Source organism: Symphalangus syndactylus, chromosome 6 (genome assembly GCF_028878055.3).
Source record: "Symphalangus syndactylus isolate Jambi chromosome 6, NHGRI_mSymSyn1-v2.1_pri, whole genome shotgun sequence".
Taxonomy (NCBI): Eukaryota; Metazoa; Chordata; class Mammalia; order Primates; family Hylobatidae; genus Symphalangus; species Symphalangus syndactylus.
In genome coordinates, this window is record NC_072428.2 from 80,546,234 (window position 1) to 80,787,928 (window position 241,695).

Here is a 241,695-nt window from a genome sequence, read left to right on the forward strand (position 1 = left end):
AAATTCTAAAAGACTATCAACCAAGAATTATGTGCATTCTTCTAAAGTGAATTACTGAATTTAGTATGGTTGCAGGATAAGAATTATGTGTACACGCAGAATGACCAGACAAGATTTGTCTCAAGAATGCAAGGTTGTTTTACCTTTTTAAAATTAATTAATGTAATTTACCATACTTGTAGAATAAAGAATAAAGGAAACCCACATTATCATCTCAATATATAAGAAAAAATCATTTGATATTCAGCTACCTATTCATTAATACTCTAAGCACTCTAAGAATAGAAAGAAACATGTATCTACAGAAAACCTATGACAGACATCATACTTGATAGTGAAAGTCTGAATGCTTTCTACTTAACATCCTAAACAAGGCAAGCAGATCCATGTTCACCACTTCTTTACTATTGTACACAAAAACATAATTAGTGCACTAAAACAAGGAAAACATATAAAAGTCGCATATATTAGAAAGAAGTAAAACCATTTTTATTTGCAGATGACATAGTGATGTACATAGAAAATCCTAAGGAATCTACAAAAGAAATCTACTAAAATGAATTACTGAATTTAGCATGGTTACTAGATAAGAGTCCAATATTTTTTTAAGAAGTTTTCTATATCTTGGATTTACAAGAAGTAATGAGAAGTACCAGAAGCAATAACCTAGCAAATGCCCTTAGGGACTGACAGAGGAAAGGAACTTTAATCAGACAGTAATTAAAGTGAGAAAAGGAGACTCAGCAAAACTTTGCATAAAAAGGGAGAGAAGAGATTCCAGCTTCCCCTAGAAAGAAAATCAAACATCTGGCTAATAAAATTGATTTGCATGTACAAGATCTAAAAATGCATACAGCATTTCTGAGAGACAGAGCTAGATAGCTCTTCCTTTGAAGTGACTATGTCTAGGTTTATTACCTGTTTTCTACTAAGAGCTAGGTAGCTCTTCCTTTGAAGTGGCTATGTCTGGGTTAACTACCTGTTTCTCTGCCTGAAAGCCTCTGATCCCTAGGATCTGGGAGTATTACTTACCTAAGAGGGAAATTGGACTCTAGTTTCAGTTTCACTGAGGGACCAATTCTATGGCTATCAGAGTAACATCAAAGTATGAGACAGACTTCAAACCATGTCTTCTTTTCCTGAATTCCTCAGCTAAATCAAGGATATAAAAAGGGCTCAGATTTGGAGGAGAAAATTTTTTGAAAAAAAAAAATTTGTAGAGAGCTGTTGCCTATTTATCTCCCCCCCACCGAGAGATGAGATATGTGAGTTTCTATTTTCTTAATTTCAAGCAATAAAGGAGTTTCCTTGAGATTCTCTGTCCCCTGGAGTCCAGGGACACTGTGGACATGTGTCTGGTCCAGGTGTTCGTAGGAGGTAGGATAAGGACTGAATCACTGCTTTGGTGGCATAGCAAAGAGAAGGTTGCCATGCTAGAATTGCCTGAATTGCTTTAGTATGTCTGAGTGTTCTCTGTGAACAAGATGTCAGTCACATGGAGACAGAGAGTAGAACCGGAGTTACTGGGGGAGAGAATAGACTCTAGCATGCAAACCACAGTGGAATGGATCAGTGGTAAACAAGAGGCTGAGGGCAGAGTGTTCCCTGGAACACTGATCAAATGTATCCCCTTTGTTTTGAGGATTATGGCAAGAGGTCCTTGGAGAGCCTCTGCAGAGCCATTGAAAACACCCATAGGGCCAGGCGCGGTGGCTCACGCCCGTAATCCCAGCACTTTAGGAGGCCAAGGTGGGCGGATCACCTGAGTTCAGGAGTTTGAGACCAGCCTCAACATGGAGAAACCCCGTCTCTACTAAAAATACAAAGTTAGCCGGGCGTGGTGGTGCATGCCTGTAATCCCAGCTACTCGGGAGGCTGAGGTAGGAGAATTGCTTGAACCTGGGAGGCGGAGGTTGTGGTGAGCCGAGATCGCGCCATTGCACTCCAGCCTGGGCAACAAGAGCGAAACTCCGTCGTCGCCAAAAAAAAAAAAAAAAAAAAAGAAAACACCCATAAAACAAAGTTAGCTTTAACCATCTGCCCAAGCCAGAAAGGATGAAGTCACCCCAGCAAGTTAAGAACTCTTAACTCTCTTCACTCTCTTTGACTCGCTTCTCATTGAAGATCCAAACAGGAGCTAAAGAGTTAAAATTGTGATGAGAGATGTCAGAGTAGATGCCAGTCATACTCCTAATTCCGAGAGTAGGAAACTGCCACAAATGTTAGGGAAGTGGGGGAAGATTTCACTTTAGATAGAGATTGAAGTACTGACTCTTGTACCTGACATTTTAATTTTTAAAACAAAAATTTGAAACAGTTTTTGATGTAAAGTTCTATTTATTTAAAAGTAAGCAAAAAAAATTGTCATAGACCTTACAACATGAAAAACATGATACATGAAAGAAAAAATTAATAAATTTGACTTTATTAAAAGTAAAAACTGGCTGGGCACGGTGGCTCAAGCCTGTAATACTAGCACTTTGGGAGACCGAGGTGGGCGGATCACGAGGTTAGGAGTTCGAGACCATCCTGGCCAACATAGTGAAACCCTGTCTCTACTAAAAACACAAAAAAATTACCAGGGCATGGTGGTGGGCACCTGTAGTCCCAGCTACTCGGGAGGCTGAGGCAGGAGAATGGTGTGAACCCAGGAGGCGGAGCTTGCAGTGAGCCGAGATGGTGCCACTGCACTCCTGCCTGGGGGACAGAGCCAGACTCTGCCTCAAAAAAAAAAAAAGTAAAAACTTCTGCTTTGCCAAAGACACTGCTAAGAGAATAAAAACACAAGTCAGAAATTGGGAAAAGGTATTTGCAAAACAGACAACTGATAAAGAAGTTTTGTCCAAAGTATTCAAAGAACTCTTACAACTCAACAATAAGAAAACAAACAACCCAACTAAAAAGTGGGCAAAAGATCTGAACAGCTCATAAGAAAAAATATGCAGATGGAAAATAAGCATATGAAAAGATGCTCAGCACCATCATTAGGAAAATGTAAATTAAAATAACAATGGACTATATTACATACCTATTGTATTGTATTATATTGGGATGGCTGAATTCAAAATATTGACCATGCCAATAGATGGTGAGGATGTAGAGTAACAGGAACACTCATTCATTGCTTGTAGGAATGCAAAAATGTAACACCCATTTTGGAAGACAGTTTGACAGTTTCTTAGAAAGCTGAACATAGTCTTACCACATGATTCAGCACTTATGCCCCTAGGTATCTACCAAACAGATTTGAAAATTTATATTCACACAAAACATAGCAAGTGAATATTTATAGAAGATTTATTTATAAATGTCAAAAACTGGAAACAATCACTATGTCCCTGAATAAAGGTAAATGGCTACACAAACCTTGGTGCATTTATACAATAGAATACTGTCAGGCCTCTGAGCCCAAGCTAAGCCGTCATATGCCCTGTGACCTGCACGTACACATCCAGATGGCCAGTTCCTGCCTTAACTGATGAAATTCCATCACAAAAGAAATGAAAATGGCCTGTTCCTGCCTTAACTGATGGAATTATCTTGTAAAATTCCTTCTCCTGGTTCATCCTGGCTCAAAAGCTCCCCTACTGAGCACCTTGTGACCCCCATTCCTGCCTGCCAGAGAACAACCCCTCTTTTTCCTTTACCTACCCAAATCCTATAAAACAGCCCCACCCCTATCTCCCTTCACTGACTCTCTTTTTGGATTCAGCCCACCTGCACCCAGGTGATTAAAAGCTTTATTGCTCACACAAAGCCTGTTTGGTGGTCTCTTCACACAGACGTGAGAAATTTGGTGCCATGACTCGGATCGGGGGACCTCCCTTGGGAGATCAATCCCCTGTCCTCCTGCTCTTCACTCCATGAGAAAGATCCACTTACGACCTCAGGTCCTCAGACCGACCAGCCCAAGAAACATCTCACCAATTTCAAATCCAGTAAGCAGCCTCTTTTTACTTTCTTTTCCAACCTCCCTCACTACCTCTCAACCTCTTTCTCTTTTCAATCTTGGCGCCACACTTCAATCTCTCCCTTCTCTTAATTTCAATTCCTTTCATTTTCTGGTAGAGACAAAGGAGACACGTTTTATCCATGGACCCAAAACTCTGGCGCCAGTCACGGACTAGAGAAGGCAGCCTTTCCTTGGTGTTTAATCATTGCAGGGATGCCTCTCTGATTATTCACCCAGGTTTCAGAGGTGTCAGACCATGCAGGGACACCTGCCTTGGTCCTTCACCCTTAGCAGCAAGTCCCGCTTTTCTGGGGGAAAGGCAAGTACCCCAGCCCCTTCTCTCTGTGTCTCTACCCCTTCTCCGCTTTTCTGGGGGAAGGGCAAGAAACCCCCAACCCCTTCTCCTTCACCCTTAGTGGCAAGTCCCGCTTTTCTAGAGGAGGGGCAAGTACCTCAACCTCGTATCTCTGTACCCCAACCTCTTATATCTCTGCACCCTGATCCCTTATTTCCATGCCCCAACCTCTTATATCTCTGCACCCTGATCCCTTATTTCCACACCCCAACCTCTTAAATCTCTGCACCGTGATCCCTTATTTCCACACCCTGACCTTGTATCTCTGTGCCCTGACCCCTTTCCTGCTTTTCTGGATGGTAAGAACCCCTGAACCCATTCCCTCCGTGTCTCTACTCTCTCTTTTCTCTAGGCTTGCTTCCTTCACTATAGACAACCTTCCACCCTCCATTCCTCCTTCTTCTCCCTTAGCCTGTGTCCTCAAAAACTTAAAACCTCTTCAACTCACACCTGACCTAAAAACTAAACACCTTATTTTCTTCTGCAACACTGCTTGGCCCCAGTACAAACATGGCAATGCTCTAAATGGCCAGAAAATGGCACTTTCGATTACTCCATCCTACAAGACCTAAATAATTTTTGTTGAAAAATAGGCAAATGGTCTGAAGTGCCTTATGTCCAGGCATTTTTCACACTTCATTCCCTCCCTAGTCTCTTCCCAATGTGATTCCTCCCAAATCCTCCTTCTTTCCCTCCCCCCATCCCCTCAGTCCCAAACCCCCCCCCAGTCCCAACCCCAAGCATCGCTAAGTCTTTCTAATCTCACTTTTCTGCAGACCCATCTGACCTCTCCCCTCCTCCCCAGGCTGCTCCTCGCCAGGCAGAGCTAGGTCCCAATCCTTCCTCAGCCTCTGCTCCTCCACCCTATAATCTTTTTAACATCTCCCCTCCTCACACCCAGTCCAGTTTACAGTTTCATTCCATGAGTAGCCCTCCCCCACCTGCCCAGCAATTTCCTCTTAAAAAGGTGGCTGAAGCTAAAGGCATAGTCAAGGTTAATGCTCCTTTTTCTTTATCAGACCTCTCCCAAATCAGTGAGTGTTTAGGCTCTTTCATCAAATATGAAAAACCCAGCCCAGTTCATGGCTTGTTTGGCATCAACCCTGAGATGCTTTATAGCCCTAGACCCTAAAAGGTCAAGAGGCTGTCTTATTCTCAGTATACATTTTATTACCCAATCTGCTCCCGACATTAAATAAAACTCCAAAAATTAAATTCCAGCCCTCAAACCCCACAACAGGACTTAATTAACCTTACCTTCAAGGTTTACAATAATAAAGTAGAGGCAGCCAAGTAGCAGCATATTTCTGAGTTGCAATTCTTTGCCTCCACGGTGAGACAAACCCCAGCCACATCTCCAGCACACAAGAACTCCCAAACACCTGAACCGCAGCTGCCAGGTGTTCCTCCAGAACCTCCTCCCCCAGGAGCTTGCTACAAGTGCCAGAAATCTGGCCACTGGGCCAAGCAATGCCCACAGCCCAGGATTCCTCCTAAGCCATCTCCCATCTGTGCAGGACCCCACTGAAAATTAGACTGTTCAACTCACCTGGCAGCCACTTCCAAAGCCCCTGGAACTCTGGCCCAAGGCTCTCTGACGCCTTCCCAGATCTTCTTGGCTTAGCAGCTGAAGACTGACACTGTCCGATCACCTCAGAAGCCTACAGGACCATCACAGATGCTCTAAGTAACTCTCACAGTAGAAAGTAAGTCCGTCCCCTTCTTAATCAATATGGAGGTTACTCACTCCACATTACCTTATTTTCAAGGGCGTTTCCCTTGCTTCCATAACTGTTGTGTGTATTGATGGCCAGGCTTCTAAAGCTCTTAAAACTCCCCAACTCTGGTGCCAACTTAGACAATACTCTTTTAAGCACTCCTTTTTAGTTATCCCCACTTGCCCAGTTCCCTTATTAGGCCGAGACACTTTGACTAAATTATCTGCTTCCCTGACTATTCCTAGGCTACAGCCACACCTCATTGCCACCTTTTCCCCCAGTTCAAAGCCTCCCTCACATCCTCCCCTTTATCTCCCCACCTTAACCCACAAGTATAAGATACCTCTACTCCCTCCTTAGTGACCGATCATGCACCCCTTACCATCCCATTAAAATCTAATCATGCTTACCTCACTCAATGCCAATATCCCATCCCATAGCACATTTTAAAAAGATTAAAGCCTGTTATTACTCGCCTGTTATAGCATGGTCTTTTAAAGCCTATAAACTCTCCGTCTTATTCTCAGTATACATTTTATTACCCAATCTGCTCCTGACATTAAATAAAACTCCAAAAATTAAATTCTGGCCCTCAAACCCCACAACAGGACTTAATTAACCTTGCCTTCAAGGTGTACAATAATAGAGGCAGCCAAGTAGCAACATATTTTGGAGTTGCAATTCCTTGCCTCCACTGTGAGACAAACCCCCGCCACATCTCCAGCACACAAGAACTTCCAAACACCTAAACTGCAGTGGCCAGGCATTCCTCCAGAACTGCCTCTCCCAGGAGCTTGCTACAAGTGCCAGAAATCTGGCCACCAGGCCAAGGAATGCCCACAGCCCAGGATACCTCCTAAGCTGTGTCCCACCTGTGCAGGACCCCACTGGAAATCAGACTGTTCAGCTCACCTGGCAGCCACTCCCAGAGCCCCTGGAACTCTGGCCCGAGGCTCTCTGACTGGCTCCTTCCCAGATCTTCTCAGCTTAGCAGCTGAAAACTGACGCTGCCCAACACTTGCCTGCTACAGCATGGTCTTTTAAAGCCTATAAACTCTCCTTACAATTCCCCCATTTTACCTGTCCTAAAACCAGACAAGCCTTACAGGTTTGTTCAGGATCTCAGCCTTATCAACCAAATTGTTTTGCCTATCCACCCCATGGTGCCAAACCCATATACTCTCCTATCCTCAGTACCTCCCTCCACAACCCATTATTCTGTTCTAGATCTCAAACATTCTTTCTTTACTATTCCTTTGCACCCTTCATCCCAGCGTCTTTTTGCTTTCACTTAGACTGACCCTGACACCCATTAGGCTCAGCAAATTACCTAGGCTGTACTGCTACAAGGCTTCACAGACAGCCCCCATTACTTCAGTCAAGCCCAAGTTTCATCCTCACCTGTTACCTATCTCAGCATAATTCGCATAAAAACACACGTGCTCTCCCTGCTGATCGTGTCCGACTAATCTCCCAAACCTCAATCCCTTATACAAAACAACAACTCCTTTCCTTCCTGGTCATGGTTAGATACTTTCACCTTTAGATATCTGGTTTTGCCATCCTAACAAAACCATTATATAAACTCACAAAAGGAAACCTACCTGACCCCATAGATCCTAAATCCTTTCCCCACTCCTCTTTCCATTCCTTGAAGACAGCTTTAAAGACTGCCCCCACCCTAGCTCTCCCTGACTCATCCCAACCCTTTTCATTACACACAGCCGAAGTGCAGGGCTGTGCAGTCGGAATTCTTACACAAGGACTGGGATCGCGTCCTGTAGCCTTTTTGTCCAAACAACTTGACCTTACTGTTTTAGGCTTGCCATCATGTCTCCCTGCAGCAGCTGCTGCCGCTCTAATACTTTCAGAGGCCCTTAAAATCACAAACTATGCTCAACTCACTCTCTACAGCTCTCATAACTTCCAAAATCTATTTTCTTCTCACACCTGATGCATATACCTTCTGCTCCCTGGCTCCTTCAGTTGTACTCACTCTTTGTTGAGTCTCCCACAATTACCATTGTTCCTGGCCCGGACTTCAATCCGGCCTCCCACAGTATTCCTGATGCCACACCTGACCCTCATGACTGCATCTCTCTGATCCACCTGACGTTCATCCCATTTCCCCACATTTCCTTCTTCCCTGTTTCTCACCCTGATCACACTTGGTTTATTGATGGCAGTTCCACCAAGCCTAATTGCCACACACCAGCAAAGGCAGGTTATGCTATAGTACAAGCCACTAGCCCGCCTCTTAGAGCCTCTCATTTCCTTTCCATCATGGAAATCTATCCTCAAGGAAATAACTTCTCAGTGTTCCATCTGCTATTCTACTACTCCTCAGGGATTATTCAGGCCCCCTCCCTTCCCTACACATCAAGCTCGAGGATTTGCCCCCACCCAGGACTGGCAAATTAGCTTTACTCAACATGCCCTGAGTCAGATAACTAAAATACCTCTTAGTCTAGGTAGACACTTTCACTGGATAGGTAGGGCCCATTCCTACAGGGTCGGAGAAGGCCACCGCAGTCATTTCTTCCCTTCTGTCAGACATAATTCCTCAGTTTAGCCTTCCCACCTCTATATAGTCTGATAACAGACCAGCCTTTATTAGTCAAATCAGCCAAGCAGTTTTTCAGGCTCTTGGTATTCAGCGAAACCTTTATATCCCTTACAGTCCTCAGTCTTCAGGAAAGGTAGAACGGACTAATGATCTTTTAAAAACACACCTCACCAAGCTCAGCCAACTTAAAAAGGACTGGACAATACTTTTACTTCTTTCTTTTCTCAGAATTCAGGCCTGTCCTCAGAATGCTACAGGGTATAGCCCATTTGAGCTCCTGTATGGACACTCCTTTTTATTAAGCCCCAGTCTCATTCTAGACACCAGACCAACTTAGACTATACCCCAAAAAACTTGTCATCCCTACTGTCTTCTGTCTCATCATACTCCTATTCACCATTCTCAACTACTCATACATGCCCTGCTCTTGTCTACACTGCTGGTTTACACTGTTTCTCAAAGCCATCACAGCTCATATCTCCTGGTGCTATCCCCAAACTGCCACTCTTTTTTTTTTTTTTTTTTTTTTTTTTGCATAACAAGTTTATTGTTTTAAGGGCATATAGACAATAAACAAAGTAAATAATCAGATCTTAACTTCTGTCCTAGAATTTTTCCTTTAAGTTCTAGTCTGTGAGCACTTGCAGCTCAATAATCGTCATCTTCATCAGAGTCCATTACTTTTCTTCTGTTGAATTTCACTGTTGTTGTCTTTTCTGTTTGTTGGCTTACTTTTTTAAGGATTTCTATTAAACCGTGTTCTGATACCTTCTCACTTAGTTGTCCATATCTTGCCATCTGTATAAGGTAATTCTCTACTGCTTTAGTTTTTTCAGGCTTTACAAGTGCTAAGTTACTTAACCTGGCCCAGGCCGACTGATCCAGAACTTGGGCTAAGATACTGTTTCTCATTTCTGCTTCCCTGTGCTTTGCTTCCTGTTGGGCTGCATCACCAGGATCCCCGTGTTTGGCCTGCAACTCGGCTAGCCTCTGTCTCCTCAGCGCCTCAAGCTCCTTGTCTGCCATGGCGCGGCCTCAGCAGTGGAGCAGCCGCGGTCACTCTCCGCCACTCTTAACTCTTGAAGTAAATAAATAATCTTTGCTGGCGGGACTATGCTGAATCTCCTTAGGCAGGCACTCTGTAATTAGATGTCCTACGTCCTCCCAATTCTTAGACCTTTAATACCTGTTTTTCTCCTTCTCTTATTCCGTTTAGTTTTTCAATTCATACAAAACCATATCCAGGTCATCACCAATAATTCTACATGACAAATGTTTCTTCTAACAATCCCACGATATCACCCCTTACCACAAAATCTTCCTTCAGCTTAATCTCTCCCACTCTAGGTTCCCATGCCCCCCCAGTCCCACTTGAAGCAGCCCTGAGAAACATCACCCATTATCTCCCCATACCATCCCCCAAAATTTTCACTGTCCCAACACTTTACCACTATTTCATCTTATTTTTCTTATTAATATAAGAAGACGGAATGTCAGGCCTCTGGGCCCAAGCTAAGCCATCATATGCCCTGTGACCTGCAGGTACACATCCAGATGGCCGGTTCCTGCCTTAACTGATGACATTCCACCACAAAAGAAATGAAAATGGCCTGTTCCTGCCTTAACTGATGGTGAAATTCCTTCTCCTGGCTCATCCTGGCTCAAAAGCTCCCCTACTGAGCACTTTGTGACCCCCATTCCTGCCCACCAGAGAACAACCCCCCTTTTTCCTTTACCTACCCAAATCTTATAAAACAGCCCCACCCTTATCTCCCTTCGCTGACTCTCTTTTCGGACTCAGCCCGCCTGCAACCAGGCGATTAAAAGCTTTATTGCTCACACAAAGCCTGTTTGGTGGTCTCTTCACACAGACGCGCATGAAAAATACTATTCAATAAAAAGAAAAAAAAGGAATGAGACATCAACCCACAATGACAGATGAATCTCAAATGTATATTGTTAAGTGAAGGAAGACAGTTTAAAAAAGCTATATACTATATTATCGCAACTATATAACATTCTGGAAAAGACAAAACTATAGTGATAGTAAATAGATCAGCGGTTGCTAGGGGTTCAGAGTAGAGGAGTAAGGTGAGTGTTGAATAGATAAAGCGCAGGAATATCTATACTATAATTGTGAATATAAAACAGTATGCATTTGTCAAAGCCCATGAAGCTTTACAAAACAAACCTCAATGTATACAAATTTAAAACATCATTTTAGGAGGTCAAGAGATCCCTGGATGGATCTCGGGATAGAATGTAGATAGAACAAAAGAATCTAACTGTATTATAATTATTTAAAACAATATCACTGAAGGGGATAGACGATAAAGTTGCTGAATTTGGAAATTATAACTTTCCAAAAGTAATTTTGGAAATGGAACTCTGTAAGACAAAAGGCAAAAAGAACTGCACATATGCATAGTAATCTAGTTAATAAAGTTGTTTCTCACAGGAGTATGCATTAATAATTCTGCTATTGCTGTAGATGTATATTGGAAGTGAACGACTAAGTAAATGGGTGGCAGATGATGTAAGCCAGGTTTCTCACTATCAGAGTGGGAGTTTAGAGGAGGTTAGAATGATCCATTGCCAATGGTGTAGAGTTGAAGACATCAATATGAGCTCATAATTAACTTAATATATATAGATGGTTACATATGCATACACAGAATATATACACATATATTTCCTTGCTCTGCCAGCTGAGCGGTCCTAGAAATAAGGACACCCCAGTAGCAATGAACACATTCAGCACTCAGATCTTGATTTCCTTCTTTTTTTTTTTTTGAGACGGAGTCTAGCTGTGTTGCCCAGGCTGGAGTGCAGTGGCGCGATCTCGGCTCACTGCAAGCTCCACCTCCCAGGTTGACACCATTCTCCTGCCTCAGCCTCCCGAGTAGCTGGGACTACAGGTGCCCACCACCACACCCAGCTAATTTTTTGTATTTTTAGTAGAGATGGGGTTTCACTGTGTTAGCCAGGATGGTCTCGATCTCCTGACCTCGTGATCCGCCCGACTTGGCCTCTCAAAGTGCTGGGATTACAGGCCTGAGCCACCACGCCCAGCCTCAGATATTGATTTCTAAAGTCATTTTCCAACAAAAGAAACCAGTCTTCTTGGGGAAATAGCTGATTTTAAGACAAGAGCAGGAAATATACAAGATAAGCCTGGAGCATCCCATAGCTCAAGAAAGTACTGAAAAACTCCCCAAAACAAAAAACAAAACCCACATTCATGGCAGCATGTCAACAGATACAGGAGCTAACTGAAGGAGCTCCTCACAGCCAAAACTGGAACAAAATTAGCAAAATTAAGTAGTATTGAATTATAACCCACAGATAAAATAAATATCCATGAGTCTATACTGATAGAAAAAATGATTGAATAAATAAATGGGAGAAGAGACAAATCTGCTGTGTAGTAGAATTCCAAATAATTTATGTAGCTACTTCACCTTCAAGAAGGTGGAGCATAACTCCACTCCTTAAGGGTAGGCTGCACATAGTGACTTCCTTCCAAAGAGTACAGTATGAAAACTGGAGTTGGTGGGGAGAGTAACTATCCAATGTGTGATGGTTAATATTAGGTGTCAGTTTGATTGAGGGGAGGCTAGATGGCTGGTAAAGTATTGTCTCAGGTATGCTTGTGAGAGTGTTTCCAGGGGAGACTGACATTTTAGTCAGTGGACTGGGAGAGGAAGACCCACCCTCAATGAGGGTGGGAACCATCCAATCAGCTGCAAGCACAGCTAGAACAAAGCAGGTGGAAGAAGGTGGGATAAGTTTGCTTCCTGAGGCTTCTGGCTCTCTTTCTTCTTCTCGAGCTGGACACTTGCTTCTGCTCTTCTTGGACATCAGACTCCAGGTTTTTCAGCCTTTGGACTCTGGGACTTGCACCAGTGGCTTCTTGGGGGCTCTCTAGCTTTTGGCCACAGACTGAAGGCTGCACTGTCAGCTTTCCTGGTTTTGAGATTTTCAAACTTGGACTGAGCCACTACCGGCTTCTTTCTTTCCCCATGCAGATGGCCTATCGTGGGATTTCACCTTGTAACTGTGTGAGCCAATTCTCCCTAATAAACTCCCTTTTATATATGCGTATATCCTATAGGTTCTATCCCTCTGGAGAACTCTAATACATGGTGGAAAAACCTGAGAAACAGTAACTTAGCCAGATTTTAACATCAATAGTGACAATTCATATTTTGATATAATGTGATAAAAATAGCATTTTACTTCTGTGGTCTTTCTCCCCCAAAAATCCATAACCCCATCTAATCACGAGAAAAAAATCACACAAATCTCAGTTGAGGGACAGTCTTCAAAATACCTGACCAGTACACCTTCAGACTGTTGAGGTCGTCAAAAGCAAGGAGAGGTGGAGAAACTATCACAGCTCAGAGGAGCTTAAGGACACATGAAGATGGAAATATAATGAAATGAAATGAAATAAAATAAGATGAAATGAAACGTGATGGACTGGAGGGAATCCTGAAACAGGAAAAGTACCTTAGGTAAAACCTAAGGAAATTTGAATAAAGCATGGACTTTAGTTAATAGTAATGTATCGGTATTGGTTCAATACTTTGACAAATATGTCATACCAATGTTAGATTTTATAATAAGAAAAATTAGACATGGGATATAGGTAACCCTCTGTACTGACTTTGCAAATATTCTGTATGTCTAAAACTATTTTAAAAGATAGAAGTTTATTTTTAAATGTCATATAGTCTGTCCACCTTCATCTATGTATGGGAAAAGATTACAGAATGAACAAATTTTTAAATTATGATGCAGTCAAAAAATAAAGTTTGATAAAATCACAAAACAATTCATCTAAAATTCAGGGGCCCTGACAGAGGCAAATGTCAACTTATTCATTATAATACCTGTGCATACATAGCACTTCCACAGTACTTCTATAAAAAACAATTCTTGCCAAATATGAGCTCATAGGCAAAAATTACAAAACACACATGGAAATTCACCCTTATAAAAGGGAGTTAACAGTTACAACAAACTGGAAGATTTGTAGTCAAGAAATCATAGAAAATAGTTCAATCTCTGAAGGACTTAGAAAATGACTTACCTGTTCAAAGACATAAAAAGAAGGAATAGTGTTCATAATACAAGGAGAGGATATTAAGAGAAAAAAGAAGACATATTTCAAAAAGGAATATGCAGTCACACTAGGAATATCAGAAAATAGTCATTTGGGCCAGGAACAGTAGCTCACGCCTGTAATCCCAGCACTTTAGGAAGCTGGAGCAGGTGGTGAGTCACTTGAGCCCAGGAGTTAGAGACCAGCCTGGGCAAAATGGCAAGACCTCATCTTTACAAAAAAATGCAAAAGTTAGGATTCCCTCCAAGATGGCCAAATAGGAACAGCTCCAGTCTATACCTCCCAGCGTGAGCAACGCAGAAGACGGGTGAATTCTGCATTTCCAACTGAGGTACTGGGTTCATCTCACTGGGACTTGTTGGACAGTGGGTGCAGCCCACAGAGTGGGAGCCGAAGCAGGGCAGGGCATCACCTCACCCGGGAAGCACAAGGGGTTGGGGAATTCCCTTTCCTAGCCAAGGGAAGCCATGACAGACATTACCCGGAAAATCGGGACACTCCCACCCTAATACTGTGCTTTTCCAATGGTCTTAACAAACAGCACACCAGGAGATTATATCCCGCACCTGTCTCAGAGAGTCCCATGCCCACGGACCCTTGCCCACTGCTAGCACAGCAGTCCGAGATTGAACTGCAAGGTGACAAGGAGGCTGGGGGAGGGGCATCCGCCATTGCTGAGGCTTGACTAGGTAAACAAAGTGACGGGAAGCTCCAACTGGGTGCAGCCCACCGCAGCTCAAGGACGCCTGCCTGCCTCTGTAGACTCCACCTCTAGGGGCAGGGCATAGCTGAACAAAAGGCAGCAGAAAATTCTGCAGACTTAAACATCTCTGTCTGACAGCTTTGAAGAGAGTAGTGATTCTCCCAGCATGGAGTTTGAGATCTGAGAAAGGAGAGACTGCCTCCTCAAGTGGGTCCCAGACGCCCAAGTAGCCTAACTGGGAGACACCTCCCAGTAGGGGCTGACTGACACCTCATACAGCTGGGTGCCCCTCTGAGATGAAGTTTCCAGAGGAAGGATCAGACAGCAACATTTGCTGTTCTGCAGTATTCACTGTTCTGCAGCCTCTGCTGGCGATACCTAGGCAAATAGGGTCTGGAGTGGACCTCTAGCAAACTCCAAGAGACCTGTAGCTCAGGGTCCTGACTGTTAGAAGGACTGTTACAAGGACTGTTGTTAACAAACAGAAAGGAATAACATCAACATCAACCAAAAGGACATCCACACCAAAACCCGATCTGTAGGTTACCATCATCAAAGACGAAAGGTAGATAAAACCACAAAGATAGGGAGAAAGCAGAGCAGAAAAGCTGAAAATTCTAAAAGTCAGAGTGCCTCTTCTCCTCCAAAGGAACACAGCTCCTTGCCAGCAATGGAACAAAGCTGGACGGAGAATAACTTTGATGAGCTGACAGAAGTAGGCTTCAGAAGATTGGTAATAACAAACTTCTCTGAGCTAAAGGAGAATGTTCAAACCCATTGCAAAGAAGCTAAAAACCTTTAAAAAAGATTAGACGAATGGTTAACTAGAATAAACAGCATAGAGGAGACCTTAAATGACCTGATGGAGCTGAAAACCATGGCAGGAGAACTACATGACATATGTACAAGCTTCAGTAGCCGATTCGATCAAGTGAAAGAAAGGGTATCAAAAATTGAAGATCAAATGAATGAAATGAAGTGAGAGGAGAAGCTTAGAGAAAAAAGAGCAAAAAGAAACAAAGCCTCCAAGAAATATGAGTCTATGTGAAAAGACCAAATCTACATCTGATTGGTGTACCTGAAAGTGACAGGGGGAATGGAACCAAGCTAGAAAACACTCTTCAAGATATTATCCAGGAGAACTTCCCAACCTAGTGAGGCAGGCCAACATTCAAATTCAGGAAATACAGAGAATGCCACAAAGATACTCCTCAAGAAGAGCAACTCCAAAACACATAATTGTCAGATTCACCAAGGTTGAAGTGAAGGAAAAAATGTTAAGGGCAGCCAGAGAGAAAGGTTGGGTTACCCACAAAGTGAAGCCCATCAGACTAATAGCGGATCTCTCGGCAGAAACTCTACAAGCCAGAAGAGAGTGGGGGCCAATATTCAACATTCTTAAAGAAAAGAATTTGCAACCCAGAATTTCATATCCAGCCAAACTAACCTTCATAAGTGAAGGAGAAATAAAATCCTTTACAGAAAAGCAAATGCTGAGAGACTCTGTAACCACCAGGCCTGCCTTACAAGAGCTCCTAAAGAAAGCACTAAACGTAGAAAGGAACAACTGGTACCAGCCACTGCAAAAACATGCCAAATTGTAAAGACCATTGATGCTAGGAAGAAACTGCATCAACTAACGAGCAAAATAAACAGCTAACATCATAATGACAGGAACAAATTCACACATAACAATATTAACCTTAAATATAAATGGGCTAAATTGTCCAATTAAAAGACACAGGCAGGCAAATTGGATAGTCAAGTCCCATCAGTGTGCTGTATTCAGGAGACCATCTCACATGCAGAGACACACACAGGCTCAAAATAAAGGGATGGAGGAATATCTGCCAAGCAAATGGAAAACAAAAAAACGCAGGGGTTGCAGTCTTAGTCTCAGATAAAACAGACTTTAAACCAACAAAGATCAAAAGAGACAAAGAAGGCCATTACATAATGGTAAAAGGATCAATTCAATGAGAAGAGCTAACTATCCTAAATATACATACACCCAATACAGGAGCGCCCAGATTCATAAAGCAAGTCTTTAGAGACCTACAAAGAGACTTAGACTCCAACACAATAATAATGGGAGATTTTAACACCCCCCTGTCAACATTAGACAGATCAACGAGACAGAAAGTTAACAAGGATGTCCAGGAATTGAACTCAGCTCTGCATCAAGCAGACCTAATAGACATCTACAGAATTCTCCACCCCAAATCAACAGAATATACATTCTTCTCTGCACCACATCACACTTATTCCAAAATTGACCACATAATTGGAAGTAAAGCACTCCTCAGCAAATGTAAAAGAACAGAAATTATAACAAACTGGCTCTCAGATCACAATGCAATCAAATTAGAACTCAGGATTAAGAAACTCACTCAAAAACTGCAAAACTACATGGAAACTGAATAATCCGCTCCTGAATGATTACTGGATAAATAACGAAATGAAGGCAGAAATAAAGATATTCTTTGAAACCAATGAGAACAAAGACACAACATACAAGAATCTCTGGGACACATTTAAAGCAGTGTGTAGAGGGAAATTTATACCACTAAATGCCCACAAGAGAAAGCAGAAAAGATCTAAAATTGACACCCTAACATCACAATTAAAAGAACTGGAGAAGCAAGAGCAAACACATTTAAAAGCTAGCAGAAGGCAAGAAATAACTAAGATCATAGCAGAACTTTAGGAGTTAGAGACACACAAAACCCTTCAAAAAATCAGTGAATCCAGAAGGTGGTTTTTTGAAAAGATCAACAAAACTGATAGACCACTAGCAAGACTAATAAAGAAGAAAAGAGGGAAGAATCAAATAGACGCAATAAAAAATGATAAAAGGGATATCACCACTGACCCCACAGAAATACGAACTACCGTCAGAGAATACTATAAACACCTCTACGCAAATAAACTAGAAAATCTAGAAGAAATGGATAAATTCCTTGACACATACACCATCCCAAGACTAAACCAGGAAGAAGTTGAATCTCTGAATAGACCAATAACAGGTTCTGAAATTGAGGCAACAATTAATAGCCTACCAACCAAAAAAAGTCCGGGACCAGATGGATTCACAGCCAAAGTCTACCAGAGGTACAAAGAGGAGCTGGGACCATTCCTTCTGAAACTATTCTAATCAATAGAAAAAGAGGGAATTCTCCCTAACTCATTTTATGATGCCAACATCATCCTGATACCAAAGCCTGGCAGAGAAACAAAAAAAAAGAGAATTTTAGACCAATGTCCCTGATGAACATCGATGCAAAAATCCTCAATGAAATACTGGCAAACTGAATCCAGCAGCACATCAAAAAGCTTATCCACCATGATCAAGTTGGCTTCATCCCTGGGATGCAAGGTTGGTTCAACATATGAAAATCAACAAACATAATCCATCATATAAACAGAACCAAAGACAAAAACCACATGATTATCTCAATAGATGCAGAAAATCCTTTGACAAAATTCAACAGCCCTTCATGCTAAAAGCTCTCAATAAACTAGGTATTGATGGGACGTATCTCAAAATAACAAGAACTATTTGTGACAAACCCACAGCCAATATCATACTGAATGGACAAAAACTGGAAGCATTCCCTTTGAAAACTGGCATAAGACAGGGATGCCCTCTCTCACCGCTCTTATTCAACATAGTGTTGGAAATTCTGGCCAGGGCAATCAGGCAAGAGAAAGAAATAAATGGTATTCAATTAGGAAAAGAGGAAGTCAAATTGTCTCTGTTTGCAGATGACATGATTGTATATGTAGAAAACCCTGTCGTCTCAGCCCAAAATCCCCTTAAGCTGATAAGCAACTTCAGCAAAGTCTCAGGATACAAAATCAATGTGCAAAAATCACAAGCATTCCTATGCACCAATAATAGACAAACAGAGAGCCAAATCATGAGTGAACTCACATTCACAATTCCCTCAAAGAGAATAAAATACCTAGGAATCCAACTTATAGGGATGTGAAGGACCTCTTCAAGGAGAGCTACATACCACTGCTCAACAAAATAAAAGAGGACACAAACAAATGGAAGAACACTCCGTGTTCATGGGTGGGAAGAATCAATATCGTGAAAATGGCCATACTGCCCAAGGTAATTTATAGATTCAATGCCTTCCCCATCAAGCTACCAATGACTTTCTTCACAGAATTCAAAAAACTGCTTTAAATTCATATGGAACCAAAAATGAGCCCACATTGCCAAGACAATCCTAAGTGAAAAGAACAAAGTTGGAGGCATCATGCTACCTGACTTCAAACTATACTACAAGGCTACAGTAAGCAAAACAGCATGGTACTGGTACCAAAACAGAGATATAGACCAATGGAACAGAACAGAGCCCTCAGAAATAATACCACACATCTACAACCATCTGATCTTTGACAAATCTGACAAAAACAAGAAATGGGGAAAGAATTTCCTATTTAATAAATGGTGCTGGGAAAATTGGCTAGCCACATGTAGAAAGCTAAAACTGGATCCCTTCCTTACACCTTATACAAAAATTAATTCAAGATGGATTAAAGACTTAAATGTTAGACCTAAAACCACTAAAACCCTAGAAGAAAACCTAGGCAATACCATTCAGGACACAGGCATGGGCAAGGACTTCATGTCTAAAACACCAAAAGCAATGGCAACAGAAGCCAAAATTGACAAATGGGATCTAATTAAACTAAAGAGCTTCTGCACAGCAAAAGAAACTACCATCAGAGTGAACAGGCAACCTACAGAATGGGAGAAAATGGGAGATGAGTAGATTTGCAATCTACTCATCTGACAAAGGGCTAATATCCAGAATCTACAAAGAACTCAAACAAATTTACAAGAAAAAAACAACCCCATCAACAAGGGGGCAAAGGATATGAACAGACACTTCTCAAAAGAAGACATTTATGCAGCCAGCAGACACATGAAAAAATGCTCATCATCACTGGCCATCAGAGAAATGCAAATCAAAACCACAATGTGATACCATCTCACACCAGTTAGAATGGCCATCATTAAAAAGTCAGGAAACAACAGGTGCTGGAGAGGATGTGGAGAAATAGGAACACTTTTACACTGTTGATGGGACTGTAAACTAGTTCAACCATTGTGGAAGTCAGTATGGCGATTCCTCAGGGACCTAGAAATAGAAATACCATTTGACCCAGCCATCCTATTCCTGGGTATATACCTAAAGGATTATAAGTCATGCTGCTGTAAAGACACATGCAGACATATGTTTATTGCAGCACTATTCACAATAGCAAAGACTTGGAACCAACTCAAATGTCCAACAATGATAGACTGGATTAAGAAAATGTGGCACATATACACCATGGAATACTATGCAGCCATAAAAAAGGATGAGTTCATGTCCTTTGTAGGGACATGGATGAAGCTGGAAACCATCATTCTGAGCAAACTATCGCAAGGACAGAAAACCAAACACCGCATGTTCTCACTCATAGGTGGTAATTGAACACTGAGAACACTTGGACACAAAGTGGGGAACATTATACACCGGGGCCTGTTGTGGGGTGGGGGGAGGGGGGAGGGATAGCTTTAGGAGAAATACCTAATGTAAATGATGCATTAATGGGTGCAGCACACCAGCATGGCACATGTGTACATATGTAACAAACCTGCACGTTGTGCACATGTACCCTAGAACTTAAAGTATAATAATTAAAAAAAAAACAGTAAGAAGATTTTAAAAAGTGTGTGGTGGCACATGCCTGTAGTCCCAGCTAACTCTGGAGGCTGAAGCAAGGAGTATCGCTTGAACACAGGAGGTTGGGGCTATGGCGAGCCATGATTCCACCACTGCAGTCCAGCCTGGGTGACAGAGTGAGACTCTGTCTCAAAAAAAAAAAAAAAGTCATTTGAATTTCTTAAAATGCAGTAAGTAGTAGACTTGAATCAGCTGAAGAGAGAAAGAATAGAATAAAATATCTCCAGAAATTATATGGATGTAACACGGAGACATAAAGAGATGAAAAATACGAAAGAGAAATTAAGAGTCAAAGGAGATCTAATAGGAAGCTCCCAAAAAATAGTGCTCCAGAGTGAAGAACAGAGAAAATGGGGATAGGTAATCTATATGGTTTGGATGTTTGTCCCCTCCAAATCCCATGTTGAAATGTGATTCCCAATGTTGGAGGTGGGGTGTGGTGGGAGGTGATTGGATCATGGGGATGAATCCCTCATGAATGGTTTAGCAACATCCCCTTGGTGGTAAGTGAGTTCTCTGTCCATTAGTTCATGCACGATCTGGTTGTTTAAAAAAAAATCTGGGACCTCCCTGCCGCTCCCTTGCTCCCACTCTTGCCATGTGACATGCCTGCTGCCTGATCCCACTTCGTCTTCTACCACGAGTAAAAGCTCCCTGAGGCCCTCACCAGAAGTCAGGCAGATACCAGTGCCAAGTTTCTTGTAAAGCCTGCAGAACCATGAGCTAATTAGACCTCTTTTCTTAATAAATTACCCAGCCTCAGATACTTCTGTAGAGAAACACAAAAATGGACTAATGCAGTGATATTCAATATGATAATGTCATTTTATTTTTCAGAACTGTAAAAACTATAATCTTTAGAGTGAGGATCATAGAGTTCTAAACAGAATAAATAAGAACAAGTATGCACCCAAATACTCAATAGTAAAAATTCAAAATGTCAAAGATAAAATCTTAAAAGCTACCTACAAATGAACCGGAAGAACTTTATGTCAAGTGAAATGAGCCAGGCACAGAAATACAAATACTGCATGATTTCATTTATATGCGAAATCTAAAAAGTTGAACTCATAGAAGTAGACAGTAGAATGGTGGTTACCAGGGACTGGGTCATGCCAGGAGGGAGGTGAGAGAAATGGGGTGATGTTGGTCAAAGGCCACAAAGCTTCAGTTAGCTAGACAGGATGAATAAATGCTGGAATCACAGCACAATGACTACAGTTAGTAATATTGTAGGATATACTTGAAAACTGCTAAGAGTAGATCTTAAATGTTCTCCCCACTAGTAAAATGATTATTATATGAGATAATGGGTGTGTTGATTATCTTGATTTAATCATTTCACAATGGATACTTATATCAAAATATTACACTGTACACCATAAATCTATATAATTTTTATGTGTCAATTATGCCCTAATAACGCTAGAAAATAAAAAATCAGATAAAATAAAAAGGAAATATTTTTCCTACCAAGGAAAGATATTCCAACAGCAGATTCTGCATCATTAATAACAGATGCCAGAAACAATAAAATAAGGTTCTAAAAATGTTAAGGGAAAATGACAGTCAACCTGCTATTCATCACACAGCTAAACTAATATTCCAGAGTGAGTGCATAGTAAAGTGACTTTTAGACTTTCAAAGTCTGAGAGTGATTACTTCCTATAATCTTTGCTATAACTAATACATCAGACTGGTTCCTTTTTGATATACATTCCAATGGCTTTCTTACGTTGTAGAGGCTGGAATGCTTTTTAAAAATGACATATCCTGAACCCTTTTGTAGTTAGTGATCTGCATGTGACCCAGGTTCTGGTAGCGGACAAACTCACAGGGACTTGGAAAGCAGAAGAGCTAGTAGAGGCTGTGAGAAGGTCAAAGTGCTCTTCTAGTGAATACTAAGTTGGGGGCATTTTGTTCATTTGTGGCATCTGCAGCAGAGATTCTACTATCTTAAGTGTTCATTGATAACCAATTGCAGCAATAGGTTTTCTTCCAGTGCAGTCCCATAGAATAATTGGGCATTTCTCTTGGCTGACTACTTCTGATTGTTAAACTTCCAAACCCCTCTAGTGTTCCTGACAATCTTGTAATCTCTCTGATATTATGTAAAATTGCTTTTACATTTAAGCTAGCTAGAATGATTTTTGTTTTCTACAACAAAGAACAGTGATCGATAAAGAATTCATTCCAGAAATGGTGCAGATTACAGATTTGAAGGACATGGGAATCTGGAATTTATTCTTATTTCATAGGGTTTGAAGGCAATGAGGATTGGGTAGCGTTACAGGATGAGGCACAGGTGTCCCAGAGCCTACAGTGGCCAAGCAGTCACCATTCACATTCCCACCAAACATGTGAATTTGTGAGGGGTCAAATGATAGAGGGAATTTCGACTTATGTCCTGCTCATGAGTTGGGGGCATGCATCTAGCCTGTAGTTAGTCCCTGACTTCCTAAGTGTAGAGTTGGAATACTTAAAACTGGGAGAATCTACACATGAGAACAATTATAGCAGTGTCACAAGCAGGCCCCTGAAGCTTCTCCTCCCAGTGAAGACAGTAAACCGAAAGCAATATCGCTCCTTGGAGGAACCAAAAAGGCTTGTGCTAACTTCAAATATTTGAAAGGTATGGAGATGGGGATTCCTATTAAAGCCTATTCGAGTCACTTGCTTGGTCTCTACCTAAGACAGATGGGTCTTAGTTCTCATACATAGAACTGAGAATAAGCAAAGTATCCAGTTTCTCAACCAAAGTGCTGGAAAATAGAAAAGAGAAATGCTGATTGGCAGCATAACGGCCTCCCAATGATGTTCATCCCAACCCCTAGAAGCCGTGAATATGTTCAGGCAAAGGAAAAGTACGTTTGCAGATGGATTTAAGGTTACTAATTAGTTGACTTTAAGACAGTAATAGATTATCCTGGATTACTAGGTAGATCCAATGTAATCACAAAAGTCCTGAAAAGTAGAAGGCAGGGGCAGAAGAAGCAAGTCAGGGAAATATGACTATAAAAGAAGTTCAGAAAGGTACAAAGTGGATGGCTTTGAAGCTGGAGGAAGGGACCAAGGGCCATGGGATATGGACAGTCACAAGAAGCTGAAAAAGGCAAGGAGATGGATGCTTCCCAGAGCCAGTAGAAAGGAGTGCAGCACTGCTGATGCCTTAATTTTAGCTCCAGGACACCTGTGTCAGACTTCTGATGTACCTACAGAACGGTAAGAGAATCCATTTGTGTTGTTTAAGCAACTTAGACTGTGGTAACTTGTTAAGGCAGAAATATAAAACTAATACAAATGTCTTCAAAATTCTAAGAGAAAATGCTTTTCAACCTATTATCCTGTATTTAGACATACTACTAATTAAATGTGAGTTTAAATTGAAGACATTTTCAGGCGTGCAAGGTCTCAAAAAAATGAGGTCCTATGCACCTAAGCAGTCTTGGGAAACTGCTGAAAGATATGGACTTCCAAAATAAAGGAGTAAACTAAGAGGAAGACAGGAACCTTGGAAACTTGACTATAGCTAACACTGGAGAATGTAGAAGGAAATTCCTGGGAGGACAGGTATTCTGCAGATGTGGAGAGCAACTAGCCCAGAGCAAAGCAGCATAGATAGCTTAGGAGGTCGAAGGGAACCAATTCTGGTGGTGGCTGGCAGAGCACTCGATGTGCGTGGCCATGTCACAAAGGGGTTTTAACTTGGCAGTGAACTGTATTTGCATGTTTTAATAATGCAAATATAGATTTAACTTGATTGGAAGGCTCTAGGGAAGAAAAGTGAAGGCCTAGACCTCTAGGCCTCCATTTTCATTGGCTTACTGTTTGTTTGTTTATTTATACACCACAGGGTTACAGAATTGGATTGATTATACTCCAAATCTGGCAATCTTTTAATGTTGGTCCATGTATGACCTACTTTTAGCCATTGGTTATTTTAAATAATGTAATAAGAACACATGAACTCACTGCCCAAAACAAAATCTAGAACCTAGACAATTATCTAACCTTGTCCCAACCCCATACTAACCCATACCCCTTCTCCCCCATCTGAGGTCACAAACATCCTGATTTGGTGTTCAAGATTCCTTTGCCTTCCTCATATTTCAGCTGAAGATCTTAAATTCACGAATAGTCTGAAGACAGCATCCCCAGTGGACTAGACGCAGAAATAAAGAAGGAGCTATTAAAATCAACCACTTGTCCCGATGAAGTAGCAGATAGCTTCTTCTCTGCAAGAGAGCTTATAAAACCTCAGAAAGGAGACTAAGCTCCAGAGTTTTCTCACATTAAACACATCATTGTTGTTGTTTTATTATTTCAAAAATGCATCTAGCATTGCATGTATTTCATTTCTTCCTTCCCTAACTACTCCTTGAAATGAAAGAGAATTGGGGGGTGCACAGAGATGCAGAAGATGATGAAGTAAGATGCTAATGATCAGCACTGGGAGACTGGCAGCATCCACCTGCCATCTTTAGGCTACACTCTATGCCAGGCATGTTTCACCAGTGGAAGCTTCAAGACCCCCAGTCTTCTCAGATTTCTCCCTGAATCCAGACAGCTCAGAAGGACTCTTATCACCATAGAGGTCTCTGTAGCACATCACAGCAAGCTTAGTAGCAGTGAGGGTTTAGTGGCGTTCTACCTGTGCTACCTGAGGACCTTTAGGCCCAGGCTGGCTATGGAATGGCTGTTTCCCTTGACAACCTGCCATCATCAGTGATGCAGTTTAGATATTTGTCCCCTCCAAATCTCATGTTGAAATTTGATCCCCAATGTTGGAAGTGCACATGGTGGGAAGTGTTTGGGTCATGGGGACAGATCCCCCATGACCAGCTTGGTGCCATCCTTGTGGTAATGCATGAGTTCACACTCTATTTGTTCCCGGAGGAATTGACTGTTAAAAAGAACCAGGCACCTCCCTCCTCTCTCTTGCTTCCTTCCTCTCGTCATGTGATGCCTGGTCCCTTCGCCTTCTGCCATGAATGGAGCTTCCTGAGGTCCCTCAGCAGTGGCAGATGCTGATGCCATGCTTCCTGTACAGCCTTCAGAACTGTGAGCCAAATAAATCTCTTTTCTTTATAAATTACCCAGTCTCAAGTATTCCTTTACAGCAACTCAAAACGGACTAAGACAATTAAGCAGGATTCAGCAACTTGGGAGTCCCTTAGAAGCTTTTTTGGAAGATAATTCTAATCAGAATTGACCTCACACAGCAGTCATAGATCTTGCCTGTACTACAGTGATGGATTCCTTGACCACTGAGCTGCAAGAGACTTTGGAGCTCATCTAGTTAAGCATTTCCCAAAGTATGGAACTCAAGCACTAGTTTTTTAGGATGGTTGATAGATTTTACCCAAAAAGATGTCTCTTAATCAGGGAAATTTGGAGAATCTTAGATTTTTTAAAAATTAAGATTCTATTCTACACACCTTCTCAGAACCTAATCTCCAAGAGGATAGCCTTTTCCCAGTTGAGCTGTGCATGATCTTTAGCAGGCTGCCTAAGTTAGCTGAGCCTCTGTTTCCTCATCTGCAGTAATAATGCCCACCTTGGAGGACTGCTGTGAAGGTGAGTGAGATAATGAGCTCTGAGGCATTTAGCACAATACTGCACATAGGCAGTGGTAACAAATTCTTAGTTCCCTCTCCTTCTCCCACGCCTTTCATTTTTCTTTCAAATTTTTCTCTAGGCTTAGCAAATTACCCCTATTTACAACCTTCTGTGAAATTGTTTGAAACTAATTTCCTGAACACTGAATGGCATCAGGTAATTATGTATGTAATGAAGGCTTACCCAGCTTACCTGGTAGGATAGTAGGACCCCAGACTACAGTGGCAGAATGGTAAACACAGGGAATGTGGTGTGCACTGCACACTGCCAAGTAGAATTGCTCTCAAGGCTTGAGTGGCAGCTTTGTCGCCTCATGAGTCACTGAGGAATAGATGGAGTCCCAGGTTAAAACATGCAGCACAGATTTATAACTACAAAAGAGGGAACTTGGGCAGCTGATCAGTGGAAGAAACACTAGACAAAGAGGCAGAGGATCCTCAACTGGCTATTTAATTTCTCAGGGCTTGAATCTCAGCATCTGTAAAATGCAGGGTTGAGTAGATACTCTTCATGCTCCCTTCCTCTAATCCCTGCTGACCCCATTTTAAAGGTTACCAGTTGTGACATAATTGCAAGTCCAAGAGGCACAGTCCACACACCTGAAGTAAATTTTATTGAGATGAGCAATTTACAATAAAACACTTTACAGCACGTTGGAAAAACTCAAGTTTCACAAATTTTACCTTCACAAACACAAGTCACTTTTTGCTCAAAGGCACACAGGGACCTCGGGGAAGGGACAGATCTAATGAGCCATCAGTGGGTGCTCCCCAGAGGAAAAAGGTTTTCTTTGGGACTTGGCAGTACTGAAGGTCCCTAACAATGGTTCAACTTAGGATTTTTTAAAATTTTATGATGATGTGAATGCAATACACATTCAGTAGAAACCATACTTCGCATATCCATACAACCACTCTGGTTTTCACTTTGAGTACAGGATTCAATAAATTACATGAGATATTCAATACTTCATTACAAGATAGGCTTTGTGTTAAATGATTTTTCCCAACTGTAGGCTAATGTAAGTGTTCTCAGAACATTTAAGGTAGGCTTGGCTAAGCTACAATGTTCAGTAGGTTGGGTTTATTCAACGCATTTTTGACTTCCAATATTTTGGACTTACAATGGGTTTATTGAGATGTAAGTCAAGGAGCTTCTGTATTCCTAGACACCCTCAGAGAGGAGTGAAGTGCAACATCCTCCATGCTTCCCAGAGCAGGATAAACCTTCTGTGTGCCTGCTGCCTTGTCTCATTCTGGTTCATAGAATTTCTATGGCAGCTCTCAGATGAAACCGTTAGCTACTTCTTGACACACAACAGAGATAATAAGTACAGGCACATGAGGCATTTGTGCTGAAAAATCCATCTGGGGATCCCTGTGGGCTTAGAAGACTCTGTCTGCCCAATGAAAGTCACGGTTTTGCCCACAATTCAGTAAGTGAGTTTTCAAAATCTTGTCTTGAAAATTTTCAACCATCTTCATAAATAGAAACTAGGATAAAGAACCCTCATAGTTCATTACAGGGAAACAGATGACGTGACCAAGTTCAGTTTCAGTTAACAGCCAAGAGGTCTAAGTGACAAACTCTCCCTCAAACCTTAGTTTCCTACTGAGCTCATATCCATGCTTTGTTTTCAGAGTTTATCTGGTGCTAGAAGAAAACCTAAAAGCAGTGTGTCAGTAGCAATTGTTTAGAGCAGGTGAATTAAGCTTGATTCTGCCTGACAGGTCTCTTTTCTGGGTGACACAGTAAGTCACTCAGGACCAGACGGAAGGTGATTAAAAACAATCAGTCCCTGGAATGAGATTTCTCTGACACGTTAGACCCTTAAAAATTGAGGTTTCTTAAGGAGGCATAGGTTTCTGTAAGTGAAATTGACACCTGAACCACTAAAATGATGTTGACAGCGAATCTCCTTTTGAGAAATGGTGTGACAAAACCCTCATTATTCAGACAACACAGCGAAATGGCCTTTCTAGACAGCTTGGGAGGATGAGGTGTCTAAGCACAATTACTTCCAGCATATTGGAAAGCCTGCTCCTTCATCTCTTGTGAAAACAGAACAATGTTTCATGACCACTTGTTTTTGTGGAATTGCAGGAGAGAAGCAATCATGTCTCCTGGTTGAGTTTGATTCCCTGGTTCATCTTGAGGCTGCCTCTAAGGAGGGGCATGTGAGCCAGGCCCTTCCCACCACTGTCTACAATAGGGGGCAGTTCTCTCTGCGTGGTGACAGGCTTCACCTTGGGTTCTTCTCACCTCTTCTTCAACTCTTCTGGTGGACATCCTTGGGAAAGGTACCCCTGTTTCTGTTAATCATTAGAACCTAAATGAAAAAGTATAAATGAAAAAAAGGGCCGGGCGCAGTGGCTCATGCCGGTAATCCCAACACTTTGGGAGGCCTAGGCAGGCGGATCACGAGGTCAGGAGATCGAGACCATCCTGGCTAACACGGTGAAACCCCGTCTCTACTAAAAGTACAAAAGATTAGCCAGGCATGGTGGCGGGTGCCTGTAGTCCCAGCTACTTGGGAGGCTGAGGCAGGAGAATGGCATGAACCTGGGAGGCAGAGCTTGCAGTGAGCCGAGATCATGCCACTGAACTCCAACCTGGGTGACAGAGTGAGACTCCATCTCAAAAAAAAAAAAGAAAAAAAAAGGTCATGCACACAGTCACACACACAAAGGAAAACATTGCAAATAGAGCCACAGCATGTTCACAGATGTTATCACAAATGGATGGGATAAGAGAGTGATTTTGTTTGTGTGTATGTGTGTGTGTGTGTGTGTTTTCTGAATTTTTCTAAGTGGCAATAATAATTTCCCTTTGTTTTAAGGAACCAAAGTTTGTCCTTTCTTGTCTGGATATTGCTAGGCCACTGAAGACTTACGATTCATCATGGCCCAGTGACTCCAGAAAGTGAGGCATAAAAATCTCCACGCCCGCTCTGGCTTGCTGGCATTTCCCTGGCCCGTGTACCTGTTTCAAGCAGAGCTCTGTGCATCTGGGTCACCACACCCAAAGTATGATTTAGGTCTCCCTTCGGGATGCTCAGCAGTAGGAAGGGCTGTAAGGCAGCAGCTGCCCCATAGATGGAGGCAGTTGAATGATTCAGCCCCCATCTGGGCCAAAGTTATCCTCGCTCCTCTTCCTCAGAGATCTAGGCTGCTGTGCCTCCCAGTGTTTCTTAGATGAGAATTTATGAACACATGTCTAGTTGGTGGTGCCTTTTAGTTTTCACATCACATGGGGCTAGGAGGCTGGATAGTTTCCAAGGGATTCAAGAGTCCTACAGCTTCTGCAGGAGTGTGTTTCCAGCACTCTGAAGATCATGTGTGAGAATAGGCTCTCTTTCCCTGCCTCAGGTAGAGACAGACCCCTCCCACTCCCTCTTCCCAACCTCCTCTAACTCATAGTCACAATGGGTTCCACAGATGACAGGTCTGTCTTCCCAGACTGGAGTTGGGAGGTGGGCAGGAGGTTATTGGCAAGGGGAGCCCTCTGGCCATCATTCTTCTCTGTCCAGGCCACCCTGAAGGAAGGAACCGGGGAGGGTGGCCTGTCCTCCTGAGTCTTGGGAGGTCTTTGGCACATGCTTAGTAATGCCTTTAGCTCAATCCTGAAGTTCTCGTTCAGCCAGCAGTATATGAAGGGGTTATAGCAGGTGCTACTCATGGCAAACCAGTGGAAAGCAAAGTAGAGGGCATTGTTGGTACGGATGACCTTGCTGGACAGGAGGAGGACGTAGCAGTTGAGGGGGAACCAGCAGAGGGCGAAAAGGACCACCACCAGCATCAACATCTTGATGGTCTTCTTCTTTTTGCGCCGCAGGGCAAGGTACTGCTCCGTGGTCACATCGCCAATCATGTTACACAGCCACAGTTTCCTGGCCACACGAGCGTAGGCCACAGAGATGATGAGGAGGGGCAGGATATAGAGCAGGATGAAGGTGGCCAAGTCCAGGTACTTCCAGAAGAGGTCAGCTGGCTCAGGGAAATCTGGCAGGCAGAGGGAGCGCACAATGTCCTCACTGGGGGCAGGAAGTGGGGAGGGGGAAAGAGGTAACAGAAAGGAGATATTAGTGTGGAAAGGCTTCATCCCAAGAAGCACTGGCCTCTCCTTCCACTGGGCTCCTGGTACATCCATCTAATATAGCACTTTTGATGCTGTAGCCTAATTATCTGATTACATTTCTGCCTCCTCCACTAGGCTGGTAATTGCATAGAGGTAAATAATACACCTGAATTTCTCTGTGTTCTCTTAATCTTGTGCAATTCCTAGCCCACAGTAGAGACCCAATAAATATTTGTTGAATGAATGAATGAAATGCTCCTCTTCCCAGGTTGAAAACTAACTCATCCTTGAGGAAATCCTAGAATTTCCCATTGTTCTACTTCCCCATTTTAAAGGGAAAACTAAGGCATAAAGAAAAGAAATGATGGATCTTGAGCATATAATGGTAAAGCCTGAACTAACATCCCTTCAGCCACTCATAGAACAAGTATTTATTTTATATGGAATGTACCCCGGTCCTCTTCAGCCTTTTTAGGAATATCCATGTGGCTTGGTGCTCTAGTTCTATGTCCCAGTGGTCACCACTAACAAAAGAGAGAGGAAACTTCTTTTGCTTTTGTTAGGGGGAAAAAAAAAGTCCTCCATGTGGAAAGGTAGAAGGGCAGCCTGGATGTTGGGGGGCCTGGGTGTGTGATTCATTTCAATGTCCTAGAATTCCTGGAGGGGGCCTTTATAAATTAGTTGAAATCCGCCCTCCGGAAATGTTACTCTTGACCCTGCTTTTGTCACAGGAGTGAGAGTGTGTGTGTGTGTGTGTGCGTGTGCTTGTTGCAGGTGGGGTGGCACATGGCTCCTGTGGCAGACACTCCCTGGATCCCTGCAGAGCCCCTTTGCCAGTCTGGAGAACCAACTCCCTAGCAAGAAACAGCTAGCACCTGTGATCTTCTAGGTGCCTAGGACTCCCCTAAGGCCACTCAAGGCCCTTCCCACGATTCACCACAGCCATAATTGGCCGGGAGTTTCCAATTTTTCTAGGGAAGACCTGTAACAAAAGACTGAGAGACGGAGAAATAGGAAAGCCCAGTTACCTGGCCTCAAGGTGAGACAAACTCTGCATTTTCAGTTCTGCCCTAGAGCCTCTTGTGGGGCAGGGGCAGCTTCCTCTGAAATCATACCCTTCCTTAGTCTCTCCCTGGTCCTGGTCCAGCCTCTGCCACTCTCTTACCCATTGCTCCTGGGAGCACTACCTCAATTAGCCACTTGCAGGTGCACCTGCCTTTATCGCAAAAAATATCCAGAATCTACAATGAACTCAAACAAATTTACAAGAATAAAACAAACAACCCCATCAAAAAGTGGGCGAAGGATATGAACAGACACTTCTCAAAAGAAGACATTTATGCAGCCAAAAAACACATGAAAAAATGCTCATCATCACTGGCCATCAGAGAAATGCAAATCAAAACCACAATGAGATACCATCTCACACCAGTTAGAATGGCCATCATTAAAAAGTCAGGAAACAACAGGTGCTGGAGAGGATGTGGAGAAATAGGAACACTTTTACACTGTTGGTGGGACTGTAAACTAGTTCAACCATTGTGGAAGTCGGTGTGGCGATTCCTCGGGGATCTAGAACTAGGAATACCATTTGATCCAGCCATCCCATTACGGGGTATATACCCAAAGGATTATAAATCATGCTGCTATAAAGACACATGCATACGTATGTTTATTGCAGCACTATTCACAATAGCAAAGACTTGGAACCAACCCAAATGTCCATCAATGACAGACTAGATTAAGAAAATGTGGCACATATACACCATGGAATACTATGCAGCCATAAAAAATGATGAGTTCATGTCCTTTGTAGGGACATGGATGAAGCTGGAAACCATCATTCTCAGCAAACTACTGCAAGGACAAAAAACCAAACACCGCATGTTCTCACTCACAGGTGGGAACTGAACAATGAGAACACATGGACACAGGAAGGGGAACATCAAACACTGGGGACTGTTGTGGGGTGGGGGGAGGGGAGAGGGATAGCATTAGGAGATATACCTAATGTTAAATGATGAGTTAATTGTTGCAGCACACCAACATGCACATGTATACATATGTAACAAACCTGCAGGTTGTGCACATGTACCCTAAAACTTAAAGTATAAAAAAAAAAATGTGTCTCTAAGGAAGCTCATCTAACACAACAAATGAAGCCTGGCATGGTGGCTCATGCCTGTAATCCCAGCACTTTGTGAGGCCGAGATGGGAGGATCACCTGAGGTCAGGAGTTCGAGACCAGCCTGACCAACATGGAGAAACGCTGTTTCTCCTAAAAATACAAAATTAGCTGGGCATGGTGATGCATGCCTATAATCCCAGCTACTCAGGAGACTGAGGCAGCAGATCCCAGGAGGCAGAGTTTGCTTTGAACCAAGATTGCACCATTGCACTCCAGCATGGGCAACAAGAGTGAAACTCCATCTCAAAAAAAAAAAAAAAAAAAAAAGCAGGAGTTACAATCCTAATCTCTGATAAAACAGACTTTAAGCCAACAAATATCAAAGGAGACAAAGAAGGGCATTACATAATGGTAAAGGGATCAATGCAGCAAGAAAAGCTAACTATCCTAAATATATATGCACCCAATACAGGAGCACCCAGATTCATAAAGTAAGTTCTTAGAGACCTACAAAAAGACTCAGACTCTCACACAATAATAGTGGGAGACTTTAACACCCCACTGTCAATATTACACAGATCAATGAGACAGAAAATTAACAAGGATATTCAGCACTTGAACTCAGCTCTGGACCAAATGGACCCAATAGACATCTACAGAACTCTCCACCCCAAATCAACAGAATACACATTCTTCTCAGTACCTCATCACACTTATTCTAAAATTGACCACATAATTGGAAATAAAACACTGCTCAGCAAATGCAAAAGAACGGAAATCATAACAGTCTCTCAAAGCACAGTGCAATCAAACTAGAACTCAGGATTAAGGAACTCACTCAAGGCCCGGCACGGTGGCTCATGCCTGTAATCCTAGGACATTGGGAGGCCAAGGCGGGTGGATCACGAGGTCAGGAAATCGAGGCCATGCTGGCTAACATGGTGAAACCCTGTCTCTACTAAAAATACAAAAAAAAATTAGCCGGGCTTGGTAGTGGGCGCCTGTAGTCCCAGTACTTGGGAGGCTGAGGGAGGAGAGGCAGAGCTTGCAGTGAGCTGAGATCATGTCACTGCACTCCAGCCTGGGTGACAGAGTGAGACTCCGTCTCAAAAAAAAAAAAGAAACTCACTCAAAATCACACAGCTACATGGAAACTAAACAACCAGCTACGAAATGACTACTGAGTAAATAACGAAATGAAGGTAGAAATAAAGATGCTCTTTGAAACCAAGGAGAATGAAGACACAACATACCATAATCTCTGGGACACATTTAAAGCAGTATGCAGAGGGAAATTTATAGCACTAAGTGCCCACAAGAGAAAGCCGGAAAGATCTAACATTGACACCTTAACATCAAAATTAAAAGAACTCAAGAAGCAACAGCAAACAAATTCAAAAGCTAGCAGAAGGCAAGAAATAACAAAGGTCAGAGCAGAACTGATGGAGATAGAGACAAAAAACCCTTCAAAAAAATCAATGAAAACAGGAGCTGGTTTTTTGAAAAGATTAACAAACTTGATAGACCACTAGCAAGATTAATAAAGAAGAAAAGAGAGAAGAATAAAATAGATGCAATAAAAAATGATAAAGGGGATATCACCACTGATCCCACAGAAATACAAACTCCCATCACAGAATACTATAAACACCTTTACACAAATAAACTAGAAAATCTAGAAGAAATGGATAATTCCTGGACACATACACCCTCCCAAGTCTAAACCAGGAAGAAGTCAAATCCCTGAATAAACCACTAACAAGTTCTGAAATTGAGGCAGTAATTAATAGCCTACCAACCAAAAAAAGTCCAGGACCAGACGGATTCACAGCCAGATTCTACCAGAGGTACAAACAGGGGCTGGTACCATTCCTTCTGAAACTATTCCAAACAATAGAAAAAGAAGGAATCCTCCTTAACTCATTTTATTAGGCCAGCATCATGCTGATACCAAAACCTGGCATAGACACAACAAAAAAAAGAAAATTTCAGGCCAATATCCCTGAGGAACATGAATGCGAAAATCCTCAATAAAATACTGGCAAACCGAATCCAGCAGCACATCAAAAAGCTTATCCACCATGACCAAGTCGGCTTCATCCCTGGGATGCAAGGCTGGTTCAACATATGCAAATCAATAAATATGACGCATCACATCAACAGAACGAATGACAAAAACCACGATTATCTCAATGATGCAGAAAAGGCCTTCAACAAAATTCAGCACCCTTTCATGCTAAAAACTCTCAATAAACTGGGTATCGATGGAATGTATCTCAAAGTAATAAGAACTATTTATGGGGCGGTTCCAAGATGGCCAAATAGGAACAGCTCCAGTCTACAGCTCCTAGCGTGAGCGATGCAGAAGACAAATGATTTCTGCATTTCCAACAGAGGTACTGGGTTCAACTCATGGGGGATTGTCGGACAGTGGGTGCATCACACCTAGCATGAGCCAAAGCAGGGCGAGGCATTGCCTCACCTGGGAAGTGCAAGGGGTCAGGGAATTCCCCTTCCTAGCCAAGGAAAGGGGTGACAGATGGCACCTGGAAAATCAGGTCACTCCCACCCTAATACTGCGCTTTTCCGACAGTCTTAGCAAACGGCACACCAGGAGATTATATCCCGTGCCCAGCTCAGAGGGTCCTATGCCCACGGAGTCTCACTCATTGCTAGCACAGCAGTCTGAGATCAAACTGCAAGGCGGCAGCGAGGCTAGGGGAGGGGTGCCCGCCATTGATGAGGCTTGAGTAGGTAAACAAAGCAGCCAGGAAGCTTGAACTGGGTGAAGCCCACCGCAGCTCAAGGAGGCCTGCCTGCGTCTGTACATTCCACCTCTGGGGGCAGGGCATAGCCAAACAAAAGGCAGCAGAAACCTCTGCAGACTTAAATGTCCCTGTCTGACAGCTTGGAAGACATTAGTGCTTCTCCCAGCATGCAGCTTGAGATCTGAGAATGGACAGACTGCCTCCTCAAGTGGGTCCTTGACCCCCGAGTAGCCTAACTGGGAGGCACCCCCCAGTAGGGGCAGAATGACATCTCACATGGCCGGGTACTCCTCTGAGACAAAACTTCCAGAGGAACAATCAGGCAGCAACCTTTGCTGTTCACCAATATTTGCTGTTCTGCAGCCTCTGCTGCTGATACCCAGGAAAACAGGGTCTGGAGTGGACCTCCGGCAAACTCCAACAGACCTGCAGCTGAGGGTCCTGACTGTTAGAAGGAAAACTAACAAACAGAAAGGACATCCACACCAAAACCCCATCTGTATGTCGCCATCATCAAAGACCAAAGCTAGATAAAACCACAAAGATGGGGAAAAAACAGAGCAGAAAAACTGAAAATTCTAAAAATCAGAGTGCGTCTCCTCCTCCAAAGGAACGCAGCTCCTCACCAGCAATGGAAAAAAGCTGGACGGAGAATGACTTTGATGAGCTGAGAGAAGAAGGCTTCAAACAATCAAACTTCTCTGAGCTAAAGGAGGAAGTTCGAACCCATGGCAAAGAAGTTAAAACCTTGAAAAAAGATTAGACTAATGGCTAACTAGAATAATTAATGCTGAGCAGTCCTTAAAGGACCTGATGGAGTTGAAAACCATGGCACAAGAACTATGTGATGAATGCACAAGCTTCAGTAGCCGATTCGATCAACTGGAAGAAAGGGTATCAGTGATAGAAGATCAAATGAATGAAATGAAGCAAGAAGAGAAGTTTAGAGAAAAAAGAATAAAAAGAAATGAACAAAGCCTCCAAGAAATATGGGACTATGTGAACGGACCAAATCTACATCTGATTGGTGCACCTGAAAGTGATGGGGAGCAGGGAATCAAGTTGGAAAACACTCTGCAGGATATTATCCAGGAGAACTTCCCCAATCTAGCAAGGCAGGCCAACATTCAAATTCAGGAAATACAGAGAATGCCACAAAGATACTCTTTGAGAAGAGCAACTCCAAGACACATAATTGTCAGATTCACCAAAGTTGAAACGAAAGAAAAAATGTTAAGGGCAGCCAGAGAGAAAGGTCAGGTTACCCACAAAGGAAAGCCCATCAGACTAACAGCGGATCTCTCAGCAGAAACTCTACAAGCCAGAAGAGAGTGGGGGCCGATATTCAACAAACTTAAAGAAAAATTTTCAACCCAAAATTTCATATCCAGCCAAACTAAGCTTCATAACTGAAGGAGAAATAAAATACTTTACAGACAAGCAAATGCTGAGAGACTCTGTAACCACCAGGCCTGCCCTAAAAGAGCTCCTGAAGGAAGCACTAAACATGGAAAGGAACAATTTGTGCCAGCCACTGCAAAACCATGCCAAATTGTAAAGACCATCGAGGCTAGGAAGAAACTGCATCAACAAACGTGCAAAATAACCAGCTAACATCATAATGACAGGATCAAATTCACACATAACAATATTAACCCTAAATGTAAATGGGCTAAATGCTCCAATTAAAAGACACAGGCTGGCAAATTGGATAAAGAGTCAAGTGTGCTGTATTCAGGAAACCCATCTCACGTGCTGAGACACACATAGGCTCAAAATAAAGGGATAGAGGAAGATCTACCAAGCAAACGGAAAACAAAAAAAGGCAGGGGTTGCAATCTTAGTCTTGGATAAAACAGACTTTAAACCAACAAAGATCAAAAGAGACAAAGAAGGCCATTACATAATGGTAAAGGGATCAATCCAACAAGAAGAGCTAATTAACCTAAATATATATACACCCAATACAGGAGCACCCAGATTCATTAAGCAAGTCCTTAGAGACTGACAAAGAGACTTAGACACTCACACAATAATAATGGGAGAATTTAACACCCCCCTGTCAACATTAGACAGATCAACGAGACAGAAAGTTAACAAGGATATCCAGGAATTGAACTCAGCTCTGCACTAAGCAGACCTAATAGACATCTACAGAACTCTCCACCCCAAATCAACAAAATATACATTCTTCTCAGCACCACACTGCACTTATTCCAAAACTGACCACATAGTTGGAAGTAAAGCATTCCTCAGCAAATGTAAAAGAACAGAAATTATAACAAACTGTCTCTGAGACCACAGTGCAATCAAACTAGATCTCAGGATTAGGAAGCTCACTCAGAAACTGCAAAACTACATGGAAACTGAACAACCTGCTCCTGAATGACTACTGGATACATAACAAAATGAAGGCAGAAATAAAGATGTTCTCTGAAACCACCGAGAACAAAGACACAACATGCTAGAATCTCTGGGACACATTTAAAACAATGTGTACAGGGAAATTTATAGCACTAAATGCCCACAAGAGAAAGCAGAAAAGACCTAAAATTGACACCCTAACATCACAATTAAAAGAACTAGAGAAGCAAGAGCAAACACATTCAAAAGCTAGCAGAAGGCAAAAAATAACTAAGATCAGAGCAGAACTGAAGGAGATAGAGACACAAAAAAACGTTCAAAAAAATCAATGAATCCAGGAGCTGGTTTTTTTTAAAAGATCAACAAAATTGATAAACCACTAGCAAGACTAATAAAGAAGAAAAGAGAAAAGAATCAAATAGATGCAATAAAAAATGATAAAGCAGATATCACCACTGATCCCACAGAAATACAAACTACCATCACAGAATACTATAAACACCTCTACGCAAATAAACTAGAAAATCTAGAAGAAATGGATAAATTCCTTGACACATACACCCTCCCAAGGCTAAACCAGGAAGAAGCTGAATCTCTGAATAGACCAATAACAGGCTCTGAAATTGAGGCAATAATTAATACCCTACCAACCAAAAAAAGTCCAGGACCAGAAGAATTCACAGCTGAATTCTACCAGAGGTACAAGGAGGAGCTGGTACCATTCCTTCTGAAACTATTCCAATTAAAAGAAAAAGAGGGAATACTCCCTAACTCATTTCATGAGGCCAGCATCATCCTGATACCACAGCCTGGCAGAGACACGACAAAAAAAAGAGAATTTTAGACCAATATCACTGATGAATATCAACGCAAAAATCCTCAATAAAATACTGGCAAACCGAATCCAGCAGCACATCAAAAAGCTTATACACCATGATCAAGTGGGCTTCATCCCTGGGATGCAAGGCTGGTTCAACATATGCAAATCAATAAACATAATCCAGCATATAAACAGAACCAATGACAAAAACCACATGATTATCTCAATAGATGCAGAAAAGGCCTCTGACAAAATTCAACAACACTTCATGCTAAAAACTCTCAATAAATTAGGTATTGATGGGACCGATCTCAAAATAATAAGAGTTATCTATGACAAATCCACAGCCAATATCATTCTGAATGGGCAAAAACTGGAAGTATTCCCTTTGAAAACTGCCACAAGACAGGGATGCCCTCTCTCACCACTCCTATTCAACATAGTGTTGGAAGTTCTGGCCAGGGCAATCAGGCAGGAGAAGGAAATAAAGGGTATTCGATTAGGAAAAGAGGAAGTCAAATTGTCCCTGTTTGCAGATGACATGATTGTATATTTAGAAAACCCCATCGTCTCAGCCCAAAATCTCCTTAAGCTGATAAGCAACTTCAACAAAGTCTCAGGATACAAAATCAATGTGCAAAAATCACAAGCATTCTTATACACCAATAACAGACAGACAGCCAAATCATGAGTGAACTCCCATTCACTATTGCTTCAAAGACAATAAAATACCTAGGAATCCAACTTACAAGGGATGTGAAGGACCTCTTCAAGGAGAACTACAAACCACTGCTCAACGAAATAAAAGAGGATACAAACAAATGGAGGAACATTCCATGCTCATGGGTAGGAAGAATCAATATCATGAAAATGGCCATACTGCCGAAGGTAATTTATAGACTCAATGCCATCCCCATCAAGCTACCAATGACTTTCTTCACAGAATTGGAAAAACTATTTTAAAGTTCATATGGAACCAAAAAAGAGCCCACATTGCCAAGTCAATTCTAAGCAACAAGAACGAAGCTGGAGGCATCACGCTACCTGACTTCAAACTATACTACAAGGCTACAGTAACCAAAACAGCATGGTACTGGTACGAAAACAGAGATATAGATCAATGGAACGGAACAGAGCCCTCAGAAATAATGCCACATATCTACAACTATCTGACCCTTGGCAAACCTCACAAAAACAAGAAATGGGGAAAGGATTCCCTATTTAATAAATGGTGCTGGGAAAATTGGCTAGCCACGTGTAGAAAGCTGAAACTGGATCCCTTCCTTACACCTTATACAAAAATTAATTCAAGATGGATTAAAGACTTAAATGTTAGACCTACAACCATAAAAACCCTAGAAGAAAACCTAGGCAATACCATTCAGGACACAGGCATGGGCAAGGACTTCATGTTTAAAACACCAAAAGCAATGGCAACAAAAGCCAAAATTGACAAATGGGATCTAATTAAACTAAAGAGATTCTGCACAGCAAAAGAAACTACCATCAGAGTGAACAGGCAACCTACAGAATGGGAGAAATGTTTTGCAACCTACTCATCCGACAAAGGGCTAATATCCAGAATCTACAATGAACTCAAACAAATTTACAAGAAAAAAACAAACAACCCCATCAAAAAGTGGGCGAAGGACATGAACAGACACTTCTCAAAAGAAGACATTTATGCAGCCAAAAAACACATGCAAAAATGCTCATCATCACTGGCCATCAGAGAAATGCAAATCAAAACCACAGTGAGATACCATCTCACACCAGTTAGAATGGCCATCATTAAAAAGTCAGGAAACAACAGGTGCTGGAGAGGATGTGGAGAAATAGGAACACTTTTACACTGTTGGTGAGACTGTAAACTGGTTCAACAATTGTGGACGTCAGTGTGGCGATTCCTCAGGGATCTAGAACTAGAAATACCATTTGACCCAGCCATCCCATTACTGGGTATATACCCAAAGGATTATAAATCATGCTGCTATAAAGACACATGCAGACATATGTTTATTGCGGCACTATTCACAATAGCAAAGAGTTGGAACCAACCCAAATGTCCAACAACGATAGACTGGATTAAGAAAATGTGGCACATATACACCATGGAATACTATGCAGCCATAAAAAATGATGAGTTCATGTCCTTTGTGGGGACATGGATGAAGCTGGAAACCATCATTCTCAGCAAACTATCACAAGGACAAAAAACCAAACACTGTATGTTCTCACTCATAGTTGGGAATTGAACAATGAGAATACATGGACACAAGAAGGGGAACCTCACACAGTGGGGCCTGTTGTGGGGTGGGGGGAAGGGGGAGGGATAGCGTTAGGAGATATACCTAATGTAAATGACGAGTTAATGGGTGCAGCACACTAACATGGCACATGTATACATATGTAACAAACCTGCATGTTGTGCACACCTACCCTAAAACTTAAAGCATAAAAAAAAAAAAAGAACGATTTATGACAAACCCACAGCCAATATCATACTGAGTGGACAAAAACTGGAAGCATTCCCTTGGAAAACCAGCATAAAAAACGATGCCGTATCTCACCACTCCTACTCAACATAGTACTGGAAGTTCTGGCCAGGGCAGTCAGGCAGGAGAAAGAAAGAAAGGATATTCAAATGGGAAGACAGGAAGTCAAATTGTCTCTGTTTGCAGATGACATGATTGTATATTTAGAAAACCCCATCGTCTCAGCCCAAAATCTCCTTAAGCTGATAAGCAACTTCAGCAAAATCTCAGAATACAAAATAATGTGCAAAAATCACAAGCATTCCTATACACCAATAACAGACAAACAGAGCCAAATCATGAGCGAACTCCCATTCACAATTGCTACTAAGGGAATAAAATACCTAGGAATACAACTTACAAGAGACGTGAAGGACCTCTTCAAGGAGAACTACAAACCACTGCTCAACAGAAGAAAAGACAAACAAATGGAAAAACATTCCATGCTCATGGATAGGAAGAATCAATATCATGAAAATGGGCATACTGCTCAAAGTAATTTATAGATTCAATGCTATCCCCATCAAGCTACCACTGAGTTTCTTCACAGAATTGGAAAAAGCTACTTTAAAATTCATATGGAACCAAAAAAGAGCCTGCATTGCCAAGACATTCCTGGGCAAGAAGAACAAAGCTGGAGGCATCACGCTACCTGACTTCAAACTATACTACAAGGCTACAGTAACGAAAACAGCATGTTGCTGGTACCAAAACAGAGATATAGACCAATGGAATGGAACAGAGCCCTCAGAAATAACACCACACATCTAAAACCATGTGATCTTTGACAAACCTGACACAAACACACAATGGGGGAAAGATTCCCTATTTAATAAATGTTGTTGGAAAAACTGGCTAGCCATATGTAGAAAACTGAAACTGGACCCCTTCTTCACACCTTATACAAAAATCAACTCAAGATGGATCAAAGACTTAAACTAAGACCTAGGATCATAAAAATCCTAGAAGAAAGCCTGGATACCATTCAGGACATAGGCATGGGCAAAGACTTCATGTCTAAAACACCTAAAGCAATGGCAACAAAAGCCTAAATAGACAAATGGGATCTAATTAAACTAAAGAGCTTCTACACAGCAAAAGAAATTAGCAATCAGAGTGAACAGGCAACCTACAGAATGGGACAAAATTTTTGCAATCTATCCATCTAACAAAGGGCTAATCTCCAGGATCTACAAAGAACTTAAACAAATTTGCAAGAAAACAAACAACCCCATCAACAAGTGGGCAAAGGATATGAACAGACACTTCTCAAAAGAAGACATTTATGCAGCCAAGAGACATTTGAAAAAATGCTTGTCATCACTCGTCATCAGAGAAATGCAAATCAAAATTACAATGAGATACCATCTCATGCCAGTTAGAATGGCAATCATTAAAAAATCAGGAAACAATTGATGCTGGAGAGGATGTAGAGAAATAGGAATGCTTTTACACTGTTGGTGGGAGCGTAAATTAGTTCAACCACTGTGGAAGACAGTGTGATGATTCCTCAAGGATCTAGAACTAGAAATACCATTTGACTGAGCAATCCCATTATTGGGTATATACCGAAAGGATTATAAATCATTCTACTATAAAGACACATGCATACATATGTTTACTGCGGCACTATTAACAATAGCAAAGACTTGGAACCAGCCCAAATGTCCATCAATGATAGACTGGATAAAGAAAATGTGGCACACATACATCATGGCATACTATGCAGCCATAAAAAAGGATGAGTTCATGTCCTTTGTGGGGACATGGATGAAGCTGGAAACCATCATTCTCAGCAAACTATCACAAGAACAGAAAACCAAACACCACATATTCTCACTCATAAGTGAGAGTTTAACAATGAGAACACATGGACCTAGGGAGGGGAACACCACACAGTGGGTCCTGTCGGGAGGTGGGGGGCTAGCGGAGGGACAACATTAGGAGAAATACCTAATGTAGGTGACGGTTTGATGGGTGCAGCAAACCCCCATGGCACAGTTTGATGGGTGCAGCAAACCCCCATGGTAACAAAACTGCACATTGTGTACATGTACCCCAGAATTTAAAGTATAATAAAAATTTTTTTTTAAAAAAGACATACCAGTGACCAACACCACCACCATCAATAAATGACAAAAATCACTCTATGGGGCCGGGCGTGGTGGCTCATGCCTGTAATCTCAGCACTTTGGGAGCCCAAGATGGGCGGATAACCTGAGATCAGAAGCTCGAGACCAGCCTGCCCAACACAAACCCCATCTCTACTAAAAATACAAAAAATTAGCTAGGCATGATGGTGCGTGCCTGTAATCCCAGCTACTTGGGAAGCTGAGGCAGGAGAATTGCTTGAACCCAGGTGGCGGAGGTTACAGTGATCTGAGATCCTGCCATTGCACTCCAGCCTGGGCAATAGAACGAGACTCTGTCTCAAAAAAAAAAAAAAAAAAATCACTCTAAGATGATTCATTCATTCAGTAAATACATACCAAGAGCTTGTTACGTGGAGGTGGTAAGCTAAGTGTTGAGATCACTGAGATAACAAAGAAACAGGGCCAGTTCTTCCCAAACTGACAGTCCAGCAGGGAGATCACCTAATGAACCAGTTGAAGTTTTAAAAAACTGAGTGTTGAAAGAAAGACGTTCTCATTCAGTGAGAGCATATGATAAACATGCACGGTAGGTGGGGGAGGTAGAGAAGCCTGTCTCAGGCTCAGGTGCGTGCAGATTTTGTTTGTAGATAGTGTGAGAGGTTTACACCTTGCTCCTTTTCAACAAGGCCTTGGTGACTTAGATCTCAGGCTGTGTAAGTACGGCACCCTGGTGACAGATGCTGATAATTATTGCTTTGTCCTTGCAGAGAACCCGGAAAGAGAATAAGGGAGAAGCTAAAGAAGAGAGAAAACAGACAAAATGTAGAGGACAGGCATGGACCAGGAGGTAACAGAATGGGAGCGAGCCAGAGAAAGACTCAGTAAGGCAGGTACTAGTTACTCAGAGAGTTGTGAGCTCCTGGGGGCCTCAAGTATCCCTTGGTCGAGCCTGATTCAGGAGAAGACACAAGTCCCCAGGTGGATACCTACGAATTCACCTCACCTGTATTTGAAGGTAAATAATTTCTGGCAGATAGCATGTGGGAGTGAAAAGAACGTAGCCATGGTCCAGATGACAGCGATGTAGATGATACCCTTTGTGATTGAGATCCGGGGTTTCAAGGGATGCATAATGACCTGGAAAACAAGCAAACCACATCACTAACTGAAGACGTTTTGGGGCAAATCAGAAATCTGGGTCAGGCGCAGATGCTCGTGCCTGTAATCCCAGCACTTTGGGAGGCTGAGGCAGAAGGATCACTTGAGCCCAGGAGTTCTAGACCAGACTGGGCAACACAGTGAGACCCTGTCTCTATATATTTAAAAAAATGAAAATACATAAATAAATAAAAAGAAATCTGGATGGCACAGCTCACTTGTCACATAAGGCAGGCCCTATTGATAAAGTCAAGCACCGCTTATGTTCATTATTGAGCCCCTGAGCTACACCAGGTAGCTGCTGGGGGAGAGGAGGCCCAGCCATGCCCCATCCAACAGCCCACCTCCAGAGGAGGAAAGAAAGGGTCATCTGGATTCAGAGACCCGGGGCAGGTCATCTGCCCTGCTGGTCATACTCAGGCTGAACCAGGGTCCAGTGAGAGGACTGGGGAGGGGTCCAGGAGGAAAGCTGCTTGCATGGCACCACAGCAAGGCTGGGAGAGGAGCAAGCCCATGGTCAGCCCCCACCTCCTCGGGACCTGAGCTCATCTTCCCATGATTCTGGACCCCTTAAGTTATGATGGACTCTGAGAGGGTCTGAGCTGACAGACAGGAAGAGGCCATTCTCATCACTCATCCTGGGAAGCTGCACGGACACTTATGTGGGAACTCCTAACATGTTTATGAAAGTCATTACTAAAACCGCACCAGGGCCCAGCTCTCACACAACTATAATAAAGTCAGTGTTACAGGCTTCAGGCTGAAATGCATCTTGGAGTTGCTACTGTATATCAATCAATTATCCTAAAATGTTTAAATAAAGACTTAGGGATTTAAAACCATCCTCATTTTCAGATGAGAAACATTATTTTTTGAAAAAGGCATTTGGGATAGGTTAGTCCAGGGTTGGGGGAAGAGGTCAGGAAGAGCTGGCACCACCTCTAGATACCATCCCAGAACACACTGGACATCCTGGCTGTGTCCTGAGCTTTTTTTTATTCCTCCCAATGTTTTCAAGGTTTTATGGGAGGAAGCAATGAGGCTTCAGAAGTTGACAGCACATCTCCGTTCTGGATTCAGCCATCTCTGCCCCTCATACTCTTGTGTTCAGATTGCTGAAGGGAGTGGCAGCCTGGGGCAGAGGCTCCAAGCACTTCTCAAGGACTCTGTTGGCCTCGGGACAGAGCTGCTTGTTGGGGTATATGTTGCAGTAACATGGTCAACATGAGCAAGGCTTTGCCCCCATTCCCCAGACCCACCCTTAGCCCATGGTCAATGCTCGGTTGCGTTAATCTGGGGTAAGCATAGGCCAGGTAAAATAATCAGAAGTCCTTCTAGTTAAATTAAGGGAGACGGTTAAGAAAAGGCAGGAAATATTTGTATGCAAACTTTTCACACTTTACACTAAAGCACCTGCAACATAAATTAAGAGTTGATTCTAACAAAATTATGGCATTTCAGAGATAAAGAGATCTCAAATTTTGACTAGTCCTATTCCTTATCAGATGCAGGAATCTCCTCGAATACCTCCCCATCAAGTTGTCATCCTCACTTTGCTCTAATATGGCTGGTGAAATGAAACTCATTGCCTCCCACGCAGGTTTGACCACCTTTAGACACTTCTGTGAGAGAATTCTTCCCACATTGGACTGTATCTTTGAATTTGCATCTTTGAAGCCTCCTATCCTGTGGTCCTTGCTGCATCTCATGGTGCTACTCAGAAGAAATCTCATCTTTCTGTGTCTGGTGGCCCTTATAATATGGCCTTGTAGATTCCTTTGAGTCTTCTCAGAGCAGCATGGTCTAGTGACTGGAACATGGGCTTGGAGCCAGACAGACCTCAGTCCTAATCCTAGTGTCACCATTCACAGGCACATGATCTTGGAAAAGCTACATATGCACTTTCCTGAGCCTCCATTCTATAATTCAGCATAGGTCTAAGCATACAACGTGAGTTCATTGAGTAAGCATGGAAAAGGCGCCTGCCATGAAGCTGTCCTACTTAGATGTCCTGGTCAGTTCCTTTTCACCATATATACCCATGAGCTTCCCATGGGTGCAGAACTGTTAGAATACCTTCCTGACCCAGGGCCGCCATGCTCCACTGCAATGCCTGCTCCTGCCACCTGGACATCCTGGCTTGTTTTCTGCCTGAACAGCCTGAATTGGTGAACATTCATCTCTCACTATCTCTGGCCTGCAATTACTCCTCTCTCCTTTCATCTGTGATTTTTCAGGTTTGCTTTTCCTATCCTCAAAACAGGCTCACTAATTTCTGAGACAGAAAATGCCAGCAATGGCTGGACATGATGGCTCACGCCTGTAATTCCAGCACTTTGGGAGGCTGAGGAGGGGGTGGATCACCTGAGGTCAGGAGTTCGAGACCAGCCTGGCCAACATGGCGAAACCCCATCTCTACTAAAAGTGCAAAACTTAGCCGGGCGTGGTGGTGGGCGCCTGTAATCCCAGCTACTCAGGAGGCTGAGACAGGAGATTTGCTTGAACCCAGGAGGCGGAGGTTGCAGTGAGTCGAGATGGCGCCACTGCACTCCTGCCTGAGTGACAAGAGTGAGACTCTGTCTCAAAAAAAAAAAAAGAAAAACAAAAAAGAAAATGCCAGCAATGAGTATTCATTGGATCAACAGACTAATAACTTCTGTGACAATTAAGACAAAGGGTTTAATATCCCTAACCTATGTGTTCATGTGGATCAATAAGAAGAGAAACACACTCATTGAAAACTGGGCTAAAACACTGTCTTCAGAGCCCCTGCAACTTCCAGGAAAGGGAAGAGCAGAGCATTAGGGGTAGGTGCCCTCACCTGGTGGCGATCCACCGCAATGGCTGTCAGCGTCAGTGCTGAGACGTGCAGTGAGCAGTACTGGGCAAAGCGGCTGACATGGCACATGCCCTTCCCAAATATCCATGTGCTGTTCACAAAGCGAACCTGGAGATGAGTCCAAAGATGTTAGGAGACAGACAGACCTTGACTTTGACACCCATCCCTAGAGGTCTCTGAGGAGCATGCCCTCAGGAGGATTCCTCCAGCTCCTCCCTTCTTTCTGTCTATGTTACTGAATTGTGGAGTAAACGTGATTTTCTCCAGCACAACTCATTTTCATTCATTCAATTCAACAAACCCTGATCATGCTTCTGGGCCAGGCTCCATTAGGTGCCAGGAGAGCCTGGGAAGGATGTGTGCTTTGTAGTTGGACTTCCCACCTCTAATAGTTTCTTACTGTGAGGGCTTGGGCAAGATAGGTAACCTCTCTGAATCTGTTTCCTCATTTGCAAAAAAAAAAAAAAAAAAAAGCCCTCAGAAATCTCTTCCTTATAGGCTTAGTGTAAGGTTTAAATTTTTTAAATGTCTGTAAAGGGCAAAACACAATGTCTGGCAGATTGTTCAGATATTATTAGAAGTAAATAGTAGCTATCTTTATGTGCAATAACAAAATTCATTCTTAGTCCACACAAGTTCACTCTAGTAGAGGAGACACATCTGAATTGTCACAACATAGCATGTGGGCTGTGCTGGCAAATCTTGGCTAAACTGGCCTTGCAAGTCATCATCTGGGGAGGAGACCCAGGGACCTGGAGAGGTGTGGACAGGTGTGGGGAGAGAAGACAAGCTCCCAAAACCATGTAGGGCCCTAGAAGCAGGCCCGGTCCTTATCCCCCATCACCCAGCACTATTTACTCATTCAATTAGTACTTGAGCAGCTCCTGTGAGTAACGTCCCATGCCTGAGAGAGATTGAGCATTGACTCTGATTAAGGAGTTTGCAGCCAGGGCGGAGGAGGGCTCAACTCAAGTGCAAGACAGAAAGTAATCAGTGCTCTGTAGAGACTGATTAAAGGGTAATGGGGCCACCAGGTAGGGATGGGAGTGGGCAGAGGCACAGAGGCATAGAAATAGGGCAAGTCAGCCCAAGAGAAGGATTATAATGTAGTGACTTACAGCAGAGTGTTTGCCACTGATCACTGTGACCTTGGGCAAGGCATTGGGCCCTCTGAGCCGCATTTTCCTCATCTGTAAAATGGGCTAACCCTTTTCACATGGTTGTTACATCAATCAAGATTGATAACACATGTAAAGTAGGTACAACACTGCCTAGTACATAGCAAGTACTTAACGCTATCAACTGCCATTATTACAACATATGAGACATTTGAACTGAGGAGGGATTTGCACACGTGGAGATGAGGACAAAAGGCATTGGCACTGGATCAGAAATCCCAGGACCTGTTTGGGGAATAAGGAGTGGATTGGTTTGTCTGGAGTGTGTGAACGAGAGTCATGACAAGTCTGGCCAGATCTTGAAACTAGGACAACAGACCAGGGATGTTACTTTCTTTGTGGAGGGCAGGGAGGAGCCATTGAGGCTTTTGAGCAGTTCAGTAACATTATAGAGCTAGAAATCTTCAGCTGTTCCTACTTCTTACCTCTCACATTGGAATTACCAAATCCAACCAGTTCTGCCTCTCACTGGTTTTCAAAACTGTTCCCTCTTCTTCAGTCCCAAGGCCATGGGCCTTGTGGGGTACCTCGTTATCTCTCCCTCAGACTATTATAGCCTCTGAACAGCTTTCCCAGTTCTCCAGGTTTGTCACCTTGGAATTCAGCCTTCACACTCCTGACAGCATCTCTGCTAACCATCATCATATTGTTGTCACCCTCCTGCTTGAAATCATCCTGGCTCTCAGGACAGAGTATCCAGGCCCCTTCACAACCTGGCCCCGCCTTTCTTTCTGGCCATCTCCGCTTCTCCCTCCCCTGCCCACTCCTGCACTGCGCTTCTTGATGCTTCAGCTTCATTGAGCCACTCAACGTTCCCTCAACACACCATGAACTTTGATGCTTCGATGCCTTTGTTCTCCCTGATCCCTCTGTCTGCAGTAAGTGTTCATCTCGACCTGGGAAATTCCTATTCAGCCAGGTCCCATTGAAATGTCACATTCTTTGCAGTCTCCTTTGACCCTCTCATGGGACTCTGATGGGTCAGAATGAAAGACTCCCTCCTCCAGGCTCCACTACATTCTGTGTGCATCTATCCCTGTCTACCATGGGAACTGTAAGTAATTGCTTTTCTCTCCATCATCAGAGCTAGGCTTCATGCTGACTGCAGTAGATGAAGCGGATAGGAAGGGAGACCAGGGAAGAAGGATATTGTTGCCAATCAGGCAAAGGCAGTGATGCCTTTCCCAGTGGGGGAGCCTGTGCTGAGTAGGCCGAGGGGTTGGAAGCCCCTCCCCACAACCTTCTTCCTTTCCTACCTGCCAGCGCCTTGTAAGCTGTAATACGAGTTTGGATTGGGGCAGCTTGATGGGTCAGGTTCAAGGCTAAGCTGCTTTGGCTCATACTGGAGGGGGTGCTGGGTTCTGAGGACCTTGACATCCTGTCTCTTGCAGGAGATCTCTGGGGCAGGTATTGCCAGCTCTCAGGTGTAGCCTGTCCTCACGTCCATGGCCTCCCTACCCCTTCTTGTGTCTGCTGCAGATCCAGCCCTGTATCCTGGCTCTGGGCAGCAGCAAAAAAGCCCATGTTCTGTGGCTTCCCAGTTCCCAACCTGGGTAGCGCAGCCCAACTGCACCATTGTAGGTTCTCAAGTCAGAAACCAAGGGAGGTGCCAACGGGTGGCAGGGATGCTGTTGTCTTGTGCTTTGAGATACCCAGGGAGGAGGGGAGTATTTGAAAGCCCACTCATCCTTGGGTAATGCCCAGGGGATACCGAGTGGCCATCAATATATTAGACGTAGGCTGAAAGATCAGAACAAGTCCAGGGTTTGGAGTAGCAGAAGCTAAACATGGTCCAAGAGTGTCCTTCACTCCCAGCTAGCTGGTTAATGGACCAACCTCTGGATTTGAGTTAGGGGATGGAATTCTCATCCTGGCTCTGCCAACTACTGGCCAGGTGGCTTTGGACAAGGGATTGAACCTCTCTGTGCCCTAGTTTTCTCATCTGCAAAATGTGAGTAATATTCTAATAAGTGAGGACGAGAAAGAGAATGTGAGCGTACTTTTTCAATATAAGATTTGGAAGGATGTTCACACAGGTGATGGACTTGTGGGGGTTCATCCTGTGTTTTTTGCTTGTCTGTTATATCTGGTTGTGTATGAGAGATAGCGGAGAGAGAGACAAAGAGGGATTAATAGATATTGCTTTAGTAATCACTCAAATAACAAAGTTATTCCATAAAGTGAAAAAATATAACGCACTAGAGAAACATGCAGTGTAACTGTCACTATGGTTGCTCAGTCATCACCCTCACAGTCCCAAATCATCCATGAGAGCCACACTCCCGGGTCACAGCAGGACACCACCAGTGCTAAGTAGCCAGGGCTTGGGGAAGAATCCCATCAGCTGCCAATGTGCAAATGCCCCCAGCCTGCCCAGTCTCTGGGGCCCAAGCCCACCTCCCCTCATTTCTTCCTCAACGCAGACCTCAAACACAGCCTCATTATCAACCCACAGAAGGCAAATGCACTTTAAATAAGTGGTCTGGGAAAATGCACTTAATGTTCCATTAACAATTAGCAATTGTTTGATATTTCAGTTGTAGCACAAAGCAGCATCCCATGGGTACGGGTGGGCACTGAATAGGCTGCAATTCAGAGGGAGGGGGACCTGATCATCTCTGCTGACATTTCAGGGGCATTGATTTACTGCTCAATTATCAAGCAAGCCCAGACCCAGTGAGATTAAACAGGAAATGGTCATTCATTTCCAGCTGGCTGCAGACACTCAAACCATTTACCCAATGCCACCTCCGCAGAAGCTCTGGCTGATAAGGTGATGAGACAGAAAGAAGTGGAGAGGAATCAGAGAGTGAGGCAGGAGAGAGAGAGGAAGAGAGGAGAGGTAGGGAGAGGAGAGGAGAGAGAATAGAAAAATAAAATCGCAGGGACTGACAAGAAAAAGAGGTAAGAGGTGAGGAGACAGAGACAGATGAACAGGGAGGCCGAAAGACAGAAAAAAAAGATAAGGACACTGAGAGATAGAGACAGAGAAGAGAGACAGAAAGACTTCAGAGACAGAGACAGAGACTGAAAGAAAGACTAAGAAAAACAGGAGACAAGAACCGAGATGACAGAGGAGAGAAAAAAGAGACTAGGACAGGAAGACAGAGGCAGAGGAGAGGAGAAATGAGGAGAAAGAACGACGTGGAGAGAGAAGTGGGGACCCACAGAGAGACACAGAACGGCGGAGGGAAGCCAGAGAATTGAGAGAGGAAAGGGAGACGAAGACAGAAGGTGGGGCGGCAGGCAGCGGGCCCCTTACCAAGGTGAAGGGGGTGTTGAGCAGCGTGATCATTATGTCGGCAACTGCCAGGTTGACGATGAAGAGGCTGGTGGCCGAGTGCATTCGCTGGTTCTTGAAGATGACATGACAGACCAGGACGTTGCCAAAGAGTGAGAAGACAATGATGAAGGAGTAAGCCACGATGAGCAGGGCTTTCACCGTGGGGTTCTGGGACTCCGCACCGTAGCGCCTCCTGCCCACAAAGTTCTGCCAGTCGGAGAAGGTGTAGTTGTTCCAGGAGAAGAAGTGCGAGGCATTGGGCACGGCCAGGGCCGCCTCCAGGCTCTGCTCGTCGGCCCGGCCCTCGTGGGGCTCGGTGGCTCGCACCAAGGGGAGGAGACAGAGCAGCAAGAGGTGAGGGACCATTTTGCAGGAGCCACCCCTCCCCTGGGAGCCTGCGGGCCGGGCGTCCCCTCCCGCTGGGCTAGGAGCGCGCAGCAGGGATGCGGGGCGCAGAGCATGCAAGGCCGTCCCGAGGAGCCAGGGAGCCCGGACCCCCGGAGCACCGCGCCGTCCGCCACCAGCCCGCGGTCGGCACGCCAGCTCCGGGTTTGTTGGAGCACTTTTATATCTCTGCTCCCACCAGGCTGCTAGGGAGCGCCTCTGCCAATTGGGCAGCGCGGCGTCTCTTGCGGCGACGGTGACGCGCTCTGGCTCTGACAAGCCTGGCTCCCCCCACCCTGCCGGGTGGCGCCGTTGCTGACCCCACGCCCAGCCGTTCCCACTCCCGCCCGAAACTCCTCCGACAGGGCTTCGCTTCAGTGGCTCCGTCCCCAGCGCGTACACACTCGCGTGGTGTCGGCTTAGCCTCTTGTAAAGGAAGCAGGCAGGCAGGTGGGAGGAAGCCCACAGGGGCACTTGGGATGATGAGGGGGCATGCTGGCAAAGCCGGGTCAGTGACAAGGATATATTCCATTTGTTTCCACCTAAGCCTTAGCCTTGGCACAGTTTCAATATCGAAGTGGATCGCTGCGTCCCGGCGGTCCCAGGAAAAAGGCAAACCAAAAAATAGAGACGTAAGGATTCTCCAAGTCCCCCGAGTATCCAGATACCAGAGGTGCTGGAGGGCTTATTAAAGGCTTACAGTTTCTTTGACAGCCCCCAGGAATGCAATCTGGGGAGCTTTGTTTTTCAAGGAAACTCTTCAAAGCAGTTCTGATACCATCAAAGAAGCGAAGGAAAAGAGTTTAGCTATGTGCTCACCTCTTGGGTAACTGAGTTTTTCTGCCATGGAAGTCCTTGAAGCTGTATCTTTAAGGGGTATTATGACCCATGCTGTTTTTCATTCCCCACCTACTTCTCCAGGAAACCTTGCTATCCTGCTCACCTGTTTTCACTTCCACTGTGAAAACTCTCCCAGTCATTGGGTGCTCTGCCACCCACATGCCTGTGGTAAAGACCATGGGCTCTGTAATTAGGGTTTAATCCCAGCTTTGTCACTTCCTAGCTGTGAAATCTTGAGCAAGCCATTTAACATTTTTGGCCTTGGTTAGAAGGCTTTCTTTTCCTAAATGTGAGGTTTTCAGAGACCCCTGTACACATCTCTCACTGCATTGCCCTCTGGTGCAACAGATGCAATATCTGGTTGACTACTTGTAACCACCCCGACCCCCAACAGGAAACACCATGTAGATTCTTTACATTGTGTCAACATGCCCTGGGGAGCAGTGTCCTTGGGCTGGGACCCAAACAATGATTCAAACCTAGGTATCACTCTTGTCTCCAGTTTTCCACTTCACGTGTACTCTTCAAGCAACTGTGTCTGGAGGAAAGGATGGCTAGCAGATATCCCTCAATTATACTGAAGGACCTGGCAGGTCTCACAGGATTAAATGGCTGAAATAGGGGATTATGTGACAGATCCTAGAAGGAACAAGGTACTAGCCTGATGAAATAATACATCTTTAGCTCCAGGAAATAAACCAAGAGACTGCCTGTAAACACTTAACTCAAAGCTTGGTAGACTTGCTGCTCCATCAAGATGACTTGGCATCATCTTGAGAGGCAAGGCTGGAATATGATGGTCATTTAGAACACAATCCTAGTCAATCGAACTGTACCCAGTGTCAAGAAAGAGTGTATGGATAGAAGAGGAATAGTCAGCGTCAAGTTCAGAGAAAGAAATCAAAGGTAGCCAGTGCCCTTTCAAGCACTCTCTTCCAAGTACCCCAGCAGGTGCTTGCTAACAGGCATATTTGTAATCTGGGCCACCTAACTGATGTCTTCACTTTGATTCCCTCCTCATCATGCCCACCTTTTAAGTGTGAGGGCATTTACACCAGAAGCCTGAAACTTTCTTTCTGAAAGAAGTGAGGTGTTTTAGTTCTTAGCTTTTCCCAAAAGCATCTCCTGAGACAAATACTCTAGTGAGAGGGTTCTTTTGGGAGATGAAGGCAAACACCAATAGGGAAGTGGAGAAGTGCGACAAGAAAGTGAAAGCAACCAATAAAGAGTGTTGTCAAGCCAGCTACCACTGTGAGTGACAAGCTGAAGCCTGCTGGGAAGCCAGTGTAAGATGTACACATCAGCTATCCAAGCCAAGGGGTGACAGAGCTGTGGTATCTGTACTCCACCTCCTGTTAGTCACTGGTTGAAGGCTTCTCCCAGGGGTCTGCTCCTTCTCCCAGGATTCTCCTGAACTTCTGGCCTGCCATGTGGATAGCCATAATGGGCTCCAGAGGCCAAAGAAGGGCTCAGGCAAATAAATGCTACTGCTGGCAGTTACAAGTTGCACCGGTGTGCTCTGAAGGGGGAGGCGGTCCTGACAAAATCCAAGGGTAGGCATGAGGTCTGGAATCACTTCCTCTTCCTCTTCCCCAGGCATTCAGCTCTCCACTCAGCCAGGCCTGGGCCTCCTGAGCCCTGCCAAGCCCTCCTCTTAGCCCAGCACCACTGCCCCAAACTTATCCTGAACTTCTGAAGTCACAGTCTTTTTTTGAGACGGAGTCTCGCTCTGTCACCCAGGCTGGAGTGCAGTGGTGCAATATCGGCTCACTGCAAGCTCCACCTCCTGGGTTCACGCCATTCTCCTGCCTCAGCCTCCTGAGTAGCTGGGACTACAGGTGCCCGCCACCTATGCCTGACTAATTTTTTCTATTTTTTCGTAGAGACGGGGTTTCACCGTGTTAGCCAGGATGGTCTCGATCCCCTGACCTCGTGATTCACCTGCCTCGGCCTCCCAAAGTGCTGGGATTACAGGAGTGAGCCACTGCGCCTGGCCGAAGTCACAGTCTTTAATGAAACAAGAACATCCCCGCACAAGGCCGGGCGCGGTGGCTCACGCTTGTAATCCCAGCACTTTGGGAGGCCGAGGCGGGCGGATCACGAGGTCAAGAGATCGAGACCACGGTGAAACCCCGTCTCTACTAAAAATACAAAAAATTAGCCGGGCGTGGTGGCGGGCGCCTGTAGTCCCAGCTACTGGGAGAGGCTGAGGCAGGAGAATGGCATGAACCCAGGAGGCGGAACTTGCAGTGAGCCGAGATTGCGCCACTGCACTCCAGCCTGGGTGACAGAGCGAGACTCCGTCTCAAAAAAAAAAAAAAAAAAAAAAAAAAAAAGAATATCCCCTCACCTTACCCCACACGAAGGCTGAGTTATTAAAAGAAGTTCTTTTCTCAGAGGCGTTATGGGTCCTGTAAATCACTGTTGCTCTTACCAAGTGGTTACGGGAAGATACAAGCAGCTCTTACAGTGAACCAGCCTCTTGTTTTGTACATTACAAATAAAACCAAGGACATTGAATAGTCAGCTCGTGCCAAATAGTAAGTATATTCCTAGATCTCTAGTAATAGTCACACACAGTAAACACAGAAAAGAGCAGAGGGTTTCACTCTCTCAAATATACTTGAAACAAACAAAACCAATAAACCACTTAACACTATTTTAATAAAAATGAGACCAAGAATTATAGAATATAGCCCCCTTATTCATGGGGTAAACATTCCAAGATTCCCAGTGGATGCCCAAAACTGTGGATAGTACCAAACCCTATACAGGCTATACATGAATTTCTTTTTCCCTCTTCACAACTTCATGGATAGAAGATTCGTTCTTATTACAGATCTTAGCAGCCTCAGCTTACGATTTTTCCCTTCTTCCTTATTAAATCAAGAACTTTCACCTTTTCACATAAAGGGAGTATTTTATAACTTCTAGCTGGCATATGCTAATTGCCAGCATTGCTACTCTTGCAGCTTTGGGGCTACTATAAGTAAAATAAAGGTTAGTCGAACACAAGCACTGCAATACCTTGACGGGAGCTCTGACAACTGAGGTGGCTACTGAGTGACTGAGGAGAAGGTACTGCATGGATATGCTGAACAAAGGGAGGATTCACATCCTGAATGGACAGAGTAGAGTGGTGCAAGATTTCAACAGCAACTGCAAAAAATGAAACCTTGGATAAAGTGAGACTACTGTAACATCACATACAGGCCTACGAAAGAGGTTTTGAGAGCCTCACATCAGTATTCCTGACACTGCAAACAATGCCTTTTTAACACCAATATTATTCTCTGAAAAGGCCCTACTTGAGTTAAAAACTCACCACACTCACAGTTCCTTATGGTACTAATCACAGTGGCAGAAGGGAACAAACAGCAATTCAACACAGTGCCAGGCACATGACAGTCACTCCTAGTTTAATTGTACCAGTTGTATGTCATCATACTTGAATTACAAATGAACCAAGTAAGCCTGAAATACCAAGTACAGCTGAAGATATGCTCAAATGCAATAAAAATGCTAAGTGTGTAGGCAGGCTAAGCTAGGAATTGCTTCCCAAGTTCCAGCACACTGAGCCATAGAGTAAAAATGTATATTTAGGATATGTAAAAAGAAGTACAACCAAGCTCCAACTTCAGTTTGTGGCCCCAAATTAAATTCTAAGTTGCTTGAACTTACTCTGCACTTCTACATAGAAACTTTTCTAAATGGTGGCTAGGGTCTTAAGCCAACTCCAACAACCCATTTAACCCATATGTGGATAAATGGTAGCATTTATTGTAGGATTGCTAGCTAAAGTTCAGGGCTCCAAGGTGTTATGCTGCATTATCTGCTCCTCTTGAATTAAATGTCTCCCTGGGTGATCTCAGCCACCTTCACTGGTTTAACCATCCATTACTCACCAATGACTCCAAGGTCTGTACCTCATCACCTGTTAAAAGCTCCAAATCTGTATTATGTAACATTTCACTGTTGATTGGACATTTTGACCTGGAATACCCACCCACTTCAACAAGCTCCAAACTCAATTCCTTATATCCTGCTCTTCCCTCACTTTCTTGTACTTGCTCCTTTTCCTATTCACTTGTCCACCGTGCTTAGAATCTTGTGGTTATCTCATACGTCACCAATTACATGACACTGTGTATTTGAGGATGCTGTTTCTCTGCCTACAGTCATCCTCTCCACCACCTTAGAGCCAGAAAAACTCTTTATTCAAGACCCAGCTCAAATGTTATCTCCCCTCTGAAGACTGTCTGACCCCCTTGACTGCCACAATCCCAGAACAAGCAAAGTCAGTATTCCCAAATCTGCTCTTTTAAAAGTGCTCCCATAACATATGATTCATTCTCTGATACTATACTTTCCTTCTTGGGGTCTCATGATTTGCTACATGTGTATTTCCTATGAAACTGTCAGCATTACCAGGCCAGGAACTACTGTCTTCCTAATGTTGTCTCCTACCGCCTAGTACTAAGACAGGGAAAACAGGCAGTACTGAGGTCGAGATACTGGCTCTGGAATCAGACAACCCAGGATGCAGGTCTTTCTGTCTCGAAATACTCTTTTATCTGTCTAGTAAGTTCCTGGGACATATCTAATTTTATTTTATTTTTCCATAAGCTATTGGGGTACAGGTGGTATTTCGTTACATGAGTAAATTCTTTAGTGGTGATATGTGAGATTTTGGTGCACCCATCACCCGAGCATTATACACTGCACCGTATTTGTAGTCTTTTATCCCTCACCCCCCTCCCACTCTTCCCCCCAAGTTCCCAAAGTCCATTGTATCATTCTTATGCCTTTGCATCCTCATAGCTTAGCTCCCACATATCAGTGAGAACATACGATGTTTGGTTTTCCATTCCTGAGTTACTTCACTTAGAATAATAGTCTCCAATCTCATCCAGGTCACTGCAAATGCTGTTAATTCATTCCTTTTTATGGCTGAGTGGTATTCCATGGCGCATATATATATATCACAGCTTCTTTATCCACTTGTTGATTGATGGGCATTTGGATTGGTTCCACGATTTTGCAATTGTGAATTGCACTACTATAAACATGCATGTGCAAGTATCTTTTTCGAATAATGACTTCTTTTCCTCTGGGTAGATACCCAGTAGTGGAATTGCTGGATCAAACGGTAGTTCTATTTTTAGTTCTTTAAGGAATCTCCACACTGTTTTCCATAGTGGCTGTATTAGTTTACATTCCCACCAGCAGTGTAGAAGTGTTCCCTGATCACTGCATCTATGCCAACATCTACTGTTTTTTTATTTTTTGATTATGGCCATTCTCGCAGGAGTAACATGGTATTGCATTGCAGTTTTGATGCATTTCCCTGATGATTAGTGATGGTGAACATTTTTTTCGTATGTTTCTTGGCCATTTGTATATCTTCTTTTGAGAACAGTCCATTCAGGTCCTTAGCCCACTTTTTGATGGGATTGTATTTTTTCTTACTGACATGAGTTCATTGTAGATTCTGGATATTAGTCCTTTGTCAGATGTATAGATTGTGAAGATTTTCTCCCACTCTGTGGGTTGTCTGTTTACTCTGCTGACCGTTCCTTTTGCCATGCAAAAGCTCTTTAGTTTAATTAGGTCCCAGCTATTTATCTTTGTTTTTATTGCATTTGTTTTTGGGTTCTTGGTCATGAAACCCTTGCCTAAGCCAATGTCTAGAAGGGTTTTTCCAATGTTATCTTCTATAATTAGTCCTTTCCCCACTTTATGTTTTTGTTTGCTTTGTTGAAGACCAATTGGCTGTTTAAGTATTTGGGTTTATTTCTGGGTTCTCTATTCTGTTCCATTGGTCTACGTGCCTATTTTTATACCAGTACCACGCTGTTTTGGTGACTATGGCCTTATACTATTGTTTGAAGTGAGGTAGTGTGATGCCTCCAGATTTTTTTTTTTTTTTTTTTTTTTGCTTAGTCTTGCTTTGGCTATGCGGGCTCTTTTTTGGTTCTATATGAATTTTAGAATTTTTTTTTCTAACTATGAAGAATGATGGTGGTACTTTGATGGTGATTGTATTGAATTTCTAGATTGCTTTTGGCAGTATGGTCATTTTCACAATATTGATTCCACCCATCCATGAGCATGGGATGTGTTTCCATTTGTTTGTGTCATCTATGATTTCTTTCAGCAGTTTTGTAGTTTTCCTTGTAGAGGACTTTCAACTCCTTTGTTAGGTACATTCCTAAGTATTTTACTTTATTTTTTTTGCAGCTGTTTTAAAAGGGGTTGAGCTCTTGATTTGATTCTCTGCTTGGTCGCTGTTGATGCATAGAAGAGCTACCTATTTGTGTACATTCATCCTGTATCTTGAAACTTTGCTGAATTATTTTACCAGTTCTAGTAGCTTTCTGGGGGAGCCCTTAGGGTTTGGAAATTAAATAACCTGCTCCTGAATGAGCTATGGGTCAAAAACAAAAACAAGATGGAAATTAAAAAATTCTTTGAACTGAAAGACAATAATGACCCAACCTATCAAAACCTCTGGGATACAGCTAAGGTGGTGCTAAGAGGATAGTTCATTGCCCTAAATGCCTACATCAAAAATTCTGAAAGAGCACAAACAGACAATCTAAGGTCACAACTCAAGGAACTAGAGAACTAGAACAAACCAAACCCAAACCCAGCAGAAGAAAGGAAATAACCAAGATCAGAGCAGAACTAAATGAAATTGAAACAAACAAAAAATACAAAAGATAAATGAAACAAAAAGCTGGTTCTTTCAAAAGATAAATAAAATTGATAGGCCATTAGCAAGATTAACCAAGAAAAGAAGAGGGAAAATCTAAATAACCTCACTAAGAAACAAAACAGGAGATCTTACAACTGACACCACCAAAATACAAAAGATCACTCAAGACTACCATGAACACCTTTATGCACATAAACTAGAAAACCTAGAAGAGATGGATACATTCCTGGAAAAATACAACCCTCCTAGCTTAAATCAGGAAGAATTAGATACCCTGAACAGAAGGAGCGAGATTGAAATGGTAATTAAAAAAAAAAAAGTCCAGAACCAGACGGATTCACAGCAGAATTCTACCAGGCATTCAAAGAAGGATCAGTACCAATTCTTTTGACACTATTCCACAAGATAGAGAAAGAAGGAACCCTCTCTAATTCATCCTATGAAGCCAGCATCATCCTAATACCAAAATCAGGAAAGGATACAACCAAAAAAGAAAACTACAGACAAATATCCTTGATGAACATAGATGCTAAAATCCTTAACAAAACACTAGCTAAGTGAATCCAACAACATATCAAAAAGATAATCCACCATGATCAAGTGGGTTTCATACCAGGGATGCAGGGATGGTTTAACATACGCAAGTCAATAAATGTGATATACCAGATAAACAGAATTAAAAACAAAAATCACATGACCGTTTCAATAGATGCAGAAAAAGCATTCGACAAAATCCAGCTTCCCTTTATGATTAAAACGTTCAGCAAAATCGGCATACAAGGGACATACGTTAATGTAATAAAAGCCATCTATGACAAACGCACAGCCAACATAATACTGAATGGGGAAAAGTTGAAAGCATTCTGAGAACGGGAACAAGACAGGGATGCCCACTCTCACCACTCCTCTTCAACATAGTGCCAGAAGTCCTAACCAGAGCAATCAGACAAAAGAGAAAGAGCATCCAAATCAGTAAAGAGGAAGTCAAACTGTCCTTGTTTGCTGATAAGATCGTTTACCTTGGACATATCTAATTTAAAATATCAATATCCATCTTGTATATGCAATAAAACTTACCTTCTGTAAAAGTAACAATTTTCTGGTTCTGTTGCTGGATAAACACTTAAAATGAGAATTTTTTTTTTAAATTATACTTTAAGTTCTAGGGTACATGTGCACAACATGCAGGTTCGTTACATAGGTATACACGTACCATGTTGGTTTGCTGCACCCATTAACTCGTCATTTACATTAGGTATTTCTCCTAATGCTATCCCTTCCCCTCCACCCCACGAAGGCCTCGGGGTGTGATGTTCCCCGCCCTGTGTCCAAGTGTTCTCATAAAATGAGAATTTCTTCATTAGCTCTCAGAGGAGGCAAAAGAAGATACAGTTCCTCTAATGAGTAGAGCTGTGCAATTAATGTTGCAAGGGGATTTTCTATAATTCTATAGGTTGAGTCACATTTCTTAACATCAGCTCTCATTCTATGCTCTTAATTGCCATTGGGCTATTTTTTACTAATTCGTTTTCATTTCTGTTGTGTGCTTTGTTTTGAATCAGATCCTCAGAACGAGAAAGAGGATAATTAGCCATATTTAAGCTATTTTATTAATATTGCATCTTACAGAGGGAGAATGATGATTAAAGTGTTTTTTAAAAAATAGCAATACCAAGTAAAAAAATTGTTAAGGATATTTCTAGAAAGCATCACAGGATCAGCAACTCATTTTCACAGGATGTAAGCAACAGCTATCATTGATCTTAGGCTCTTTTGAAAATGCTTTAATAGGATTTTTTTTATTTCTTTGAATTACCACTTGAGGCCATTAATTTTGAGCATCAGAAAAAGAAGTCTTTTTTCATATTAATTTTACACTGACTTCTATTTCATAAAGTTCATGCTATGATAAATTCTAGCAATTACAGTTGAAGATGCTACTTGCAGCCTGCTAATCACATCATAAGCATCATTGCATCTAATCACAAAACACACAAGGTAGGCATTTTTATCTACTGAATGGGGAAGCAGATATTCCGAGACTGACTTGTATAAGTTACACAGCTAAAAGGATTGGAAGATTGAAGCCCAGGTCTGACTGATGAACAATCTTATCATTAGCTTCTGGGTGAAGAGTACTGTTAAAGCCTAAAACCAAATGGAAGAAACCTTTTACTGTGAAGTTCACAAAATCAAATAAATGACTAGGTATTGGGTAGGGTGCAGTGAAGAAGGTGCTCTGATGTTGCTGGTGGGAGTATAAATGGATATATCCTTTCTGCAATGGAATCTGGTAAAACTGTCATAAGCCTTAAAATATTTTCATCTCCTTTACCTGAAATTCTATTTTTTACTCTATCCTAGCCTACGGATATAATTTTTAAAATGTGGTCAAAGATTTATGTACAACTGACAGTATATTTTATTTAAAAAGAGTCCTTGTTGTTTATTGTATATATGCATGTACATATATATATGCAGATTAAATAACACAATGTCTGGAATTTGCTTCAAAATCATCTGGACCAGAGGAAGAGAAATGGATCGAAGCAGGATGATGGATACATGTAGGTTTCTCACACCCTATCTCCACATAAAAAGTATAAAAATATTATGTAAAAAGATGACTCCATCAAGCATTATTTATTATAGTGAAAAATATATTATGCTGTAGTATTCCATGACTCAAAACATTATGCAACCATTAAAAGAAATGTTTTTGAGAAAAATTCAGTAACTCAGAAAATGCTTTCAGAATTACACAAGCAGGACACAAACTGATACAATTTCACTTCAATTATGTGAAGAGTTAAAGGGCGCACAGTGAAATGTTAATAGCAGGATTATGGTATCCTTTTTCTTCATATTCTTTTGCATTCTTCACAAGTACTATTTATACTCGGAAAAAACTCAGCAGTTTACAGAGGATAACAGTCCATCTTTATCTGTAATAGGTTCCTAATTATTGCCACTGTCACAGATGGGTCACTGGTCTGATCAGCCAACTGAACCAATCTGACTAGGGTGGCAATTTTGGGTAAGGAGGTGTTTGGAAATCAAGTCGTTGGCTTCATAACTTAAGACTCTTAATGCCTCTACTGCGTAACACAGTCATTTGTGTTTACGAGAGATATTTCCATTGCCAAGGAGTGAGGGCGAAATTAACAGCTCTGCTTTATTTCTGTGAGTGCTTTGGAATTTTTTTCTTTTAACAAAATCTATTTATGTCTTCACATAGTCATGCATTCAGTATTTACTAAGAGCCTGCTCTGTGCCAGGCACCATGCTAGGCTTGGTTTAGAGACAAAAACAGCAAGGGGCCTTCCCTTAAGGAAACTCAATTCAATGGGAAAGGCAGTGTTGAGAGTTATGGCATCACATAATAAAAGGTTGTGGAAGAGGTGAATTCAGGATGAACCCACGCTGGGAGTCCACAGCCTGCCAGAAGGCACTTGCGGTTAAGAATCGTTATTTAGGGGCCGGGCACGGTGGCTCAAGCCTGTAATCCCAGCACTTTCGGAGGCTGGGGCAGGCGGATCACGAGATCAGGAAATCGAGACCATCCTGGCTAACACGGTGAAACCCCATCTCTACTAAAAATACAAAAATTAGCCAGGCGTAGTGGCGGGCGCCTGTAGTCCCAGCTGCTGGGGAAGCTGAGGCAGGAGAATGGCGTGAACCCGGGAGGCGGAGCTTGCAGTGAGCGGAAATTGCGCCACTGCACTCCAGCCTGGGCGACAGAGCCAGACTTCGTCTCACAAAAAAAAAAAAAAAAAAAAAAAAAAAAAATTATTTAAGGAATTAAACTTTTAAGTATAGCATAAATGGCATGGTCTGAGCATGGTGGCTCATGCCTGTAATCCCAGCACTTTGAGAGGTCGAGGTGGGTGGATCACCTGAGGTTGGGAGTTCGAGACCAGCCTGGCCAACACAGTGAAAACCCGTCTCTACTAAAAATAGGAAAAAAATAGCTGGGTGTGATGGCTCATGCCTGTAATCCCAGCTACTTGGGAGGCTGAGGCAGGAGAATCACTTGAATCTGGGAGAGATGGAGGTTGCAGTGAGCCAAGATCACATCACTGCACTCCAGCCTGGACAACAAAGCAAGACTCTCTCGAATTTCAAAAAAAAAAAAAGGGCATGGTAATTTTCTTCAAATAATTTCGATTTTTATCACTCTGCCCTTAATTTCAGCCTTTTATAATATTGTATGATTTTGTTGAATAGTCTAACTGGTGGGTCAAGAACGGACTTTCACCTTCAGATCCTACATGTTCCTTCGCTGTGTACAGACTTTTTCCCTGAGATGTATGATCATCACAACCTTCCCTGTCCCACTGCCTGCAAGCTGTGTCTTCAACTGTAATTGCTAGAATTTGTCTTTATCATAGCATGAACCTTATGAAACACAAGGCAGTTAGAGCCAGTATGAAAAAAACACAACTTTTCTTTCTCTGGTGCTCAAAAATAATGGCCTCAAATAGCAATTAAAAAAATCTTATTAGAAGGATTTTTTAAAAGCATGTAAGATCAATGATAGCTATTGCTCGCATCCTGTGAAAATGAGTTGCTGATCTGGTGATGTTTTCTAGAAATATCCTTAAAGACATTTTTACATGGTATTGCTGTTAAAACAAAAACAATCCACTTTAAAAATTATTTCCCCCTCTGTAAGATGCAATATTAATCAATGGCTTAAATTAACAGATAATTATTTTCTTTCATGTTGTGAGGATCTGATTTGAAACAAAGCACACAGCAGAAACAAAATAGAAAAAAACAGCCAAATAGCAATTAAGAGCACAGAAATCAATTCCCAGCTGGACTGTGGAGTTGAATTGGAAAGGCAAAACATAAAGTTCTGAAGATAACACAGAAGAAGTTACACGACCTTAGGGTAAGCAATGGTTTTCTTGAACAGAACACAAAAACGTTACACCTTAATCAATGTAAGCTGGACTTCATAAAGTCCAATTATGCAATTATAAAAATAAAAAAGTTATGTTCCTTAAAGACCCTCTGTTCAATTAGACACCATTTATACAACAAAAACCAAGTCCAGATGCAAAACCAGATAAATTTGACTACATTAAAAACAAACTGCTGCACTGCAAAAAAATCACCATAAGCAAAATAAAAATACAAATAAGAAGTTGGGAAAACATTTTACAGCATATTCTAGACAAAAGGGTTAATATCTAATATTTAAAAAATATTTTTTATATTGAGTGAAGAAAAAGGGGACCAGACATTCTAGAAAAATGAGTAAGATACACAAACAAGCAATTCACCAAAAATGGATGTAAAAATGTACCTTAAGCATATTTTTACAAATCCAACTTAATTCATAAGAGAAATGCAAATTATAATTACACTAAGATGCCATTTCTTGTCCATCAGTTTGGCAAATAATCAAAAATTTGACAATACATTCTTCTGATGGTGAGGCTATAGAGAAATAGGTAGTCCACACATTGTTGGTGGGAATACAACTTTTATAAAAGGAACTTGGCAACACCTAACAAAACTACATGTACATTTACTCTTTTACCGAATAATCACACTTCCAGGAATTTACTCTGAAGATAACACTTCTAAAAATTTTAAAATACTAGCATTAGTATTGCAGTATTAAAAATACTAGTATTAGCACTGCAGTATTATTTGTAATTGTAAATATCAGAACTACCAAAAGGCACAAGTATAGGAGGACAGAATAAACTACAGCATTTAAACTCAATGGAGTACCATGAGGCTATAAAAAAGGAAGATCTCCATAAAATGACATGGAGTAGTTTGTAGGACAAAAAACTCCATTTGTTCAGACAAAAAGAGTATATATAGCATAAAACCTTTTAGTAAGAAAATAGGGGACATGAAAAAATGTACAAATCTGCATTATTTTGGTGAAAAGAATAAACAAAAATGAAATTGGTTACCTACAATGGGTGGAGCAAAAAGGGATGAAAGGAATAGGGAAGGGAGTAAGACTTGAGTGTACATTTGAATGACTTAGACTTCAGGAAGCACGTTGATACTCTATATATTCACAAAATAAAACTAAATCCTAGACTAGAGGGAAAAACATGCTATATAAGGAAAGTATTGGAACAAATAACAAAACTGGAAAATGGACTGTAGATTAACAGTATGGTGGTTATAAAAGAGGATATTCTTGTTCCTACGGAACATACAATGAAGTATTAAAGAGTAAAGGAACATGACATTCCAACCTAGTGTCAAAAGATTGAGAAATTGTATGTGTGTGTTCACATTTGATATGAAAATATATGTATATAACATATACATATATGCACATATAGAATTTTTTAATGACAAAATGTCAAAGATTGGTTAATCTGAATAAACGATAAAAAGTTCTCCATTATTCTTGCAACTTTCTGTAAAGTTGATACTATTTCAAGTTTTAAAAATATTATCTGGACTTAAAACTACTAAAAACCTCAGAAATCAGTACTGGAATGATAAACCACTAGAAACTTTCAGGATACCTATGATGGGTTTACTTATTTATCTCGTTGTTTATGGTAAAACACTTTAATGAGTGTAAAATGGATGCCTTCATTTCCAGACTACCCAAGAACCAATGGAAATGCAGTTGGGCCTCTCAGCCTATTAAGCAATGGCCTTTTGCCTCTGGCAAAATGTACTCAAAGTCAGATATACCATGCAATCAGTTCAAATGCACTAACAGGTAGACTGCAGTTACAAACTTCTATGTAGAAAATTCTGATTTTTACATAAAATATAAACATGAAACACTTGGTATTGATATTAAACAGGCACTGTGATCAAGGGTACTTATGCCCTAGTTCTGGGTATTTGTACATGAACCATCTTGACTACACAGTGACTCAGAGGCAGAACATAGTTTGCATGGGCCAACCAGCCTAATATCCATTAAACCTCTTTTGTTAATCAGCCATAATGTGCAACAGCCAGCCAAGAGCCCTTTAAAATCACTTTACCACTTTTAATGTCAAGGCACCACAGATTAAATATCCTTTTATTTGACTCAAACTGAACAATAACATTTAAAACACACAATGGGAAGCAGTGCAGTTATCTCTCAAAATTGACAATGATGGTTTAGTTAAGAGGTTGATAAAGCATATGTGGAAAAATCAGAATGTCAAAATAAGTACCAAGGAGAACATATACTTTGAAAAGGGGGCTAAAACATGTAGCTATACAATCTGGGGTTCTTACTGATTGATGGATTGATTGATTGATTGAGACAGAGTCTTGCTCTGTTGCCCAGGTTGGAGTGCAATGGCACGATATCGGCTGACCGCAACCTCCAACTCCCAGGTTCAAGCAATTCTCCTGCCTCAGTCTCCTGAGTAGTTGGGATTACAGGTGCCCACCACCATGCCTGGCTAATTTTTGTATTTTTGGTAGAGTCGGGGTTTTGCCATGTTGGCCCTGCTGGTCTCGAACTCCTGACCTCAGGTGATCTGCCTGCTTCAGCCTCCCAAAGTGCTAGGATTACAGGCGTGAGCCACCGTGCCCGGCGCTGGGGTTCTAATTCAACAATTTTTCTTGGTAGTCTTGCCAACAGTAGTTGGAGAAACATGTTCCTAATTGTTGATGGGGAGAGGATTACAGGTAGGCATACACATTTTAATACGTATTCAATGTCTGAATTTGAAGAATAAAAATGCATTGCTTTTACCACTTAAAAAAGAGCTAAAATCAGATCCAGTTATTTGACACAGCAAAGACATACAAATGTACATGGCAATAGAAAGTTATATAAGCTGGTTCTTTAGATCAAACTAAAATTCTAGTATTTTCTAACCAAACTAAGTTCAAAAGTACTAAAAGAAAATGAAACAGGCAAATGATGAAATGTGGATCTTTTTCATTCAAGAATATGGAAACTCATTGGACTGAAAAACCCAAATCTTTATTATACCAAACTTCTATAATGATCTTAATGGTAGTTAGCTTTAAAAAAACACAAAATAGGCTGAGTGCGGTGGCTCAGGCCTGTAATCCCAGCACTTTGGGAGGCCGAGGCGGGTGGATCACAAGGTCAGGAGATTGAGACCATCCTGGCTAACACGGTGAAACCCCGTCTCTACTAAAAATACAAAAAAAAAAAAATTAGCCAGGCGTGGTGGCGGGCGCCTGTAGTCCCAGCTAACTGGGAGGCTGAGGCAGGAGAATGGTGTGAGGGAGGCGGAGCTTGCAGTGAGCCGAGATCACACCACTGCACTCCAGCCTGGGCGAGAGTGCGAGACTCCATCTCAAAAACACACACACACACACACATACACACACACACACAAAATACTATGAATTAAATATATGACAGATACAAAAAGGACATCGGATTACTTTGGGTGAAAGTTGCTTTTAAATTCTATATTTCCAAAGAAGATATTTTACATTGAGATACTTTTTTTTTTTGAGACTGAGTTTCACTCTTGTTGCCCAGGCTGCAGTGCAATGGCACAATCTCGGCTCACTGCAACCTCCGCCTCCCGGGTTCAAGCGATTCTCCAGCTTCAGCCTCCTGAGTAGCTATGATTACAGGCACACGCCATCATGCGCAGTTAATTTTTTGTATTTTTAGTAGAGACGAGGTTTCACCATGTTGGTCAGGCTGGTCTCGAACTCCTGATCTCAGGTGATCCCCCTCCTGAGCCTCCCAAAGTGCTGGGATTAAAGGCATGAGCCACTGCGCCCAGCCCATTGAGATACTTTTTTACTCAGATTTTTTCTAAGAATGGATTTTTCTCTTTATGAAAACAAAATATTCCTTTTCTTTATAAACCTTTATATGCAAAATTTATCAAGCTGGTAAATTCCATAACAGGCTGAACCAAATGAAATACCTAATAAAGCAATTTACATGATTAAAAGGCTAATTATGGTATTACTGCATAGGTTTAGTATTAATGCATAATTCTAAGTTTATTGCAACTACACTAACTTCCTAATTTTAGATTTGCAGTTGCAGCCTCCTAACTGCATCTAATGGCAGAAGCACCACCTTGTGGCAAAAGTAGGAGCTTTTGAATTTCAGAAGTCAGGGCTGGTTACCCAGAAAGGAGAAAACAATATAATGGGCGTCCAAGACATTGCGCTATTTCTTGACCTGTAGAGGGGTTCCATCAGTGCTCAATTTATAATTATTTATTCAACCACATGACTTTCCTGTATTTATTGTTATTTCCTACTTTTAAAAGTTTGGGAAAAAAAGTCTTTTACGTACCTGAATTAAAGGTCACATTCCTAAATGCTTGAATTTTCTAAGCACCACTTACATTTTCTAGAATTTCCTAGAACTTCGAGGAATCTTTAACCTTGTAAATGCACTGTTGTATTTTTATGATAGGAAATAAAACACCAGAAAGATAATTATTCTTTGGTAAGTGACAGAAGAATTCCCTACAGATGTTCTCCTCTGAATGTTTTCATTCCTGCTCTCCCAAAGCCTCCAAGAGCAAATGCAGCTGCTTTCAAATCATCTGAAAGACCTCTACATTCCTATACCAACAGGTCTGAAAATTGTTAGAAACAAAAAACAAAACTCCCCTAAAATCAACAGATTTTGCAGGATCAATATAAAATATTAAGGATATACAGCACATTTAACTATGTAACAATATTCAATTAAAAAAAGGTTTCCCTGTCACGTTTTATTTACCATATTTTCAGGGCTTGATACATACTATTCACAAAATGACCTGAATTAGCTGGAGAGATTTTTCACCCTCTGTAACTGCTATGGCATCACTTTCCTTAGAGGTGAACTGAATCACATTTAGTACCTCTTTTCACAGCCAGAGCAATTTTTTTTTTTAAGGAAAAAAGCCTTATTCCTTTTTTCCTAGGAACTTCTCAGGATACTTTAGTGACCATTCCCTCACTATTACTCTCACCCAGACCCACCTAACTGATGCATGAGAAGAGCCACTAGCTGATGTGGCCCACAGCTCAGTCTGAGCCAGCATGGTTTGTGCAGGGGTAGGTAGCATGGCATCATCCAGACACTGCCTCCCCTGGTAGCTTCCATTCCATCATGGACAGCACTGCTCTTCCCTGACTTAACCCTCTGCTTTGTTCAAATACTAGAAATATTAGATTTCAAGTTCAATAAAGATGTGGGCAGATCTGCCTAAGAATATTTCACAGGACAATGCCTTCTACTGAGTTAATGTTACTTGCTCAAATAACCCTTATATGCTCAAGTTAGGTACAGAAAAAATATTTTTAAGAAAGTGAATAGAATGTTATATTGCAAGTTTTGACTTAGGCCTCTTCAAAAGTGCTATATGAGGCAGCCACTAACCAAGTGTCTGTGTCTTATAATTTGACACATTCCAGGTATGATTATTCTAATGGTCATGAGTATCACTGAGTCAAGTATTTGTTTCTACCTATGAAGAAATGTCGGGCCGTTGTACTCTCAAGATCTATAACTTCCTTAGAGAATTTTAAAGTAAAGCTGTCGCATAAGACTAAAAGAAGGAATAATCTCAGGGATCTTTTTACAGAGGATTATAGAGAAGAATGGCATTATTTAACTTAAATCTGAAGATGTCTAATTCTTATTTCTCCCTGAAAACAAGTAAAAAATAGAAACTTAACATGGGCTACTAAGATTTCTGGAATTGCCCATTCAGAAATGTTTCACAGGAACCAAAGTTGAGATAAAGTATTGTTAATGAGAAATCCTGGCACTGACATTCTACATTAAATATATTTCTATACTTTACTGTAAGGTTCAACTGACCACTCTACCTAAAATAAATTCTCCAATATTTTCAAGAATATGTAGTTTAAAACAAATTTTAACCCTTTTCCTCCTAGAAATAGGCACACACATATGTGTGAAAGAGAAGAAAAAGAAAGGGAGAAAGGGAGAGGGGAGAACGGGGCAGGGGGAGAGAGAGAACACCATTAAGGATACAGAATAATAAAGGAAATTACTACCACTTAATGGGAACATAATCTTTTGAAATCTTTGCTACAACTGGAATAAAAAACTCAGTAATTCTGACAGGTTATTCTACTCTTTTAAATAAAAACATATGTTCAAACGATTAGGTACTTCTAATCATTTAGTCTTATAAGAAGCATTAGAAAAAAACATACATAGTAACAAACAGTGAATTTAGGCACAGGTTCACATAAATTGTTTTACTTTCAGGAAACCCAGAACCTCTAGGAAATTACTAAAATTATGAAGAAGTTAAATTTTATAAGCTCTTTCCCTCAACTTTGGCTAAATGTAACCATATTAAAATACTGACATAGTTTTTGATCATGAAGTAGAAATGTAAAATGGTAGCTTTATTTTAATCTTTACTCAAGAATGATATTGAAACAAAGCTCTTACTGTAACAACCAGGTTAAAAAAACAAGGTGAATCAATGCTACTGTACATGTCTGTGAGCTAGAAATTTCCTACTTATGGAGTCATGCTCAGGAAATAATACTTAAAATCTTAAACTCTGAGCTTGTAACGCTTTCATTTTTCCTGTATCTTGCATGTTTCTTAGTGCCATTAAATATATTATCTTCTATTTCTTCTTAAAGAACTAGTGTTCATAAAAGGATCATCATCGTCATCCTGAAATGAGATACAAATATTGTATTAGTGATTGTTCCATGCTTCACTGAAAAAAGACAGAAGTTCTTACAGGCAAAACAATACCAGTGAGAGTCATTTCACATGGGGTAGACTTTATTTTTCTATTTCCTTTATAACTGCGAAATATATAAGTACAATTAAATTTTTAATGAGCATTAAAATGAAAATTTATCCTGCTGTGTGTGCATGTATCTACAATATAAACCACACACATTTGCCTCACTAACCTTAATAAAGACAAATGAAGTATAGGTAAGCCAGAAAAATAATTCCTCAAGTCATTTTATATTTGGTTTTTGAATATATTTTCTCATTTACATTTTATTACAGTTGTATCTACTCTTCTGGAAATTCACAGCGAAAAAAATAACGAAGCCACATGGAGATCTAACTCAGAAACAGCTGTAATTTTTATTTCCCATTACCCATTTAATGCTAGAAATAGCTAGCTACTCTCACACTCATGCAAAAAACAACCTAGCAAAGCAAGCTTTCAAATAGTTTTTTGGATAAAAAAAGAAATACATGCAGTATTTCAGGAGTTCCCATGCTGGCTGGGCACAGTGGCTCATGCCTGTAATCCCAGCACTTTGGGAGGCCGAGGCGGGCGGATCATGAAGTCAGGAGATCGAGACCATCGTGGCTAGCCCGGTGAAACCCCGTCTCTACTAGAAATATGAAAAATTGGCCGGGGGTGGTGGCGGGCACCTGTAGTCCCAGCTACTCAGGAGGCTGAGGCAGGAGAATGGCGTGAACCCGGGAGGCAGAGCTTACAGTGAGCTGAGATTGTGCCACTGCATTCCAGCTTGGGCAACAGAGTGAGACTCTGTCTCAAAAAAAAAAAAAAAAAGTTCCCATGCTGTTGGGCTATAGATTGTATGCATGGTAAGAATAAATAGGAATATCAGATATTAACTAATAATTTAACTAAAGAGAATGAAAACAAACCTCAGATAAGCCCAATTATACAATTTTACGAAGATAACATAAACCAATTCTTATGTATTCTGTAAATATTCAGAAAATAAAGCAAATTCGTTTGTAAATCTTTTGTGTTTAAGACATTAAAAGAAATTATTTGATGCTAGGCTTTGTTGCTGGTATCAGCACTTCCAAATGTTAGCTAAATTAACTATCTCTGATGAGAAATGGATGCCTTAAGAGATATAAATTCATTTTCATTTATTGATTCATTTTCTGCTACTATCAAAGGCAAAACTTAAATAAACCAGAGACAAATCCAAATGAAGTCTAATAGATAATCTGCTAATAGTTTGTCTTTGCAGTTAACATGAACTAGTATACAAATTTTTAACTGTAACATATAACCACATATATATCCAGATGTTTTGGAATAAACAAATAATAATTGCTCACTTCCCTCCTGGAAGCAACATGTTAATATTTAATAGGTAGAATGAGCTCTTGCTGCCATTTTTCTTGGCAGCCTGAGTTGAGTTCTTTCAAGCTGTTTTAAACCACAGCTGAAATATAGGGAACATGGCAGCAGCAGCCAAAGCTAAAAATGAAAGGTGTAAGTCACAGGCTACAACGTAGATAAACCTTCAGGAACTTATGCTATGTGAAATAAGCCAGTCACAAAAAGGCAAATACTATATGATTCTACTTATATGAAGTACCTAGAGTAGTTGAATTCATAGAAAGTGAAAGAGGAATGGTGGTTACCAGGGGATGAAGAAGGGGAAACGGAGACTTGTTATTTCAGGGATATAGATTTTCAGTTTTGCAAAATGAAAAAGTGCTGAAGATCTGTTTAATATGGATCTATTTAACACTACTGAACTGTACACTTAATAATGGTTAGTTTTATGTTATGCTTTTGCTACAATTAACAATTTTTTAAATAAAAAAAAAAATGAAAGGGGTGATGAGCCTAAAAGAAAACCTTCAAGAAATTCAACAAAAACTAGCAAAGGCCCTTCAAATGGCAGCCATGAAGGAAAGCGGAAGGGCAGTATCCTTCAGTTATGTAGTTTTATTTAAACTTAATTGAAACAGCAAATTAATAAAGGCAAGAGGCAAGTCCTGACTTATAACTCTTCCTCTTCCTCATCCTCCTCATTCACGGTGGAGATTTCATGGTTGCAGACATCATCTGGAATTGGAGTTTTTTCCAGGCATCCTCCCAGAGAACATTTCAGACAATGCCTGAATACCTACATGTCATGAAATCACCACCATGTGCCACCCTCTACATGACACACGTAGAGCATATAGTGAGTACTTGATAAATATTCATTAAAGTAATATTAAAAGCTCTTGGGTTATCATCATCATCATCATCATTTCTCCAAATATAAATAAATGGTAGAAGCTAAAAAAAATTCTGATCCCACTGTTAACTGGGCAAATAAGAACTGAGTGAATATCGTATTTTAAAAATCTACAGGACTTTCATATCTGAGGTAATTACACTAATGGACACTCAACATATGTTACTTGTTAACTCTTAACGTTAACTATAGTTCAAAGGAAGGTTATCAATGAAACTATTTTTTTTTTTTTTTTGAGATGGAGTTTGGCTCTTGTTGCCCAAGCTGGAGTGCAATGGTGCAATCTTGACTCACCGCAACCTCCACCTCCCAGGTTCAAGCGATTCTCCTGCCTCAGCCTCCTGAGTAGCTGGGGCTACAGGCATGTGCCACCATGCCCGACTAATTTTGTATTTTTAGTAGAGACGGGGTTTCACCATGTTGGTCAGGCTGGTCTTGAACTCCCGACCTCAGGTGATCCGCCTGCCTCAGCCTCCCAAAGTGCTGGGATTACAGGCATGAGCTACCATGCCTGGCCTGAAACTATTTTTAAAAATAAATTTTAGTGGAAGAAGGACAAGATGGCCAACTAGACAGGGCCAAGAAGCACCACTGCCACTGATAAAGACCAAAATATCGAGTAAGCCAACATATTTTGAGCAGATCTTTGGAGAAAAAACACCAAGAGTTGATAGAGAGGTGATACAAACTGGAAGCTGAAGAGGGAGGAAGCTGGGAACCTTGTGGGGGTTGCCCAATGCCAGGGCTGGTTCTTGGCCTTGAAAGGCTCCTAGAAAGGGGTGAGTGAATGGATGATGGGGCAGCACACTCTCACTATGGACCTCAAGGATCCTAGCTACAAGATTCCATGCCCCCTGGAGACATTTCAATTGGCAGGGGGATCGGCCCAAACAGTAGGCAGAGACAGAGCTCCAGAATACATGAAGCGCAGAGGTTTTCATACGTAAGGCAGCTGCAGCAGAAGGTGGCCATAGGCGCCCATCCCCCAAGACTTCTTATTTCCCTTGGAGTAGGACTAGCCCCACCTGAATGCTGGGGCAGGACAGAGTGGGGCCAGCTTCCCTGTGGGACAGAGGAACATCTTTTCTGTAGGCCCTCCTCCCCTACAGCCCCTTCCAGGGCCCCTGCCAAGCTGCCCTGCAGGAATGTGTGCACAGGGCAGCCTCTGCTGCCCAGCCTTGTTTTTTGCTGGTGGTTCCACCTGAGTACCTTCCTGGCAGCCTGGGAGCATTTCAGATTCCCCAGCACAGCTGGTGCCTGACCCTGAGGGTCCAGACAATGGAGCCACAGGCTGGTCCCAGTGCTACAGGGCTACAGCACACAGCTGGGGCTGGCACTCAAGTGGGGGAGAAATCCCACTTTCAGAACACTGAGAGAAGGGAGACACGTGGGTTCGTGGGCTGATGCAGGAATGGGACATGCCTTCCTCCACAGTGCTGGTCTGGGAAGGCTGTAGCCTGTCTGGCAGCCGTGGCCTCTTTCTGAGGGAGCCCTGCAACCCAAAACACCAAACAACAGTAATGCAGGTGCAGTACCAGTGACAGGAGGGACCTCACCCATGGCCCAGGAGTGGCCCTTGTGAGTGGTCATCTCTCTCCCCAACCCCACCACAGAGCACGGCTGCAAACACGCAGAAATACAAAAGAACTATGCAGCTGAGTAAGAGCCTATCCTCTGGGCACTAATGTTAAATGCCAGCTACTGGATCACAGCCAAAACTACAACACCAAAATAATTCTGCCAATATACATCTGTGACACCCAGGGCAAGAATCTAGCCACAGTAAAGATCTATATAGAGCTGTGGCCCTCTGAAAGCACCCAGAAGCAAGGCCAATTGACTATACTCAACTTACACTGCAGTTAAAGGAACAACAGCCCTCTAACATTAGAAGGAATCAGTGCAAGAATTCTGGCAATTCAAAAAGCCAGAATGTCCCCTTACCTCCAAATGGGCCTGCTAGCTCACCAACAATAGCTCTTAACCAGATTGAAATTACTGAAATGACAGACATAGAATTTAGAATCTGGATGGCAGGGAAGCTCAAGATTCAGGAGAAAGTTAAAACTCAGTCCAATGAATCCAGTAAAACAATCCAAGAGCTGAAAGATAAAATAGCAATTTTAAGAAAGAACCATACTGAACTTCTGGAATTGAAAAATTCACTACAAGGATTTCATAATACAACTGAAAGTATTAACAACATAACAGACCAAGCTGAGGAAAGAATCTCAGAGCTTAAAAACCAGTTCTTCAAATCTACTTGGTCAGAGAAAAATAAAGAAAAAAGAATGAAGAAGAATGGAAAAAAAAACCTCTGAGAAATATGAGATTATGGAAAGAGGCAAAACCTATGACTCATTGGCATTCCTGAGAGAGGAGAGAGAATAAGCAATATGGAAAACATATTTGAGGATACAGTCCAGAAAAGTTTCTCCAATCTTGCTAGAAAGGTTGACATGCAAATTAAGAAATACAGAGAATTCCTATCAGACATAATATAAGATGACCATCTCCAAGGCACACAGTCATGAGATTCACCAAGGTCAACACGAAAGAAAAGATCTTAAAGGCAGCTAGACAGAAAGGTCATGTCACTTACAAAGGGAACCCCATCAGGCTACCAGCGGACGTCTAGGCAGAAACCTTACAAGCCAGAAGAGATTGGGGACCTATTTTCTGCATCCTTAAAGAAAAAAGAAATTCTAACCAAGAATTTCATATCCCACCAAACTAAGCTTCATAAGCAAAGGAGAAATAAAATCCTTCTCAGGCAAGCAAATGGTGAGGAATTCATTACAACTAGATCAGCCTTACAAGAGGTCCTTAAGAGAGTGCTAAACATGGAAACAAAAAAACACCACCTACTACCACAAAAACACACTTAAGCACATAGCTTAGAGACACTATAAAGCAACTACATAATCAAGTCTACAAAACCACCAGTTAACAATACGATGGCAGGATCAAAATCTCATATATCAATACTGACTCTGAATATAAATTGTCTAAATGTCCCTACTTAAAAGGAATACAGTGGCAAGTTGGATAAAAGGACAAGACCTGACTGCTGTCATCAAGAGACCCATTTCACATGTAATGACACACACAGGCTCATAGTAAAGGGATGGAGAAATATCTAACATGCAAATGAGAAACAAAAAAGAGCAGGAGTCACAACTCTTTTATCAGATATAGCCGACTTTAAACCAACCAACAGTAAAAAGGGACAAAGAAGGGCATTACATAATGATAAACGGTTTGATTCAACAGGAAGACCTAACTACGCCAAATATATACACGCCCAGATTCATAAATCAAGTTCTTCTTAACCTAAAAAAAGACTCAGACAGCAACACAGTAATAGTGGGAGGCTTCAACACCCCACTGATAGTGTTAGAAAGAACATCCAGGCAGAAAACTAACAAATTCAGGACTTAAACTTGACATTTGACCAATTAGACCTAATTGACAGCTACAAAATACTTCATCATCCAATAACTGCAGGATACAAATTCTTCCCATCTACACACCGAACATATTCTAAGATAGATCACGTGTTCAGTCATAAAGTAAGTCTAAATAAATTCAAAAAAATCAAAATCATACCAAGTATACTCTTGGACCACAGTGCAATAAAAAAAGATATCAATATTAAGAAGATCTCTCAAAACTACACAAATACATGGAACTTAAACAATTTACTCCTGGATAACTCCTGGATCAATAATGAAACTAAGTCAGAAATAAAAAAATTCTTTCAAATTAATAAAAATTCATTCATTAATTAATGAAATTAATTTCATTAATGAAAATAAAAATTGAATCACAACTTACAAAATCTTAGGGATGCAGCTAAAACTGTTAAAAGGAAAGCTTGCAGAACTAAACGCCTTCATTAAGGGAATCAAATTAACAATTTAATTTGTTAATTTAAATCAAATTAACAATTTAACATTGTACCTAGAGGAACTAGAAATAAAGAACAAAACAGCCCCCAAATTAGCAGAAGAAAAGAAATAAATTAGAGAAGAACTGAACAAAACTGAGATGCAAAAATCCATACCAAAGATCAATGAAATCAAGAATTGGTTCTTTAAAACAATAAACAAAATTGATAGGCTGCTAGCTAGATTAACAAAGGAAAAAAAGAGAAGATCCAAATAAGTACAATCAGAAATGACAAAGATGACATTACAATTGACCCCACAGAAATACAAAAGATCTTTAGAGACTACTATGAATAACTATTCACACACAGCAGAAAATCTACAGGAAATGGATAAATCCCTCGAAACACACAATCTCCCAAGACTGAACCAGGAAGAAAGTGAAAACCTGAACAGACCAATAATAAATTCTGAAATTAATCAGTAATAAAAAACTGACCAACCAAAAAAGCCCTAGACTACATGGATTCACAGCCATATTCTGTCAGACATACAAAGAACTGGTACCAATCCTACAGAAATTATTCCAAAAAAATCGAGGGGGGCTCCTCCCTAAAACATTCTACAAAGCCAGCATCAGCCTGATACCAAAATCTGGCAGAGACACAACAAAAAAAGAAAACTTCAGTCCAATATCCCTGATGAACACAGATGCAAAAATCCTCAAGAAACTAGCAAACTGAATCTCACAGCACATCAAAAAGTTAATATACCATGATCAAGTACGCTTTATTCTTGGGATACAAGGTTGATTCAACATATGCAAATGCATAAATGTGACTCACCACAAAAGCAGAATTAAAATCAAAAACGATATGATCACTTCAACAGACACAGAAAAAGCTTTTGATAAAATTCAACACCCCTGCATGATGAAAACCCTCAACAGACTAGGCACTGAAGGAACATACCTCAAAATAATAAGAGCCATCTATGAAAATCCACAGCCAACATCATGCTGAACAAGCAAAAGCTAGAACCATTCTCCCTGAGAACTGGAAAAAGACAAGAATGCCCACTCTCACCACTCCTATTCAACATAGTACTGGAGGTCCTAGCCAGAGCAATCAGGCAAGAGAAAGAAAGAAAAGGCATCCAAAGAGGAAAATAAGTCAAACTATCTCGTTTTGCTGACGATATGATTCTATACCTGGAAAACCCTAAAGACTCTGCCAAAAGGCTCCTAGAACTGATAAACGACTTCAGCAAAGTTTCAGAATTGAAAAAAAAGAAGTGTACAAAAGTCAGTGGCATTTCTATACACCAGTAACGTTCAAACTGAGAGTCAAATCAAGAACACAATCCCATTTACAATAGCTACAGACAAAATTAAATACATAGCTATATAGCTAACCAAGGAGGTGAAAGATCTCTACAAGGAGAACTATGAAACACTGCTGAAAGAAATCACAGATAACACAAACACAAAAACATTCCATGCTTAGGAACTGGAAGAATCAGTATCATTAAAATGACTATACTGCCCAGGGCTACCTACAGATTCAATGCTATCCCTATCAAACTACCAACGTCATTTTTCACAGAAATTAGAAAAAAACTATTCTAAAATTCACATGGAACCAAAGAAGAACCCAGATAGACAAAGCAACCCTAAGCAAAAAGAACAAAGCCAGAAGTATAACACTACCCAACTTTGAACTATATTATAAGGCTATAGTAACCAAAACAATACGGTACTGGTACAAGAACAGACACACAGACCAATGGAACAGAACAGAGAACTCAGAAATAAAGCTGCGCATCTATAGCCATCTGATCTTTGACAATGCTGACAAAAACAAGCAATGGGGAAAGGACTCCCTATTCAATAAATGGTGCTAGGATAACTGGCTAGCAATGTGCAGAAGAAAATGGATCCCTACCTTTCACCATATACAAAAATTAACTCAAGATGAATTAAAGATTTTATAGTAAGACCTCAAACTATAATAATCCTAGAAGAAAACCAAGAAAATACCCTTCTCAACATTGGCGTTGGCAAATAATTTTTGGCTAAGTCCCCAAAAGCAACTGCAACAAAAACACAAATGGACAAGTAGGACCTCATTAAACTAAAGAGCTTCTGCACAGTAAAATAAACTATCAGGCTGGGCACAGTGGCTCACGTCTGTAATCCTAGCACTTTGGGAGGCTGAGGCAGGCGGATCATAAGGTCAGGAGTTTGAGACCAGCCTGGCCAACATGGTGAAACCCTGTCTGTACTAAAGATTCAAAAATTAGCCAGGCGTGGTGACGTGCACCTGTAATCCCAGCTACTTGGGAGGCTGAGGCAGGAGAATTGCTTGAACCCAGGAGGCGGAGACTGCAGCGAGCCAAGGTCGCACCATTGCACTCTAGCCCAGGCAACAAGAGTGAAACTCCATCTCAAAAAAAAAAAAAAAAAGAGAAAAGAAACTATCAGCAGAGTAAACAAAAAGCCTACAGAATGGGAGAAAATATTCACAAAATATGCATCCAACAAAGGTGTAATATCAAGAATCTAAAAGGAATGTAAATAAATCAGTAAGGAAAAATCAAATAACTTCATCAGAAAATGGGCAAAGGACATGAACAGGCACATTACAAAGAAGAAGACATACAAAGCAGCCAACAAACAACAAAATGTGCTTATCATCGCTAATCATCAGAGAAATGTAAATCAAAACCACAATGATACCATTTCACACCAGTCAGAATGGCTATTACTAAAAAGTCAAAAAACAACAGATGCTAGTGAGGTTGTCAAGAAAAGGGAATGCTTATACACTGTTGGAATGTAAATTCGTTCAGCCATTATAAGCCATCTGGAAATTTCTCAAAGAACTTAAAACAGAGCTACCATTTGACCCAGCAATCCCACTACTGGCTATATAACCAAAGGAAAAGAAATCATTCTACCATAAAGACACATGCACTCATATGTTTACTGCAGCACTTACTCACAGTAGCAAAGACATGGAATCAACTTAAGTGCCCATCAATATGGATTGGATAAAGAAAATGGTGGTACATATGTAACATGGAACACTATGCAGCCATAAAAGGAACAAAATTATGTCCTTCGCAGCTGGAGGCCACTATCCTAAGCAAATTAACAGGAACAGAAAACCAAATACCACATGTCCTCACTTATAAGTGGGAGCTAAACACTGAGTTCACGTGGACATGAAGATGGGAACAACAGACACTGGGGACTACTAGAGAGGGGAGGCTGAGAGTAGGATGTGTGTTGGAAAACTGCCTACTGCTCACTACCTGGGTGATGGGATTTGTACCAAACCTCAGCATCACGCAATTCCCATGTAACAAACCTGCACATGTACTCCCTGCACGTAAAAGATGAAGTTATTTATCAAAGAAAAAAAAGTTCAGCAACTAGCTGGCAGTCTCTATTTAAATTTTATAAAGTTGAAAATTAATTAAAATTTAACAATATTACTTATTTACCTCACTTGATTCAAAATCAACCCCTTTCGATACTTGACTCTGGGACATGATTTTGCTGGATGATGTGCTGGACCACCTGAGGCAAAACAAAAGCAAAAACAAACACAATGAACTACATAATTCATCAAGTGTGCCTTTCTGGCTAAGTTTTTCAATCCAGCAGCTGCCATGAATATAAATAACACACAATTCCCTTAAAACCTACATTAGAGGCAAAAAAACTTAACTGTAAGGAAAAGGACTCTGGGGCCGAGGTTTGAATTCTGGTTTTGCCCTTTACTACCTATGTGGCTTCGAGCAAGTTACTTAACTTCTCTGTGCTTCAATTTCCTCATTGTAAAATGGGGATAATAGTTTTATAAAGACTAAATGTGTTAATATGCTTAAACACTTAGAACAGTGCCTGACACATATTAAGTACTACAACGATACTTACTTATATTATTATAGTACTTATCATATACCAAAACGTATCCATTACCATCTTCCACTTCTGAAAACCATAGGAACATTGAAATATTTTCTATTCAAATCTCAGTTAATAAGAAAATCATAATTCCTACTCTTTTTACTCTTTTTTTTGAGATCGAGTCTCGCTCTGTCGCCAGGCTGGAGTGCAGTGGCACCATCTCGGCTCACTGCAACCTCCACCTCCCAGTTCAAGTGATTCTCCTGCGTCAGCCCCCTCAGCATGCCACCATGCCCAGCTAATTTTTGTATTTTTAGTAGAGACGGGGTTTCACCATGTTGGCCAGGATGGTCTCTATCTCCTCTATCTCTTGACCTCATGATCCGCCTACCTCAGCCTCCCAAAGTGCCAGGATTACAGGCGTGAGCCACCATGCCCAGCGGATTCCTACTCTTACAAAGCTTAACTTGTAGTAAATTCCTATGTCTTTTAATTAATAAGAAATTTAAGTCATTTTAGATCGGGGCCAGTAAGCAAATCTAGCCCACCACTAGGTTTTGTTTTTTTTATGGCCTATAAGCTAAGAATGGTTTTCACATTTTGAAATGGTTACATTTTAAATGGTTATACAAGTGTCTACCTATATAATATCCCTGGTTTTGCCTCTTGACCTGCCAAGCCTAAAATACTCCCTATCTGGCCCGTTAAGAAAAAGTCTGCTGATTCCTGTCTTCAATAAAAGTAGTGTTTATAAATTCTTAGTCTACAATTTTATTAACATGCTTTGGGATGTCATTATAGCAAAAGAAATATGTCCAAAAGTTTTATCTGGAAAAAAGAATGAGAATCACGAGATCTTATGTCAGAAGTAAATAGAAAAATTCACAGGTCCTTTGCACAAAAGGAAAGGACAGAAGGATTTATCAGCCAAACTTGAAGAGCAACTAAAGTTCAGAGGTAGCAGATCAGCACATTTATCAAGGTCCACTCTAGTAAGTGGCAGAGCTTAAATAGTTTAAATTATAAATAAAACACCATGCATAACCTGCAATTACTAAAAAATTCTGCAAAAACAGTCTAAATTATCATTTAGATGCTGTAATTAGAAACACCAATCTGCCAAAGCTGATTTCTGATGTGTTTCCAAAATGTCAATTTTGGAAATTGCCTCTAAAATTTTAAACAGCCTCTCATAACTTAAGTGATTCTTATTGCTTGCACAATGGCCAGAGAAGTTAGTTACTGTACCAAGAAGCAACAACAGAGATGAGTTTGGGGTCAGAATGCCTGGCTTGTATGACTAGTTGGGTGACCTTAGGTAAGTTACTTAGCCAGTGTGCTTCACACTTCATCTGTAAAATGGGGATGATAAAGTTATAACTATAATCTATCTCCTGGGGAAGTTGTGAGCACTACATAAGCTAATTCACGTGTAAAATGCTCAGAGAAGTGCCAAACAACTGTGAGTTATATTACTATTTCATGTCTAAAGAAATCGGCAGACATTTATACAGCTGAAAAGTAAACAATCTACTGTGATATCAAAAGCAAACTATTTTTTCTTTAATATCCTTAAGCATATATAAAAAATATCAAAATAGCATTTTGATCCATTTCTGGAAAAAAAAAAAAAAACTTAGAAAGCTAGATCTGATTTGTGTGTGCTTCAATTTACAAAGACAAGAACAACCAAACAAGGACTCAGAAACGGGCCCTTACTTCCTTCCAAAACCTGAGGTATCCTGATAATCTTCCAATAAATCTCCTTCTCTGTAAGAGAATCTGGTTGGTTTCTATCAGCTAGAAACAAAGGAGTCCTGTTAAATACACAGAAATGAGCCTGAGAAATTCAAGTAAACCTTCGTGAGCTAAAATAAGTCCCTCCACTACTTACCATAAACATATAAAATGACTTGCATCTGTGCCCATCTTGGTATTTTTTTTTACTCCTATAAAGGCCAGTACAGCCTTCTACAACTCTATACTCTCCTGGATTTTTCTCATGTCTTTATTGTTTTTTTCTACTCTACCCAAAGGTTGAGTAAGGTTAAAACTGCAGACTAGGAAAACAAACCCTCTTCTGCTCTGCCTTCTTTTTTGAGGTGATCCTATCCATCCCAATGGTTTTAAGTACCATCTGCATGCTGTCCAGAGGTAAATCTAAGTATCATTTCAAATCCCTTATCTGGGCTGGGCACAGTGGCTCATGGCTGTAATCCCAGCACTTTGGGAGGCCGAGGCGGGCGGATCACGAGGTCAGGAGATCGAGACCATCCTGGCTAACACGGTGAAACCCCGTCTCTACTAAAAATACAAAAAATTAGCCAGGCATGGTAGCAGGGCCTGTAGTCCCAGCTACTCGGGAGGCTGAGGCAGGAGAATGGCGTGAATCCAGGAGGCAGAGCTTGCAGTGAGCTGAGATCTTGCCACTGCACTCCAGCCTGGGAGACAGAGCGAGACTACGTCTCAAAAAAACAAAACAAAACAAAACCCTTATCTGAGTTCTGAATTCACACATTCAATTGCCTATAACCTCCCTTCATGTAAGTTTGTAGGCATCTCAAACTTTTCATATCTAAAGTGGAACTTTTAATTATATGCCTATCATTCCCTACAACACATCTGTCCTTCCTTCTTTTATGACCTTCTCAATATATAGCACAATGTAAATGCTCAAGCAAGAAACCAGAAAATCAATCTTGATTCCTTATTCTCCCTCACTCCAAATATTTAATCCATCCTCAAGTTTTCTCATGTCTATCTTCAAAATATATCCTGAAACCATCTGTTTTCTCCACTTCACCTACCACCAGCCTGTGCAAGCCTCCATCATCTCTTAGCTCGGGCTACCGGGAGCACCCTCCTTTCAGGTAAGCTTGTTTACACTTGTTCTGCAACTACAGTGATCCTTTGTAAATGTAAATCAGAAGGTGCCTCTCCTCTCTTAAAATCCTTCTGTGGATTCCCACTGCATTTATAGTAACATCCAAAACCTTTGTAGTGCTCACCTGTTCCTGCAGCATGATTTACCCTGCCTCTCTTTTCTATTCTCATCTCAAACCACCTTTTCCACCACACTTTAGTCACTGGCTCCCAAATAACATTAGTAAACTTGCTTCTTCAGTAGACTGTGATATGGTTTGGCTGTGTCCCTACCCAAATCTCATCTTGAATTGTAGCTCTCATAACTCCTAAGTATTCTGGGAGGGACCTGGTGGGAGATAATTGAATCACGGGGGCAGTTCCCCCATACTATTCTCGTGGTAGTGAATAAGTCTCACAAGATCTTTCACTTGGCTCTTTTTCTCCTTTTGTCTGCTGCCATGTGAGACATGCCTTTCACCTTCTGCCATGATTGTGAGGCCTCCCCAGCTATGTAGAAATTCGAGTCCACTAAACCTCTTTGTTTTGTAATTGCCCAGTCTCCGATATGTCTTTATCAGCAGTGAGAAAATGGACTAATACAGGCTGCATGCACTTGCCCCTCTGCTTTTCTCAAGGCCACGTTTCCCTTATTAAAATTTCAGCTTAAATGTAGCCTCCTCAGAAGCTTTCCCTGACCATCCTTCAAAGTAGATGCCCGTGTCCTATGCCACTGTTTCTTCTCTCTACACCAGATCGTTTCCTTTAATGCGTGCTAACTGATCGGCTGATCACCAGCTCAAATGCCACCTATCTTCTTTGTAAAACCTTCAGTGACTTTTCCCAAGAAGATACTGGCACATCCCTTAGATTTCATTACACCTGAATAAAACATTTATCTTGGTGGATTCGCAGTGCCCTGTAATTAGCATACCACTAAAGTGTAAATTCCTTGAAGGAAGAGACATTTATCTTTCTATCCCCAGAACCTAGCATGATGTTTAAAGGATCTAATAAGTGAACATGGAACTATACTTACACTTGTTCTAACATTAACCTTCAAGTCACATACAGCTTATATTCTCAGTGGGGTCAATATCACAAAGAACAAAAACTGGCTCCAGGGGATAGAGTGGGATGAAAAACCGTAGCTATTACAATAGTTTTTGGCCCTCTCAAACTCAACCCTACCCAAAAAAATTTCATTCTTTAAGTATTTAATTTCTAATGTTAGGGAGAAATTGACTTACATCTAAGTTACTTAATTCTTCTCCTTGGATAATCAAGAAATGGCTGAGATCATGAAGAAAAAGCTTGAGAAACACTGATATAAGGCTTTTTCCTCAATCACCCTTCTTTCTGGAGTTCCTGCTCATGCCCTTACTCTCAGCTGGGACCACCATTCTCCACCCTACTAAGCCAAATCTTATCTTTGAAACCTCAGGTCAATTTTACTCCCTCCATGAAGCTGCTTCTTCTAGCCCATATTTCTTGTTCCTCTTTTCACCAGCCCATAAGCACTCACACTTACAGGTCTGTAATATAAAATTCTACACCTAATTATGTACTAATTCATTCTCTGATGAATTCAAATATGTTCATTTCTCTTTTCCGCTACAATTGAAGTTACCCGAAGACAGAGGCCATATTAGAACATTCATTATGCCCTTCCCTCATCAGACCTAATATAATGCTCAAACAGAAAATAAGTACAAAATAAGGCAGTTGATTAATTGATTAAGTAGAAATTCTCATTAATCGAGCTTTTGTTAAGCAGTATTCAACCAAAATGTTAATGTATAAAAGCAAATGGTAATAGTGAATCAAGTCAAGCTTAACAGCAATGGGCAAAAAATCCCAAAACAGACAGGAAGAGCATGCAAGTCCTCTGAAGGCAGACTGAGTCTATGTGATCCCCTTTTTAGTGTTTAATACAGCATGATGTGTAGTTGAGAATATAAAAATAAGACAATGACAAAAAGCTGAAATCAAATGTTACCAAAATACAAAATTATTTTCTGTTACTTGGAGAGAACATAGTCTTCCATTAAGAAAAGCACTGAGGCCAAGCGCGGTGGCTCACATCTGTAATCCAAGCACTTTGGGAGGTTGAGGTGGATGGATCACCTGACCTCAGGAGTTCAAGACCAGCTTGGGCAACATGGCAAAACCCTGTGTCTACCAAAAATACAAAAAATTAGCCAGGTGTGGTGGTGCATGTCTGTAATCCCAACTATTCAGGAGGCTGAGGTGGGAGAATTGCTTGAGCCCAGGAGGTGGAGGTTGCAGTGAGCCAAGATCGCACTACTGCACTCCAGTCTAGGCAACAGAGTGAGGCCCTGTCTCAAAAAATAAATAAATAAATAAAAAGAAAGAAAAGCACTAATAAAGTCAAAAGGAAAAAAATTACAGGCTATTTCAATTTTCACTGAAAATCCTTGTACTAATGCTGCATCAACTCTATAAACTAGCCCTTGGTCTGTTTTCATTCCTCTACATACTTTGCTAGTTGAAAAGAAGTCTGTTAAACTTATATGGCATAGAAAAATGTGTAACTTTGGAATTCTGGATAATTTTAAATTTTTTTCAGATGTTTCTTTTTGCAGAAAATCGCTGCACCTACCTTTGATCTGTCTTTGAAGTGGTAGGAAAAATGTCTTCTTCCGTATCTGATTCATCTACCTCAATCACCTGGCAAGGAAACAAAGCAACAAACAGTTTTTGTGAGAATAGACTCTCTGAATAAAAATGAAAATGAAGAAATGAATTACACGATTAAATCTGAGTTATATATGAGCCACAAAAAAGGAGACAGAAAGCCATAACCATTAAAACTAACACTCAGTCTGACCTCCCTCCAATGTCCCTCTTCATTCACAAATGTTACTTTCTGCTCACCTCTCTCCTGGCCATCCCAGGAGCCTGAGCACCTAAGGGAACACAGTTACATTGGTGAATGACTTGCATAGGGTCGTATGCAGACCTTGTGACTTTCCTCTTAGTTTCTTATGAGGTGAGACCATCAGTGTTCCATCTCCAACTTTAAATGAGGTATCAGACCACGTGGGAAATACTAGATCTCTTTCTGTTAAATTTGTCCCTTAAATACCATTTGTTAGTGTTAAGACCCAATAAAGGTATTTCTGACTGCTGACTCTACCACCCAAAATACTATTTCTCTATATTTTCTGTTATCTTGACATTTGATACAAACATTTGCCATATCTTCATCTAACTTAAGTACAGATGAGGATGAAGCCAAAGACCAAATACTGAACGAACAGCCCCTGAAGCTAAGGATGCTGTTAAATATCCTACAATGCATAGGACAATCCTTCACAACGAAGAATTATCTGGTCCAAAATGTCAACAGTGCCACTATGGAGAAACCCTGATGTATTGGCTCATGAGTTAAGACACACAGTTTTGAAAGTGAAATAATAAGAGAATCAAGCCCATATTGGACTCTTCTTGGAATCGAAAGGAAGAGCAGAAGGCCCAGACTAAACCTAGGGCAAACCACATGGATCGCTGGACTCCAGCCTTTTCGTTCATCTTAAGTCTAGCATCAGCTGTTAAGGCACAGCTAGTATTTTGGGAAGATAAGTAACAAAAGGAAACCCAGTATACAAAAAACCTCTATATCCATTGAACTCACCTTCAATATTACTATTCCATGTATGAGCTCTTTGGGTTCAACACTGTTATCCTTGAAAACATTACTGTTCCTTCCTTCCTTCCCTCCCTCCCTCCTTTCTTTCTTTCTTTCTCTCCCTCTGTGGCCCAGGCTGGAATCTACTCGGCTCGCTGCGGCCCACGCCGCGGACTGCCTGGGACTGCCTGCGCGCACCACCCCTGCCTACTTTTTCTCCTTTGGCTGCAGGCACGCATTCGCCATGTTGGCCACGCTGCTCGCCAGCTCCTGACGCCGAGTGCTCTGCCCGCCTCAGCCTCCCGAGGTGCTGGGACTGCAGACGGAGTCTCGCTCACCCGGTGCTCGGTGTTACCCGGGCTGGAGTGCGGTGGCGTGGTCTGGCCTCGCGGCAGCCTCCGCCTCCCAGCCGCCTGCCTTGGCCTACCAGGGTGCTGGGATTGCAGCCCCTGCCCGGCCGCCGCCCCGTCTGGGAGGTGGGGAGCGTCTCTGCCCGGCCACCCATTGTCTGGGAAGTGAGGAGCGCCTCTGCCTGGCCACCCATCATCTGGGAAGTGAGGAGCGCCTCTGCCCGGCCACCCCGTCTGGGAGGTGGGGAGCACCTCTGCCCGGCCGCCCCGTCTGGGAAGTGAGGAGCGCCTCTGCCCGGCCACCCATCGTCTGGGAAGTGGGGAGCGCCTCTGCCCGGCCACCCATCGTCTGGGAGGTGAGGAGCGCCTCTGCCGGGCCACCCATCGTCTGGGAGGTGAGGAGCGCCTCTGCCCGGCCACCCATCGTCTGGGAGGTGAGGAGCGCCTCTGCCCGGCCACCCATCGTCTGGGAGATGAGGAGCGCCTCTGCCCGGCCACACATCGTCTGGGAAGTGAGGAGCGCCTCTGCCCGGCCACCCATCGTCTGGGAAGTGAGGAGTGCCTCTGCCCGGCCGCCCCGTCTGGGAAGTGAGGAGCGCCTCTGCCCGGCCACCCATCGTCTGGGAAGTGAGGAGCGCCTCTGCCCGGCCGCCCCATCTGGGAAGTGAGGAGCGCCTCTGCCCAGCCACCCACCATCTGGGAAGTGAGGAGCGCCTCTGCCCGACCACCCACCGTCTGGGAAGTGAGGAGCGCCTCTGCCCGGCCGCCCTGTCTGGGAAGTGAGGAGCGCCTCTGCCCGGCCACCCACCGTCTGGGAAGTGAGGAGCGCCTCTGCCCAGCCACCCATCGTCTGGGAAGTGAGGAGCGCCTCTGCCCGGCCACCCATCGTCTGGGAGGTGAGGAGCGCCTCTGCCCGGCCACCTATCGTCTGGGAGGTGAGGAGCGCCTCTGCCCGGCCGCCCCGTCTGGGAGGAAGTGAGGAGCGCCTCTGCCCGGCCGCCCCATCCGGGAAGAAGTGAGGAGCGCCTCTGCCCAGCCACCCATCGTCTGGGAAGTGAGGAGCGCCTGTGCCCGGCCACCTATCGTCTGGGAGGTGAGGAGCGCCTCTGCCCGGCCGCCCCGTCTGGGAGGAAGTGAGGAGCGCCTCTGCCCAGCCACCTATCGTCTGGGAGGTGAGGAGCGCCTCTGCCCGGCCACCCCGTCCGGGAGGAAGTGAGGAGCGCCTCTGCCCGGCCGCCCCGTCCGGGAGGAGGTGAGGAGCGCCTCTGCCCGGCCGCCCCGTCCGGGAGGAGGTGAGGAGCGCCTCTGCCCGGCCGCCCCGTCCGGGAGGAGGTGAGGAGCGCCTCTGCCCGGCCGCCCCGTCCGGGAGGCGGGGAGCGCCTCTGCCCGACCACCCACCGTCTGGGAAGTGAGGAGCGCCTCTGCCCAGCCACCCCGTCTGGGAAATGAGGAGTGCCTCTGCCCGGGCGCCCCGTCCGGGAAGAAGTGAGGAGCGCCTCTGCCCGGCCGCCCCGTCCGGGAAGAAGTGAGGAGCGCCTCTGCCCGGCCGCCCCGTCCGGGAAGAAGTGAGGAGCGCCTCTACCCGGCCGCCCCGTCCGAGAAGAAGTGAGGAGCGCCTCTGCCCGGCCGCCCCATCTGGGAAGTGGGGAGAGCCTCTGCCCAGCCGCCCATCGTCTGGGGGGTGAGGAGCGCCTCTGCCCAGCCACCCATCGTCTTGGAAGTGAGTAGCACCTCGGCCCGACCGCCCCGTCTGGGAAGTGGGGAGCGCCTCTGCCCGGCCATCTATCGTCTGGGAAGAGGTGAGGAGCGTCTCTCCTGGCCGCCCCGTCTGGGAGGTGAGGGGCGCCTCTGCCCGGCCGCCCCGTGTCTGGGAAGAAGTGAGGGGCGCCTCTGCCCGGCCGCCCCGTGTCTGGGAGGAAGTGAGGGGCGCCTCTGCCCGGCCGCTCCATCTGGGAGGTCTACCACGGAGGCCAGAAGCAATGTGGGGGCTGGACGTGGTGGCTCACGCCTGTGGTCCCGGCACTCTGGGGGGCAAGGCGGGTTGTTCACTTTGGGCTGGGAGTTCGAGACCAGTCTGGCCAACTTGGCGAAACATGAAAAATACAATAGACAAACCAACCAACCAACTCCGTGACAACAAAACAGGTCTACCCTGGAGTCATACTCTAATTTTTTCTATTTTCCTCCCTTTCTGATCCTTTATCCCACTTTCTTTTTCTTCCTCTTCCTTCTCCCTCTTCTTTGTCAAATAGAGGATTGAGTTATTATCACTGATCCATATAAAGTCCCTCTCTCATTTATTTTGACTCCCACCCCCCATTTCTATTCCCCGACTTCCCATGTGCAACCTTCCTAATATGTTTGATACGCATCTTTTTGTTTGTATGTATTTTTGGAAAATGTTTATTGTTTTTGTGTGCAAAAAAAATTAATAAAAAAAAAAAAGAAAACATTACTGTATACATAACATTTATGGATTTCTATGATAACCATTATTTAAAAAAAGAGAGCAACCAAGAAAAAAATCAAATCCTGGAAGCCCTAGAGATAATTGGTAAAGCTCCTTCCAGCTTTAATGTTCCATAATTTTTCTTCTTTTATTTACTTTGTAAATCAGAGAGCTGACAATTCATAATGCAGAAAACATAAATTATTAATACACAACTATAAAACTTTTTTTCTTACCTCTGAATAATTCTTAGTAGTGACATTTCGGGAAGGCTGCTGTCTTGTAGATTTAAAGGCTAGAATGAAAAAGATGAAAACATGCATTATGTTATTCTTAGAATAACTTATAAAACTTGCATCTTTCTTTAGCTAAAGATTTTCTGAGTCCTATCTGCAAAACTGCATGATGCCTAATTATAAAACTATTTGATATTTTTAAAAATCTAAAGGGAAATAGAATTATAGGTACACATAACTCAATGCCCAACTGTCAGTCTCATTATTTCCCAGCTTACTGAGATACTGTAGTGTTTATGAATACACACACACTAAAAATATTTCATAGAAAAATACCTGAAGGATAAAATCTAATCACCTAACCAAATGAACTACAAATGTATTGAAGGCAAGCCTCCTAATCCCTTCTTTGTTGTTGACGATACCTTTATCCCTGTTGCTACATTAGGAGCCATGGGGTTCCAGTAGTTTCTCATTTTCCTCTACCTTAGTAGCCATATTCAATATCTAAGAAATATTTCAGAGGAGAATTCTAGGAAACAGCATTCTATGATAAAAATTCCTTTGTATCCATACCTTTTTTCCTTTTAAACTTGGTTAGATACTTGAAGTTTAGCTAGCTCTTTATCTTTCCCTTTCTTTTTCCTTGACATCAAAACCTACAATAAGGCCAGGCACAGTGGCTCACGCCTGTAATCCCAGTGCTTTGGGAGGCTGAGGCGGGTGGATCACATGAGGTCCAGGAGTTCAAGACCAGCCTGGCCAACATGGTGAAACCCCAACTCTACTAAAAAATATATAAAAATTAGCCAGGCATGGTGGCGGGTGCCTGTAATCCCAGCTACTTGGGAGGCTGAGGCAGGAGAATCGCTTGAACCCAGGAGGCAGAGGTTGCAGTGAGCCGAGATAGTGCCATTGTGCTCCAGCCTGGACAACAGAGCGAAACTCCATCTCAAAAAACAAAACAAAATAAAACCTACAATAAATTTCAAACATCTAATTTAGGTTTATTTTCTCCTACGCCTTACCAGTTTGCTAATATCAAAAATATCTTCCCCAAGATAACTCACAAACTAAATAGGGCACAGAAAAACAAAGAAATACTCAAAAAATCCTGCAAAGTCCTTCCTAGTCAGAAAACTAACAAATCTTTCTATCTAACCTAAATTTATTGTGTTTGCACATGTTTCCTATTCTAGGTTCTATCCCCAAACTTGTAATATCTAAGAGAAGAAATGAGAGGCAGAAACAGTGTTCTTATCTGCTTTACCCAGTTACTGGTTTCACATCCTACTCTACTCAAAAGGCTAGACAGAGCAACTGAATAAAAAAGGCAGTGATCATGATGATTTCAAAGAATATTTCTGTTCAATATTTATTCATTGACTCCTCTAACTCTGAGATCCTAGAAAACAAGATACCTTTCTTTTTATCCCTGTGGAAGGCAAAAGATGAGTGAATGTTTGTGAAATAATTTTATCAGAAAACTAAGCACTATGTTCTGTTAGGAAGACAATACAGTGTGTGGTTAAAAGCTCTGGTTTTGGAGTTAGACTCATTTTGACTTACTAGCTTGACTATGGCCAAGCTCCTTGGCTTCTTTAAAACTCAATTTCCTCACCTGTAAAACAGTGTTAATACTTCTTGCAGAAAACTGCTGAGAGGGTAAGAGGAAGTGTCTAGCAGATAGAAAGCATTCAAATACATGTAGCTATTTGTGGTAGCAAACATAGTAGCAGCAGTGGTACCCACAGTGGTATAAATGAAATGCAAAGGCAGTGGCTTCAGAGGTACTTTTATTCACTTAGCCACTATCCTCTGCTGACTAACTTCAATGGAAAAATCTGGGCTGTCAACTCTCATTTACAACTCCTGTGGCTACAAGTGTAATTTCTATCTTTTCCAATAAAATTGCAGCACAATAACAAATTTCCATACTCCATGGACTTTGTTATAAGAGAATTTGACCTTTATCTCTTCGCTCCTCCATTTAAAACAGAGATCTAGAAGTTACAGTCTTAATTTGTTGCTTCTGTCCCAAAGTGATGACAAGTATAGTTACTATTCCACAGGTATTCTGTCAGAGACTTAAAAAAAAACCCACCAAATCCAACCTGATAAAAATGTTTTACAAATTTATACTTAAAAAATCAGTTCACTTTTCAAAAAAAGGCCTAGTACTGGAGGTAATCAGTTAAGTTAGCAAAACCATTATATCAAATCAATTAGATAAAAGATAAATTTAGACCAATGATTCACATAATATTCATCTTCATAATCTTATTGCAAAACACTACCACTAATAACAGCTATCATCTATCGCATTTTTACAAGGTGCTGTGATCAGTACTGTAAATACTTAGCTCATTTAATATAATTACTCTGAAGTCAGTACAACATTGTCAATTTTATAGCTAAGGGATCTGATGCTTGTAGAATAACACCAGTTTGCACTTACTGAGGGCTTAATATGCATAGACACTGCCTGATACTTCACAAGCATTTTCTCATTAATCCTCAAAATAACGCAATGAGGTGGACACAATCATTGTCCCATCCTACAGATGAGAACACTCATTCCTAAAGATGAAAAACTTAACATATTTGCTGAAGGACACACAACTGGTAAAACTGAGAAGTCAGGATCCAAACCAAGATCTTCCTGATTTTAGAACCATGGTCTTAACCCTTATACTACACAATCTCTTAAGTAATTTTTACTCAGTCACTGTCAAGTATTTAACAAGCATCTACTATGTTATGTGCCAAATATAGTGGATACAGTGATGAGGAGGAATGATGCAGACCCCTTTCTCACAGCACTTACAGTGCAAGGGTGCTGAGCCAGCAGTAAGGAGCTGGCTGTGACTGACCCAATGGGCCTGACTCCAGAGCCTGCATTCTTAACCATCATGCTCTGCTGCAAAAGGTACCATAATAAGATTTTTGCTTACAACATAATTCAGGAAATCTGACGTTTCATATTTAGTTTATTTACATAGCCTCTTTTCATAGATGAATACTGTTTCCTTAAAAAAATTAGTCAAGCCACTCTGTAAAACTTTTAAGGCATCATAACTGGTCTCCAGTCTTTCTACACAAATAGAAGCTTTATTCTATGTTGTCAATGGGTAACAGTCATTGCAGGCTAGGTTATTCAGACAAAATGATCTCTCATTGTCTTCAAACTCACTTCTGCTGACAACAATCCAAATTAGTACCTCAAACATTTAAAAAAAAGAAAATTCTAAATGGCATTGAAGAACTGATCACATAGCAAGGAATTACCAGGCCAAAACTGAAGAAAAGCTAGAACTCAGAGAGGTAAGCAGAGTCCTTTCCCTGATTTCACTTTTCAATTGGGAAAATGTTAACATTGGTTTTGAGAATCCTGAAGAAAAAGAGAGAGGGCTACCATAGCCCATGGCTGCCCAAAGTGAAAACCCTGATGCATTTCCCTTCCTAAGGTGGAGCCCCAGTGGTTAAAGAGAGAAGCAGAGGTAAACAGGATTTCATAAGCATGTAACTGAGTACCCTCATTTTTCTTTATTTTATTTTATTTTATTTTATTATTATACCTTAGGTTTTAGGGTACATGTGCACAATGTGCAGGTTTGTTACATATGTATCCATGTGCCATGTTGGTGTGCTGTACCCATTAACTCGTCATTTAGCATTAGGTATATCTCCTAATGCTGTCCCTCCCCACTCCCCCAACCCCACAACAGTCCCTGGAGTGTGATGTTCCCCTTCCTGTGTCCATGAGTTCTCATTGTTTAATTCCCACCTATGAGTGAGAACATGCGGTGTTTGGTTTTCTGTCCTTGCGATAGTTTACTGAGAATGATGTTTTCCAGTTTCATCCATGTCCCTACAAAGGACATGAACTCATCATTTTTTATGGCTGCATAGTATTCCATGGTGTATATGTGCCACATTTTCTTAATCCAGTCTATCGTTGTTGGACATTTGGGTTGGTTCCAAGTCTTTGCTATTGTGAATAGTGCCACAATAAACATACGTGTGCATGTGTCTTTAGAGCAGCATGATTTATAGTCCTTTGGGTATATACCCAGTAATGGGATGGCTGGGTCAAATGGTATTTCTAGTTCTAGATCCCTGAGGAATCGCCACACTGACTTCCACAATGGTTGAACTAGTTTACAGTCCCACCAACAGTGTAAAAGTGTTCCTATTTCTCCACATCCTCTCCAGCACCTGTTGTTTCCTGACTTTTTAATGATGGCCATTCTAACTGGTGTGAGATGGTATCTCATTGTGGTTTTGATTTGCATTTCTCTGATGGCCAGTGATGAGGAGCATTTTTTCATGTGTTTTTTAGGTGCATAAATGTCTTCTTTTGAGACGTGTCTGTTCATGTCCTTCGCCCACTTTTTGATGGGGTTGTTTGTTTTTTTCTTGTAAATTTGTTTGAGTTCATTGTAGATTCTGGATATTATCCCTTTGTCAGATGAGTAGGTTGCAAAAATTTTCTCCCATTCTGTAGGTTGCCTGTTCACTCTGATGGTAGTTTCTTTTGCTGTGCAGAAGCTCTTTAGTTTAATTAGATCCCATTTGTCAATTTTGGCTTTTGTTGCCACTGCTTTTGGTGTTTTAAACATGAAGTCCTTGCCCATGCTTATGTCCTGAATGGTACTGCCTAGGTTTTCTTCTAGGGTTTTTATGGTTTTAGGTCTAACATTTAAGTCTTTAATCCATCTTGAATTAATTTTTGTATAAGGTGTAAGGAAGGGATCCAGTTTCAGCTTTCTACATATGGCTAGCCAGTTTTCCCAGCACCATTTATTAAATAGGGAATCCTTTCCCCATTGCTTGTTTTTGTCAGGTTTGTCAAAGATCAGATAGTTGTAGATATGCGGCATCATTTCTGAGGGCTCTGTTCTGTTCCATTGATCTATGACTCTGTTGTGGTACCAGTACCATGCTGTTTTCGTTACTGTAGCCTTGTAGGATAGTTTGAAGTCAGGTAGCGTGATGCCTCCAGCTTTGTTCTTTTGGCTTAGGACTGACTTGGCGATGCGGGCTCTTTTTTGGTTCCATATGAACTTTAAAGTAGTTTTTTCCAATTCTGTGAAGAAAGTCATTGGTAGCTTGATGGGGATGGCATTGAATCTATAAATTACCTTGGGCAGTATGGCCATTTTCATGATATTGATTCTTCCAACCCATGAGCATGGAATGTTCTTCCATTTGTTTGTATCCTCTTTTATTTCATTGAGCAGTGGTTTGTAGTTCTCCTTGAAGAGGTCCTTCACATCCCTTGTAAGTTGGATTCCTAGGTATTTTATTCTCTTTGAAGCAATTGTGAATGGGAGTTCACTCATGATTTGGCTCTCTGTCTGTGATTGGTGTACAAGAATGCTTGTGATTTTTGTACATTGATTTTGTATCCTGAGACTTTGCTGAAGTTGCTAATCAGCTTAAGGGGATTTTGGGTTGAGACAATGGGGTTTTCTAGATATACAATCATGTCATCTGCAAACAGGGGCAATTTGACTTCCTCTTTTCCTAATTGAATACCCTTTATTTCCTTCTCCTGCCTGATTACCCTCATTTTTCTAAGAGATAGTTCATTACTTTTTCTCTCTCTTCTTTTCTCCTTTCCCCCACTTTCTACTTAGTTCTTTAGAAATGCAACTATAGTCTTTTATTTCCTCTTCATCAGAGACTCCCTAAAAGGGGAATTCATCTAACTATGTGTTTGGAAGCTCCAGAGTAGGAACTATCACCCACCAGGGGTTTACCTCTAGAGATAACAGTCAATTTACAACCCAAAGTCCTGCTATGAAACTCTCGCCAATCTAGAGAGTTTTCGGCCACCTTTATAGCCTATTTCTACCCATGAAGATGCCAATTCAGCTGCCTGGTAGATAAGACACCAAACTAGCATGCAGACCCCCCACTTGCTCGCTTCCTCCCCTGCATGCCATTCCTGATAGGCCCCCTTTAAAAGCGTCCACTTTCTGCTGCAAAGGGGGAAGCAGTACCCTTAAGGTAGGAAGCCTGTATTTCTTCCCCTAAGTTCGCTTTGGAATAAAAAGTCACTTTCTTTATACCACACCTTGCTTTTGTTAATTGGACTTTGCAAGCAGCAAGTGACTGAACCTGCATTTTAGTTAGAAGTACGTATCACCTGACTGGTCCAAGAAACCCTCAAATTTAGCTTAAAGTGGTCTAAGACCTGTGGTGCCCTACAAACCTAGAGAAACAAACGTGAATATTCTCTGAAGGAAGATGGCTTCATCCAAGGTCTCAAATTATTCCTGTTGATAATTTTCTAGGGACAGTAAATAACAACGCGTGGAAGGAAATAAGTCACCATAAATGAGAACCAACAGAAACAGACAACAGAAAGAGGCCAAAGACATTCAGACACTAGGTTATCAGATACAAAATAACAAAAAAAATCCTTACTGTATACACATGAAAAATTAAAAACAGGCCTAAAAATATCTTCAGAAAACTTCTAAAAACTATTTAAAGTGACAGAGCATATTTTAAAAGAACCAAATAGGCTGGGTAAGGTGGCTCATGCCTGTAATCCCAGCACTTTGGGAGGCCGAGGCAGGAGGATCACATGAAGCCAGGAGTTTAAGACCAGACTAGGCAACACAGTAAAACCTTGTCTCTACTAAAAATACAAAAATTAGCCAGGTGTGGTAGTGCACACCTGTAATCCCAGTGACTCGGGAGGCTAAGGCAGGAAAATTGTTTGAACCCCGGGAGGCAGAGGTTGCAGTGAGCCAAGATGATGCCACCACATTCCAGCCTAGGCGACAGAGAGAGACTCTGTCACAAAAAAAAAAAAAAAAAAAAAAAAAGTGATCAGAAATAATTATTCAGAAGGTAGCACAGAAAGAGAAAACAAAATACAAGAGTCATGCGAGGAGAGAGTAAAAAGGTCTTATAATTATTTAACTGAAGACTTGGAAGGAGAATAAGAATAGCATAGAGGTAATATCTGAAGGGATAATAGCTAAGGATTTTCTAGAAGTGATGGAAGATACCAGTTCAGAGATTCATGAAGCCCAGTAATTGCTAAGCAGGATAAACAAGAATACCATCTTTAGATTCATCACAGTGAAACTGCAGAACACCAAAAACAGCAAGCTGAGAGAAAAATAGATTATTTTTTAAAAAACACAAACCAACAAGCTTAACTGATATCTGATTTCTTAGTTACAGTGGAAACTCAAAGACTCACTTTAAGTGATGAATTCTACCCACTGGAGTCAAGGAAAGCTTCACATAAAACAAGCCAGGACACTGGATTCCACAGGACACAAAAAACAAAAACAAAAACGAAAAGAAAACAAGACAGGACAAAAAAAAGACAATTTGGGCTAAGGTAAAGGTGGGTAATCTACATCTATGACTCTGTCGATTGCATGCTAACCGATTTTGGTGGTTTAACATGGAAGTGTTCATTATTTTATTCACTCTTTTTCTATGTTCCTGTTTTCTCATTTTTAAAATAACACTTGATAAATGCTTACTATGTGCCAGGCTTTTTGATCATTTAATCTTCAGAATAACCCAATACAATAGAGATTATTATTCCCAGTCATATCTAAACAAACTAGGAGAGTGACTGATTTGTCTCAAGTCACAAAGCTGTCATTTGTTGAACGCAAGGTTGAACTCAGCATGAATCCTTTACAATTTTCCAGGCTGCCTTTTCTCTCTTTCTTCCTCTCTGCTTTTATATTAAACCTACCAAGAATGGAACAGCATCTTTCCAGATACTACTTCCTGAATGGCAAAAGACAACATGTTTGTGAAGCAAAAAGCTAAGGATCTTAGCTAGCTCTTCTGAAGTACTAAATAATACTTGAGTAAAAATATAGCAATGGAATTTTTTGTAAGGTTTAAGAGTCATTTAATCAACCTGATTTTGTATCTTTTCTTCAATGTCAGCTGTCATTTGATAAATGTTGAAAATTCCTTTAATGGAGTGATACTTACTTCCAAGGCAAATTAGTCCATCTTTATATTAATTACATAGGTTATTCTGTATAATGCAAAAATTATTCTATGGAGAACCAGTAGCTAGGTCTCTAATCTTATCTTGCTCTGGAAACTAGTACAGTGGTCAGCTACTGGTTGTGGAGTGCAGAGAATGTGAGATCATTCTCAGATCTGGTACTGACAAGTTATGAGATCTAGGGTAAGCTACCTATCTTTTTAAAGCCTCAGTTTCCTTTTCTGTAAAACATAAATAATACAGTAAGTACCTACCCCACAGACCTGTTAAGAGGCATGCAGTTTCATAAATATTAGCTATTATTGTTACTATTAGTGGTTTTATCAACTCAGGGCAAAACTGCTTGGCTTAGTTCCCTCACATATAAAACAGGGGAACAAAGCTGTTCTTAAATCTTCCAGGTCCATTCTATCAGATGAGAAACTTAAATCAGTATGTTTCTAGCTATTCCCATCCATCCCCATTGGGCCAGGAGTTCTTAAGCTGGAGAACACGAATGCGCTTCATGGGAGTGGCTGAACCCTTTGAAATTGGGTGCAATTGCATGTGAGTACTTATTTAAGGAGAGAAGACATAGCTTTCATCAGATTTTTAGAGAATCCATAAGCCAAAATAGATTAAAAAGCATTGCCTTTGGGACTAAACAGATCAAATCTATTCATTCCACATTTTACACGATAGAACATAATCTACATAAAGATCTGAATGTTTCCCAGGTTAGATATCCTAAGTTCCTTCAACCATTTTTTTTTTTTTTTTTTTTGGAGACGCTCTGTCACTCAGTTCAGTGGCATGATCTCGGCTCACTGCAACCTTCACCTCCCTGGTTCAAGTATTCTCCTGCCCCAGCCTCCCAAGTAGCTGGGACTACAGGTGCACGCCGCCATGCCCGGATAATTTTTTGTATTTTCAGTAGGGGACAGAGTTTCACCTTGTTGCCCAGGCTGGTTTCGAACTCTTGAGCTCAGGCAATCCGCCCGCCTCGTCCTCCCAAAGTGGTAGGATTATAGGCATGAGCCACTGCGCCTGGCCAACCATTTTTTATATTATTTGGTACCTCTTCTGAATGATCATATATAGTTGACAGTCTCCTTGAAATACAATTCCAAAGAGGAGTACAGTATCTTTGGCACGTTATGTCCAATTTAGTACACAGGGAGAACTTCCTTGCTGTGCAAGCTTGTCCAACCCGCCTCATTTTGTTGTTGTTTTTGTTCTGTTTTCTTTTGTTTTAGGCTTTTAGCAGCCTGAAGCCATGGTTTTTAGTTTCTGTAGCTAGTGATACGAGGAAAAGAGGGATGAGAAAAGGGCTTTACTGGCCCAACCAGAAACAGAAACTAAGAATCCATGACGGTATTCTCTCCCTTGGACACCTCTGCAAGACTCATTAAATACTGTTTAAGACATCAATAGATTTGGACAGTTGGGTCTGCCTGCATAACTCTTACTGACCTAAGTCTTTTTCACCTGGGTTGCTGTTAAACTCACATACCTCTCCCAACTCTACCTGTGCAGCTGTCCTTTTGGACATAAATGCGGTTTATTTTACCCTTGTTAAACTTCATCTTCTGAGAATTAGTTCAGCTCCCCAGTGTGTCAACAATTAATCCTAGCTATAAGATTATAAATATTATAATTATAATATTTAATAAATATTTATAAATATCATAAAAGAGAAACAATAACCTCAAATAACTGATAATATAAATAATATACATATGAATATATTCTAAATGCTAGGTAGAAAAAAGTATCACCACCTATCTTAATGCATACTTTTTGTAAATATGACTAACATTTTAGGCTGATCTCATCATCTATAATATTAAAAATAGTTAAACAGATCCCCTTAAGTTGAGGCCAATTTTTAGACCATAGGATATACACAAATTAATTCCAAGGGCCTAGCCATAATTTCTCTTAAATATAGGTCACATGACTTCTCTATATGGAAAGCAGAGACTGACAGGGCAGTATGGGGGAAGCAAGGAAACAGTAGAGACAGTTCCTCTCTCTTTCGACCACTGTCCATATAGTGACCAACTACTTCACCTTCCTATGTTTCCAGGGTCTCTCTGCCAAACAGAAACAACATTTGTCTGAAAGTAAGAAATTATAAAACATAATTTTTTTGTTTTGTTTTGTTTTTGAGACGGAGTATCTCTCCGTCGCTAGGGTGGAGTCCAATGGCACAATCTTGGCTCACTGCAACCTCCACCTCCTGGGTTCAAGTGATTCTCCTGCCTCAGCCTCCCAAGTAGCTGAGACAACAGGCATGCGCCACCATGCCTGGCTGATTTTTGTATTTTTAGTAGAGACGGGGTTTTACCATGTTGGCCAGGTTGGTCTCGATCTCCTGACCTCGTGATCTGCCTGCCTCGGCCTCCCAAAGTGCTGGGATTACAGGTGTGAGCCACCGTGCCTGGCCTATAAAACATAATTTTAAAAGCTTACCCTCTTCAGTAACTCTAATGCATAGCAAAGATCTTTTAAAAAATAATTTATCCAGTGATCCTAATTGCCCTTTTAACTTCCCAATGATGGCAACACAAATAAGGGCTCCTAATGGTGATTACGTTAGTCTTCCTAATGTTGGAATTTATAAATAATCACTTGCAGTCTATACTCACCATCTATAATAGACATATTTCTAGATGCTGACACAGCAGTCTTTGAGTTCCTGCTACGAGTAGAAGTCTCCAGACCAGTGTCTCCTGTTAGAAAAATGAACAGTCAATGTACAAGCCTATCAGCAGCTAAGGTTTATTTCACACAACACCAAAAAATGAAAGCTAAATAAACTTATGTCAAATAGTTTGTCTGTAAAAAGCCAGACATATACATAAGAACAAACATATAGAGTCTGACCAATTTTCAGAGACTATTCTTTTAGGCCACACTTTAGTTTATCCAATTTAATTTATCCAATTAAAACGTAAGGAAATAGGCTGGGCGTGGTAGCTCACGCCTGTAACCCCAGCACTTTGGGAAGCAGAGGCGGGAGATCACTTGAGGTCAAGAGTTCAAGACAAGCCTGGCCCACATGGTGAAACCACATCTCTACTAAAAATACAAAAATTAACCGGACATGATGATGGGCCCCTGTAATCCCAGCTACCTGGGAGGCTGAGGCAGGAGAATTGCCTGAACCTGGGAGGCGGAAGTTGCAGTGAGCTGAAATCGCACCACTGCACTCCAGCCTGGGCAACAGAGCAAAGACAAGACTCGACCTCAAAAAAAAATTAAAAGGCCGGGCGCGGTGGCTCATGCCTGTAATCCCAGCACTTTAGGAGGCCAAGACAGGCGGATCACGAGGTCAGGAGATCGAGACCATCCTGGCTAACACAGTGAAACCCCGTCTCTACTAAAAATACAAAAAATTAGCCGGCCTGGTGGCAGGCGCCTGTAGTCCCAGCTACTCAGATGGCTGAGGCAGGAGAATGGCGTGAACCCAGGAGGCGGAGCCTGCAGTGAGCCAAGATTGCGCTACTGCACTCCAGCCCGGGCAACAGAGCGAGACTCTGTCTCAAAAAAAAAAAAAAAAAATTAAAAAACAAAAATAAAAATTTTTAAGGAAAAATTTTGTAAATGTAAGAATAGTGAAAATAATCATCATTAAAAGATGAGGATTTCTCTCCCTGGAGATTTTAAACCAAATTAATATTCATTTCACCAGCTTAAAATTCCTATGGATGCATATTTAATAAAAACAGTTTTAAAAAATCTTTAGAGATGAATTGACATGTGTGAGAAAGTCACTGAATGACCAATTTCTATTGGCGTGAACTATTCAATGACAATAGTCTCACAGTAAACACAATGTTGACTATGTTAATGACTAGTTTTAGAAATCAAATTGGGGGCAGTTTTCCTTCTTAAACTGACTTTATAAAGACTACTTGATAAGCGTGTGGGTATTTGTATCTTATGACAGTAACAAAAATAATAATTGTATGATCTGGAGTTTTCCTCCTGTTGCCAAAGGCTTTTAGCTATTTTCTTTAACAACTCATATTTGCCTATTACTTTGTACATGTGAAAATACATATGACATTAAATGTATCCAAAAGGTACTACGTGACAAACACAGTGAAGCTTTTATATGGTATGAGCTAAGAACAATTAAAACCCTAAGTGCATGTGGCCATTCAAAATTTATTTAAGTAAAAGGCACATGTCAGAACTGCCTTAAAGACCGTCTTTATATATTATAAAAATAGATTTTTAAAGAACCATGTTTTAGAAATAAAACTTATAATTCAACTCTGACAAGATCTAATTCTGTATTTTCCACTCAACTGCCAAGTGTGAATGTGCACAGGACTGAACTCAGTGCTCACCTCTTCCTCTTTGAGACCCGCCTCTCGATGCTGAATTCTGCCCTCTTCCGCCTCTTCGACCTCTTCCTCGGCCTCTTCCTTTGTTGGTTGCTGCTGAGATGCTATCATCAGAGTCATTAGCCATCTGTTCTGCTAAATCTATACTCATAAGGTCATCAGCACTGAAGGCAGAAGCAGGCTCCTCTGACTGAGATCTGAGTGCTCTGGCCCTGGTCATAGCCTAAGAGGGAGAAGAAGGAGAAAGTACACACAAGGAGATAATGTACCATCCTAAAAATCATTAATTTAGGCATTGACATGAACTAATCATACTATAAAAACATAAAGGAGGCTGACACAGTGGCTCACGCCTGTAATCTCAGCACTTTGGGAGGCCGAGGCGGGAGGATTGCTTGCATCCAAGAGTTTGAGACAAGCCTGGGCAACACGGAGAAACCCCGTCTCTACAAAAAAAAAACCAAAAAAACCCAAAAAACAAAATTAGTCAGGCATGGTGGCATGCACCTGTAGTCCCAGCTACACAGGAGGCTGAGGCAGGAGGATCATTTGAGCCTAGGAGATACAGGCTGCAGTGAGCTATGATCACACCACTGCACTCCAGCCTGGGTGACAAAGAGAGACCCTGTCTCAAAAATAAAAATAAAAACAAAAAATATTTATATACGTGTAAAGGAGAACCTCCCCACCAATCAAATTTAATACTTATTATCTGTCAGATCAATCTACCATACTACCTATAAAATGAGACCCTTTGAAAAGGTTTACCAAGAAAAATAAAATTTCACAGAATCCAAATTTTCAGAACTAGAAGGAATACTGGCAATCATCCCTAATTCAATACCACATTTGACAGTAACAGACTGTCACCATTTGAGCTACTTTTTAGAATAGGCTTCTAGGAAATAATAAGAAAAAAACTTACAAAAAATAGCTGTTATCTCTGGGCAGTAATATTTTAGGGTGCTTTTGTTTTTTGTTCTTGAATATTACATATTTTCTATATTACACTTTTTCTAAAAAATTAGTTTTATAATCAGAAAAAAACATGAGTAACAATCTCTCACAAATATATGGTAAAGAGAATTAAGGGCTGAGCATGGTGGCTCACACCTGTAATCCCAGCACTTTGGGAGGCCTAGGTGGATGGATTGCTTGAGATCATGAGTTAGGGACCAGCCTGGGCAACATGGCGAGACCCTGCCTCTACAAAAAATACAAAAAAACCCAAAAGAACAAATTAGCCAGGTGTGATGGCATGCGCCTGTAGTCTCAGCTACCTGAGAGGCTGAGGTAGGAGGATCGCTCAAGCCTGAGCGAAGCAGTGGGGAGTGGAGTTGTTGCAGTGAGCTGAGGCACCACTGCACTTCAGCCTAGATGACAGAGCGAGAACTTGTCTAAAAAAAAAAAAAAAAAAAAAATGAAAAGAAATGGAAGAATTAAGGAGAATATATCAATTGAAAGCCTAAGAAGGAATAAACACCTTAGGACCAAGAACATGCCACGCATTTTTAATTTGATAAGAATCCATTTAGAAAAGACATTGTGCCACTGCACTCCAGCCTGGCGACAGAGCGAGACTCTGTCTCCAAAAAATAAAATAAAATACAAATAAAAGCAATTTGCCTCGATCTTCCCTTAAACGAATCAAAAGGTAATAAGAGAACAAAAACAAAATACATTTTCCATAAAATTAGAAAATAGTTCCAAACCCCCGAACACACAAACTATAAAGAAGAGTTAATGAATATGATAAATATTTGACCTGGCTAAGGGAGAAAGGTGAGAAGAGTTTCAGGTATTGTAGAGCTCTCCAAACTTGATGTATAAATCCCAAGAAGACATGACAGCAGTCTCTCTTGCTTGGAATGGCAGTTCTGGGTCTAAGAATAGCTGACCAGAACATTTCTAAGCTCTGTGATACCATAAAGTAAGGAGACCCAGGGCTAAATGAGGAGATGTGAACAAGGCAGGCAGCATAAAGTGAGACTGAAGTGGCAACTTCATGATGAGATGATCTCAGCTGAGGTGAAATCACAGCTAACTCACTGCATGCAGGGTTCAATACAGCATTACAATGCAAAAAGAAAACACTTCAAGAAATACAACAAAAAATATAAGAAACAACAGTGATTTCAATTCATCTTTCCTGTCCCACATGAAATACAGTTAATCCTCATTATTAAATTAAAGTGTCCTTTCTGTGATAGTCATGCATTGCTTAATGATGGATGCCTCATGAGAAATGTGTCATCAGGTGATTTCATCATTGTGCAAACATCATAGTGTGTACTTACACAAAGCTAAATGGTACAGTCTACTACAAACCTAGACTATAGGAGATAGCCTATTGCTCCTTGGCTACAAACCTGTACAACATGTTACTGTACTGAATACTGCAGGCAATTATAACACCATAGCTATGTATTTGTGTATCTAAGCATATCTTAATAGAAAAGATATAGTAAAAATATGGTATTATAATCTCATGGGACCACCACTGGATATGCAGTCTGACATCGACCAAAATGTTGTATGTGGCACATGACTACATATTTATTGCATTTTTTGCATTTTTGCACTTTTGCTTTGGTAATGTGGTGTTTAAAATGACCCCCTCAACGTGTTTAGTGTTCATTCCTACATGCAAAAAGGCTGCAATATGACTTTTGGAGAAAAAATGTACATTAGATAAACTTCACTCAAGTATAAGTTAAAGTGCTACTGGCTATGAGTTCAATGCTAATGAATCATATGTTAAATACAGTATCTTTAAACAGAAACACATTAAAAAGATTATGTATTGATCAGCTGACAAAAACGTTATCAGTGGCTCATAGAAAGCTAATTTTGTATTTCCCCTAGGAGCAATGATTCACTATTTGCTAATTCTGTGCTGGAAGTGATTTTATACAACATAACTACCACAAATAACAAGAACCAGCTGTATGTTTTTAGAAAGTAGACTTAAGAGAAAAAAGATGACCTAAATCACATAATTAATAAGATAGATCTAATTGATAAATGTTGAATTACATACACTGAAAATTAATAATATACTTCAAGACCTCATGAAACTTTTTAGCTGATATATAACAGGGTACAAAGAAAAATCTCAATACATTTTTGATAGGAGAAATAAATTTATCATACTGTCTAATCATCATGCAATAAAATAAAAAATTAATAATAATAAAGCAAAAACCTGCCTCCTGAAAACAAAACAGAGTCAAAACTATAAAACAAAACCAAAGTTGCAGAACATCTAGAAAATCATAAGAATACTGCACATCACAACATATGAGAGAGCTAAAGCAATGCTTATAAGAAAGCCTACAGCTTGCTAAGTAAGAATAAATGTAAATAAGTTAATTCTGTATTCAAAAAGTTAGGAGAAACAAAATAAAGCCTATCCAAGTATTAAAATGAAGATAAAACCATATATAAATAGATTTTAAACAAAAACACATTAGAATGAATAAATATAAGCACTGGTCCTTTGGGACAAAACAATAACATTAATAAAAATCACAAAGCTTTAAAGAAAGGAAGAAAACACAAATATACATCATTAGAAATAAGAGGGACGGGTGTAGAGGCTCACATCTCTAATCCTAGCACTACATGTGTAGAAGCTCACATCTCTAATCCCCGTACTTTGGGAGGCCAAGTCAGGAAGATCACTTGAGCCCTGGAGTTAAAGACCAGCCTGGGCAACATAACGAGACTCCATCTATATAAAAAAAATTTAAAAATTACCTGGGAGTGGTAGCACACTACAGAGCAAGACCCTGTCTCGAAAAAAAGAAAGAAATAAGAATGGGAGGGAAGACCCAAGACTTATGAGAGAATGCTCAATTCTAAATAATCTGGAAAATGAATAACTTAATCTGATCCAAGGGGGAAAAAAACAGGTTCAACAAACCAATTATCAAAGAAAATTTTGAGAAAATTATTAAAAGAAAAATACTCCCAAAAAAAGGACCACAATCAGAAAGTTTCATAGGTAAATTCTACCAAACTTTCAAAAAACAGATAAGCCTACTGCTATTTCAATAGTGTCAGAGCATACAGAAAGACAGCTTCCAAACTGTTTTCACAACAATGCCAGCATGACACAGTACTGACAAAGAACTGCATGCACAAAAAGAAAATTACAGAATCTTATTTATGATTATGAAAGCAAATAGAGACTCCAGAAGCGTATGGAAAGACCAATATATCCATTACCAGGGGGTTTACAAAGTGATACTAAGATGGGTCGATAATAAGCTATGTACATAATAATATAATTCACTATATTAATGGAACAAAGAAAGAAAAAACCCAAATGTATATCTTCATAAAATCAGAACCATGTAATCACCAATCATTCCTGATTTAAACAAATAAGCTGACGAATAAGTGGATGCTTTCTTTATGTGTCAAAAAACCCTAAATATGCTATATTACTATGTGTATGTATCCAGAGAGAGAAAGAGAGGGCACACACACACAAATGTGTTCAAGTGAGTGCTCTTACAAATCAATTAGAGAAAGACCAATACCCGGCCGGGCGCGGTTGCTCACGCCTGTAATCTCAGCACTTTGGGAGGCCGAGACGGGTGGATCACCTAAGGTAAGGAGTTTGAGACCAGCCTGACCAACATGGTGAAACCCTGTCTCTACTAAAAATACAAAAATTAGGCCGGGCGCGGTGGCTCACACTTGTAATCCCAGCACTTTGGGAGGCCGAGGCGGGCGGATCACGAGGTCAGGAGATCGAGACCACGGTGAAACCCCGTCTCTACTAAAAATACAAAAAAATTAGCCGGGCATGGTGGCAGGCGCCTGTAGTCCCAGCTACTCAGAGAGGCTGAGGCAGGAGAATGGCGTGAACCCGGGAGACGGAGCTTGCAGTGAGCCGAAATTGCGCCACTGCACTCCAGCCTGGGCGACAGAGCAAGACTCCGTCTCAAAAAAAAATTAGCTGGGCATGGTGGTGTGCGCTAGCTACTTGGGAGGCTGAGGCACGAGAATCACCTGAACCCAGGAGGCAGAGGTTGCAGTGAGCTGAGATCACACGACTGCACTCCAGCCTGGGTGACAGAGTGAGACTTTGCCTCAAACAAAAAAAAAAAAAAAAAAAAAAAAAAAAAAGAGAAAGACCAATACCCTACTCAAAAGAGAAAATGTGGCCAAATAAAATGACCATGTGTCTCATATAAATACAAATGATTTATAAACATAAAAATTAGGCAGACTCATTAGTAAAAAAAAAAGTAGTATGAATTGAAAACAACAGTAGGAAAAATTTCTTACCCCTTAGACTTGTAAAGATCAAAAGATACAATAATACATCATGATGGTAAAGATGTGAGGAAACAAGCACTCCCAAATACTACTGGTGAGAATATAAACTAGTTAAGACATCTTTGGACTAATGTGGCAGTATGTAGCAAAATTTAAAATAAATATGCCCTATTATGATTACTTCTTGGAATCAATTACTAACCATCATTTCTAAATTTTGTATTTTCCCTTTGTCTAAATACTGTATCTTCATTTTTATAATCTCAAATAGTATATTCAAATTGTATTTTAACTCTACCTTTCCTATGAAAAACAGAGTTTACTGTTATCTTTGGAACATATTACTTCTAAGAGCTTAACTCATGAGTGAGGTCTAGAGCCAATGGCAAGAATGTTTCCATACACATTTTGTGAGATTTGAGAATATACTATCCTACTGTGTACACTTTTTTTTTTGTGGTGCAATATACATAACATAAACTCACTCTTTTTACCACTTTTAGGTATAGTAGAGTGACATTATGTACATTCACATGGTTATGCAATCATCCCCCCATCCATCTATAGAACTTTCTCATCATCCCAAACTGAAACTCCATACCTATTCAACAGTAACTTCGCATTCCTCCCTCTCCCCAGTAACCACTATTCTACCTTCTGTTTCTATGAATCTGATTACTCTAGGTACCTCATATAAGTAGAGTCATATAATATTTATCCTTTTGCATCTGTTTTTTTTTCACTCATGTTTTCAGAGTTTCATCCATATTGTAGCATGTATCAGAATGTCATTCCTTTTTAAGACTGAGTAATACTCCATTACATGCACATACCACATTTTGTTTATCCATCTATCTGTTGATGACCAACTGGGTTGTTTCTACTTTTTGGCTATTGTGAATCATGCTGCTACAAACACTGGTGTACAAATAAGTTCCTGCTTTCAATTCTTTGGGTTATATACCTAGAAGTGAAATTGCTATATTACATGATAATTCTATGTTTAATTACTTTAGGAACTGCTATCCTGTTTTCCTCAGTACCTGACCCATTTTTCATCCCCATCACCAATGTATATGGTTCCAATTTCTCCACATTCTTGCCGAAACTTGTTATTTTATGGTGTTTTAATAATAGCCATCCTAATGGGTGTTAAGTGGTATGTCATTGTGGTTTTGATTTGCATTTCTCTAATGTCTGGTGATCTCGAGTGTCTTTTCATGGGCTATAATTTGTAAAGCTTCTTTGGAGAAATGTCTATTCAAGTCCTTTGCCCATTTTAAAAATCGGGTTTTTTTGTTATTGTCACTGTTGAGCTTTAGAAGTTTTAAAAATATATTCTGGTTGTTAATCCCTTATCAGATGTATGATTTGCAAATATTTTCTCCCATTCTGTGGGTCACTTCTTCACTACTGATAGTGCCTGGTATTGTATTTTGAAAGAGGGTATCAACCCACCTCAAATTGAGGTAGAACATAAGAAATCAGAGGCCAGGTAAACTAAGGACTGTGGGTAACACTAAGAATAGTTTTTATATTTGTAAAGGGCCATTAATAAAAAAAAAAAAAAAACCACAAGAATATGTGATAGAGACCATACATGGCCTGCAAAGCTTAATGGTTACTGTTTGCTCTTTTATTCAAATATGAATTTATCATTAAAGAAAAGATTTGAGAGTTTTTCTACGTGAACAAAAGGTTTTTGTTTTTTTTTGTTTTGTTTTGTTTTTGAGACAGGGTCTCGCTCTGTCACCCAGGTTGGAGTGCAGTGGCATCATCTCGGCTCACTGCAACCTCTGCCTCCTGGGCTCAAGCAGTCCTCCCAGTTAAGTCTCCTGAGTAGCTGGGACTACAGGTGGGACCCACCATGCCTGGCTAATTTTTGTATTTTTTGTAGAGATGGGGTTTTGCCATGTTGCCCAGGCTGGTCTCAAACTCCCGAGCTCAAGAGATCCACCTGCCTCGGCCTCCCAAAGTGCTGAAATTACAGGTGAGTCATAATGCCCAGCCTAAAAGACTTTAAAGCATAATGTTTTTTCTCCAAATAGAAGAGCTTATAGTCTTGTTTGTCAGTATAAGTAATTTAAGCATGGCGCTGGGATTCATATTCTAAGCCAAATGATTCTGCAAAGCTGTGTATTACAGCTTGGCAGAGTGTCAGACTCCATTACCTAAGTTCTAAATAGTATGCTGAAAATGAAAAAATATATAGTATCTTATGATATGCTGAAAAATTACCTAGGAAGTCCCAATTACATTTTAGTCTTAAAATATAGCTGAATATCTGAACTCGTAAGTTATTTCTTCTGTAAAACTCCCATATGAAATTTGTCACAGCCTTTCCGACCTTCCTTGTATAAGACGTTCACTCTTACTCTTTTAAAAGCTTAATGAAAAATTGAGGTTTGTGGCTTCAAACATGAAGAACTCATTCAAACGTAAAGAAATATTTCTGTACCCTGTTAAATTGAAAGGGTTAATAAAATTTAAGCTAGATATTTAAGAATCAGGAATCATTTCTTCCTAGCATTATTCTTGCAATTTGGCAAACTATTTCTGTTTTAAGTGCACCTTATAAGATGAATACAAATATAATAAACGTGTTAAACCATTTCTAATCTATAGCTTCTTTTCCTTAGCTTCCAAAAAACAACCTGTAAAAGATACAGTGGTTGCAACTATGCGTATTTCAACAGTGATTCTGATGTGTTGCATGACACTTTTAGAAGTTTTTCATTTTTAGAAAACCATCCATTTGCAATGCACCGAATTAATATTATAATAATCTAAAATTTTGATAGGACACTGGATGATAGAAAAGTCTACACTTGGAGTCAGAAATATGTTCAAATTCTAGTCCCACTCTATGACCTTGAGTCTGGTCTGTCTCCTCATTTATAAAATGGGCACCTAGGAAAAATAATTCAATAAATATCTTCCTTACACAAATGTCTCTTACCTACTAAATTGAGAAAATCTTGTGGATACAGACCTTAGCTTTTTTATATGTACAGTCCTAATATAAAGCAGAATATCTAACCCATAACAGGGACAATATAAAATGTTTGCTGAATGAAAGCAATCAAGACAAAACTAACAGTACATAGTTTATAACTTTTAAATACTAGATAGCAATCATAAAACACTAAGGGCAATCAGAAAATAAGAAAATACATTTCAATCATAAATTCAACAAGTACCAGGTAGAGGCCCCAAATTTAAGTAATGGTTGCTAACTTGTAGATTCAAACCTGCAATGAGACTGAGAAGACAGTGATGATGGTGCTTAAGCGAATTTTAATATTTTAGAATAGACAATAGAAATTGTCTATTTACCCATGCTTGCTTACTTATGGTTAACATTGCTAACCCAAATCCTTTAAGTTTCTTTTTTGCCCAAAATAATATCAGCTCAGTAAGAGAAGATTTTATCTATAAGATGCTCTGCTAACAAACAGATATTATTTTGAGTAATAGGGGCTTTTGTTGTGTATATCCCCACACACATACAATTAAATAGGTTTTATTTGTTTTTATTTATTTATTTTAGAGACAGGGTCTCGCTCTGTTGCCCAGGCTAGAGTGTGGTGGTGCAATCATAGCTCACTGCAGCCTTGAACTCCTGGGCTCATGCAATCCCCTCCAACCTTAGCCTCTCAAGTAGCCAAGACTACAGGTGTGAGCCACTGCACTTGCTAAACAGGTTTTAGACAAGAACAAAAGGGAAAAAAAGAGCAATGAGCAGAATATTTGTAGGCTGAACTGAAATCAACCAAAGGCAGCCATCCTAAGCCAACCCCAGCTCACTCCTATCCCCTAGACCTATGGACTGACTATTCTAACTAAACCTACTGGTTATTCTAGTTTAAGAAAATGATACATAAACACAAGAATTTGCAGCAGAATAATTACCTCACGGACTTCATCATCTTCTTCATTAGTATTTTTTTGTCTGGTTTCTCTGAAACGACGTACCTAGATCATAACAGAGTAAATCACAAACATGTTGCCTATTCCAGTTATGTAAATATAAAACAAGCAGCTACAATTAAGAAATGCTTTAAGTTATAAAACTTGCAAATTTAACAATCTGTCTCACAAAAGTAAATAAATCATATTTTTCCAATTATTAATGTTAAAATTGCACAATGTATTCTTAAAAAAAAACTCATATTGACCCGAAGCAAAATTATATTACCTGCTGCCAAAGTGTTTCACATCACTGAAAAAGTCTTTCAGACTGTAGAGGAAAAATTCTAATACCCCATGGGTGTTACACATCAGTAAACTAGTTAAAAACAAAAATACCTCCTTGACAAGGCTTGAAATATTTATCACATTGCAAATCACTCTCGTGCACCTTGCTGCAAGACATCCAGGAGGCTCTCTGAAATGGGATCTGAAGTGGGTGGCCCCTGAAGATCCATTTTTATTAAGAGTCAACTCATGAAGGTTTGCTGAGCATGGTCCTGGTATCAAGAAGGAGACTACAGGTTTCTTTTTTAATGGTTTCTGCTCACAAGGCTCTTATTATACAGCTATGTCTACGTTCTTGAAGCCCATTTATCTAACAATCTACTCAGCACGTATTTACTGAGCACCTTCAATGTGCCATATACTATCGTAGAAACTGAGAATACAGTTGTTAACAAAACAGACAAAAAGCTGCTCTCATGGAATCTATAATCAATTGATGATATGGGAGAGGGAACAGCAAATAAGACTCCAATGTAAGAGGCTGGAGCAATAGAGGAATCTTTTGTTGATATATGAAAATATGCAGCTAGTGAGGCAGGAAGATAGTAAGAGTGTGGTATCCTGAAATACAATAAAAAACATGTTTCAAAGAAGGTCAAGTGAGATGTAAGATAGAAAACTGACAGTGGATTTAGCAATGGCGGTCACTGGTGATCTTGACAAGTGCAGCTTCACTAGAATGACGGGATCAGGAGCCTGAGTGGATAGATTTAACAGAAAATGGAGAGAGAAGAATGAGTCAGGAAATACAGAAAACTCTTTGAAGCAATTCTGCTCTAGAAGAGGAACAGAGAGCAGTAGCTAAAGGAAAATGGGATCGACAGTTTTGTTTTGTTTCTTAAGCTGAAAGAAATAACAGCATGTTTGCTATGATTCAGTAGAGGAAAAATACAAGAATAACAATATTTTAAAAGATGACACAGTATGTAATAGTGCCCTATGTGATATGTAGCATACCAAAGGTGCTAAGCCATTCATAGAAGAGAAATGAGAGTCAGAGTGGGAACACTGAACAGGTACTATGTGTCAGACAGTATTCTAAGGATTTTACATGGATTAATTCTTCCAATCCTTACAACAACCTTGAAGGAGGGCCTATTATCATCACCATTTTATCCTCAGATGAGGATATTGAGGGATAGGTGGGTTTAGATAACTCAGTGATGGGTACACAGCTAATAAGGGTTTTGATTTTGAACACGGATGTCTGGTCAGAGCCACCATGACTCACACACACTTTTTCTCTCTCTCTCTCTCTCACACACACACACACACACACACACACACACACCCCACACAGACTTTGCTGCTCAGGAGTCATGATGTCACTCCAGGTGTGGATGGTCATGTTTTATTTCTGGTATGTACCTGAGAAATCTATTTATGCTATAAATTAGCAAACCCAACACATCCAGAGTCATAGAATGAATGGTTTTAGAGTGTGAACTGCCTGTCCTACCTCTGGAAGTACTTGGTATTAAATAATATTAGTTACACATTGACACCATAAGGCTTTAAGAGAACCATGTTAACCAAAAGCACTAAAATAAGGGAATCAGTTTTTTTTTTTTTTTTTTAATGTTGTTTTGTTCTTCTGCTTAGGGAGAATCTGGGAAATAGAGAAAGTGATCCCCTGTAATATAACTACCTTGACATAACTGTTGATAATATATCTGGGATATTTTCTTTATTTACATAAACATACACAATTACATATAAAATAAAAATAATTGAGATTATACTATGCAGTTTTTCATCTTTGAAATTCTTTTCCCATTAACAAGAAATATCTTCTCATGTTCTTCTTCCAAAATGTCATTTTTAAGCTGTGTAAAATTTTATATGGTATATGTACCAACATTTATTGTATCAAAACATTTCCAATTATTCCGCACTATGAACAATACTGAGATGAATCACTCCATACACAAATCTCTATCTCACTATTTTCGTAGGGAAATTTCCCAGGCTGAGTTAAAGGGTAAATCTTAAGCCTCTTAATATACACTGCCAAACTGCTTCTCAGTGAAGCTATTCAAACGTAATACTACTACCAGCAGTGTGCTAGATACTATTTTTCTCAAATTGCTGCCAATTTGACAAACAAAAGATGTATTTGAGTTTCTCTGATTATTCTAGGCTAAACACCATTTTCATACGCTTATTAGCCATTTATATTTCTTTTATGAACCACCTATTCATATCCTTTGTTCATTATTCTATCAAATGTTTAATTATTTTTAAGATTTCTAAGAGCTCATTACTATTATATTAAGAATATTAACCTTTTTTTCTGCCCACATACAAATATTTTCATGTTAATATCTTTTAATTTTGTTTTTTGACAATGTGATATGCAAACATTTAAAGTTTCTATGTACAAGTCTAGACAGCTTTTCCTGTAATTTTTTCACTGCTTCTTGCTTAGCAGAAATTTTCTAAATGAAATTCAAGATCTCAATCAAAACTTACTAAAAAAATTAGAATGAACAAAAATTACCATCCTATAAGGTTCATTTTAAAGCCTTTTCAAAGGATCTTTAAGAGAAGATACTATCCATGGGGAACAAAACACCTATTTAGTACCAACCATATGCAAGACTCTGTTCTAGGCATTTTCTACATTTTCTAATTTAACCTTCATTTTATCATTTCAATTTTATAGATGAGAAAAACTAAACAAATCGGAGAGGTTAAATAGCGATTTACCAGAAAAAAATCTCAGAGCTACTCTTAAAGACAGACTATTTAAATAGACCTAGACACTCAAATTAGTTACTTACCTCCTCATCGATTTTGTCTTCTAGGGCATCAATATGACGTTCTTTAAGAAATCGCTGTGTTTTTTCCAACTGGTATTTCACCAATTCCTCAATGGCATCTTTCTCCTCCTTGTCCACAAATTCTTGTACTGCTTCACCCATCCCTCTTTCTGTTAGCAGTGAGAGCTGTACATTCTGTAAGATACAAATCACTGGATGCAGAAATAGTATTTATTCCTTATAAAATAATTATAGATGAGCAAGGAAAATTACCAAATATGTTACCAGAGAAAAAATATAGTGAACAGTTGTAGTTAAGCCTACTAATATCAGCAAGCAGAAAAAGCAAAGTCGAAACCAGAAATGGGGGAGGAGTACAGGACACGTGAAATGTAGAGGCCTGATGGCTAGGATATGGAGTCCAAAAATGGCAGCTATGATTAATAGAGATGAAATTAACCAGTGTGGTAGGCAAAATAAGAGCCCCCTAAAGATGTCCACATTTTAAACTCTGGGACCTGTGAATACATGGCAAAGAGGAACAAAGGTTGCTAATCAGCTGTCTGTAAAATAGGGAGAGTATCAGAGACTATCCAGGTGGGCCCAGTGTAATCATAAGGGTCCTGAAAAACAGAAGAGGGAGGCAGATGGGAGCTGGAAGGAAAAATAACTCTGGGGAAATGGTTAGAGAGATACAACATTGCAGGATTTGAAGATAAAAGGAGAGCAAGAGCCAAGGAACATAGTAGGCACCTCTAGAAAATGGAAAAGGTAAGGAAATGGATTCTCCCTTAGAGCCTCCAAAAAGGAAGACAGCCATGCCAAAACCTTGATTTCAGTCCTGTGTAAGATTTCTGACCTACACGACTGTAAGATAATAAATTTGTGTTGTTTTAAACCACTAAGTTTGTGGGAATTTGTTTCAGCACCAATAGGAAACTAATACAACTGGAGGATCTTAGAGTGGCATATACTCATGACAGTAAGTTTCAGTGGCCTCACCATCATGTGGCTGTCTTTGTTTGTAGAATAATTCTGAAATTACATCCAAATGTGAGAAGACTAAATCTGGATTGAGATCTTTGCAATAGAGATACAAATAAAGTAAGAGAATAACAACAACAGTTATGTTAATAATGGTATTCATAATTAACATTAATTAAACACTAATTTTCTTTGATGTGCAGCAACTACAAAAGAATGTAAATGTCACCCTACTTACTTCTAAGTTTCACTTAAGAATGTCCCTGATTTAAGTTAAAATTATTCATTTAGCTTAATAATTGCAACAGAGATACAAAGAAAGAGAACAACATCAACAATAACAGCTATATTAATAACAGTACTAATAACATTAATTAAACACTAATTTTCCCTGCTGTGCAGCAACTGCAAATGAATGTAATTAATTGTCACCCTACTTACTTCATAGAAACATTCTGAGGATTCATTTTGTTTAAACTATCAACTAAACATATCCTAAATTAAAATCTGTTACTATAAGGTAGCCATTATTCGAAATGTGAATTGTAAGAAATTACCTTCTCTGCGGTTTGAAAATACTGTTTTACAAGATCTTCTACCCTTAAAGTTGTTCCTTCTGAAGGCTTTGTGATAAGTTTCCCAAAGTTGATCTCTTCTCCTAGAAAAAAAGAAGTATATCAAAAAATAGCTTCTATCATAATGTTAAAATGTGCATACTCATTGCAAGTTGTCAGTGGAGAAGATAAGGCCAAACTCTATCAACTGCCAGCTTGCTCAACATGGTAAATTTTGGAGCAAAACAAGCCATTTTTGTTAATAGCCACGATCTTTTCCCCACAATCAGTATTTCTCGTCCATAACCTCCAGGATAGGTGTCTTGTAGCTGTTCTCACTGGGTGAAGCACAGACTTCTGGAGGTCCTCAAGACCCATTCAGGGAGTAATAACGTCAAAAATCCTTTCATAATAATCCTACCACGTTATTTGCCATTTTGTCATCTGCCATCATTGCTACAGTGACGATGCAAAAGCAATCACGGGTACTGCTGGTGCCTTGTGATGTCAAGGTAGTAGCATAAAACTCTACTATGAATGGTAGTCACGACCATGTACTCATAGCTCAATACACAACACGACACTTTCACTTAAGAATGTCTCTGATTTAACGGTTAAATTATTAATTTAATTAAATCTCAGCCCTTGAGCACATATCTTTTTAACATCCTGTAAGACAAAGGGGAAGTATGTTTAATGCACTTCTGCTGCATTATTAAGCAAGATGATTGTCTCAAAAACAGGAGGCACAGACTAGAAAGAGCACTCAGTACGAAGTCAGGAAGCACAGAGTCCAGTATTTGCTCTGTCAATAACCCTTGTCAGGTAAATGCATGTTAAGTGTCTACATATAAAAAGATAGGATCCCTGCCCATAAGAAAAATTACTATAATACAAAGTGGTAAGTGCTCCCGAGAATATAACACAGAGAGAAGAAAGCAATTCTTCTCCAAGAAGGCAGAAAGTCATGTATAGGTATCAAACACAGCTGTCATTCAAATCAACACTTGCAGAATGAACAAGATTCACTGAGCAAAATAGGGGGAAAAAATTTCAGGCAGAAAAGGCCTAGAAGGGAAAGAGAAATAATGTTTAGTGTTTTTCTTGCCAAATGCTGGGACAGGTGAACAAAAATCTTTTTTGAATTTCAAGGCAGGAGAGTTAATATTACTAAATAAATATGATTACTACATTTTACTATGCCACACACTATGTTAAGACCATTTATATACATTGTTATCATCTAATCCTCACAACAATCCTATGAGACCAGTACACTCCTTAGCCTGATTTTAGAGATGAGAAAACTTAGCAAAGGTTTAGTAATTTGCGTGGTGCAGTTAAGTGGCAGAGTTGGCAATGCAACAGAAAATGCTTTCAATAAAACAAACAAAAATGCCATTGTTTCCATTGAGCAACTTAGGTTTAAACAAATTTTTTAGAAATCACTAAAACAAAACTCACTATAGATGAAATTCTTGAAAGATATTTGTATATTCTAGCTGTATATTCTGTTTCTCTTCTAAATGTTACACTAATGAAATTTCAAGCAATTGATATAGATGCATAATCTATTGCATAATAGAAGTAAACTATTATCAAGAAACAACTAATTAAAATTTATAACATAAAAATATAATTCTCTGATATGGATTTCCCCCTCCTAAAGCAGTATTATACGATGTCTACTTAAATATCTGAATGCCTGTTTCAGGTTGAATTCATAGCATACCCAATATCTGATCACAATTTGACAGCAAAAATAGAAGCCCATTAAATCTAGGCTCATAAAAATCTAGGTAGCTTACTTGTAAACAGCCAAACATTTCTATGAAAATTCTCTGACTCAATAACTCTAAGAGTCTCTATATTTTATATGTCCAATACGTCTTGTGAAAAGGCACTATTTCAGTCAGATGACCCTGTTTTATAAATGCTACAAAAAGGGGAATTAGTTTTTGTGAAATTTAATTGGAAATTAATTACCTGGATCATCAGAAATACCAAACTATGAAACAACTCTTATTCCCAAAGTCTGAAGTTGTCCTAAATCACTGTATACTTTAAGGTCAAAATGCTTAATAAGGCAAAAATTGAGAGTACATTCTCTGAACATTAATAATATATACTAAGTAATACATATGTATTTTGAGCAGTAAATCTCTAAAGTTTGTGTATACTATTACTTAGCAGGACTGTTTAAAATAAAAAAGTTTTCAGAGAAAGTCTTCCATTTGTTTATTGATATTCGCAGGTTTAAAAATGATTGCTACCTAGCCCTTTCCTAGGCAAGGGAAGCAGTGACAGATGGTACCTGGAAAATCAGGACACTCCCACCCTAATACTGCGCTTTTCCAACTGTCTTAGCAAAGGGCACATCAGGAGATAATATCCCGTGCCTGGCTCTGCAGGTCCCATGTCCACAGAGGCTAATGCAGTGGGCTGGGGCAGGGGTGTCCACCATTGCTGAGACTTCAGTAGGTAAACAAAGCACAATGGAAACTCGAACTGGGTGGAGCCCACTGCAGCTCAAGGAGGCCTGCCTGCCTCTGTAGACTCCACCTCTGGGGGCAGGGCATAGCTGAACAAAAGGCAGCAGAAACTTCTGCAGACTTAAACATCCCTGTCTGACAGCTCTGAAGAGAGCAGTGGTTCTCCCAGCACGGAGCTCTGAGAACGGAGAGACTGCCTCCTCAAGTGGGTCCCTGACCCCCATGTAGCCTAACTGGGAGACACCTGCTAGTAGGGGCTGACTGATACCTCATACAGCCGGGTGCCCCTCTGAGACGAAGCTTCCAGAGGAAGGATCAGGCAGCAATATTTGCTGTTCTGCAGCCTCTGCTGGGGATACCATGTAAACAGGGTCTGGAGTGGACCTCCAGCAAACTCCAAGAGACCTGCAGCTAAGGGTCCTGACTGTTAGAAGAAAAACTAACAAACAGAATGGAACAGCATCAACATCAACAAAAAGGACATCCACACCAAAACCCCATCTGTAGGTTACCATCATCAAAAATCAAAGGTAGATAAAACCACAAACATGGGGAGAAACCAGAGGAGAAAAGGTGAAAATTCTAAAAACCAGAGCACCTCTTCTCCTCCAAAGGATCACAGCTCCTCACCAGCAACAGAACAAAGCAAGACAGAGAATGATTTTGACGAGTTGACAGAAGTAGGCTTCAGGAGGTCAGTAATAACAAACTTCTCCAAGCTGAAGGAGGATGTTCGAACCCACAGCAAGGAAGCTAAAAACCTTGAAAAAAGATTAGACGAATGGCTAACTAGAATAAAGAGCGTAGAGAAGACCTTAAATGACCTGATGGAGCTGAAAACCATGGCATGAGAACTACATGACACATGCACAAGCTTCAGCAGCCAATTCAATCAAGTGGGAGAAAGGGTATCAGTGATATATATCCACCCAATACAGGAGCACCTAGATTCAAAAGGCAAGTCTTTAGAGACGTACAAAGAGACTTAGACTACCACACAATAATAATGGGAGACTTTAACACCCCACTGTCAACATTAGACAGATCAACGAGACAGAAGGTTAACAAGGATATCCAGGACTTGAATTCAGCTCTGCACCAGGTGGACCTAATAGACATCTACAGAACTCTCCACCCCAAATCAACAGAATATACATTCTTCTCAGCACCACATCGCACTTATTCCAAAATTGCCCACATAACTGGAAGTAAAGCACTCCTCAGCAAATGTAAGAGAACAGAAATCACAACAAACTATCTCTGAAACCACAGTGCAATCAAACTAGAACTCAGGATTAAGAAACTCACTCAAAACCACTCAACTACATGGAAACTGAACAACCTGCTTCTGAATGACCATGGGTAAATAATGAAATGAAGGCAGAAACAAAAATGTTCTTTGAAACCAATGAGAAAAAAGACACAACATATCAGAATCTCTGGGACACATTTAAAGCAGTGTGTAGAGGGAAATTTATAGCACTAAATGCCCACAAGAGAAAGCAGGAAAGATCTAAAATAGACACCCTAACATCACAATTAAAAGAACTAGAGAAGCAAGAGCAAACACATTCAAAAGCTAGCAGAAGGCAAGAAATAACTAAGATCAGAACAGAACTGAAGGAAATAGAGACACAAAAAAACCCTTCAAAAAATCAATGAATCCAGGAGCTGTTTTTTTTGAAAAGATCAACAAACTTGATAGACCGCTAGCAAGACTAATAGGGAAGAAAAGAGAGAAGAATCAAATAGATGCAGTAAAAAATGATAAAGGGGATATCACCACTGATTCCATAGAAATACAAACCACCATCAGAGAATACTATAAACACCTCTATGCAAATAAACTAGAAAATCTAAAAGAAATGGATAAATTCCTCGACACATACACCCTCCCAAGACTAAACCAGGAAGAAGTTGAATCTCTGAATAGACCAATAACAGGCTCTGAAATCGAGGCAATAAATAATAGCCTACCAACCAAAAAAAGTCCAGTACCGGATGGATTCACAGCCAACGTCTACCACAGGTACAAAGAGGAGCTGCTACCATTCCTTCTGAAACTATTCCAATCAACAGAAAAAGAGGGAATCCTTCCTAATTCATTTTATGAGGCCAGCATCATCCTGATACCAAAGCCTGGCAGAGACACAACAAAAAAAAGAGAATTTTAGACCAATATCCTTGATGAACATTGATGCAAAAATCCTCAATAAAATACTGGCAAACCGAATCCAGCAGCACATCAAAAAGCTTATCCACCACGATCAAGTTGGCTTCATCCCTGGGATGCAAGGCTGGTTCAACATACGCAAATCAATAAACGTAATCCAGCATATAAACAGAACCAAAGACAAAAACCATGATTATCTCAATAGATGCAGAAAAGGCCTTCAACAAAATTCAACAGCCCTTCATGATAAAAACTCTCAATAAACTAGGTATTGATGGGGCGTATCTCAAAATAATAAGAGCTATTTATGACAAACCCACAGCCAATATCATACTGAATGGACAAAAACTGGAAGCATGCCCTTTGAAAACTGGCACAAGACAGGGATGCCCTCTCTCACCACTCCTATTCAACACATTGTTGGAAGTTCTGGCCAAGCCAATCAGGCAGGAGAAAGAAATAAAGGGTATTCAATTAGGAAGAGAGGAAGTCAAATTGTCCCCGTTTGCAGATGACATAATTGTATATTTAGAAAACCCCATCGTCTCAGCCCAAAATCTCCTTAAGCTGATAAGCAACTTCAACAAAGTCTCAGGATACAAAATCAATGTGCAGACCAGGCGCGGTGGCTCACGCCTGTAATCCCAGCACTTTGGGAGGCCGAGGTGGGCGGATCACAAGGTCAGGAGATCGAGACCATCCTGGATAACACGGTGAAACCCTGTCTCTACTAAAAATACAAAAAATTAGCCGGGCATGGTGGCGGGCACCTGTAGTCCCAGCCACTTGGGAGGCGGAGGCAGGAGAATGGCGTGAACCTGGGAGGTGGAGCTTGCAGTGAGCCGAGATTGCGCCACTGCACTCCAGCCTGGGCAACAGAGCATGACTCTGTCTCAAAAAAATAAAAACAAAAACAAAATCAATATGCAAAAATCACAGCATTCTTACAACAATAACAGACAGAGAGCCAAATCATGAGTGAACTCCCATTCACAATTGCTTCAAAGAGAATACAATACCTAGGAATCCAACTTACAAGGATGTGAAGGACCTCTTCAAGAACTACAAACCACTGCTCAATGAAATAAAAGAGGACACAAACAAATGGAAGAATGTTCCATGCTCATGGATAGGAAGAATCAATATCGTGAAAATGGCCATACTGCCCAAGGTAATTTATAGATTCAATGCCATCCCCATCAAGCTACCAATGACTTTCTTCACAGAATTGGAAAAAACTACTTTAAAGTTCACATGGAACCAAAAAAGAGCCCACATTGCCAAGACAATCCTAAGCAAAAAGATCAAAGCTCAAGGCATCACCCTATCTGACTTCAAACTGCATAAGAAGGCTACAGTAACCAAAACAGCATGGTACCGGTACCAAAATAAGAGATATAGACCAATGGAACAGAACAGAGGCCTCAGAAATAACAACACACATCTACAACCATCTGATCTTTGACAAACCTGACAAAAACAAGTAATGGGGAAAGGATTCCCTATTTAATAAATGGTGCTGGGAAAATTGGCTAGCTATATGTAGAAAGCTGAAACTGGATCCCTTCCTTACACCTCAAACAAAAATTAATTCGAGGATTAAAGACTTAAATGGTAGACCTAAAACCATAAAAACCCTAGAAGAAAACCTAGGCAATACCATTCAGGACATAGGCATGAGCAAGGACTTCATGACTAAAACACCAAAAGCAATGGCAACAAAAGCCAAAATTGACAAATGGGATCTAATTAAACTCAAGAGCTTCTGCACAGCAAAAGAAACTACTATCAGAGTGACAGGCAACCTACAGAATGGGAGAAAATTTTTGCAATCTACCCATCTGACAAAGGGCTAATATCCGGAATCTACAAAGAACTTAAACAAATTTACAAGAAAAAAATCAAACAACCCCTTCAAAAAGTAAGTGAAGGATATGAACAGACACTTCTCAAAAGAAGACATTTATGCAGCCAAAAATCACATGAAAAAATGCTCATCATCACTGGCCATCAGAGAAATACAAATCAAAACCACAGTGAGATACCATCTCACACCAGTTAGAATGGCCATCATTAAAAAGTCAGGAAACAACAGGTGCTGGAGAGGATGTGGAGAAATAGGAACACTTTTACACTGTTGGTGGGACTGTAAACTAGTTCAACTATTGTGGAAGACAGTGTGGCGATTCCTCACGGATCTAGAACTAGAAATACCATTTGACCCAGCCATCCCATTCCTGTGTATATACCCAAAGGATTATAAATCATGCTGCTCTAAAGACACATGCACACCTATGTTTATTGCGGCACTATTCTCAATAGCAAAGACTTGGAACCAACCCAAATGTCCATCAATGACAGACTAGATTAAGAAAATGTGGCACATATACACGTGGAATACTATGCAGCCATAAAAAAATGATGAGTTCATGTCCTTTGTAGGGACATGAGGGTGGAAACCATCATTCTGAGCAAACTATGGCAAGGACAGAAAACCAAACACTGCATGTTCTCACTCATAGGTGGGAACTGAACAATGAGAACACTTGGACACAGGGCCGGGAACATCACACACTGGGGCCTGTGGTGGGGTTGGGGGAGGGGGGAGGGATAGCATTAACAGAAATACCTAATGTAAATGACGAGTTAATGGGTGGAGCACACCAACATGGCACATGTATACATATGTAACAAACCTGCACATTGTGTACATGTACCCTAGAACTTAAAGTATAATAATAAAAAAGGTTGCTATCTAATTTTTAGAAGACAAGAGAATTATTCCAACTCTCAATTTGTTTAAGACATTACAATCATATTAAAACATCTTCCATTATTACGTTACAGTTTTTACTAAAGATTCCTTCACAAATCATATGAGAACATTTTTTAACTTGTAAAAATAACTAGCTTACCTGTTTTTTCCTTTTGTTCTCTATGCCTGAAAAAATGGATAATGTCTTTTGGATTCGCTACCCGATCCACAAATTTCTGGCTAAAGCGAAGAACACTGAAAGGTTCAAAACCTCCACTATAGTCCACCTGAAAACACAGAATAACCTATGAAGGCTAAGAAACAACAATTTGCCAATTTTTAAAGCACACACTAATCCTTCAGTATTCACAGGGTTTATGCTTGATACTTTCAAATTTATGAATTAATTTTCTACAGTAGATCATGATGGAGCTATATCATTTATCCTATTGAGAAACTAATGTTTGAAAAGTTTATAAGCATAAGCAAAATACTTTGTTCAATAGAATCAAGGTATCACAATAATTTCCACAATGCAGAATGATTACATCTCCCCCTGATAACACTAATAGTCTAGGTACCTACCAGGCAAACCATCTGAAAAGGAGACAGAATTTCTAAACAATTTTCTGAACTTTTAAAACAAACAAACACACACACACACACCAAAATAACATACTAGCCCTAAATGCATTAGTAAATTGGTCTATCATCTTAGAGATGTGCCTCACGAGAAAGATGAATGCTAGGAAAATTCAGGTAATAAAGAATCAAATCTGTGAGCCTTGAGAAATGATTACCTCCAAAACATGGTATCTCACGAGGTATCTCACTGAAACTGAGAACTTCTCTCAAGGTAGACTCTTTCTACAAAAGTCTGTAGTGGTAAACAGACCTTTAAAAAGACAAATACCACCTTCCTTTCTCAGAGATATGTTCTCCTAAACGAGCTCTTCCCAAAGTATGCTATGGGGACCAGCACTGCACCACCTCACAGCTTATCCAGAATGCTTCCTAACTAAAGTGCTCCCACTTTCACTCATCATCACTGTCTGCTAAGGTTTTTTGTTCACTTATTTGATATTTGTGTATTATGTCTCTCTTCGCACCTCCACCTCCTGTAAGCTCCACGAATTCAAAACGTCATCTGTTTTATCATCCCTGTATCCTGCAGCATCCATAATAGCAGGTACTCAATAAGATTTAGTCAGAGTTAATGAATGTCTTTTAGTCAGTACAATGTAGTTTTGTAATATTACTTATATGACAATATGTGCTGTTTTGTGAATGAATTCATAATTTACTGTGCTTAGGAAAAGAAATGCCAATTTTCTATTAAAGTCTGGTTAGTTTTAATGCTGTCAGGCAGATACAGATGAGAAAATTGGGATCTTTCGCCATAATGAAGAGAACTATGTGATTCCCTTAATTATTTTTGTATTACCCAGACCATCTCTTTTTTTTTTTTTTTTTTTTTTTGAGATGGAGTCTCACTCTGTCACCCAGGCGGGAATGCAGTGGCACAATCTCAGCTCAATGCAACCTCTGCCTCCTGGGTTCAAGCGATTCTCATGCTTCAGCCTCCCAAGTAGTTGGGATTACAGGCATGCACCACCATACCTGGCTAATTTTTTTATTTTTAGTAGAGACAGGGTTTCGCCATGTTGCCCAGACTGGTCTCGAACTCCTGACGTCAGATGATTCAGCCACCTTGGCCTCCCAAAGTGCTGGGATTACAGGTGCGAGCCACCATGCCCAGCCTTACCCAGATCATCTCTACAGCTACCATGTTATAAAAGACAAAATACTAAATCCTAAAGCTATTAGGTCTCCCCTTCAAACTTCTCATTTATAAATGTTTGGTCATTAAAAAATTTTATTGGATGTCCTCAATGTTCTAGGTATGCTGTTCAGGGCCAGGGATACAACCATAAATAAATACAATCTTGGCTGTCAAGAAATTCACAAACTGACTGGGAAGACAAACATGTAAACAGATCATTGGAAGCAGACTGTGAGTGGTGCTATAAGAGATATGTACAAAGTTGAATGAGGACACAAAGGAAGAAGCATGTTCTCTGCAGGGAGGTCAAGAACGGCTTCTTTGAAGGGGGAGGCTTTAGGTGGATGCTGAAGAAGACATACAGAAAGGAGGAGAGAAGTGTGTCCCACGCAACAGGATCAACATGGACAAAGGTTTCAGTGAAATAAACTCCACCGCACCCAGGGAATGGCAGCTTTTTTGGTTTAGACCAGATCATGTAGACTTCTGAATGCTAACCTAAAAAAGTTTAGACTTTTTCCTGTTAGTGCTGGGGAACAATTAAGTTATTTTTAGCAGAAAAGACATGCAAAACTGTGTTTTACAAAGATCATTTTGGCATTAGTGTGGAGAGAGAAGGAAGCTGGAGGCAGAGTCCTGGTAGGAGGCTGCAGCAATAGGCCAGGAAGTATTAATAAGGGCTTCACTATGCCAGTGACAGTGGGATAAAGAAACAGGACCAGATTACCTACTGTGCACCAGACAGTATTTAATCCATTTAGATTTCATAAATCTATGAAGCATTAGGTTGATGCACAAGTAACTGCAGTTTTTGCCATTACTTTCTATGACAAAACCCACAAATACTTTTGCACCAACCCAATACAAACCAAGGGATAAGAGATGCAGTTGCTCAAGGTCATACAACTAGTGGTTGGGCCAGAATGAAGCTCAGAAGTCTGGCTGTACACTGTACTCTTTACCTCCACAGTCTACATCCCAGGACTTCTCAAATTTTCATGAACATATATGTTTCTTGGAGATTTTTGTTAAAATACAGTGGGTTCTGATACAGGTTCTGAGACTGCATTTTTAACAATTTCCCAGGTGACAACAACACTGCTGGTTTAAAGACTACACTCCTCAGTACCAGGCCTCAGGGGACTCCTGGAGATACAGAACAACAAGGAGGACTACATAAAGATTTCGAAGTCATTACTCTATTGGTGGTCATTAAAGCTGTATGCCTATGCTGAAAAGAGGGCTAACTATGAGACGGAACGGATACAAATAACTCAGAGAATGCCCAAGAGTAATTCAGCAAGATGAGACACGATCTATTGGATTTAACAATTAAAGGTCATCTTTTCCACTGGATATGGTGAAGTCAGAGCCTTGGTTATAGTGAACTGAAGAAGAGAAAGTTAGATGAGAGATACAGGTTATATACTTTTAGGGGCTTTGAAAGAGAGTAAGCAACATGGGGTAGGAGTTAGGAAGAGGGAAAAGCATAGTGATAAAGAAGAGGTCTGTTGTTGTTTCTTTGTTTATAACATGATAGAAAGGATAAGCAGACTTATAGGCACGGGAAACAATCCTAATAATAACCAAAACAAATAAACTGTACATAGATTAGAAGGATGTGTTATGGGAAAAAATAAGAAGAGGAAGCAGAAGAAGGTAAGTGAAATCAGGAGCACTGGAGACAAGGTAGGGGCTGCATTCTTGATGGTAGGGCCTCAGTGAGGTGACATGGGAGCAGACTAAAGGGAGATATGAGCCCATCCCACATGCCCAAGAAACTTCGAGAAGGCCAAGGTGCCTAGAATGAAGTGAGCAGAGGAGGTAGTTAAAGATGAAGTCAGAGAGCTCAGCCAATCTATTAAATATAACAACAAATTATTTAGAAAATGAGAAAAATAAGTTACCAAACCTATCACTTAAACTGTGATTAACTCAAATCCTTATATCTTTGTTTTGGCCCCCAATGGTGATTGCTCTTCTTATTACTATGAGCACTCTCCTCACTACTTTCCAAAGAAACCATGTAAACTGTGCATTACTATGCTTTGAAAATTAATAATATTCAAACTGTATAAATAGGACTTACTCGCAGTCGTATAAGAGGCTTCTCTGGCTGGCGAGAATTACCCAGACGTTCCCGTTCAGCATTTTCAAGCATTTCTTCAATCTCAAAATTTTTAAAAAGATTAAAAAACAAAGTAGTAAACTGAGTTTAACTTGGCTGAATAGCAGCTTATTACCACAGGAATTTTCCTTAACTACATAATCATCCTTATTTCCTAGGTCATTTATGACACCTTTTCAAATATACCTTCTTGTAACGCTCCTTTAATACTATTCCTTAATGTTTTACTTTCATGAAAGTTCTTTATAATTTTTCAATCTCTAAAGTAATTCTTTTAGAATAAAATTTAAAATATTACTACTCATGTTTCAATAAGGCTTTCCTCAGCTTACCAACTTAAAACCAAGTAAGTCTAGTTTTTGCAGTCATATGATCCATGGGAGACTCACCAGAAGATTTAGGGATCTATAAGCGAGGACTTTGGATTACTTATCTTGGAAGAGTTCAAGGTAAAAGAAAATAAGACTGATGTTTTCAAATATCTGGAGTTGTCTCATACTCTGAGAGGACAAGATTATAATATATTAGACTTGAAAGAGATCTGAAGACAAAAGCACTTGTTCTATATTGTTCTTAAGGGGAAAACCAAGTTACAAGGAGACAGCATTCATAAATGGCTGTGTGCACGGTGATTAGATATCTTCAGATGACCAACTTCATAGCTGAACAATTCTAGTTCTTAAAGTTCTTGTGTTGGAACAAAAACTGCCTTCTTATAACTTGGTTCTGATCTCAAGAACAATACAGAACAAGTGTTTTTGTCCTCAGATTTCTTTCACATCTAAGATTTTATAATCTTGTCCTTTAAACTGTCTGTAACAATGAAGTCCAACAGAACTTTCTGCAATAATTTTTTATATGTGCATTCAATATGGTTGCCAAAATCATATGTGGATATAGAGCACTTGAAATGTGGCTAGTACAAGTAAGAAACTGAATTTTAAATTTAAATGTTAATTAATTATATGTGAACAGCCACATGTGCTAGTGACTACCATATCAGACAGCACAGAGAAAATCTATAAGAACATGATCTCCTAGGTCAATTATTTCAGTCCAACAAGCATTTATAGAGCATCTTTTTGCCACGTACTAGGTCAAGTGTTGAGACAGAAAAGTAAGATATGGGCCCTGTCCTCAAAGAGTTCAGAAGAGACTCACATGCTTATAAATAATAATATAACCTAAGTACAATAATAGAAATGTACATAAAATACAGAGATAACAGAAAGTTATATGCACACCTGGTGTTTAAAATAAACCTCTATTTCTTTTGTGTCACCAGCATTCACTTTCCTCTCTGCATTCATGTCACCAAAGCCCACAGGATTGAGGTGAAGTTCATACAGTAGACCTCAACCAGAGGTGATTTTGCTTCTCTAAGGACATTTGGCAAGGTCTGTAAACATTTTTGATTGTCACGACCAGTTATAAGGGGTACTACTGGCATCTAGTGGGTACAAACCAGGGAGAATACTGCTAAACATCCCAAAGTGCACAGAACTGCCTCCCACAACAAAGAATTATTAGTACAAAATGTCAACTAAGCCAAGGTTGAAAAACCCAGGGCTGACTCCATGGAAGGGTACATGACTCAGGCCTGGATCAATCAATGCAAAAGCAATTAATGCATTTTCTATCTCTTTGGCTTGAGAGATTGGATTTAGGGATGGCAGAATCTTAACCTACGTTTGAGTTTCTAGAGTCAATCATCTTGAAACAAGCATACACTTTCGGTTACCTGAGCTACACATTGCTCAAAAAGCCGTGACACTGAATGAGTCACTTTATCTAAGGTTCAGTTCCTCTAAACTACAGGTGGTAGAAGTTACTCACATATAGCATTGTTGGCTAGATTAAATGCTGTCAACAGTGCACATCACATACAGTAAATCAGTAAGTATCACTGGTCATAATTATTATCATTGTTACTATATTACACGATTTTTCATGAAAATAAAACATAGTAGGACAGCTGACACAGAGTAAGAACTGAGTGTCAGCAAGTGATGCTAATTAAGCTGTCAACCCACATATTATTAAATGCATTAATCCACCCAACCTTAGTAGTGGCTGAAATTTTCTACAGAGATTTAGGGGTGGCAATGTGCATAGAGAGGGAGGTTTGGGACTTACGTTGCAGCAATAGGGTGGACAGCAAACACATTTTTCACATTTCATTTGGGGTAGCTTTCAGGGTGAAAGGGACGCCTAATACAGATTATTAGAAGCTAAGGCTTTTCCCACACACCATAGTCTCTCATTCCTCAATCAAAGTCGCTGCCTGCTTTCATAAATAAAATGAACAAATCATCAAATCAGGATTAAAAAGGAGAAAAGATTATGCATTATGTTTTTGAAAAGGAAGAAAGAGACTAGAAGAGAGATTAAATTTTTTTTAACATCCAGTATTCCTCTCTCTCAATGACTTAAAAAAAAAAATCTTGGACACAATTAAACACATTCACTGAAGAACAGTGTCCTTACAGACTTCATGAGAATGTAATCAACATAAAGACTTCCCTCTACTCTATTAAATTACTTAATTGAAGGTGAATAATTCTTCAACTAAAGTAGATCTCATTGACTTTATCAAAAACAATTACCTTCTCCAAACAGAAGCTTTGTATGGCTTGGGTTACTTTAGGATTATCTGGGTTAAAAATGTCTGGATGATTAGCCAGAACAATATCCTCCATGAAAAACTGCCGCACTGTGTGAAGAGGAATTTTCTGCATATTCATCTTCCTCCCTTTAATACGCAGCAAACCAACATGTCTGAAATGGAGAGAAATGGACACCAAGTCACAGTGTAAATGTCCTCAGGATGATGTGCACATGAAAGCTTTCATATTTCTTAGTTTCTACAAAATGTTTCTTTATAAAATCATACTCTTAAAAATAAATGTTTCTGCTAATTTAACCTTAATGTTATCATCACAGGAAAAGATGGTAGACATTTTCCTTCCCCAGAGTAAAATCAACTCATCCATCATTATTCCTGTCTGATCAGTCTTGTAAGGAAAGATAGACATAATAAGCATAATAAAATGTTATCAGGACTATGATGGGAGCATATGTAGACTATAGTACTACATCTATATACCTATGTATATGTACATACACGTACACATATAGACAAAATGATTTTGCAGTGGACTCATGAAGAAGAAAAACCAACGAACATAGATTCTACTACCATATTCTTTAACCCTATTATCATTATAACAATCAGAACTCGTGATTCAAAGGATAAAGCCCATGATAAAAATTGAGTTTAATCACTGTTAACTACTTCTTACAATCACATCATTCCCCCAAAAATGTTTTAAAAATGAGATATATTATATTGCACTTATAATCAGAAAATTTTCAATTAAATGGTTTTAATAGAATTTTTTATAAATGAACTTTGTGAAATTAGTAATCATCAACCTAAAGCATCTAACTTGAAATATAATAAAAATGTGCATCTTGAATTTGCCTAATGAGCAGCAAACAACACCAATTGGATGCTCTCTTTTTGAAAATGGCTTAAAATCTGGAAAAACAATAAGACTATATAGAGTGATCAATTTTCAAAAATAAAGCTATCATATAAATTACAATACTGCCAGTTAGCGGTAACCTTAACATAGGCCTTAAACCTATGAGATGATTAGTTATTATGGCAAAGATTTCCTAAAAATTGGCTCAAAATATATAACACTCACTTCTTTACAGCTTCTCCTGGGGAAAGAGAAGTAACCACTGAGCTTCCAGGTTGTGAGATATAAAACAGCTGTTGTTCATTTTTGGTTGGAGCTATTTTACACTCATGTTCATGGCCCCAGATAACAAGATCAATGAAGTCATCCAAAAATTGTTCTGGAATGAAGTTAGTACTTCCATGTTTACTCCTGTGTCAAGATTTTGAAAAATATAAATTCGGTGATTAGAAAAATTTCATATTATTGAAGTCTATAGAGATCTTTCTTTGTCCATTCGCTAAAGATTTTATTGCATCCTTCTATGTACCAGAAAGTGTGCACAGGATTGGGAATGTAAAGATCATCAATACTAATTCCTGACCTTGAGAGCTTTACAAACTTACAGGACACAGACAAGTGGAAACCATAAAAGAAAAAGCAGTCAATTCTATATTTGGAGGAAGATCATGAAAGGTTTTACATAGGAAGGATTTCCCCTTTGGTCAATCAGAAAAGCATGAATTCTATCAACAGTAGAAATCTATAAATCAGTCTAACTATCTACTAGAGAAAACACACAGAAAATGAAAGTAAGTTAAGTATAAATATGTCCAGTAATTTCTTAACATTACCTTTTTACTAATAAATATAATGGGAGTAAAAACGTCAATCTCACATAAGTGCTAACAGTTTTCAATATCAAATATTAAATAAACAAGTGATTTGCAGACTATGGTCTTATACCTATATCAGTTATTATTTAAAGATACATGAAATGCAAGGTGAGAGAAGACAAGAAGGAATAGTTTTCCCTAATATTAACTTACGTCATTGGAGATTCAAGTAAAAGTGTTCACATACTTTAACCGAGCATTCATTTAATCCAAACCAATATTCTTCCATTCACCCAACAAATACTGCCACCCAAACACTGTCTACTTTATGTCAGATATCCCAGGCTTCTTCTAGATATGGAAGACACAGCAGTGAACAAAGTCCTTGTTCCAGTGTGGGAAACAAGCAATGCAGGTTGAGTCCCTAATCTGAAAATCCAAAATCCAAAATATTTTAAGTGCCAACATGGCACCACAAGTGGTAAATTCCACACACAAATACTTAACACAAACTTTGTTTCATGCACTAAATTATTTTAAAACATGTATAAAATTAACTTAAGCCCATGTGTATAAGGTATATATAAAATGTAAACAAATTTCATGTTTAGACTTGGGTTATATCCCCAACATATGTGCAAATATTCCAAAATCCGAAAAATCCAAAATCTTAAACACTTCTGGTCCCAAGCATTTCAGATAAGGGATACTCAATCTCTAATACAATATGTATATACATGTGTGTATGTATGCACATGTATAACTTGTCAGTTAGTGATAGGTGCTGTAAAGAAAAATAAAGGGAAAAGTGACATAGAAGTGGCATACTCCTCTCTACATACACAGGGTAGTCAGGAAAGACCTCTCTGACTAGCATCAAACGAGCAGAGAACTGAGATGAAGCATCAATATGCAGAGAGAGAAAGTCCTAAGCAGTAGAAGAGCAGATGGTGCTAAAGTGGGAATGTGTTCCGTGAATTCAAGGAACAGCAAGGAGAACAGAAGGGCTAAGCAGAATAAATGCTGGGAAGACAGAATATACAGGCTTGTGTATCCAGGAATGTTTTTACGTAAAAAACATACATCTAAGATATGAGATTATCACAACTACTAAAGAAACGCAGAATAATTCCCAAATACAACATGATGCCATTGTGCCTTCATTGAGTGCTGGTTCTTTCCTGGAAGAAGGGAGGATGATGCTGATAGGCTGACTGTAATTTGTGACCTAGGAGTGATCACAATATCCTTGTTGAAAGATTTTGCATGACCAAGTCACCTGCAGATTCAGATTCTTTCTTCTTTGAAACAAGAGAAAAAAATAGTTGATGTAGAGAAACAAATGGGAAATAAAGCAAAATACAGAAGGCTCAAGATTCTCATCCAATCTGTGAAAACCTTCTTTGTTTTAAATATGAAAGCAGAAGTATCTTAAGAATGCACAGGGTGACAAATGAATCTAACAGCATTACCAAAGAATCACATAACCACAGTGAAGGGGGTGGGGAGAAAAGGAGCTAAGTAAGTTTGAAAAATTATGTTTCAACTAGATACAGAAAGTCTAAAGACTAAAATAACTTACATAAACATTGTAACCTAGTTGGGAAAGTTGTTTTGCACAGGGGTATGAGTTAGCAATTTTGAAATTACTTTATAATTTCAAATTATACCAGGATTGGAAATATAATTAAACCAGGATTGAAAAAATAAGTAAATATATATATTTATAATATGATCCAGGCTTCTGTTAGACAAAGAAGTCACAAGTAAGGAAAGGGAGAAGACAAAAATGGACCCTGTAGGGCTGGATTAGAATCAGTCTGAACTTCCTTCCTTCCTTCCTTCCTCCCTCCCTCCCTCTCTTTCTTTCTTTCTTTCCCTCTCTGGCCCAGGCTACAATCTACTCGGCTTGCTGCTGCCCGCGCCGCGGACTGCCTCGGTCTGCCGACGCGCGCCACCGCTGCCTGCCTTTTCTCCTTTCGATGCAGGCACGCGTTCGCCATCTTGGCCACGCTGCTCGCCAGCTCCTGACGCCGAGTGCTCTGCCCGCCTCAGCCTCCCGAGGTACTGGGACTACAGACGGAGTCTCGCTCACCCAGTGCTCGGTGTTGCCCGGGCTGGAGTGCGGTGGCGTGGTCTGGCCTCGCGGCAGCCTCTACCCCCCGGCCGCCTGCCTTGGCCTGCCAGGGTGCTGGGATTGCAGCCCCTGCCCGGCTGCCACCCCATCTGGAAGGTGGGGAGCGCCTCTGCCCGGCCGCCCCGTCTGGGAGGTGAGGAGCACCTCTGCCTGGCCGCCCCGTCTGGGAAGTGAGGAGCGCCTCTGCCCGGCCGCCCCGTCTGGGAAGTGAGGAGCGCCTCTGCCCGGCCACCCACCGTCTGGGAAGTGAGGAGCGCCTCTGCCCGGCCACCCACCGTCTGGGAAGTCAGAAGCACCTCTGCCCGGCCACCCACCGTCTGGGAAGTGAGGAGCGCCTCTGCCTGGCCACCCACCGGCTGGGAAGTGAGGAGCGCCTCTGCCCGGCCACCCACCGTCTGGGAAGTGAGGAGCGCCTCTGCCCGGCCACCCACCGTCTGGGAAGTGAGGAGCGCCTCTGCCCGGCCACCCACCGTCTGGGAAGTGAGGAGCGCCTCTGCCCGGCCGCCCCGTCTGGGAAGTGAGGAGCGCCTCTGCCCGGCCACCCATCGTCTGGGAAGTGAGGAGCGCCTCTGCCCGGCCACCCTGTCTGGGAAGTGAGGAGCGCCTCTGCCCGGCCACCCACCGTCTGGGAAGTGAGGAGCGCCTCTGCCCGGCCACCCATCGTCTGGGAAGTGAGGAGCGCCTCTGCCCGGCCACCCCGTCTGGGAAGTGAGGAGCGCCTCTGCCCGGCCACCCATCGTCTGGGAAGTGAGGAGCGCCTCTGCCCGGCTGCCCCATCTGGGAAGTGAGGAGCGCCTCTGCCCGGCCGCCCCGTCCGGGAAGAAATGAGGAGCGCCTCTGCCCGGGCGCCCCGTCCGGGAAGAAGTGAGGAGCGCCTCTGCCCGGCCGCCCCATCCGGGAAGAAGTGAGGAGCGCCTCTGCCCGGCCACCTATCGTCTGGGAAGTGAGGTGCGCCTCTGCCCGGCCACCCACCATCTGGGAAGTGAGGAGCGCCTCTGCCTGGCCACCCACCGGCTGGGAAGTGAGGAGCGCCTCTGCCCGGCCACCCACCGTCTGGGAAGTGAGGAGCGCCTCTGCCCGGCCACCCACCGTCTGGGAAGTGAGGAGCGCCTCTGCCCGGCCACCCACCGTCTGGGAAGTGAGGAGCGCCTCTGCCCGGCCGCCCCGTCTGGGAAGTGAGGAGCGCCTCTGCCCGGCCACCCATCGTCTGGGAAGTGAGGAGCACCTCTGCCCGGCCACCCTGTCTGGGAAGTGAGGAGCGCCTCTGCCCGGCCGCCCCGTCCGGGAAGAAGTGAGGAGCGCCTCTGCCCGGCCGCCCCGTCCGGGAAGAAGTGAGGAGCGCCTCTGCCCGGCCGCCCCGTCCGGGAAGAAGTGAGGAGCGCCTCTGCCCGGCCACCTATCGTCTGGGAAGTGAGGTGCGCCTCTGCCCGGCCACCCACCGTCTGGGAAGTGAGGAGTGCCTCTGCCCGGCCGCCCCGTCTGGGAAGTGAGGAGTGCCTCTGCCCGGCCGCCCCGTCTGGGAAGTGAGCAGCGCCTCTGCCCTGCCACCCCGTCCAGGAAGAAGTGAGGAGTGCCTCTGCCCGGCCGCCCCGGCCGGGAAGAAGTGAGGAGCACCTCTGCCCGGGCGCCCCGTCCGGGAAGAAGTGAGGAGCGCCTCTGCCCGGCCGCCCCGTCTGGGAAGTGAGGAGCGCCTCTGCCCGGCCGCCCCGTCCGGGAAGAAATGAGGAGCGCCTCTGCCCGGGCGCCCCGTCCGGGAAGAAGTGAGGAGCGCCTCTGCCCGACCACCTATCGTCTGGGAAGTGAGGTGCGCCTCTGCCCGGCCACCCACCGTCTGGGAAGTGAGGAGCGCCTCTGCCCGGCCGCCCCGTCTGGGAAGTGAGGAGCGCCTCTGCCCGGCCGCCCCGTCTGGGAAGTGAGCAGCGCCTCTGCCCGGCCACCCCGTCCAGGAAGAAGTGAGGAGTGCCTCTGCCCGGCCGCCCCGGCCGGGAAGAAGTGAGGAGCACCTCTGCCCGGGCGCCCCGTCCGGGAAGAAGTGAGGAGCGCCTCTGCCCGGCCGCCCCGTCTGGGAAGTGAGGAGCGCCTCTGCCCGGCCGCCCCGTCCGGGAAGAAGTGAGGAGCGCCTCTGCCCGGGCGCCCCGTCCGGGAAGAAGTGAGGAGCGCCTCTGCCCGGCCGCCCCATCCGGGAAGAAGTGAGGAGCGCCTCTGCCCGGCCACCCATCGTCTGGGAAGTGAGGTGCGCCTCTGCCCGGCCACCCATCGTCTGGGAAGTGAGGAGCGCCTCTGCCCAGCCGCCCCGTCTGGGAAGTGAGGAGCGCCTCTGCCCGGCCGCCCCGTCTGGGAAGTGAGGAGCGCCTCTGCCCGGCCGCCCCATCTGGGAAGTGAGCAGCGCCTCTGCCCGGCCACCCCGTCCGGGAAGAAGTGAGGAGCGCCTCTGCCCGGGCGCCCCGTCCGGGAAGAAGTGAGGAGCGCCTCTGCCCGGCCGCCCCGTCCGGGAAGAAGTGAGGAGCGCCTCTGCCCGGCCGCCCCGTCCGGGAAGAAGTGAGGAGCGCCTCTGCCCGGCCGCCCCGTCCGGGAAGAAGTGAGGAGCGCCTCTGCCCGGCCACCCATCGTCTGGGAGGTGAGGAACGCCTCTGCCTGGCCACCCATCGTCTGGGAGGTGAGGAGCGCCTCTGCCCGGCCACCCATCGTCTCGAAAGTGAGGAGCGCCTCTGCCCGGCTGCCCCATCTGGGAAGTGAGGAGTGCCTCTGCCCGGCCACCCATCGTCTGGGAGGTGAGGAGCGCCTCTGCCCGGCCACCCATTGTCTGGGAAGTGGGGAGCGCCTCTGCCCGACCACCCATCGTCTGGGAAGTGAGGAGCGCCTCTGCCCGGCCACCCATTGTCTGGGAAGTGGGGAGCGCCTCTGCCCGACCACCCATCGTCTGGGAAGTGAGGAGCGCCTCTGCCCGGCCACCTATCTTCTGGGAAGAAGTGAGGAGCGTCTCTGCCTGGCCGCCCCGTCTGGGAAGTGAGGAGCCCCTCTGCCCGGCCGCCCCGTGTCTGGATAGAAGTGAGGAGCTCCTCTGCCTGGCCGCTCCGTCTGGGAGGTCTACCACGGAGGCCAGAAGCAATGTGGGGGCTGGACGTGGTGGCTCACGCCTGTGGTCCCGGCACTCTGGGGGGCGAGGCGGGTTGATCACTTCGGGCTAGGAGTTCGAGACCAGTCTGGCCAACTTGGCGAAACATGAAGAATACAACAGACAAACCAAGCAACCAACTCAATAACAACAAAACAGGTCTACCCTGGAGTCATACTCTAATTTTTTCTATTTTCCTCCCTTTCTGATCCTTTATCCCACTTTCTTTTTCTTCCTCTTCCTTCTCCCTCTTCTTTGTCAAATAGAGGATTGAGTTATTATCACTGATCCATATAAAGTCCCTCTCTCATTTATTTTAACTCCCACCCCCATTTCTATTCCCCGACTTCCCATGTGCAACCTTCCTAATATGTTTGATACGCATCTTTTTGTTTGTATGTATTTTTAGAAAATGTTTGTTTTTGTATGCAAAAAAAATTAATAAAAAAAATAATAATAATAAAAAAATAATAATAATAATAGAATCAGTCTGAACTTATCATTGGTTTTTTAAGCACATATATAGACACGTATGTATGCATGGGTTACAATATACACATATATCTATTTCCATAATTCTGTTCATTCAGAGTGCTGAGCAAGCCCTGGTAGCAGTAAGCACACTTAGTACCCATTTGTGGATTTCTGAATACCACTCTCCAATAAAAAGAATCAGAGCACCTTGGAGAAATGGTTGATTCCAGGGCTAGGTAGGAAAATATCAGGTTGGTGCAAAAGTAATTGTGATTTTTGCCATTACAAGAGGCAAGAGCCTAGAGCATCTTGGGATGCCAAAAAGCTAAGGTCATGACCCCAAAACAGGTGGGGAGACACTGAAACGACACAGAAGCCAACATAAAAGAGAATGCAATGGTCAAAGCTGGAACAATGTGAGGAATAGTGGCAACTAAAAAACTGAGAGTACTGGATCTTCAAGTCCATAATGACATAAATAAATAAGTAAATAGAGAAGAAGGGACAAATTTTCCTTACCGAAGAATTCCATTAATAAATATAGAAAGAATGAAGGAAATCAAAACTTACAATTAAAATACCACAGTATTAATTACTGGAAATAAGCTCACCCATGGATGCTAAAATTAGTGAGTAAAAGTTTAAGGTGAAACAGGATATTTGCATAGTCTCAAAGTATTTTCCCAAAAATATTTATCAATTGTAAAGTAGAAAATGGGAACTTTACAACAGAGAAACCTGTTATACATTCTCTTAATCAAATGATGAGGGGGGCAATGAGAAAAATCAACATCATATGGTGACTACCCATTCCCCTTACCAATGCTGCCATTCTACCTTTCATTCTGGCTTAAATTCTTAGAATTACTTATGAGTTTTCCTTTTAACTCATCATCCCTACTTTGGCATAGTACAAAAAAGTGGTAGACCTGGGAAGCTCTATGGAAGAGAAGGAATAAATCCCAGTGGTGCAAAGTTATATGAAGACCACACATATCTAAACTCTGGCCTGCTCCTCCTTTGAAACTCACAGTTTATTCAAGAACTCACACATAAGGTAACACAAGTCAGCCTCTTAAACCCTTTCTTTTACCGAGTATTTAACATAAGTCTGCATTCACTGAATGCACAGAGTAGTCTGCATTCAATAAATGTGTTCAATAAATATAGTTGGCCCTCTGTATTGGCAGATTCATGGATTCAACCAACTAAAGATTGAAATATGCAGGAAAAAAAAAATCAAAAATAAAAATGAAAAATATAAATTTTTAAAGCAATACAGTTTAACAACTATTTAAACAGCATTTACATTGTATCAGGTATTACAAGTAATCTAGAGATGATTTAAAGTACACGGGAGGATATATGTAGGTTATATGCAAATGCTATACTATTTTCTTCAAGGGATTTCAGCATCCCAGGATTTTAGGTCCTGGACCCAACACCCCCCGTAGATACCAAGGGACAACTATAATAAATTATATAATCAGGCCCCAAATCCTTTGAGTTCTTCCCTGACAACTTCTCAGGTGTGTCCCTCCCATTTCTGTTTCATTGCCATCACTGCCACCACCTCACATTTTTACTGCAGTGATCAGATAATAAATCTTGCTTCTTCAAGTCTGTCTTCTTTTCAATCAATCCTATACCCTGCCAACAGATTAAACTTCTTAAAACTACTAACAAAAGAAAGGTAATCTAGCTATATTTGTATATCGTGGAAGAATACTTGCATATATGCAGCAGGAAACATGTCTAAGAATGTTCATAACAGCAAGGTTTATAAAAGCAAAAAACTCCTGTTCACTGACAGGAGTTAAAGCATAACTGTACACATCAGTAAAAATAAATTACATTTCTAAGCATCAAAATGGATGAATCTCAGTAATGTAATGCTGAAAACAAGTTGGCTGTAAAATATATAGCATGAGTATACATGTGATTAAACAGCAAAGAAAAGCAATGAAATAATTCAAAATTAATAATGCTTCCCTTTGGGATGGGGGAAGCAGGTGGGATCAGGGAAAAGAAATGGGATAAAGGAATGGATAATCCAACAGAAAGATTCTACCTTTTTGTTGAATTGAGGAGTATTTATGTGTATGCCTTATCCATATGTTACAAATATTCTTGTAGGTATTAATATATACTAAAAACAATTTCAAAATGAAATCACACAAAGCAAATCTATGTTTTGTCTGATCTTGCATTGACAACCTTGAAAGATTAAGGGCATTTCACTGAAATAGGTAAGCTCAGAAACAGATTTGGAAAACCTCAGCACTCAGCTCAAACTTTTTCAGAGAAGAGTTTTACCTGTTCTGATGAATCACAAATAAGTTAAACCAAGAGTTCTCATCCTCCTTTGGTCTCAACATTGTTACTTTTTTATTGACAAACATTCGATAGAGCCTTTCATCTGGAATGGATCCTGAAATGGACATTACATTATTTTTAAATTGTTTTCTTACTTTGGCTTAAAAAATGAATCTATTTTGCTTCCAAATTATGTCCTTCTCAAAGTATTTCACTTTACTGTTGGGAGATATATTTGAATTCTGGAATCATTTATAAGTGGGTATGTTGCAGGTTCTTTTTTTATCTTTTTTTTTTTTAACTGAGACAGGGTCTTGCTATGTTGTCCAGGCTGGTCTCAAACTCCTGGGCTCAAGCAATCCTCTCGCCTCAGCCTCCCAAAGTGCTGGGATTACAAGCATAAGCCACCATGCCTAGCTGTTTCAGGGTTTTTTTTATTTTATTTTATTTTCTAAACAGAGTCTCGCTCCATTACCCAGGCTGGAGTGCAGTGGTGTGATCTCAGTTCACTGCAACCTTTGCCTCCTGGGTTCAAGGGATTCTTGTGCCTCAGCCTCCTGAGTTGCTGGGATTACAGCATGAACCACCACGTCTGGCTAATTTTTGCATTTTTAGTAGAGATGGCGTTTCACCACGTTGGACAGGCTGGTCTTGAACTCCTGACCTCAAGTGATCTACCTGCCTTGGCCTCCCAAAATGCTGAAATTACAGGCGTGTGCCACCGCGCCTGGCCTGTTCCAGGTTCTTGATAACAGTAGTTAGTTGCATTTGAAAAACATTTTCCATTTCAGGCATACATATGTTCAAAACCAGCAAAATGTAGAATAAAAATGTGAGTTTTCTATGCTAAAATTCTTATTAAAACTTCTAGTAATACTATTTTTCACCATCCCTTTGTTATAAATTATATATACTTTTGATCTAATATATACATTATAACATGTGCAGAAATAAATATTAAAAGGGATGATAAAAGTGTATTTAAAAACAATATTCTTACATTGTTTTAAATAAAATATATTGTGCTTTTTAAATAATTCAATGACTTTCAAACAATTCTCATACTCCATAGGTTCACCTAGATCTAGTGAAAGAAACTAACAAAATCAAGTCAACAAAATCGTTACAAATATTAAATATTATAAAAGGAGAAAAAGCCAGGATGCTAAGATGGCGAATTAACACTATGGAATCAAAAGGGTGGACAACACTGCTACTTTATATACGGATTAGAGAGGGTCTCAGAAGAAAAGCCAACAATGTAGAAGTCTAGAAGTTAAAAGTGGCCTAGCTCCCAAGGAGAATGCTACAGGAGTGGCCAATGGAATAAATGGCTGAGGTGGAATGCAGAACATGTAACTGGAGACAAAAAAGTCAGGGCACACAAAGCCCAAGGCATTAGAAGATTAATCTACTTCAGTGTTGAAACACTGAAAACACTGGCAAAATTGAAGGTAGGTAAGCAGGTAAAAAGTCTGAGAGAAAAAGCAATGCAGTTTAGCCAGATGGCAGAAGCTTAAAGGGAACAGGGTGTTTGCAGGCAGAAAAGGAAGCGGTGGGTGGAGCAAGGAGAACAGTGATCCCCGCTTCAGTCCAAATGCCTAGGGGTAAGAGAACTGCATGGGACACAGGAACCTCAGGGGCCAGCTGGGCTTCACTGAAGGTTAGAAAGTGGAGGTAACATTCAGAGAAGAGACTGATAATAATGAGGAATCTGATAATTATAAAAAGAGTTCTAGAGTTTATAATGAAGGGCTGGGGGACAGGGAGGGGTGCAGGGTGGAGACAGTCCAGTTAAGGAAGGTATAATAGAACAGGATAAGACAAGAGTTTGGGAGAAAATGGATGACTGGAGAGATGTGCTTCTGGTGGTGACTGAGGCATAATGGAATCTGTCCTCAGTCTGAATGGAGGAGGAAAGGCAATTTTCTGGAGATATGATCCCTAATAACACTGCAGTGATTAAAACAACTGTTAATAGCTTTTTTAAGAAAAGTATATTTCACTTCCTGCTCTATCACTTGCAGAATCAGATACAACATCCAGATTTCATTTTCCTTATCTCTAAAATAGAAATAACCATGATGCTTTTCTACTTGCCAGAGGTATTATGAAAGCTGGACAAAATTATAAGCTAGGGGCATTGTACAGTGAAGCATTAGACCTCCCAAAGACTTCTAAGATATCAAAGTGCAGTTTTGCTAATTATTCTATAATTCTAACATTCAGGATTCTACACCTGAGTCTAAAAAACACCCAAAATAATAAATAGTAATGAAAAGACATTTTTTCACCAAAAATTTTTACCAAAACCATCCATCATTTTTTATAGTCACCAATAAAGAATAATAAGGTTTGCCCCATTTTTTCCAAACAGATACAAACTTATCTCCAAAATTTCACTTCTCAATTGTTTAAAGAATCACACATGGACATAAATAGTAAAATAAAACTGTCTTACCTAAACCATATAGCGCAATCTTTGTGCTTCCTTTTTGAAGCAAAACCGGACTAATGTCTATTTTCTCCACGGACATTGAACGTCCAAAGTGATTTACAAATCCAGCACAACTTAAAATGTCCAAGGCACAAAGTGCATCTGCCTATGCAAAATAATTTCAAAGAATGTTAGTGCGTATGTAAAAGTAAGTATCTGCATGAATATCATATCACCTGGTTAAAAGCATACTCCATATACTACTTACAAAAACATAGATGAGGACAGTGTCTTCTCAAAACAAAATTACAACAATAAAAGTATTTTCTACATTTTTTGTACTACAAATCACCTACAGCAACTGGAATCACATGCCAAATGCAAAGCTAATTATCTCATCAAAACTTATGATGTCTTGGCCACAAAAAAATAAAAATCAGCCATGAGATAAATGCTTTGTAATATTAAGCAACCCTCTTAAAGCCTGGGGAAAAAAGACCATAGATAATCAGTGATTCATAACATTAATGACCAGATAAAATGAAAAAATACTTTGAATGTAGGATCTCTAGTCTTACTTCCATACCAAACAGGTAATAAGATAATCTAATTTAGATTTAAAGATGTTCATGAACAATCATTTCCTAAAAGTGAGATTTTATAGGACAGTTATAAAAACACTGGCAAACTGTAAAGCACTATACAGATGTTAGGTGTTCACTCCTACCCATGGCTTCTTATTGTTAACATAAGCATTAATGAAATAAAAGCATAGCTCATACACCAATTCTTATTCCAGATTTTTAAAAAATCTAAAAAGCAGTATAAAAGCTTGTATGAATGTGAAAAGTCAACTTGACTTTTTGACTCAATTTGACTACACACTGAGAAAAAGGGAAGGCATGCTTTCCACAAACTAAACTGATCATTTCCAAAATTCCAACAAACTGTAAGAACACAATAATTACCCCCGTGGGATCGTCATGATTGCCATGAATACTGAACACTGGAATTGAAATGTTGAGGTTGCCATCTTGATAGTTCACCCATGGAAACCTTAAAAAAAAAAAAAAGTTACTTAAAATTTCTACAAGGGACAAAAGCTGTTTTCCCTAAGATTCTCCTCCAAAATATTAATGCGATCATAGGCAAACTGCATGATCTACATTGGCATATGACCACTAGTTTAGAGCTTTAAAAAATAAAATCATAGGCCACAATTCATTTCAATTAGTTTGAAAATATCTCAAAGCACTGCATTTTAAAGAAACCCCAACTATAATAAACAGTGCTTGTGGTATGTATGAGTAGTATATCTAATTAATGAAAAGTTAATAAGCCTTCAAAATTTTAAAAACTTAGCATATGGGTTTTATTCGTAGTGGAGGGAGGGAAGAAAATCCATATACTTCACAATCCCAAAGAGGTAGATTAAAACTCCCAGCTCTATCACTTATTACCTGTGCAAATTAAAGTCTCCTGTCAGCCCCTGCCCCCAGCCATCCAGCTCCCCTTCTCAGAGGCAAATAATGTTAGCAATTTCTAGTGCATCTTTCAAAAGGATCCTATACCTATACACACAAATAAATAGATTTTCTTTCTCCTTACATAAATGATAGAAAAATACAGATTTCTGCATCCTGCTTTTATCACTCAACATATTTTAGAAATCATTCCACATCAGTACACGAAGACCTTTCTTCTGCTCTGTCAGCCACACAGTACTCCATTGCATGGATTACCACAATGTGTTTGAGCAGTTCCCTACCAATGGACATTTAGATTCTTTTCAGTCTTGTTTTACAAACAATGCTACAGTCAGTAATCTTGTACAAAGTAATCTTGTACAGTGAGTAATCTTGTTGCCCTGGTGAGTCGACCTATAAAGGAATACCTGGAAGGGAATTGTTAGGTCAAAGAGTACATGTATTTGTAATTTTGACAGGCACTGCCAATTTCCCACCATAGGGATTTACACATAATGCAATGGCAATGCACAAGAGGGACAGTTTCCCCCTACCTCACTAACATAGTATGTCATCCAGCTCTTAAATCTGTGCTAGTGGTTCTTAATGCTAGCAGCATGTTGGAATTATCTTAGGGATCTTTTAAGAAATGCCAATGCCCGTGACATACTTGGAGAGACTCTAAGTCAGTTGGCCTGGAGAGGGGGCATCCATATTTTTAAAGGTTCTTAGGTAACTGTACTGTGCACTCAGGATTGAGAGTCACAGACCTATGCCAACCTTATAGGAGAAAAATATTTCAGTATAGCTCTGTCTTTTTCTTATGAGATCAAACTTTTAAAAATACGTTTAGGCCAGATGCGGTGGCTCACATCTGTAATCCCAGCACTTTGGGAGGCCAAGGTGGGCAGATCACCTGAGTTCAGGAGTTCAAGATAAGCCTGGCCAACATGGTGAAACCCTGTCTCTACTAAAAACACAAAAATTAGCTGGGCATGGTGGCACGTGCCTGTAGTCCCAGCTACTTGGGAGACTGTGGCAGGACAAGTGCTTGAACCTGGGAGGCGGAGGTTGCAGTAAGCTGAGATCGCGCCACTGCACTCCAACCTGGGCGACAAAGCGAGACTCTGTCTCAAAAAAAATAAATAAATAAAGTTTAAATGTCATGTTATTTCCTATTCTGTGAAGTACGTCCATATTCTTTATTTATTACTAACTCATGAATTTTATTGTCTTGAAAGAACTGCTTACTGGGGAATTCAGCCTTAATTTGAAATTGGTTGCAAATATTCTTCCCGATTGAACTGTGACTTCTGGCTTTGCTTCAGGCAGTTTTTGGCATGCAGAAATTTATTTTTGCAAAGACAAATGTATGAATCTTTTATGGCTTCTAGGTCTTGTAACATACTTAGAAGCCTTTCCCACATCTAGATTTTTAAAATATGTGTAACAGTTTCTCCTAGTAGTTTTACTGAATCCATTATTTCCCCTACATTGTGAGACAGTGACCTTCATCAAATACTAAATTCCTACATGTATTTGAGGCTATTTGTGGAGTTTCTATTCTCTTTCACTTACCTATCTACCAATTCATGAGCCATACCACATTTTCAACTACTACAGCATTGTTATACTTCAAATCTAATTGGCTACTACTCCTTAGCAGTCTTCTTTTTCGGGATTTCCCTATCTTTGCCTATTTTCTTTTTTTTTTTTTTATATTATACTTTAGGTTTTAGGGTACATGTACACAATGTGCAGGTTTGTTACATATGTATCCATGTGCCATGTTGGTGCGCTGCACCCATTAACTCGTCATTCAGCATTAGGTATATCTCCTAATGCTGTCCCTCCCCCCTCCCCCCACCCCACAACAGTCCCCGGAGTGTGATGTTCCCCCTCCTGTGTCCATGAGTTCTCATTGTTCAATTCCCACCTATGAGTGAGAACATGTGGTGTTTGGTTTTCTGTCCTTGCGATAGTTTACTGAGAATGATGTTTTCCAGTTTCATCCATGTCCCTACAAAGGACATGAACTCATCATTTTTTATGGCTGCATAGTATTCCATGGTGTATATGTGCCACATTTTCTTAATCCAGTCTATCGTTGTTGGACATTTGGGTTGGTTCCAAGTCTTTGCTATTGTGAATAGTGCCACAATAAACATACGTGTGCATGTGTCTTTATAGCAGCATGATTTATAGTCCTTTGGTATATACCCAGTAATGGGATGGCTGGGTCAAATGGTATTTCTAGCTCTAGATCCCTGAGGAATCGCCACACTGACTTCCACAATGGTTGAACTAGTTTACAGTCCCACCAACAGTGTAAAAGTGTTCCTATTTCTCCACATCCTCTCCAGCACCTGTTGTTTCCTGACTTTTTAATGATGGCCATTCTAACTGGTGTGAGATGGTATCTCATTGTGGTTTTGATTTGCATTTCTCTGATGGCCAGTGATGATGAGTATTTTTGCATGTGTTTTTTGGCTGCATAAATGTCTTCTTTTGAGAAGTGTCTGTTCATGTCCTTCGCCCACTTTTTGATGGGGTTATTTGTTTTTTTCTTGTAAATTTGTTTGAGTTCATTGCAGATTCTGGATATTAGCCCTCTGTCAGATGAGTAGGTTGTGAAAATTTTCTCCCATTTTGTAGGTTGCCTGTTCACTCTGATGGTAGTTTCTTTTGCTGTGCAGAAGCTCTTTAGTTTAATTAGATCCCATTTGTCAATTTTGGCTTTTGTTGCCATTGCTTTTGGTGTTTTAGACATGAAGTCCTTGCCCACGCCTATGTCCTGAATGGTATTGCCTAGGTTTTCTTCTAGGGTTTTTATGGTTTTAGGACAAACCTGACAAAAGCAAGCAATGGGAAAAGGATTCCCTATTTAATAAATGGTGCTGGGAAAACTGGCTAGCCATATGCAGAAAGCTGAAACTAGATCCCTTCCTTAGACCTTATACAAAAATTAATTCAAGATGGATCTTTGCCTATTTTCTACATGAACTGTAAACTGGAAGATTAAATTATCCAAAATGTAACACAAAGAGGTAAAGTTATGGGCAATATTTTTTTAATAGTATGCTATATAAATGATATTCAGAAAGAAAAGGAAAAGAATATTTGAAAACATAATGAATAGGAATTTCCCCAAGTTGCTGAAAAAGAATAATATTACATTAAAATATACGATAAAGCCCACGCAGGACAAAAAGAATTAAATCCACAGCTAAATAAGACTGCAACATGTTAAGAACAACGAGAAAATCTTAATAGTTACCCAAGTATTGTCTTTATGCTAGTCACTACTCTAGGCATTTTTCTTATCATCTCAATCTTCTCAACTCTGTAAGATTGGCACATTTCTTTCCCATGTTATGAAGGCCAGAACTAAGGTAGAGTGGTTAAGTGACTAACATAGTTTTACAACTACTAAATGACAGAACCAGGATTTGAACTCAGACTGTTTTATACCAGAACCCATGCTCTTAATCACCATGCTAAACTTTCTAGCAACTCAACTAACAGTAGACTCCTCAATAGCAACAAAAAATAACAGTTTACCACTCACTGACACTCCATGAAGAAACTACTGAAAACTGTACTTTAGAAAGAAGAAAACTGAATCTACACAAAAGAAATGAAATACAAGAAACAACAGTGAGCAAAGAAATAGGTAAACACGTATATAGGGTGGGGAAACAGTTTTCAAAACAGAATGCAGTTTGAACATAAGATGAAAGAAAGAAAACACTAAAGTTTAAAAATGTCCCAGCTGGGTGTGGTGGCTCACGCCTATAATCTCAGCACTTTGGGAGGCCGAGGCAGGAGGATCACTTGAGGTCAGGAGCTCAAGACTAGCCTCACCAACCTGGTGAAACCCCGTTTCTACTAAAAACACATAAAAAAATTAGCTGGGCATGGTGGTGCACACTTGTAGTCCCAGCTACTCAGGAGGCTGAGGCAGGAGAACTGCTTGAACCTGGGAAGTGGAGGTTGCAGTGAGCCAAGATCATGCCTCTGCACTCCAGCTTAGGTGAGAGAGTGAGACTCCTTCTCAAAAATAAAAAATAAAAATGTCCCAAGTTTTAGATTTGAATAGAAGGAGGGTAGAGACATTGATCACAATTTTGAAAAACAAGGACAAAGTTAAGTATTATACAAATCTTTTAAAACTCAATTATATATGCAGCCAAACCATCAGTCAAGGGGAAAGTGAACATAAACATTTTCATGTGGACAAAATCTCAAAAAAAAAATTTACCTCCCAATATAAAGTCACACTTTAAAAACTAAAGAAATAAATATGGGCTGGGCATGGTGGCTCACAACTGTAATCACAGCACTTTGAGAAGCTAAGGTAGGAGGATTGTTTGGGCCCAGGACCAGCTGGGCAACACAGTGAGACCCCATCTCTACCAAAAATAATTTCTTAAAAATTAGCTGGGTGTGGTGGCTGATATGCTTTGGCTCTGTGTCCCCACCCAAATCCCATCTTGTAGCTCCCATAATTCCCACGTGTTATGGGAGGAACCTCATGGGAGATAATTGAATCATGGGGGCGGGCCTTTCCTGTGCTGTTCTTGTGATAGTGAATAAGTCTAAAGAGATCTGATGGCTTTAAAAATGGGAGTTTCCCAGCACAACCGCTCTCTTTGCCTGCCATCATCCATGTTAAGACGTGACTTGCTCCTCCTGCCTTCAGCCATGATTGTGAGGCCTCCCCAGCCATGTGGAACTGAAAGTCCATTAAACCTCTTTCTTTTGTGAATTGCCCAGTCTCAGCGGGTGTGTCTTTATCAGCAGCATGAAAACAGACTAATACAGTGGCACATGCCTGTAGTCCCAGCTACTTGGGAGGCTGAGGCAGGAAGATAGCTTGAACCCAGGAGGTTGGGGCTGCAGTGAGCTATGATCATGCCACTGCACTACAGCCTATGCAAGAGAGCCAGACCCTGTCTCAAAAGCAAAAATTAAATAAATAAATAATCAATAAATAAACAAACATGAGTATGTCTATTCTCATGGGTTAGTATATACACATATTTTTCTTAGCTCTGTCCACTGAGAGCCTAGAAGCAACAATACAATAGTAATGTGCACATGTAACATCCAGATCTTAGTTTCCAAATACCATTCTCCGAAAGGAACCAGGGCTCCTTGAAGAAATGGTTGAGTCTGAAGCTAAGAAAGACAAAGTAAAAAATCAGAAGAAAAGGTGGGATATATCAAAAGGATACAGGAGCCAATCTCAAAAAGAGCCCAATGGCTAAAGCTGGAACAATTTAAGCCACAAGTAAATTATGATAGTATTAAATTATAACCCAAAGAAAAAAATGAGTTTCTACTGATATAGACAACTGAATAAGCAAATGTGGGATAAGAGACAAATCTTCCTTACAAAAGAATCCCAATTAATACATGAAGAAAGAATATAGGAAATAGAAAATCACAATTAGAATATCACAGTTATAACTGTTGTAGGTAAGATCCACTGATGAATCTAAAATTAATGAACAAATTTAAGGAGGAACAGAAAAGTCGCACAGCCTCAAAATATCTACCCTAAAATATTTATTAATTACTTTGGTGGTTTTAACTTATGTCCATCAGAAGTGGAAACTTAACTCCCCTCCCTTTGAGAGTAAGCTGGACTCAGAGACTCAATTCTAACCAACAGCATATGGAAAGGAAAAAATAATGACTTTACACTCGAGAAACCTGGCAGAGACCAGCTTAACCAAGTGATCAAGGTTAAAATCACCAGTGATAAATCAGGTTGATCTCATGCACCTCCTGATGTGATGCGACTGAAAGGGTATTTCACTTCTTGAATATTCTCCCGAAACCTGTAATCCCAATCTAATCATAGAAAGCAAGAGAAAAATCCAAATTGAGGGACATTCTACAAAATACCTGACCTCTTTATAAGTATCAGGGTCATGAAAGACAAGGAAAGACAGAAAACCTGACACGGGCTGAAGAAATTAAGGAATTTTCTACTAAATGCAAAGTGAGATCCTGTACAATGTTTAAGACATAATGGGCCGGAAGCGGTAGCTCACGCCTGTAATCTCAGCACTTTGGGAGGCCAAGGCAGGTGGATTACCTGAGGTCTGGAGTTCAAGACCAGCCTCGCCAACATGGCAAAACCCTGTCTCTACTAAAAATACAAAAAATTTGCCAGGCGTGGTGATGGGCGCCTGTAATCCTAGCTACTCGCCTGTAATCCCAGCTACTCAGGAGGCTAAGGCAGGGAGAACTGCTTGAACCCAGGAGGCGGAGGTTGCAGTGAGCCAAGCTCATGCCACTGCACTCCAGCCTGGGCAACAGAGCGAGACTCCATCAAAAAAAAAAAAAAAAAAAAAAAAAGAAAAGAAAAAACACATGATGGTATTTTTATAATATAGGGATTGACAAATATCATAAATAGTCCCAAAGGCACAAATGGAAAAAAAGAAAAACCAATAGATTTAACTACATAAAAATTAAATATTTCTGTCAACAAGAGTCCATAAACAAAGTCAAAAGACAAGCCATTGATTGGGAAAAAATGTATGTATCACAAAGGTTTACTAATTAGAATATATAAGTAACTTCTGCAATTCAGGTAGAAAAACAAACAAAAAAATCTCAATTTTTAAAATAGGCAGAAGATATGAACAGGAGAGGATACCAAAATGTACAATATAAACCTGAGAAGATATTCAGTCCCACCGTATTTTTTTTTTTTTTTTTTTGAGATGGAGTCTTGCTCTATCACCTAGGCTGGAGTGCAATGGCACAATCTCGGCTCACTGCAACCTCTGCTTCTGGGGCTCAAGTAATCCTCCCACCTCAGCTTCCAGAGTAGCTGGGTCAGTCCCACTATTAATTAGGAAAATATAAATTAATACGATGATGCACACAAAATTCAAAGAATGATATTTACTAAGAAAATAGCTTATATGGAAGGCAAAACAGTTGTGTGTTTACGTGTCTTATACAGCAAATACCATACACAAGTAATCACTCACTCAAGTAAATAAATATACTTACTTACTAAAACCAAAGTTGACTGACTGATCACTGAGAATTTCAAACTGGACAGGCCGATCACCCATACAATATTTTCTTAATAACTCGAGGCAGGTATGTAATGTTTTTCTTGAGGGCTTATTTTCATGAAAAAGATCACCACCTAACAAAATAAAATCCACCTGACCAACAGAAAAAGGTGTTAAAATTAGTATGTTTTACAGGTAAAATTTTTGTAAACTACAGATGAAAGAGATAAAAAAAAAAACTCACAAAAGACACTATTATGTATGGCAACTTAAAAATTTACATTTTATTTATTCAAAGGGACTTTCAATCTGGTAATTAATCTGACTCTAATTTAGCTGACTAAGCTATCTTCAAAAAAGCCACCTTCCAATTACACCAAGTCTCTGATTCAGGTTATACAAGGTGATCATATTTTTTCTATTATTTGAATCAAACATAAACTTAGCACTTTAACAGAACGTATGGGAAGAGATACCAAATTCAATCCAAATCATTCATTTAATTCATTCAGCATTTATTTACAGAATTCCTACAGGTTCCAGAAGCTCAAAAAATAGCAATCTACAAAATAGATTATATCCCTGCCCTGATTAAATACTGACTCTATGCAAGACCCTCTACTGAGTCCTGAGGATACAATGATGAATAAAATATGATCCCTATCCTAAATATGTTCAGACTCTAATGGAAGAGGCAAACTGTTATACATCTAAGCATAAGTCAAACTCTGGGGTGCACTAGAATGGACATGTAAGCAACCAGCAGCAGAGATGACTACGATGAATTTGAACTCAAGGGAGGACAATTCACCTGAGGACACAAGGTCTAGAAGGGATGAACTAACATGGTGGCATAGTAGTTGCACTAGGAAGATAAATGATTGTGAGGAAGAGAATTCTAGGAATAACTTCAGTGAAGGAGGGAAATCATACAGAAAAAGTCTAACACAGGCTTTCAAGACGTATATGATGCACCTTAAGAAACTTAAGTTCTTAATCACACAAAAGAACATAAGGTAGAGATCACTGTGCGTATGGTCGTTAGGGTAACTTTAATAAAAATGTGAGGTTTAAGCTAGGCCTTCCAGAATGAACACTATTTGAGTAAAAGGAAGAAAATGATCACAATCAAAGGCATGGAAGAAACAAAACAAAAACAACAAACCAAATGAAAAACATACTGGGGTGAAAAGAAGTTGTTGCTTAATGGGTGTCATTTTTGCAAGATGAGAGTAATTCTGGAGATTGATTGCACAGCAATATGAACATATTTAACACTATTGTACTATACACTTAAAAATGGTTAACAAGGGAAATTTTATGTTATGTATTTAATATATTTTGCCATCATTCAAACATTTAAAAAAAATTTTTTAAACTGGCTGGCAGTGACTCCAGGAAATATTGAAAAGAACACGACTCACTTCTGTGGTATTCTTGCCAAAAGTGCAGAATCTGAACCTAATCATGAGGAAATACCACATATAGCCAATTTGAGGAAGATTCTATAAAATAACTGGCCTGTGTACTCTTCAGAATATTAGGGTCAAGAAAAACAAAGGCAAGGCAGATTCAGGAAAATGTACCAGATTAAAGGAGACAAAGAGACATGGCAACTAAATGCAATATGGAAACCTGGACTGGATCCTGGACACCACCAACCAGCCTCCAAAGTGCTATAACAGACATTACAGGGACAATTGGCAACATCTTAACATTATATAACAGCACTGAATCAATACTAATTTCCTGGTTTTCTATGATTATACATGCGGTTTACTCTCAAATGGTTCAGGAAAAAAATAGTGTGTATTTGTAAAGAGAGGATAAAGCAAATGTGACAAAATGTTAGAAAACCTGGGTGACGGGTAAGGAATTCCATGCACTATTCTTGCCAACTTTTCTGTGAGACTGATGTTGTTTTAAAAAAAGACTCCAAGAAACTAGGGAACAGAACTAAGACTGGCTAGTGGGCATGGGCCCACATAATAAGGGACTTAAAAGTCAGGAAGAATTTAGACTTCAATAATAAGAAATATTAAATACAAATCAAGAGAATGAGTAAATATAATACGCATCTAGAATTCCCTACCTGGGGTTATGGGGGGTTGGAACAGTTACAATTAAGGAACACAGGGAAGGAAAATAGTGGAAGCAGAAGTGAAGGAAAGGGCAAAGTAGAAGTAAGTAGCTTACACTCAGGAGAAGATTGTTTTAGGGCTCAAGAGTTAAAAAAGAAAGAGCACATGCAGGATTCTCTGACAGGAAACAGACCTCCTTTGGCCACAAGTTTTTTTGCCTTCAAAGAAGGAAAAATGCACCTTACATTCTATTATTGAAAAGTCAAAAAAGAACAGATGCTGGTGAAATTACAGAGAAAAGGGAATACTTATACACTGATGGTGGGGGTGTAAACTGGTTCAACCATTGTGGAAAGCAGTGTGACGATTCTTCAAAGAGCTAAAAATGGAACTACCATTTGACCCAGCAATTCCATTACTCGGTATATACCCAAAGGAATATAAATCCTTCTACCATAAAGACACAGCACACATATGTTCACTGCAGTACTATTCACAATAGCAAAGACATGGAATCAACCTAAATGCCCATCACTGGTAGACTAGATAAAGAAAATGTGATACATATAAACCATGGAATACTATGCAGCCATTAAAAAGAACCAGATAATGTCCTTTGCAGGGACACGGATGGAGCTGGAGGCCATCATTCTTAGAAAACTAATGGAGGAACAGAAAAATCAAATACTACTTCTCTCTTATAAGTGGGAGCTAAATGATGAGAAGACATGGACACAAAGAGGGGAACAACAGACACTGGGACCTACCAGAGGGCAGATGATAGGAGGAGGGAGAGGATCAGGAAAAATAACGAATGGGTACTAGGATTAATACCTGGGTGCCAAAATAATCTGTACAACAAATCCCTGTCAGATGAGTTTACCTATATAACAAACCTGCACATGTACCCCTGAACCTAAAATAAAAGAAAGAATCCATCCATTGCCTCACTTAATTAAGAAATTTAAAATATGTATACCCACTGCTTTCTGATTCTTTCTAAGCACTAAGATATAGCATGAACAAACAAAAGATTTTCACTCTCATGGAGTTTTCCTTCCAGTGAAAACAGACAATAAACAAGTAAATAATTCAATAAATTATTTCAGATAGTGCTATTAAAAATATGCTATGAAAAAAATAAAGCAGAGTAATGTGATAAAACAGTGCTTGGAAGTATCAGGGAAGACATCTCCAAAAAGGTAAGACTTGAACTCTCAGAAGTCGGCCCCACCAAGATCAATGTGCTCCAAGCAGAAAGAACTAGATGTGCAAGGGCCTCAGAATAGAACATGCCGGTGTGGATGTAGCATTGTAAATCAGGCAGAGAGTAGTAGGAGATGAAGTTTCATGGCAGGGGTCAAGATCAAGTCAAACCTTGTAGTTTGAATTTTATACTAGATTCAATGGAAGGACACTTGGAAAATTTTAGGCAACAGAGTGCCATGATCTGATTTATTATTTTAAAAGTTCACTTTGGCTGCTATGCTGAGTAGATGTAGCAGAAAAGAATGGAAGCAGAAAGATGGAAGGGGACCTCCTGCAGGCTATGTGAAATGTGATCAAGTTTTGGACTAAGTTTATTAGTGTGAAAAGAGTAGTAGAGAGAAACCACATATATTTGGGAGGAAGAACTAAGGACCTAGCAGATAAACTGAAGAGAACTCTCCAGAAAAGTCAAGGCTGGAGGTGTTAATCTGCAAGTCAATTTTTACATTTATTCTCCAACTCTCTCCGGGGCTGACGTGTTAACTGCCTGCTGAAATTTTTCCCCGAATGTCCCATTGCAGTCTCCAACTCTAAGTTTGTCGAAATCAGAATTTGTCACCTTCCCACATGAAGAAGTACCTCTTCCTTATCTACCTATTTCTATTTTTGGTACAACTATTCACCCAAACTCCACACACTTCAGAGTCACTGTCATCCCTTTGCCCTCATCCCCACCCCGCTACAACTAACCAAAGTACACAAATCTTCTTTTTGCAGTATCCCTTGTGTTCATTTCCTCTTTTCCATCCCTAAGGTCAACACTTCAAAAAAGCCTCAAACTGGTCTCCAATTCATGGTATTATACTCTGCTGCCAGAAGATTTTCTATTGAACTGGATACAAATTTCTCAATCTGATATTTGAAGTCCTGACTAATGCAGCTCAAACCCTTCCTTCTAGTCTCTCAGCATGCTTGCTAACTATGACCTGCTGGTGAGCCAAATTGACTACAGGGCCCCTAACATACCTTATACTGTCTCACCTGTTTCCTCACTCATGCTTCACTTGGATGTACATTCTCTATGCTCCCCACTGGCCAAAAGTCTACCCTTCCTCCAAAGCCCAAGTTAAACACAACCTTCTTCATTAAACTTATCTTGCTATAATCTAAATGTGATCTTTTCTGCCTCTAAACTCACAGGAAATGCTATTTAGAATTTTCTTAGGGCTCCTAACACATACAACCTTGCAACTGTGGATTGTGGATATTGGTCTTTCACACTAGTTTTATTCTATGTTATCTGAAAGCAGAAGCTTTGACAGTCACCTTACATTTCAAATAGACACTGCCACAGGATCCTGCATTCAGTAAACACCCCAAAAACATTTGTAAATTTTAACAGACTATTTACAAAAGTAGCTCCTACTTGAATTTAAGACACGAAGCATACAAAATCAGCTTTGAGCTTTCAGTATATCGATATTCAAGCAGGCTAGGTAAGCACCTGAGCTTATAAAACAAATCTCTAACTTCAGAAATAAAAATAACTTGTTGACCAAGGGAATACGGTAGAAAGTACACAAATACAAACCACACTCACTTCATTTTCCTGGGCAAGTCTTAAAATTTCATCGAGTGTTACAAACGTATCATTTCCTCTGACTGCATCTTTCTCCATAAATCCAAGATGAATATCTGTTGCAACTAATATTTTAAATGTGTTTTCATCATCACTATATTAAGAAAGAAGAAACATTTCAATATGTTAATAATTCATTAAAAGGATATTCAAACAAATTGAGATTTAAACTCATAAAATAAATAATAACAGTTATGGAGTAAAATCATTTTTTTAGCCTTAGAGTTCATCTGAAAATCTGAAGTATTTAACGTATCATTAACATTACAGTTTTCCTAACCACTAGTTCAATATAGAACAAACGTACATTAATCTTTACAAGGTTCTATAACTGCTTCAAAAATTTATAATCTTGTCACAACCAGTTTTATAAACTCGTGCAACCCAGGCCCGAAAGTTTGCTTGTTTTCCTCAGATAAATAAACTTGCTACTTATCTGACTTCGTACTCTTCCAGGAAAATCGAAGTTAATTTAAAAAGCCTTCCTCTAAGTTTATAAGTCAATTTTATACTAATATGCTAATAACTTACATTCAGGCCCTTGAAGACACTTGCTTGACTCTACTCTCTACAGAGTTAGATTTCATTAATAAAGCTGGCCAACATAGAATCGTTCCAATTTGAATTTGGTAATATTCGAAGGTACTTTAACATGAAGTAGCAATGTAATAGTTATTAATACTCTCTTACAGTAAATTTAATTGTATAAAATACTTTTATTTCTATGATCTCATCTCAACCCTCACAGATAAAGAGTCAGGCATTATTATCTCTGACAAATGAGAAGGCTAAACCCAGAGAAATTAACTGCTTTATCACATAACTAGTGACAGAAACGAGACTAAAACCCATGATGAAAACTCAGGCTATTTTCAATAAACCACAATGAATTTTTTAAAAATCTCTGTATATATCTCCAAAATTTAAATCTTTACAAACAAAAGATATTTCCACAAACGATTGCTCTTCAAAAACTTCAAAAATGATATGCATACAGTTCTCACTGATATATCCAAGAAGGTAGGTCAGAATACTTTTCAAATCATAATACTACATGTTTATGAAGTAACTTATGAAGTAATTTATGAAGTATTTTCACATGAATTCTCTCATTTAAGCCTCAAAATTAATCTGAAAAAGGTATAATTATTCCAATTATACAAATGGCAAAATTGAGGGAAGGCTCAAAGAACTGCTGACTTGCCCAAGGTCACACGTGAGCTGGTAGCGTCCAAGGACTTGAAACTAGGGTAAAAGACTCCAAGTCTAAAGTCTTTCCCACATAACTTTTTTTTACAATCTGGGCTCACTGCAACCTCCGCCTCTTGGGTTCAAGTGATTCTCCTGCCTCAGCCTCCTGAGTAGCTGGGATTACAGGCATGCGCCACCACGCCTGGCTAATTTTGTATTTTTAGTAGAGACGGGGTTTCACCATGTCGGTCAGGCTGGTCTCGAAATCCTGACCTCAGATGATCCCGCCAGCCTCGGCCTCCCAAAGTGCACGTAACTTTTACAGTCCTTTTATTTATTCCCACATCATTCAAATTCATTTCCAGCTTATTTAATACTAAAGGAATTTACTCTAAAAATCTTAAACAGAACTGCATTGACTAATAAGAATTTGTCGGGAAAATTCAAGAATATTTACCATTTCAATAATTTAAGATGAAGCCTAAGAACATAAACTTAATACTATATCAATATATCAAATTACTGCAAGACTCCAATCTATAGCTGCATATTAGCTTCCAGTTAACAGATAAATATTTAAAACATTCCAAATATCCTTTTTGATGACTAATATTTCTGTTCATAAGCAGGTTCCTTATTTACTGCTTATTAAATAAGTTTTCTTTTACTGTGATCACAGCTGACGAGCTTTAGAAACTCCAAGTAACAAGGGATTCCAGAAGTCAGGTGCTTACAGTGCATCTGCAGTACTCATTTTTATGGTCAGTCAAGCTCCTCTGGGACCAGATTCTTCTCCAAGAACCCCTGGGTACTGTAGTCAAGTGTCAGAAAATGCACTCGATTCCAAATTCTAGAAATTCTAAAAACAAAATTACATCATAAAACACATTTTTAAAAAGACTGCACGTATTTAACCAACATGATTTACGCTGCACAAGGTACAGACGTCTTAAGCAGACTGGCAAATCTAGAAGTCTCATTTTCATCTAAACACCCACTATACTTTTATTTTTTTAATGAACTAAGCATAGAAAATAATCCATCTTCAGTGTACATCCTGTTTCCTAGTTTCACCAAGATGATTAAACTCCTATTCTCCTTTCCCGTGCTCTTATGGGAAATTAATGTATGCTAAATAAATGGGCAAAAACGGTCACATACGGTTCTGGTTCAACACACAAACAACTCTAGATGCGCAGATATTTTTAAGTTGCACGCATATTTTTAAGTTGCACTCTGGAGAACAGAGGCAATCCTGTATTTCCTGTTCAAACACACGATTTTTTTTAAAGGACCTGGCTAGTTTGGAAAAGGGAACGGGCCCGCGTTTAAAGCGAGTGTAAATAAACAAACACGTGGTCTGTGGAGGAACACCTTTAGGCACTAGCAGGATGAATGAAAATAGGTTTGGGGAAGAGTGGCTGCCACCGCGAGACAACCCCCACATCTGGAGCTCCAGATTCCGTCCAGATTCCAAGCCTCAACACGCCCTCACCGCGGGGAACCTCGGAATTAGAACGCGGAGCCCGCCAGGACCCCCTCCCCGGCCCATTCGGCCCGCTCTTCCCGAGGTTCCAGTTAACCCTGGGCTTCCGCCTGGGAACCTGCAGAAACAGGAGACGAATGCGATTCCTAAATTACCCCACTCCTGGACTCTTCAAAGCCCCACAATCGGGACCCAAGGCTGTCTTCTTTCCGGGAAAAAAGGGCAGGATCCGTGAAAAAAAAACAACAAGTTCTGAACTTGCCTCTGAGAACCCGCAGGGCCGTAAACCTGAATTCCGCGGGAGAGAACGGCATCCGTTTCTCTCGCGACACTTCATGGATAACGTAGACGCTTCAAGTCCAGTTCGGCTCTCATTGGCTACCGCCCGCCGTGAGGGGGCGGGGAATGTAGCGGCGAGGCCCCGCCCTCAAGCAGGAGCCAATCCTGAGCAGCCTAGGAGACGAACCCGGAAGTGAGATGCAAGGCGGCGATTTTCCCTTCTGTCAGGTGGGTAGTTATTCCCTGTCCCGGACCTCGCTTTCTGGTGGATCGGCGCCAGCTAAGAACTCTTGAGCCCGTGGGGGTGGGTAGCCTGTGGACACAGGCCGAGCCCTGCAGGTCAGGCCGCGTCGTGGTCCCCAGGTAGGGCTGAAGCCGCTTCTCCGCTCTTGGCTGTTTGGAAGGCCGCAGGCGGAGCTCGCGGGCCTGTGAGCTTCCGGCCGGTGGCAGAGTGCCGGAGCTAGATCCCCTCTCCCTCCCTCCCAGTCGCCAGACCCTCTACAGGTGTCATCCCTAGGTCCTTGAGTTCAGCACATCTGCATTGCTTTGTGCTGAGAGCAGTAAGATGTACAGTGCAGCGAAAAATAATGTGGAACTTTTGAATTAGAACGCCTGCCCTTTCAGTTCCATTGAGGGGTCCTTGATCTAGGGCAAGTTGTTTTAATCTATCTGAACCTCGTTTACCTGTAAGGTTTATAGTCCCGCCTATCACTGAGTTGTTTGTAAGGAGTTGACATAGTTAGGATCGCTCTCAAAATAGGATATGCCCTTTAAGTTAGGAAACATACCCTGATATTCCTGATGGAATATCAGGAATATCATCATCAAGTAATCAGTTTTGTTTCTTAACTGTGAATCGGGTAGATGCGCCTAGGTTTGGCTTTTTAAACTAAATATACCAGTAAAGTTTTATACATAATTTGTTGTATCTGGATGTGTAAACTCAAAATTTATATAAAGGGAGTTTTTATTGAAAGGAAAAGCATGTTGGGGGAGAGGGTAAGATCTGTGGTATAAGGTTACTATATTTGATATAATTACAAGTGAACTTTTATTTATTAGCATCTGTTAAGTGTTTAATTAATTGATGTATGGTCATTTTTGTGTTGCAAGGTTCAGGAATTAGTTTGAGAATCAAAAAGTGGAAGCTCCAGGAGAATTAATAAAACATAAGCAATTGTGATTGGATATCTCTTGATTCCATGGGTGTCTCTGATTGGGTGACTGAAAAGCCGGATTGGCCTTAGGAATACTTCAGTAAAATGCTTACATTTTACAATAAAGTAACAGGTCCAGAAAAGTTACTGGACGTGAGTAATACATTTAAACTTGAGTTTAGTGCTATTGCCACTAGTAATAAAGTTTAATACCACATTAAGATTGTATACTGTTAAACTTGTGAGATTGGGTACCAAGAAATCAGTATCTTGGGGGTATGCCTAACTCTGGAACTTCTCAGAATCCATTCCAGGCAAAATCAAGTGACAAGACTTTAATTAAATGTAATGCTACACATACTTCTTAATGCCTTCTATAGACAAGTAGGAGATAAATATAAGTTAAATGTGGTCCTTATCTTTAAGCTTATAATCTTTTAAGGGGCTAAAACAAGAATAAAGTTAGTGGTGAAATAAAATGTAGCACCAAAAAAAGTAGAAAGCAGAAAGCGATCTAAATGAGAGGATCAAGAAAGAATGAAAGAGATAACATCAGAGAAGAGCCTTGAAAGACTGATTATATTTCAACAAATAGAGTTGGGAGGCTGGGAATTGGTATTTTTAAATTATCTATTGGTTATTCTCCTTTTCTTTAGTTGATTAGGGTTTATATGTTCTGTAACCCTTTAAGCTGATATTGGTTTAAAATTAATATGGTAGCTTAGCAGAATAAACATCAGTTCTTTCAGGAAGCCTTCTTTAATCCCTTAGGACTAGGGGAATTATGAACCTCCTGTATACTCATGGTTTCTAGACAAGGTCTTGTAGTAGTACTTATCATGTTGTCTTTGCCGGACACATGATGTCTTTGCCAGTCACCTACACTAGAGTAAGCTTCCTGTGGTGAAGACATGGATCTTGCTCATTATTGAATCCCAGCACCCAGAAATTGGCACATACCAGACATTCTATTCATATTAGTTGAATGAAGGAATGAATGACAGCCAAAATTCAGTTGAAAACAAGGACTCAACTAAGAACTATAGTTGCCTATCAATAAACACGACTACTTTTTAAAGCAGTGAATTTTCCTAGGCCTGAAATTATCAAAGTAGAAATAGGATAATTAGTGTAGATGTTGTGATAAAGATATATGCACCGATGAGAGATTGGGACAGATGTCCTTTTGGGGGCTATTCCATCTTCAAGAATCCCTGATTCTTCAAAGTAGTTTTTTTAGGAATTAGAAGTTTTTATTTCTGCTCTATATTATCTGTGTGTCTAGTTTATAAAAATCTTGAATGCATCTGTCTTCACTGTATTAGTTATACTTCAAAACCTTTAAGCATTCATCACTGTTAGCATAATACCATCATACCTAAACCAGTAGATTAAAAATAATAGTTATAATAATATAGTTGACTTAGAAGAAAACAACAAAAGAAGCATTAGACCACTATTAGATCATAGTTTGTTGTTTTCTGTCAGCATCAGTATTTAGTGTATGTAAGGGATATCATGAGAAAAACAAGAGTTTAGACAGGGTTTAATTGTATATGTTTGCAAGACTTATCTATGCAGTTGATAAAGCCTGAATTATTGTTTTACTAATAACTTTTGTATTTGTGTTTTCAGATCTTGATGAACAAAGCAGTCATAATTCATCTCTAGAAAGACTTATATCCTGGCATTTGAAATGCTTTTCATTTAGAATAGTAGTAAAAATGGAAAAAGAAAAAGGAAATGATGACGGAATACCAGACCAAGAGAATTCCTTGGATTTTTCTGAACACTTTAACCAACTTGAATTGTTGGAAACACATGGACACCTTATTCCTACTGGTACTCAAAGTCTTTGGGTAGGCAATTCTGATGAAGATGAGGAGCAAGATGACAAAAATGAAGAGTGGTATCGATTGCAAGAAAAAAAAATGGAAAAAGACCCAAGCAGATTGCTTCTTTGGGCTGCTGAAAAAAATCGGGTAAAAAAAAAAAAAATTACAGAGGGAAGTGTGACAGTAGGAAAAGCACTGGGTTCCGGCCAGAAGACCTGCCTTTACTGTTATGGCCATCATACCTATCTCTTGATTGTGAGGACCAAATGAGACAATGTACATGAAAGCACATATTAAGCTGCAAAGTGTCATGCTAGGTATTATTTGGGGGTTTAAGGATAATTATCTATAAAGATAGCAAGCAATCATCTATATTTTAAAATCATTTATATAAAGTCATTAGGATCATTTAGGAAAGAGAGGATGGAAACTAACATTTATTAAATACTAACTATACCGGGTACCTTATTACATTATTTTATTTAATCATCATGTATCCCTATAAGTAATGTTCTTCTCTTTTATAGAGTAAGAAATTGAGATTCAGGAATATTAATTTGCCCAGGATCAGCCAAGTGGAATGAACATCAAAAGCTTATTCCCTCTGCTTGGCCACTTCCACCTCATTTTACTAAGTTTCCCCATGTCTGTGTTAGTAAACTAATAACTAAAAGGGTCTTGTATTTTAAATAGCTTTTTAACCCAAGAGCATGCCACATTTAACCAGAGGCCCATAGAACAAACTAAAAATTACAACCTAAAAGGATGTTTCTAAGGTTGTATTGAGAAGGAATTGAGCTCTTGAATCCCTAGAATTCCTTATTAATACTTTATTCTTCTGTTAAAAGTTTTATTTTTAAAAGTTTCATACAGTGTGTATATTGGTGTGATAATCCTACAGAAAAATCAAGCAGTTATGTTTTCTTCACAGATAACATATAAAATATTAAGCACAATTAAAGCCTATGTTATTCACTGGACTGAAGCTTTTATGCAATAAACCTTAGTTGGACCAGGAGTAAATTTATGGTTTGATATTCAGAGAATCTCATTCTTAGAAGCAACAAAGTGTAGTTAACACTAACTTGTTCATTCTTAAATCAGTAGTCCTCTCCTCCCAAAAAAGAGATCTTAAATTATTTTCATTTTAAAGTTATCTACTAACAAGGAAGTTTTTATTCAACTTAATTAGATCTAACACCACAAGACAATTTTGTTTTAGTTATTGTTTTGGTTTGAGTTGAGTTGAAAGATTTCTTTTTTTCTTCTCAGCTTACCACAGTGCGGAGACTACTTTCTGAAAAGGCCACTCATGTGAACACTAGGGATGAAGATGAGTATACCCCTCTTCATCGAGCAGCCTACAGTGGACACTTAGATATTGTCCGGGAGCTCATTGCACAGGGGGCAGATGTTCATGCAGTGACTGTGGATGGCTGGACGCCCCTGCACAGTGCTTGTAAGTGGAATAATACCAGAGTGGCTTCTTTCTTACTGCAGCATGATGCAGATATCAATGCCCAAACAAAAGGCCTCTTGACCCCCTTGCATCTTGCTGCTGGGAACAGAGACAGCAAGGATACCCTAGAACTCCTCCTGATGAACCGTTATGTCAAACCAGGGCTGAAAAACAACTTGGAAGAAACTGCATTTGATATTGCCAGGAGGACAAGTATCTATCACTACCTCTTTGAAATTGTGGAAGGATGTACAAATTCTTCACCTCAGTCTTAACAATTCTAGTAATTTTCCTAAGTTTCTAAATACCAGTGCCTCCTTTGTGTGAGATGTATTCCCATAATCAAAATTGACGTCAAAGATCTTACTACAAAAATTCAGTGATATTCATTATAACATTCTTCCAAGTGAATTGCCTGACTTTGATGTCAAAATGTATTTGAAAGTAATTTGCATATATCTTTAATGATTTCTGTGGAGTTTGTGATTTTTTATCAGAAATAATTTTAATGTGTGTATACTTAAAAACACGGGTTGTACAGAAACTGGTATTTTTGGTGCTGATACAAGAGAAATGTATTTTTAAATATCCCACATCCTGGATCTTTGTTGGGTACTTAGTATATTGACATATATTTTTATAAGGTGAGGTAACTCAGAACTTAAAAGTCTTAAATATTCTGATACAATTCAGCTGTCTTCTCTACCTTACCATAGCCAGTTGCTTTCATTTTAAACCAGAGCAAGTAACATATTAGTGACTTGAATCTTCATAAGTTAAAGAAAAAAACAGCAAAAAACCTAGATCTTTGTCTTTTAGAACACAGACTATTTTCAGGAAAGCAGTTAGCTAGGTGTTTAATTCATGAATATTGTATACTGCCTCCCCTACCACAATTTACACAATCCTGTGGATAGTCCTACCTCACCCTGGTCAACCTACATGATCCTTAAGCTAACGGCGAATCACGATGACCTTGTAGACATGCACACGACTATACCTTTGTCCAACAGATCATAACATATCTGCTATCCAACTGGTTTTACCTGCCTAATCCTACTGATTTGGGCACTGCTTGTATAGTCTCTCGAGTTCACAGGAAATGTTCATTTTCTAAGGTCCTCATTTTTACAGACTATACAGGCAAAGTGACAGGGGAAAAGGAATTAGTCTAAGAGTAAGGGGATGATTATTATATTGAAGCTAAAACCACAAAGTGGCTCAGGCTTAAAAAAAAAAAAACACTGGATAATGACAAAAAGCATAAGTAAAAATATTTGAGAAAAAGAAGTACAAGTTTTGAACAACGCAAAAGGCATGAATTCATTTTTTACCTGTGTATGTCTTTCTTGGATCCAGAACATTATTCATCCAGCACACACTTAGTTATTTAATATCTACTCCCTCAGTCTCTCCAGCAGCAATTCTGCATTGTCTATCTAGCCCCTCTGTGATTGTTCCCAAAGTTTTGTCTTCTCAACACCACAACACTCTAGGGGAAGGGAACTAAACCAATTGCTCTTTACTTCAGTTAAATTTTTAAAATGTCCACCAAGGCTTATCTCTTTCAAGCCATCCTATGTAACCCAGTCACCCTAGACTAAGTAATAATGTTATTTAATCAAAGATTAAATATTTATTTTTGCTTAGAACTTATTAGATCATCTCAGAAAAGTCAGAGATAATATATGAACTGAATCATCGTGACAACAGGATCTTGAGAGTTAGTGCTTTAGTTTATGTTGTGATCTCTGCCTAGGAAGATGCTTTGTGGCAGAGGTTGCTTTCTGTTTGATCTGGCCTAAGTTAGTGACACTAAATGACAGATACAGCTGACAGGCAGTGATGATAGAATAAGACCTTATTTATCCAAGCAGACTGCTGAATGAGGCTGCTTAGCCTGAAAGTCACAGAGCTGATGGCTCCTTTCTCACTTGAGAATGGATTGTACCCATGATTCCATGTAAACTTTCCATTTAAGTATGGAGCCAAAGAAGTCTTGTTTCCAATAAGGACCTGAGAGATGTCTACTCCCTTGTTTTCAGACCTCAACACTCACTGATGCTAGACAGCAAACTCTACATATAAGACAAATCCCACCCCTAAGGGCAGAATTTGTATTGTCTGCTTCCTTTATAGTTTCCAGAGCATTTACTAGACTGCTCTGTGCACAGAAGGCAGTCACTAATTGTGCTTTGAAAGGATTACTTCTACTTTCCAGTTTAGGCAGGCTAAATAGCTCAGTTTACAAACAGAATTTTCTCTAATCTTGGAAAGTCTATACAAAGACTTATTAAAAAATAAAATCTGAGTTTTTCATAACTAAGGGTTTAATTTTGATTAACATATGCTTGAGGAAGAGGTAATTTTTGTGAATGTTCAAGGTTCATATCGTAATTCTTAGGCCTAAAGTGGAACTAGTTGCCTTTGCTTTTATGAATCTTAAATATGCTTTTCCAGGGAGCCTTCCAACCCACAGCCTACCACAGTGGTGGGATTTAGAGTCTTTATACTACAATATGAAGACATTTATTTGTATTATTTGACATCTATTATGTTATCTAACACTATGCTGGAAAATCATGATCAAAAGAAGCCCAGAGACTATACTGAGATTTATGTCCCATACCAAAATGAAATCTCTGGATCAACTCTTGATTCCTGATCAACACATATACCATCTTCACTCTACCTGCAATGGCTCTAGGAATTTATGCAACTGCCTACAAAATAAGATCACCAAATCATTATGTCTTTGCTATAGTTAGTTCATCATAAGATGCTCCAGTCCATCTGTAGGATTACTAGATGACCACTCAATTTGTTCAATATGAAATGCTTTCTCTAAAGGATATTCAAGGTCTATCTTTATTAAGTTCAGAAGAGAGTAAACCAAGAAGGATTAAGTGTGGCTGATTGATGTTTTAAATTCCTGGAAATTCCCTTTGAAACTCCAAAATTTTACTTCTCAGAACCTAAGTGGAAATGATCTAAATCAGTGCCAACACATAGAAATGTGGGCCACATGTAATTTTATGTTTTTAGCATGACTATTTTAGATACCTCATTTTTTTTTTTTTTTTTTTTTTTTTTTTTTTTTGAGACAGAGTCTCGCTCTGTCGCCCAGGCTGGAGTGCAGTGGCGCAATCTCGGCTCACTGCAAGCTCCGCCTCCCGGGTTCACGCCATTCTCCTGCCTCAGCCTCCGAGTAGCTGGGACTACAGGCGCCCGCCACCGCGCCCGGCTAACTTTTTGTATTTTTTAGTAGAGACGGGGTTTCACCGTGGTCTCGATCTCCTGACCTCGTGATCCGCCCGCCTCGGCCTCCCAAAGTGCTGGGATTACAAGCGTGAGCCACCGCGCCCGGCCTAGATACCTCATATAAGAAGATTCATGCAATAAGGAGAGAATTGCATTTTATGGCACACAAATATAGATAAGCAAAAATCCTAGTAGTTGAAAATCATAAGAGCCATATTAAAAGCAGGTGAAATTAATTTTATATATATACAGGACAACACATCCAAAATATGAGATATATATTTAAAATTTTTTGAGCTGTTTTAATTTTTTTGCAGTAAATCTTCAAAATACAGGGTGTATTTTACAGCACATCTGAATTTAGTCACATTTCAAGTTCTCAGCTGTGTTTGTCTAATGGCTACTCCATTGAAAGCACAGATCTACATGCCCGAAATCATTCCCTGGAGGCACAGAAGGATGGCTCCACAGAGCATTAAACTTTGAGTGAGACAAACTGAGTTCAAATCCTCAGTGCCACCTGTGGGTGACTTTGGGCAAAAAACCCCTCGGTTTTCTCATATGTAAATCAGGGATAATATCTATCTTGCCGTAGGCTAGTTTGTTATTTAAATGTAAAAATCATATGGTGTTATTTATTTTGTCAATTTCTTTAATACTTCAAAAATAAATTTCAATATGAAATACATCGAAATCATATTGTTTTAAAAAAAAAGCTACATGTGTTTATCAGTGTCCTCCAGTCATCTTTTATGAATGAAATAGTCTCATCTGATCTTCTTTATGAAAGTTCTTATATATATAAGATGTGGTACACCAAACCTCTGTGACAATATTAATAGTTAACAACTGAGTGCTCACTGTAGGCCAACTATGCTGTATGTGCTTCACGTGTGTGATATCATGTGAGCCTCACAACAACCCTCTGAGATAGATATCATTGTACAAAAGGAAATAAGGCTTATAGAACTTACACGGATTGCCCATTGTCATGCCATGTGTGCATGATGGAGGTTTGTCTATCTGATTCTACCACCTTTCCTCTTCACCACACACTAGTATTTGATATGTATTTGTAAAGTTGATTAAAGAATGCATCATTTGGTGCATATTTAGTGTATCTTCTTAAGTTCCAGAAAGCTCATGTTCAAATGTCACAGCTTTTTACCTGTGGTGTTTTTGAATATTATCTGTATACCACCAGTTAGTCTGTCTATGATAATAACCAAAATTCCATTTTCTTTAATATTATTTTTATGTAGTTTATTTACAGTAGGGTTTGAGGACATAAAAATTACTATCAGGAGCAAAAGCAACTGCATTTGCTTTTAAAGGTGCAGTTTATATTTTTTGAATTTGGTTGCTTATATCTGCTTTTAAATATGCTTGCCATTTATCCGCATATAAAGTATATGTTGTACATAGGCTATAACTAAATTTATTTTTTTTTTAATTTTTGTTTTTTTTCTTTTTGAGACAGACTCTCACTGTTGTCCAGGCTAGAGTGCACTAGCATGATCTCGGCTCACTGCAACCTCTGCCTCCCAGGTTCCAGTGATTCTCATGCCTCAGCCTCCCAAGTAGTTGGGATTACAGGCGTACGCTACCATGCCCAGCTAATTTTTTATGTTTTTAGTAGAGACTGGGTTTCTCTGTGTTGGCCAGACTGGTCTCGAACTCCTGGCCTCAAGTAATCTGCTGGTCTCGACCTCCCAAAGTGCTGGGATTACAGACTTGAGCCACCACGCTTGGCCACTAAATCTATTAATTTTATTCCCCTTCCATGTAAGATTCCATACTTACGTGCAAATTTCTTGTTACTGTGTGAAGAACACTTAACGTGAGATCTGCCCTCTTAAAATTTTAGTTCATAGTATTTTTTTTTATCTATAAGCACCATGCTTGTAGATCTCTAGAATTGCAGAGATTCTAGATTGTACAGCAGATCTCTAGAAATTATTCATCTCGTATAACTAAAACTTCATACTCATTGAATAACTACTTCCCGTTTTCCTGGCAGCCACCATTCTACTCTCTGTTTCTAGAAGCATGACTATTTTAGACACCTCATATAAGAGGACTCATGCAATAAGGAGAGAATTGCATTTTATGGCACACGAACATAGATAAGCAAAAATCCTAGTAGTTGAAAATCATAAGAGCCAAAGCAATATTTAAAAAGAAAACACGGTGGCTCACACCATCCAACATTTTGGGAGGCCAAGGTGGGCAGATCACGAGATCAAGAGATCAAGACCATCCTGGCCAACATGGTGAAACCCCGTCTCTACTAAAAATACAAAAAAATTAGCTGGGCATGGTGGCACACCCCTGTAGTCCCAGCTGCTCGGGAGGCTGAGGCAGGAGAATTGCTTTTGCTTGAACCCAGGAGGTGGAGGCTGCAGTGAGACAAGATCACGCCACTGCACTCTGGCCTGGGCAACAGAGTGAGACTCCGTGTCAAAAAAAAAAAAAAAAGATAAAGAAAACGTTAAAATCAGGATTTTTACAACCTAATTTTAAGACTAGCTATAAAACAACGGTATTGATACAGTGTAGTATTGGTGGATGGACATGTGGATCCATAGAACAGAGTCTAGAAATAAATCCAGATATAGATAATTAATTTTTGACAAAGGTGCCAAGGAATTCAGTGGGACATTCTCTTAAACAAATGGTGCTGGAACAACTGAATATCTTCTTGGAAAAAACACGAACTCATTTATAGGCAGAAAGCAGTTCAGTGGTTTCTTGGTCACGGGGATAGAGGTTGGACTACAAAAGGGCAGGGAGAACCTTTTGGAGGTGTTGGAAATATGCCGTAGCTTGATCGTGGTAATGATTTTGCAGGTGTACACAATTGTCAAAAGTCACTGGGTTTTAAAGAGTAATGCAGGGTTTTTGTACATAAGTTATATTTTTATGAAGTCGATTTTTAAAAATAGATATCCAGATATGACTAATTTTATTCTTTTATTATTTTCCATGGCAAGCATAAGATGACCTCATCCTCAAATTCTAGGGATATATCTTCAGGGGGGCCTGTTATTTAAAAAAATACATTTCACCAATTCACTGGAATTTTAAAATTCCAAATAATACAACATTTATAATCAGAAGGACTGATTTCTCCATTAAATGACAGAATGGGAAACAAAATAATTGCTTTAAAATAATTAGTCCATTTGGCAGGATTCAAGAAATTTGAAAAGATGGCTAGTTACTATATAAGAAGGATTTGGTTGGCTTTTAATTTAAATCAGGACTGTTAGAACCTAGAAGAGGATACCAAAGTGGTTTTAGCATCTACTTTTCCGAAGAAAAACGATAGCATTCAACATCCCATTGTTTATTCGTTTGTGCTATAAGACAAACTGAGATGATTTCTTGAGACCTGTTTTAGATCTATAGAATTAAACACAAGTAATATGAAGTAGCCTATTTACTCTGGTAATATATTAAAACTTTTTATTTCTTTGATAAAGACTTCATTTTTTACATGAATGTGTAACTTTTTATAAGAAAACTTTAGTCTTGGGTTTTGTTTCCATCTAGTGGTCATGTTGGTCTTTTCCATTTACAGTCAGGCTTGGGTAAATGATGTATCCGCCTATACTGACAATGATCTCATAAGATTATAATGGAGCTAAAATTTCCTATCACCTAGTGATGTTGTAGCTGTCATAATGTCATAGCACAACACATTACTCACATGTTCGAGGTGATGCTAAATGTAAACAAACCTACTGCACTGCCAGTCATGTTTACATACAACTATGTACAGTGCATAACACTGGATGATAATAAACAACTATGTTACTGGTTTATGTATTTACTATAATATACTTCCTGTCATTATTTTAGGGTGTTCTATTTATTTAAAAAAGTGAACCATAAAACAGTTTCAGGCAGGTCCTTCAGGGAATATTCCAGAAGAAGGCATTATTATCATAGGAGATGACATAGGACTAACTCCATGAGTGTTATTGCCCCTGAACACCTCCCAGCAGGACAAGATGTGGAGGGGGAAGACAGTGATCACGATGACCCTGTGTTGGCCTAGACTAAGTATGTGTTTATGTCTTTGTTTTTAACAAAAAAGTTTAAAAAGTAAAAAATATATAAATAATGCATATTGAAAATACAAAAAAGCTCATAGAATGAAGCTATAAAAAATACTTTTGCATAGCTGTACAAGGTGTTTGCATTTTAAGCTAAGTGTTATTACAAGAGTTAAAATGTTTTTAAAAATTAAAAGTTTATAATGTAAAAAAAGGACAGTAAGCTAAAGGTAATTTATTATTGAAGAAAGAAAAATATGTTTGCATAAATTTAGTGCAGCCTAAGTGAACAGTGTTGATAAAGTCTATAGTAGTGTTCAGTAATGTCTTAGGCCGTCACATTTGCCCACCACTCACTCACTGACTCACTCAGAGCAACACCAAGTCCTTCAAGCTCCATTCATGAAGTACACACTCTACAGGTGTACCTTTTAAAGTCAACTATACCATACTTTTACTGTACCTTCTTTATGTTTAAATTTCTTAAGATACACAAATATTTCCCTTGTGTTACAACTGCCTACAGTACGCAGTATAGTAACATGTTCTACAGGTTTGTAGCCTAGGAGCAATAGGCTATACCAAGTAGCCTAAGTGTGTAGTAGGCTGTGCCACCTAGCCACCTAGGTTTGTGTAAGTGCATTCTGATATTTGAACAACGATGAAATTGCCCAACAACACATTTCTCAAAACATACCCCCATCATTAAGCGACGCATGACTGTAATTGAAATTTTAAAAGGATAAGCCAACCATCCTGGATTTTTTTCATTCTGTTTTTGTTGTTCATTTTTAGGTTTTTTTTGGTAAGGATTGAAAAACTTTTGAGTAGTATGCTTATTACCTGGGTGATGAAATAATTTGTACACCAAACTCCTGCAACATGTAATTTTCCTATATAGCAAATGTACCCCTGAACCTAAAAAAAGCTAAAAAGAGAAAAATGGAAACCACAGTTCATACCTAAAACAGTACCTTTTATACTTATTTGTGTCAGTAACTTCTTTCAAGAGAATATGCATTGGTATATAATTGAAGACACACATGTAACAATTGGAAAAAAAATCAAAAGTCATTTAGAAGGAGAAAGAAGGAAATAAACCATCTAAGTCAATATAGTTATTAAAATTGATAGATTATCTTTAAGGTTTTTGGTAATGAAGAAAAAAGAGGAAGATAGTAATTGCTTTTTTTTTTTTTTTTTTTGAGACAGGGTCTTGCTCTGTCACCAAGGCTAGAGTGCAGTGGTGTGATCATGACTCACTGCAGCCTCGAACTCCTGGACTCAACTGATCCTCCAGCCTCTGCCTCCTGCACAGATAAGACTACAGTGCAAGCCACCACACCCAGCTAATTTTTTAATTTTTCTTTTATAGAGACAGAGTCTTGCTATGTTGACCAGGCTGGTTTTAAAGTCCTGGCCTCAAGCGATCCTCCTGCCTTGGCCTCCAAAAGTGCTGGGATTATAGGTGCGAGCCACAGTGCACAGCCTTTTTTTATGTTTGTTTTGTGCATATTTTTTAATTTGATCAAATAAACCACATTTTTATGAGTAAAAATATTTTTAGACATTTTTTCTAAATAAAATATTCTTAATTTTTGTATAATTTTATATTTAGAACTATAGCACACACAAAGTAAAATTCAGAAATCTTGGCGAATTCTTCAAAGTGAATAGGGTTATGTAACTATCACCCAGCTCAAGATCTAGAACATAATTAGCACCTCCGACAGCTACTTTGTGCTTCCACTCAGTGTTCCCTCAAAGGTAACTATAATCTAACTTTTATTTCCATCGTTTAGTTTTGTCTACATAAATGTAATAACTTATTATATATATTTTTGCGTTTGGTTTATTTCACTCAACATTACATCTATGAGATTTCTCCATTTCTGCATGTAGCAGAGTTTTGTTCTTTTTATTGATGTATTATGTTATATGAATATGTAATAATTTATATATACATGATATTGTTAACTTTTGGGGGGATTTTGCATTGTTTCCAGTTTGGGGATTTTATGAATAGCGCTGCCATTAACATTCTAGTACATGGTTTTGGTGTACATACTATACATTTCAGTGCATATCTAGCAAAGCCTGCTGAGCCACAGGATATACTTATATTCCACTTTAGTAAAAACTGCCAGAACAGTTCTCCAAAGTAGTTCTACCAATTTACACTCTTAGCAGCAGGAAATGAGCATTCCGATTGCTCCACATGCCCATGGCTCTTGTTACTGCCAGGTTTGTTGATTTTCATTTCATTTTTTTTTAATAGCCATTCTAGTGGGCATGTAGTAATAGCTCATTGTAGTTTTAATTTGCATATTCCTGGTGACTAATGATGTGAAGCAATGTTTTTATGTGTGATGACTGACCACTTGGATGTCCTCTTTCATGAAGTGCTTCATCTTTCTCCATTTTCTTTCTGGGATGTGTGCACATGTTTCTTATTTTTAGAAGTTCTTTATATATTCTGGATACTAGTTATTTTTTGGATATATGCTCTCTCGGTCTGTGGCTTGCCTTTTCACACTCTTACTGGTGATTTTAATGAAGAGAATATCTTAATTTTATTTATTTATTTACTTTATAGAGACAGGGTCTTGTGCTGTTGCCCAGGCTGGAGTGCACTGATGTGATCGTAGCTCAGTGCAGCCTCAAATTCTGCGGCTCAAGCAATTCCCCTGCCTCAGCCTCCCAAGTAGCTAGGACTACTAATTCATGTATTTGTTTTTGTAGAGAATCTTGCTATATTGCCCTAGGCTGCTCTCAGACTCCTGGGCTCAAGCCATCCTCCCGCCTCGGCCTCCTAAAGTGCTGGGATTACAGGCATGAGCTACAGCATCTGGCCTGAGAATATCTTAATTTTAATGACCTCTAATTTATCTATTGCCTTCTTTTGATTAGTGCTTTTGGTTTCCTGTTTAAAAAATAGTTGTCTACCCCAAAGGGTAGACATGAGGTAGACATCATGAAGGTTTTTTCATTGTTATACTCTAGAAGCTTTTGTGTTTTACCTTTAGTGCTATTGAGTTGATATTTGCATTTGACATGCGGTAGGAGTCAAAGTTCATTTTCCCATATTAATATCCAATTTATCAGTACCACTTATTAAAAGGAACAGCCCCTCACACACACAAACACACACACACAAACACACACACATTACATTGCAGTGACACTTTTGTCATTTATCTGGTGATCATATTTAGTTGGGTCTGTTTCTAGATTCTATTTTGTTTCATTGAGCTATCTTTGCCCCAATACCACAGTTTTCATATTTTGGCTTTATCACAAGTTTTGTTATGTGGTAGTGTAGATATTCCAACTTCGTTCTTATTTTTCAAGGTTGTTTTGACCAGTCTTGGCCCACTACGTTTACCCTTTTTTTTTTTTTTTTTTTTTTTTTGTGAGACGGAGTCTTGCTCTTTCACCCAGGCAGGAGTGCAGTGGCACGATCTTGGCTCACTGCAACCTCTGCCTCCTGGGTTCAAGCCATTCTCCTGCCTCAGCCTCCCCAGTAGGTGGGATTACAGGCACGCACCACCACACCCAGTTAATTTTTGTGTTTTTAGTAGAGACGGGGTTTCACCATGTTGACCAGGTTGGTCTCAAACTCTTGACCTCGTGATTCACCCTCCTCAGCCTGCCAAAGTGCTACATTTACTTTCTAATTTTAGAATCCCCTCGCCAACATCTATTTTAAACAACCCTGCTGAGATTCATATTGGGATTACATGAAATTTCTAGATCTAGTTGAGGAAAATTAACATCACTGTAATATTCAGTGTCACAGTTCTTGAATATACTGTAATAGATTTCTGCATTTATTTAGGTATTACTTTTTCTTGACAATGTTTTAGAGTATTCTATTGGAGTTCTCTCTTTTTAAAGATTTATTCTTAATGTATTTTTTGGCTCTCAATGCTGTTATAAATGTTATTGTCTTTTACATTCCATTTTTAATTTTTTTTACTATATAAAAGTAACACTTATGTTTCTCTATTGACCATGCGTCCAATGGCCTTGATAAATTTATTAATTCCAATAGCTTACCTGTACATTCATTTGAATTTTCTTTTTCTTTTTTTTTTTTTTTGAGATGGAGTCTCGCTCTGTTGCCAGGATGGAGTACAGTGATGCGATCTCGGCTCACTGCAACCTCTACCTCCCCGGTTCAAGCAGTTCTCCTGCCTCAGCCTCCCGAGTAGCTGGGACTACAGGCACGTGCCACCACACCCAGCTAATTTTTGTATTTTTAGTAGAGACGGGTTTTCACCATGTTGGCCAGATGGTCTCGATCCCTTGACCTCGTGATCCACCCACCTCGGCCTCCCAAAGTGCTGGATTACAGGTGTGACCCACAGCGCCTGTCCTGAATTTTCTATGTATACAGCCATGTTGACAGCTAATAACAGTTTAATTTCTTCCTTTGTTATTTTTTTAATGTGGTAAGTTAAACAGTATTGATTTTAAACAACCTTGCATTCCTGCAATGATCAAAACTTGATCGTGATGTATTATCCATTTTTTAACATGCTACATTTGGGTTACATTTGCTAATATTTTATTTAATATCTGAATTGATCTTCTTGAGAGACATTGACCTATAATTTTCCCTTTTCGTAATGTTCTTTCAGATTTTGGTATAAAGATGAGTTGGGAAGTGTTAACATTTTTTTTTTTTAATTCCTGCAAGAGGTTAGATAGAATTGGTGTTATTTCGTTCTTAAATATTTGGAAGAATGTACCAGTGAGGCTTTTTCTTTGTGGAATGTGTTTTAATTTTAAATTCCATATTTTTAGTAGTTATATTTTTATAACTACTTCTATTAAAGTTATATTTCTTCTTGTGTCTATTTTGGAAAGCTTTTAAGTAATTTCTCTATTTTATCTAAATTGTCAAATTTACTAGCATCAAATTATTCAAAATATCTTCCTATCTTTTTAATGCCTGTAAGATATTTAGGTATTTCCTTCCTTCCTTCCTTCCTTCTTTTCTTCTTCTTCTTTCTCTCTTTCTCTCTTTCTCTTTCTTTCTCTCCCTCTGTGGCCCAGGCTGCAATCTACTCGGCTCGCTGCGGCCTGCGCCGCGGACTGCCTGGGACTGCCTGCGCGCGCCACCGCTGCCTGCTTTTTCTCCTTTGGCTGCAGGCACGCGTTCGCCATGTTGGCCACGCTGCTCGCCAGCTCCTGACGCCGAGTGCTCTGCCCCCCTCAGCCTCCCGAGGTACTGGGACTGCAGACGGACTCTCGCTCACCCGGTGCTCCGTGTTGCCCGGGCTGGAGTGCGGTGGCGTGGTCTGGCCTCGCGGCAGCCTCCGCCTCCCAGCCGCCTGCCTTGGCCTACCAGGGTGCTGGGATTGCAGCCCCTGCCCGGCCGCCGCCCCGTCTGGGAGGTGGGGAGCGTCTCTGCCCAGCCACCCATCGTCTGGGAAGTGGGGAGCGCCTCTGCCCGGCCGCCCCGTCTGGGAAGTGAGGAGCACCTCTGCCCGGCCACCCATAGTCTGGGAAGTGAGGAGCGCCTCTGCCCGGCCACCCATTGTCTGGGAGGTGAGGAGCGCCTCTGCCCAGCCACCCATGGTCTGGGAGGTGAGGAGCGCCTCTGCCCGGCCACCCATCGTCTGGGAGGTGAGGAGCGCCTCTGCCCGGCCACCCATCGTCTGGGAAGTGAGGAGCGCCTCTGCCCGGCTGCCCCATCTGGGAAGTGAGGAGCGCCTCTGCCCGGCCACCCATCGCCTGGGAAGTGAGGAGCGCCTCTGCCCGGCCACCCACCGTCTGGGAAGTGAGGAGCGCCTCTGCCCGGCCACCCACCGTCTGGGAAGTGAGGAGCGCCTCTGCCCGGCCACCCACCGTCTGGGAAGTGAGGAGCGCCTCTGCCCGGCCACCCACCGTCTGGGAAGTGAGGAGCGCCTCTGCCCGGCCGCCCCGTCAGGGAAGTGAGGAGCGCCTCTGCCCGGCCACCCATCGTCTGGGAAGTGAGGAGCGCCTCTGCCCGGCCACCCCGTCTGGGAAGTGAGGAGCGCCTCTGCCCGGCCGCCCCGTCTGGGAAGAAGTGAGGAGCGCCTCTGCCCGGCCGCCCCGTCCGGGAAGAAGTGAGGAGCGCCTCTGCCCAGCCACCCATCGTCTGGGAAGTGAGGAGCGTCTCTGCCCGGCCACCTATCGTCTGGGAGGTGAGGAGCACCTCTGCCCGGCCGCCTCGTCCGGGAGGAAGTGAGGAGCACCTCTGCCCGGCCGCCCCGTCCGGGAAGAAGTGAGGAGCGTCTCTGCCCGGCCACCTATCGTCTGGGAGGTGAGGAGCGCCTCTGCCCGGCCACCCCGTCCGGGAGGAAGTGAGGAGCGCCTCTGCCCGGCCGCCCCGTCCGGGAGGAAGTGAGGAGCGCCTCTGCCCGGCCGCCCCGTCCGGGAGGAAGTGAGGAGCGCCTCTGCCCGGCCGCCCCGTCCGGGAGGAAGTGAGGAGCGCCTCTGCCCGGCTGCCCCGTCTGGGAGGTGAGGAGCGCCTCTGCCCGGCCGCCCATCGTCTGGGAGGCGAGGAGCGCCTCTGCCCGGCCGCCCCGTCCGGGAAGCGAGGAGCGCCTCTGCCCGGCCGCCCCGTCCGGGAAGCGAGGAGCGCCTCTGCCCGGCCGCCCCGTCTGGGAAGCGAGGAGCGCCTCTGCCCGGCCGCCCCGTCTGGGAAGCGAGGAGCGCCTCTGCCTGGCCACCCCGTCTGGGAAGTGAGGAGCGCCTCTGCCCGACCACCCACCGTCTGGGAAGTGAGGAGCGCCTCTGCCCGGCCACCCATCGTCTGGGAAGTGAGGAGCGCCTCTGCCCGGCCACCTATCGTCTGGGAGGTGAGGAGCGCCTCTGCCCGGCCGCCCCGCCCGGGAAGAAGTGAGGAGCGCCTCTGCCCGGCCACCCCGCCCGGGAAGAAGTGAGGAGCGCCTCTGCCCGGCCGCCCCGTCCGGGAAGAAGTGAGGAGCGCCTCGGCCCGGCCGCCCCGTCCGGGAAGAAGTGAAGAACGCCTCTGCCCGGCCACCTATCGTCTGGGAGGTGAGGAGCGCCTCTGCCTGGCCGCCCCATCCAGGAGGAAGTGAGGAGCGCCTCTGCCCGGCCGCCCCATCCGGGAAGAAGTGAGGAGCGCCTCTGCCTGGCAGCCCCGTCCGGGAAGAAGTAAGGAGCGCCTCTGCCCGGCCACCCATCGTCTGGGAAGTGAGGAGCGCCTCTGCCCGGCCACCTATCGTCTGGGAGGTGAGGAGCGCCTCTCCCTGGCCACCCCGTCTGGGAGGAAGTGAGGAGCGCCTCTGCCTGGCCTCCCCGTCTGGGAGGAAGTGAGGAGCGCCTCTGCCCGGCTGCCCCGTCTGGGAAGAAGTGAGGAGCGCCTCTGCCCGGCCACCCCGTCTGGGAAGAACTAAGGAACGCCTCTGCCCGGCCGCCCCGTCTGGGAAGAAGTGAGGAGCGCCTCTGCCCGGCCGCCCCGTTTGGGAAGTGAGGAGCGCCTCTGCCCGGCCGCCCCGTGTGGGAAGAAGTAAGGAGCGCCTCTGCCCGGCCGCCCCGTCTGGGAAGAAGTGAGGAGCGCCTCTGCCCGGCCGCCCCGTTTGGGAAGTGAGGAGCGCCTCTGCCCGGCCACCCCGTCTGGGAAGAAGTGAGGAGCGCCTCTGCCCGGCTGCCCCGTCTGGGAAGTGAGGAGCGCCTCTGCCCGGCTGCCCCATCCGGGAAGAAGTGAGGAGCACCTCTGCCCGGCCACCCCGTCTGCGAAATGAGGAGCGCCTCTGCCCGGCCTCCCCGTCAGGGAAGAAGTGAGGAGCGCCTCTGCCCGGGCGCCCCGTCCGGGAAGAAGCGAGGAGCGCCTCTGCCCGGCTGTCCCATCTGGGAAGTGAGGAGAGCCTCTGCCCAGCCACCCATCGTCTGGGAAGTGAGGAGCGCCTCTGCCCGGCCACCCATCGTCTTGGAAGTGAGTAGCGCCTCTGCCCGGCCGCCCCGTCTGGGAAGTGAGGAGTGCCTCTGCCCCCAGCCACCCATCATCTGGGAAGTGAGGAGCGCCTCTGCCCGGCCACCCATCGTCTGGGAAGTGAGGAGCGCCTCTGTCCGGCCACCTATCGTCTGGGAAGAAGTGAGTAGTGTCTCTCCTGGCCGCCCCGTCTGGGAAGTGAGGAGCGCCTCTGCCCGGCCGCCCCGTGTCTGGGAAGAAGTGAGGAGCGCCTCTGCCCGGCCGCTCCGTCTGGGAGGTCTACCACGGAGGCCAGAAGCAATGTGGGGGCTGGACGTGGTGGCTCACGCCTGTGGTCCCGGCACTCTGGGGGGCGAGGCGGGTTGATCACTTCGGGCTAGGAGTTCGAGACCAGTCTGGCCAACTTGGCGAAACTTGAAAAATACAACAGACAAACCAACCAACCAACTCAGTGACAACAAAACAGGTCTACCCTGGAGTCATACTCTAATTTTTTCTATTTTCCTCCCTTTCTGATCCTTTATCCCACTTTCTTTTTCTTCCTCATCCTTCTCCCTCTTCTTTGTCAAATAGAGGTTTGAGTTATTATCACTGATCCATATAAAGTCCCTCTCTCATTTATTTTAACTCCCACCCCCCATTTCTATTCCCCGACTTCCCATGTGCAACCTTCCTAATATGTTTGATACGCATCTTTTTGTTTGTATGTATTTTTAGAAAATGTTTATTGTTTTTGTGTGCAAAAAAAATTAATAATAAAAAAAGATCTTTAGGTATAGATTTACCATTTCTGATATTGGTGAAACTAATCTTAAAGAAGTTTATTCTGTGAGAACTAACAAATGATAGTTGACAGAATGAACAGCATCTTTAAAAATAGTTTCACTTAAAATTCAGAAATGTTTCTTATTTGACTTTTTTCCCACTGCTTCTTGATAAAAACTAAGAACATAATGTTAAAATAGCATCATGAGTCAATGAAATGAAATCTAGGTGTTTTTGCTTTCAAATTATATAAACCCATATTAGGTAAGGATATAGTGAATATAAGTCATTTAGAATAACTTTTTGGAAATTATTTCTGCCATTTGGACTTCTGATAGGTGAGTTGCCATAATTCACCTATCAGAACTCATGGTGAGTTGCCATAACTCACCCATCAAATTATTTCAGCCATACGGACTTCTGATAGGCGAAGGGCTTAGCAAAAGCCAAGGCATGTTGGCAGTAACATAGCTGGGTGAGAATGGCGATGAATTCACTCCAAACGTGTTAGGTAAAAGTTATACACACACATACACACATGTCAACAACTCTGTTCAAATCAAATCTTAGGCAGAATGTGAGCTCAACTACATAAGGGCAGGGATTTTTGTATGTTTTGTTCATGGCTGCATCCTTAGCACATATAATAGCTCCTGACACAAAGCCATCATTCAATAAATACGTATTAAATGAATGAGGAGTGCATGAACTGCCTGGAGAAACACTGTGGGTACTGGGGAGCAGTTTGAAATTCAAACTCATGTTAAGAAAAATCTCTCAGAAAATAGTGCAAAAATACAGAGATATAAAAATGGAACGCAACCTTTCCACACAACCTTTTAATTGCCTCTCTCCATATATATATAGATATAGATATAGATAGATATCTCTCTACAGGGAGAGAGAGAAAGAGAGAGCGATCTCCTGCTTTTGCTATGTGAGCCGCCTGTTCCTCTTTCGCCTTCCACCATGATTGTAAGTTTCCGGAGGCTTCACCAGAAGCCAAGCAGATGCCAGCATCATGCTTCCCGTAAAGCCTGAAGAACTGTGAGCCAACTAAACCTTTTTTCTTTATAAATTACCCAGTTTCAGGTATATAGCAATACAAGACTAGCCTAATACAATTGTCATAGTAATGTAAACATTAAATATTACTCTAGCCAAAATTTCAATTTATCTATAATGGGAGTATAAAGGAGCAATAAGTATATGTAACACAGGGAGTATGAAAGAGAGAGAAATCTCGTCTTTCATCGTAGGAAATCAACATGATATCTAAAATTGAAAAACATAAAAAGCAGCAATATAAAGATTTGGTATTAAAAGTGTTTGGCTCTGGGGTACAGTGGAGACAGAAGAGGTCTCTTGTATTTGGTTGCAAGCCTTGTAGAACGATTTAATACTATAAAACAATGCACATTCAACTTCCATAAAATTAACACCATAACATAATTCGTTTTTTAAGGATTGCAAAACCAAACTAAGACAAAAGCAACCTTATGCTCCAAATAAAACCCTGAATTTTTCTACTTGCTCTTCAAATTAAAATTTGCTGAATTTGATTTCATCTGTAAAGTTAGTTATTAGTTTGATATTTTGTGAATACAAAAGAGCTTGGAAACTACAATGTGCTTAATAATAGTAATAATTTACAACGTGAAAGTTGGGAATCCTCAGTATTTACTTATTCAGTCACGTTGCGTGTGTGTAGCAGGGAGCAGGACGCGACAGGCACAAGGTTGCGTGAAACCAGCGACGGTGCCTTGCACTCACCTGCACACCGGTTCCACTTCTAACTTTTCTGTTCTGGGCAGTGATCTATTCTGTAGGCTTTGGGACCAGACTTCTGAGTCCACATTCCAACGGCGCCGCCTCCTAGCTATGAGGCCTCATGCAGTTTCCTTCGCTTTTTCTGAATCTCGGATTCTCTAGGAATAGTAAAGCCTCTCTTGCCGAGCTCGTGTGAGAAATTAACAAGAAATTAACGAGAAATTAATGGAAAGTCCCTTGCTTTGGTCAATGATAATAATAACCCCAGCCCCATAACTTCAGCACCTTCTTTGGCGCGCCGGATACCTAGGGCCTCGGAAGGCCGGCTGGGGGCGGGGAGAATCGGCAGTCACTATGGCAACCCGAGACGCCTCGCATGCTGGGCTGCCTGCGACTGAGCTGAAAAGGAAACCGTGCCCGGGGCTCTCAGAAGACCGCGGCCGCATGACAGGCGAAGAGGCGGTGGTGGTGACCGCGGCGGCATGACAGGCGAACAGGCGGTGGTGGTGACCGCAGTGGTGGTGCCCAAGGCGGGTCGCGAAGAGGAGCAGCCTCCGCCGCCAGCAGGGCTGGGGTGCGGGGCGCGTGGGGAGCCCGGCCGCGGCCCCCTAGAGCACGGCCAGCAGTGTGAGTTCAGCTCCGGCCGCGGACGCTACGGGGAGGAGGGGCGTGGAGAACGAGTGACAGAGCAATTGGGGGAAACCGCAGTGGGACTGGCTGAGAAGATTTGGGGCAGGGGAGGTGGAGTTGCTGCTTTTGGCAAAGCCAGAGATGATGGCACTGTGGCAGAAAGCATAGGTTCATCTTTCCAAGCCCTCCTTCCCGATAGCCTGCCTGAATTCAGGGTCTGGGCATCAGCTCCAATTTAATCGGTAGTGGCGTTATTCTGAAAGGAATTAACACACACATACATTTATATGTATACCATTTTATACACACATTTGTATACGTATATGTGTATGTATGTATGTATGTATGCATATACACCCTTGGACACGCAGCTCATTTTGCCAGTTATTTCATTTTACAGATGAAGAAATTGAGATCTAGACCAGAGGAAAGAGACTTGCCACAGCCAGTCAGTGCAGGCGAAATACTAAAATCACTTTTAACTTCCATCTCTTGGACTCTCAGCCTACAATTACCCAATCCTTTTAGAATCTCATAATTATAGGCCACATTTTAAGGCACTGTTCTTTGCTCTCTGCCCTGCCAAACACACAATATTCAAATAGGTAAAGACAGTTCTGGCCCACAGCCACAATGGAAGTGGTTGTAATTTGAGTCCTAGCCAGGTTGTTACTCACCCATACCGTTTCATGAATTAACAGACATTTCACAGCCTCTTGCACCCCCAGGTCTTCAGTAGGTGCTAAGGAATGATGGTGAGAATAATAAGCCAGAGGCACAGAGTAGTTTCCAGCCCTCCTGCAGCACCTCCTTGATTGCATCTCTGGAGAGCAGACTGGGGTTCTCTAAGGTTCGTCTGCGCTGGGGGGCCCCAGGAGGGAGGGTTGGGCTGAAGCACCTCCGTACTTGTGCTTGGTGGATCACACACTCTCCTCCCCAGAGACCTCATCAAGAAGTTACAGAACCACTGCCTCCTGGTGAAAGGGGCCCCTTCCCTGGGCCTCAGCTCCAGTATGACTATGAAATGTCATTCCTTTTGTTATTATTATCAGCAGCATGCCGAGGCCTTGCTTAGAGCACATAAATTCAGTATACTTGGGCAATGGAGATTCTTTACTCCTACTTAAAATTATTTTGATTATTATTATTTTTAGACAGCTCTGTTGCCAGGCTGGAGTGCAGTGGCATGATCTGGGCTCACTGCAACTCAACCTCCTGGGTTCAAGCAATTCTCATGCATCAACCTCCTGAGTAGCTGAGATTACAGGCACACACCACCATGCCCAGCTAATGTTTTCACATTTTTAGTAGAGACAGGGTTGCGCCATGTTGGTTAGCCTAGTCTTCAACTCCTGGCCTCGAGTGATCCGCTCGCCTCAGCCTCCCAAAGTGCTGGGATTACAGGCATGAGCCACCACGCCTGGCCTCCTACTTCAAATTCTATCAGGAAACTTCCCCATTAAAGATACTAGTATCTAAGTTTCTTTAGTCCTGTGGCTCTAGGAGTAAAAGGTGGGATTAACATTCACTCATCAATTTAACATGTATTGAGTCTTTACTACATGCCAGGCATTACACAAGTTTCAGGGAAAGAACTAATGACTTAAGGCAGGTGTCCAAACTTTCACAAGCTCACAAAGTTGGGGTGGGAAAATTTAGAGTTCCTGCCTCAGCCTCCCTCAGAACCTCCTTTTAGGGCCTCAGCCTAAGTAGAGACAGGCTGTTCGCACAAGCACAAAGTACTCAGTCAATTTTTCAAATGTCTCTAATTATTGGAAAAGTCTTCAGTCTCTTTACAGCTTCTATTGCCTAATCACAGGCCTGCTCTCAAACACGAAGTGTGGTTGTTTCCCATGTATACATCCTTGAATTATATAAAGGCGGCTCTTTGAGCACCAACCAAATCTTTCATAGACTTAATGTCGCCTTTATTTTTTTATTTATTTTATTTTTGCCTTTTTTTTTTTTTTGAGACAGTCTCACTCTGTTGCCCAGGCTAGAGTACGGTGGCGTGATCTCAGCTCACCGCAACCTCCCCTTCCCGGGTTCGAGCAATTCTTTGGCCTCAGCCTTCCAGGTAGCTGAGACCACAGGCACGCACCATCAAGCCTGGCTAATTTTTGTATTTTTAGTAGAGATGGGGTTTCACCATGTTGGCCAGGCCGGTCTTGGACTCCTGACCTCAAGTAATCTGCCCACCTCAGCCTCCCAAAATGTTGGGATTACAGGCGTGAGCCACCGCGCCTGGCCAATGTCACCTTTAAGATCACTTGTAGTGCTCTAACCTGGCTGGCTGGCCACTTCTTCCAACAATCTCCAGTGTATCATATCACTGAAACCTGTATTCTAGGTATGAACTGATTAGTAGAGTGTGGTGGATCTGTAACTATGGGTTGTAATAAACTATAAATAATTTTTAATAACCCTAGGAGCTTGGGAGACTCAGGTAGGTGTGGCTTCTCATTTTCATGATTTTAGTTTTATGACTTAAGGAAGCTACTTTCTCAACTATAAAACAGGAATAATTATACTTGCCCATAGGTCATTGTGAGAAAGAGAAATAATAATATATATAAGATGCAATTGTTACTAGCTCTCAGCAAAAAAAACCAAAAAATAACAACAAAAAAAACCCAAAAAACCTGGAATAATATTGTTTCAAAAGAAATTCTGGAATAATACTGTTCTTAGTCATCCTTCTCAGTGATCACAGCTTCTCATCATCTATATACACGAGACATCTATCGACCAATCCACTCAAAATGCTGGTAAAGATCAACATCAAACTGCTATGGTAGAGTTTGTAGAATTTTCTTTCTCTCTCCTTCTTTCTTTTTTTAATTTGCTTTCCCTTCCTTTCCTTTCCCTTTCTCCTTTTCTTTCCTTTTTCCTTTCCTCTTTCCTTTCCCCTTTCCTTTCTTTTGTCCTTTCTCCTTTCCTTCCCTTTTTCCTTTCCTCTCCTCTCCTTTCCTTCCTAGCCAAGTTTGTGAAACCTTTTTCTGCCTGAAAGTTCTGCCTCCTCTCCCCTCCCCTTCTCTCCCCTCCTTTCCTTTCTTCTCCTGAGCAGGAGATATTTGCCCCTACTAGCTCCTTAGTATTCTCCTAATTACCACAATTCTTCAAATCACCTTTAGCAACTTCTTCTGTACATTTGCCTAGCACCAGGGCTAAAATTTGTCAGGAGACCTGAATGGAGAGCAGGTGGTCTTTTCCTTTCTGTTGTTCTGTTATAGACTTAGTTTTTTTCCTAGCCAAGTTTGTGAACCCTTTTTCTGCCTGAAGATCATGATTTAACAGATTAAACCAAAGTTAGGCTTCAGTAATGCTGATCCCATATTTTATTCATATGACTTCCAACTTTGGGGAAACAAGAATGAGACCCTGAAAGTACGTAATTCCAACTTTTTCATGTCTGAGGGTGTGTCTAGGTCTTCATGACCAGGAATGACCTGGGATCACTGCTGGAAGCAGCAGGTCTCTTGCCTCATTTGTGCCAGTCTGCATCCCTGTCAAATTGACTCACTTGTGTTGTTTATTGATTAGTTTGGAAAAGATGAGATACCTGCCCATATATATATGAGTTTAAAATCAAATCATAAACAACTAAAGTATTTGGTTGTTTAGGTTTTCATTGGTTCCTTGAATTGAGCTTTTGGGTACTGAGATTAGAACTATCAGTTCACTGACATTCACAGTGACCGTATAACTGCATTGACAGACATGCACACAGTCTTTAGTTAGAGCTCCAATTTATCAGTGCTTAGTTCTAACTGAACACACATTTGTTAAGCATTTATTATTATGCCAAGCTCTGTTCTAAGACTCTGATGAACTGAAGAGACAACATCCCTGCCCTCATGGGGTTTGTGATCTGGTAAAGAAGATATATATTAAATGAATAGCTACACAAATAATTGTGTATAAAAAATGAAGCTGTATCCACATTGCAATAAGTAAAATGAAAGAATAAAGGAGGGTGCCATGATAAAAAGTCATTTCCAGATTGTGGAGTAAGGGAAAGTTTTCCTAAATCACTAATGTTTAAGCCAAGACCTAAAATTTGAGAAGTTATATAGGCAAAACCAGGAGAAAGGCAGCTCAGGTAGCAAAAACAGCATGTGCAAAGGTAGGAATGAACAGAAGGGCCATGTGGCTGGAGCTCAGAGAGCAAGAGAGAGAGGCTGACAGGAGAGATTGGGGATATGGGTAGGCCCAATAGCACAGAGCTCTTTTGTTTCTCTGGAGTTCTGACAGCTGGGCTGAGCTACTTCTGAGAAGAAATGTAGCTAAAGTGTTTAAAACAAACAATTCAGTCCTTGACTGTAGTAGTCATGTGCTATAGGTCCAGATTTAGAGGCCAGGGAAAAGTCCTATGTCCATAAGTGGTTCACTACTACAATTCAGTTTCAATCTTTTAAAATGACGATTTTAAAATACTGAGATTTTGTTCTCTCTTCTGTACCTGGATTGCAAGCTCTATACACACATCTGTCTTATTCATTGCTCTGTCTTCAGCCCCTAGCCAAATGCCTGTCACAGACTAGGTCTTTAATAAGAGTTCATTGAATAAACGAGTGCAAGTTTTCTTGAGGCTAATGAGAAAACTATCTATTTCTTTGTAACACCTAAAAGAGGTACCTGAAACTTACCCTGCAAGTTCAGGAATTACATGAAAACGTGAAGTCCCAAAAGAACCTAAAGTTCCCATGGAAGAGATCTTTCCAAGATAGAGCCTTCAGGGCAGATTGTCTGATATTTGTATAGAATAACATGTCTTCTTTTAAAAAAATTATTATCATGTAGTTATAATGGCTAGAAGATTGGGCAGAATTTATACTAAGTAATTGATTTTGTTAATGCCTTTACAGGGAAGAAATTTTTATATTGTGAGCCACATAAGAGAATTAAGGAAGTACTGGAGAAGAACTTTATGTTAAGAGAGATGAATGCCACATTAAAAATCCAGCTGCAGGTAATCTCAGTGACAAATGAAGTATATTTGTGAAATGAATATGAAATTGCCTACTTGATGACAGAGTATTTTACTATAAAACCGTACTATTGAAATAAAAATAAGTTTTTGGAAAGTTCTTGAACTAGTTTATAATTAATTTGCTTATGTCCAAATAAACCTTCATATCTAAAAAAAAAAAATGGGCTGGGCATGGTGGCTTACGCCTGTAATCCCAGCACTTTGGGAGGCTGAGGTGGATGGATCACGAGGTCAGGAGATTGAGACCATCCTGGCTAACACGGTGAAAACCCGTCTCTACTAAAAACACAAAAAATTAGCTGGGCATTGGTGGCGGGCACCTGTAGTCCCAGCTACTCGGGAGGCTGAGGCAGGAGAATGGCATGAACCGGGAGGTGGAGCTTGCAGTAAGCCAAGATTGCGCCACTGTACTCCAGCCTGGGTGACAGAGCGAGACTCCATATCAGAAAAAAAAAAAAAAAAAAAAAGAGGTAGATATCGATATGTACTTATGTACTTTGCTGTCCCACTTTTTTGGTGGAGTTATTTCTATTTAATGACATGTACAATTTTTTCCAAGTGCCTGAAAAACACAATATTATCTTTAATCTTTATCAATATAGGTATGACAAGTAACAGTGGTTTCCAAATTTTAGATTTGCAACAGAATTACCTGGGAGCTTGTTAAAAGCAGATTGCTGAGCCCCACCCCTAGCATATCTGGCACAGTACGTCTGCAGTGGAGCCCAAGAATTTGGATTTCTACAAAGTTCCCAGGTGATATTGATGCTGCTGGTCCAGTACCCGACTTTGCAAATCACTGACTCAGCAGAACCTAAGTCATTTACATGGTCAGATCATCCAAGGATTTCATCCCATAGAGGATCTGAGCATTGATAGCTCTTATTGATGGTTCATGTGTGAAAGAGATGCTCTAGGATCCCCAGAATCCCAGATGTTAATTTGAAACTGCTGGTGCCCTTCATTTTAATGGTTCCTTCTCAACGATTACTAGATGCATATTTCATGCTCTCCAAATTATCAGTTTTTTATTGTGACACTCTTGGGTATCAGCAGTTGCTAGAAGAAATAACAAAACTATTACATAAACTCCTTCATTTGTGGAGAATTGTTGGTCAACCTGCAAGTGAGGTCCAAATTCACAAAGGATTCTTAAGAGAGAGGCTGCAGGCCCAGAAGTCCATAATTTCAGATTACATGATGTATGTTGTGCCCACTTTACATTTTTTTTTGTTTTGGACAGAGTCTCGCTCTGTCACCCAGGCTGGAGTGCAGTGACACGATCTCTGCTCACTGCAACCTCTGCCTCCTGGGTTCAAGCGATTCTTCTGCCTCAGCCTCCTGAGTAGCTGGGATTACAGGCACACGCCACCACGGCCCAGCTAATTTTTGTATTTTTAGTAGAGATGGGGTTTCACCGTGTTGGTCAGGTTGGTCTTGAACTCCTGACCTCGTAATCTGCCCGCCTCGGCCTCCCAATGTGCTGGGATTACAGGCATGAGCCACCACACCCGGCCCCACTTTACATTTCTGAAGCAGACATAGAAACTCCTTTGGGTCTTCTCGTATGACCCATTCTTATAAAAGGAGAGACCAATAAAATGGTGAAATTTGCTCCCATAATATCTTCAAGGGAAGTTTTAAAGTCTATTTTGAACTTAATGAATGGATGCGGAATGACCTACTGCATTTCAGCTGGGAAACCCCGCTTACATGTACTATTTTCCTGGTGTTTAACATTTTTTTCTAAGTCTATACTGTTATATTCTGGATTTACCTTCATTGTTTTAAAAATCTACATAAAAGCTAGTTTATACACTAGCTGTATGTTGTATTATTCTTATTGGATACATTAGATTGTAAGACAGTCTGAGTGAATAGGATGTATCATTTGGTTTATAAAAATTCATTTTCCTAAGCAATCTTTTCAAATATCCTTTATATAAAATGAAGACTGTCTGGGCTGCTTTTTAAAATAACATCCACTAGAGGTCGCACAGAGGTACTATTTTAGCCTAGAAAAATCTTTCAATGCTGAGAATAGATTCTATACATTTGGGTTTTAAAATGATCTACTTATGGGAAATCCTGCTCTTTTAAAAATATATATCATGGCTAGAAGCCACATACCATTGGCCAGAACAGGGAATTAGCATCTAGAGAGGGTGCCACACTCTTCCAGCCCAGCCTCAGAGCCTAGAGGCCAGCCATTGGACCTTTGCTTCCAATTCAGTTTGCAGTGACCCCTCCTTTATATATCTGATGACAGCCATGGCTTCTTTTCCTGGAAGACACAGCTTGTCACATACATGCAGAATTCTGCATAAAACTTTTAGAGAATTGTGTGGTTCCTATAGCTGCTATTTTTAAAGATAAGTACATGTTAACCATTTTCTCCTCCCCTTTACTTCTCCTTTGTTACTTCACCTATTCTAATTAGGCGTTTGTTCCCATGAGTCCAGGGAAACTGTTCTTTCCAAGATTGCAAATAGCCTTCCTTTTGAAGGTCAAATCCAATGATCCCTCCAACATACTCAATCTCTCTGTAACATCTGATGTAGTTGTTTCCTCCTTCCCTCTAAAAACACTTTCTTAGCTTGGCCTGTAGGTCACAATGCTCCAATTTCCTGGTTTTGCTCCTACCTCTTTAGGTATTCTTTCTCCATCTTCTTTGCTGGCTCTCCCTCCTCCTAGCCTGTATAATTTAGAGGGCTCAGTCACAGGCTCTTTTCTCTACCTACCCTCACACCGTGGGAGATCTACCCCTATTGGGCTAATGACTCCAGCATTTTTTATTTCTACTCTATACTTTTCCCCTTAAATCCCAAAACCTACTTGATTCTCCACTTGGATGTCGAATAGGCCTCTCAACCTTGAGACGTCCAGAACCGAAGTCTTATTCTCTATTCCCAGGCTTTTAAAAAACCCATAGATCTTTCCCATATCATGAGATGGTACCACCAAACACCTAGAAGTCAAGTCCTCAAACTCCACATCCAGTCTATCAGCCAATCCTGTTTAATTCAGTGTATATCCTAAATCCCCCATCAGCACCGTTGCCAAGCCCCTGTCACCTTTTGCAGGCCTGGCAATAGCATCCTACAACAGCCTCTGCTACTGCCCCTGCTACTGTTAATTCTCTGCACTGAAACCAGAGGGATCGTTTACAAACATAAATCATTACATGTCACCTCCATGCTTAAAGCTGTCTGATGGCTTTTTATTATTCTGAGACTAGATTTCATGCTCCTATGGCCAGCTCACCTCTCCGATCTCATCTCCTACACTTTCCCACTCCACTTTAACCACACAGGCTTTCTTGACATTCTGGAACGTGCCAAATCCATTTTCACCCCTCAGGACATTTAAAGGTCACCCAGACATTCAGATATCTTCCTCTCTCTTCATTCAGGCTTCAACTGCATATGCCATCTTCTCAGAGAGGCCTTTCCGCTCTGCCAGGTCAAAATAGAAATTGTCCTCCAGGTCACCTTCTAATCCCTATACTGCTTTCTTCTTTCTCCTGTTTTCTATTGCTACCTGAAATTTTATGCAGACAGTCCCCAACTTATCGTGGTTCAACTTATGATTTTTCAATGTGATGGTGTGAAAGTGATACATGTCAGTAGGAACCCTACTTCAAATTTTGAATGTTGCTGTTTTCCTGGGCTAGCAATATGCCTTATGATTCTCCTTTGCAATGCTGGGCAGTGGCCATGAGCCGCAGCTTCTAGTTAGCCATTCTAACGTAAGTGTTCTGAGCACGTTTAAGGTAGGCTAGGCCAAGCTGTGATGTTTGGCAGGTTAGGTGTATGAAATGCATTTACTACTTAGAATTTTTTTTCAACTTATGATAGGTTTTTCAGGATGTAACTCCATCGAAAGTCGAGGAGCATCCATATTTCTTTACATACTTCTTTATTGGCTATCTCTCCCACTAGAACACAAGCTATCTGAGGATAGGGGCTTAATTTTGCTTACCCCAAATCCTCACAAAGCTATATGATATTGATATTCTGATCCCTATATTAGGATGAGTAAACTGAGATTCTAAGAGGTTTTTAACTTGCCCAAGGTTATGCATTAAGTAGCAGAACCAGATCCAAATTCAGATCTGACCCCCAATCCCACTGACTTTCTACTCACTATGGTGTCTCTGGTGACACGTTATGGCTAAATGCAGTGGATACTGTTCTGCCTCTAGGTGGCTTGAGCTTTCTGCAACATTTGACATAGTCGATGGCTCTCTCCTTCAACTTTGTTCCTTTCTCAAATTCCATGATACTTAACTGTCCTGGTTCGCCCTCTACTTCTTTCTCATCCTCTGTTAAGCACTCTTTTTATTCACTACATTCTCCGAATCTTGATGTTTATCGGAGTGTTTCCCACGGTCTTTGTAATCTTGTTCCATTAGCTTTCCTGAGATTTTCTCATACTTTTCACTACGGCCTCTCTAGGATACCTCCGAAATGTGTCTCTGCAGGCTAAACTTCTTTTCCTGGATGTCCCATAAGTCATAAGATAACTCAGGCCCAACACGTCCAAAACAAAACTCACACCTCTGGGCTGGGCATGGTGTCTCACACCTGTAATCCCAGCACTTTGGGAGGCTGAGATGGGCATATCACGAGGTCAGGAGAGCGAGACCATCCTGGCTAACATGGTGAAACCTCGTCTCTACTAAACATATAAAAAAAAATTAGCCGGGTGTGGTGGCGGGTGCCTGTAGTGCCAGCTACTCGGGAGACTGAGGCAGGAGAATGGCGTGAACCCAGGAGGTGGAGCTTGCAGTGAGCTGAGATCCGCCATTGCACTCCAGCCTGGGCAACAGAGTGAGACTCCATCTCAAAACAAACAAACAAACAAACAAAACAATTCACACCTCTCCCCGACTTGCTGCTTCCCCTATATCACCCATCTCAATGAATGGCATGGCCTAAGGTCCAAATGCAAAACCAGAGAGCCATCCTCTGTCTCCACACCAGACCACCATGTTCCACATCTAATTAGACTGTGAGGGATACCTTAGTTTGGCTCAAGATCCCAAAATGTTGACCCATATGCCAGGTTCACCTTGCAGACATATTTATTTTCCCTGCAGTATATTTTTTAAATATCTGAACCAGTTGTCAATATTTTATGTCCTATGTGACATAAAAGTGTCACATAGGAGTAGGGTCCCCAGGAGGCCAGGGATGCAGCCTCTGGGATACGGACTCAGTAAGGGAAAAAATACAGCCACTAAGAAACTGAAACAAGAGGTTAAAAAAACAAACACAAAACGTGTTACTAAAGGGGATTCATGTAGCAAACAGGAACCAGTTAGGAAGACTTCAGTTTAATGATAATAAAGTAGTAGTAGCCACCATTTATCATGTGCCAGGCATGGCAGCAAGTGTTTTATATAGTTATGTAATCCACATGATCATATGAGTTGAGGATTATAATCTCCATTTTCTGGGTAAGAAAACTGAGGCATAGAGACACTTTACTACCAATTTTAAAATTAGAAATTTTATATACAAATCTAGATGTCTAGATTTTCTTGAGCGGGGATGGAGCAGGGAGGATAAAGGTTGATTTGACACCACCAAAGCACCATTTGAATTAGCAACAGTGGCTGGGGTTGGGTTACAATGCCCCATGCTGACCTGCCCACTCCACTGTTCAGCATCCTACACCAAGTTCCTCACTCCAGTGGGAAACATCACAAGTTATGTATGTTCACGTGCCCACTGCAGGTTTTTTCTTCTCATTGTAGAAATACAAAAAATTGTTTTTCTTGTATGATGCCTCCATCAAAAGTAGTAAAAAAGAGAAAGACTGGGAAAACCAATTATTTCTTACCCCTAGCCAGCTTTACCTATATTACCTGCCTGGCCTCTTCCTATATATATTTGAATTTGTGACTTTGGATGAATGCTACATACTGTTTTGTAGATATTCCCAAGCCTGTCTAAATTCTAGGGACCCCAACATATATACATGGATCTAAGCATATTTGTAGCTATGTATGAATTAGCTGGGTTTGTTTGAATTTTAAGACAACCAACTCCACATACTCTCACAACAAAGTAATTGATTATTGAAGGTGAGATTTCAGTAAGAGTCCAGACTGGATTTTCCTTAACCATAGATAAAATACTGCAATACTGGGCTATGTAGCAAAGCATAGATGAACTTATTGAAGAGTCTATTAAGAGGGCGATCTGTCCTGGAGGTAAACAACTTAAATTATAGCACGTTTTATTTTCGAATGAGTTGACAGTGACAATTATGGAAGTACCCAGAAGCTGTGGGGTCATTTCTGTGCTTTTTCTCTTCTCCTTTGGTTGAATGAAATTGGTAAAAAATCAAAAGATTCAGAAGTTGAGTTTTATGGATGTTGAATAGAATGAACATTATATTTCTTTTGGGATACTGTTGGTCGCATAGCTAGCGGGACTCAGGAGAAAGAGTTGTTCAGACTGGGGCTCTTATCTGAACTGTCCTACTTGTTTTTATGGTCATATTGTGACTACACTTAATAAGGGCTGTGAAGACACTGAAATGGACAAGGTGTCTCATTTGGTTGTTACTTTGCACTCTATACTTGGGTCTAGGGAATGCCATCAGTGACAATAGAAATAATGGGCTGACAGGCCTCTTGTCCTCCCTTCTGTGGACTTTTGATTCCTTGTAGGCTCCTGATGTGTTGATACATGGGCTGAGTTAGAAGCACTGGATGCTGGGTTGAGAGGCAGGGATGTCTTTTTATATGATGATGTTGATGTTGGGAATTATGGTGATAATAATAGTAATAATGGTTATCATTTGCAGAGTTTCTTCTGCACGTGATAAATTTTTTGCAAATAATCTCTTTTAATTCTTGCAATAACCCAGTGAGATATATGCTCTTTTAATTCACATTTTGAAGAACTTGAAGCTGAGGCTCAGGGGGATGCAGTGACTTGTCCAATGTCACACTGATACCTGGATGCAGGTTTGTCAGAAGCTGATGTTGTTGCTCTTAGCCATTGGGTTCTTCTATCTCTCTTTAAAACATAAGATTATGCCTTCAGAGAGGAACAGAAATTTGAAATTGATTTAGTAGCAAATAGTGTTCTGTTCAGTTTAAAAAAAGAAATGTTGCTAGTTTTCTGTAGATTCAGTTTCAGTTTAGCCTCCAGGTTCAAATTTGAGGTAAAAACAGGTTTCAGAGGCTTTCCACATTCCTATCAGATAAGGGCAAAGAACCTGTGTCTACTTGAAAAGGTTAACCTCATCCTGAAAAAAAAAAAAAAAAAGGAGTGTTGTTTTCTCATCAGATCTTTTAATCAGATAAAATGGAATGTGGGCAACTTACAGAACTTTCTGGATAAGGAAGAATTTAGCTAATGTCCATCATTCATGTATTCTCAGTGATGTCCTGAAGATTTTCCTTTCTTTACAACTTTTCCAAAAGAAAAATGTAGAATCGGCTGAGCTCAGTAGCTCATGCCTGTAATCCCAACACTTTGGGAGGTGAAGGCGGGCCGATCACATGAGGTCAGGAGTTCAAAACCAGCCCAGGCAACATGGTGAAACCTCGTCTCTATTAAAAATACAAAAATTAGCCAGGCATGGTAGTGTGTGCCTGTAGCCCCAGCTACTCTCGAGGCTGAGGCAGGAGAATTGCTTGAACCCAGGAGGCGAATGTTGCAGTGAGCCGAGATCTCACCACTGCACTTCAGCTTGGACGACGGAGCAAGACTCCGTCTCAAGAAAAAAAGAAAAAAAAAAAGAAAGAAAAGAAAAATATAGGCTTATGAGACATTCATTATGGAACTAGTGCATTTATTGTATTGTTTATTTTAAAACTATTTCTGCATTTCTATTCTATAAAGGACTTTGCAGAAATAAAGTGATGTATTAATTTAATGTTTTCAAGTTGCAAGGGCTTTTGTATTTTTCTGGCTAAAACCTACAGAGGTTATAGTAGTCATGAAAAATTTGATTACTAAACTTATTAATTTCCCCCTTACACAACACTTCCTTTTCCAGTGAATTTCAGAAGTGTATTGCCAGATACATTAATGAGTGTCTACATGTGCGTTAATACATGGAAACTTAATTTTAAATCCAGTTTATTTACTACTTAAGTACAAGCTTAGAAAGTGCAAAATGTTGCCAAGCAAATGTGGATATATTTCATTATTTCATTCAATTAAAATGTTTTCTGTACCTACAATATAGGAGGAATTTACTAGACACCAGTTATTCATTATTTCATTCAATTAAAATGTTTTCTGCACCCAAAATATAGGAGGAATTTACTAGACACCCAAGGCATGTCAAGACAATTACAGAGCCTAGGAGTCAACAGACATAAATTAAAATTACTTATATTTTTCTTTCTCTAGTCAAACTCTGACCTTGCTTGCACAAGAGAAGTACAGACGATATGGCTCTAAACTGGCTTTTCAAGCTCCAATGTTCATTATTTACAATCCAAAGAGAGCTGAAAGGAACTAAAATATTTTTAAGGTGTGAGCTTGCCTTCCCTATAAGACTAGGGAAGAGCTTACCTTCCCTATAAGACTAGGCCAAATTTCCTACGGGCTAAAATTTTGGGCATAAAGGCATGGTTTAGTCATTTTAAAATTCAGTATAAAAATACACGTATAAAGGTTTCTGAGTAGAAGGTGTTGGAGATATGAGAAGGGAAGAGAGAAGAGGAATCTCTAGAAGATTCTGAGCCTCAAGAACAGATTTGATTCTTTTCTTCTAGCTTCTCCCCTTGTGCCTGCTGCCCTTTTCTTTTTCAGTTGAGAGGAGTCAACACTTGAAGTCTTTCTGGCTCCGTGCCCACTTTGTCTGCCTTCCTCCTTCTGGAATGCACATGCCCTGAGCTGAGGGAGTTAAGTTTCTCTTAAAAGAAGCAGCTGCCTCAGAGAGCATCCATGCTTTTTTCTAGATCCCCTTTTATCCAGTCAAATATATCACCTTCTGTAACTTCTTCACCCAAACATCACTTCACATGTATGGAGGGCTATTTTTTTTTCCCACAACGATTATCCCTGAATATAGTAAATATTTATGCATAACCATATTTTGCTTTGAGAGTTTCTAATGCATTTCTGGGCATCTGCATTTATATTTCAGGTGTTTTTCTCTATGACATTCTTGTGATTGCATCTGAAAGAGCACACTTCATTTAGTACAATTCTTCCATCTAATTTGATGTGATTTTTCTGCACGGTTCTGCTTCCTGATTTTATACTGCTTTCCACGTACTGGATCTTCACAAAGTATCAACCACAAGTTCAAATCGACTTCCCTGGTCTCTCACAGGGTATCATGCACTGGGGGTATTGAATAAATGTCATAGGCTCCTAAATTTGAGAGTTTATTATCCAGAGGATGGGGAGCAGCCCTTTTCTATCTCTGAACAGGATAGAAGAGGAAACTGGCTTGAATGGCAGGGGAAGATTTAGGTTAGATAGAAGGAACAGCTTAAATTTTGTAAGGTCTTAAACAGAAGGAGATTGTGCAATCTTCCTTGAAGGTCTTTGAAGAAGAGAGAAACTAATCTTGACAGATAGCTTCAGCTACTCCACTCAGGAGTGGGAAAGGAGAGGCGAGTATTGACATTCAGCTTGGCAAGTCAGCTCAATGACTGTACCTCCGGTCACGGAATCTTAGTCCATGCTTGGATAGTAAAATCATTCTCCCTGTACAAAAATAGCTATTATTTATTGAGTACAAAGCACTTTACAGCCATCTCATCTAAATCCTACAATAATCCTTCAAGTAGATATTATTATCCCTATTTCAAAAATGAGGAAATTAAGACATAGTGGGTTAAATAACTTGGTCAAAATCATGTAACTGATATATGGTAGAACTAAGATCAAAACCCAGATCTCCTCTGAACCCAGAGACTATGCTGCCAGTAATTACTTGCTATGGAATCCTTTAGAGAGGGATCAAATATCAGTGAGGATGCCAGTGGGCAGCCTTGGATCTGTGGAGAATATTTGGTATTAATATTTGCAGCATTAGAAATGGGAAAAACAACTTATGGCAACTCACCCAAATTCACCAACTTATTAGAGTTGAGTTGGGGTTTTCTACACAGTAGACATTCACCACAATCTTGTTTGCTGAGTCTCAAAACCTAACCAGGTGATTTTAGGATATGGAGGATAACCAAGTGCAAATCTTTGCTAAACCTTATTGAAAGGTACCAGGACCCAAGACCTATAATTATCAACGGGCAAACATCACTTTCCAGGTATTTTGCAATGATTTTTCAAATGTAGGATCCAATGAGTTTATTGCTGCTCTTTTTCAAGGGGAGATTAAACAGCATCTAGTCTGTGGCTTTTAGAGGAGTCTTGGATCTATTGGATGAATTAACTATTGGATGAATTAATGTAGTGATTTTTGGTCCTATTATCTTTGGAAATATTTTCTCTTACTGTAGGAATTAAATCAGAGTCAGATAAAGTTGACTAAATGAATTCTATTTATTAACTGTTATTTATTCCTGATCCTTCTCTGTTTTGTTATGTATGTTTCTATTCATCTATTTATTTAGGGGCAAGTTAAATTATCTAAGAGCACTGTAGAGGTTTAATTGCATAGAGAATAGTTGAATAAATGAAATGGAATAAAAGATTAAACATATGATAAAGATTTGGGTGGTTTGATTAGTCAAACCAAATAAACCCCCACCCAAATAAACAAAAAAATCAGCAATTAAATACTTTTAAAACACTGTGCTAAAAAGAGAATATGCTAATAATTATTTTCTTGCTTTAAAAAATATTGACAATGGCCCTGGAAGGGATTTGGAGCATTAAAAGGAATCTGCCCGTGGGAGGCTGGAAGCCAGGACTGCCGAGCAGAAACAGTTTATTGTCACAAGCCAAGTACTACTCCAGGCACGGAGGACTCAGAAGTAAGTCCCTGATGTCCTTGACTTCCACTGAAGCCCCTGAGGGGCTTTACGGTTTACAAACCAGTGGTATATGCTCTGTTTAAAGATCTCAATCAAAATTCAACCTTCCTTTGACTTGTTTCTCTTGGGTTGCTTTTAGTTTGGCCATATTATGTCATTATAGAACTCAAACCGTAACAATTCATCTAACCAATTTACCCCCATGGATACAACAGAAGTTCATCCTCTGAGTTACACTCATGACTTTTTTCTTTACTTTCTATCTACACAAGACTTTCTAGCACACAGTCAGCCTGTGAAGAGGAATCCTGCACTGTCTTTTCTTCTAGATAGAGGATCTTTGTTTCCCAGTGGAAATGAGGAAAGGGAAATGAGGGAATGAAGGAAGAACATGGCAGCCACTTTGCTTGGCTCTCTTAGTTTCACCCTATTCCAGGAATGAGGCCACCAGACTGGGCCCAGGATACTGTTGTTCCTTAGCAGACATAAACTTTGGAACAAAATATTACTCATTGCTCACTGTCATAGCCAGTGTCTGCCAGGAACATTTGTAGCAGGATGTGGGGAAGACAGAGGTCTTCATATGGAAGCACAGTGTCCAGATAATCTAGGGACATGGAGCTGGGTACATAAGTCCTCAAAATAGACCTACAACTGGGAGATTACCCTGGGTAAAAAGAGAGAAGTAGATAAAATTCAAGCTTGGGTACTCAACCAAGATAAGAATCATAATAGCAATGCTATATAGCATTGCTTATTCTAGATTCTTAATATATACAATAATAGGCTGGGAGCAGTGGCTCACACCTGTAATCCCAGTACTTTGGGAGGCCAAGATGGGCAGAAACTCAGGCACAGGGAGGTGAAATAATTTACCCCGGGTCGCTCAGCTAGCAAGTAGAAGAGTAGAAATGCTGGGATTTGAACCAAAGCAGCCTGTCTTCAAAGTCCATGCTTTCAACCACTAGACACTATTGCATCTCTGAGCCAAGTGCCCACGAGCTAGGATGTCTATTGAACCTGAAGTGAGATGAGAGCTCAATAAAAGTGTCACATAGCATTAGGGTCCCCGGGAGGCCAGGGATGCAGCCTCTGGGATACGGACTCAGTAAGGGAAAAAATATAGCCACTAAGAAACTGAAACAAGAGGTTAAAAAAACAAACACAAAACGTGTTATTAAAGGGGATTCATGTAGCAAACAGGAACCAGTTAGGAAGACTTCGGTTTAATGATAATAAAGTAGTAGTAGCCACCATTTATCATGTGCCAGGCATGGCAGCAAGTGTTTTATGTAGTTATGTAATCCACATGATCATATGAGTTGAGGATTATAATCTCCATTTTCTGGGTAAGAAAACTGAGGCATAGAGACACTTTACTACCTACAATCCCATGTCTAGCAGGTAGTGGAGCCAGAACTACAAACCCATGTCCATCTGGCTTCCAAGACTATGCCCTCAGTTCCAAGACTATGGCCCAAGACTACTGGGCCATCATGGCAGAGAATCTAATCACTGTGCAACAAGCAACAGTTGTAGTGTTGTGGTTAAATAGGTACAAATGCCAGGGATATGGAAACATAGGGTTTTAGGAATCTGGGAGGCAGCTACCTTCATAATCCACAAAGATATTAGTGTCCTGAAGTAATGGTTGATTCAACCAAAGTCTGGGCCACTTGCCTATTGGAAGCTACTTATCTCAACTTTCCACTCAATTTCTTAGGTTCCACTTATCGTAGGTAATTCCATCATTCCAAGAAAACTCACTAAATAATTTGTTTTAAAGATGAATGGTTTTCTGTGTGCATATTATGAGACTGATTGAATAACAAATTTCCTTTATTTAAAGACATACAAGTCCAATAAATTATCCAATTTATCGATTGGGGACATATGATAAAAAATGCATGTTTCATTTTGACCATAATTGCATTCCTTTCATCCATACAATTTAAGAGACATTTCATGGCTCCCGCTCATTTTTACTCATCCACACTACATTCCTAGTAGCCCTCGGCCCTCCATTTATTTCCAGCTTGTGCCAAGCCCTTACAGTGGTCATCTTACAATATGTAACTGTTATTGACACATAGCTTCATCTCTTTAGGTTGCCAGCTGCATTTTTGTCATATCATATGAGCTGCTACTATCTGCTGTATAATCACAATTGATCAATCTATATGTCAGACTGGTAACCAAGAATTAAACCTTTCTCATTATCAGTGAAAAAAGGAAGATGCTAGGCACAGAAATATCATAGATGAACAAAATCCACAGATAATTTTCAAAAATTGTCAGTAGTAATTAATACACTATCACAAGCTCCATGAAGGCAGGGACTGTGTTTTACTCACCACTGTGTATCTGGCACTTAGCACAGTGCCTGGCACAGTAGGTGCTCAATTGCTATTAGTCATGAGAATGACCAATGAATGAATGAACCAGTAAGTATATGTTAAATGCCTCTTTATGTTTAGAATCTTCTTGCTGCTAACTCACATACATCCCCTGCTCCCTCAAAAGTATATCGTTTTCTCTACTCGAGACCACTAAACCAAATGCAAACAATAGAGGGAAATGCAATGCAACCTACTCTCTTCAGTGTGTGAATCTTGAAACGTTGCATATATTTTAAATACGTCTTGGAACTAACACTTTCAAAGAGAGGTCTTCTGTGGCTTACAATGAGTTTTCCAGGAAGTTCTCCCATAAAATATGCTTCAGTTAGATACTTCAGTCAAATCCCGCTATCAATTTAAACAATTCACTTGTGCTTTTCTTCTCTCTTTCTCATGAACAATGTGATCATGGTAGTTGGGACTCTTCCAACATATAATACACATCATTTAAAGTTTAAATTTAGAATTATCATCATCCAACTATAGTTCTAAAGCATGTTTCCATGAGAGACTGTGAAGCATCTACTGCTTTCATCACACTAAGAGGTTTTATTCATTTACTTTTATCAATCCCAGCACTCTGGGAGGCCGAGGCAGGCAGATCACTTGAGGCCAGGAGTTCAAGACCAGCCTGGTCAACACGGCGAAACCCCGTCTCTACTAAAAATACAAAAATTAGCAGGCGGGATGACGCACGCTTCTAGTCCCAACTACTCAGGAGGCTGAAGAACGAGAATCGCTTGAACCTGGGGGGCAGGGGTTGCAGCAACCCAAGATTGCGCCACTTCACTCTAGCCTGGGTGACAGAGCAAGACTGTGTTTCAAACAAACAAACAAACAAATGGTAATGGTTGATGACAAAAAACCTTTTATCGTTTCCTTCTTATTTTGTGCCACAAAACAAGCCAAAAAAAAAAAAAAAAAAAGCATTGTCTAGTCTGGTGCTAAGCTTGAATGTGCCTACAAATCACATAGTATCTCAATAAAATTCAGACTCTGATACCATAGGTCTGGGGTGGGGTCTGAGATTCTGCATTTCCATCCAGGTCCCAGGTGATGCTGATGCTGCTTGTCTGGAAACTATGCTTCAGTCGTGAGGGTTTGGAAGACTGAGTAGTGGCTTTTCTGGTTACTGGGATGACATGGGTGTGGCTCGTACATTCTGCTCAACCAAATGGGAACATTAAGTCAAATTTAGATTAAAATGGGTGAGATTAAAGAGCATCTCCCCGAAGTAAAACACTTATTTTTTCACTTTTTTTTTAACTCTAGGATAAGATGAATTAGATTTTCCATTAAGAAGGAACCTCTTTCTGCTGATGTCTGAAGAACAGAAAAGAAACTCAAGCTTGTTTCAGGATTTAAGATGTGTGCAAAAAAATGATAGCCTATAATTGCTATTATTGGTATTAATACCTATCTATAAATTAATCCAAAGTAATGAAAGACTATTGGTAATGTTCACTACGTACCTGAAAGCAATAAAGGAAAATATTATACTTATTTTTAGTTGTCACAGTTATAATTCATTTGGCTTCTAATTCAAGTTATTTTATTAAATATGTGAAACAATGATGAAGCAAAGGCATGTTTACCGAGTATTTACTTCAAGGCAAACATTATAAACCTTAACCCTTTACTACAGCATAATGTGTTAGCCCATTTTTAAAAAACAGAACTAAATCCAGATACAGATAATGGTGAGTAAATAAATGACAGAAGAAAAGTCTTTGACCCAGAGACAAACATTTTTATGCTAACCTTGGTAGAGCTAATCATTTCTCTAGAACTTGTTCACTAAATAGTAAGGAGCCAGGAAATTTATGGTAAGATCTAAAAAAAAAAAAAAAAGTATTTAGGCTGGGCACGGTGGCTCACACCTGTAATCCCAGCACTTTGGAATGCCAAGACGGGCCGATCACTTGAGGTCAGGAGTTCAAGACCAGCCTGGCCAAAATGGTGAAACCCTATCTCTACTAAAAATACAAAACTTAGCCAGGCATGGTGGCACACTCTTGTAATCCCAGCTACTTGGGAGGCTGAGGCAGGAGAATCGCTTGAACCCAGCAGGCGGAGGTTGCAGTGAGCCAAGATCACACCACTGCACTCCAGCCTGAGTGAAAGAGTGAGACATTGTCTCAAAAAGAAAAAAAAAGTATTTAAATAATACTGCCAAGTTAAAAAGAAGAAAAAAACTCCTTCCCTTTCCACCATTTGTCAAAGTAATATATGTGCAATATAGAAAAATTGAAAAATGAAGATATGTAAAGGAAAAAAACTCATCTGTAATTCCATTTCCAGAAAGAACTATTGAATTACGTAATGTCCCATTCATTAAAATATCATGTTAAATAATTACATAAATTCTTTATATATTTGTTCTGAACTTATTTACTTATTACTCTTTTTTTTAATATTTGGGTTTTTCGTATTTTTCATTTTATACGTAACTGCTGTGATTTGTTTACATTCCCAGCCCCTACCCCTTACAAAGTTATTTTTTTCTAGTATTCTGGCTATACACTTTTCATTCTCTTTCCTCTCTAGACTCAGCTCATAAAACTTCCTTCAGTTCCCTGTTCCTAAGTTCATAATTGTTTCTAATGTAACAAATCTAGTCAACAGATTTGTTGACTGAGTATGTCCCTTCCCTACTTAAAAATATTTGCACTATGAAACAGTCAATAATCTTGAGTCAAGATCCAAACCTTTCCAGATTTAATAGAAAATTTTCCATTTAGTTACTGCCTGCTAGATGAGATCCTACATGTAAGCCAATTCCAGCCACCACCTTGTTTATGGAACTTTTTCATCACTGGCTACTTCAAAACAGTGTTACAGGGCAATGCCTAAAACTGAGGGATTACATCTGAAATTGGTCAAGAAATACAACACCCAAAACTGCCTAGTTAGGGCAAAGCATTTACTATTTGTAGAAATCTAAAATTTTAAGCTTCTAAAAATTCTTACCCCCAACCTCATTGCATGTATGTTAGGATGTCACACAGAAAGTGCAATGGGTGGGAGACTTTTGTTAATCCATTGGAAATGATATCCTGTTAAGTGTTACCTGAGTTCCCAGTATGACTTTACAAATGTGCTCAAGGATTTCCCTTCTCACTTCCACTATATTCCTGCCAATAAACAAGCTCCTTGTCATTTATTTTCAGATTTGCTGCCTGGGCTGGGTGCTCTGAATCTCTCCTTTTCTGACCATCCTCTACTACTAAGAGTTGTTCTCATGGCCCTGTTTCTGTGTTAAAGTTTCATTCTTATTCCACTCTGGGGACCTGGTTCCTTTTGTAGTTGAATTCTGTTCTTCATTGCCCCATTGCGTATTTTCCCAACTAGATTCATGTACAGGCATTACTTATAATAGTGAATAACTGAAGCCACCTAAAATGCCCAAGATAGAATATGTTTTTTAAAGTTACTATATAATATGATGCAACTGTTTTGTTTTGCTTTTTAACTCAATAAGTATTTTTCTTAATAAAGGAGGATTACAAGGAGGTTTCTTTAAAATTATAAAAATATACAGCAATCTTAAGCCAACAGTCATTTTCATACTTAATGATGTAATACCCTAGAAACACTCCTACTGTGATCTGGAATAAAACAAAAATGCTGTTTTTTGCAAACATGTTTGCAACTTGCTCACTTTCCCTTTTCATTTTATCTGCCTCCTGGCTCCAGGGTCTTTGAGTTTCGGGGCCCTTAGTTTCTATTTCTCAGTTTCTGTTTCTGTTTCTGTCTTAGGGTCCTCAGTTTCCGTTTCCTCAGAGTTTCCTCAATTCATGCCAGAAATAGTCACTGCAGATACTGGATAACTTGGTGTCATAAGGGCTTACAGCCTGCTTTTTTTTTCCTCTTACCTTGTCGCCTTGGCTGGAGTACACTGGCGCAATCACAGCTCACTGCAGCCTTGGCTTCTTGGGCTCAAAGGATCCTCCTGCCTCAGTCCCACAAGTAGTTGGGATTACAGGCATGCACCACTATGCCCAGCTAATTTTTGTATTTTTAGTAGAGATGAGATTTTACCATGTTGCACAGGCTGGTCTCAAACTCCTGGGCTTCAGCAATCCACCCGCGTTGGCCTCCCAAAGTGCTGGGATTACAGCCACAGCCCACTAATTAATTTGGCCAAATAGTCATGGCAAAAGCATCTTTGAAGTACACAGATTAAAAGTAGAAAATAAAAAACCAAATTGATTGGGAAAACTATTTTCTTACAGCTGCATCCGTTGGGGCAGATTTTTTTTTTTTAGGACAAATTTTTAATTTTTTTTTTTTTTTTTTGAGATGGAGTCTCACTCTGTTGCCCAGGCTGGAGTGCAGTGGCGCTATCTCGGCTCACAGCAAGCTCCGCCTCCCGGGTTCACGCCATTCTCCTGCCCCAGCCTCCCGAGTAGCTGGGACTACAGCGCCCACTACCACGCCCTGTTAATCTTTTGTATTTTTAGTAGAGACGGGGTTTCACCGTGTTAGCCGGGATAGTCTGGATCTCCTGACGTCGTGATCCGCCTGCCTCCGCCTCCCAAAGTGCTGGGATTACAGGCGTGAGCCACCACGCCCAGCCTTTAATCTTATTTTTAAAGAGCTGTATCCCATGGTTTATCTTATTAACACATCCTTTATCTTACAACTGAAATATTTACAGAGATAGAAATTATAAAATGAAGAGGTTTTTGGTTTTAATAAACGTGGTATCATATTATATGCATTTTATGGCCCTCATTTTTTCACTTAGCCATACATTATTATCATTTTCCTATGTAAAATATTTGTCTAAATTATGATTTTATAGGTTATATGTCATGATATGGCTGTACCAAAATTTACTTAACCTCGGCCTTATTGATGAGCATTCATTCTGTATCCAATTTTTCTACACTTGGCATTTTAAGGAGTTTTCCACCTCCTCCCATACAACACATATGAAACCCCTTATGTGTTCTTCATAGCCTAGATTACTCTCTCCCTAATCCTGACAGAAATCTGCAAGTTTACACTCTGGAAGGAAGAAATCAGTAGGACTTTGGATGAAAATAGGGTGATCAATTTTGTAGTCAACATGGTCCATTTTAAGAACTACGCCTCCTTAGTTTCCAGAATGTTTCAGCTCCTATCAAAACACACACACACAGAGAGACGGGGGATTGGAGGTTAACATGGATGAACCTGGAGAACATTACGCTGAATGTAATAAGTCAGTTCCAGAAGGACAAATACTGCATGATTCCATTTATATGTGGAATCTACAGCAGTCAAATACACGGAATAAAAGAGCAGTTGCCAGGGCGGGGGTGGGGGACTGCTAGGGAGAATGGGGGAATTGCTAGTCAAAAAGCATAAAATTTCAGTTGTGCAAGGTGAATAAGTTATAGAGATCTGGCCGGGCGCGGTGGCTCACGCTTGTAATCCCAGCACTCTGGGAGGCCGAGGCGGGCGGATCACGAGGTCAGGAGATCAAGACCACGGTGAAACCACGTCTCTACTAAAAATACAAAAAATTAGCCGGGCGTGGCGGCGGGCGCCTGTAGTCCCAGCTACTCGGAGAGGCTGAGGCAGGAGAATGGCGTGAACCTGGGAGGTGGAGCTTGCAGTGAGCCGAGATCGTGCCACTGCACTTCAACCTGGGTGACAAGAGCGAGACTCCGTCTCAAAAAAAAAAAAAAGTCCACGGTGAAACCCCGTTTCTACTAAAAATACAAAAAATTAGCCGGGCGTGGTGGCGGGCGCCTGTAGTCTCAGCTACTCCGAGAGGCTGAGGCAGGAGAATGGCGTGAACCCGGGAGGCGGAGCTTGCAGTGATCCGAGATTGCGACACTGCACTCCAGCCTGGGCGACAGAGCGAGACTCCGTCTCAAAAAAAAAAAAAAAAAAAAAAAAGTTATAGAGATCTGCTGAACATTGTGTCTAGACAGCAGGGCTTGTGATGGGTGGTTTTCCCTATACGTGCTGTTTGTAACCAAAAAAATCCTAATTAATACAGCTACCTTTAGTTTTATCTGGCTTAATTACAGTTCTGGCTTGGAGCACATGTTTGTGGGCTAAATAGCTTCCTTCTAATTTATAATTCCACATCACGTCTCCATAACTAAAGGAGAGAGGGTGGAAAGTATTGGGTGGAGGGACTCATGTCTACCTCCTTCCCCCAAAGGAAACTTGCTTCCTTTTAACTTGAAATTTTTTTTTGACATTCTGAAAAGCCTTGCCTAACAAATGGTAAATGGGGATGAGAAAGTTGCAAAGACAAGTGTCTAATTTTTTACTCTGACAATGACACTTGATCAATACAGAAGTCATAAAGGATGAATTGATAAGGCAATCAAGGAAATATGGTTTCAAAAGGCATCTGGTCAGGGTTACTGAAAGTCTAATACAGGCCGGGCGCGGTGGCTCACGCTTGTAATCCCAGCACTTTGGGAGGCCGAGGCGGGCGGATCACGAAGTCAGGAGATCGAGACCATGGTGAAACCCCGTCTCTACTAAAAATACAAAAAATTAGCCGGGCGTGGTGGCGGGCGCCTGTAGTCCCAGCTACTCGGAGAGGCTGAGGCAGGAGAATGGCGTGAACCCGGGAGGCGGAGCTTGCAGTGAGCCGAGATTGCGCCACTGCACTCCAGCCTGGGCGACAGAGCGAGACTCTGTCTCAAAAAAAAAAAAAAAAAGAAAGTCTAATACATTCACAGCTTCTGACATCAACCTTTGGACTCAGGTGTGGAATTGCTTTGAAGCTATAATTAAAATGGGTGGGTTGAGTATGATAGCCAGCATGTCCCACAAGGGCAGATATTTTTTGTTTGTTCAGTTACACCTCATATGCCTGGCAAATAATTGGCATTCAATAAATGTTACTGAATGGAAGTTATAGCTTTTGCAGATTTGTAAGCCCAAATAAGATCTGACCCTAATGTACCCCTACAAATATCAATATAGAACAATTCTCAGTCCTGTATTGCTTGGAAACACTTTGAAAATAGCACCACAAGCCTGATAATGATAAAGGAGTCATGCCATATTATATAAAAGTAAATAAAACCTGAAGCGTTTTATCTTTTTAAGTAACTCAGCAAATACTGGGGTCATCGTATCAAAATCTCTACTAGCAATCTTCATCAGTATTTATCAAACTGTGAATCGGGAAATGGGGGAGCTTCAAAGGAGCCAAGGAAGCTAAACAGCTATTCAGTGGTGGAAGATGAAGAGTGGGCTCAGTGAATGGGTGGTCAGAATGCATCTATGTTTTTCATTGAAGACTTGCCGCTATTTCCCTGCTGCCTTGGATGATCCAGGAAACTAAGTGTTTGAACAGTGAGCTCACTCAAGAAAGAGGCTATCTTTTCATGCAGTGCCCAATGGTGCTGCCAGAACAGTTGTTCCTGCAATGCAGTTATGTCTCTCTGTCTCTTTCTCTCTCTCTCTCTCCCTCCCTCCCTCCCCCTGCCCATGACCAAAAGTTTATTGACTTGCACTAAACATTACTAAGATTAAATACAGACCAAACATTTTCTCTGGAGTGGTTAAAAATAATATTATTATAGCCAGCATTATTAATGTGATTTCACCCTTATACATTGTGCAAGACTTCTGGGCTGTGGTTTATTTGGCCACAGAAAGCAAGATCTGGAACTATAAAATTGGCTGTCCGACTTCAGGAATGTTTTCTTCCTTGTAACATAAGCAACATGCATTTACCCTTTCATTTTCTATACTTGTCAAAAATCTACTATATGTCCCTAATTTTGTCCACTTCAATCCAACAAGCATTTCTTAATATTGCAAGTGCCCCAGGCCCTTTTAGAGGAAGAATCATAGGAAGGAATGTGACCGAACCCAGTTAGAACCACTGTTCTGTGCTAATTGGCTGTTGGTGTGGTCAAAGAAGAATTACCCTACCTGTAGGGAAAAGACATCATTTCTCTATTTTCTTCCATGAAGCATGTCCTGGGTCTGTGTAAGAAATGAGGCCGGCAGGGCGCGGTGGCTCACGCTTGTAATCCCAGCACTTTGGGAGGCCGAGACAGGCGGATCACGAGGTCAGGAGATCGAGACCATGGTGAAACCCCGTCTCTACTAAAAATACAAAAAAATTAGCCGGGCGTGGTGGCGGGCGCCTGTAGTCCCAGCTACTCGGAGAGGCTGAGGCAGGAGAATGGCGTGAACCCGGGAGGCGGAGCTTGCAGTGAGCCGAGATTGCGCCACTGCACTCCAGCCTGGGTGACAGAGCGAGACTCCGTCTCAAAAAAAAAAAAAAAAAAAGAAATGAGGCCAGAAAAGGGGAGGAAGAGGGTACTCAAGATCCTTCCTCCATCTGGAGAGAGTTGGTCTACCTCTCTGAGTTAGACCCTGGCTACCTTGAGTTAGGGTGCAGCCACATAGAAGCACTGAGAGCAGGTACCACAGTAAGCCCAGACCACACATATTTGAGTTTCTGAAACTGTACAGGATTTGTGCTAACTCATTTGAGGATTCAAGTAGACTTCGGATGGTGGCAAGGAACAGTGTTAGTGAATCTGGATTAGATCTGGGAAGGACAATGTGATAGTTACCATTTTTACCCTATATTTGGGTACCATAATATTTATCTTAATCATTATTTTATAGTCCAAATTCTTTCATATAAATTTTCATAAGTGCAGGAATTAAATTGTTTCATTAGTGCCTCAAGAAATGTAAAATAAATAGTGATGTTCATTCATTCATTAATTTATTTAATAAATATGTATTAAATATTTGTCAGGCATGTGCCAGGCACTGCACTGTATGATGTTAACATGTTTATCTCAATGTCAAAATAATTTTATTTTGTGTAAGCCTCGTATGCTATAATTTCTTCCATGTGACTGAAAATAAATTCTATTTTAGGAAAAGGTAGTTTAATGAGAATGTAGAGGTAAACCCTTGAAATATTTAAAATATCATGAAAATACAGTCAGCCTCCATATCTGTGTGTTTCATATCCTTGGATTCAACCAAACTTGGATTGAAAACACTCGGAAAAAAAAAGGATGGTTCCATCTGTACTGAACATGTTGTACACATCTTTTTTTTTTTTTTTTTTTTGGTCATTATTCCTTAAACAATAGAGTATAACAACTATGTACATAGCATTTACATTTTATTAGATATTATGAAGTAATCTAGAGATTAAAGTACACTGGATGATTGTGCAGGTTATATACAAATACTATACCATTTTATATAGGGGACTTAAGCATCTATAGATTTTGATATCCATGCAGGTTCTTCTACACTACTTTTGCAACCCTCAGCGTCCAAAGACCCTTCTCCATGCCTGATCTCATCTTCATGCTTGCAACTGAAAGCTAGTTCTTTCTGTGCAAATGGATATGGAGGGACGACTGCATTTCCGATTTTAACCAAAACTTCACTTTGTCCATTTTTCTGAGCATCCACAATTCTTGCATTTCCTATTCTTTCAAGTAAGTGTACAGGAAGAACTTGAGTGCATAAAAAGTATAACTCTAAAGTAAATATAATAAATTCCCATATTGACTATCTATAACAATTTCTTTTAGGGCTAGTACATTTTCACACTTAGATAAAAAGAAAAGCACTTATAAATTTGTGTTAGGTTTACTTTTCTTTTTTTTTTTTTTTTTTTCTTGACAGAGTCAGGCTGGAGTGCAGTGGCATGATCTCAGCTCACTGCAACCTCTGCCTCCTAGGTTCTAGTGATTCTCATGCTTCAGCCTCCTGAGTAGCTGGAACTGCAGGCATGAGCTACCATGCCCAGCTAATTTTTTTGTGTGTGTATTTTTAGAATAGATGGGTTTTTACCATGTTGGCCAGGCTGGTCTCGAACTCCTGACCTTATGTGATCTGCCCACCTCAGCCTCTCAAAGTGCTGGGATTACAGCAGCAGTTTTATTTTTCTATAAAAGATTTAGCAGAGCAATGAACAATAGATTGTGGGTGTCGTTGATTGTACACAATTTTTGATTTTTTAACCAACAGTCCATTCCATACTTATCTGTCCAACTATGCAAGGTTAAAAAATTGTTCCTGACAGAGGAAACTGTTTCCACCTATTTGCACACAGATTAGCCATTCCAACTGCACCTGCTCACTGACGCCCTCAGCATTTCCTGGTAAGTACACAATGTAAGAAGGGACTCAACTGCCTTTTTCTCTCTTCAAGGAAACAAAATTAAAACATACTTAGCAGGCCAATGTTCGGATACAGAAATCTCAGATCCAACCAAGGGTAACAACCCATTTGAGGGTAGCCTGAATCTCAGGGAGTTTATGCTGACAGAGCTTGGCTCCACATAGAAAGCTAGGCAGTCAGAACCTATTCTGGGGCTTCCATAGGAAACATCAAATCTGTCTCTGGTGAGTTAACACTGGGAGAGGCTTTAAAATGAACTAGGATAGTTTATAAAGAATAAGGAATGAGTTCGAATTTTAGGAACCACAGTTGGCTTGGTTCTTGCAAAGAATACTGTCCAATATAAAATTTTGGAACCGAATAGGTCACTTTTGGCATGCTGTGAGTTCATTGCTCATTCAGTGTCATAAATTGAGTCTTGAATTATGGAGCTTTCTTCTACACTACTTTTGCAACCCTCAGGGTCCAAAGACCCTTCTCCATGCCTGATCTCATCTTCATGCTGGCAACTGAAAGCCAGTTCTTTCTGTGCAATATTTTGTGGAAACTGAGAGGCCTTTAAATGCACAAAGAATCATTCGTCACCAAATGTAAAAGAATCATGGACTGTTCTTCCATGTTCTAAATCTAAGATGATTTAGAGTTCATTTAGTCCAGCCTCTTCATTGTCAGAATAGTAGTATCTCCTTCCACATGGGTAGCAGACATGTTTTTGCCCACCTAGCATCCTTTCCCTCTTTTCAGGTAACACCACCTCATTTTTTCTTTTGGGTAACTTCTCTCCCCGCACTGTTATTCAATAACAACAGATTATTCCACATCTGTTATTCAGATGGGACTGATTCTAGCTCCAGAAGAGGGTCTAAAGAGAGTACCCATTCCCTGACCACAGTGATTGCTTCAAGAATGAGCACTCATCCCAGGTTTGGCCAATGAGAGAAGTCTAATTTGATATCATTTCAAGACATGTACAATATTTTCCACTGAAAGCTTAAGGGACATTTTAAGGTCATAGCACGTCACTCACAAAGCCAAGATCTCCGATGTCCTCCCATTTTGTAGTGGGGAAAGAGATACCAACGGATAATTTTGGTAATACATTAAGGGCATACACTCATTCAACAAATATTCACTACTAGATACCTGGTTCCATGATGGGTGTTCAGGATGGAGTTATGAATGAAACAGTCATGATCTCTGGATGTCCCATGATGTTCTGAAAGGTGCAGCATGTGTGAGAGCGCACAGGAGGGCCCTGTAAACTACCCTGGATATATGTTTGTGGGTATCCAGAAAGGCTTCCCAAAGAAAGGAACCAGCCTCCTAAATCTCTCTGAATCTATCCTCCTTTAATTTTCTTCCTTATCCTCACAGCTACTGTCTCAGTTCAGGCCCTCTTTATTTCACATCTGAATTACAGCAATAACTTTCCAACCGAACACCACCACACCCCTACTCTTACCCTATTTTTACCCAACTCACTCTTTACTAATGACAGAATGATTTTTTCTTAGAAACTTTTTTCTATAGTATCCACCCACAAAAGTACATATGTAAGCATACAGTTTGATGAATTTCCTTAACCAAACACACCCATTAACCAGAGCCTACATTAACAAACAGTCAGCATTCTGCAGCCCCGCCATGTCCCCATCCATATACTCACCCTCCTCATACATAATAAAAATAAGAATTCGTTTTAAAAATGAATATCGCTTCCTTCCTTTGTTAAAGCCTTCCAAGGACTTTCTTGACAGCCTGCAGGATAAACCCCATCTCCTTCGCCAAACTATACCCTAGTAATTCCTCGCCTACTGCCCCAGTATTCCCTCCCTGGCCTCTGCAGTGCTGCTCCCTCTGTGGAAACTAATATCTCAGCCCTCTTCCTCTGCACTGTAATGATTCCTAATTATTCCAGGAGCCACCTTCTCAAATCCTTCCATGATCCCTTCCCTCACCACTATCTGTTTCTCTTGTAGATTTTTGAAGGTAGAAACGGTGTTTTGCATTTGTTTCCCAATTTGTTAAATGAACAAGTGAGTAAATTTATTAATTTCCCATAACTCCTTTCCTCCCTTTCCTTCCCCTCTACCCTACCAATGACTCTTTTAAAATAAGAACAATCCAGTCCCCTGTGAATGTTTGTGCATGTATGAGATGCACAATGATCACGTATGATCTTTAACCAGCAATTTGCTAAGTCATGACTGGTTTCCATTGATCCAGACACACCTTACTGCCTAGTATCCCCTCCTCCCACACCAAGTAAGGGTACAGTAGGGGCAGTTTGTGGTCTCAACCCTACCAAGGTAAGAGGGCACAAAGAATATTGATATACATGAGACCTCGGGCATTCTTCAGGTAAAAAAATGGCTTAATTGGAACATTCGGAGGCTTAAGAGAAAATCGGGAGTGGTGGAAGGAAGCAATCAAGCAGGGTAATATTTCCCAAATGCCTGCCGGCCATGTGCCAGACACAATGTTAGGCTCTATCTGTGATGTCTTATTTAACTGAAGTGGGAGAAGAATGTAAATAAATGGCTAAATTCTTGAATTGCACAAAAAGAGACGTCAATACACTTTTTCCTTTATTTGGTTGAAACTAAATAATTTGTGCATTTATAGCTTTTTCGTTTAATTAAGAGTGGAAAAGTCACTGAAATGTCTAATTTCAAATAAAATATTTGATTTCTAATTTCTGTTTTTCAAACAAACAAAAAAATCCCAGAAGCATTATGAAAGGTTTTACTGTGCAGGAGGAAATGTCACTAGGTTGATGGGCCTAGCCAGAACACCTAACACCCTCCATCTAGTCTCCAAACTGAGGCCGTGGCCCTGCAGAGAGCGCCACCGGAAGCCACTTTTATAGAAGCTTTTACACTCTATGCTTGATTTTTTGTTTGTTTGTTTTTGTTTTTTTTGAGACGGAGTCTTGCTTTGTCGCCCAGGCTGGAGTGCAGTGGCGCGATCTCGGCTCACTGCAAGCTCCGCCTCCTGGGTTGACGCCATTCTCCTGCCTCAGCTTCCCGAGTAGCTGGGACTACAGGCGCCCGCCACCACGCCTGGCTAATTTTTTTGATTTTTAGTAGAGACGGGGTTTCACCATGTTAGCCAGGATGGTCTCGATCTCCTGACCTCGGGATCCGCCCGCCTCGGCCTGCCAAAGTGCTGGGATTATAGGCGTGAGCCACCGCGCCTGGCCTATACTTGATTTTTAATGAAAACATTCTTAGCAATAAATTCATATGGCTAACCCAAATTTATTTTCTGTAGGCATAACATCAAAAACACCTGGCAGGATTGCCCCATTCCCAGCACTGTCTATTTCTCCCCTAATATCAGTGGGACTCCACTGATGCACAGTTGTGATCTACTAAAACTTCTCTCAAAACTTCCTCCTCTCCTTAGGTCAGTAGCCCCGCCCCTGATCTATTTGGAAATCCCCTGCATAAAAGTTGAATATCATAAACCAAAGCCAACACCCAGAAATTCAAATTCAACCCGTAGGTAAAAAATTTCTCAAGTGACTGTAGACGTAGATGTCTCCAGTGTCGCCTCACTAATAAAGTAGAAGAGGCCAGTGCGATACTGTCTTTATACCCTTAACTTGGGTGCTAGAATATTTATCTTCGTCATCATTTTATCATCCAAACTATTTTGCATAACTTTCATGGGTGCAGAAATTGTTTCTTAAGTGCTTGGTAAAATTAATAGTGATATTCATTCATTTATCTCACTGAACAGGCAATAAATTCCTTGACGACAAGGGCCTTGGGGGGGCCACATCTTCATCTTTGGTTTATGAGTCCTGTGCGTCTTCGTACAAGCAATACGACTATGAGCCGGCAAGTCAGACTTATTTGGTAGGGGACCAAAGGAAAGAACCTGTTTTGATTGCTAAGAAAACATTTTGTTCTCTATCCTTTACTGGGCTGGCAGGCAGGCAAAGGGAATGTTCTTATGAGCACTCACACTGAAAACAAGTTTTTCATCAAATGCAGAGACTCTGAAAGCCACGCCGCTGCGGGCTGCCTCCACAATCCGACCGTCTCGGCGGGCTACGAGATCCTGGCCACTGACGCGGTGGCTGCGCCTCTGCTCGCATGTTCCCCCGGCCTCTGGACTCCCTCCCTACCTCAATCCCTCCCTCCGGCGGGCGTCGCTGGCGGGTGGCTAGGCCCAACAGCAGGAAGCCGCCGCTATTCTCCGTTCTGCGGCGCCGGGTCCGCCTTCCGTCTGTTCTCGCGCCTGCTCCTGCGCGGCAGCTGCTTTGGAAGGTCTCAAGCCTCCTGTACCTTCCCAGGGATGAACCAGGCCTTCCCTCTGGAAGGCGAGGGTTCGGGCCACAGTGAGCGAGGGCCAGGGCGGTGGGCGCGCGCAGAGGGAAACCGGATCAGTTCAGAGAGAATCTAAGTAGCGGATGAGGCGCTTGTGGGGCGCGGCCCGGAAGCCCTCGGGCGCAGGCTGGGAGAAGGAGTGGGCGGAGGCGCCGCAGGAGGCTCCCGGGGCCTGGTCGGGCCGGCTCGGCCCCGGGCGCAGTGGAAGGAAGGGACGGGCGGTGCCCAGTTGGGCGTCCTGGCCAGCTCACCTTGCCCTGGTGGCTCGCCCCGCCCGGCACTTGGGAGGAGCAGGGCAGGGCCCGCGGGCTTTGGATTCCGGCACCGCCCCCTTCCATTCCCCGGCCAGCGGCGAGCGGCAGCGACGGCTGGAGCCGCAGCTGCAGCATGAGAGCCGGTGCCGCTCCTCCACGCCTGCGGACGCGTGGCGAGCGGAAGCAGCTCTGCCTGTTCGCGCCATGGGGGCGCCGTGGGGCTCGCCGACGGCGGCGGCGGCGGCGGGCTGGCGGCGCGGGTGGGGCAGAGGCCGGGCGCTGCCAAGGACCGTCTGGCTGCTGGCGGCCGCCGGCTTGACGTGTACAGCGCTGATCACCTATGCTTGCTGGGGGCAGCTGCCGCCGCTGCCCTGGGCGTCGCCAACCCCGCAGCGACCGGTGGGCGTGCTGCTGTGGTGGGAGCCCTTCGGGGGGCGCGGTAGCGCCCCGAGGCCGCCCCCCGACTGCCGGCTGCGCTTCAACATCAGCGGGTGCCGCCTGCTCACCGACCGCGCGTCCTACGGAGAGGCTCAGGCCGTGCTTTTCCACCACCGCGACCTCGTGAAGGGACCCCCCGACTGGCCCCCGCCCTGGGGCGTCCAGGCGCTCACTGCCGAGGAGGTGGACCTGCGCGTGTTGGACTACGAGGAGGCAGCGGCGGCGGCAGAAGCCCTGGCGATCTCCAGCCCCAGGCCCCCGGGCCAGCGCTGGGTTTGGATGAACTTCGAGTCGCCCTCGCACTCCCCGGGGCTGCGAAGCCTGGCAAGTAACCTCTTCAACTGGACGCTGTCCTACCGGGCGGACTCGGACGTCTTTGTGCCTTATGGCTACCTCTACCCCAGAAGCCACCCCGGCGACCCGCCGTCAGGCCTGGTCCCGTCACTGTCCAGGAAACAGGGGCTGGTGGCATGGGTGGTGAGCCACTGGGACGAGCGCCAGGCCCGGGTCCGCTACTACCATCAGCTGAGCCAACATGTGACTGTGGACGTGTTCGGCCGGGGCGGGCCCGGGCAGCCGGTGCCCGAAATTGGGCTCCTGCACACAGTGGCCCGCTACAAGTTCTACCTGGCTTTCGAGAACTCGCAACACCTGGATTATATCACCGAGAAGCTCTGGCGCAACGCGTTGCTCGCTGGGGCGGTGCCGGTGGTGCTGGGCCCAGACCGTGCCAACTACGAGCGCTTCGTGCCCCGCAGCGCCTTCATCCACGTGGACGACTTCCCAAATGCCTCCTCCCTGGCCTCGTACCTGCTTTTCCTCGACCGCAACCCCGCGGTCTATCGCCGCTACTTCCACTGGCGCCGGAGCTACGCTGTCCACATCACCTCCTTCTGGGACGAGCCTTGGTGCCGGGTGTGCCAGGCTGTACAGAGGGCTGGGGACCGGCCCAAGAGCATACGGAACTTGGCCAGCTGGTTTGAGCGGTGAAGCCGCCCTCCCCTGGAAGCGACCCAGGGGAGGCCAAGTTGTCAGCTTTTGGATCCTCTACTGTGCATCTCCTTGACTGCCGAATCATGGGAGTAAGTTCTTCAAACACCCATTTTTGCTCTACGGGGAAAAAACGATTTACCAATTAATATTACTCAGCACAGAGATGGGGGCCCGGTTTCCATATTTTTTGCACAGCTATCAATTGGGCTCCCTTTGCTGTTGATGGGCATCATTGTTTAGGGGTGAAGGAGGGGGCTCTTCCTCACCTTGTAACCGGTGCAGAAATGAAATAGCTTAGCTGCAAGAAGCCGTTGAGGCGGTTTCTCTGAATTTCCCCATCTGCCACAGGCCATATTTGTGGCCCGTGCAGCCTCCAAATCTCATACACAACTGTTCCCGATTCACGTTTTTCTGGACCAAGGTGAAGCAAATTTCTGGTTGTAGAAGGAGCCTTGTTGGTGGAGAGTGGAAGGACTGTGGCTGCAGGTGGGACTTTGTTTGGATTCCTCACAGCCTTGGCTCCCTCACAGCCTTGGCTCCTGCGAAAAGGTGAGGAGGGCAGTCCAAGAGGGGCCGCTGACTTCTTTCACAAGTACTATCTGTTCCCCTGTCCTGTGAATGGAAGCAAAATGCTGGATTGTCCTTGGAGGAAAGTTAAGATGAATACATGGGTGTACCTCACTTTACATAAGAAATATATTCCTGAAAAGCTGCATTTAAATCAAGTCCCAAATTCATTGACTTAGGGGAGTTCAGTATTTAATGAAACCCTATGGAGAATTTATCCCTTTACAATGTGAATAGTCATCTCCTAATTTGTTTCTTCTGTCTTTATGTTTTTCTATAACCTGGGTTTTTTAAAAGCATATTAAAATTACAGATGTGAAAATAAAGCAGAAGCAAACTTGTTCCCTCTTCGCAGAAAACCAGTCTGTGTTTACAGACAGAAGAGAAGGAAGCCATAGTGCCACTTCCACACAATTATTTATTTCATGTCTTTACTGGACCTGAAATTTAAACTGCAATGCCAGTCCTGCAGGAGTGCTGGCATTACCCTCTGCAGAACAGTGAAAGGTATTGCACTACATTATGGAATCATGTAAAAGGAAAAAAGTTTCATGATATCTGTTAGTGACAGTTTTTGTTTATCTCTGTCAGTTATTAGTTAAATGTTTAGATCCTCGGAACTACATTAGTGCCTACTATTAACTTACTCTGTCTCTTGTTAAAGGCTAAATCTGCACTTCTCCCTGGTGCTAGCAGGTTCCCCTCACAGTCAATGTAGTGGTATAGCATATCCTCACATTTCCAGTGCCCTTGAGACTGTGCTATGGAACCAATCTTGAACATACATGCATTGACTTGACAAGTTACTGAGTAAGCAGCATATTCAGCAGGTGCCATTACATGCCTACTCTGCCAAACACTGAGCTTGGGGCCCTAGGGAAGATAGAGAATTATACAAGGCAAAGTCCTTCTCTTTAGGGCTCTTACAATCTGTCACTTCCTAAAAGTAAATGGTGACTGATAAAACAGTTGGCAGAACCTGTTTGATTACTGTGACAGTCTTAATGATACCATAAATCAATATTAGAAAGCTAGTTGACTTAAAGCCTGAAATAATGGGAGTTTTCTCCTCCACTTATTAGAATAAGGAACCTCAGTGACTAATTATTGTGGGTAGGGTCAAGATTAACTAGTTTTATACAGAGTTCTGCTGTAAACAGTCATTTTGCATTTGATTAGTGCAATTCTCTGAATCATAAAGCAAGTTTTACCTCTCTGTGTTTTTGCAGACATACTTGGAAAGCTCACTTAAATCTAGGTGCTTCAATTCACTTTCTTGAGAGGAGAAATGAAAAGCTGTGGAGAAAATGTCCTCATTAAAGTATTAAAGTGCGGGCAGAATTACAATTACAAAGTGCCGGCCACCAAATAAAGATAAAAGTTCAGTTCCTTTTTTTTTTTTGAGACGGAGCCTCGCTCTGTTGCCCAGGCTGGAGTGCAGTGGCTCAATCTCGGCTCACTGCAAGCTCCGCCTCCCTGGTTCACGCCAATTCTCCTGCCTCAGCCTCTCCGAGTAGCTGGGACTACAGGCGCCCGCCACTACGCCCGGCTAATTTTTTTGTATTTTTAGTAGAGACGGGGTTTCACCGTGGTCTCGATCTCCTGACCTCGTGATCAGCCCGCCTCAGCCTCCCAAAGTGCTGGGATTACAAGTGTGAGCCACCGCGCCCGGCCAAAAGTTCAGTTCTTAAAATGAGTTTTTAATGAGATAACAGTCAGTGATCTTGGTGTTACTGGGATTCCACATGGGGCAGTGGGAAAGAGTTCAGGTTTTGAAGGTAACCTAGTTTAGATTTGAATTCCAGCTATGTGACATTGGGTAAATTAGTAGTAGTCCTGAGCCTCAGCTTCCTTATCTATAAAATGACTGGCGAAAATACTTCACAAGCTCATTTTGAGCACTTTAGGAAGTAAGTGAAAGTACCTAAAATAGCAGGCACCCAATTGATGATTTTATATCTTCCTTCTTTGCTTGCAGTGATTTCAGGATGTCCTCATATCTATTTATAGGTCTAAAATTATATCTCAAGGTATGTTGTAGAATAAATCTAAAATAAAAAGGATGGTGCCTCATATCGTGTATTTTAAATGAGTCCCTAAGGCTAAGCCATATTTTAAGAAACATGATCAACCATTTAGATTAAGCTTGGCTTGCAAACTAGGAAGAAGCACCTAGGCTTTCCTTGAAAATATTTTTTTGGTTCGTTTTAGTAAAGCTCTATAGTTAAATTGGTATCTATTATTTTACCATTTTTTTTTAGTATTAAGTCCATTTAGAACTAACCATATTATTTATGGAATATTTAGCATGAGGAAGGTATAATTGCTTTTTTTTTTTGAGACAGACTCTCGCACTGTCGCCCTGGCTGGACTGCAGTGGCGTGATCTTGGCTCACTGCAACCTCCGCCTCCCAGGTTAAAGCGATTCTCCTGCCTCAGCCTCCCGAGCAGCTGAGACTACAGGCGCCTGCCACCACGCCTGGCCGATTTTTTGTATTTTTAGTAGAGACTGCGTTTCACCATGTTGGGCAGGCTGGTCTTGAACTCCTGACCTTGTGATGCACCTGCCTCAGCCTCTCAGAGTGCTGGGATTACAGGTCTGAGCCACCGTGCCCAGCCATTGCATTTTTATTCACATATACATTGTTCATATGGAACAATTTGTTAACACTAATCTCATCAGAGAGCAAGATAAATGTGGCAATTGCTCATTTTATTTTGCATATATTAAATTGAGTAGGTTGAGCTCTAACATACCTTAAGAAAAATGCATATCAGTGCACTGTATGTATTTCAAAATGCCTTTCCTATGACTGTCATGTCCTCCTTTAAGGCTTTTCCCTCAAATTTATTACAAATTTAGTATCTTTAGTACTTAATGACTCTAATTACATGAATGCACCTGGAATGACATTTGTAACAGAAGACAATCTGACTTGCTTTCAGTATTCACAAGTTCTTTACAGTTTGCAAGTCTTTTCCTAGCAGTAATTTAAGAGTTTCATGTAAAGAGGAGTTTCATGTAAAGAGCATGCAGTTTGGAGTCAGAACCTGGGTATGTGACTCTGTGGCCTTGATGAAGCAAGTTACTTAAACTCTTGAGTTTTAGCTTTCTTCTTTACAATGCATGAATGCCTATCCCCCTACAAAACAAAGATTAAATGTGGTGATGTATGCCAAGGTGCTTTGTATATTGTAAAGTGCTATATAATTATAAGATGTTCTAAATTTTCAAGGATCTAAACCAGGGATTGGCAAACGTTTTTCCAGAGAGTAAATATTTCACACTTTGCATATATAATTTAAGGAGGTGTTGAGAGGATAGATTAGACACTTGAAGTGCTTAGGATACTGCCTGGCATGTAGGAAGCACCTGGAAAATATTCGCTGTAATTACCATCAGTCCATTTTACCGAGGAAGGAGCCAAGGTCCAGGCCCACTGAAGGACTTGCATAAGATTACAGTAGCAGTGGCAGAACCAGCCATGCTTGTGCAAATCACAACCCCTTTGAGCCTCTGTCACCTGAACTGCAAAATGAGTGGGTTACACAAAATCATCTCTTGGGACCTCCTACTTCCACTTGCTATCATTCTACTAACTGGCACCCTAAGGTTGAAAGTGCTTATCTGCTTTCCAATGTGGCTTCCTTACAGTCTGGAACTGACAATATGCAGGAGCAGTAAACTGGCAGAAAACCAGGAATCAGAGAAAGAAAATATAATGTAGCTTTAAAGATGTAAAATATATAGTATATTATATATATTTTTAAAGCTTTATATGCCTCAAATATCAGGGAAAGGAGCCAAGTCCTTGGTATTTAGTTTGGTGAATACTTGCATTGAATACATGTCAGGATGTCAAGTCATTTTTGAATGTCTCAGGGATTTCTATGCTACACATTCTTTTAACAAATCAAGTATTTATGTACACATGTTCAGATTTTTTGACAAAATGATTAAAATAATGAGATGGAAAATGACTCCTTGTTTATAATGTGTATCCTCCATGCACTAATAATGTGTTCAGTCGTCACCTTGGGGCAGTTTCTGTAAGTTCGCTAGTTCTAGATTGGTAATTGGAATCTGATGGCTTTGCCTTTTCTGTGTTGCACCAAGTCCAATTCAGCCTGTCCTCTTGTTCTTTCTTGCCTGTCTTTTCCACTTTATTCTGAGGAATCATCTCCAAGGGCATAAGCAGTATACTCCTTTCTCTCAGTCCAGTTTATTTTACTGAGTGCTCTGATGTGATGCCCTTCATGTATTGTCTCTAGCTCCTGTTCACTAAATTAAATGCCATTTTAAAAAGAGTGGGATCAGAACTGGGAACATGATGATGGGTAGAGAGAAGGGGAGGCAAGCTTTCTTCTTAACAGCCGATGCTCAAATTATTGAAATAGGAAAATATGAAGTGGTAATAAACACTAACTATTGTCTCTTCTTTCCTACCTGCCCTCCAACACCACACACACGTACGCACACACACATGCATGCACACACACACACTCTGACGTTCATTTAAGCACAGACTTTGAAAAATGATGATGGCCAGCTGAAGACAGGAGCAGGATTGGCGAGAAAAAAGGATTCAATAATGAATGAGGAAAAAGAAAAGTGCATTTTAAAATAGAGCAGGTGGTGAATATAGATGGGGAGTGAAGAGAAAAAGAAAGATGGGGGTGGGGGTAAAAGTACAAAGTGAAGAGAAGATCAGATAGAAGAAAGGCAGAGGCTAGGAAACATGAGAAAAGTAGAGGAAAGATAAGGGTTAAACGGTAAGAGTGGCAGGACAAAGGAGGAACATATGCGGCAAGAATGAGGAAATCGGTTAAAATCTACCATTCTCTGCCACAATGCTGAAAAGAAACCTTTGCTCCAACTTGAAACGCAGCATCTGTCAGCAAATGGGGAGTCAAATCAAGAAGTCTGAATTCACTGACAGGGAAAGTCAGAAACTTAACAAGAAATCACCTAACATTTTAGCAGAAATATAGAACTGTCCCTTGATTCATGACAACAGATTCTTGAACTTGAATGAATGGTCCTTTTTTTCATTTTGGAAAATTCGCATTCATGGCCATTTTTTCATTTCTAGACAGCATATTTCATCTGTACTCAATATTCACTTTTAAAGAAATCTATTTTGTTATATTGTCATAATTACCAATTTACTGTTTTAAAGAATAGAAGGCCAGGCGCAGTAGCTCACACCTGTAATCCCAGCACTTCCAAGGTGAGGGGATCATGAGGTCAGGAGATTGAGACCATCCTGGCTAACACGGTGAAACCCCCTTTCTACTAAAAATACAAAAAATTAGCCGGATGTGGTGGTGGGTGTCTGTAGTCCCAGCTACTTGTGAGGCTGAGGCAGGAGAATCGCTTGAACCAGGGATTCGGAGGTTGCAGTGAGCTGAAATCGCGCCACAGCACTCCAGCCTGGCAACAGAGCAAGACTCCATCCCCCCGCTGCCAAAAAGAAAAAAAAAAAGCTATTTCAAGTAAGTTTTAAAGAATTGGATTTTTATGACGGATTTATTTTCAGATCTTCAAATGAATGCTTTAAAAACTTACTGAAGCTGAGTGCGGTGGATCATGCCTGTAATCGCAGCACTTTGGGAGGCCAAAGTGGGTGGGTCCCTTGAGCTCAGGAGTTCAAGACCAGCCTGGGCAACATGGAGAAACCCTGTTACTACAGAAAATATAAAAATTAGCTGGGCATGGTAGCACACACCTGTAGTCCCAACGACTGAAGGGGCCGAGGCAGGAGGATCGCTTGAACTTAGAAAGTCAAGGCTACAGTGAGCCAAGATCGCGCCACTGCACTCCAGCCTGGAGACAAAGTGAGATCCTATCTCAAAAAAAAAAAAAAAGAAAAGAAAAAATTACTGAATCTCACCTAATATACTAAAAAAAATGCTCTATGAGACCATGAATGCTAAGCATCTTAATCTGAATTATTTTTAAAAGGGGAAGAAATGGGACTAAAATCAGCAACTTTTAACCAACATTTCTCAAGTGGCTTCTATGTGCAGGCACTGTGCTAGGACTTGGGGATGTAAATAAAACTAAAGCAGGGACCCTGCACTTAAAATAGTCTGTTGGACAAGCGTGTGCCTTGTCAGGGAAACAGTCGTGTTGAGAAATAATCCCAACACATGATATATATGTTAGATCAAATGTAGAACCAAATAATTTAAATAACTCTTACTAGGAGCCTCAGAGTTGTCAGAGGATTGCATTTCAGGAATGAATGTCCTTCGTCAAAAACTAAGTCTTCTTAATATTATTTCTGAGAAATATAAGTGCTGCAGGCTCCTGTCTCAGCACTTTAGGCACCTGATGGTTTTCACTAATACTGCAGTTAAAAATAAGTGTTGTTATTAAGCATCGCCTTCAAAATGATTAATTTCTATAGGGATTTTGTTCTCCTAGCAACTAGGAACACCTTCCCTTACCCTATGATTTTTCTGGTTCTCATACGTTGAGTACACGTTTTAAAAATCTCTGTTCCATTAGCTGAAACTTACTCTGAAATATAATTAAGCACATCCATCTTGGTGATCAAACAGTAACACCTTTAAATAACTTTAGATATCTTAGGGCTTATCAAGCCTTCTTGGGGAGGTACAAATTTGTGGCTTTGAAGTTAGGATTCTTTACCGGATGTTTTAATTCACTAATACTTGTTATTTATTAAGCTCCTACTATACACAGGATGCTTTACCTAAGTATTGTTGTATTTTTTAACTCTTTAGTTAAAGGCATTGTGGTACACAGCCACGATGACTGACATTGGTCCTTGCCTCCTGGTATCCATGCCTTCCTGTAATCTTTCCCTTCAAGTTTGGTTTGGATTTAGTGACTCACTTCGAATGAATAGGATATGAGAGAAATGCAAGGCTGAAGCTTCTGAGATTAGGTTATACAAAGACCGGCTTGCTTTCTTGGGAGCCCTTTCTCACCCTGTAGCTTGGTTGCTCTGAAAGAAGCCAACTGCTGTGGCGTAAACTGCCCTGTGGTGGGAAACAGAGAAAGGCCTCTGAGATCCTCAGTCCAACAGCTGGCTAAGAACTGAGTCCAGGCTGGGCATGGCGGCTCACGTCTGTAATCCCAGCACTTTGGGAGGCCGAGGCGGGCAGACCACGAGGTCAGGAGATCGAGACCATCCTGGCTAACGTGGTGAAACCCAGTCTGTACTAAAAAAACACACAAAAAATTAGCTGGGCATGGTGGCGCGTGCCTGTAGTCCCAGCTACTCGGGAGGCTGAGGCAGGAAAATCGCTTGAACCTGGGAGGCAGAGGTTGCAGTGAGCCAAGATCACGCCATAGCAGTCCAGCCTGAGTGATAGAGCAAGACTCTCTCAAAAATAAATAAATAAATAAAACAAAACACCAAGAAAACCTGAGTCCTGCCAACCACAACCACACAAGTGAGTTTGGAAATGATTCTCCCCAAGGTGAGCCTTCAGATGAGGCTGACATCCTAACTGCAATCTTATGAGAGCCCCCAGTTAGGCCACACTGGGATTCTCAAACCGCAGAATTTATGAGCTAATAGATGTTTGTTGTTTTAGGGTTTGTTCGTTATGCAGCAATAGATAATGCAGACACTATCCCAATTTTTGAGATAAGAAAACTGAGAATCAAACATGTTAATCATGGACAATTATGCAGATAGTAACTGAGCCAGGATTCTAGGATTCTGACAGGTCTATTTGACTCCAAAGTCTGTGTTCTTTCACTATCGTACTCTTTCATTAAGTCTAAGTTGTTTTTTTGTTTTTTTTTTTAGACGGAGTCTCACTCTGTCGTTCAGGCTGGAGTGCAGTGGCGCTATCTCAGCTCACTGCAAGCTCCGCCTCCCGGGTTCACGCCATTCTCCTGCCTCAGCTTCCTTAGTAGCTGGGACTACAGGCACCCGCCACCGCACCCGGCTTATTTTTTGTGTATATATATATATATATATATATAAGTTTATATTATATATATATGTTTCTTACCTATATATGGGGCACATCTCTAGCACTGGCTTACCAGGAAGCTTGTGGGATCTCAGTGTCTGGATATTTGGAATGAAGCAGGAGACAGGACTGGGAAGGGCTTCTTGGACAAGGTGGGCTGACTCAAACTAGAGGCAATGCCTTGGGTGGTTGCCAGCAGTTCTTATGGTGTTCACAAGAGCCTACAAACCTTATGGTGAGGGCCAGTATCAGGTTAACAGCAGTTGTGATCTGGTGGGATAAGTATAATACTCTCCAGGTAGACATGATATTGGGCCACATGGGTAGCAGCCTTGCTGTTTGAGGTGTCCAGTCCGTGTGATTTGGAGTATAATCACCATCACTGGCCAGCATTACAGGAATCAGGGTCCAGGGTCGCTCTGGTACTGGGTTCCTCATCATTCTACGAGCTTTCTAATTTTCTGCATTTCCAGTGATGAACAGACAGGGAACACTGGTAATATAAAGAATTAGTACTGGCTCTAGAGTGATATAGAGTCAAGCCCATTGATTCCAGGTCCCGACTTATTGCAGGTCCTGGATTTCCTCAGGTACTTTTAATTTATAATATTTTGTAATATGTGCCTATTCCTCCGTATTTCCCAATTTTTGGTTTGGAAATGTGGTACTGTAATTTTGGAGGACAGCCTCCCTGTTCACAGATTGGTGATTGCAGGTTTAGCCATCTATAGTGGATGCCCCAATCCAATCTTAACAAAATCTTTTTGCCTGTGAGTGAAGGGGGAGGGGAGGCGTGTGTGTACTGGGATGGGGGCATGGGGGTAAGCAGGGTGATGCTGCTGAGCTGTCCACTGGGACTTCTGAACCCCAAATTTTTAACCTGAAAAACTTGAAGAACACTTGGCAAAGGAATTTGGTAGCTGTCTGCAACATTTTGGCCTAAGTATTGTTGATGTAGTGTGGATTTGTGGATTGTTCCTTATGTGGATTTTTCTACAACTGGAACACTAGAATGTACCTATCTCCTCTTAAATATCAGCTATGTCCTGTCTTGTTATCATGTCATTATGCTGGAACTATGATCATATGTAAGACATCTTTGTTGAGAATTATGTTTCTATTATTAATAGGTTTATATTACTTAAACTTTAAGCTACAGGCAAACAGAAATCACTAGAAGCTGTAATAAAATTTGGGCAATAGTCATTCCAATTATCAGAGCTCAAATTTTTTTACTCTAATTTTCGGTATTATTATTATTTTTTTATTTTTATTTATTTTTTTTATTATTTTATTTTTTTTTGAGACAGAGTCTTGCTCTGTCGCCCAGGCTGGAGTGCAGTGGCGCAATCTCGGCTCACTGCAAGCTCCGCCTCCCGGGTTCACGCCATTCTCCTGCCTCAGCCTCTCCGAGTAGCTGGGACTACAGGCACCCGCCACCACACCTGGCTAATTTTTTTTGTATTTTTAGTAGAGACGGGGTTTCACTGTGGTCTCGATCTCCTGACCTCGTGATCCGCCCGCCTTGGCCTCCCAGAGTGCTGGGATTACAAGCGTGAGCCACCGCGCCCGGCGATTTTCGGTATTATTTTAATAATAACAGCCTGCCTAGCTGGCAGAAGTTGCAGTGAACTGAGATCACACAACTGCACTCCAGGCTGGGCAAGAGAGACCCTGTCCCAAAAAATGGAAGAAAAAAAAAAAAGACTAATTCGTTGCTTTTCTTTTCATAATTCATTATGCACATATTTATAGTTATTTGTATTACTTGGATTATATACTATACCAATTTATTAAACTTAGAAGAAGAAACCATTGTGATGCCAAAAGTACATGTTCAAAAGTACTTTTAATTTTCAGATTGCTCCTTCATGTGTAGCTACTTACTCATTTTTTTTTCATTTGTCTAAGCCTAGCTGTGTCTCCAAACAATAATCAAAATGTCTCCTCCTCCTCCCTCTCTTCCCACTCCCATACTTCTCCTTTTTCCTCAATGTGGACTGGGCAGAATTCTAGTTATATTTCAGTTATTTGAACTTATACTTGAGATTAAATCTGCACCTATAGAATCATGATGTAATTGGAACAGTAGGTAATAGCTTTGACTTGTCTGATTTGCCTGATCATCTTGATATTCTGCAAGTGATAAGACTAGTATTTCCAGAAAGATGCTGCCATAAAGGTTATCTGTGGCCAATGAATGTCCAAATATGTGTGTCTCCTACAACCTGGCATGTATTATCTTCTACCATGATTACAATCTAGCTTAATCTGTATAAATTCCATATCTGAAAACAGAGTAGTGGTGGGATAACTAGAAATCCAAAATCAGTCAGTCAATCAGATTTATTAATGCACAAGGATCACAGAGACAGAGCTGGGATTACAGGCGTGTGCCACCATGCCCGGCTAATTTTTTGTATTTTTAGTAGAAACAGCGTTTCACCATGTTAGCCAGGCTGTTCTTGAACACCTGACCTCAGGTGATCCACCCACCTCGGCCTCCCAAAGTGCTGAGATTACAGGCATGAGCCGCCGCACCCGGCCCTGTTCTGTTTAATAATAGCCATTGTGACTGGTGTGAGATGTTATCTCCTTGTGGTTTTGATTTGCATTTCTCTAATGATTGGTGATGTTGAATTTTTTTTTCATATGCCTGTTGGCCACATGTATGTCTTCTTTTGAAAAGTCTGTTCATGAAAGTCTGTTCATGTCCTTTGACCACTTTTTAATGGGGTTTTTTTTTCTTGTAAATGTGGTTAAGTTTCTTATAGACTGTGGATATTAGACCTTTGTCAGATGCATAGTTTACAAATACTTTCTCCCATTCTGTAAACTATTTACTCTGTTGATCGTTTCTTTTGCTATGCAGAAGCTCTTTTGTTCAATTAGATCCCATTTATCAATTTTTGTTTTTGTTGCAATTGCTTTTGGCATCTTCGTCATGAAATCTTTGCCCATTCCTATGTCTAGAATGGTATTGCCTACGTTGTCTTCCAGGGTTTTTATAGTTTGGGATTTTACATTTAAGTCTTCAATGCATCTTGAGTTAATTTTTGCATAGGGTATAAATAAGGGGTCCAATTTCAATTTTATGCATATGGCCTGCAGTTATTCCAGCACCATTTATTGAATAGGGAGTCCTTTCTCTATTGCTTGTTTTTGTCAGCTTTGTCAAAGATCAGATAGTTGCAGGAGTGTGTCCCTATTTCTGGGCTTTCTATTCTGCTTCATTGGTCTGTGTGTCTGTTTTTGTAGCAGTACCATGCTTTTTTGTTTACTATAGCCCTGTAGTATAGTTTGAAATTGGGTAGTGTGATGCCTCCAGCTTTGTTCTTTTTGCTTAGGATTGCCTTGGCTATTTGGGCTCTTTTTGGTTCCATATGAATTTTAAAGTAGTTTTTCCAGTTCTGTGAAGAATGTCATTGCTAGTTTAATAGGAATAGATTCAATGCTATTCCTGTTTGGGATACCCTTCATCAGGAGACTGAACTGGCCAATGTGCCAATAGCTTTGTGTGGCGCTATCCTAGATGTCAAGCCAGCACATTAGGAAGGTTAGGAAGGTTAGAATAGATTACCCCACACAAATGACAGGCGGAAATCTTGGCATGAAATAATATTATTCATTTATTGAAAAGGACTGGTGTGATGTAAAGGTGATTAACTCATAGTAGCACAGACAGCTTTACTCTCTGATTCTTAGTCTGTAAAGCAAATCAGAGAGATTAACTACGAAGTTCCCCTGTATTTCCACTGGGCTATGTATCTATTTGAGTTTTCAAAGCACTATAAACACTTGGCTGGCAGTATTTTCTGAAGTTTTAAGTGAGTATCTATTTATCATGCCCCATACATAATTAAACATAAAGTTCTTGGTAATTCAAATGCCATTTTAAATGTTTCTTCTTTTTATACTTTTCTACATTATATTTGTGCTTCCCATGAATGTTAACAAATTCCTTTTGAAGCCAAAAGAAATGAATGTCTTACTCATTACATCTTCCTTGCTCTGTTTGAAAGCACTTTATTTTGCCAGCATTCATCTCGCATGACTAATAAAGTTTTAAACTTATTTTTCATTGTTTCATACTAAAATAATCTAAAGTATTATATAGCATTTCGGAAAATTAGATGTACTCTCCTAGGTGTCTTTAAAGATTTGTTAATGTCCTTTATTAACCAGTAATTCTATAAGCATGTAGCATATACCATTAACCACAATTATTTAGACATCAATGTTGGCAATCCTGCCATTTTGCTTAAAATTCCACTTGCATTCTCTTGATATTATGAATATAATATCTCACTTTATTAAGTATAACAGACTGGTGCCTAGACCCTAGACAGTAAGCAAGTTGAATTAAGGAAGAAAGATTAAACTTATTTCTGTATATCATAATGTGTGAGAGTAAACAATTTCATCCTACTTTAACTAGTATTCTGCTTTCTTAATTGCCAAAGTTGTTGAGTCATTTGAGAAACATGATTAAGGAGTTGGAATAAAGGTTCTTTATGGAAACATGTGAAGTGATGAGACAATATAAACCAGAAAAGAAAAAGCTATGGGGGAATTTTCTCATGGTCTTCAAGCATCTTTAATCATTCAACAAATATTTTGCCAAGTTGCTTGGCACTGTTCTAATTGCTGGGGATAAAGCAGTGAACACTCAGGCAAGGCTCAAGTCCTCGTGGTGGAACCGTATGGAGGAAAGAGAAAATAAACAAGTAACTAAAGAAGTAATTTTCTATAGCATATGAGGGCTCATTGTTCAGAATGATACCCAGCATTGTCAGAGGCGTTTGAACCAGAGCAACAACATCTTGAATAGGGGCTGGGTAAAATAAGCCTGAGACCTGCTGGGCTGCTTTCCCAATAAGTTAGGTATTCTAAGTCACAGGATAAGATAGGAGGTTGGCACAAGATACAGGTCATAAAGACCTTGCTGATAAAACAAGTTGCAGTAAAGAAGCAGGCTAAAACCCACCAAGACCAAGATGGTGATGAGAGTGACCTCTGGTTGTCCTCACTGCTCCACTCCCATCAGCACTATGACAGTTTACAAATGCCGTGGCAACGTCAGGAAGTTACCCTTATGGGCTAAAAAGGAGAAGCATGAATAATCTACCCCTTTTTAGCAAATAATCAAGAAAAAGCCACAAAAATGGGCAACCAGCAGCCCATGCTGCTGCTCTGCCTATGGAGTGGCCTTTTTTTTTTTATTCCTTTACTTTCTTAATAAACTTGCTTTCACTTTACTCTATGGACTTGCCTCAAATTCTTTCTTGTGCAAGATCCAAGAACCCTCTCTGGGGGTCTGGATAGGGACCTCTTTCTGGTAACAGCATCTTTTATCTTTGCTGGGACCCACATAGAAGAAAATGAGTTTTGTACCATGGGGTAGCAAAGAAGTTCCTTTAACAGGGCGAGTACATGAGGTTGACATAAGTGGGAAGAGGGCAGCTCAGAGAAGGTGAACTCTATTGAAGCTGCACTATGGCTATCTAAGCTGAGTACTTCCCTACATACATTATCCCATTTTACACTCACAACACCCCCTGTTGAGCTAAGTTTTATAATCCTCTTGTTACAGATAACTGAGAGGTGGAGCTACTCACTTTAGATCACACAGCTCCTCACTGCACAGCAAAGGCTGATTCTACATGTCTTGGACTCCAAGGCTACTGTTTTCCCTGTGAACCACCTTGAGATTAGGTGGATGAAAGATCAACATTCTAAATATTTAAGCTTCTGTTTAGGATTGCTTAGGTAGTTTCTGGAATAAAAGTAAGAAAAAAGACTATATTGGTGGCTTTCAAGCTTCTTTTTTAAAAGAGCAGAATCTAATTTTCAAACAAAAGTTTATGTAGAATCCCAATATATGAAACAGATTAGAATAGAGCAGTCCTGTTGGAGCTGAGTCACTCATGACTCCCCTCACCCGCCCCTCAGGAAATTCCCCCTCAAAGACTAAGCCCCAATGTCCCAACAACCTTCTCTTTGCCTAGTGAATATTACCATAGTATTAGGCCAGAACAGGGTCTGAACCAATTAGGATGTTACCAAATTTGAATTTTATTACCTCAAGAAATCTCAGCTTTCATACTCCATGTGGGAAGACTTGACTGGCCATGAAGTCTGACAATAGTGTGGATTGGGGTCATTGTTATTTGAGGCATGAGTTCAGTAAGGGAATTACTGGGGCTGAGTTCAGTGGTTAACAGAAGGCTTACTGTTCCCAATTTTTCAGACTGAGGTCAACAACTCTGAACTTTGTAGATCTTAGGCCTGTTTGTTACTCTTGGTAATGCTCCCTTATTTACAGAGTTGCTAATGAAAGATATCCCTCCATTCCAATCACCCAGCTCTGAGAAAATCAAAAGTTTTAACTGAGTCCTTACTATAGTCATAAACTGGGAGCCCTTTCTTAGGGTAACAAAACAAGAAGCCAAGGTTGAGAGAATCTAACTTCCTTGTTTATCCTGGTAGGCCCCAAGCTGGAGCTGGAAAGACACCGAATATAACTCCACACAGTAAGGGCGGAAGTACTGACTTGGGGGAAAGAGGGAAGAGCTTTGCTAATTGAGGAAATATTTCCTTTCCCAGTATGAGTGTAGGCGGTCCTGCTCTCTGCCCTCCTCTATATGCTACCTGTCCTTGGAAGAGATGCATGCACTGCTCTAACACATTCCATAATTAAACAGAGTAAGTGGACATGCCTGCAGCTCACACAGAAGGGACTACTGCAAAGGACCCAGGTCTACCCTGGCCACTGACATTAGAGGGCCAGGGATCCTCCCTCACCCCACCTTCTGCATGCTTCTGTAGGGCCTGGGAGCCAGTGGCCATCCCTGACCTGATTGCTGCATTCACTGAGTGTGCTTCTACATCTAATCACTCAGTTTGCAGAATGCATATGGGGGTGACGGCAAGACCAGTGTTATCTGTTGGGCACCATAAGCACAGTGCATAGGGCCCACAGTGCTTTTGGGGGCCCATGAGAATGTTTTAATTTCTTTTAAAATCAAAAGAGAAAAAATTTGGCCAGGCACGCTGGCTCATGCCTGTAATCCCAGCACTTTGGGATGCCAAGGCAGGCAGATTACCTGAGGTCAGGAGTTTGAGACCATCCTGGCAAACATGGTGAAACCTTGTCTCTACTAAAGATAAAAAAAATTAGCTTGGCATGGTGGCACACGCCTGTAGTCCCAGCTACTTGGGAGGCTGAGGCAGGGGAATCGCTTGAACTCAGGAGGCAGAGGTTGCAGTGAGCCAAGATGGTGCCACTGCACTCCAGCCTGGGCGGCAAAAAAAAAAAAAAAAAAAAAAAAGAAAGAGACAGAGAGAGAATTTTTTCTTGTAATGGAAGAAAGAGCTCACAAAGGAAAGTGCTTAGGGCTGAGGAAGGTCAAAATGACACCACTGGGTCATTGGAATGGGACTTCCTGTTGGAGGTGGATGGATTTTCTTAGGGAAAGAGAGTGCTTATGTGAGAAAGTGCAAACCTAATGGAGAGGAAACTAGGGGAAGAACTAGGGAATAGAAAAGCTCTCTCTTGTAACCATTTCCTCCTATTTTATCTTGTACATATAGAAATAATCTTAAATCCTTTCTGGAGCACAATGGGACAAGCAAGCAGATGATGCATTTTGGAAAGATTTCCATTACAATGTTTAAGCAGTTTAACATCTAATGCTTAATGTGAATTTTTCTTTCTCTGAACATATCAATAATATATTTCTCACAATTTGTTTTAAAAAAGAAAGCAAGACTGTTCATGTTACAGATTCAAGAAGAGTAAAAAAGCAAAACAACTAAATGCAATGCATTATTCTGACCTAACCATATTCCGGGCCAGAAAAAAAAATTGCTTTTTTGAGGACACTTAGCAAAATTTAACTATGGACTATAGTTTAATCAGTAGTATTTACCCATTTTAAATCTCCCGATCTAGATAATTGTACTGTGGTTGTATAAGGGAATGAAAAAATATTCTTACCCTTAACAAATACAGTAAGTCCTCAATGTTGTCAGTAGATTCTTGGAAACTTCGACTTTAAGCCAAACAATGTATTACGAAACCAATTTTACCATAGGCTAATTGATGTAAATAAGAGTTAAGTTCCTACGGCTTACTTCTGTCACAAAGATATCACCAAACTTCTAAATACAGACTGAAAACACTTCTAATATTAAACATTGAAATGTAAGCTATAGATACATTTAAGAAAGATTAATAAAAACAAGTAAGATAATTATTTACCCACATTTTCCAGTTTAGGGTCATGGGTGGCTGGAGCCTATCCCAGCAGCTCAGGGTGCAAGGCAGGAACCCTTCCTGAACAGGACTCCATTCCATTGCAGGGAACACTCACGTCCACACCAACATTCACTTAGACTTGGACCTTGTAGACATGCCAACGAACATAACACGCAGAGCTTTGGGATGTGGGAGGCAATTGGAGTACCCAGATAAAACTCATGTAGACATGGGAAGAATATGCACACTCCAGGGGCCATGGCTGAAAATAGATTTTTTTCTCATCAACATTATAAGGAAATGATGTTGAATGAAGCGACATTATTCAAAGACCTGCTGTGCACATTAAACTATTTAAGAGTCAAAGGTCATGATGTCAACCTCTTTGCAAAATGGACCAGAAAAATAAAATAAAAAAAATATATATATATATATGCACACACACACATACAAAGAAAAAATAATAAGGCAAATATAGCAAAATGTTAATTGGTGAATCTTGGTAAAAGGTTTATGGGCATTCTTTGCATTATCCTTGCAACTTTTATGTAAATATGATATATTGCAAAATAAAAAGTTAAAACAATGAGACAGTTCAAAATTAATCCAGTATTATTAAAAGAAGGCCCAGTGAAGGTAACACACTGATGCACTAATTCTACAGATGTTGAACCACCTACACCTGTGCCTGAGGAATTAATTTTGTGTTAGCAGGAACCATGGGTATTGTCAAATAAATTAGCTGATGTGAACTGGCCTACACTTGTACATGATCAGGGTCTACCTAATAAAAAATCATTTAAAAAATTAAGTTACAGCCACAGACGAGACTGAATAACTGAAAAACTAATTTTTACAGCTGACCTACAGGATGAGTTTAGGCAAATCTTTGGACTGTGCCTTCTCATTGATAAAATTTAGACACTAATGCTTGGACATTTAGATACTAATGCTTGGAACCATTACCATTTACAGTATTTCACAGCAGGCATGGAATCTGTTTTAGAATGAATACTACATTTTCCTACTGAACTGTGTTAGCTTAAGTTTCCTCCCAAATAAACCTGAGATAAGGGCTTGCAAGTGGGTGGTTTATTTTGGTGACAGCAAGGAACAGGAGAGAGGGCCTGGGAAGAGTGAAATAAGGGAGGATGAAATTCAACTCAAGAATGCATTATCAAGCTCATCACTTCTGTGGCATCTGGTACTTGACCCCACTAGGGACCCTCTGTGAGGCTAAAGAATGCACTGCAGAATTGTCTGCCCAGTGGATGGAAGAGGGAGGATTTATCCACATTCTCCCACACCTTTTGGCCAAAGGTTGCCCCATGAAGGTGTTAACTTGAGGTTTGCTTCTGTGTCAGTATGGCTGAGTGGGTGTCCTGCTGTAGCAGAGAAGCCCTGGACAGAACTGAGAGATATGGGATTCAGTTGAGGTGCGATGCTATCAGGTTACACTGTGTGCAGTTATTGCCATAGCAATGGCTGGAGTTGAAAAGTGGACTGAGAAAAATGTGAAGGAAGGGTGACATGAGACAAGAGACACCTATGACTAGCAGTATCCTGAGCCAACATGTGCACATGGAGTGATCTGATGCAAGTTCAAAATTATGACACACTGCAAAAAATGTACTGAATTCATTTTTATAAAATTTGTTCACCACACATGATAATAATAATAATAAATTACTCAATTTTTATTGTATGGCAAACGCCATACAAACATCATTATTATTATTTCATTTAATCCTCAAAACAATCCTTGGGGTAGACATATCTCAGTGATTCTCAACCAGGAGTGACTTGCCCTCCAGGGTACAGTGAGTCATGTCTAGAGATATTTTTGGCTGTTACAATTAGAGGGAATGCTATTACCATCTAGTGAGTAGAGGCGAGAGATACTGCTAAACATTCTGCAAGGCATAGGACAGCCTTCCATAACAGAGAATTTTCCAGTCCAAAATGTGAATACTGCTGAAGCTGAGAAATCCTAGTGTCACTATCCCCACTTTATAGTCAAAGAAACTCAGGCTAAATGAGATTACGTAAATTTCCTTGGGTGAGAAAGCTAGTCAACAATGGAGTTGGGATACAAATTCTGGTCTGCCTGACTTTAAAGCCATGCATACCTGTAACCTTACCATACTGCCTCGCTACTGATGGAGAACTTTGCTCCTTATTTCAGCTAAAGCCAAGTTCTTGTCACATGACCAGGAAAAGTTAGGCATGCAGACACAGTGAAGGGTGAGGAAGCAGAATTTATTGGGCGAGAAGGAAAAAAAACTTTCAGCAAAGCGAGAGGCCCCCACCTCACAGATTCATTCCAGGCCACACATAGGAACTGAAGAGCCCAGGCTCCTCCCCACTGCAAGCAGTTGGTTACAGCTTGCTGTGGCTCCAACCCCATTCTCCCAGTGTGCAGGCCAGTCAGAAGTTCTCCAGGGTCCCCCCCTTATCTTCCTCCTGCATCTATCACTACCACAGGGAAAGTACATGTGCATTTAAAAAAGCCTATGTGGAAGGCACAGTGTGACTGATTTGTATGTCGGTTATTATAGTAATCACAGAAGAGAGTTGAAAAATGCAGATAATGATGATAAATCATCAATATTTCTGATTTTGTAACACATTAGTATTTGGAAAATCGAAGGGATCTGACTGTTCAAAGGTCTCATGTATTCTTAGCCTTTCTTGTCACTCTGTCATGTTACCACATCAATGCAGGTCACATGAAAAGGAATGTGGTATCAGGAGGTGGTAAATTTGGAAAACATGGGCTGGAGACTGTTCTTACATTCAGAAACAAAGCACAGATTTTCAGAAGTAGATTCCTTGTCCACATTGTGTTTTCCGTCTGCCCCTCCTTTGTAACACAGCAGTTTATGATCACTCACAACTTTCAGACTCTTTCATTTTCAAAGAAATCTATTATTATTCATTAGAGTAGCTTCACTGAACCAAGTCCAAGGCTGGCCATCTCTGCCCAAGGCCATCATTGTCTCTTGCACTTGCCAGCAGTCAGGGTTAATATGTTCCAAGAGGACCTGATGAAAGGGTATTCTGATGGAGAATAAATAGAATGGCAGAGCAGAGCATAACACACAGGCTTTGGGCTTTTTCCTCTAGTAACAGCTGCATCAAAAGTAAGGCAGATCACCTTCTTGGAGGGAGGAGAGTAGAAGATGAGTGGATACAGTGTGAGCTTTACAGGTTGACAGACTTGAATTGGGATCCCAGCTATACCACATAATGTAGGGCCTTGGGCAAGTCACTTAGTTTGCCTAAGCTTTAATTTCCTAATCTATAAAACTGGGGCAATAATGCCTAGCATACTGTAGGTATTCAATAAACATTGGCTATTATATTTGTTAAATTTTCAGCCCCCAAGTACAGAAAATTGAATTAATCATATTCTTTGATTCGTTTTATATGATTCTCACAGGTCTGTGCAAGTTCTATATTATATTATACTGTCCTTTGCTTTCTCTTTCTCTGCCCCATTCACATTCCTGTTTTATTCCCTTACATAAGTACATAATCTATTGTGTCTGTTCTTGGATATATATGTTTACTTAAAAAATTAGTACATATCCCATATACAGGTGTCCTTAATGTTTTAAAAATTAATGTAATATTTTATCATTGTATAGATCTCAATCTTTTTTTAAGCTTTTCCTTTATTCAGTACAATGTGTTTAAGATCTATCCATGTTGCTAAATATATTTTTAGGTCATTATTCCTGAATGTTAGCCTAGTAACCCACTCCATGTGTCTACCACATTTTACCTACCTGTTGCCCCTTCTGATGGGCACATAAGCTGCCTGCAACTACCTGCCACTCCAAATAATACTCTGATGAACAGCCTGTACATGTGCCCTTATAACTTCAGCACAAGCTTTTCAACAAATCCAGGGCAGTATTTAATAAAATTCTACACACATTTATAATTAAAATAATCTTTGAAAAGTAGGAATAGAAGAAAGCTTTCTTAAGATGATAAGGACTACAAAATAGATATTTATAGCAAATATCAAACAAAATGGAGACCTTTCAGTCTCTTTAAAATCAGAAAGAAAACAAGAATTCCAACTACCATAGTAACCTTCAACATTGCACTGAAAAATCTGAGCAATGTAAGACAAGAAAAACAAATAAAAAGAAAAAGAATGGATGAGACAAAATTATCGTTATTTGTAGATGATATGATTGTATACATACAAATTCAATGAAATCAAAAGACAAGCTCTAAGAACTGAGGAATTCAGCAAGCTTGATAAACAATATCAACTTTACAAAAACCAGTATCATGTGGCTAGACTAATAATTACCAAGTATGAAACATGACAAGAAGATATAGTTCACAATAGTAACAAAAACTATGAAATTTTCAAAAGTTAACTCAGTACATGAGACTTTTTTTTTTTTTTTTTTTTATTATACTTTAGGGTTTTAGGGTACATGTGCACAATGTGCAGGTTTGTTACATATGTATCCATGTGCCATGTTGATTTCCTGCACCCATTAACTCGTCATTTAGCATTAGGTGTATCTCCTAATGCTGTCCCTCCCCCCTCCCCCCACCCCACAACAGTCCCAGGAGCGTGATGTTCCCCTTCCTGTGTCCATGAGTTCTCATTGTTCAATTCCCACCTATGAGTGAGAACATGCGGTGTTTGGTTTTTTGTCCCTGCGATAGTTTACTGAGAATGATGTTTTCCAGTTTCATCCATGTCTCTACAAAGGACACGAACTCATCATTTCTTATGGCTGCATAGTATTCCATGGTGTATATGTGCCACATTTTCTTAATCCAGTCTATCGTTGTTGGACATTTGGCTTGGTTCCAACTCTTTGCTATTGTGAATAGTGCTGCAATAAACATACGTGTGCATGTGTCTTTATAGCAGCATGATTTATAGTCCTTTGGGTATATACCCAGTAATGGGATGGCTGGGTCAAATGGTATTTCTAGTTCTAGATCCCTGAGGAATCGCCACACTGACTTCCACAATGGTTGAACTAGTTTACAGTCCCACCAACAGTGTAAAAGTGTTCCTATTTCTCCACATCCTCTCCAGCACCTGTTGTTTCCTGATTTTTTAATGATGGCCATTCTAACTGGTGTGAGATGGTATCTCACTGTGGTTTTGATTTGCATTTCTCTGATGGCCAGTGATGAGGAGCATTTCTTCATGTGTTTTTTGGCTGCATAAATGTCTTCTTTGGAGAAGTGTCTGTTCATGTCCTCTGCCCACTTTTTGATGGGGTTGTTTGTTTTTTTCTTGTAAATTTGTTTGAGTTCATTGTAGATTCTGGATATTAGCCCTTTGTCAGATGAGTAGGTTGCAAAAATTTTCTCCCATTGTGTAGGTTGCCTGTTCACTCTGATGATAGTTTCTTTTGCTGTGCAGAAGCTCTTTAGTTTAATGAGATCCCATTTGTCGATTTTGGCTTTTGTTGCCATTGCTTTTGGTGTTTTAGACATGAAGTCCTTGCCCACGCCTATGTCCTGAATGGTATTGCCTAGGTTTTCTTGTAGGATTTTAATGGTTTTAGGTCTAACATATTAGTCTTTAATCCATCTTGAATTAATTTTTGTATAAGGTGTAAGGAAGGGATCCAGTTGCAGCTTTCTACATATGGCTAGCCAGTTTTCCCAGCACCATTTATTAAATAGGGAATCCTTTCCCCATTTCTTGTTTTTGTCAGGTTTGTCAAAGATCAGATAGTTGTAGCTATGCGGCATCATTTCTGAGGGCTCTGTTCTGTTCCATTGATCTATGTCTCTGTTGTGGTACCAGTACCATGCTGTTTTGGTTACTGTAGCCTTGTAGTATAGTTTGAAGTCAGGTAGCGTGATGCCTCCAGCTTTGTTCTTTTGGCTTAGGATTGACTTGGCGATGCGGGCTCTTTTTTGGTTCCATATGAACTTTAAAGTAGTTTTTTCCAATTCTGTGAAGAAAGTCATTGGTAGCTTGATGGGGATGGCATTGAATCTATAAATTACCTTGGGCAGTATGGCCATTTTCACGATATTGATTCTTCCAACCCATGAGCATGGAATGTTCTTCCATTTGTTTGTATCCTCTTTTATTTCATTGAGCAGTGGTTTGTAGTTCTCCTTGAAGAGGTCCTTCACATCCCTTGTAAGTTGGATTCCTAGGTATTTTATTCTCTTTGAAGCAATTGTGAATGGGAGTTCACTCATGATTTGGCTCTCTGTTTGTCTGTTATTGGTGTACAAGAATGCTTGTGATTTTTGTACATTAATTTTGTATCCTGAGACTTTGCTGAAGTTGCTAATCAGCTTAAGGAGATTTTGGGCTGAGACAATGGGGTTTTCTAGATATACAATCATGTCATCTGCAAACAGGGACAATTTGACTTCCTCTTTTCCTAATTGAATACCCTTTATTTCCTTCTCCTGCCTGATTGCTCTGGCCAGAACTTCCAGCACTATGTTGAATAGGAGCGGTGAGAGAGGGCATCCCTGTCTTGTGCCAGTTTTCCGAGGGAATGCTTCCAGTTTTTGCCCATTCAGTATGATATTGGCTGTGGGTTTGTTGTAGATAGCTCTTATTATTTTGAGATACGTCCCATCAATACCTAATTTATTGAGAGTTTTTAGCATGAAGGGTTGTTGAATTTTGTCAAAGGCCTTTTCTGCATCTATTGAGATAATCATGTGGTTTTTGTCTTTGGTTCTGTTTATATGCTGGATTACATTTATTGATTTGCGTATGTTGAACCAGCCTTGCATCCCAGGGATGAAGCCCACTTGATCATGGTGGATAAGCTTTTTGATGTGCTGCTGGATTCGGTTTGCCAGTATTTTATTGAGGATTTTTGCATCAATGTTCATCAAGGATATTGGTCTGAAATTCTCTTTTTTGGTTATGTCTCTGCCAGGTTTTGGTATCAGGACGATGCTGGCTTCGTAAAATGTGTTAGGGAGGATTCCCTCTTTTTCTATCGATTGGAATAGTTTCAGAAGGAATGGTACCAGTTCTTCCTTGTACCTCTGGTAGAATTCAGCTGTGAATCCATCAGGTCCTGGACTCTTTTTGGTTGGTAAGCTATTGATTATTGCCACAATTTCAGAACCTGTTATTGGTCTATTCAGAGATTCAACTTCTTCCTGGTTTAGTCTTGGGAGGGTGTATTTGTCGAGGAATTTATCCATTTCTTCTAGATTTTCTAGTTTGTTTGCATAGAGGTGTTTGTAGTATTCTCTGATGGTAGATTGTATTTCTGTGGGATCGGTGGTGATATCCCCTTTTTCGTTTTTTATTGCATCTATTTGATTCTTCTCTCTTTTCTTCTTTATTAGTCTTGCTAGCGGTCCATCAATTTTGTTGATCTTTTCAAAAAACCAGCTCCTGGATTCATTAATTTTTTGAAGGGTTTTTTGTGTCTCTATTTCCTTCAGTTCTGCTCTGATTTTAGTTATTTCTAGCCTTCTGCTAGCTTTTGAATGTGTTTGCTCTTGCTTTTCTAGTTCTTTTAATTGTGATGTTAGGGTGTCAATTTTGGATCTTTCCTGCTTTCTCTTGTGGGCATTTAGTGCTATAAATTTCCCTCTACACACTGCTTTGAACGTGTCCCAGAGATTCTGGTATGTTGTGTCTTTGTTCTCGTTGGTTTCAAAGAACATCTTTATTTCTGCCTTCATTTCATTATGTACCCAATAGTCATTCAGGAGCAGGTTGTTCAGTTTCCATGTAGTTGAGCGGTTTTGACTGAGTTTCTTAATCCTGAGTTCTAGTTTGATTGCACTGTGGTCTGAGAGACAGTTTGTTATAATCTCTGTTCTTTTACATTTGCTGAGAAGAGCTTTACTTCCAACTATGTGGTCAATTTTGGAATAGGTGTGGTGTGGTGCTGAAAAAAATGTATATTCTGTTGATTTGGGGTGGAGAGTTCTGTAGATGTCTATTAGGTCCACTTTATGTAGAGCTGAGTTCAATTCCTGGATATCCTTGTTAACTTTCTGTCTCGTTGATCTGTCTAATGCTGACAGTGGGGTGTTAAAATCTCCCATTATTATTGTGTGGGAGTTTAAGTCCCTTTGTAGGTCACTGAGGACTTGCTTTATGAATCTGGGTGCTCCTGTGTTGGGTGCATATATATTTAGGATAGTTAGCTCTTCTTGTTGAATTGATCCCTTTACCATTATGTAATGGCCTTCTTTGTCTCTTTTGATCTTTGTTGGTTTAAAGTCTATTTTATCAGAGACTAGGATTGCAACCCCTGCCTTTTTTTGTTTTCCAGTTGCTTGATAGATCTTCCTCCATCCCTTTATTTTGAGTCTATGTGTGTCTCTGCACGTGAGATGAGTTTCCTGAATACAGCACACTGATGGGTCCTGACTCCTTATCCAGTTTGCCAGTCTGTGTCTTTTGATTGGAGCATTTAGCCCATTTACATTTAACGTGAATATTGTTATGTGTGAATCTGATCCTGTCATCATGATGTTAGTTGGTTATTTTGCTCGTTAGTTGCTATAGTTTCTTCCTAGCCTCGATGGTCTTTACAATTTGGCATGTTTTTGCAGGGGCTGGTACCGGTTGTTCCTTTCCATGTTTAGTGCTTCCTTCAGGAGCTCTTTTAGGGCA

The 241,695-nt window shown here is 41.0% G+C and overlaps 6 protein-coding genes across 16 annotated transcripts; 3 read left to right on the forward strand and 3 right to left on the reverse strand.

The window, feature by feature from the left end:
• Positions 1-9,123: 9,123 nt before the first annotated feature.
• Positions 9,124-9,663, reverse strand: LOC129484779 (programmed cell death protein 5-like). Its single transcript, XM_055283295.2, has one exon. It carries the CDS (start codon positions 9,615-9,617, stop codon positions 9,240-9,242), a length of 378 nt encoding a protein of 125 aa, XP_055139270.1. The 5' UTR covers positions 9,618-9,663; the 3' UTR covers positions 9,124-9,239.
• A 16,355-nt stretch (positions 9,664-26,018) lies between these two features.
• On the reverse strand, positions 26,019-52,202 carry GPR83 (G protein-coupled receptor 83). 4 transcript variants are annotated; one of them, XR_008658521.2, is made up of 5 exons: positions 51,010-52,202; positions 46,552-46,677; positions 43,576-43,709; positions 28,682-29,821; positions 26,019-26,109 (listed from the first exon to the last, which is right to left on the reverse strand). XR_008658521.2 is itself a non-coding variant. In XM_055283292.2 (4 exons), the coding sequence occupies exons 1-4, from the start codon at positions 51,394-51,396 to the stop codon at positions 29,197-29,199; spliced, it is 1,272 nt and encodes a 423-aa protein (XP_055139267.1). In that variant the 5' UTR covers positions 51,397-52,202; the 3' UTR covers positions 26,267-29,196. The 4 variants fall into 4 exon arrangements, 2 of the variants coding, with proteins under 2 accessions (XP_055139267.1, XP_055139269.1); XR_008658520.2 differs by lacking the exon at positions 26,019-26,109 and adding an exon at positions 27,119-28,117; XM_055283292.2 differs by lacking the exon at positions 26,019-26,109 and having other exon boundaries at positions 26,267-29,821.
• An 18,077-nt stretch (positions 52,203-70,279) lies between these two features.
• On the reverse strand, positions 70,280-181,451 carry MRE11 (MRE11 homolog, double strand break repair nuclease). Of its 6 annotated transcripts, none has more exons than XM_055283298.2 (20): positions 181,190-181,451; positions 157,918-158,042; positions 155,954-156,086; positions 151,056-151,216; positions 143,523-143,610; positions 142,579-142,720; positions 140,118-140,232; positions 131,486-131,671; positions 130,379-130,550; positions 127,734-127,814; positions 124,022-124,148; positions 116,445-116,545; positions 114,925-115,098; positions 111,797-111,859; positions 102,596-102,815; positions 100,886-100,969; positions 90,251-90,309; positions 86,187-86,254; positions 80,293-80,368; positions 70,280-70,580 (listed from the first exon to the last, which is right to left on the reverse strand). In XM_055283298.2, the coding sequence occupies exons 2-20, from the start codon at positions 157,935-157,937 to the stop codon at positions 70,524-70,526; spliced, it is 2,127 nt and encodes a 708-aa protein (XP_055139273.1). In that variant the 5' UTR covers positions 157,938-158,042; positions 181,190-181,451; the 3' UTR covers positions 70,280-70,523. The 6 variants fall into 6 exon arrangements, with proteins under 6 accessions (XP_055139273.1, XP_055139271.1, XP_055139275.1 ...); XM_055283296.2 differs by lacking the exon at positions 181,190-181,451 and adding an exon at positions 158,932-159,019; XM_055283300.2 differs by lacking the exon at positions 181,190-181,451 and adding an exon at positions 158,932-159,014 and having other exon boundaries at positions 100,886-100,966.
• Positions 159,039-170,501, forward strand: ANKRD49 (ankyrin repeat domain 49). 3 transcript variants are annotated; one of them, XM_055283303.2, is made up of 3 exons: positions 159,039-159,176; positions 161,741-162,087; positions 163,213-170,501. In XM_055283303.2, the coding sequence occupies exons 2-3, from the start codon at positions 161,830-161,832 to the stop codon at positions 163,672-163,674; spliced, it is 720 nt and encodes a 239-aa protein (XP_055139278.1). In that variant the 5' UTR covers positions 159,039-159,176; positions 161,741-161,829; the 3' UTR covers positions 163,675-170,501. The 3 variants fall into 3 exon arrangements, with proteins under 3 accessions (XP_055139278.1, XP_055139279.1, XP_055139280.1); XM_055283304.2 differs by having other exon boundaries at positions 159,159-159,311; positions 163,213-165,721; XM_055283305.2 differs by lacking the exon at positions 159,039-159,176 and adding an exon at positions 159,181-159,252 and having other exon boundaries at positions 163,213-165,721.
• Positions 181,452-181,521: 70 nt separating the features above from the next.
• Positions 181,522-201,635, forward strand: C6H11orf97 (chromosome 6 C11orf97 homolog). The gene is given in 5 exon segments (XM_055283306.2): positions 181,522-181,813; positions 186,685-186,732; positions 186,735-186,788; positions 197,608-197,733; positions 201,405-201,635. Coding segments are annotated over 5 exon segments (378 nt in total). The 5' UTR covers positions 181,522-181,668; the 3' UTR covers positions 201,410-201,635.
• Positions 201,636-209,649: 8,014 nt separating this feature from the next.
• FUT4 (fucosyltransferase 4) lies at positions 209,650-217,207 on the forward strand. Its single transcript, XM_063642050.1, has one exon. It carries the CDS (start codon positions 214,691-214,693, stop codon positions 216,287-216,289), a length of 1,599 nt encoding a protein of 532 aa, XP_063498120.1. The 5' UTR covers positions 209,650-214,690; the 3' UTR covers positions 216,290-217,207.
• The last annotated feature ends 24,488 nt before the right edge of the window (positions 217,208-241,695 follow it).

Coding starts and splice junctions, on each gene's coding strand:
- ANKRD49 (XM_055283303.2), top strand. CDS start 161,830: ATGGAAAAAGAAAAAGGAAATGATGACGGAATACCAGACCAAGAGAAT. Junction 162,088..163,212: donor GGGCTGCTGAAAAAAATCGG/GTAAAAAAAAAA, acceptor TTTTCTTCTCAG/CTTACCACAGTGCGGAGACT.
- FUT4 (XM_063642050.1), top strand. CDS start 214,691: ATGAGGCGCTTGTGGGGCGCGGCCCGGAAGCCCTCGGGCGCAGGCTGG.
- MRE11 (XM_055283298.2), bottom strand. CDS start 157,937: ATGAGTACTGCAGATGCACT. Junction 130,551..131,485: donor CCAGGAGAAGCTGTAAAGAA/GTGAGTGTTATA, acceptor TCTCCATTTCAG/ACATGTTGGTTTGCTGCGTA. Junction 124,149..127,733: donor AGCCTCTTATACGACTGCGA/GTAAGTCCTATT, acceptor CTGTGTTTTCAG/GTGGACTATAGTGGAGGTTT.
- GPR83 (XM_055283292.2), bottom strand. CDS start 51,396: ATGGTCCCTCACCTCTTGCTGCTCTGTCTCCTCCCCTTGGTGCGAGCC. Junction 46,678..51,009: donor TCAACACCCCCTTCACCTTG/GTAAGGGGCCCG, acceptor ACTCATCTCCAG/GTTCGCTTTGTGAACAGCAC. Junction 29,822..43,575: donor TTATTTACCTTCAAATACAG/GTGAGGTGAATT, acceptor TCCTGCCCCCAG/TGAGGACATTGTGCGCTCCC.
- LOC129484779 (XM_055283295.2), bottom strand. CDS start 9,617: ATGGCAGACAAGGAGCTTGAGGCGCTGAGGAGACAGAGGCTAGCCGAG.